Source organism: Gouania willdenowi, chromosome 7 (genome assembly GCF_900634775.1).
Source record: "Gouania willdenowi chromosome 7, fGouWil2.1, whole genome shotgun sequence".
Lineage (NCBI taxonomy): Eukaryota > Metazoa > Chordata > Actinopteri > Blenniiformes > Gobiesocidae > Gouania > Gouania willdenowi.
Genome location: NC_041050.1, coordinates 23,421,833 through 23,710,190, shown reverse-complemented (window position 1 = coordinate 23,710,190; position 288,358 = coordinate 23,421,833). Strand labels below are relative to the sequence as shown.

The 288,358-nt window shown below is 40.7% G+C and overlaps 6 protein-coding genes across 9 annotated transcripts; 3 read left to right on the top strand and 3 right to left on the bottom strand.

Annotated features, from left to right (window-relative positions):
• Positions 1 to 22,736: 22,736 nt before the first annotated feature.
• On the bottom strand, positions 22,737 to 37,772 carry LOC114466731 (pancreatic progenitor cell differentiation and proliferation factor B-like). Its single transcript, XM_028452417.1, has 5 exons — positions 37,539 to 37,772; positions 28,306 to 28,390; positions 25,720 to 25,797; positions 23,093 to 23,186; positions 22,737 to 23,032 (listed from the first exon to the last, which is right to left on the bottom strand). The coding sequence occupies exons 2-5, from the start codon at positions 28,358 to 28,360 to the stop codon at positions 22,855 to 22,857; spliced, it is 405 nt and encodes a 134-aa protein (XP_028308218.1). The 5' UTR covers positions 28,361 to 28,390; positions 37,539 to 37,772; the 3' UTR covers positions 22,737 to 22,854.
• Positions 37,773 to 45,290: 7,518 nt separating this feature from the next.
• LOC114466730 (zinc finger protein OZF-like) lies at positions 45,291 to 73,100 on the top strand. The gene is made up of 3 exons (XM_028452415.1): positions 45,291 to 45,513; positions 64,140 to 64,463; positions 71,420 to 73,100. Exons 1-3 carry the CDS (start codon positions 45,402 to 45,404, stop codon positions 72,628 to 72,630), a joined length of 1,647 nt encoding a protein of 548 aa, XP_028308216.1. The 5' UTR covers positions 45,291 to 45,401; the 3' UTR covers positions 72,631 to 73,100.
• A 16,452-nt stretch (positions 73,101 to 89,552) lies between these two features.
• Positions 89,553 to 97,266, bottom strand: rps21 (ribosomal protein S21). Its single transcript, XM_028454101.1, has 6 exons — positions 97,197 to 97,266; positions 96,699 to 96,767; positions 96,381 to 96,444; positions 92,283 to 92,354; positions 92,114 to 92,169; positions 89,553 to 89,619 (listed from the first exon to the last, which is right to left on the bottom strand). Exons 2-6 carry the CDS (start codon positions 96,746 to 96,748, stop codon positions 89,610 to 89,612), a joined length of 252 nt encoding a protein of 83 aa, XP_028309902.1. The 5' UTR covers positions 96,749 to 96,767; positions 97,197 to 97,266; the 3' UTR covers positions 89,553 to 89,609.
• A 7,117-nt stretch (positions 97,267 to 104,383) lies between these two features.
• Positions 104,384 to 208,494, bottom strand: LOC114466850 (cryptochrome-1-like). The gene is made up of 15 exons (XM_028452662.1): positions 208,358 to 208,494; positions 185,998 to 186,161; positions 146,914 to 147,022; positions 146,706 to 146,848; positions 146,142 to 146,326; positions 126,939 to 127,027; positions 126,723 to 126,863; positions 126,332 to 126,643; positions 125,636 to 125,787; positions 113,897 to 114,099; positions 113,299 to 113,409; positions 113,104 to 113,217; positions 111,221 to 111,301; positions 110,320 to 110,441; positions 104,384 to 106,344 (listed from the first exon to the last, which is right to left on the bottom strand). The coding sequence occupies exons 2-15, from the start codon at positions 186,153 to 186,155 to the stop codon at positions 106,336 to 106,338; spliced, it is 1,929 nt and encodes a 642-aa protein (XP_028308463.1). The 5' UTR covers positions 186,156 to 186,161; positions 208,358 to 208,494; the 3' UTR covers positions 104,384 to 106,335.
• Positions 208,495 to 239,084: 30,590 nt separating this feature from the next.
• On the top strand, positions 239,085 to 258,117 carry tmem81 (transmembrane protein 81). The gene is made up of 6 exons (XM_028452356.1): positions 239,085 to 239,165; positions 240,402 to 240,614; positions 240,693 to 240,838; positions 240,914 to 241,029; positions 257,765 to 257,937; positions 258,019 to 258,117. The coding sequence occupies exons 2-6, from the start codon at positions 240,405 to 240,407 to the stop codon at positions 258,115 to 258,117; spliced, it is 744 nt and encodes a 247-aa protein (XP_028308157.1). The 5' UTR covers positions 239,085 to 239,165; positions 240,402 to 240,404.
• A 14,277-nt stretch (positions 258,118 to 272,394) lies between these two features.
• On the top strand, positions 272,395 to 287,141 carry gata5 (GATA binding protein 5). 4 transcript variants are annotated; one of them, XR_003674475.1, is made up of 8 exons: positions 274,074 to 274,836; positions 275,189 to 275,723; positions 281,728 to 281,897; positions 283,416 to 283,544; positions 283,780 to 283,864; positions 286,083 to 286,213; positions 286,312 to 286,571; positions 286,604 to 287,141. XR_003674475.1 is itself a non-coding variant. In XM_028452673.1 (7 exons), the coding sequence occupies exons 2-7, from the start codon at positions 275,246 to 275,248 to the stop codon at positions 286,429 to 286,431; spliced, it is 1,113 nt and encodes a 370-aa protein (XP_028308474.1). In that variant the 5' UTR covers positions 272,395 to 272,535; positions 275,189 to 275,245; the 3' UTR covers positions 286,432 to 287,141. The 4 variants fall into 4 exon arrangements, 3 of the variants coding, with proteins under 3 accessions (XP_028308474.1, XP_028308473.1, XP_028308475.1); XM_028452673.1 differs by lacking the exon at positions 274,074 to 274,836 and adding an exon at positions 272,395 to 272,535 and having other exon boundaries at positions 286,312 to 287,141; XM_028452672.1 differs by having other exon boundaries at positions 286,312 to 287,141.
• Positions 287,142 to 288,358: the final 1,217 nt, after the last annotated feature.

Below are 288,358 nucleotides of genomic sequence, written 5' to 3'. Positions count from 1 at the left end.
AAAAAAATGAACATGTAGTGAAACACCTTTGGGACATTACGTAAAATAAGTATTAACTTGGGTTCAGGAGCAGAACCACACCTAAAACCACACTCTCAATCACCTGACTCACCTACTTATATGCAGTCATCCTCCACAACTCTGTTGGGTCAAACACTTCAAGGAAGACAACCGAACAACACGCTAAGCACACCAGCCACAAGAAGGCCAAAAAACGCTAAAGCAACTTACCATAGAAGCAGAGCTCAGTCTATGGGGCCATTTTTGTAACAAAACTTTGTGTGTGTTCCACAACTTTTCTTTTAACTCAATGGCACGAAACACAAAATTCAAGGCTGTCTCTTTAGGCTCTTCCATCCATCCATCCATCCGTCTTCTCCCGCTTAGCCATTTCCGGGTCGCGGGGGCAGCATCCTCAGTAGGGAGGCCCAGACTTCCCTTTCCCCGGCCACTTCCTCCAGCTCTTCTGGGGGGACCCCGAGACGTTCCCAGGCCAGCCGAGAGACATAGTCTCTCCAGCGTGTCCTGGGTCTTCCCCGGGGCCTCCTTCCGGAGGGACGTGCCCTGAACGCCTCACTAGGGAGGCGTTCAGGGGGCATCCTAATTAGGTGCCCGAGCCACCTCATCTGGCTCTTCTCGATGCGGAGGAGCAGCGACTCTACTTTGAGCCCCTCCCGAATGACTGAGCTTCTCACCCTATCTCAAAAGGAGAGCCCAGCCACCCTACGGAGGAAACTCATTTCGGCCGCTTGTACCCGTGATCTTGTTCTTTCGGTCATGACCCAAAGTTCATGACCATAGGTGAGGGTTGGAACGTAGACCGACCTGTAAATCGAGAGCTTCGCTTTTTTGCTCAGCTCCCTTTTTACAATGACGGACTGGTGCAGACTCCGCATCACTGCAGACGCCGCACCAATCCGCCTGTCGATCTCTCGCTCCATCCTTCCCTCACTCGTGAACAAGACCCCGAGGTACTTGAACTCCTCCACCTGGGGCAGAACCTCATCTCCAACCCGGAGAAGGCACTCCACCTTTTTCCGGTCGAGAACCATGGACTCGGATTTGGAAGTGCTGATTCTCATTCCGGCCGCTTCGCACTCGGCTGCGAACCGATCCAGTGAGAGTTGAAGGTCACGGTATGTTGGAGCCAACAGGACCACATCATCTGCAAAAAGCAGTGATGCAATACTGAGGCCCCCGAACCGGACCCCCTCAACGCCCTGACTGCGCCTAGAAATTCTGTCCATAAAAGTTATGAACAGAATCGGTGACAATGGGCAGCCCTGGCGGAGTCCAACCCTCACCGGAAACGATTTCGACTTACTGCCGGCAATGCGGACCAGACTCTGACTCCGGTCATACAGGGAACGAACAGCTCCTATCAGGAGGTTCGATACCCCATACTCCCGGAGGACCCCCCACAGGAATCCCCGAGGGACACGGTCAAATGCCTTTTCCAGGTCCACAAAACACATGTGGACTGGTTGGGCAAATTCCCATGACCCCTCAAGGATCCTGCTGAGGGTGTAGAGCTGGTCCACAGTTCCACGGCCAGGACGAAAACCACATTGCTCCTCCTGAATCCGAGGTTCAACTATCCGGCGGACCCTCCTCTCCAGTACCCCTGAATAGACCTTACCGGGGAGGCTGAGGAGTGTGATCCCTCTATAATTGGAACACACCCTCCGGTCCCCCTTCTTAAAAAGGGGGACCACCACCCCGGTCTGCCAATCCAGAGGCACTGCCCCCGATGTCCACGCGATGTTGCAGAGTCGTGTCAGCCATGACAGCCCCACAACATCCAAGGCCTTGAGGAACTCCGGGCGGATCTCATCCACCCCCGGAGCCCTGCCACCGAGGAGCTTTTTAACCACCTCGGCAACCTCAGCCCCAGAGATAGGAGAGCCCACTCTCGGGTCCCTGGGCCCTGCTTCCTGATTGGAAGGCTTGTCAGTGGGATTGAGGAGGTCTTCGAAGTATTCCCCCCACCAATCCACAACGTCTCGAGTCGAGGTCAGCAGCGCACCATCCGCACCATACATAGTGTTGACGGTGCACTGCTTCCCTCTCCTGAGACGCCGGATAGTGGTCCAGAATCTCTTCGAAGCCGTCCGGAAGTCATTCTCCATGGCCTCACCAAACTCCTCCCATGTCCGGGCTTTTGCCTCGGCAACCGCCGTGGCTGCACTCCGCTTGGCCTGTCGGTACCTGTCTGCTGCCTCCGGAGTCCCACAGGCCAAAAAGGCCCGGTAGGACTCCTTCTTCAGCTTGACGGCATCCCTCACCCCCGGTGTCCACCAAAGGGTTCGGGTATTGCCGCCACGACAGGCACCGACTACCTTGCGGCCACAGCAACGATCAGCCGCCTCAGCAACAGAGGCACGGAACATGGCCCACTCGGACTCAATGTCCCCCGCCTCCTCCGAGACATGGTTAAAGTTTTCCCGGAGGTGGGAGTTGAAGCTCCTTCTGACGGGAGACTCTGCGAGGCGTTCCCAGCAGACCCTCACTATACGTTTGGGTCTGCCAGGTCTAACCGGCATCCTCCCCCGCCATCGGAGCCAACTCACCACCAGGTGGTGATCAGTTGACAGCTCCGCCCCTCTCTTTACCCGAGTGTCCAAGACATGCGGCCGCAAGTCCGATGACACGACTACGAAGTCGATCATCGAACTGCGGCCTAGGGTGTCCTGGTGCCAAGTGCACATATGGACACCCTTATGCTTGAACATGGTGTTTGTTATGGACAATCTGTGATGAGCACAGAAGTCCAACAACAAAACACCGCTCGGGTTCCGATCAGGGGGGCCGTTCCTCCCAATCACGCCCCTCCAGGTCTCACTGTCGCTGCCAACGTGAGCGTTGAAGTCCCCCAGCAGAACGAGGGAATCCCCAGAAGGAGCACTCTCCAGTACTCCCTCTAAGGAATCCAAGAAGGGTGGATACTCCGAGCTGCTGTTTGGCCCATAGGCACAAACAACAGTCATAATCCGTCCCCCCATCCGAAGGCGGAGGGAGGCTACCCTCTCGTCTACCGGGGTAAACTCCAACGTACAGGCACTAAGTCGGGGGGCAAGAAGTATAGCCACCCCGGCCCAGCGCCTCTCACCATTGGCGACTCCAGAGTAGAAGAGTGTCCAACCCCTGTCGAGAAGGCTGGTTCCAGAGCCCTTGTTATGTGTCGAGGTGAGACCGACTATATCTAGTCCGAACTTCTCCAACTCGCACACAAGCTCAGGCTCCTTCCCTGCCAGAGAGGTGACATTCCACGTCCCTAACACTAGCTTCTGTAGCCGGGGATCAGATTGCCAAGGCCCCTGCCCTGGACGACTGCCCGATCCACATTGCACTGGCCTCATATGATCCCTCCTGCGGGTGGTGGGCCTACGGGAGGGCGGGCCCACATTGTCCTTTCGGGCTCTGCCCGGCCGGGGCCCGTGGGCAAAGCCCCGGCCACCAGGTGCTCGTACTCGAGACCCAACCCCGGGCCTGGCTCCAAGGTGGGGCCCCGGTAGCGCCAATCCGGGCAACGTGAACTGCCTTTGTTGTTTAATGTACATATATGGCTATTGAACCGCTCTTAGTTGGACCCGTCACCTGGGACCTGTTTGCCTTGGGAGACCCTACCAGGGACATTAAGCCCCCGACAACATAGCTCCCAGGATCATTCGGGTACTCAAACCCCTCCACCACGTGAAGGTGGCGGTTCATGGAGGAGTCTTTAGGCTCTTGCGTTAAGCTAATGAGTTGATGGTAAAGGTCTGTAGAGCTATCAACTTTACAGTGACCTCTCAGGATTGTCAGAAGCCCTGAGAGGGTCAACCCACGCTTTATCTCTAACATGTCTCTCAATGGCAGACCTGGGCTCACAGCCCTAATTACCACTTCTGTTATCTCAGTCTCTGTATGACCTTTATCTGCTCCGACCTCAATCTGTCTGACGAGGCTGAGGTATGACAACTTATCCTTTTGCCCAATTTCTCCTACTTGTCCGCAGATCCGAAACTCTCTCCTCAGTGTGACCTCGAGTGGTGTGTATGCTGTATCTTGGAGTTGAGGTTCTGGGCTCTTAAAGAGAGAGTGACGTGGCGAAGAGGACTTCTCCCCCAGTTTTCTTGTTGAAACAGCCTCAGGTTCTTTGTCTTGTTTCTATATTTCTCTCAAAACATCATCCAGAATTTCTTTACTTTTCGATCGCTATGATCAATCACAATCTCATCCAGTGCCTCTTCTGCTTTACTGATGAGCAGCCTCCGGGGCACACTGCTGGGCTCTCTACCTTCCAGGCCGTCACATTTCAGGGACCTGCAGACATCCGTGAGAGGTTCCTCTCTCAGCTGCCATAGAGCTGCGCTCACTCGGTCTCGCAGAAGCTGAATTTCCTACATTTTGTTGAAGATTGATGAAGGCTCGTCTCTTGGGTAAAGAAGGGTGGTTGATGGTCTTGTGGTCCACCTACGCCCTCTCCTGGCTGGCTCGCCAAAATATGTTACACTTATAGGAATGACGCTGTGGTTGATCCTTTGTGTCGCATATTAATTTTTATTCCTGTGAAAATTGTGACAAAACAGCAGTTTTCAGTTGCTCCATGTAACTAGCACTGTCTGACGTCTTACTCTATTGGTGACTGACGTATTTCAGAACACATATTACAAGGTGATCAAGTCAAAAACATTCAAATTACAATCATGTGACCATGTAATAGTAGATCCTGTAACCAACATTGTTCACCAACAGTACTTATACTCAATTAACTTCCTAACAGTATGTATACTCAATTAACTACTTTTTTAATCTATATTTATTCTCCCATGAACAATGTCACTTTTTTAACTTATAACTGTTTTTAACTCACCAGTCTTTATTATTGTCACTGTCTAGCTCTATGTTACTCCAAAATGACAATAAAATCTAATACTGAAATTGTGTCTTCCATATAAAACAATTTATCTATAACAAGGTCACACATATTTAATATATTGCTCCGCTCTTATTCTGAAAACCCAACCGGAAACGGTGTACTGTAGCGCTGCAATGCGTGCATGCTTTACTATTGTTAGCACAGTTAGCATCTGTGGCATTAGCCTCTGCTCATTCAACCACACAAACCAAGCTTTATCTCCTCTCAACTCACTAGTTAGCCAGAACTCTCATTCCTGTTAATGCTTCTATCTACGGTTGCTTGTTTCTCACTTTTAGAAAATAGTTTTAAAACTTACAACGTCTCTCTCGTCTCCATTCATCCAAATCCCTCAATTTCAGTCACAGTCTAAGGCTTATACATGTTATATCCCTTCTGGTTGTGGTAGGTTATGGTTTCTGAGCATCTTCCCTGTGAAAATAGTGACAAAACATTGCAGTTTTCAAGTCTGTGTTGTAACTAGCGCTGTCTGACATCTTACTCTATTGGTGACTGACATCCACTATTGACATCGAATGCCCACAGCTCTGCCTACTGGCCAGGTACTGCCACTATCCAAAATGTACCCAGACCTGATAGAAAATAATTAAATCACACATAGAATAATAGTAATAATAATAGAGTACTTTTAACATGTTTTAAAGTCCTTAGCTGTTTTTATAAATTCAGATGAATTAACTTTTAAATAAATGGGGGAAAAAATATTTCATTCAAGTCTCTGAAAACACTCAGTGCCACACTCTCCCCCACAATTCTTAATGTCTCCCGACATTATAATCAAAAGTCTACCAAGGTCGCCATAAGTGTCTCTGCTCATTATACTGAGTCTCTATCACTTCACAGTGTCCTGCGATCAATGATGGCTGCCCTGGTGTCTCATAGTACAGTCTGACAGGTGGATGTCTGAGTCTGGGTGGGTATGACCATCCCTTTTTTGATGATTCACCAGCCAACTCACCACTTTCAGAAACTACAGAAGCAGCTGGATCCTGTTCATGTCACTTAGTCAGGTGTGACACATCAGCAACCTTTTCGCTCAGTAGTGGCAAATCCTCTTCTGAATTTGGAGAACTCTGTTGTGGTTGGAAAGATTCTGCCTCAGGATTCAGCAATGCCTGACACTGCTGTCCCTCCCTGCCAGACCGGAGGTGCCAACGGTAGATGCCACCACCATTGTCATCCTCTGAGTTGCTGTCTGCTGCTGGCTGCCGCTGCTGATGAATTCGTGGTGTCCTCTTCTCCTCTGCAGGTCTCCCAACATTCCTCTGCTGCAGCGGAGTCTGCGCTGAAGGCAGCTCAAGGGGTAAGTGGTCGCATGGCAGTCGCGAGTTTCTATGGACCACTCTGTCCCTCCCATTACCGTTCTCTGGGCTGATCTGGTAAACTGGACTGCCGTCATCCTTCCGTTCTTTCATCTTCCCAGTAGGACTGGATCTTTTCTGTACCTCCTCTTGCAGACTGAGATTTCGGATAAGGACCCGATCACATGGTAGAAGGTCTCTGCCGAGCACTTTTTTGTCATAGTTGGCTTTCCCTCGAGTTGTTCCTTTATCTGCGTTTCTGGCAGCAATCTGGTAGTCTTCCTGCATTATCTTTTTCCAGTGACTCACATTGTCCTCATAGCTACCATGGGCATTGTCTCTTTCCATGTTGAACAGCAAGTCGATTGGCAGGCGTAGAGAGCGTCCAAAGATGAGGAAATACTGTGTGTAGTCTGTATTCTCATTCTTTGTGCAATTGGTCGCGTGAATGCCCTTGCTTAGCGAGTCCTTCCAATTCTTCTTTTCCTCATCCTCCAGGGTGCACAGCATGGAGAGCAGAGTTTGGTTGAACCTTTTCACCTGTCCGTTACCCTGAGGGTGGTACGATGTTGTGTGTGAGCCCTGGATGCCAGCGAGTTCTTTCAGCCTGGCCATCAGTCGATTCACGAATTCTCCTCCCATGTCATGGTGCAGTTTGCTGGGGAAACCAAACTTCAAAGCAAAATCATTAAAGAGTTTGTCAGCCACAGTCTTTGCCAATTTGTTCTTTGTAGCGTCGGCCTGTGCAAACCTTGTGAAGTGATCAATAACCTCTAAGATGTATTCGTATCCATGCTTGCACTTGTCCAGGTGGGGAATGTCGATTGAAACTAGCTCAAATGGATATGTGGTCTGGATTGGAGTCAAGGGTGCACGGGTCTGTCTACATGGTTCTGTCTACTTCTTCTTTACACACTCACAGGCTTTGGTCACAAAATGTTCTATGTCCTGGTGCATTTGCGGCCAGTAGAACCTTTCTCGGAACAGGTCAAGTGTCCTTTCAACCCCCAAGTGGCCCATGTCTTGGTGCAGTTCTTTGAAGATCAGTGGGTGGTAGGACTTGGGAGCCACTAGCTGTTGTCGTTGGAAAGTCCTGCAGCATAGGACATCGTTTTCATTCAAGCCGATCTTTAGCCACTTCTTTAGCAGTGTAGCAACTGCTGGCTGTTCTGCTTTGATCTCAGCTCTACTTGGTCTGTGTTTGCGGCTCTTGTACCAGACGGCTCGTGACAGTATGTTATCCTCTTTCTGAGCCTCACGGATCTGTGATGAGGTTAGGGGCTGACCAGTCGTGCTGCTACAGTGTCTGATAAGGCTCAAGGCACAGGTCTGAACCACTCCAACACCCTGGCATGGGTCTCTCCAGTCAACTTTTACAATCTCCACGAGTGCATTCACAGTCTCTCCACTGACCTCTCTCGTACAGCTGTTCATATAGTCCTTGATGCTGAACGGCATTTGAGACAGTCTATCGGCATCATTGTTGTTCTTTCCGGGGCAATCGCGTATTGTGAAGTGATAATCGGCCAGCCCCGCCACCCATCTGTGTCCTGCAGCATTGAGTTTCACTGTTGTGCGTACGTACGTCAATGGATTGTTGTCTGTATAAACCACAAATGACTGGGCATGGTACAAATAGTCCCTGAAGCGTTCACAAATGGCCCACTTCAGTGCTAGGAACTCAAGCTTTCCTGAGTGGTACCTTTTCTCTGACGGGCTGAGGCTGCAGGAGCCATACGCTACCACTTTCATCTTCCCCTGTTGTCGCTGGAATAGCACTGCACCCAACCCATCCTGAGAGGCATCGCAGTGAAGTGCAAAGGGCTGGTCGAAGTCAGGATACGCAAGGATGGGGGGTTTGGTGAGGGCCTCGATCAGCTGATTCAATACTTCCTGGTGCTCTATTGTCCACTGAATCAGTGTGTGACCTTTCTTTGTCTTCCTCAGTCTCTGTTTTCCCGACGGTGGTTCTAGGTCATTCTGTTCGGACTTGGGCAGGGCAAGGAGGTTGTACAATGGCTTGGCTTTGCTGGCAAAGTTGGGAATGAAGGAGCAGTAATAGGATAAGAAGCCTAGCATCTGGCGTAAATCCCCCACAGTTGCAGGCATTGTCTCCTTCAAAGCCATCACAGGTGCAATCTCTGCTGGGAGCAGCTCACATTTCTTTGGTGTCAGCTTTACACCGTGTTCTTGGTACCGCTGGAGAACGAGGCAGACATGTTCCAGATGTTCATCGAAATTGCCACTGTGTACCAAATGATCATCCAGGTATGGGAGACAAACAGTGTCCCTCAGGGCGGCTAAGCAGTGCTCCATGCTAAGTTGGAACTCGGCAGGCGCAGAGCTTAAGCCAAAAGAAATGCGGACCCATTCATAAAGCCCCCAGAGCGTGTTGAAAGCTGGACGGCTCGCTTCATCCAGGAAGCCCTGGTGGTACGCTTTGCCCTGTTCCAATACAGAAAACCACAAGCTCCCCCCAAGTGCGTCCAGCATGTCCTGTATTCTTGGGATTGGATGGCGGTCAGGCACTGATTTGCAGTTCAATTCTCTGTAATCACAACAGAGGCATAAGCTATCATCTTTATGAGCATAGGCAAGGCAAGGCAGGGCAAGGCAAATTTATTTGTATAGCACATTTCATACACAAGGCAACTCAATGTGCTTTACATGATAAAACATTCAACTGTTTAAAATCAATAAGAACTAGGGATGTAACGATTAATCGTAAGGCAGTTAAAAATTGATTCATAGGTATCACGGTTGATATCGATTTTCTGAAAATTGAATCACAGTAATTTTTTTTAACCAGCAGGGGGCGCTATCCACAAGTGTAGGCGGCGGGCGGAGTCTGCTAATACTTTCTTTCTGGCCGCCTTCTACTCTTAAATATGTTAATAAATGATTCCTTACCCCTTTAGCACTGAAAGATAACTGTAATATCACTTGAATATCTGTAAAAGTCACGTTTTTCTATTAACTGTCTGCTAGCATAGCTTCTCTTCTTCACTGCAAGATATCTGCATGCCAACCGACCACTGGGTTACCAGCGCCCTCTGCTGGTCCAAACAAATATGACGTATATCAGTGGAATGACGGGTTTTTTTTTTAAAGTCCAATTGTTAAGGCACAAAATACATTTTCAGTTGCACTTTTAAAAAGAAAAAGAACTATTATGCAGTTTTGCACTGTTTATTATCGAACCAAAATTCAAATTAATAGGCTTCTTCATTTGTATTATTCCTTTATTTATTTCATTCAAGATTTATTTTTGGTGAAATTGCATTGTTTTGAATAGTTTATCAAGGAATTCTTTTGACAATGAAAAAAAAAGGGAAATAGTACCGTATTTTCTAAAGGAATATTTTTCAGTCATCATTTGTCTACAGTCCCATTTTGTAAAATAAATCATGAGAGAATCGTATCGTGAACCCAGTATCGTGAATCGAATCGTATCGGGAGTTGAGTGAATCGTTACATCCCTAATAAGAACATTTGAAATCATCAGTAAAATCAATTAAAATCATCAGCAAACACATTACATCAACAACATGATCAAAACTCTCCCTTTCAATCATATGCAGTAGAGAAAAAAAAGTGCCTTTAACTTTGATTTAAAAATGTTCACATTGGATGCTGACTTCAGCTCTATGCTGGCAGTTTGTTCCACTTCTTTGCAGCATAACAACTAAATGCAGCAACACCGTGTTTAGTGTGAGCTCTGGGCTCCACTATCTGACCTGTGTCCATAGATCTGAGAGACCTGCTGGGTTCATAACTGACTAACATCTCACTGATGTATTCTGGACAAAACCCATTCACAGATTTATACACCCGCAGCAGAACTTTAAAGTATATTCTGAGGCTGACTGGGAGCCAGTGTAAAGATTTTAAAGCTGGACTAATGTGCTCTGACCTCTTTGTTCTGGTTAAGACCCGAGCTGCAGCGTTCTGAACCAGCTGTAGCTGTTTGATGCTCTTTTGGGGGATTCCTGTCAGAAGACCATTACAATAGTCCAGTCTGCTGGAGATAAAAGGATGGACCAGTTTCTCCTGATCTTTCTGAGTCATTAAACCTTTCACTCTGGAGATGTTCTTTCGGTGGTAGAAGCTGTTTTTGTGATAGATTTGATCTGACTGCTGAATGTGAGATCTGAGTCAATCAGAACACCATGGTTTTTGACTTGGTCTTTAGCTTTTAAAGATCGAGACTCAAGATACTTGCTGACAGCAGTCCTCTTTTCTTTGTTACCAAAGACAATCACCTCCATCTTGTCATGGTTTAGTTGAAGGAAGTTTTCACTCATCCAGCAGTTTACTTTTTCTAAGCAGTCACACAACACCTCAATGGGACCATAGTCATCTGGGTTCAGTGATAGATATACTGTAGTTGTCTGTCATCTGCGTAGCTCTGATAACCAACCTTACAGTTCTGTAAAATTTGTCCAAAAGGAAGCATATATAGGCTAAACAGAAGGGGTCCAAGAACAGAGCCATGAGGAACCCCACAGGACATTGGTAATCTGTCAGATTCAAAGTGTCCAATGCTTACAAAATAACATTGCTCCTCCAAGTATAATGTTGTTTCTTGTGGTGTGGATGGTGAAAGGTGGTGTAGAAAAAGTCTTCGGGACCAATGACTTGTAAATAACAGTTTATTGATACAATCAATGTCCTGAACAAGTAACAAAAAATAAAACCTGTGGAGAGCTGTGGGCTAAAGCGATGCAACTCTGAGCCCGAATGAGGAAACCAAACGATTATATCTTTTGGGGGTAGCTCATCACCATATAAGGAGTCAACTCAGTTCTGGGTTGTTGATGTAAAGAGAAGAACAGTCTATTATCAAGTGGAAACATAAAACAGGAAATTTGACCCCAACAGCACAGTAATACACAGATTTGTGGAAAACAAGTCATACATCTGGAATAGCTCTTAGGTTCCCATGCCTCTGAATAACAACTAACAACCTGGGTCAACATTCTCATTGCCCCAAAAGACGTACACCTCCCATTAATGTCAAAATAGGGTACCTCTAGCTCCTTACAATTTATTACTCAAGAGGAACATTGCATACACAGAGTCTGAATACCTGTTTTTAAATGTGAGTAATCTGCAACAATATGCAATATTTTGTCAGCCAGGTCTGATACTGTGTCATTAGGTAAGCAGATCACTTTCACGTTGCTGCTAAACATCTTCTGAGCATCTTTAACAGAAATGTCTCCCACTATCAGTGTGTGAGGTTGTTGCTTTGGCCTACCATGTCGCTTTTGCTTTCCTGAAGCACTTTCAGTCTTTGCAGTTCCAGAAGGTTGTGTGTTGACCTCATTAGAGCCAGATCCTAGGTCATTCAGCAGTGGGGCGAATCGATTATCCAGTTCTACATGAAACTGGGTTTGTGACTTGGCGATACTCCCGCCTTTAACAGATGTCCACTTTTGTGCCTAGGCAGACAAAGGAGTTGATGTTGAGGCTGCAGTCTGCGAAGCCAGTGCAGGCCAGTCCATCTCATTATTGATATCAGGGCGCTTTGCTCGGCCTGTGAGCCTTGGAAGTGGATATGACTTTTTCTTTGGCTTAGCTCCCAGAGTATTCCAGGGAGGACTCGCACCTGTTGGCTTATCAACGGGAACAGGATCCTCCTTAGGTCTGATTGCTTTGTTAGCACGGGCTGGTAGCGAGTTAGCTTTATCCACTCCGCTGTTTTGAAACAGCAGCACATTCGTATCATTATCATATCCACAGTGTCCATTAACCTCAATATTTTCTTATATTCCTCGCACTGTAGTCTCCAGTTCAGTAATCTTTTGGAGAAGACTGCTGTATTCTGTTGTGGAAACAGCCATTCTTCTGCTAGTTAGCTTGCTACTTGTAGCTAGCAAGGTGCTACTTAGCTTTCTAGTTGAGCCAGCAAATAAAAAAGCAGTAGATGATTACCTCAGAGCCAGAGTCAGATGGTAAATAATAGTTTGTTGTTGAAGTATCATATCCTTTCTCAGAAGAAAAAGTTCATGTTTAGTAAATGAATTCCTCTGTGAGCTTCGCTCTGCTCTTTTGCTGCTGTCAGCTGCTGTTACAGTTGAACCGAGTCTTGTCTTTTCTTACACATGTTCAGTTCCTGCTACAAACATGGAACATCCTCCACTGAGTTTGTGTAACTTTGATAGTTTTTAGTAAAATGTAGTGTGAGGGTGTAATTGGGTTTAGGTAGATCTGAGTGGTATGCGGTACTCTGAGTCTATGCATAAATTCTGAGTCAACATACCCCGTGATGGGAAACTATCTGATTATCTGATTCCATTACAGCTTGTATGAAGTGGGTCAATCAACTCTGAATATATAAACCTTGGGTTACTTAAGTGCACGAGCGCATTAAAAAGTCATCATCAATGGAGCAAAGATAACATGAGCGACCATGGCAACGAAAAAAGCAATTTATTTCACCCAAATGGGTGAAATAAATTGCTTGTGATGAGTCGCTTGAACATTGTCGCGCTTTTTGAATAGTATGAATAGTGTGTGTCTGAGGAGCTGGCAGCAGGGCTGGGAGGGCTGCTGCATAGAGAAGGCTGCACACTTCTTCACCGGCTGCACATTTACAGCATTTATCATAGACAGCTCCAGTTGTACTTACGGGTTAAATGATCAACTTACGTGGGAAACTAAAGGATGAGTTCACTCAAAATATACTTAGATTTTAAAAGGCGTATTCAAGGAGTATGACACTTTCATAAAACTGGTTAAAAGTACACATTTCTGAAATGTAAGAATTGTTCATGTGAAAAACATCTTATTGTGTGAATTTTGTTTTTGAGTAATGTCCCTTAATGTTGTTGTTTTTACTAAAAAAAATTGAAAATAATAATGCAGGAAAAACAGAAGACTGACCTTGCCCTTAAATATGACCTTGAGTGAAGGTCATATTTAATATGTTGAGTTATGAGTTATTGCGGTTTTCTATTATGCGTGCGCCATCTGAGAATGCAAAACATGATGGGTAATTTTTACAATTGTTCTTGTTTAGGGCTGGAGAGTCATCAAGTGTATCAAATTTGAGGCTGGTTGAATGTTGTATATGAGAGTTACAGCGTTTTTCTATTATGGCGTACTCAATGGCGCCAGTCGAGAACGCAAAGCATGATAGGTAATTTTGATATTGAGTCTTGTTTAGGAATGGACAGTCAACATGTGTATCAAATATGAAGCAGTTTGAACTTTGTGTATTAGAGTTATATGCATTTTTCTATTTTGGCGTGTGCCATGAACTTTGACCCCTACTCATCGTTTACTGGTAGGTCGTACAGCTTTGGTGCAATGAAATAAAATACTCTACTGGAGATGAGCTTTTCAGAAATGTAAGCATCAATCTTGTATGATGAATATTTGCAGAAATTTAGAAAATTTTGGATTTTGACACTTGACACGACCTTGACCTTTTGGCGCCAAAAATTGTCGACTGCACACCCTTGGCATAGCCCCTATAAGTTGACATGTGTGCCATTAGTGCTCCATTAATATCCTAGGAGGAGTTCCACGAGAAAGGAGTTGCAGAAGAAGAAGAAGATTACAATGTATTTGGCAATTTTCAATTACCAAATACAATAAAAACTCTTATGATTACAATGTATTTGGCAATTTTCAATTGCCAAATACAATAATAAGAACTCCTAAGAGAACAATGTATTAGGCAATTTTCAATTGCCAAATACAATTAAAGTGTTACTTGAGAAGCGGTGTTCAGGTGGACGGAGCCAGGTAGAAACCCAAGGTTTCTTAGACAAAACCTACCAGCGAGCAGGTTAAGTTTAAGGAAAATATTACCATGGTGACATGCTCAGAGTATAACTGTATACCTTGCTTTCAAGAATCGAAAACTCAAAAATTTCCCTCATTTGAGCCCGAACATATACTCAGAGTATGAACATAACCCACTTTCTGGAATACCCCTCTGATCTGAGAGTCACATCATCGACATTCATGTCAGCATTAGAATAATGACCAATCAGAAATTATCACAGGAACCACCAAAGGCTTTGTGTGTGTTTGGAAACATGTATATATTTTAAGTCCATTTTGTGTGATTTTTAGTGGTTTTGTTGTCATTTTGTGTCATTTTGTGTTTTTTGGCCACCGTTGCCATCTGTATTAGATAGAGGTGCTACTGTGTCACTTCATTGGCTTTTGTTAAATGCTGAGAAAGGTAAGGGTGGACAGTATCCTAGCCTTGTTGTTGCACGTCATGAAATCTTTAGTCTGTAAAAACTACTTTATACATTGATTTTAATGTGTTGAATGCGTGTGTGTGTGTGTAGTATGCTGATGACCTCTGACCTGTAAGGAGATGACCAGCGTTAACGCTCCAGCCTGTCTGCTTGCCAGGAACAACTTCTACAGAAGTACGTACTCGCTGGCCCGCGCACACACACACACACACACGTTGCTCTTGTCACCAAAATCACTTAGTGTGTTTCACAGGCTCGTCCTCACCCACGGTGCCCATCAAACCCACGTACGGCCGACTCAATGACACCGTCGAGCACAAACAGAGGCAGGTCACCCTGTGGGTCACCATGGAAACGCCTCCAGGTACACAAATCAGCATGCAAGGACACACATAATATTTATTCCATAAATTAATGGAGGAGCTGGCCAGACGTGGGCAACTGGTGGCCCAGGAGCCAAATGAGGCCCTCTGTCTAAATTTGTGTGGCCCCCAAAGTCAACGTACAAAATGACAGAAAAATATACAAAACAGCAAAAATGCAAAAAAGCACTGAGTGCAAACATTTTGCAATAAAAAAACATACAAAATTACAAAAAAGCAATAAAAATACATACATTCACTCCAAAAACACAAATGACAACCAAAAATACAGACAAAAAGACAAACACAAAAACACAAAATGTGTGCCTTGTCCATATGTAGCTGGGTGTTTTTATGAACGTACAGTATAGCCGCCATCCTCCGTTTGAAAGAAAAAAAAAATTACGTTCTCACATCCTCGTTTTAAAAAAACATTCCATCCACACAAAACCGTGCTATCCACAAGTGAATGAATGTCACTCTCTGTGGTTGGCAGCTTAATGCATTGGGGTCGCATTTCACCGTTATAGCTTTGCACACTTGCCTATCAATGTTTGAGACCCGGTCCATGTAGGAGACATGTCTGGTGTGATCGCTGCCCGTCCATACAGCGGGCCACCGGAGGGTAGGTGGCGGAAATGGCGCGTTAAAAATATGATATAAAATACTGTACATATGCCATGTCCTTTTTTAAATTGCATACAAAGTAAAAGTTTTTTTAAATTTAATTACATTTTTCCTTTTCAAAATATTGTATCGATCTTGTGAACCTCTCAGTGTGTTTCATATTGTATCGTGTAAACTCAGTGTACTGTATATAATCCCACTTCAAATATGTGTGTATACAATCAGTGCTTTAAGTGGCTCAAAATAGGTGCCGGTACTTTCTTTTGCATGAGTTAATCTTACAAAAAAAAGGTACATTTCTGCTCAACCCTAAACGAACTCGCCTCTTGATACAAAGATCGCTCGTTCAAAGCCCTGCCGCAAACTAATTTTTTCCCCGTTAGGTTGCAACAACATTGTTGGTTGAACTTTACCTCTCCAGCAGTTAGCAGACCACGTATACAACAAAATATCTTTATTATTTTGTATATGAGTTACAGGGCAGCTGGATAGTCAGACAGAGCCTGCACTGTTAAGGTTAATGAGCACAACCTCCACCCGATAGAGGCCCTTCCTCTCCCCGTGCAGCATGACCCCCAAGACCCAAAAGGAAAGGGACCAATTTGGCTCAAATCCTTACTTATGATCAAATTGAGCAGGTTTTTTATGTATATAGAATTTTCATAATTCAAATGAGAACACAGTTGCATTTCCTTTGCTTCTTATAAACAAACAGGTGAGTTAACAGTGAGTAAAAAATGTAAAACTGTCAATATATAAAACTGAGATTTTTTTTTTCTCCTGTTCTTTAAATAGTAAAAACAAAGTGCTGAACATAGCCAATGAATAATAATATAATAAAAAGTTTAAAACAAATGTGCACTAGTGACCCTCACTCTAACCCTACGCCAATTCCTTCACTCACAATCTTTAGGACAGAGCTGCTGGGATGGTATATATGAATGAAAACGACCATACAACGTTTATTCAATATTTTGATAGTACACATTGAAATATGTGACTGCTTTGTGGTGTTTTTAATTGTTAATCAAAAAAAATATATAGGATAAAAATAACGGATTATAACACAATACACAACATTGACTATCGAAAACCAAACAGAAAATAAGATAAACACAAAAATAAATCAGAATTCACTCAAAGCATAAACTTCTAATTATTTTTAAAAACTAGGGTTTCAACCTTTTAAATAGTACACAATCTGCCGTGAAATAGGCCGACCAGATGGAGGCACGTTTCGCGCATGGGCGCCAGACCCCGGACTAATTTGGATGCCCGGACACATTTGGTATGTAGGCTCTGATAAGCGGCGGAGCAGCAATTTGAAGGATTAAAATACATGCGCTGTGGTGAGCGTACCGGAATAGTGGAAATACGTTCTTGGCTCTTGGAGAAGTGCCAGGACGCTCAATTGACAATTTTAGAAGTTCCGGAACTCCGTACCTGTACATTCCGGCCCACTTAAGCCACTGTATACAACATATAAACTTGTTTTTTCACATTTTTACAAAAATACATATTTTTCAATTTAGCTTTAACTATTTATTCATTTATGATTATTATCTTTCGTGTTGTTTATAGTTTTAGAATTATCTTTTATGTTGTTACAGTTTTAGTGTTGTTGTCTTATGTTATTGGGTGATTCTCATGAAATCTTCGCTTCACTGAGTTACAACATGAAATTTTAAAAAGACAAGAATAAACACATTTCTAAATATTCTCAACAACATATCACTAACTAAAAACTATTTTTTTAAACTTCCTGCTACATTCTATTTACAACTTCTAATTCAACTGCGTTTTGTGTACTTTGCCCAGATCTCAGGCAACACACAGAAGTGAAAAGCTGAGGAGGTGCAGGTTGTGGCTCTGGGATGATAGGTTTAATGTCATCAAAGTAATACCAGACCTTTCCCCCTCAAATCTGATAGATTTGAGGGAGGAATTATTTAGCAATAATATAGCATTAACCTAGCAATAGCATCTCAGAGATCTCAGCATGTCACATCAATCTAAAACAAACATTGATAAAATACAGCATTAAAATACATTTTACATTTTTTTGCACTGTTGTGTTGGGAGTGTACTGTGAAGTGTAGATCGTACACCTGCCATGACCGCGCGCTCGATCTCTGCCGCCAGGAGAGAACCAGCCATACATATCACCCAGGCAGGCATCGGTGAAGAGGTGGGTGGGAACGGCTGTGTGTGTCGCTGCTTGTGTATTGGTTGAGATTGTAAGGGGCGGGGTCAATTAGCATATGTGCGAAACATTTAGGTTCAACATTTAGATTTAACATTTTGATTTAGATTTAAACATTTAGATTTAGATTTAATATTTAACATTTAGATATAAGATTAAGCATTTAGATATGACATATAACATTTAAACATTTAGATTTAACATATATTTACATTTAGATTTAAACATTTAGATTTAGATTTAACATTTAGATAAAAGATTTAGCATTTAAATATGATGTATAACATTTAGATTTAGATTAAATATTTAGACTTGGATTTAACATTTACAGTAGATATGATTTAACATTTAGATATATAACATTTAGATTTAATGCTTTTTTTTAACCATATATTTATATATATACATATATATAAATGTTGTGTTAAATGTAGGAAAATGTGCTAAACATGAGAAAAGTGAGATAAATAATAAAAATCTGTTAGCTACAACTTTTATACAAAATTTTGACACTTGGCACCCCGTAGTCTGCAACTTAAGCCAAGCCTGCTGTTCAAACCTGGACTTAACCCTGAGCTGGGTTTGATGAAATACTGCCCGGTGCAGAGGGCTGTACCCAGCCATATGCCATTGTTCTTATTTTAACCTGCAGTCTGTGTGTGGTGGATGGAGTTTGTAAGGGGTGGGTGTTTTTTAACTATATATATATATATATATATATATATATATATATATATATATATATATATATATATATATATATATATATATATGAATAGAAATAATTTTATTAATAATAATTAATATTTCTATTAATAACTGCTGCTTTACCTCACGTGGGTTGAAAACTGGAGGGTGGCCGGTTCAAGTTCCAATGCGGACCAAAATACAGAAGTTGTTCTGGTAGCTGGAGAGGTGCCAGGGCACTTCTCGAGCACTGTCGAGGTGCCCTTGAGCAAGGCACCAAACCCCAACACTGCTCTGGTGCACTCCCTTCATTGTGGTAGCAGCCCGACTCTGACATCTCTCCATTGATGCATGTCCACAGGTCCTGTTTGTGCATGTGTGAGAAGCATGTAAGTAATTTCCCTTCAGGGATTAATAAAGTAATTAAAATTAAATTAAATAATGCCACATTTATGGGTATTTCAGATGTTTTCTGTACTTCTCCTTTCAGGCCTGATGGGATACAGAGGATTCCAGGTCAACATCGTCCTGGGCTTTACCTCCACTCGCCACCCCTCAACTTCCAAACCACCCACACCCGCAGACCGGAGGTTAAAGTAGAAGACTGAAGCGCACCCCCTTGGTACATGAACTGAAGGAAACTCCTCCGTGTCTCTTTGCTAAAATCTCCCTTCGGACTGAGAGCTCAAAGAAACTAGAAACCCTGAAGAAGGACGAACATTTGAATCAACGGGAGGACCCTGTGGACATCTCACAGACATATGAAGAATAGAACTATTCCCATCCTTTGTTATAGACATAGAAAGAGTAGCTCTGTTCCTCTCCTTTGTTACAGACATTGAAGGAATAGATCTATTCCTGTCCTTTGTTACAGATGCAGAAATATTAGATCTGTTGCTGTCTTTTGTTACAGATGTATAAAGAATAGATCTGTTCCTGAACTCTGTCACAGACGTGCAAATAGATCTGTCTGTCCTTTGATACGGACAAAGATAGAAAAGATCTGTTCCTGCCCTTTGATACAGACATAGAAATTATAGATCTGACTGTTCTTTTACAGATGTAGATGAGTAGATCTGTTCCCATCTTTTGTTAGACGTAGAAAGAATAGATCTCTTCCTGTCCTCTGTCATAGATGTAAAAAGAGTAGATCTGTTACTTTCCTTTTGTTACAGACGTCAAGAATAGGTCTGTTACTAAATGTATAAACATGAACCAAATCCTCCATGATGACAATAACCTACAGCTGTTTAACTGAAAGATGAAAAACATCTCCACATCTTTCAGGGCTTTTTATGACAGTCTGTGTGGCGTCCATTTCACATTTCCTTCCAAACATGTTTTTTTAATCTTTCCAGAAGGAAACTTGAAGATGAATCCTTGTGTTCCACATGTTACAGGTAGTAAATGTGTTTCTTCCGCTGATAATGAAGGAACTCCATACAGAGACAGTTCACATGTTTGGTTAGCACATAGCAACACTGGCTGAACAGGGTCAAAGAAGGGGCGGGGCTACATTATCAGGTCCACTTAAAATAATCAATAAGAGGCAGTTTTTAATCATTTTAGCTGGTCGATACAGGTGCAATTAAACTTCTCATTAAATGTAAAATCTGTGCCAAACTTTGCAGCCTCTAAAAACACCAAAACAAAAAAACACCACATTGAGAGATGCACCTCATTAAACCTACGGATAAATAAAAGAAGGTAATTCTTTGAGAGTGTGTGTTTGTGTTGGGGCTTCAGTTTAACACAATGGCAGACATCTTTGATATTTTCTATAATAATCTTTTTCTTTTTTAAATAGTATTCTGATGTCAGAGGTTCAAATACCTTCAGGTTATTTACATAACCCCAGTTCTATAAGTAATATGAGTGAGATGTCTCACTATGGGATGCAACTCTGTCTGCATTCCTCAGAAGCATTTTTTTCAATCTGCCAATCCTGACTCATCGGTGAAGCACATCAGTCCGCTGGGGACCCTCCCTTCTCCTATAAAAGGAAGACACCGACAAATGCGCACCATTCAAAATGAGCACCCTCATTCGAGCAAGGAGGATTGTCTGGTGAGACATCTCACTCATAGAACCAGGGTTATGTAAATAACCTAAAGTTTTATTTCATAATATTTCGTGAGATGTCTCACTATGGGATATGGAAACTTCCATATTGCAGACATGCTTATCGAGTGGCACCAGCCCTCAGGGCAGAAGTCTGATCACATCAAAATCAACATCTAGCCCATCATCTAGATACGTAGCCAGGTGAATGCCCCGCCTCCTCAGCGGAGCAATTGCTGCATCCGTGCAGCGCACAAGCACCCTCGGGCTCAAAGAAAGGCTGAACAGGAGTACACGGTATTCGTAACATACCCCCTGGAAAGCAAACCATAGGTACTTTCTGTGAGGGGGATATATCGGAATCTGGAATGCGTGAGCATCCTGAAAGTGTATTTCCTGAGGCCCCTGTTCAGGGCCTGTAAGTCCAGGATAGAACAGATCCCGGACCCCTCTTGTATGGGCAGAAAGTACCTGGAGTAGAACCCCTCCCAAGGCCGAGCGGGAGGGGTTCTACCATCCAACCACCATCCCCTGATCTCCTTCTTTAAAACATGGACCGAATCTCGGTGGGCTTGCAAGTGTATTATGCCGGTGAATCGGGGAGGGACAGATGCAAATTGCAGCCTGTAACTCTTTGATATTGTCCGCAACACCCAAGATGGGGCTGCGAGCACTCTCCATCTTTCCACTTATAGGGAAAGAGAGGTAAGGTGCTCTGGTGCACTCACTATGAGAGGAGCCATTTGCAACCCGAGATAGTGGACCAGACGGGACATCCCGTTCCCTCAGTGAGAGGAGCCTTGGCTTCCATCACTGTGTGATGCAGTTGGGGAGAGTAGGTGGCTAAGCTTGTGCTACCACAGGTGCGAGCCAACATATGCTAGAATGTCCAAGATGTCGAGGACAGCGTTGGTTTTTGAGACGGCAGCTGGCTCGCTGGCGTCCGAAGCTCGGATACCTTGGTATGTAGAGCAGGAGCCAGGCTGCACACTTTTGTGAGAGCCCAGAGAAAGACCAACGTCCGCACGGGCCCATAAGTGCCAAGGGCAGTGAGACCGAGACGACAGCAAGGTGTACTGAGGTTAGTTTGCTCCGGCCATGCGGCACGGAGCATCTAGCGGGGCTGACAAGGGATTCAGAGAGCCACTGGGGCCAACATGGGCCGAAGCGACAGCTGAGGCTCGGAGGTTCACTACCGTGGGTAGTAAAGGACAGCACTCAACAAGCAGAACAAGGTAAGAGCTGTTTCTTTCCCACTTCTCAACCTGTTGTGAGCTAAAGCAGTCGCTAGTTCTGCCAGCGTCCGTCGACCTGAAAAAGAATCTGCTTTTGGACAGTTAAACTGGCAAAATAGAAAAACCTGAGATAGCTGAGAGGAGAAGAGGTATTTGAATGGTGCGCGTCTGTGCGTGTCCTTTTATAGGAGGTGGGAGGGTCTCTAGCGGACTGTTTCACCTGCCGATCAGGATTGGCAGATTGAAAAAATGCTTCTGAGGAAGGAGGACAGAGGTCGCATCCCATAGTGACATCTCACAAATTATTATGAAATAGAACTAGTATGAAGGATCATTAAAGCTAATACATCAAAGAATTGCAGTGAAATCTTTAGAAGTTTCCAAGTGAAAATGTTGCATGTTGCTGCCTCAGACATTAAAGAAAAAAGGCAAATTTTTACACTAGATACAGTATTTGTAAAACACTTTGGCCATGACCAGTCTGTGCATTTGCAGGTTCTCCCACTTGAGTGTTTAGTTATCTTTAAGATAACGGATATCTGAGCTCTACAGTGACCACCTTTAACGACTATATATGAAACCTTGAGGAACAAAATAGTCAGAGACCTTCACTCTACTCCAGAGGAAACATTTTCATAAAATTTGCTGACTTGCGGTCCATTTGTTTTTCTGTTATTTTACATGTCTGTGTAGTTTTAGATCTGTGTCCACATTAATCAGAAACTGTTCAGATAAATATAAATTAGTAAATATTTAAGACATTTTATCAGTTGTAAATTGTCTTTCATATTTTGGGAGGGCAAATATCCTACAATTGTTTAGGTTAGCCTAATACGTGGCTAAGGGTTGGGCTGAACAAGATGATGTGGGAAATACTAAAGTTACTTTGCAGTTTAATTTTTACCTTTCATTTTTCTGAATACATATTAAACATGTTTGTGTGTATATGAATGACTTTGATAAGTAAAAAAAGAAATCGTAAACCTTAGGCTGCAGCCAACTTTATTGTGATTTTACACAGTGGAAAAAAGTAATGCGCATGTGTGTGTCGTGTGTTCACGCACCACAGTGTAACACACAAACAGTACAAATGTTAGAAAACAGGAACATATTAGTGTCATCTTCACTTTTTTTTTTAATACATTTTTTGGTCATCATGTTGGAAACAGATGTTAAGGGGAAGCAAAGGAAACGGAATAATGGAATTAAAAAAAATGGAAACTGGGACGCTCCCGTCACCTAGCGTTGGTGGTTGGCGTGACTCTTCCCTCGGTGGTGGCGGTGAGTGGCAGTGATGAGGGCGTCGTTGGGCTCCCTGCCTCGCTGCTCTCGCTCGCCTGCCGCTGCATCACCATCTCCTGGGCGACACACGTGATTTGACCATTGGTGACCACAGTCCCCGTGGCCCCCGCCCTGAGCAACGAACACACAGTGAGGACAGCTAGTGTGCGTGTGTGTGTGCGCTCTGCTTACTTCTGCTGTGCCTCCTCTGTCAGCGGAGTCATTCCTGGCTGCTTCCCGAAGAAGAAGCTGGACCACCAGTGTCCAGAGTCCTGCTTGGGAAGTCCTGTGGGAACAGGACACCAAATCAAAGATTTCATGACTAAAATAAACTACATTAACATTTATTTTACATCCCATTATTATCTATCTACCATTGTGTTGTTATCAATTCATCACTACTAATATTTCTTTCATCTAGTTTTTCATGTTTTATTTATTAATCCCCAAATTAATAAATAGGCTCTATTCTCCCATGCCGTTTTTGGCTGCACGCTATTCTCCGCCTGTACTTAAGTCAGTCGCTGTGCGCCTACATCCCAGTTACGCACTCTGGGACCTTGAAATGCAACCTTCCCAACACTGGCCATTTGCACATTGGTTTTTATCTTCTGTTTTTACTTGCTCCCTCCACTTGGATACGGAGCACGTCTCATCAGTCCTGAGTTATTAAAGGTACGAGAGCTTTCACTTTTCCTACATTATCCGAAGCTCATTTTTGAATGTTCAGTTCACCGTGATGTTCAGTGGCTGTTCCACTTCAGTCATTCCGCTGCAGGGATGATTATCAGTAAAATTTTGCCTCTTGACACCCGCTTTCACTCGACACGTGTGAGAGACTCACTTAAAAATATCCACATAAAACGCACCGCTACATTGGCTGCACCCTCAACTTTAAAAATACAGTAGTTCATGATTAAGACATTTGTGAAACAAATGTTGCTACAATAAAACGTGTTGGTTTAATATATTTGTTGAAGTTATTTGTTCCAAGTACTAAGTATAGCTTCAAATGTGAAAGGTACCATCCCTAAAAGCTCTTAGCTTAAACTTTCATCAGTAGATTACTTTCTTTTCAAATATTCATTCTTTAATTGCATTAGATACAAACACTGTCTTTGTGCTGGACCATCAAACCATCCTATATCCACAACCTTTCACCGAGTTTCCAGTAAATGACTCACTGAATGTGCACGAGAGTGAACACAAAGCTGAGTCAACAGCATGACGCCAACGCTGAGGCAAGGCTCAACTCATCGCACCAAGATGTAGGGCTGGGCAATATATCTAGATTTTAATAAATATCGATATATTTCTTTAGGAGTTATAGCATACAACTATATTGTAATATCGATATAATTCAAGTGACAAACTCAACACACACATGCACTGATGAAACACCCCCCTCCTCCACTCACTCACCTCTGCAGCGACAACATTTAAACAGAGTTGCCAACAAAGAGTTGGTTAGTAAAAAAAGGAATTATGATAGTTAAGTAATTTGGAAATGGTTTGGCTTCAGAGTGTCACTGTGTGAGAGTGAGTAAGTGCGTGCGGGAGTGAGTGTGTGTGCGCTGTCAGAGAGCTGGAGGTTGAGGTCTCTGCGGGTTGATAACAAACAGGACTCAAAACAACTCATTACCGTCACACTGCACATTTATTGTATGCAGGGAAAGCTCAAACATCTTATATGTAATTTCAAACAGGACGGTAACAGAAAAATAACAAAGCTCTGTCCATGCGTTCAGTACAAATCAGGAAGAAAGCAGATCTGACTCAACTCTGACCTTACGTTACCATGGCTTTTAAAGGGACAGTCCTCAGAAGACGATCATTACAGCGTGTGTGTGTGTGTGCGCATGTGCTCGTAGTGGCAACTGTTATACTATAATACTTTGGATAATAGTATCTGATAAATTAACAATTGTCAGTAATAATAAATGAATAATTGATAGTTAATTGTATTAAAAAAAAACAAACTGTACAGCACTTTGGTCAGCTGAAGTTGTTTTTCAAATGTGCACAAATGCACAATTTGTTTGATAAATTTTGATATTGTTCTCTACACCTCTGTGACATTTGTAATTACTTACCTTATTTTTAGGGTTTGACTCTGAAAAAAATAAACTAACAAGTACACTATGCTATAATAGTTTGGGGAAACCCCAATTATGTCACAGAGAAAATATTAATATATATTGAGTAATGCCATTCTAGTCTGATTGTATGCATCAAAGCATCATCTCAAGGCAAGGGAAAAATATTGAGATATATAATGTATATAGCTTGAAAAATTTCGAGATATTTTAAAAAGGCCATATTGCCCAGCCCTACAAGACGTGGGAGTAAACAGCAACACAAATTTGCCTCTGCAACGACAGCGCTGAGTCAGCCTGAGCTGTGCACACACACGCCTCAATGAGAGCTTTGTGTGGAAGAGGACAGGTCTATTTATTTTGTCACTCCGTGATCTGCAAACCCAACAAGAGGCGCTCACAGCCTCTCATACACTGAGCTTTAACTAACAGCTGATGGTTCTACCAGATGGATTTGACTCAGTTTGGGTTCACTGCACTATTTGAACCTCATCATCTGCAGAGCTGCTTGTGTTTGATGCTTTGTAAGTCACATTGTACAGTGTGGAGTTGATCTGCTGGACCTTTCACAAGTTTACCATTGGATGAGAAACATTCCTTGATTATCACGACACAAAGATCTGACATTTCTCCATTAACCATTTTAAACCCAATGTTTCCCAAAGATGGAGAGATGATGAAGTGGCATGTATAGTGAAACAACATGGGATGTTTGTGGCTAACCTGGATGGTGAGGAATGACCTCTCCACTGTAATCTGAACTGCCACAGGAGCTGCTGCTTGAAGTAGAGCCGATGCGTCCTGAGGAGGAGAAAGAACAGGTTAATGTGAAGTATGGCTCATCCTTTTCCAGTGACAATTAATACATTGATCCCAACAACACAAAGTATTTATCAATTAAGTTCTGTTTAATAACATTATTTCCATTTTAAAGCCCTTTCTTCAATTAAAGAACTTCCCTCTATCTCTCTACAGAATGATGATCTGTTAAAACTCAACAAATCCAAACCATTGCTAAAATGTCATGAAAACAGAAACAAAAGTAAGAGAAATATTGTTACTGTGTCGAACTAAAGCTTAGTGGGCTAAACCCAGCCCTTAAGAGCATCCATGTGGCCCACAGGAGGAAGTCAAAATCCATGAATCACCATAACCAACACATTCAGCTGTAGGTATCCCAGTCCCTCCAAATACACAAAATCAAAGAAACTGCACAATGTTTGCAGGACTCACAGTTTTCTAAGTATTGAAAGAACTCTCAATCTTTCTAAAATCCTTAAATTTCCCACAAACTATTCAACATTTATTCAAATTAATTAAAATTGTTCATAAAACCAAATGTAAAGTTAGGATCCTGCACAGATTGACAGCTGTCACTTAATGCTTGGATATTGTCTGTTTCTTACAGAGTGTATATTTTATTTATACGTTGATGTCCAAACTAGGGCACAATAATGGTAAAACTCCTTGTTTTCCTGTCTATAAAATATTAATTTTTTTTTTTAGTTTAAATATAAACTATAAAATCTGCATTAACGGAATCACGAATGGAATCAAGGAATCGACCTATGAAAACGGTTAAACGCAAAAATGGACAGAATCGACATGAAATGTTGTCACCGTGAGGCAAGGAATGTTTTTTATGGGAAAATGTTCCGGGGAACACTCGTGAGGTGCACCGCCCTCCCCCCTACTGTCATGGCTGCATTAAACACAGCCTAAACCACCACAAATACTAAACTGTCTAAAAATTATGCAAATCATTAGGGATGTAACGATTCACTCAACTCCCGATACAATTCTCTCACAATTTATTTTACAAAATGGGACTCTAGACAAATGATGACTGAAAAATACTCCTTTATTTTTTTCAGGAAAAAACTAGAAAATACTGTAGTATTTTCATTTTATTTTTTTATTGTCAAAAGAATCGCTTGATAAACTATTCAAAACAATGCAATTGAACTAAAAATAAATCCTGAATGAAATAAATAAAGGAACAATACAAATGAAGAATAAGCCTATTAATTTAAATTATGGTTCTACAGTAAACAATGCAAAACTGCATTATAGTTCCCTTTCTTTTTAAAAGTGCAACTGAAAATGTATTTTGTGCCTCAACAATTGGACTTTGATGTAAATACAGTACAATTGCTGGTTTTTTTTAGATATTTGTTTGGACCAGCAGAGGGTGCTGGTAATTCTGTGGTCTGTTGGCCTGCAGCTATTCTAGCAGTGAAGAAGAGATGCTATGCTAGCAGACAGAGATAATAGAAAAACGTGACTTTTACAGATATTCACGTAATATTACAGATATTCTTTCGGTGCTAAAGGGGAGGAGGAATCATTTATGAACATGTTTAAGAGTCGTAGGCGATTCTGCCCGCCGCCTATGCTTCTGAGTGGATAAATTATCTTTGACATGACGAGTGCTGTTTGTATCAGGCTTTTTCTTCCACGCTACTTCCTTACAATGAGCTGACCAATCGTGGCAAAGTCAGGTCCAACGTCACTCTCTAGGTTGCCAATTTGTAATTACAAACAAATGCATGGCTTAATAGATTATTGGAAATGCCCCCTGCAGTTTTGATGCGCGCAATGCACAGCAGTACCAGTAACATGCATGTCACGTGTGAGTGATGTAGTTCAAAAAAGCGAAGGAAACATAGATAGCGACCTCTGGTGTTAAAAAAAGTACTGCAATTCAATTTTTAGAGTATCGATATGCACCGTGATACCTACGAATTGATTTGCCTTACGATTAATCGTTACATCACTACAAACCATCACTGACTCCTAAATACAGAGCCACCAGTGCCCTTTTAACTTTGCTGTGCCTGTAAAACTCAGTAAAAAATTGATCCTTGAGGGGAAATTGGGTGACAATGCTGTCCTCATACATCTTTAAATGACTGATTAATAATTACAAAGGAGCAGTCAGAACAATCCATGTCACTACAACTTATATCTACCTTTTAATTGTATCTCACTTTTTTTCTTTGCTTAATTATGTTTTTCATTTATTTATTAGTATTTATTTTGTTTCCTCACAGTAGTTAAATATGGATATTTTATGAAAAAAAAGGATTGATATTTCTAAAAAAAAAAAAACTAAATTTTAAAAAATTTAAGTGGAAAACAGAGTTTGGGAAAAAATAAAACAGATTTGATAGGGCCCTATGGAGGGTTGTACAAAGAATAATTTTGAGATTATTATCTAAATTGAACCAACATTTTTAGTAGTGGAGACACATAGTGAGGTTTGTTTTTAGTGTTTAAACTAATGTAGAACATGGGCAGTGAGCTCACTTCGGTAGTAACCAGTGGTTGCTACCAGGGATCCTCCTGCTGGAATAGATGCCATTCTTCCGCTGCTGGTTGCAGTGATGGAAACCTGAGGAGAATGAAAGTAGAGGAGAGAATAAAATAAAGTGTTGTGCAACATGTGCAAACAGAAATGACACAAGGCTTCTCATTTCACATTATCACAACCAAAATCAAGCTGAAATCGTAACCCGACACCAAGTAGATGCATGTTTTGTGACGAGATCTCGTATTTACACACAATTTTTCACGATCGAAAGGTTGAACTAGACCCTCACCCCACATGTTGAGAAGCTCTGGTCTGAATCCAGTTTAGGACCAAGACTGTATGGGAGTAAACTGATCAAGGTTCAGCTGGGTTTGATGCTACGACTCGTATCAGATTAAATCCAGCACATATTTGCTGATATTCCATATCGACATTTGTGATCTGGATTATTATAGTCTTTTTTTGTAAAAGCACTCAGATGTTTACTCAACTGAACTTTAAGCAACTACTTATTAATATTGATAATAATAAAATATTACCATCACAAGAAAAAAGTCAAAATACTACAATAAAAAAGTTGCAATTTAACAAGAAAAAATATGTAATATAAAATAAAAAAAACTGAGTCTGCACCGAATCATCATCATCATCATCACAACTTTGTCAAAAATATGCAGGAAAATATGTGTAGTTCAGAAGAGGTTCAGTAGAGTTGTCAATTATGGCCAAATGAGTATGTGTTTGAATGTTGGATGTACAAAGAGGTGTACATACCTCGAAGACCTGTGCCGTGGCTGCGCATGTCCGTGTAATGGCATAATTAGAGCAATATTTTGGGGCTACAAAGTAGAAATTGTGGCTGAAAGCCTGGCTCTCTGTAGCCCTGTGTAACGGGGGTCCCCGGTCCGGCGCATAGGCGCTTGCGGCTGTTATAAGAAGCAGTCTGAGGAACATGGACATAATACACGCCTCCTAGAATGGGAGCTCCTCCCTCTCCAACTATCTAACTGCTAAAACAAAAACTGCAGTTTAATATGAAATATATATTATACTTTATTGTAGTGGTGTAACAATACATCGATCCACATAGATACATCGATTAATTAATTAACAATCCAATTACAACAATGCAAAATTAAAACATCGTCATCTTAAAGATACGCCTTTATTTTGAAATTCACATAGCATGTCTGTACTTCCATGCCACTATTTCTTGCGCAGGGAAGGTGGAATAACGTAGCAAATGCCACGCAAAAACAAAGCCTTGCAACCCCTGCTGCCTCCCAGGGTCGACGACCAGTAATGCCCCGCTGGCGCTTCCTAAATGTGGAGCCAAATGCTATAATACACCAACGAAGAAGATGCAGAAGTATCCCGAGAACGGCACGCTCATCAGAATCAGCATCGAGGGGTCAGAACTGATGGACTAGGATGCCAGGCCAGATGTTCAGCTGTGGTTCTCTCAGAGCAGCGGTCTGCAACCTGCAGTTCTATGGCCTAATGTGGCCCTTTGACTCTTTTGCAATGGCTCTGAGTCCCTATGGCTTAAAAAACTATTGAAATAGTTATCTTTTTAACAGAGGCTATTACTGATTAATGACAAATAAAATCAAGATATAACAATTTGTTAATCTAAAAGTAAATCACGTTGTCCAATGACTCAGCACCTTCCTACTTCACCTCCTGCTACATCTACAGACCATCAACTTTTCCTGCACCTGTGACTATCCTTAAGTTTTAAATCCCTGGTAAGATAATTAAACCAACAAAAACACTATTCTGGAAGAAAATAGAGATTTTAATTGTGTGGGAACAGATTCATTTAAAAACCAATGTGCCAGTTAAATATGCATACTTTATGTGTGGCAAGAAATGAGCAAGTAGCATGTGATGACCACATGACCATGTGTTATCAAATTCAAGTTACTTTTTGTAGCCTTTCAAATACATTAACTAAAAAAAATACTTTTATATATATATATATATATATATATATATAACAGTGTGTTCATGGTAACTGTAAGAATTTGAAGATGCAAGATACTGTTTTATTTCTTGATGTCAATTTATGTTATTTTAAACTGTTTTTAAGTTTCCATATACATGATCATTATAAATCAAATCATATAAAATGAAACATTGTTCTATATAAATTTAACTGTATATAATTTAATTCACTGTATTGTCTTCATTGAGAACGTATTTTTTTCGGCTCCAGGAGGACTTTAATCCAGGTGAGATGAGGCAAAATGTTTCCTTGTAAAGGTTGCAGACCCCTGATCAGGGGAAGAGGGTTAGGAGACCCTACTATACGAGCTGGACCATCTGAATTTAATTCCATGGGGTGAAGCAATGCAGGTGCTCAGTTATGTTACGGTTAAGGTAATTCAAGTACAGCCTTTCTACAAAAAAACAAAAAAAAACAGAATACATGTAACCTGTTTACGTCTTCTTTTAAATTAAATTAATGTATATAAAAGAAAAAACCTGTGATTGCAGCCACTGCATGTTGCAGAAAAACTTAATATTGTCACTAAAATCTAAAAACATTTTGCAAATATCTCAAGTCATTGTCAATCTTTACTTCATACAAAACTACGGTACACCAGTTAAGTCAACTATTCATCAGCATTCAAAAAAAGGGTGCGAACAAATTCTGTGCTGGTGCGACCAAAGTTGGACACCAAACCAAAGTTGGTTGCACCAGTGTCACCACTGGAAAAGTTAGTGTAGAGCCCTGCTACTGTGATAACTTAACCTCAGAATGCTGGAAGTTTTTTCTTCAGTCTCCATCATTTTAATGATTTAGGAGTCAGGGATGATTTGCGTAGTTTATATCAGAGCAGACCAGTGCCCGCTTAACTTTAACTTGTCTGTAAGGCTTCATCCGTTTCTCATGTAGCACTGCTGTGCTCTGTGAGAACAGCAGCAGCTTTAATTGCCTTCACCTGCTCAGAGCGTTTAAACAACTCATCAGAGCTACAGATCTGTGGAAAAAGTTGTTCTGTTGTTGTGTACTAGACCACTAATACCAGGGATTGTAGAGTCAGGGTGCCTTCACACATATAGTCCTGTGGAATCGGTGCTTTGTTGCATTTTAATTTGGTCAGACATTCTATTTACCAAGCACACCAAACTTTCTCAACAACGTCACGCAGGCAAAACGGTCGGTCGCCAATTGGACAGACTTCAGCCTCCATAGACTTCTGTCAGAAAAGTGCATTTTTTGGAAATTCTTTGTGTGTGTATGTGTTGCAGGGACGATGTGCCGCTGCCCTGTCACTATTGACAGTTGCGACGTCACATCCTATATTTGGCCTCTCTTGGTACAGTATGTATTCCAGAGGAAATCCTAAAACAATCCCCACAGAAAAGTCATTAATAAGAATTCAAAATAAACCATTATCACACGATGCCACAACCTGAGCTAATGCTCTACATAAACACAGATGACTCTGCTTCGTCTCCATCTGTCAGCGCTCAGAGCTGTCAGATCACCGGTAACTTACCGGTAAGGATGTGTAATGTGTGAAGATATGAGAATACATACGCAGATAAAACAGCAGTCAAATGTGCAGCCATCGCTGATCATGTAAACAGTTTCAGGAAACAGAGATGAGTGAAATAAATGAATGATATGGGAGAAATACGGAAGAGAGTGAGGAAATATTTGTGTGCTGACAAAGCAGCTGTGAAAATGGATGGATGTATGGATGGATGGATGGACAGATGGATGGGTATTTGTGTGTGTGGCTGTGTGCTCGAGCACTGAGTTGTGAGTGTGTGCTTGTGCCTGTTGCCATGACGGCAGGCCTGCAGAGCAGCCACTGCTGCTATGTCACTGATGGAGTTGCTCCGTTACAATTGCGCTTCAATGTAAAGTCCTATATTTGGTCCTGGTTGCTTTCTCACATGATTAAAGACCGCACCATGTTTCGCTTGAGCCAAACCAAGACATTTTTCAGCGGACCAGAGTTCGTTTGTTTGCTCCGCACCAGAGTTCCAGTGACCTTTCACATATCGCAAAAAGACTGAGTATCCGAGTAAGCGAAGCATGGTGCGGAGCAAAGAGGCATGTGTGAAAGCACCCTTAAACATCAAAGATTAATGATAACTTCCGATACTTTAAAATATTATAGCCCCTTGTGGTGAAAAAACACTTCTTAAACATGACGCATCTTGCACATTTATTTTTGTTTAATCATTACGGTCTGGAATGATGTCATCAGGATTAATTAAATTAGGTTATGGTTAGGTTAAGTTGATCAAAACTGAATTAACAAACCTGCTCAGATTCAGTAAACCATTGATTCCTGGGGGGAAATTGAGTAACAATGCTGCTCTCTTAAATCTTGACATGAATAATTAAAAACATTACATTTTTATTTTTGTTTAATTATAGTTTCATTTTTATTAGTATTAATTTAGTTTCCTTACAGTAGAACTTCATTTTATCTTGCTTTATTTTTGACATACTTTTGTTTAATTATATTATTTTTGTTTATTAGTATTTCATTTCCTCACAGGAGTTAAAAACGAATATTTTCTGACAAAATTGATTAATATTTCTAAAAATTAAAAAAAAAATGGAATTTTAAAAAAATTATGTGGAAAACAGAATTTGGAGAAAAAACGCATACGCAATTTAATGAATAAAATATTTTTAAAAATTGTAAACTGAATCGAAATCGCAATGTCAGAAAAATTGCAATTAGGTTTTTTGTCAAAATCGTGCAGCTCTAGGATTTATATTGTTAATTTAATGCCTGATACGTGAAATAAATGGTCAAATCAGTTGTTTTTTGGGAGTTGATATACATGCAAATGATTAGGGATGTCCCGATACAGCTTTTTCACTTCCGATATGATACCGCCTTGCGTATCGGCCGATACCGATATTGATCCGATACAATATCAGCACGAATCATACATACTTTTATTACTTATTTTGTAGTGTGGAATGTTTGAAAAGGCTTGATCAAGTGATGTTACTCAAACAGAGAACAACAGTCAGCAACAGTAGGTTACTTTGTTGGATTGTGAAACACAGTCACCTATGAATAGAAGTGCTGGAGCGGAATTTATTTTTAATCAAAGAGCTTATATCAGTGATTTTACATGCAGGCCTATAAAACACAATATTTGTCTTCTGGCTGATATCGAATAGGGACACCTCTATAAATGATTGTGTGAGATGGGCATATGAATGACATATCAATCACAGGCTTGTGAATCGAAATCATATCGTGACAGACTTTGTGATATCGGCAAACATCGTATCGTCATCCAAACATATCGACATCGTATCATATCGTGATGAAGCTGGTGATTTACACCCCTACTTTATTGCCATATATGTAAATTGTGGAATTGGACTGCTCCCAACTTTGATGCGGTGATGGACGACGGAGTGCAATAAGCGGAAAGGAGAGAGTCTGGCTGTGTTTGTGTGTGGAAAGGAGGAGCTGCTGCTGCTCTGGTTCTGCAGCAACGCGCACACACTTCTCTAACTCAAAATCACAATAGCTGCTTCAATAGCCATGTGTTTTACTTTAATGTGTAGTTTTTTGGCTGAAAACAACAACAAGTGTGCGCATAGCAAAATACAATTGCTAGTGATCGCTGATGTGGGTGGTGTCAAAGTCCTACAGACATGCCTATTCATGAATATGCATAAGTAGGCTGCGAATCAGCCCGTTTTGAGAATTGCTCTGAAAGTGGCTTTTCAGATGGCTAAAACTCCAGAAAACAGGAGAGTTTGGAGGAAAAAAAAAAAAAAAATCAAAAACTATGCTGTTGGGGTTCTTAGAACAAACGGAGATGGGGGAAAAAAGCATCATACTAGACCTTTTTGAAGGAAACTTATCAGTTGAAACACGGACATTTTCGTGCACCCCGAGTACAGCGATACGCTTACCTGCCTGTTCTGATTGGCCGAGTTGTCTGAAGGGCACCCACATCGGCCCTTTTCAGGCAGCGGTATTTGTATAGATTTTTCTTATTTGTGTGTGTGTGTGTGTGTGTGTGTGTGTGTGTGTGTGTGTGTGTGTAACAATAAGCACCCCTGCACTAAGAAATGTTAAATGCTAACTAAACAGTTTTGTTTGTACGATATTTATGTGTCGCTGCAGCCAAAGTCTCACTCTGAACTGAGTTCAAAATTTGAGAGTCCTTTACTACTATTACTACTACTACTACTACTATAACCGACAGGGAAAGATTATAAATGCTGATATTTTCACCACATGTTTATAACCTGATGCACACCTTATGGTAAATAAGGAAAAGCAAAGCAAAAGCATGTATGGAAGTGCGTGAGGCTGTTAGATTACACGCTCCATTGGCGCCACAGGCACAATATGAGAACAATCTGCTGAGGGGCGCCTTTGGTGTAAAACCCACCTGTTTTATGTGTATCTTCTCTATGGTAGTATGCTGGATGTACATGACATATTTGTGTAAAATTAATTTTTCTTGCCAAAGCAGGGTCTAAAGGGGACAATTATTATCCATTTGCTTAAGTCCATCAAACAACAGTGCAAACTTTATTCATCAATTCATCATGCGCATGTCCCATACAGGGCCCAATAAAATCCATTTTTTTTCAAAATTCCGTTTTATTTTTTCCCAAATTCCGTTTTTTCCACTTTAATTTTTTTTAATTCTGTTTTTTTTTAGAAACATTTATCATAAAAAATAAAGCAAGATACAATTAAAAGGTAAATATAAGTTGTAGTGACATGGATTATTCTGACTAAAGATATATGATAACAGCATTTATGTCACCCAATTTCCTCTCAGGGATCAGTGGTTGACTGAATCTGATCAGGTTTATTCATTAAGTTTTGATCAACTTAGTTTAAATTAACTTAATTTCAATTATCCTATCTTCTGTAGCTCTGATGAGATGTTGTTAAAATGTAACATTCTAATAACATTGCTCCTACTGACTTATTTTGTAAACCGGAAGTTCCCACTGAAACAGTTGTACTTGAGGCATGCTGACTGTGAATGTGTACCTACGGCTACGCGGCACACTGTATTAGTAGAGATAATACAGGAGTAGGAAGCAGAGCAAGTCGATTGCTTTAAAAGGGCCATATGTAGAATTTGCAAGCAATTTCTGCTACCACCAGGAGGCAATATACCTTTAAAGCCTCTAGTCTGCCGGAAATTAAAAAGAAGAAGAATCCATCACTCTCAAGCTCACAAGGCATCAACGGGATGATGCACGTCTATAATTATCTCAGAACACGACATCTTCAAGTATTTCACCTCCAGGTAACCCTGCTCCCAGCAGAGGCTAAGAAAAATTTGTTCATGCCCGAGATGGCCTAGTTCAGTGATGGCTCTGCTGTAAATAGGCTTATACTCACCCAACTGGTGAAAAAAAATGTACTACAGGTTGGCAATATTTATTAATGTATATACAACTGTGTAATCTTAAAAAAAAGAAAATCGCATGGCAGCTAAGGTCATGTTTAACACTCAAATTTTGATTTTAGGTATTTCAGACATATTTAAAAGTTGAAAATTCACAATAATTCTACATATGGCACCTTAAATATTGCTTCTCTCATCGGTTTCACAAAAGCGCTCGGATATGTGCATCATTCCCGGGTAGGGTAATACATTTTGTACACTGGAGATCCAGGTAGTCTGTGTTTTCGTCAACCAGGGGAAACCGGTGTGGAGGCGATGGCACTGCCCTTGCTTCCATACTGCTGCTGAAATGCTCCCATCAGTTTTTAAAAGTGCTTGGATTGGCCGTAAGTGACATCTGCGGAAAACCGTGGACACCTCCTCGAGTCTGATTATGTGTAATATTAATTCACTCAGTGCCACTGACGTAATATTACGTCAATTGTGTTTTTTCACGGAAGTTGCTGAGATACACAGTTCTACTGTGATTATAAAGCTTCTCTGTTGATGTAGTGACCAACTGGTGCCCTAAAGGTGTCAACAGCACACCCTAGATTAGCCATGATGCTACCATTAGCTAAGAAGGGAAAAGCAGGGACAAGGGAGATTATGGCACTATGAAGTGATATTGTAAAGTATCCAGCAGCTCACAGCACCACATACTGACACAGAACATGTGTGGACCAGAGTGAATAATCGATAATGTTTCGATCGTGAGATAAAACCATCAACTAATCGGGCCAAACGGGTCATCTGTGCACGTTGGGCGGAAGAGAAGTTACGTGTGTGATTGACGGGGGAGCAGATACAAAATACAGTAAGCAAAACATTTAACTATGAGCCAGATAGCAAAATAATAATTTTGCCATCAAAAGCATCATCTCAGTGTTATGCTTTTTTTTTTTTTTTTTTAGAAGGAAACCAATGTACAGATGTTATATTTGCCAATACTGTAAAGAGAGAAAAAAATGCTTCAAAATCACTGACAGATTTTTTTCAGAAAAAGCCTGTTTTCTCAGCTTTTTGCTCTGAAGCCAGACGATTTGTGTGAAACTTGCTGTGTTCAACTGCTGAATACGGAAGAACGAAACAAGCAACAAACATTTTTTTGATGAAAGCAGAGACTTGAATCTGTCAGAATCTGGTGTTAGATTTCAGATTGTCATAGTACAAAATATTCTGGGGGTCTTTTGAAATCAGTCAAAATGCTCTGGCTGGCACTGAGGGGGGTAGAGATTCTGAAAATGGCTGGCACTGAATGAGATAATAATATGAACACTATTAAATATCTGGAATAACAATTCAAACGCTGTTAGGTTGGAAATATCAACACAGTGAATGAGCTTGTTTACGTTTTTATACCTATCGACCTATGAAGCAATTACTAAAAAAAAAGCAAACCTATCACAATATGACAAATACATAAAAGGAAGACAAGATTGTAAGAAAACGAATCAATCCTAAAATTACAGAAAGGTTTTTTCGTTTGTTTTCTGTCTCGTCGGAGCACCACAATGACGTCACCTTGTGTTTTCAGGGGTCTTGTTTACGTGAGACGTTCGCTGCTCCAACCGACATCTTGGCTCTCTGTTCTTTTACAGAAAACTGCTTTAAAACACCGACCAGAGCACATCCACAGCTTCAACAAACCTTTAATGAGTATATCGACCTCCAGCTGAGCGTTAAATGGTTCAAACCAGTCGTTTTTCACGGCCACCGTGTCGGTAATCATGTTGTTCCGTTATGTGAGGGTCGAACCGACACGTTACAGGGACACACACAAAGCACAACAGCCGGGAAAGCTCACCTCTTTCTGGCTCGATGTTCAGTAGCACCCGATTCAACTCAGTCGGCGAGGTTGAGGGAGTAAACGCTAGGCGACGGGGCCCATTTGAAAACAAGTTTCGGGTAAACGTAACCTTCCAAAGTCCTCGACTATTTGTAAAACCTCTTCCTTCTGCTGAGCGGACGGAGACGCGAAGCTTTTATAGTAGGGCTCTGACGTCACGACGCTGCCTGAGTTGGCGAGGCATACGCAGAGCCATATAGAGGTTTTGCTATAGACATATATATGTAGGCTAGATGTCGGCCAATGGAGTCGCCATCTTGTCCCGGTCAGTTTGCTCACCCATAATATTGTGGAACACACGCACGCACGCTGTTATTTATGTCAAATCAAGATGAGCTAATAAAACTCGCAGTACAGAATGGCAGGAGATATGTGTATATAAATATTACTAATATGATAAAATAATTGCAGGGAGGAAAGATTCAAGTTAGAAAAATGGAAGGGTGGGTAAGAGTTTATTATTGTAAAGTGAGCGTGAGATGAGAAGTTGTATGCGTGAGGCTTAGATATACCTAAAACAGGTATTTGGCATCAACGTGTCTAAAGTTAAGCCCACTACGAGTTTTATCCCACAGTCCAAGGCATGTAGTGCATCGTAGACCGATGTATGTGCAAAATCAAGCGCTGCCCCGAATCCGAAGATGCAGCCAGGCTAGCAGAAAGAGCGGGGGCCAGGGAGCCCAAGCAACCCCCCCAAGGCCGAGCAGCCCTCCAGACGTCCCCAAGACACAAAGACAAGAGGCAGCCACTGCCCCACACATACATACCCGAGAAAGCACCAAGGAGCCGAGGATCCAGCACACACCGCCACCGACCCCAACCCCCAAACCCAAGGGTGCCCCAGACCAATCCACCGGTCTGCAGATAACGGGACAGACCAACCAGTCAATTGACAACAGTGTCCCTCCAAAGACATGGACTGATCAAAAACAACCCCAAGGTTTCTGAGGCTGGTTTTAACAGATGAGCCCAGATCACCCATGGAGTTTTTAATCAGAGGGATCTTTTTTTCAGGAGCGATGATCAGAGTTTCTGTCTTGTTTGAATTTATCTGGAGATAATTTGATAACAACCAGTTTTTGATACGGGATATACAATCTAAAAACTCAGATAAAAAGTGAAACTCTGAGTCATTAAAGGAGCAGTACAACTTGATATCATCAGCATAAAAATGCTTAAGACACATTTTTAAAACCATGGATCAACTGACCAAGAGGCATCAGATACAATAAAAACAGTGGATTGATCTAAAACCAGATTGATATTTATCATTAAAATCATGCTGTTCCATGTAAGAGGTTAGCTGCTTAGCAACCACTTTCTCCATCATTTTAGACATGAAGGAAAGCTTAAGGCTGTTTTATGCTTGACGCATCCGCGAGGTACGCACAAATGACGTTTTTCCCCTATTGAACTCGAGTGATTTTTATGTTGTTCTTTACTTATATCAGAGGTAAGCAACTTTTATCACAGCAGGGCCACAAAAATGCGTTTGATCGGAGGGTCACATGATCAACATTAATGTCAGTATTTAGAATGATGAGTGATCTGAGCATTAATCCTGGAAAGAACAGAGTTTTTATACTTTTTATACTGTACTTTTGTTATCATCTTCTGTATTTTTGTATATTTACTCTGAGTAATTTTGTGTATTACTGTTGTTTCATTCATTTTTCTATTAGTTTTGTGTTTGGAGTATTTTCTGTGATTCTCTGATCTTTTACTGTATTTTCCTGTAATGTTGTAATTCTATTTTTATTATTATTATTATTATTTATTTATTCTTGCTCATGTGTTGTGTATTTTTCTGTCATTTTGTACATTTACTTTGGGGGCCATATTAAATTAAACCGAGGGCTGCAAGTGGCCTGACTTACAGTATATACTTGTATAACAACCCCCTTGTTTTCTGCATGTGTATATTATTTGGATAACATTATATATATATATATATATATATATATATATATATATATATATATATATATATATATATATATATATATATATAATACTGTGTTGTTGCTGACATGCTGTAATCATCCCAGCACACACAAAGTTGACGCAGTCAAACATACATTCTACCAAGTGTTGTATGAGAAAATAGAATAGAGGTCACAAAGAAGTGCAATTCTTTTTTAGCATATTTTATTTCTTTTGTTGTTCTTGTGTTGCAATAAAAACAGTTTTGTATTTTAAATTCACTACAGTCCTGTATTTTCTTCATTCCTGTTCAGCATACCTTTTCTGATTACATTGTCCTGCCAGGGAACAAGTTCCTGTGGTGTCAGGAACAATGACTTGAGATCATTTGGAGTTGAGAGTGCTTTTCTGAAAAGGCCAATGTCCAACAAGTTGTTGTGGCCGGCTACCACTGCCCTCCACTCTTCAGTCACATGATCACCCCTGTGTGTGTAGAGTCTGTGAACCTGGGAGGGATGGAACTGGTTGCTGGGGAGTTGGCAGCATCTGTGCTGCTTAAATAATTGTGCAGGGCTTCACATGCCTTCAGTTTTCCGTGGGTGGAAATCCATCGGTCGTCCCAGGATTAGCCATCGTGCTGCCAGTATGTTGAAGCTGAAACATTTGCGCCTAGAGTGCCTCCACATTTTTCTAACTACACCGAAGAGCCGCGTGGAAAATCATAGCTGCCTTCAGTCTCTTCAGATGTGTCCTCACCAGAGTCTCCTACTTTTAGTGGTGGCAAGTGTTTTTAACAATGTTCTTTACTTATATCAGAGGTAGACAACTTTTATCACAGCAGGGCCACAAAAACGCCTTTGTTTGATCGGAGGGTCACATGATCAACATTAATGTCAGCATTTAAAATAATGAGTGATCTGAGCATTATCACAGGAAAGAACAAAGAGTTTTATGGTAATTTTGTGTATTTCTCTCATTCTGTTTGGCTGTGTTGTTGCTGACATGCTGGAATTCTGGGAGGAGTGGAACTGGTTGCCGGGGAGTTGGCAGCATCTGTGCAGCTTAAATAATTGTGCAGGACTACACAGGCCTTCAGTTTTCCGTGTCCAATTCCATCGATTGTCCCAGGATTCGCCATCGTGCTGCCAGTATGCCGAAGCTGTTCTCTATCACCCTCCTGGCATGTACTTGGTGGTAGTTGTAGATTTGCTGGGCATCGCTGAGATTTTCCCTGTAAGTACAATGAGATGAGGATGAGATGATATGTCCTTTTTTTATCCCACCGTGGGAATTTGTAGAATTTCAGCAGCAGAAAAATAGAAATACATACATACATGGGCCTGTATGCAGTACAGACAGAAAAAGGGAAAATCATGTTGCAAGAAAGGAAATTGCACAATAAAGATAGACAGTACAGATGGAAAAATAGAAAACCATGTTGGGTAAAAAAGGAAAAAAAAATAAAAAGAATTATGTTGTGTTAACAGTTAACAGACATACAAAAATGTTTTTAACATGATCACCAATAGATATACAGTATACCTGGAAATTGCTGCATCAGGTTTTGTTGAAGAGGAAATGCAGCATCAGCCAGGAACACATGTGGTACAGGGACTATGGCTCCTGGTAGGTTGGCTCCTACGATTTAAAGGACAAGTCGACCACCTTTGCTTTCTTTTCTGTCTCAGTAGTAACAAACAACAACAAATTTCCTCTTCTTCGAGGAGAAATAGAAGTAGACACAGTCTAGCCGACGCCGCCATGTTGTAAACAACTACTTCTTCTACTGTACTTTTGTACCGTGGTTGGCATGTGTTCGTAATACACTGCCCCCTGCAGTTTGGTAGCGGAAGCCACACGAAGTATAAATGCAACATGCGCTGTTTCATGTGGATTCCGTGCGTCTCATTTACGCGCAGCACGTTGTTGCGTCAAGCATAAAAGCTGATTCAAATGAGTTACTCATCATCAAGCTCTGCAGAACCCTGATAACAATCCTGGTCATTTCAATCAGGTGTGTTGGAAGAGGGAAACATCTAAAACATGCTGGATAGTGGCTCTTGAGGACCAGGATTGGCCACCCCTGAACTAGCCAGTGACTACTCAGAAAGGGCCCGTGCGGGGGATTTCCGATGCGCTGTCGCTGCAGTGTCTCAAAGCAGTTTCATTATTTTGTCATTTAAATTGACTCTCAGCCATCACTCGGGGGCCCCCTTCAGCTTGGGGTCCTAGGCAATTGCCTGACTTGCCTACCCTGGTGCAACTCCTCTGGATTCATGCCAATATCGCATCGGATCGATGTCTGTATTGGCCAGTAATCAAGGTGGCAATATCGGTATCGTATCGGAAGGGACATCCCTATATAAAATCAAGAAAACAGGAGGGAATGGGAGTTTTGTCTGGGTTCCAGCTCATGTTTGAAGGAAATGAGAATGTGAATATTTTAGCTTAGCATGCTTAATTTACAAATAGTAGAATTTGGAGTTCAGTTGAGCAAAGCTGAGGGAAGAACACTAGTTAGGACACATGAACTAAAAAGGTGGCAAGAATATTGCTAGATTCGGGATACAAGTAGAGACCTTTTCGCAATACAGAAACAGCTTTGGGAGGGTAGAAGGCTAGGAGGGATCTGGAAGAAAGAGACTAAAATGGCACAATTTGGGATTAGACATACATGGAGAAAATGGGACACTAAATGAGATAGGAAAACATAAAGTTGGAAAATGTAAACAGTGTGGGATGTGTGAAACAGAACAGCATGTTATGATGGAATGTAAAAAGAATTAAAGCTACGAGCGGCGTCGTAGGGTCCAAAAGTGTGGCCGGGGTTGGTAACCTTTGTGTATCAAATATTAGACTGTTTGAACTTTGTATGTGAGAGTTATCACAGTTTTCTAATATGGCGTGCGCAATCTGAGAACGCAAAGCATTATGGGTAATGTTCACATTGATTCTTGTTTATGGCTCGAGAGTCATCATGTGTATCAAATATGAGGCTGTTTGAACATTGTATATGAGTTATAGCGGTTTTTCTATTGTGGCGTGCAAAATGGCGCCAGTCGAAAAAACCCAGTATGAAAGGGAAAACCAGTTAAAAATCACTCTCAGTGAATTTGATGCGAATCCATTGAAAAATAGCCAAGATACAGCATTTAGAATGTGATGGGGAAGGATTTTTCAGTTACATTATAGGCCCCTCCCACTGATCACAGAATATGTTTTCTTCATTAACGACCTGCTCCCATTTTATTATATTCATCCAACACTATTTTTAAGTCGTTCGCCCTGGGCGGGCTGCTCCTGGTGCTGCATCCATTCCGGGTCCTCCTGGCCTGGGGTCGGGTCCCTGCTGGCTCTGGGCTCACCGGCGGGTGCCCGCCGGCTGCCCGTTCGGCGTGGCTCTGGTTGTCTGCTGGGCGTGGGCTTTGGCTCCTCCGCTGGGGTCTCGGGTGGGGGGCTCTCTGGGCCCTCCCCTCGGGGGGCTGGGCGCGGGGGTGTGGGTGGTGGTGGGGGGGTGGGGGGCCTGGGGGTTGGGGGTTGGAGTCGGTGGCGTGGTGCGCTGGGTCCTTGGCTCCTTGGGGGCTTTTCGGGTGTGTATGGGGGGGGCAATGGCAGCCTCTCGGCTTGGGACCTTGGGGGCGTTCGGGGGGCTGCTTGGCCGTGGGGTGGTCGCCGGGGGCCCCTAGATCTCTCGCTCTTTCTGCTGGCCCGACTGCTTCTTCGGGCCCGGGGGCGGCTCATGGGTTTTGCAGTAGCGGCTCTTGGAATCACATTTGTCATGGACGCACTGGCCTCGGGCTGTGGGATAACACTCATACTGGGCTCAACCATAGACACGTTGTTCCCAAATACCTGTTTTATGTAACTTCCACTCACTTCCTCCTCTGCTCACAGCCACCACCATTATTCCTAAGCCGCACACTGGTCACCAGACTGGCTTGATAACACAACAATAAGCACAATATACACAACCACAATTTCACATCACATCACTTGAAACTTATTGACTATTCCCCATCCATTCGTTTTCCTATCTTGTATCCCTCCTCCCTGTTAACTCCCCCCCACCCCCCTCACCCTGGTGTAACACTGCCCTCTCTTTTTTACATCCTCCCTTTAATAAAGTATTTACCCTTCCCTAGGGAGGGCTGGTGATGGTCACAATTATGCAATGAAATAAATTCATTTATTTAATTGCAATAATAAAATATGCATTGCTGTTAAAAGATTGCACTTCTTGTAGTGTTAACCTTCAACAGCATGTGCAGACAAGGTGAAAAAAAAAAAAAAAAAAAAAAAAAATTTTTAAGTCAACATGACATATTGTGTTTCTGCTAGAACTGTTAGCGTCGGACGCCACTAAAAGCGGTGCCCTTTCCGAATGCAAGGCATGATGGGTAATTTCTACATTGAGTCTTGTTTAGTGATAGACAGTCAACATGTGTATCAAATATGAAGCAGTTTGAACTTTGCATTTGAGAGTTATATGCATTTTCCTATTATGGTGTGCTATAGTTGCTAACAGTGAACATAACCGTAAATGACACCAGTCGAAAACACAAGGCATGATGGGAAATGTTTCAGGGTAGTCATGAATGGGCTTGGGCAAATGTCATTTGTGTGAAATTTGAAGCTGATTGAAATTTGTGTCAGAGTTATGGGGATTTTTAAATTTTGGCGTGCCAACAAAAATTAGCATTGCAAATATGCAGTGGCGCCACGACCAAACTGTGAGAGATACGCAAATTTCTTCAATTATTTTTAATCTTCAGTGGGTCCTTAGTGTTCTGGCCAAGTTTAATGTGAATTGGATGAAGCCCCTCAGACTAGTTTGTGCAAATGCGTTTCCAGGGCAAAATGCCATTTTTGACCTTTGACTTAAGATGGCTAACTTCCTGCTTGGTTTTGGGCAAAGTCAGAACGTACCTTTTTGCTCAACTTGGGGTCAAGAATACATGTGGTGAATTTTGTACATATCGGTTGAACCTGCTGGCTGTGCGGTTCCATAGCATTTTTTGCATTTATAATACGCGCTGCACAAGCATTTTTTTTTCATTCCGCCAAATTATCAAATTTTTCAACAGGTCTGAGGTGCGTGCAAATTTTGGTGAGACTTCTGGCATTCTCAGGGGGTCAAATTAGCGATCAAAGGCAGGTTGTGTATAATAATAATAATATTAATAGTAAATTCAAGCAATTACTATAGGTTCCTATGTCCCATTCTGGGACTTCAGACCCTAATAATAATAATAAATTCAAGAACAATAGGTTCCTATGGCCATTCATGGCCTTCGGACCTTAATAAATACAAGAACAATAGGTTCCTACGGCCATTCATGCCTTCGGACCCTAATAATACCCAAGAAATACAAAAATAGTAGGTTCCATAGGGCAGTATGGCCTTCAAAACCTAATAATAATACCCAAGAAGTGCAAGAACAATAGGTTCCTATGGCCAGTATGGCCGTTGGACTCTAAATATGAGAGAAGAACATTGAAGGAAGCAGTTGAGAGAACAAGGGGTGTCTTTATTTTAATAAATATACTTGGAGCAGAAGACAATGAGGTAGTGATGAATTTATTTAGGTTTTTGCAGAGAACAAAATTAATAGAAATAATTAAGGATAGACTCTATACTGTAACCGCCTAATCTCGTTCCAATTCCAGCCGAGTATCTGGCGATAATGCCCATTGAAATAGGTAGCAACCTGCCAGGAAACACAAGAGAAGAAGAACTTTGTTGATTATACACAGCTGAGCAGCAGGTGGCGCTGTGAGTTTGCAGGGTTGGTGTAGCAGAAGAAGAACCCGCTCGTTAGCCTCACAGCTGAGGGTGTCCCTCACCGATCTCCACCCCCTCCTCGGCCGGTGGAGCGGCACTCCCTCTTCAAGGAGACGATGAGCTCCGTCCGAGCCCTGCGGGTCTTCATCGGCCGCAGCCTAACGGCCGCTGCTGCGGAAATCTACACCATGATCCACAGCGTGTGTGAGCCGCACGTCAGCACGGCAGGTACGTCACGCCACCACGTGATGTCGCAGACAGTGGGAGGAGCGCTCAGCGTGACTCCTGTTGGTGTATCAGTGCAGCTGGTGATCAGTTTAACTGGCGACAGGTCACAACACATGCGATGCTTTTACGCTCATTTCATTTGATTTCTTTATTTATTTCTATCATCTAAATATCAACTTAAAAACAGTTTAAAATAAAATAAATAAACAGCAAAAAATAACAAAACAGTATCTTGCATCTTCAAATTCATACGGATCCCAGTCTATATGAACGAAATGGTGTAGGAAGAAGTATAAACTTATCTCGTCCTATCCTTTTATTTTCTTTAGATGTCCTAATTTGAACTTTAACAAAATCTTATTTACTAACACTAACAAGTGACTACTTATGAACATACCTCTGAAGAATAATTTTAAATAATAGATTTGATTTCCCTGCTAAATTATAACCTCCCTCTCTTTCATGAAACATTTCCTGATTATTTTTTGGTAACAGATAATGCCTTGCTTTAGACTTGGTAAATGGACTTGATTTTATATAGCGCTTTATCACCACACTGAAGCAGTCTCAAAGCGCTTTACATATCAGCTCATTCACCCAATCGCTCTCACATTCACACACCAATGGGACAGGACTGCCATGCAAGGCGCTAGTCGACCACTGGGAGCAACTTAGGGTTCAGTGTCTTGCCCAAGGACACTTCGACACATAGTCAGGTACTGGGATCAAACCCTCAGCCTCCCGATCAGAAAACGACCCTCTACACCTGAGCCACGGTCGCTTTATATAACATGTTTATGGTTTATGCTCCACCAAGTAAAAAAAATCAAGAATTTTGGATTTAAAAAACAAGTCATTTGTCTGAACCCCAAAATTAACACTGAACAATTTTGATTGCTCTTTTCTGCAAAATGTTCTGTTATTGCAATATATTTATTTTATCGCATAATTGTGACCATCACTAGCCCTCCCCAAGGTAGGGTAAGAAACACTTTCTTTTTTTTTTTTTTTTTTACCTTGTCTGCACATGCTTTTGAAGGTTAACACTACAAGAAGTGCAATCTTTTGACAGCAATGCATATTTTATTATTGCAATTAAATAAATTTATTTATTTCATTGCATAATTGTGACCGTCACCAGCCCTCCCTAGGGAAGGGTAAGAAATACTTTATTAAAGGGAGGATGTAAAAAAGAGAGGGCAGTGTTACACCAAGGTGAGGGGTTGGAGGGGGGTGGGGAAGTTAGCAGGGAAGAGGGATACAAGATAGGATATGGAATGGGTGAGGAATAGTTTTAAGTGATGCGATGTGAAATTGTGGTTGTGTATATTGTGTTTATTGTTGTGTTGTCAAGCCAGTTTGGTGACCAGTGTGTGGTTTAGGAATAATGGTGGTGGCTGTGAACAGAGGAAGAGGTGAGTGGAAATTCCATAAAACAGGTATTTGGGAACAACGTGTCTAAGGTTGAGCCCAGTATGAGTGTTATCCCACAGCCCAAGGCCAGTGCATCCATGACAAATGTATTTCCAAGTACCGCCACTGCAAAACCCAAGAGCCGCCCCCGGGCCCGAAGAAGCAGTCAGGCCAGCAGCAAGAGCAGGCAGCCTAAGGGCCCCCGGCGACCACCCCACGGCCAAGCAGTCCCCCGAACGCCCCCAAGATCCCAAGCCGAGAGGCAGCCATCGCCCCCCCATACACACCCGAGAAAGCCCCAAGGAGCCAAGGACCCAGCGCACCACGCCACCGATCCCACCCCCAACCCCCAGACCCCCCACCCCATCGACCCCCCCACCCCCCCCACCCCACCCCCGCGCCTAACCCCCCGAGGGGAGGGCCCAGAGAACTCCCTGCCCGAGGCCCCAGCGGAGGAGCCGAAGCCCACACCCAGCAGACGACCAGAACCGCGCCGAACAGGCAGCCAGTGGGCACCCGCCGGCGAGCCCAGAGCCAGCAGGGGCCCGACCCCAGGCCAGAAGGACCCGGAACGGATGCAGCACCAGGAGCAGCCCGCCCAGGGAGGACGACCACACCCCAAGCCGCATAAGGCACCAGGGGGCCGCTGGGAGTCTCCCCGCCGGCCCCCAGGCACCCCAACCTAGCCCCCCACGGCGCCCCAGATCACCCTTCACTGATGCCGCCCGCGCCACGAGCTTCAGTTCTTTTTTTTTTTTTTTAAAGCCAGGGCCCCCTCCAAGGGCCAAGCCAGACCGCCCCGCCGGGATGTGGCCCCCTATTCCGGCCCCCGACACCCTACCTCACGGGGCACTGCCCAAGCAGGGGCCGCACCAGTAGGTACGCAAGGGCGCGGCACGCGCCACCCGCCCCGAAAGACCCCCGCCAGGACCGGCCCGGCCAGCAGGCCAAGCACCCCGGGCCCCAGGAGCACCCCCCGGGACCAGGACCCCCCAAGGGCAAGCCCCCGGGCCAAGCCCCCCGGGACGCATCCCCACCCCCGCCCGGGACCCGGCCACGGCCCCAGCAGGACCGCACAGCCCCGGACAGCCCACGGCCAGCAGCCCAGGGCCCGCCGCCCCCCGGACAGCGCCAGCCACGGAGCAGCGCCCCCCGCCGGCCCGCGAGCAACCGGCGATCCCCACCGCGGGGACGGAGGCACCCCAACGGCACACATCAAGTGCGGGACAGCAGCCCCCAGCCAAAGATGCCCCGGACCCACCCACCAGTCCGCAAACGGCAGGACAGACCCACCAGGCGGCCGACAGCAACCTCCACCACCGGAACAGCTAGCGCCGCCCCCCAGTAAACAGCATCTCCCCGAGGCGCCAAGCAACCCCGCCCCAACCCCGGCGAGGACACCAGCACCCCCCCAGCACACCCACCCCCCAAACCGGCGAGGCAGGCCGCCCCGGGCCCGCACACCGCGGGGCCCGCCCCCAAGGCCACCAGGAGACAAAGCAAGCACCAAGCCACACCCAAGGGGGAGAGGCACCCCCGCGCCCCACCCGGCCGACACAGCCCGGAAAGACCCCGCAAGGAGAGACCCCGGCAAAGCCCCCCCGAGACCCACCGCCACGCCCGACCGCACCATCTTGATGTGCTTTTGCTCTATGCAGTGGCCCAGCCACCAACAGAGGGGCCAGGCCCCCACCGGAGAGGCCCAAATATGTGTACCAACCCACCACCCTCTTATGGTGCCTCTCCATTCCCCAATGGAGAGGCACTTCCCGATCCCCTGTGTGAATGTGTGTGTTTGGTGAATGTATGGGGTGTAATTAAAAGAAGGGGGATGGAGGGGAGCGGTGCTCCCCCTCCAGCCTCTGTGGATTTATGTGTATGTGGTGTAATAGGCCGGAGGGTGTAAAAGATGATACACCCTCCGGGGGGTGACATGTTGAAATGCGATTAAAATTGGAGGGATTAGTAGGGCAACTAGAGGTGGGAGGGCCGCCCCCACGCCACTACATAGTAACACAGGTGGCGGCCCCCTCCACCCCCAGCCCCACCATCCAGCCCCCCAAGGGTTGGGTATTGGTGTGTGGTGCATTTTGTGAGTGAGCCAGACCAGCTGGGAGTGGGGTGAAGTGAACATGTAGGAGGCCTGTCCAGTGTGAGCCGGGCCCGTCCGCGTGGCGGGCCACGCGAGAGGGTAGATGGCGCAGACGGGCAAGTGGCACTGCGGGCCCCGGAACAGCACAGCCGGAGACCCCCCCCCACGGCACCCCCCAGACCGCGCCGGCCCCGCGGAGCACGGCGACACCCCCCACCCCCGGGCACAGCCAGGCACCAACAACATCCCCCGGCACCCCAGGGGGCGACCCCCGCCGCCCGCCGGCCCGGAGCAACGCCACCCCGCCACCAAGGGGAGCGGCCGAGCAGGGGGGAGGCCCATGCCCGCACCAGGGCCAGCACAGGCCCACCCGGCGCCACGATACAACACTCTCCACCGGGAGGCGGCCCCGGCCCCCCCGACGAGAGAGGACGCCATCCACCGCCAAGCAGGGCCATCCCGCCAGCCACGGACCGGCAAGCCAGAGTACCGAAGCACCCCCAGCCCGGAACCGCCCCCCCCACACCAACGGCGCCAATAGGGCCCCCCCCCCCCCCCACGGAGGCAATCCCCGACGACCCACGCACCGGCACGAGACACCCCCCCGACGCCAGCACACCCCAAACAACAGCGGGCCCAAGGCCACCAGCCCCGCCCCGCCCAAGGCTGCGCAGCACTTTCTTAAAGGGAGAATATAAAAAGAGAGGGCTTTGTTACACTACACCTAGGTGAGGGAAGAGAACAGGGAAGAGAGAGTCAGGGTAGGCAAATGGAATGGGTAAGGAAGAATCTACTATTTTATTTAAAAGTGAAATGTGATGTTATAGTTGTGCATATTGTGCTTATTATGTTGTGTAGTCAGTTAAGCCAGTCTGGTGACAAGTGTGGTGAAACTGAAGCGGGTGACATAGCATCCAGCTTAAGTATAATGGTGGTGGCCATTAACAGAGGGAACTTCTACTGTTTAAATATCAACTTAGTTACTAAAGGACGAGTTCACCCAGAATGTAGGCTTATTCGAGAAGTTAACAGCTTTAATTTAGCCCCGCTAAATGAGGAAGTGAAGGAAGATCCTCTGCTGCTGTCGACTCTCTGTAGCGGGGGAGGGGCTGCTGCCTCGAAAATACAGACAGTGATGGCCAGTTGTTGCTTTTTTTTAATTATTGTATTTTTTTTTATTGATACGTGCACTCCATGCAACTATTACAAAATATATAATTCACACATTTACCCGTTTATTTAAAACATAAATAATTTACAGCCATATATAATTTACATATGTACATACATAAAAAAAATACTTAGGGTACTTTTACTTTAATCAACAGATTTAAGGATTCAAAATTGTCTAAAGTTTCCACTGCCCTTTTGTCTTATACTCCATATAAAGATGTTTTATATTAGTCTATATTCTTTTTAAAGTGGTGCAATTTTTGTGGCTTTAGACTCCAATGACATTTATGTATTTAATATCTTCCCAACAATATAAACAAGTTTAAAATCTAACTATTTTTTATAGTTTGTTTCCACTCTATCCAGAATAATAATAATAATCTTTCTCAACTAGAACTGTTGATTGATTTGTTACATGGCTGCTCCAGGGTTTGAGTTTGTTTTATTTTGTTTCACATCTACTGCAACTCTTTGTTTTTTAGACAGCTGCCAACTTGTTTGTAGTGGTATTTCAGCAAGTTTCAGTTTTACAGTTACAGTTGGAAACCTTTGTAGTTGAATACCCTAGTTACAGTACAGCAACCAAATTAAAGTGTATCAACTCAGTTAATAAAAAATGGCCTTTGTAAAGGCTTTTTGAAATGAAAAAAATCTGTGAAACTTGTGACCTGTTGACCTGCACAACTTAAAGAATTGGAATCAGAATTGGTAAAATCCAAACAATGCCCAAGCATGCCCCTCCCAAAGGCCCACCGCTCCACCACGCCCAACCGCACCACCCCGATGTATTTGTGCTCCACGCGGTGGCCTGCCTAAATGTGTGAACCCACCCACCACCCTGTTAAGGCTCAAACATACTCGGCCGACGCCTTTAAAACACGTCCCAGTAGTACAAAGACTACAGAGAAGCGCTAAGAATCATGGGACATATAGGATTTTAATGGAAACTACTACGCTGCTGTGCACTTAAGTATGTAAGCTCTGAGGAAAGCGGATAGTCCACGCTGAGTCTGTTGTGCGCGGGGTCCGCCCGAGTATGTTTGAGCCTTTATGGTACTTCCCTAGCCCTGTGTGTATGTGTGTGTTTAGTGAATGTATGAGGTGCACTTAAAAGAAAGTGGTATCTTGTATTGAACTAGCTGGAAGTTTGTGTTTTTTGTCATCTTAAAAGTATTACAAGTTGCTGTCCAGAAATCAGTGTTGGTGGTGATTGAGAGTTCAGCCAGAGAGTTAGTATTTGAGAGAGCTCTGTAAATTTTTGAGTTGTTTTTATTTTGTTCAGATTTTTTTTTTTATATATATATATAACCAGTTCTGGAGGTAATTGGATGTACTGGAGTATTTTTCTTGATTGTCTCTGTCACTTGTAAGTGCTGTATAAAATTACTTTTATTTATATTAAATATACTAGTTCAGTGCCCATTGGAAGTATGCATTCATGTGGGATTCAGTAGAGTTAATTATGGCCAAATGAGTATGTGTTTGAAGGTTGGATGTACAAAGAGGTGTACATACTCTGTAGTGTTATGAAGGGGTTTATTATTAATTACAGCGATTGTGCGATTTCCCTGGTTTAATTCTATGGGACATTAACATGATAAATGTTTGTTGTTTTTTTTTTTTACTCATTTTTATATTTTTTGGTTTGGTGTATTTTTCTTTAATGTATGTTTTTTGAAGTCATGTGTATTTTTTGTATCTTTCTGTTGTGTTTTTGTATAATTATAGTTTTTTGTTGCCATTGTAGTGTGATTCTGGAGTCATTTTGTGTATTTTTGTGCATTTCTGTTGTCATTTTGTGTATTGTTTGTATAAATATTTAGTTTTGTGTATTTGGAGTCATTTTCATATTTTGTTGTATTTTTCTGTAATGTATGTTTTTTTGGAGCCATGTGTATTTTTTTTTATCTTTCAGTTGTCTTTTTGTGCATTTTTTTGTATAATTGTTTTTGGTTTCTAGTAAAGTGCCCATCGAAAGTATGTATTCATATAGTGGGAGCTTAAGTAGAGTTGTCAATTATGGCCAAATGAGTATGTGTTTGAAGGTTGGATGTACAAAGAGGTGTACATACTGTACTCTGTGTTATAGAGGTGTATATTTGTGGGTGCAAAGAAATCATAGCAGGACATATGCGCTCATTTTCTTAAAGAAATCTCAAAGTGCTACAAAAAAAAGCCTAAGACCTATAATGAACATAACCAATAAAACAGTTTAAAACCAATAACAACGAGGCATAAAAAAGTCTGGGGGATAAGAAGTTCCCTTAAGTAGGTTGGGGCATTTCCGTGTACACACTGGTGGGTGAGGAGGGAGATCTTATTTTCAACTCTTTGTTCCAGAGGGAGCCAGTGCAGTGATTTCAGGATGGGGGTGATATGATCATATTTGCGCACCCCCATCAGGATCCTAGCAGCGCTGTTCTGGATGTATTGAAGCTTGCGAATGCTCTTGCTTGGGATCTCGATGAGGAGAGAATTACAATAGTCTAGCCTAGAGGAGACAAAGGCATGTACCAGTTTTTCGGACAGAGAGAGTGTGGGGCAGAGTTTCGCGAGGTTCTTCAGGTGGTAGAAGGAGTTTTTGCACAGCTGCTTAATCTATAAGGTCAAGAATTATTCCTTTGGGAATTTTCTCAAGATTTTTCATCAGGAGGGATGTCAGAGCTATGGGCCTGAATTCCTTCAGCTCTTTGTGGCGTTTGGATTTAGGCAAGGGAATCATGTTGGAGGTTTTCCACAGTTTAGGGATAAATCCACTGTTTAGGCACAATTGAAACAGTTTTGTGAACAGCCCACTTAGCAGTTCAGCATACTTTTCTGAGTTATCACCAGGTTATTTTCCTTTTTATGTTCAAGAATATTTTTAAGATGTGAACAGTTTTCATATAGGTCCATCCTTTCAAACCTACAGAAGAATGAATTAAAAGCCTTCGGGTGATCTGTGTTTTTAATACTATTTATAACGATAAGCTGCTTGGGCTTACAGTCAGAATGTTTAAGCGATGCCATGGATTTCATGCCTTTCCATGGTGCTCTACGATCACTCTCAGCAAACTGGTTTTTAATTTTCTCTTTGTACATTGCTTTTGCTTTGTTTATTTCATTCTTAACTTCCCTTGAGACATCCTTTCTTTCTAAAAGGTCATCAGAGGAGAAAACGATTGTCTTTTTGTTAATGACAGATTTGAAGTCTTTTGTTATCCAAGGTTTATTATTTGGATACAAAATCACTTTTTTAGTTTGAACTTCTGAGCCTGTGCAGAAAGTGATATAAGAAGAGATGGTATCTCTCAGTTCATCCATGTTGTCACATGCATTAAAGAAGCAGTCCCACTCAGTACACTCCAAAGAGGCCTGGAGACTGACTATACTCTCCTCAGTCCACACTTTAACCGTCTTTTCCTGCCTCTCCATGCGACTCATACACAGGGACTAAATACACACTGCTATGATAAGATGCACCATAGGAGAGGATGCTCAATGACATCTACGCACCCGGAACATAGCAGAGAGCCAGTGTAGTGTTCCTGTGCATAGTTGGACATGTTAAATACTGCTCGTAGGCTCTGAGAGTTTTGTCCAGAGTAAAATCACCCATAATAAACTTCGGCGACTCTGGGCCAATTGTGTCTAATTTATGTGTGACATCAGTGATCAGCCGAGAAGCCGCTGTCACATTGGTACATGTGTGAATAAACACGAGTGTATAAAAAAAGTTGGTGAAATTCACAAGGAAGGTAGAAGGTGCAAAGAGAGATTGACAACACTTCAATGTCCGCAATACATATTCTTTCCCGAATCACCACAGTGTTGCAGTACCTTAAGTTATGTGAAAGCACACACCTCCTCCTCTGCTTTTTCTGGTTGCCTTGGGGTCCCGACCCAGACGTATAGGGCCATCAAATCCGGTCAAAGACAATACGGAGTCTTGATCCTCTTTCGACAGATATGTTTCAGTAAAAGCAAGCACACAAGTGTCCTTAAACTCCCTTTTAAACTTGGCGTGAGTCTCCAACTCATCAATCTTGTTCCTGATGGACTGGACACTTGACAGCAGCACGGAGGGGAGGGGGGGAAGCTTGCGACATTGTCCAAAAAGCCACCTTATCTTCCTCTTTTTCGATGTTTAGGTCTTTGTCCTGGTCTACAGAGTTCTATAGGAATCTTTGATGGTACGATTCCAGTTGCACATGCCCCTACAGATAGGAGGAAGGTTCGGCTATATAACAGCAGACATCCAGCTCACTGACATGACAGTAGATGTCAAAAAAGACCAAAAATATGCATAAAAGCCTGTAGATCTTCAGGTTGTTTGTCTGCATCTTGAACTCTGACAGTTCCAACACTTGCTCATAAAAAAAAATAAATAAAAAAAAACACATGATGTAAGGTATACTTGTTGCAAGCAACACACACACTTTTAGTTATTGAAGAAGGTCTTAATATCTTCAGGGTCAGGGTTTAAGTTTGATGAGTATAAATTTGGATGATAATCATGAAAAACCTTATTAATATGACACTCCAGGAATTTGCGATGTTGCAATCACAATTGTTAATGCATTTTCCACAATGTTTAACCAATCTGACAAAGCCCAGAGTGCATCAGGTGTTGCGACAAATTCCACGACCCAACAAAATGTGATTCCGATTGATTAGGTGGCACAACGTGGCTGAGATAAGTCCGACTTGTGGAAGCCACCATCAACGTCTGAAACTGGCAGCCACTATCAGCCACCGGGAGTTCCCCGGTGTGACCCGAATCACAACTTAGTCTGGTTACTGACTGTGTCACCACAGCCAAAGGGACTCTTTCGAGCAAAATAACGGCAAACGTCTCATGAATGCAAGTATTTATAATCTCCTGCTGCTCTTGATGGACTTTTAAAGGAAGTAACCTGATTAAAACTCTACTGATATAGATAGTCCTTGATAGAGCTTCATTACAGGTACCGTCTAAAACGGCAGCAGTTGCCAATATCATTGGTGCTTGCGCTCCCTGGTGGTATCTCAATGCACAAATTTACAAATTGCTGAATGGAAGGTTTGTTTTTTTAGATAAGGTGTTACCCAGATTAAGTTTTGTATTTTGGAGTGTATTCCAGAGTAGTTCATGTGTACTGCATATTCCTCCGAAAGTTTCTTAATTTTTTCTTCAATTGCTTTTTCTGCTATCTGTTCCTGTTTTATAAGAAGAGTATGATGTAATCTTCCCTCTGATGACAGCCTTGCCGGTTTCCCAGAGTAAAGACGGCAATAATTCTGGGGAGTCGTTTGTTTTCATGGCAAAGCAAGGCAAATTTATTTGTAAAGCACATTTCATACATAAGGCAACTCAATGTGCTTTATATGATCAAAAAGTGCAACAGAAAACATTCAACAGTAAAATCTGCAGCAAAAACATTTAAAATCAGCAGTAGAAACAGTTAAAATCAGCAATAAAAACCTTCAAAATCAGTAACAAACACATTACATCAACAACAACATGTAGGGGAACAAGGATGATTAATATTCAAAAATATTAATTATTAATTTTTAATATGTTCGTTGCCAGAGGTGCCATCTAGAATTGAGTTTTAAGTGTCCTAGATCACTTTATTTTAATTAATTGTTACAGTTCCCTGTTTTTGTGGTGGGTTCTTGACGTCAGAATAGAGGTTTAATAAAGGTTTAAATGTCAATAAAAACACAGCGTTTACAATATGTACATGTTTATTTTACAGGATTATTACCACGATGATAGATTAGGCAGTTTCACAATTATTCACAGTTATTTTGACTCATTGGTATCACACAAAATGTACATTTTAACACAGCTGTATGGTATCTACACATTCTGAGTGTTTTAGATGTTTACGTGAATTTGAGATGTATAGGGATTTCCTAACGCTCTGAGGAAGAGGAAGAAGGAAAATGGAAAGTTAAAGTAATGAAATTAATAAAACTTTACCAAAATGAAAAATATGGACTATGAATCTAGAATTTTCGATTGACAGAATTTGTTAAGTTATAAACCACCTTTTTGCCAGAATTGTGTGTCCGTGCAGTTTTACCCTCCTTCGAACAGGCGTGATGATGACAGCTCCTTCTGTGTAACCAGCAGTGTGTGGGGAAAAAGCTTTTCCTGCGTTTTTCCGAAGACGTTTTCCGCTCATTCACTGTACGGGCCCGCGGGATACTGTCGGCCTGGCTGGGGTTCTGGTTCTCCTACACGGCACACTCCTGGACGTCGATGGGTAGTTTAACTAACATGTTCTCAAATCAAAGATGCTAGAGTTCGTTAAAGCTTACTCATGGGAGGCTATAAAAATTGATTTGCTCCAAAAATTAAAAACTGCTTGGTTAATTTCAAAAATGGAGATAAAACTTAAAGTTAGTCATTGTGGGAATGGCTGGTAGCCACTCCCTGACTGGAGAGAAGTTCAATCAATATCTCAAAAATTCAGCATCACTAAACTGAATAACATCTAACTGTTAAGTCAGATGCAAAGAGGAGGACTAGACAGAGACGTAAGAGAGAAGTAAGAGAGAAGTAAGAGAGAAGTAAGAGGGTAGTAAGAGAGTGTGATGGGGGGAGCGAGGCCTTTTATAAACATGTCAAGAGGTTATCTGATTGGTCAAAACACATCTGCAGTGTGGGAATGAGTGAAACCTGATTGGCTGGCAGAAAGAAGCGGGAGGCTTAACTTTCCTGTAAAGAAGACAAGATGGTGGGGCTATTCCCCATGTGCTTCTTAAACAAAGAGTCATAAAACTAGATAGGGTGTTACCATGCTAGGTCTAAAATGGAGCATGGGTGTGTGCCAATTGCATGAACCCTTGAAAAATGACTTTCAATTGATTATCCCTTAAATGACTGATTTGAATTATTTCTAGCTTTAAGCATAACAAAGGAGGACAAATACACTTTTGATCAATGATCATGGAATATGAAGTTATAAACATTTCCCTTGAAATGTGATTGCATTAGTGCTTAAATATGTCAGATGGAGGCACACGATGAGTCTCTTTCCTGTAGACAAATGGTTAAAATCGAGGTCCCATGTCTGAAATTCGTTTAAATCACAGTTCTGCCTTTAAAGCATCAGATGGTGTATAGGTTTTATTTTTATTTCTTCCTTTTTAATCTTCATGTTGGAAAGGATGTCTCTGGTGTAGGGTGTCAGGTTACGTCCCTGTTATCTCTGTGGGGTGTCTGTTCTTTGGGGAGGATGGGTGTCAGCAAAGAGTCTGCAGGGAGAAGGGCTGGGATTTGAAGAAATGTTCCTTGGTCCATTTTTCCATTGTCTGTTTTTGAGTTATAAAAGTGTAATAAAATTCCAAACGTGCGACAGTGTTTTTACCGCCTTTTGACCATCGACCAGGGTTCCTACAAACATGACCAAAAATCTCCCTCTCAGTCATATGCAGTAGAGAAAAAGAGATCCTTTAATTCCTTTGGATGCTGACTTAAGCTGTACTGGCAGTTTGTTCCACTTTTTTGCAGCATAACAACTAAAAGCAGCATCACCATGTTTGCTGTGAACTCTGGGCTCAACTATCTGACCTTTGTCCATAGACCTGCTGGGTTCACTAACTAACATCTCACTGATGTTTTCTGAACCAAATCCATTCACAAATTTGAACACCAGCAGCAGAACATTAAAGTTTATTCTAAGGCTTACTGAGAGTCAGTGTAAAGACTAAAACTGGAGTAATGTGCTCTGACCTCTTTGTTCTCATTACGACCCAAGTTGCAGCATTCTGAACCAGCCGTAGCTGTTTGATGTTCTTTTGGGGATTCCTGTTTGAAGACCATTACAATAGTTCAGTCTGCTGGAGATAAAAGCATGGACCAGCTTCTCTGGATCTTTTTGAGTCATTAAACCTTTCACTCTAGAGATGTTCTTTAGGTAGTAGAAAGCTGTTTTTGTGTTATATTTGATCTGACTGCTGAATATCAGATCAAAGTCAATCCGAACACTAAGGTTTCAGACTCGGTCTTTAGGTTTTAAAGGTCAAGACTCAAGATACTCGCTGACAGCAGTCCTCTTTTCCTTGTTACCAAAGAAAACCACCTCCATCTTGTCATGATTTAGTTGAAGGAAGTTTTCCCTGATCCAACAGTTTACTTTTTCTAATAAGTCACTCAACACCTCAATGGGACCATAGTCATCTGGGTTCAGTGAAAGATATAGTTATCTGCGGAGCTCTGATAATCAACCTTACAGTTCTGTAAAATGTGTCATAAAGCATATAAAGGCTAAACAGAAGGGGTCCAAGAACAGAGCCACGAGGAGCCCCACAGGACATTAGTAATCTGTCAGATTTAAAGTTTCCAATGCTTACAAAATAACTTCGCTCCTCCAAGTAGGACTTTGTATTACTTTTCCATTTAGTCCAACCCACATTTGCAGTCTGTGCAACAAAATTGTATGGTCCACAGTGTCAAATGCAGCACTTGAATCCAATAGAGTGAGAACAGATACTTTTCCTCGATCAATGTTCAACCACAGCTGTTTCTGTGCTGTGATGAAGACGAAAAGCCTCACTGAAATTGATCAAATATTCGGTTAAACATTAAGAAATTACTCAGTTGGTTGAAGATCATCTTCTCAATGATCTTGGCATGAATGGAAGGTTTCTGATTGGTCTATGGTTAGCCAGTATAGAGGCATCCAGTGTTCTCTTTTTTAACAGAGGTTTTACAGCAGCTACTTTCAGGGATTTTGGTATAGTGCCTGACTGAAAAGAGCAGTTAGTTATTTGACATAAATCATTCACAATTGACTTTACAACAGTTTTAAAGAAGTTTGAGGGCATTGTGTCAAGGCAACTCTTTGATTGATTTAGCTGCTGAACAGTTTCCTCTATTGTTTTTGGGTTCATTGTAATAAACTCTGACACTGTAGTTTACTCATCCCTCAGTGGTTGAAGCTGTTCAAGCTTTTTGTTATTTTGCTGGTTTGTTCTGACGTTTGACCTTATTGATTGTATTTTTTCATTGTTAATGGGCCTGTCATGCTGAAAAAATACAAGGACTAGATCGACAGAAACATTAATCAGCCATAATGTATTTGTTATTTTTTTATTTTGTGATTATTATTCATGTCGTATGTTTCATTTGTGTTCCGGTGGTTTTGTTCAGGCATCTAAACGGGCAGCTTTTGTTTTTTACACCGACATGGACACAGAACAAACTATTCAGGAATTTTTTCAAAGGAAAATACTACGTGTTTAAGGGGGAAAACGCCAACCTTAAAGGAACCTCCAACGGACCCATCTAACTGAAAACCAAGTATTTCCTCAGTCCTTGCTGCAACAGTTCCGCAACAAAAACCAGAGGCGGTGGGGATTGCTTGACAGCAGATTGCGCTGAAGTCATGCAGCGGAGTAGTTTCGGTGCAGATACGCATTCAGTGGAAATCCAGGGTCACACCCCGCAAATGTTCGCCGCTCATAAGGAAAACTCCATCTCATCACATTGTTTATTCTTTACATCAGTGAACTAATGAACAGGTCATCACTGTTGTCATGTTGTGGCTGTGTGCTCTCTGACCGAAGAAACTCTGTGGATGAGGTGTCCCAGCAATCACACACTTTCACGGGAAAAGCGATCTACAGGGGAGGTTTCAAAGATCTATCAGTCGACCGTGATTGGTCTTTCAACATCTGCGGGAAAATGCTGAGGATGTTTTACGAGTCTGTAGTTGCGAATGCGATCTTCTACTCTGTTGTTTGCTTGGGGAGCAGACTGAGGGTAGCAGATGCCAACAGGCTCATCTGCAAGGCCAGTGATGTTGTGGGGATTAAACTGGACTCTCTGACAGTGGTAGGGCCCTATAAAATCTATGTTAATGGATTCGCGGAATTGACCAATGAAAACTGAATTTATTGTTGAATGCAGAAATGGACACAATCGGGATGAAACACTGTCCCTGTGAGGCAATGAATGTTTTTTAATGGGGAAATGTTTCCAGGGACCGCTTATTAAGTGCACCCCCCGCCCGTCCTGGCCGTTTCAAACACCATCTAAACCACCTGAAACAGTCTAAAATGCCAAAAAACTACCAACTCATCACTGACTACTAAACACGGAGCCATCTGTTCCTGCTTAAAGTTAATGTGTCTGTTAAACATGATCAGTTTTACATGCTCAGTATGTTTGAACAACATTTCATCAGTGCTACAGAAGATCTGTGGATAAAGTTGTTCTGTTGTTGTGGATGAGACCACCGATACCAGGGTTTGTAGAGTCTGAAACATTATAGGTCCATAACTATAACTTCTAACACTGTAAAATATTTTGGCCCCTAGTGGTGAAATAACTGATTCATCCTTGTCTCTGTAGGAGAATAAGGGTTATTAATAATGGTTATATGAATGAGAATATTAATTATGATTATTAATATTAGCTCAACGAAAGCCTGGGTGCCACTTCTTAAAAAGAGGAATATGTATATATAAGTTTTTCTTTAGACTAAACGAAGTACTGAATCAGGGAAGTGGATTCGTACTGCACATCTAAACCTAAAATACACAGCTTTAATAAATCAGAGGAATCAACGATTAAAGTTTAACCTTTTATTTGCATAATTCAGTAAGAAACCAGAACAATGTGGTGATTAAATCCTGATGGAATGCATTTCTAAGCTAATAAAAGTGAGGAATACATGTAGTAAAGTGAATCACTATTCTAAACTAATCTAGACTGACTATAGTAAAATCAAAGAATAAAATCGTAAAGCGAGCTCATAAAACAAAGAGGGAAAGCCAGACGGGAGAACGGACAAACGTGGATGTGGTGGATTGTGAGTGGAGTGCAGGTATGAGGATGTATTGAATGAGGATGTATTGTAGTTTAAGTGAGTCAGTTCTGCTGGTCCATTGTTCACTGGTCCACACTGGTCCGGGTTGACCTGGAGGCGTTCTGGGTTTGCAGGAACAACCTTCGTGTGGCTGGCGTGCCGCCGTTGAGTTCTGTTTTGTTAAACAGCAGGGTTTCTATTGGCCGATCCACAACCCCTTCTGGGTTGATCGCAGCCGGTTTCAGACTAAGAGGGACCATGGTTTGGTTCGCGATTCAGATGTTGGAAGGTTGGCTTTCAGGCACGCTCTTTTGCGTCTTACGCTTTTGCTACGAGCAAGGTTCTTAAAAAGTCTAACTGATGCAACTACAAATTAAAGAAAAATGAAATGAAAGACTGTAAACGTGTGAGCATAAACGCCCGCATCCAAAACTAAAGTTTGCGGGGGAGCGCATCTTTTTTTAAAAGAATTTGGAGACGTCTTTTGGAGGAGGTGTCTTGATTGATCATTCTGAGATCATATCGGTGATTGGTCAATGTCTCTGCTTTCAGCTTGTGGGTGTGTCTCAAGTGTGGGCGTGAAATGGAATGACATAGACAACAGAGGAAATCCTAAACATAGAAAATGCCTAATAATAATTCCACATATTTCAAAACATCTTTTCAACATCATATCTTGAAATATCATGTATTATGAGACAGTTTGATACTAGACACAGCTGAAAAATAGCGTAGTTCGTACTTCATAAACCGGAATATCAAAATTCATGTTAGGCTTTTTCTTTACCATATGGTTAACTGTAAATACCTTAAACTGAGCTTTGTGATGTTTTCTAGTATTTCAAGCACCTTTTAAATGATGAAACACTTTAAAATAGCATTCTGTTGGTTATTGAATTACCTGAAGAGTGGCATAGGACAGACAATATTTGCTATTTAAATTTCTGCAGGAACCATTCCAATAATGCTTTCTTTTGTGACTTTTCAAACAAGTACAGTTTCTTTGTTCTCATTTGAGCGGGAAACAGAAAGCTGGTATTATTCCAACGTCCTGCGGGACCTCTGGTTAGGGTTCTGGAGGTGACAATGTCAGCAGGGAGTCGGAGCCCAGAGTTTTAAAACTTAGCATGTAAACATTGGCCGATTGTTTCCTTTTGATCGTAATGTAAAAGAGAGGTTATAACAGGAGCAAAATCTTCTTGGATTTTCCTGTTCCTTTTTTTCGGACAGGAAGTGGGAGAAGGTCCCCCTGTGGGGCACGTTGGCATTTCACAGTGGGAGGCAGACCTTCTGTATCCATTGAATGGTGAAACTAGTATCCCTAGGTTAGAGTTCAACTTGGCGGATTTGATTCCCTACATCTCCATTTGTTTTTGTTTAATCATTACGGTCTGGAATGATGTCATCAGGATAATTTAAATTAGGTTAATTTTAATTAAGTTGAGAAAAAACTTAATCAATAAACCTGCTCAAACTCAGTAAACCATTGATCATGAGGGGAGAGTGTGTGACAATGCTGCTCTCATACATCTTTATAGAACATAAATAATTGAAATGTTAGAATAATCAGTACAACTTATATTTACCTTTTGATTGTATCTTACTCATCATTTTACACTACATTTTTATTTTTGACATTTTTGATTAGTTATGGTTTTATTAGTATTTATTTTGTTTCCTCACAGGAGTTAAAAACTAATTGTTTTATGAAAAAATTATTCATATTTCTTAAAAAAAAAACGGAATTAGAAAAAATTAATATGGAAAACAAAATTTGGAAAAAAAAAAAAAAAATGATTTTATAGGGCCCTACAGTGGTGACAGAGTGAAGGACTCTGTCAAAGGTGAAGGCTATTTTAGTCGATGAGTCCCACCCACTCCATGATGTGCTGGTCACTCACAGACACGTTTCGTTGCCTTACATGATGTGCTTGCGGCTTGGCGTCTGGCATCCATTGCGTACTGGACATAATATGGGTCGATGAACTCGTCAAGGTCTTCCACTGGCTGGTTCAATGGCGCATGGTCGCCTCTCGTTTGGTGGTGGGGATTTAACTGTAAAAAGAGTTAATATGAGCAAGTAAACAGTGTTGTTTGACTAATCTATCATAGTATCATATGACTCAGAACATCACGCGTGACTTGCCCCTCTCGCTTTCCTTACCTCTCACGCCTCTTCTTACCTCATTAATATATAAGATAAATAATGACCCAACACGGACTCCTGAGGGACACACGCACAATATCCAGTCATTTTGATGAACAATCTCCAATCTTCACATATTTCTGCCTGTTTCCTAAATAACTCTTCCCTTGGACTCAAAAATTGTATCTCAATAATTTCTGGTATTTATCACGTTAACGATAAAGATGCAACTGCAAGCAGTGATAATTGGCCCTCACACCTGCCGTGCCCGTCGAGGCACGAGGTGACTTCTTCCTACCGGCCGCATTCAAAGTTAATTATTCACATTGGGTTAATACCCCTACAGTCACATGCCAACCAAGGATCTCAGATTTGGTGGTGTTAGCATTTATTTTGACCGAGATATGCAACAGTTCGTGTTTTTTATAGCTAGCTTACATGTAGAAATGTAAGAAGTTAATAAAATAAGGCTTTCTACACAAACGTTAATCTGTTGTTAGTATGAGGGGAAAAAGAGAGATTTTAACTGTGGCTCAGACAGAAAAATTGGGCCGACCCTCACACTGCAATAATCTGATCAAATCAACCTGTTGCATTGTTTATCAGTAAAGGCGTTTCAAATTAAAAGTGTGATTTATTATTTTCATGGATGTCAAAGACATTTACAAGTGTTGGGAAAACTTCATGTTCTGTGATGTCTAGACAGCCAAAAAAAATGACATCATGGACCAGTCCACCGCCCTGGCTTCAGGTCACCATCATTGACAGACAATGCGCTTTGCGTAAAATTGCGCTGAAATCCAGACCGGAGAATATGAACCATAGTCATCGGTGATGTAGATGAAGGTTAAAAAAAAAGAATGTATGTAGCGCCCCCGTCACTACAAGTGTGTTGGTGTTTTTTGGAGGTTTTTGGTGAATTCCGCAGCCATGAAGTTTGTGAGCGTGAGTCCTTCAAATGCTTCCTCATTAACTGTGAGTATCAGTGTCTGATCAGATTTCTCCTTGTGGTTACCAGGTTCTCCTCAGCAGCATGTGGATGAGGAGCTGCAGTGGAGCCCACGGGTGGGACAGAAAGCGTCCTCTGAAGACGAATTGGAGCCTCAGCAGGTGAAGGAGAAGGACCAATTTGGCTTTAGTGTGTGTGGAGAGCTGCTGGTGAAACAGGAGCCTGAAGACTTAGACCGTCAGCATGGCTCCCACGCTTTTGTTAGAGACTTCATCAACGACCGGCTGTTGGCTGCAGCCGAGGAGATCTTCACCATGTTCCAACAAACCGTCGCCCATGAGGAGAACATTCAGCGTCCACATGGACTGCAGAGCATCAGCGTGAACAAAGCAGGTTGGTCACAAACTTCATGAAGGACAGAGTTCCTCTAACAAGCATTTTCTGGTTATGAAAACTTTGCAATCGCAACAGAATTCGAACAACATTGGTAAAAAATGTAACCTTTAATGACGAAGGTCAAATGTGTGATTGTCCTTCTTCAATATGACCACCCTTAAAGACCTTGGAGAGTGATCAGGAAACAAAGTTAACGTTCAGAAAACCCAAGTTATTACTTTTATTACTACGAGCCTAATCAAAATGTTGTACAAAAATATAATGTGAAATGGGAACGGGGCATCATTTTACCAAAAGAGCTTGAAAAATTAAAATCTTCAAATTATGACCAGAAAATTTCAGAGATAAAGTATTTGGACAAATGGAAGTTAATACCATACCTGAGTTAGTCATCAAGAAATGGGGTGATCAAAATGAAGATATTACCCAGGCTACTACACCTTTTCCAAAACATCCCAGTTGAGGTGACTAGAAAAGAATTTAAGGAATGGGATAAAATTATTTCTAGATACATACAGTATGGCAAGGCGCAAAGCCAAGAGTAACATATAGAACCCTACAATTACCAAAGGGAGAGGGTGGTTTCGCCCTTCCCTGTTTAAAGAGCTATTTCCAAGCCTCACCGTTAAGGGTACTGTTAAACCTGTGCGACCCAGGGTACTCCGCAAGGTGGAAAGATATTGAGGAGAGATTATTTAAGGGACTCCCAGTACAAATATTAAGTGACGAGAAACTGAGGTCTCAGTGGAAACGATATCTAAATCCATGGTTGGGGGTATCATGCAGATTGCGTTTATTTCGGATTTTGCTCCCAACAGATTAGATGGCAGGTTTAAATCATGGGATAATGGCCCAAAGATGCATTGGAAAGTTATCAAAAACTGGACAGTGTTTTCAGGACTTAAAGGACAAACATGGCCTCAAGAATCAGGACTTTCACAGGTATCTGCAGCTGCGGCACTACGTAGGACAAGAAATTAAAGTTAATCTGGGTACGTCATGGTCAGGCATAATACAGGTTATGATGGATGCATGTTGCTCTAAGGTAGTGAGGAAAGCGGTCTCCAGACTTTATTAGGCAATTGAGAATTTTAAGGCAGATAACAAAATATGTAAATGAAAAATGGGAGAGGGAGGAAAACATGGAGGTGTCAGGCGAGGAATGGGAGGAAATAAACAATTATCAGTGGAAAAAAACAACAAACTCATCATTCTGGAGGGATTATGGCTGGAAAAACACCATAAGATACTTTGCGACCCCTGCGCAGAGAAAATACGGAGACACCAAATGCTGGCGGTCCTGTGGGGAAGCTAAAGCAGACCATTTCCATATATTCAGGGGATGCACCTTGATTAATCAATATTGGACAGAGACAGTGAAAATAATGGAGGAGGTCATCGGAACTAAGATTCCATCTAGTTTTAAGATTTTGTAATTGGGGATATTAAAGATTTTGAACTTTAAAAGTAAACAGGATGGTAAACTACTGAGGATTGTGATGTTGGCCTGACGACTTTCAACAACTCAAAGCTGCCCTGAAAAAAGCAACACGACATAATTTAATCACATTTCAGCCTTAATGAAGAAAAAAGTCAAAAGTGACACAAGATGTTGTTATTGTGCTGCTAGTGATTAATATAAGAGTATTTGTGGCTCCACTGACTTTGACCCATTATTGTTTTTCTTGTAAAACTATTGATAAAAAAATAAATGGTTTATATCGCCTATTGCCATTTTGAGGATAAATATATTGGTCCATATCACCCAGGCCTGATGGAACCAAAGCAGTAATGTTTTATCTTGTAAAGAATATTGTCTAAACTGTGTGAAATGAGGCGTTCAATCACTGCTTAAAGTATGATTTTATTAATGAGTGTGTTACCTCAATAACAAGTAGAAATCATGAGACAGATATGCTGCCTTGTTATGTAGCAAGTGATGCTAATGCTGCACTACTTTAATTAAACAAAGTAAAAAGACTGTGTGACTATAAGAACATGTCATACTTTTTGTGTGATGTTAATTGTGCTTGGAATCAGTTTGATAAATTGCTTACATACAATTAAAAAATATATATATTTGAAAATTACCTTGTCTTAAATTATCTTTTATTCCTTTTTCCATTTAGGGTGATGATTTAAGTAAGTGAATTGTTTTGTTTTATGGTAAATAACTTTAAAATAGTCTAAATGAATTGAATGAAAAAAATCGCATTGTGATCGTGATTTTACAAAGAAAAAATGGTGATATATTTTTTTTCCCCCATATCGCTCACTCACTACCAGTGTTATGAACACTGCTAGTAGCTGAATTGCACTTGTGGGTTATATCCGCATAAATACACAGTAAATGAAACAAATGCCTTGTCTAATCTAATGTTCATTTGAACTGTTCTTATTTGATTATTTTTGTACGTAATAGTGTATTTCTATGGACATTGAGTCTGCTGCTAAGACATTCATTCAATCAAAAATCACTTCATGTTTTAATGTTTTTTACATTATTTGCCTTTTAATGACCTCCTTTCTGTTGCAGACAAGGAGAGCTGAGGTAAAGGTAGCACTGCCTTGGGCCACAGTGTTTTAAATGGGAGCCCCCTGCCTCTGTCATCAAGGCATCAAAATCTGTGACAAACGCCTACAATATGAGACATGTCCCCAGTTAAATGATGGAGAGTTGGTTGAAATGAATTATTGACAAATAAATGTAATTTGTCAAAATTCTTGTTATGTTTAGGATAGCGTAGGAGGTTCTGGCAGTCTTAAGGTATAAATCAACGTTAAAACAGGCCAAAGCCATGTTAAAAAAGGACACTTTTTTTTTCGCTGGAACGCATCAGGTCACTAAAAGTCTTACTCTTGTCATTTTCTGAAACTTTGCAGCCCTGCAACAGCTACCGTAGAGCACGTCAGAATGTCAGTTGTCTGAGATAAGATGGCCCCCATGAGCTACGCCGTAGACTGTAAAAATAATGGGGAAGTGAAGCTTTTTTTTTAGCTCCCCCTGCTGACTGGCTGCAATGTAGGTCATAAACCCCGCCTCCTCAATGTTAACGGATGGGATGTTGGTCAAACTGTAAAGTTAAAATACTTGCCACATAATTTTTTTCAAACCTAAACTCTGCTGTGATCAGATCATTAGTTATCACTCTTCATTGTGTTCAAGTGCTCAATTTTCTGTGAAGTCTGTATTAAATAAGTTATTTGAGGTGGAAATATGGGGTTTGACGCCATATATGACGATGATTGACAGCCTCGGATCTTGCGTAGTTCTTTGTGAATAGCATAAGCAGTTCAGTTCTGAAGCAAAGCCGAGACACCATTAAACTTGTGACGTGGGCCATTAATCGGTCTATTCTTTCCAAACATGTTGCAGGTCTTTGTGTTCTTCTTTCTCTGAGTTGGGAAAAAAAAAGCAGTTCCCAGTCCATGTATGGGTTAGCTTAGCATGTAGCAACCAGTGCATTTGTTCGATTAGCTTAGTATGTAGCAGCGGGGCTACGTTGTCAGGTCCAAGAAGTAACTCTCTTGTTGGGTCAGTAAAACAAGTAAGAATTAAGCCTTTATTTTTTTTTTGGATTTGTATACTTTATTATCTTACAATGGAGAAATTCACTAACCATTCCTTTGGGGAACAGTTGGCAGCCATTTTTGCGGTGCCTGGGGAGCTGTTCGGGGTTAAGGGACTTGCTCAACATCCCACAGTGATAGACCAGGTGAGGCTTGAACCGGGAACCTTCTGATTACAAGGCCAGCGTCTTTAACCAATTTTAAGTTCCTGCTTCCTGCCTACTAGGGTTGCACATCTCCCTGTAATTCGATATGCATCTAGATACATAGGTTACGATTCGATTAAAAAACAATATCCTTTTTTTTTTTACAGACCGATACGATTCAGTTCGATACAGGGTAGGAACTATACGATTTGTTTTTACGGTAAATATTTATTGGAGATATTTTATAAAATAAAGAAGCCAATTCTAAAGTAATTACTTTTCAAATTTGTAAAAGACCACATATCCCAAGCATTGTGGCTTTATGGCACTGGAAAAACAAAAACAGACCAACAAAATCACGTCAATGTATTTATTTTTAGACATGGACCAAAGAAAGAAGAATAACAACAAAACAAAGTACAACATTTCAGCCTGAGCAGTGTTTGAACAATAGAATAGGTAACTAAGTGCAAAATTCCAACCTGAGCATAGTGTTTTGAGCATGAGAGGAAGGTAACAAAGATGCAACATTTCAATGTCAACAAGTTGCACACCTATAAACAAACCATGTGACAATAACTTTAAAATGATGACCCCTGGTGGTCGTTGTCTTAACCTCTTATCTCAACAATGCCTAACACAAAGTGACAAAAAAAATTTAGAGAAAATAAATACATAACATACATATGTACAGTGGTATGAAAAAGTTTGGGCACCCTTGTAAATGTTCATGATTTTCCTTTATAAATCATTGGTTGTTTGGATAACAAATTCCAGTTAAATTTATCATATAGGAGACAAACACAGTGATATTTGAGAAGTGAAATAAAGTTTATTCGATTTACAGAAAGTGTGCTAGAATTATTTAAACAGAATTAGGCATGTGCATAAGTTTAGGCACCACAAAAGAAAAAAAATACTTAATATTTTGTAGATCCTCCTTTTTCTGAAATAACAGCCTCCAAACTCTTCCTATAGCTTCCAATTAGGGTCTGGATTCTGGTGGGAGGTATTTTGGACCATTCTTCTCTGCAGATCATCTCTAGTTCAGTCAGGTTTGATGGTTTCCGAGCATGGACCGCCCGTTTTAAAGCACACCATACATTTTCAATAATATTCAGGTCTGGGGACTGAGACGGCCATTCCAGGATGTTGTACTTGTTCCTCTGCATGAATGCCTTAGTAGATTTTGAGCAGTGTTTAGGATCATTGTCTTGTTGAAAGATCCATCCCCGGCGCAACTTCAACTTTGTCACTGATTCCTGGACATTGTTCTCCGGAATCTGCTGATATTGAGAGGAATCCATGCGCCCCTCAACTTTAACAAGATTCCCAGTGCCTGCACTGGACACACAGCCCCACAGCATGATGGAACCACCACCAAACTTTACTGTAGGTAGCAAGTGCTTTTCTTGGAATGCTGTGTTCTTTTTCCGCCATGCATAACGCCCCTGGTTATGCCCAAATAACTCTATTTTAGTTTCATCAGTCCACAGCACCTTGTTCCAAAATGAAGCTGGCTTGTCCAAATGTGCTTTAGCATACCTCAAGCGACCCCGTTTGTGGCGTGTGCAGAGAAAAGGCTTTTTCCGCATTACTCTTCCATACAGCATCTCCTTGTGTAAAGTGCGCTGAATAGTGGAACGATGCACAGTGACACCATCTGCAGCAAGCTGATGTTGTAGGTCTTTGGAGCTGGTCTGCGGGTTGACTGTGACTGTTCTCACCATCCTGCGCCGCTGCCTTTCGGATCCCTCCCCTAAACCATGATGTTGAATAATCTTTGTTTTCAGGTCATTTGAGAGGTGTTTTGAGGCTCCCATGTTGCCACTAATCAGAGAAGATGCAAAGAGGAAACACCTAGAATTTTCCTACTTAAATACCCTGACTCATGATTGGATTCACCTGTGTATGGAGATCAAGGATCACTGAGGTTACCAAAACAATTTTGAGTTCCAATAATTAGTGCTAAGAGTATTAAAATCAATAAGATGCAAGGGTGCCTACATTTATGCACATACCTAATTTTGTTTAAATAATTCTAGCACACTTTCTGTAAATCATATAAACTTTATTTCACTTCTCAAATATCACTGTGTTTGTTTCCTATATGATAAATTTAACTGGAATTTGTTATCCAAACAACCAATTATTTATTAAGGAAAATCATTAACATTTACAAGGGTGCCCAAACTTTTTCATACCACTGTATAAAGTAAATCAAACAGCTGCTTTTTGATCTGTGAAAAGTAATCTGGTCCAAAGTGCAAAGTAGACTGCCCTACATTTATATTCTGACATTGCAGTTAAGTCTGACTCACAAGTCAACAATCATAGCTTTTACCTCTCACACAGTAATGCAGTTCACTTACAGTATGCTTGTACATTTTGCATTTTTTATTCATCATCACTGTCCTCTGTCTTTTTGGAGGGCAGAATGCGTCCTCCTCTGATCCCTTTTTCTTGAACCACAGAGTGTCTGTTTTTTGTCAGTTATAATCTGATACTGTATGTCTTACATATAAGATATGGGTTTTAAATTAATTAAAATTGTTCAAGGCACCGTGAGTGCTCGGGTGTGCGTGTCCCTTTATATGTTGTCGCCGCAAGGAATTGTGAGTCAGCATTATCTTGTCTTTGCTATAGGAGGTAAAAAAAAAAAAATGAGCCTCTTTTATTGAGCTTAAACAACTCGGACGTTCTTTATCACGACAATCACTTATACAGTTGCGAAGGTGAAGGAACAGTGGATAGGAAAGAAGTCTAGTAGGGACTATTTGGACACCGGCAGCTTCAGCACTCGCATTGTTTTTAAGTAGAGCTGAGAGACGCTGGCATGTGTGTGATGCCGCCAACCGATTCCAAGTCTCGCTATTTCCGATCCATGCTTCTACAACCCATTAATCTAGGTCAGGGGGGACCAATCCTGGTCCTCAAGAGCCACTATCCAGCATGTTTTAGGTGTTGACTCAGGTGTGTTGGAAGAGGGAAACATCTAAAACATGCTGGATAGTGGCTCTCGAGGACCGTGATTGGCCACCCCTGATCTAGGTATTTATGGCTAATTCCTATCGATTGAGGAGGCTGCTAACGATGCAGCCGTATCTCTCACTTGTTGAACCGAATATACGGTCGCATTGGTTTATTGTTCACAATCTTACTGCATGCAGAGGCATATAAATCTGCTGTTCAGAGCCTTGCTCTCTATTATTTTCTTTCTATCTTCTGTCTTTTCAGAAGATGCAGACCAGGGGAGATTATTCAGCGATGATCCAGTGGAAAAGAAACCTTTGGAGATCACCAAAGAAGAACTGCAGTGTTCAGAGATCAAAGATGAACCAGAGGATGTGTGTGTCAGCGACACAGTGGAGCAGTTTGTGCTGAAGCAGGAGGAGATAGAGGTCTTCACAGAGGTTCTTGCTGATGATCGATGCGACGGCAGCAACTCGGAAACAGAAAAGTCAGATAGTCAAGAAAAGGACGAGCCTGTGGAAATCAACGCAGCTCAGACGAGTCATGAGTGTACTATCTGTGGAAAATCCTTCAAGCGTGTTCCCCAGCTGAGGACGCACTACAGAGTCCACACGGGTGAGAAGCCGCACTCCTGTCAAATATGCGGGAAAGGATTTATGCAGAAACAAAACCTAAAAACTCACATGAAGATCCACACAGGCGAGAAACCCTTCTCCTGTCAAACGTGCGGTAAGAGTTTCACTCAGAAAGGACATCTGAGCGGTCACATTAAGATCCACACCGGGGAAAAGCCATACTTCTGTGAATTATGTGGGAAAAGATTCCGACACAACGTTTCTTTTCTCATCCACACTAGAACTCACACAGGTGAAAAGCCTTTCCACTGCGACACTTGTGGAGCCAGCTTTAGCCACTCCTCCTCGCTAAAAAAACACATGGTCATCCACACAGGGGAGAGGCCATACTCCTGTAAAACATGCGGGAAATGTTTCACGGCACAGAGTAATTTGCTGGTTCATGTAAAAACTCACACGGGTATGAAACCACACTCCTGTGAAGTGTGTGGGCGGGGCTTCAGTCGTCAAGGGAATTTGCAAGTTCACATGAGGACCCATACAGGTGAGAAGCCACATTCTTGTGAGATGTGTGGGAAAACATTCAGCCGACACAATAATTTGAGGATCCACATGCGAACTCACACCGGTGTGAAGCCGCATTCCTGCGAAATGTGTGGGAAAAACTTCAGCCAGCAAAGTTCCCTGGCCGCACACATGAGGATTCACACAGGCGAGAAGCCGTACTCCTGTCAGATCTGTAAGAAAGGCTTCAACGAACACGGAAACCTAATGGTGCACATAAGAACCCACACTGGAGAGAAACCGTATTCCTGTGAATACTGCGGTAAAGGTTTTAGTCAGCAGGTGTCGTTATCTGCTCATTTAAAAAGCCACACAGGTGAACAATCTCAGCCCTGAACTGTGACTGCTACATGTCCTCTTTTCAGGAAATTGATGAGGAACATAAGGAAACTGAAGTAGTCTGAGAAGCTTACATTCAGATTACATTGCTCCAGCGTCTTGAGGAATTTTCTTCGTATTTGGCCAAAAAATTCTTAAATCTGCATTTGTTTTTTCCTCAAATTGCGCTGGAAATTCAATTTTGGGGAATAAATAGTAAATCTGCAGGATTCGGGGAAAAAAAATGCTATTTAGAGACGGTGAACAATGTGCTATAAAATTAATTCCTGAAGGGATCAACTTGTTTCGACCAAATATCAAGCTTTAGTTTGCATGTCATTTAGTCGCACGGTTTGATGTATTCACTTAAAAGAGATTCTTCATGTTTAACTGGTGAGCATTAGCTGGAGTCTGCGCTAAGTAAAAAAAAGAAAATGATTTTTTTCTTCTTATCTATGATGCAGTTTACTTATGCTTATCTATCAATGGACAGTGAATTACCAAAATATGGTTTTGTTTAGCTTGTTAAAAGCTTTTTAAGGAATTGTTTCATACTTTTGTTCTTCCTTTCATCACAAATGGTTCAGCAAGTCAAGTACATATTTAATGTAAAAAAGTGTGTACAATAAATGAGATGGATGTTTTATTATTTGAGGGATTTTACTGCATTTTCCTCCTGGAATCCTGGTTGGGATCAGGATATTTCTGTTTTATTTTCAAATCATCCTGAAATATTTTGAACGACAAACTGAAGCTTTGAATCCGTGTATCATTCGTTCATTCGTTTTTATTATGTAACAAAAACATGAAAAACGGAAAAAAACACTTATTTGATGTTTGTTTCTAAAACCAAAATGAAAAAACCGAAAATGCCTTGTTTTTCAAATACAAGCTCTTTTGCTTCGGTACAGAAAACAAAAACCAAAAAACGAACACCTTTATTAGTTTTCTCCATTACCGATTTGCCAAAGTACGTGACCCGGAAGTGAAGCGTGACACATTCCAAGATATCTTTAGCTCTGCAACACTTAGGAGTCTTTAAATCCTCCAAAATGTCCGTGAGGAGGTTCTGTGCCGAACACCAGCTAAAGCGAAAAGGACAAGTTTCGGATGCACAGTTGGAAGCAGCGATCTTGTCAGCGTAGGATGAGAGTACACTTCCGGGTAATTTTTTAAAATTTTAAAATGTTTAACTTGAATGACACGTCTTTGTGTATTTGATACTCTTAGTGTAGAATATCACACAGCTGTGTGACACTAAGTCATCTCAGCTACAATATTTATGAGACAAAACTCTGCTTTACTGAATATGTTCAATTAAACTAAACTGCCAGTTTGAGCTTTCGACACAATGATCCCAACCTGTGGTTAACTTTCCACTTTTTTCTGCGTGTTACTGTTTGCTCTTACATTCTTAAAGATTAAGAATGTAAGAGGATGTAAAGAGCTTTCGCCTTTGGCCATGTAATGTTATTACATTAATGGAATTTGTCCTCTGCTGTCCTCAGCCATTTTACGGGGTTAAGGGACTTGCTCAACATCCCACAGTGATGGCCCAGGTGAGGCTTGAACCAGCAACCCTCCGATTACAAGCCCAGCGTCCTTAACCACTGGGCCACCACTCCCAGTATCTAGTAATTTTTTTCCTGGGGAAAGTTGAAGACGAGCAAATACGCGGCAAACAGCAAAACGCTTTAAACACAGCAATGCTGCAAAACCAAAAACACACAAATGAATAAAACACAATCCAAAATAAAAACACTGCAGGAGAAAAATACAACGCAAGTGTGCCACTCTACTAGGGGAGCCTGCTCCAGACCTTCTTGAAAGACACGAAGAAGAAGGAAAAGACGAAGAACAAAGTTCACGTATTGGAAAGGAGAGTGAAAAGGTGTGTTTGTCTTTGTCTTCTATTATAAAAGTGCAGCATAGTTCCGTAGATCAGCGGTTCTCACCCTGGGACCCATATTTTGCCACGGTCATTAAATCACGACTTACTTTTTTTTTTAGAATTCAACAAACCAAATTTAGTTTTTCAAAAATAGCTGTTCAAAACACACAAACATATTCTCAATCTATATATTTTCCTGTCCAACATGCATTTCACAGCATGCCTGTCAATAGAAAAGTTTCTTTCAAGATAAAAGACAAGCCCAACATGAGAGACATTAAGTATTTATTTTTAACCAGCTGTCCGCGACCCACCCAGTACAGCAGCTTATGTAAGGTATAATGTCAGGTGTCCATCTCTCTAATGTTAGATGATAAAATTGTGTTCTTACAGTACAGCTCTCAGCACTATGTATATTAGTTATGTTTTAAATGCCCTACAGGAAAGATTAATGTGGAGGATAGTGAGTGTATTAAGGGTAAATAATGTCTAATTCCTATATTTTTTACTTTTCTGTCAGGAAGCTCAGGTATAGTCCCTAAAATAGAGGTTAATAAAAGAGGAGAGAAAGATATTTTCAAAGATGCAACAGGAAGGAACAGAAAAAGAAAATAGAGACAAATGCAGAAGCAGAAAAATTCCAACCAGGATGTGGAAGATTGAAACCATGTCTTGTTTTATCCTGATGCTAAGGAAGTTACAAACATCACAGGAACAGACAGTGCAGAAATACAAAGAGGCAATTGGAAAGTCAAACCATTTTACTTTTGCAATGCTGAAGTGCTTCTGACACATCTTGGATCTTGTTTTGCTCAACTTTGTGTGTTAGATTTGAATATCACGTTTTTCCCCCAACATCTGATAAATTACATCCAATTACACATATCTCTGTTTAAGAGCACAAACATTCAACTTTGGCCTGTTTTAGGACTCTTAGTCAGTGTTAGTAAGCGTTTTTTTTTTGTTTGTTTTTTTGTGTGCCTGCAGTTACGCACTTCTCTTCTATGTGCAGGGGTGGAAAGAGTACAGAAAAAATCTACTTAAGTGGAAGTACTGTTACTTTGGTGAAGGTTTACTTCCGTAGAAGTAAAGTTACTGGTGTAAAATTCTACTTGAGTAAAAGTAAAAGGTAGATCACTTAGAATTTACTCAGAGTAAAAGTAATTTTTTTGGAGGGGGGCATCTCTCCCATGCAATAACGTGCATGAGAACAAGACATGGTGTGGCTAACCTGGATAAATAAAATAAAATAAATGTCAAGGATGTCAATTCGATGAGATAAGTGCTTGTGTCAAAACATCCAATGTGTCAGAGCATCCAATAAAACATTTTCCAGTAAGAGAACAATTCCTATCTTTAGGAATCTCTGAAAGCAAGAAATGCGTACAGTATGTCACATAAAACATTCCAGGTGAAAAGTCAAAAACTTTGTATGCATCTATGCATTTAAAAAACTGTCTAATGAACAGATTACATTGATTATGCATAAACATCAAAGAAATCATTCAAAAAATGCTTAATGAAATTATAAGAGGTAATAATGCTTGTGTTAGTAACAGAACCATTCTTCAGGGGCCTCATTTATAAACAATGTTTGGGATTTGTAAAAAAAAAAAAAGAAAAAAACCTGGCAAGATAATGTGAGCACCTCCAACGCAGCTCTTATGTTAAGATGCTAGCAGCTATAGCAGTAACAGCTACAATGTAAACACCAGACGGAGGGTTAGACCGAAGAGGGGGGAGGGGCGCCTGAGCAGCCACACACTCTCACCAATATACTAGCAAAGCTCTCAAGTCTCACACATTGGACGTGAGACACTCAATTTCGATTTTATTCTGCAACAATTGCGATACAAAAACTTTGATTACAATAATAAATCAGGCAAATATTTAGCAAATCAGCTCAAACACAACAAAGAAAATTCCTTTATAGCAGCAATTTCTGACACTTCAGGTCAAATTTTAAACTTACCTCAGGACATTAATAAGATTTTTCATGATTATTATCAAAATCTATACTCATCAAACTTAAACCCTGACCCTGAAGATATTAAAACCTTCCTCAATAACTTAAACCTACCACAGCTCACCATAGATCAGAAAACCACCTTAGACTCACCATTAACCTCACAAGAACTACAAAATGCTTTGGATGGCATGTCAACAGGCAAAGCACCTGGTCCAGATGGTTTCCTTGCCCGAATTCCTAAAACATTTTTGGTCAATGCTGGCTCCGCTTTTTTTCAGAGTAGTAACAGAGATTAAAAATAAAAGTTACGTAGGAGGTCACATGAATACAGCTAACATTAAATTATTACTTAAACCAGACAAAAACCCCGTGTTACCCTCAAGCTACCGTCCCATCTCACTTATTAATACAGACATAAAAATTATTTCCAAAGCACTTACTTCCAGGTTAGAGAAAGTAGTACAGTCAATTATATACCAAGACCAGACAGGATTAATTAAAAATAGACACTCCACAGACAATGTGAGAAGCCTGTTTAATTTGATCAACATGGCACAGAACTCTAAAAAGAAAACAACAATCATGTCACTCGACGCAGAAAAAACATTCAATAGAGTCAACTGGTCATTCCTCCTTGCTGTCCTTGGCAAATTTGGCTTTGGAGAATCATTCATACAATGGATCTTCACCCTGTACTCTAAACCTAAGGCCTCAGTAACCACAAACAAAATAACATCCCAAAGCTTCACACTGCAGAGGGGAACCAGACAAGGTTGCCCACTCTCACTTTTGCTTTTTGCAATATTTGTTGAACCTCTTGCAGCAGCTGTTTGTCAGAATACTGTTATTAAAGGAATCCACTCATCCATCTCAGAACACAAAACAAATCTTCATGCGGATGATGTATTACTCTATTTGGAAGAACCCCAATCCTCATTAGAAGAAGCATTTAAACTAATAAACAGCTTCTCTAAATTATCAGACTACTCCATTAACTGGTCAAAATCATCAATCCTACCTTTAGCAAAAAATTCATGGCACCCAGTAAGCCAAAACCCACAATACCCCTCCCCCACAAATACAATTAAATATCGAGGCTTAAATATCACCAAACTTAAATAAATTAACTAAACTAAACCTGGATCCGCTGTTGGATAAAGTCACAGATGATCTGCGAAGATGGAACAATCTCCCCATCTCACTCCTTGGCAGAATAGCTTCAGTTAAAATGAAAATCTTACCTAAAATAAACTATTTGTTCTCTATAATCTCACTGAAACCACCAACACAATGGTTCCAAAGATTCCAAAGAAACCTAAAATAAGTCTTTCAACCCTCCAAAAAAATAAAAGCGAGGGTCGGTTGGAAGCCCCTAATTTCATGCATTATTACTTAGCAAACCAAATTCTATATTTAACAGAATGGCTAAAACCAAAAGAAAACTTCAACACCTGGCTAGAAAGAGAACAGCTCGACTGCAAACATATTAAACTCTCTGATCTCCCTTTTATCACTACGACCCTCAAATGTCACAACTGTTTTAAAAACCCACTGATTGCCTCCACCCTAACTGCGTGGTGGAAAGCTTTGGACATTATGAATATTCAATTCAAAACTAGCATGTTGTCTCCAATCTGGCACAACCCCAAATTTAGAATTAAAAAAACACTGCTCTATCTGAAGACATGGGAAGAAAGTGGAATCACTCATCTCCAAGAACTCTTTGAAAATAACAAGCTCATGACATATAACAATCTAACCCAAAAATTCAATATGAATAAAAGTAATTTTTTACAGTACTTACAAGTAACAGAAACAATCAAGAAAAACACTTCTGTAGATCCAATTACCTTACAACCTCCAGAACTGGAACAAAATCAAAAAACTCTTGAACACTAACTCTAATCACTTACCAATCACTAAATGGGAAGCTGAACTCTCAATCACCACGAACACCGATTTCTGGACAGAAATTTGTTGTAATACTTTTAAGATGACAAAAAACACAAACCTACAGCTAATTCAATACAAAGTCCTCCACAGATCCCACATTACCCAACAGAAAATGTATAAAATGGGCTTCTCCCCAACAGACATCTGCTCTCAGTGCACCCAGGGAACTATTGATTCTTATTTACATGCCGTATGGCTCTGTTCCCCATTTCAACAGTTTTGGTCTCGAATTACTAAAAAACTCGACTCCATTTTGGACTGCAGGATTCCTCTCTCTCCAGATCTATGTCTGATAAGAGACATGAGGAAGCTTGATCTTCCAGCAAACCAATCACAATCCATCCTCGCGACACTCACCATAGCAAAAAAAAACAATGTTAGTGAATTGGAAAGATAAATCCTTAAACATAAACCAATGGCAAAATCTTCTCATAGAATATATTTCCACGGGGTGTTGTGTAGCTCAGTGGGTTGAGCGCCCGCCCCATGTACGGAGGCCATAGTTCCTCACCTGTAGCGGGTCCAGGTTCGATTCCCGGCCTGGGACCCCTTCCTGCGTGTCATTCCCTGCTCTCTCTAACCCCCTTCCTGTCGAGCAACTGTCACATAAAGGCCACTAGAGCCCAAAAAATCCTTTAAAAAAAAAAAAAAAAAAAAAAGAATATATTTCCATGGAAAAGATGTCAGCTCTCAGAAAAAATAAAATAACCTGCTTTGAGGAGTGCTGGACTCCTTTCTTAACAGCATTTAATCTCGATTTTTTAGCCTAATGATCTAGCCTGCAAGCAAACTGCCAGCACCACTCTTTTCTAACACACTAATCAAACTGTAGACCTGTATCTCCCTGGGCTTGTGGGGTGGCTTGGGTGGGTTGCCTGGGAGTTTGGGTGCCTCTTCGCGGGCGTGCATTCCTACTGGATGTCCTCCGGACGCTGGGCTGTTTGTATTTGCTCTCCTTCCCCCTCCGTACACGCCTGGAAGGCCTGTGGGGCTGGGGGCCTGCGTGTTTTTCTGCCGCTCTTTCATCCTTGCTCTCTGTCTCCCTGTCCCGTTCTCCCCTCCTCCTTTTCCTTTGCCCTGGCGCCTGCTCTCCTGTTGGGTTGGGCGTTGGGGGGCTACTGTCGGCCCGGGGTACTGGTGGGGGGGGCTGTGGCTTTCGCCTGGGGGGCGGGCGGAGCTGCGGGTAGGTTAGCTTGGGGGTGGGCCTGTCGGGGGGCCTGGGGTGGTGGGGTTTGTGGCTCCTGGCCGGGGGGGTCTGGGGTGGGGTTGGCTCTGGGGGTGGCTCTGGTGGTGCCCTCCCCCGCCCCCGCTTCCCCCTTCCCCCTTTGGCTCACTTGGGGGACCGGGTGGGCCGGTGTGCGGTGTGTGACGGAGGTGGGGTGGGGTGGGGCCTCGCCCGTGTGGGGCCCCCCCTGGAGTTGTGCTGGGGCGCGGCCTGTGGTTCTTGCCCTGGTGGATCTGCGTCGGGGGTGGTTGGTCTGCTGGTTGGGTGTGCCGGGCCCCGTGGGCGCTGTACCGGGGCGGGGGTTCCCCGGGGGTGGGTCTTTGGTTGGGGCGTCTTGGGGCGTGTTCTCCTGCCGACCGCCCGGGAATTGGCTGCCGTTCGGTGTGCCGCGCTGCCTTTGGCTGGGTGAGGCAGGTGGCCTGGGGCCCGCTGTCCTCCGGGCTGTTGCTGACGTCGGGGGGGTGTCTCGTGTCGGCGCGTGTGTGGCCGGGGGTGGCCTCTGTGGGGAGGGGAGGCTCTGCTGGTGGCACTTGGTGTGGGTTGGCGGGACCGGGCTGGGGGTGCTTAGTTTTGCCCGCTTGTCGGTTGGTGGGTGGCGGGATGGCCCTGCTTGGGCGGCTGATGGCGTCCTCTCTTGTCGGGGGGGCCGGGGCCGCCTCCCTGTAGAGGGCGTTGTATTGTGGTGCCCTGCGGGCCCTGATGCGGACGCGGGCTTCTCTCCTGCCCGGCCTCTCCCTGTTTCGGCGGGGAGACCTCTTTGGGCTGGCGTGCCGCTAGGGTCGCCCCCTGTACTGCTGGGGGGTGTGGCTGGTGCCTGGCCGCGTCTGGGGGATGGGGGTGCCGCCGTGCCCCGTGGGGCCGGCGTGGTCTGGGGGTGCTGCGGGGTGGATCTCCGGCCGTGCTGCTCGGCGCGTCCCTGGGGTTCGCTGTGCCACATGCCCGTTGCGCCATCTACCCTCTCCGGTGGCCCGCCATGTGGATGGGCCGAGGTTCGCACCAGACAGGCCTCCTAAAATGAACACCTCACTTCACTCCCAGCTGGTCTGGCTCACTCACTTGGTGCACCACACACCCATACCCAACCCTTGGGGGGCTGGATGGTGAGGCTGAGGGTGGAGGGTGCCGCCGCCTGTGCTACTGAGTTGTGGCGCGGGGGCAGCATTCCCACCTCAAATTGTCCTACCAATCCCTCCAATTTTAATCGCACCTCAACACACCACCCCACGGAGGGTGCGACTACCACTTCCACCCTCCGGGTCTATTTGCACCACATACACTTATATACACAAAGGTTGCACTTCATACATTCACTAAAAACACACATTCACACAGGGGATAGGGAAGTGCCTCTCCATTGGGGAATGGAGAGCCACCATAACAGGAAGGTGGGTCGGACCACATATTTGGGCCTGTCGGGTGGGGGCCTGGTCCCTCTGTTGATGGCTGGGCCACCGTGTAGAATGCAAATACATCAGGAGCTTTCTTCACGGGGTCTCTCCGGGCAGTGTCGGCCCGGCGGGGAGTGGGGGTGCCTCTTCCCTATGGGTGTGGCTTGGTCCATATGGAGTGCCATATATATATATATATATTAACTTCATTCATTTATTTCATACATGTACATTTATTTAATTTAGTACATTTATTTCATACATATAAAAAATATCTTTTATTTATTTTTAATTTTGGCAGGTTTGGTGTAGGGTGGTGTATGATGTAATGACATAATTCCTTGTGGAAAATAAGAAAATTTGAAAGAGTCTTTAGGAGTTTTCATTTGTGTATGAAAAATGTTCCTAAGATGATTATTGTATTAATTACTAAATCATGCAAGTCATTTTCTATTAACACACCAAAGATAATACAATTTTCTCTCAATATGTTCAGTACCAGTGACGTGCCGTCAGAGTAGGCAAGTTAGGCACTGCCTACCCAAGGGTGAATTGATATTTTTGTTTATTTGTTTTAATTATAATATAAGTATAAATTAATTATTTTTCCATTTCCGAATGAGTGAGTGAGCGACCGTTATAGAAAAATTGTGTATTTTTGACTAACTGTGGAACTCCAAGCACTGCGCTAGTTACTTTGACCATAGTACTTTGGACCATCATCAAAAGCACCAGGATTCGTCACATGGACGCCCGCTTCACGTTGAACGAGGGCATAGTGGTGCAGGTGATGGGGGAGCAGTCCAATAACATGCAGCCCATGAGGCGGTTCATGCAGAACTTCTTTCTGGCTCCTGAGGGAACAGCCGCAAACAAATTCTACATTCACAACAATCACGTACCAGGACGAGGTGTTCGGGGACTCGGTGGTGGCCTAGTGAGCGTTTCTCTGCCCCCAAGCAATGAAACCACGCCCTCTCTCTAAGCCCCACCCACTGTGTATCTGGACGTTTGTTTCACGCTAAACTCGAATCAACCTACAGATTCAAATATTGGTTGAAAACTACTTAACTGTGGTCTGTGGTCAATGAAGTTTGAATAAAAACTAACAAAAACAAACACGACTCGTAACATGTGTGCTGCCTGGCAAGCCTTTTCAGAGGGCTTGAATCAAAGATCTGAACAATAATAATAATAATAATAATAATAGTAGTAGTAGGGCACATGTCATTGTTAAACACAGCTCTTTGTGCTGCTCAGGTCACATTTCTCCACTTGCGACTGACACTAAACGACATCCTTCATGACACCTTATTCATGCTAATGACATATATTAACAGCCCACTGTCAGCCTTATGTAGAAAACTTCAAGTAACTTGTTACAAACAATCCAACGTTGAAATCAAATACAGAAAAAAGTAGCTTTTTAAAAAAACATTTTTTTTTTTCAACTTTTGTCTTTACTACTGCTAATTTTCTACCATTACTTGCAAAATTTAAATATAGGGCTATTTCTTTATTATTACACAACTTAAAATACAGATTTTAACAGCTAATCAGTCAGTTTTGTTTTTCTTTTGTGTTTATGTTTTTTTACAGTAAATTGAAATATCAGGATGCACTTGTAGCTCACATAAGAAGCATCAAATAGAGCAGGTCATCTGGAGTGGGAGGTTTTGGACATCAACTGCTCTATGTAGCAAATTGTGTCGTACAAGTGCATTTACTGCACTTTAGTGCACGGTATATGAAATGAGATACATGCCTGTTTGAAAATATTCTTCCAGGAATTTGCTATGCACCTCAAAAATAACATAACAAAAACAGTATATAAATAACTTGATTTCCATTGAATGACTTTATATTGTGATTGCACATGGTGTACACATTTGAAGAATCAAAACAACCTCTATAATGATACAAAGGCTTTTCCTCTCTAGAAAACCATGTCAAACAAAAACGTACAGCTATACAGATACTTCCAAGTTTGAATAATCAGAGAAATTGATCGAAGGAGGCTTCGAATTTATGAAAATCTGCTCTGAAGTGTGTGTGTGTGTATACATACATAGCAACTGTATATTAACGTCATTCATTTATTTCATACATGTAAAAAATAATGTTTGTTTTTGTTTTACTTTTATCTTTCATTTATTTTTAATTTTGGCAGGTTTGGTGTAGGGTGGTGTATGATGTAATGACATAATTCCTTGTGGAAAATAAGAAAATTTGAAAGAGACTTTAGGAGTTTTCATTTGTGTATGAAAAATGTCCCTAAGATGATTATTGTATTAATTACTAAATCCTGCAAGTCATTTTCTATTAACACGCCAAAGATAATACAATTTTCCCTAAATTCATTAGGATGCTGGAATAGGAATTTCGTTGATATCCAGTCATGAAAGCGATCAAATAAACCATTAGAAAATAAATACACAGTCAAAAAACAAGTGTTGTTTAGTCTCAATATGTTCAGTACCAATGACGTGCTGTCAGAGTAGGCAAGGTAGGCACTACCTACCCAAGGGTGAATTGATATTTTTGTTTATTTGTTTTAATTATAAACTAATTATTTTTCCATTTTCGAATGAGTGAGTGAGTGAAAGCAATTTTGAAGTATTTGTTGCAACCTCTAAATTATAGAACTAAATAATTAGGCAAGATGTGGAAACAAATGGAGGGTTCATGACTGTGTGTGTGTGTGTGTGTGTGTGTGTGTGTGTGTGTGTGTGTGTGTGTGTGTGTGTGTGTGTGTGTGTGTGTGTGTGTGTGTGTGTGTGTGTGTGTGTGTGTGTGTGTGTGTGCATGGCCTTTAGTTCTACCAGAAAATAATTTTCCCTAAAAAACTGCAGCTCTTATTGGGCAGGTTTAAGCATTAATAATTATGGATTTGGGAGATTTCCTTACACTCCTTAATTTTTGGAAATTTTTATCAAGATTGAAATATTTGTAAAAGTTTTAACCAGGAAATAAGTAATGATACAAATATGGTACCTGGTACCAAAATCTTGTTTTCGGATGTCTTTTGTCCCAGTTTAGTAAACCTGTAAAAAAGAGGAAATAAGAAAGCTTTTTGTATCACTATATTGAATAAAATAAGCTAAAAAGAAAGAAAAAAAAAAAATAGTTATGTAGCTTTAAACGTTCCCTCTTCTGCCTTTTGTGTGCAAATTATTCAATAGATTTTCAACCTGTTTTTTGTTCAGAATTGTTTTCCCTTCTTTCTTTTTTTTTAAAAAAAAAGAAAAGTTCTATAATTCTCCACTCAATTGGTAGTACACGCTTTTTGCTTCCTTTTAAAGAAAACAGCAACGTGATGAAAGAACGAACCCAATTTAAATGCTTTGAATATCATAATCCCCAGCGCGCACACCTCAGAGATCGTAAAAACGGATTGAAACGTGCGCATATCCTGTGTGTGAGTGTGTGTGTGCGCGTGTGCGGCGAGCCGAGCCGAAAGGGCCAAAAATCGTGTTGATTTTGATGCGTCGACACGTAAAAAGTGCGCATTGCTTAAATTGATTTCAACCAACTATAGTAATAATTCCCACAAGCTCCACCTTCCAAAAGCAGATCATTGAGAATGATCAGTGATCACTGATCAATGAGAATGATCAGTGATCACTGAACAATGAGAATGATCAGTAATCACTGATCAATGAGAATGATCAGTGATCCACAGACCCTCAACACTGTGAAATGTAGGCTAAAGCTTTTGCCAAATAATCTGCTTGATTAGCCAATTACAAGACGTTTATCAAATGATCCATCCATTAAAAATATTATTTAACTGCAGTTATAATATATAATAGACTCCTCAGTAATAAATGTAGGCTATGTGAACCAGTCATGTTCACATAGTCATCTAAACTTACGTTTATACATTTACTTTAATTTAAGATATATCAAATCTCTTGTCGTTACATACAAAGTAGCAAATGTTTTCTTACTTTACCATGACTTTATAAACAGTCAGTGGCCATATTTTAAAAACATCTAATGTAACTAATAATAAAACTTTGTATTCTTGGGCATATGTCTTCTGACAATGTCTCATGAAAGTGTCGTGTTATGTACTGTACAATAAAACTGTATTGTCTACTGTGTTTGCATAGTTGGGAGTAACTAGTTATTTTTGTGATATATTACAGTAATATATTCCATTTTGAAGTAACTCAGTAGTGTAACTCAATACAAAAGTGAAAAGTGGTAATATATTACTAAAGTAACTCAAGTTACATGTATATTTGATTTAAGTGCATTATTTGCTTTGTTTTCTCACTGTTTGCCATTATTTGAGGAAAAAAAGATCATCATTATAGTTAAATATAACTTATGGGGAACAAAAAAGTCATACAGTTATAATTGTAGGTACAAGTAATTTATATATCTCATATCTGACATAAAATATGACCACTGACTGTTTAGAAAGTCATGGAAAAGTAAGAAAACATTTTTTACTGCTATTTTTTATTGGGGCGACCGTGGTCGTCCTCTGATCGAGAGGTTGGGGGTTCGATCCCCGTCCATGTCTTGAAGTGTCCTTGGGCAAGACATTGAACCCCAAGTTGCTCCCAGTGGTTGACGAGCACCTTGCATGGCAGCTCTGTCCAATTGGTGTGTGAGTGTGAATGAGCTGATATGTAAAGAACTTTGTGACCTCTGTCTGTGAAAAAGTGCTCTGGGGTCGCGGGGGCAGCATCCTCAGTAGGGAGGCCCAGACTTCCCTCTCCCCGGCCACTTCCTCCAGCTCTTCCGGGGGGACCCCGAGACGTTCCCAGGCCAGCGAGAGACATAGTCTCTCCAGCGTGTCCTGGGTCTTCCCCGGGGCCTCCTTCCGGAGGGACGTGCCCTGAACGCCTCACTAGGGAGGCGTTCAGGGGGCATCCTAATTAGGTGCCCGAGCCACCTCATCTGGCTCTTCTCGATGCGGAGGAGCAGCGACTCTACTTTGAGCCCCTCCCGAATGACTGAGCTTCTCACCCTATCTCTAAGGGAGAGCCCAGCCACCCTACGGAGGGTTGGAACGTAGACCGACCTGTAAATCGAGAGCTTTGCTTTTTGGCTCAGCTCCCTCTTTACAATGACGGACTGGTGCAGACTCTGCATCACTGCAGACGCCGCACCAATCCGCCTGTCGATCTCTCGCTCCATCCTTCCCTCACTCGTGAACAAGACCCCGAGGTACTTGAACTCCTCCACCTGGGGCAGAACCTCATCTCCAACCCGGAGAAGGCACTCCACCTTTTTCCGGTCGAGAACCATGGACTCGGATTTGGAGGTGCTGATTCTCATTCCGGCCGCTTCACACTCGGCTGCGAACCGATCCAGTGAGAGTTGAAGGTCACGGTATGTTGGAGCCAACAGGACCACATCATCTGCAAAAAGCAGTGATGCAATACTGAGGCCCCCGAACCGGACCCCCTCAACGCCCTGACTGCGCCTAGAAATTCTGTCCATAAAAGTTATGAACAGAATCGGTGACAAAGGGCAGCCCTGGCGGAGTCCAACCCTCACCGGAAACGATTTCGACTTACTGCCGGCAATGCGGACCATACTCTGACTCCGGTCATACAGGGAACGAACAGCTCCTATCAGGAGGTTCGATACCCCATACTCCCGGAGGACCCCCCACAGGAATGCCCGAGGGACACGGTCAAATGCCTTTTCCAGGTCCACAAAACACATGTGGACTGGTTGGGCAAATTCCCATGACCCCTCAAGGACCCTGCTGAGGGTGTAGAGCTGGTCCACAGTTCCACGGCCAGGACGAAAACCACATTGCTCCTCCTGAATCCGAGGTTCAACTATCCGGCGGACCCTCCTCTCCAGTACCCCTGAATAGACCTTACCGGGGAGGCTGAAGAGTGTGATCCCTCTATAATTGGAACACACCCTCCGGTCCCCCTTCTTAAAAAGGGGGACCACCACCCCGGTCTGCCAATCCAGAGGCACTGCCCCCGATGTCCACGCGATGTTGCAGAGTCGTGTCAGCCATGACAGCCCCACAACATCCAGGGCCTTGAGGAACTCTGGGCGGATCTCATCCACCCCCGGAGCCCTGCCACCGAGGAGCTTTTTAACCACCTCGGCAACTTCAGCCCCAGAGATAGGAGATCCCACTCTCGGGTCCCTGGGCCCTGCTTCCTGATTGGAAGGCGTGTCGGTGGGATTGAGGAGGTCTTCAAAGTATTCCCCCCACCGATCCACAACGTCTCGAGTCGAGGTCAGCAGCGCACCATCCGCACCATACATAGTGTTGACGGTGCACTGCTTCCCCCTCCTCAGACGCCGGATAGTGGTCCAGAATCTCTTCGAAGCCGTCCGGAAGTCATTCTCCATGGCCTCACCAAACTCCTCCCATGTCCGGGCTTTTGCCTCGGCGACCGCCGTGGCTGCACTCCGCTTGGCCCGTCGGTACCTGTCTGCTGCCTCCGGAGTCCCACAGGCCAAAAAGGCCCGGTAGGACTCCTTCTTCAGCTTGACGGCATCCCTCACCCCCGGTGTCCACCAACGGGTTCGGGTATTGCCGCCACGACAGGCACCGACTACCTTGCGGCCACAGCACCGATCAGCCGCCTCAGCAACAGAGGCACGGAACATGGCCCACTCGGACTCAATGTCCCCCGCCTCCTCCGAGACATGGTTGAAGTTTTCCCGGAGGTGGGAGTTGAAGCTCCTTCTGACGGGAGACTCTGCCAGGCGTTCCCAGCAGACCCTCACTATACGTTTGGGTCTGCCGGGTCTAACCGGCATCCTCCCCCGCCATCGGAGCCAACTCACCACCAGGTGGTGATCAGTTGACAGCTCCGCCCCTCTCTTTACCCGAGTGTCCAAGACATGCGGCCGCAAGTCCGATGACACGACTACGAAGTCGATCATCGAACTGCGGCCTAGGGTGTCCTGGTGCCAAGTGCACATATGGACACCCTTATGCTTGAACATGGTGTTTGTTGGCAGAACCCACCATACCCAACAGAAAATTCATAAAATGGGCTTCTCCCTAAAAGACATCTACTCTCTGTGCATTTACATGGCTTATGGTTTTGTTCCCCAGTAGAACAGTTTTGGTTTCTAATTACTGAAAAACTCTCCTCCATTTTGGACTGCAAGCTTCCTCTATTTTTAAATCTATGTCTGATAGGAGACCTGACAATGCTCAATCTTCCAGCAAACCAATCGCTATTCATCCTCACGGCACTTACACATAGCCAAAAAACAATATTAGTGAATTGGAAAGATAAAAAATCCTTAAACATAAACCAATGGCAAAATCTCCTCGTAGAATTAATTTTTCATGGAATAGATACCTGCTCTCAGAAAAAATAAAATAACCTGCTTTGAGGAGCGCTGAACTCCCTTTTTGTTTGCATTATTCTTGATTTTTAGCCTGATGATCCAGCCTGCAAACGACTGCCAGCACCACTCTAACACATGAATCCAACAACAAACCTGGCCCTCCCTGGGCTGGGTGGGTGGGCTTGGCCTGGGTGGCTTAGGAGGGGTTGCCAGGGTGTCTGGGTGCCTCTGCCCGTGCTATCCTTCTGGATGTTCTCACGGTCCCCAGACTGTTTGTTGGTGCTTTCCTGCCACCATCGTGCACATGTGGGTGGGCCCTGGGGCCTCTGTCCCCCTATCCCGCATTAACAGTTGGGGAAGAGAGATGAACTAAACGAATGTGTGAGAAATATGGAAGGCAATGAGGGAATGTTTGTGACCTGTGTGTGCTGCCTGCGGGACACACACACACTGAGTGTGTACGCCGCTTCCCGGATATTGTCAGTCAACCAGTCGCTATATAACATTTTTACCAGATGAAATGCAACACCAATTCGTACAAATGCTCAATGAGTCAGAAACAGGTCAAAGGATAACACGATCACAAACTGAACCTTAGCAAGTATTTAATGACTTCTACTCAATTGTGTACTCTATTTAAAGTTGATTTTCTGTCCTTTACTGCAGTGTTTCCTCTGCATGGGCAGTGTTCATGCATTTTAAATGTTTGCCTTTACTGTGAAGCTCGTACTACATGAGGTTGAATGTAGGGCTCAACAGAAAAAAAAATTGGAAAATATTAAACACTTGTTTAGGCCTTTCTTGTTGTGGTGTTCACAGTGAACTCCACATCATTCACATCTACAGCTTTTTTTGAGGTCACTGTAAAATGTTCAAACTGCACCATATTATTTGAGGAAGGAATTTAGAATAAGCTGATTCATGGATTTAACGTTAATGATTACTTGCAATATTTTGCGCTTTGTTTTTAAAGCCAACACATTTGTTGCTAGCATCCTTTAAAGTTGTGCTGCATTAATTTCAGGTAGCTGATTTAAGAGCTTTTGGTTTCAGTAGGAAAGTTGAATGACATTCATGTTGTCTCACTGCAGCTTTAACATGAGTTCAGTACATGGGTGTATAGTGATGCTTTAATAGTTTCAGAGTGATGTTGTGGGCCATCTGTGCATGAGCAGTGACAGAAGCAGTTTGCTGACTGAACAATCACAGACAAAGTAACTTTTTCTCTCCATTTATTTATTTTACAAAGTCTCCATAACTTCAGCGTCTCTCTCAGAAGTTCCTGCAACATAAAAACAGAGAAAAATCAGCTTTAAAGAAACAAGCAGACCAACCCTTTTCTCACATAACCTGCCCTAAACAGGATACTGTGAGGACGCAAGCAAGCACCGCGTTCAGTGCGCACTTGTCTGGATACGAGTCAAAGTGTGTTTCAGTAAATCTGAGCACTAAAATGCCTTCTAAACCAAGGTTGAGACGGAGCACAGCATGAAAACAAAAGGTTCACTCTAAAGCTCTCAAAGCGCAGAAATAATGCGAAGAACCGTAGGTCACGTTTCATCCCTGGGCAATAGATGCCCACATAGAAACACATCCAAAGTTTTGTTCCTCTGAAGAATCATTTAATTTGCTTGTCTGCTTGACCTCGGCAGGACGAACACAGATGAACCAATCAGAGTGAGCAGTAGGCTGTGTCCTGGTCTGTTTACCCCTCCCCTTTTTGATCCCCAACTACAGAGCCGCTAATGAAAGTTCAAGTGAGGAGTTTCTCCCTGAAAGAAACTTTAAAAAACAAGTCCGGGAAAGATGAAATGTTTCATCTTTTAAAGGATTTGATCGAAACCCAAGCTGTGGAAAATGAGGCGATATTCTGCCTTATTGTGTAGCAAGTGTGCACCTAACTTTAATTTTGTTTCAGTTTTTCATTTTGAGTCAAGCAAAAATAAAAATAAAAACTTTTAAGACCTTTTAATTTGCAAGTCAACATTTTTGTTTGACGTTAATTGTACTTTGAACAAGTTTACTAAATTGTTTACCTAAATTTCAATAAAATGTTTAAACAGTACTTTATCTTAAATTATGTTTTACTTTATCATTTTTTCCATGTTTAGGGCAATGTTTTTATGGTAAATTGCTGTTAAATAAAACTCACAAAATAGTCAGAATAATCTAAGTGAAAAAAAAATTGTCACAAAGTCTTGGTTTGGCAAAATCAAATAAAATTGTGATTTGATTTTTTTTCATATTGCCAACCCTGCTCTTCAGTGTGATTTGTCACGTCAATGCTGTAACTACGCATAGCCCTCTGTGTTGACGCCTCAGCCATGAATTAGGCTTCAGAGTCTGTCAGCTAATTGATTTATTTTTTGCAGTTAAGGGTGTGCGATATGACGATATTAGATTGTTAAGGATCTTAACATGACGACGATCTCCCAAATCACGGAGATCATAGAACCGTCTGTAGTTCACATTTTAACCCTTGCGGTGCCGTGTCTGCATCTTATGTCTGTGGTCCATACACAGAACATCCAAAGGTTTTTTTCTCTCTGCCAAATCACACCATTTGCTAGTCAGCATGTCAGCATTACAGATTATTAAGCGCTTAAATGGGGCAGAAGTACGCTCTGCTGCCCCTCCCCCCCAGTGCACGGACACAGTTATCTGTGCTGCTTCCACTGTGTTAGTGACTGTCAGAGGCTCAGTGCAAATGTCTGTCTGTCTAACTCCATCAGTTCTGAGTGTTGAAACACTGAAATATGTTTAAGAAAACACTGCATGTGTTTCTCTTCTACAAACTACTTTCCTCAACTCAAAGCTGCCCTGAAAAAAGCAACACTACATGATTTAATCACATTTCAGTCTTAATGAAGGAAAAAGTCAAAAGTGACAAAATGTTATTGTGCTGCTAGTGATTAATAAAAGGGTTTTTGTGGCATTTTTCTCCACTGACTTTGACCCATCATTGTTTTTCTTGTAAAACTATTGAAATAAATAATAAATGAAGTTTATATCACCTATTGCCATTCTGAGGAAAAATATAGAAATATAAATATTGGTTCATATCACCCAGGTCTAATGTAACCAAAGCAGTAACGTTTTATCTTGTAATGGATATTATTGTCCAAACTGTGTGAAATGAGGCGTTCAAAGACTGCTTAATGTAGGATTTTATTAATATGAGTGTGTTACCTCAATAACAAATAGAAATCACTAGACTGATATGCTGCCTTGTTATGTAGCAAGTGATGCTAATGCTACACTACTTTAGTTAAACAAAGTAAAAAGATAAAAAGACTGACTAAAAGAACTTGTCAGCCTTTTGGTTTGATGTTAATTGTACTAGGAACCAGTTTGATGAATTGCTTACATACAATTAAAAAATTCCTTTTTTCCCATTTAAGGCAATGATTTTAAGAAGGTGATTTGGTTTGTTTTATTGGTAAATAACTTTAAAATAGTCTAAATAATTTGAATGAAAAAAATCGTGATAAAACTGTGATTTCACAAAGAAAAAATCGTGATGTGATATTTTTCCCATATTGCCCACCCCTATGTGAAGTATTATTATTAAATGATGCATTTGCATTGCCTTGATTTTAGTGAGAGCAGCACACAGTCAGAGCCAGAAATGTAATACGGTTTTTTGGCTTCCAATCATTTTAAATATTGTGCATGTTTAGTCCAACGGTTTGGTAATAGAGTGAAGAGGTCAGAGTGTTACAACTCCTAAAATCACCCATAGGATCCTACATTGAGCATCAGGGAGGGCTTCTTACTTTGCAACAATGGTGTCGTTCTTGGCCAGCCTAAGGATGGAGTCGTCAGACTCGCCCTGAGAAGAGAACAGGAAATGTCTTCACGAAGAGTCATGACTCAGTCAGACTTGGACAATATGAGTCAGAAAGCTGTGAAAAGACCTGCTTCAAAATAAAGGGATGCACTCACCATCCTGCGGATGGCGCCACAGATTGCGTAAGTCTTGAACTGACCGTTGAAGCGCCCTGTGACTTTGTCAACCTGAGAAAGAAAGTTATTAAAGTTACCACATTACAATGACAACCTCACTCAAAGAACAAACTTAAACATTCACATTTTAGAATTTAAATATTAATCAGGGATCAGATTAAACATCTTAAAACATCAATATTCACTCTACTTAAAGCTGCAGTTTGTGGAATCCTCTCTCCGCTCCGTTTTGAAACCGAAATTTAGCCTCCCTTATCGGTATATTTTGTGAATGCTCTTAGCGACTTTTTCTCCATAGAAACTAGTGACAAATGTAGAGACTTCATTTTGTGTTGTTAGATATTTTTCTGGTGTCTTAGAGATTCTAACATGAATGCACTCTGCAGTTACTGCCGAGCAGCGGACAGGGATGCACCGATATGAAAATGTGTGGGCAAAGCCGTAAAAAAAATAAAAGTTTGGCCGAATACCGAATGCGGTGTTTAAGTTTTTCACTATTTTTGATTTATTTTAATAGGGCATAAACAGCCTAGAATACATTTTTAGACATATAAAGAAAGTAAATGTTTATTGAATATTGAAAAAGCACAACAAAGTTTTTCATTTATATTCGCCCGTCTTTTTTTTTTTTTTTAAATAATCTAATTTATTTTTAAAGAAAATATTAGTTTTTAGCTCCTGTGATAAAACAAAAATGTACGTCAAACATAAAGTAAGATACAATTAAAAAGCAGATATAAGTTGTAGTGACATGAATTATTCTGATGACTCCTTTTTAATTATTTATGTCATATAAAGATGTATGGGAGCAACATTAATGTCACTCAATTTCCTCTCAAGGGATCAATAATTTATTGAATCTGATCAGGTTTATTGATTAAGTTACGATCAACTTAGTTTAAATTCACCTAAATTAAATTATCTTGATGACATCATTCAAAATTGTAATGATTACACAAAACTAGACAAACACAAGGAAGCATCAGTTATTTCACCACTAGGGGTCAGAATATTTGACAGTATCAGAAGTTATCATTAAACTACGACGTTTAAGACTACAATCCCTGGCATTGATGGTCTCGTCCAAATCAACAGAACAACTTTTGCCATAGAACTTCTGTAGCTCTGGTGAGATGTTGTTCAAATGTAACATTCTAAAAACATCGCTCCAACTGACTTATTTTGCAAACCGGAAGTTCCCACAGAAACGGTTGTACTTGAGGTAGCTTGCTGACTGAATGTGTACCTATGAGGCACGGACAAAAGGATGGAATAAAAAGAACTTAAGGACAACATGGACAGTTATTCTTATTAGCCAGGCACAACAGCTCAAACATTGAGCAGGTGAAGATGATTACAGCTGATCACGGTTTCACGGAGCCCCGCTGCGCTACACGAAAAACAGATGGAGCTTTACAAGCACAGCCAAGTTAAACGGGCACTGGTGGCTCTGTATTTAGGAGTCAGTGATGATTTGTCTTGTTCAATGCAGCCGGGACAGGGCAATGCGCCTAATAAGCCGTCCCCGGAAACATTTTCCCCATAAATAAACGTTCTTCGCCCCACGGTGACGGCGTTCCATGCCTATTCTGTCCATTTCCGTGTTTAATCGTTTTCAGTGGTTGATTCTGTCCACGATTCCGTAAATGCGGATGTGCCTTTGTGTCAATCCTCAAATTAAATGCTTAAGAAATCTGTGCGTTGGACACCACCTCACTGCACATTGTTTGATTGCGTCATGCGCTACTATTCGGCCTTGCTTTTAACTCACTCCACCAAAGGCCGAATGTGGCTTTTTTTTTGCAATATTTGGCCAAGTATATTTTGTAGCTGAATATTTGGTGCATCCCTAGCAGCGGCAGCTGCTGTCAGCTCCTCCCCGCCACAAGCACACAGAGGCGGCTGTCGCTCAGGGCAGACCGACAACCATCACACGATTTATTCTGTTATCACTATGTGTCCAGCGTGTGGGGCAGACCCTCCACAGTTACAGGAACCCGTGAGTACGCAAAGCGGTTCATTCTTACAGAGTATGTTTGAACCTTTTAACTGTTGCTTCTCCACCTCCGTCTGTCTTTTTCCACTATATTTGCCATATAACTGGTGTGCCTAACGCCGCGATGGAGATTTCTGCTGGAACTTCCGCCATTACAATTGGTACGTGAACGCGCCTGACTTAATACGACCAGCCAATAGTATACCAAAACGGCCCATGGACCACATGTGTTCGCAGAAAGATCTCTGATTAGCTGAAGTCCAGCTTCATGCTCCTGGATATATAAACTTAATTTACAGGGCCAGGAAAAGTTTAAGAGATTCACTGTCCACCCAGAACACTGGACTACGATATGCTCAATGGATTTTTGATCAGATGACACCAAAAAAACCTCACAGCAGCTTTAACTAATGTTAAATCTGACTCTTCACAGAAACCGTTAAAAGTGAAGTCAGACACAGCAGCTACCTCGCTTAGCATCTGCTAATGGAGATACATCACTTTTTTCCATGGGACCAGAGCGCGAAAAAAAAAGAAACAAGGAGTTGACATATACTTAAATACGTAAAAAACACAATATAATAAGGTTGAATAAATAAATTAGGTAACTTAACTACCCAACGGGCAGCTGCAACTCAACATGCAATACAGGGTTCCCACACTTTTTTACAATGATTTTTCAAAACTTTTCCAAAATATTTTACCAAATTTTCATGACTTAGTTCTGAACCAGTAAGATCTAGTCTACCAAAAATGAGCACGGCTTTCCAGTGTACTAGTTTAACAGAGGTCTGAGAGTGCGCCATGGTTGGTAGCAAAAATGTGGCACAGGGACTGCAAGTTGTGTCCATTACATATCTATAGCATTGTATAATGGCAAAATTGCCTTTGATACCCATTTTGCAATATTCTTTAAATAACGATGCATCAGCTATGAAATGTAACATTTAACATCAACAAACTAGGTGCTACCATGTGTAATTATAAGATTACAATTTACAATTAGCTGACACTCTTATCCAAAGCAATGTACAACACAATGTGTTAAGGTTAAGGGACTTGCTTAACATCCCATAGTAATCGCAAAGGTTGGATTTTAAGCATTAAAATAAAAGGCTATATTTCAAAAACAGTTCAATAATTCCATTACTTTTCAAGACTGGAAAATCATTTTTTCAAATTCCATAACTTTTGCAGGAATTTAATGACCGTGGGGACCTTGGCATTAAGTGGTTACCCTGTTGGCTAACACTATACCCAGTTTGACTGAATGTTTATGCACATGTTGAATTTTTGCATGCGCACATATCAGTAGCTCTGCAATTGGCTTAAAAGTGGCAGGTCGCCACAAATAAATGTGTGAGAAACACTGTACAGCACTCAGACTAACAACGTTACAGCTAAATGAACACACTGTGGTTGGAAATACAGAACTCACAACACTTGTGAATGCTGTAATAGTACACAGGATGAGCTCCCAGCTGGTGCTGTTTAAATCGTGAATTCAAAAAAGTGACCCAACTGTTAGCCTAGCTAGTTTAAAAAACAGTCATTCTATTTGATGTTGTTTCGGCCTTTCAGTGTGAGAGCAGAGGCTCTTGCTCCAAATATAGTGAACTCTAATAATGTGAACTTAATTGTTAGACTGACCAAACACTGACGTTTAACCTAAACCAGAGCCTCAGTCTTTTTGTATCAAATGTTCCAAATTCAGTTTCAGAATAAAATAATTTCTGTTTTAGCAACTTTCCCTGACTTAATGGAATTACTGACATTTATTATGGATTAAATGTGTAAAATCTTCTAAATGTATTTTAAAAATGCTTCAGAGGTGGTAGTGTAAGGTTTGATTATACATATGAACAGTGGCTTTTTAAAACACATTATTGGCCTGTTTGAAAATACAGTGGCAGCCTGAGTGCTTCCTACATACTTGTAGATGCAACTATCCGTTATATTTCCCTTTCAGGAAATGTATTACTCAATTCCCACAATTACAATCGAAGGCCCTTCTAAACTTAATTGAACAGCGACTAATCTTGCTCGCCCTGCATATCCATCTAACGCAGGCCCAGCCATACCTCAGCGATGTTTATCTGAATGGAAGCGTGATCTTTGGCTCCAATGATCCTGTTGCTTGCAGAGCTGCAGGAGAAAAACAAAATCACACATTTTGACCTTTCATTACCATTAATTTGAAGTAATTTTGTTCATCATTGTCATTGTGTATTTTTCTGATATGCTGTGTTTTTCTTAATACTGTGTTGCGTATTCTTGCTTTGTTTTATCTTATTTAATTGCACTCACTCTAGGGGGTGCACACAAAATTAGGACGACGTAAGCTCTTCGGAGTACAACGACAAATCATATTTTAAAGGAATAAATACTGCGTAATATACCATTTTCGTGGGACGTAGAGGTCCACGAATTCTCCAGCGTCGTTCTGCATGATAATGGTTCAAGAAAATCTGAAGAAAAACAGAAAAAGCAGACATTTATTGCCCAGTCAGCTCCGTTAACAGGATAACTTCCAGGATAAGCTTTAAATATTCATTACCGCCGAATTCAACGAATTGCAGTGTCACCACATACAGAACAGATCCAACATGTGTGAATTAAGTGGTCTAAATCACTACCAAAGTGCGATACACGTATTTCTGCAGTTCTCAAAGACAAGCAACGTTAGCAGCTAGCTGCTAAGTTAGCATGCAGCAGCTCCAACCGCGTGTATCCAACATTCAATCCAATATACAATCAAACCGCACCTCAAAGCGAACCACAGCATTACATACAACTACATAACTTCGTATATAAAGAGGAGAGTATAAAAAAAATGACTAAAAAGCCAATATAAGACGTTAAAGGGTTTTAAAGAACAGAGCACGATTGAAACCTACCACACGCGACAAATGGCCGACCGGAAAGGAAGAATGAGTGACCCGGAAGTGTCGATCGTTTCAAACAACGGAAACTCAATGCTCGATTTTACACGATGTAAAATCAGTCATAAAAACAACCTCTGCGATGATCATGTAATTTATAAATCAGCGACCCAAGTAGTCTGATATAATTATTGGATAAATCGAATTTGAAATACATTTTTAAACTTATTGAAGTAATGGAAAGTGAATGCTATTTTGCTTGCTCTTTATTTTTAAATTATTTGAGTAGACAATTTGGATAAAGACTATTATAAAGCACTGGTTCTCAAACTGAGATCCGAGGCTATAAAATCGTGCAAAAAAGTACTTATTTTTCAAAAATGTGCACATTTTTTGTTTATTGGTAATACATTAAACACATTTGTGTTTTATACAAGACTATAGTACAGATACTCTTAAAGTTAAGTACTACTCCAAAGATCTTAAATGTTCAAATAATAGATCATTCCTGTGGTATTTAGAGACACAAATGGCAGTAAATTGTGTTTAGTTGGTGTGAAATCTTATGAGTGGGTGATTGACAAATGTTTCTAACCTAAAGAGTCTCTGGTTCATAACAACCCTGCCTTTATGATGTGTCTAATTTAGAGTTGCAGGCTGTAGCTATTGAATATTTTGGTAATCAAGTATTCTATTGATTATTCCATTGATTAATTGAATTGTCTGGATAAATTACAGTTTATTATAAATTAAAGCTTCATTTTAAATATACAACAGAAAATAAGACCAATAACTTAATAAAACAGATTTACTTTTCATGTATTTATTTTTATCTTCTTTGGCATAACTTTAAAATATAGAAAACAAAATTATATATTTAAAATACAGGGTTCAATCTATTGTTATTTATTTATTGCTACTATTGCATTTTATAGCAATATTGCTGTTGCCTATACTTCATGGCTGTTATGTTTTTGTCCTGCGCTGTGACTGATTAAATGAAATGTAGACATGTGTGTAATGTTTTTTTCAGCCGACATGCGGAAGTGATGGTGTCAGAATAAAAGCATACGGGGAGAGCGAATATAAAGCAGACACATGATCTATCACAGAGAGTGATACATCATTAAAAGCCTTAAAAAAGCTACATAAAGATCAAGTTTTGGTGTTTTTTTTAATTTCGACATGAAATTGCTGAGCAGGCCTGTCGTGTTTGAAAAACATAATCCTAAATGACCAGCAGAGGTCCCCACGTCCTAACAAACAATATGAGACACCAAATCCCTCCTGAAATATGATCAGACTAAGATGAACTTTTTATGGCTCGCAGTGTTTACTTACATTACATGTTTATTCAAACACGCACTTTTATGAACTCATATCAGAATGAGAGTGGTGATGTGGAGACACGCTAGAGATGTCCCTAAAAGGTAAAAAAGAGCTGTGTCCACATTGCAGCAATTCTGTACTGCATTTGTATCCCGAATCAGATGATCAGTCATTCCTCAAACTCTTTACACGTTGTGAAGGTCTGATGTTCTCTCTACTGAAGGCATCGGCTGTCATTTCTTTCAGCAAGGCTGGATCTTTACACTTCCTGAGACGTAAATCACAATCATGTATTTGCTCCCCTCATACACTTCAGAGGCTACAATTAATCAGCTGGTTTTCGTGACATATATATTTCATGGTAGTATTAGTAAAAGTGGTCAAAGATTAGATCCAATATTTTATATTACAAAGTATTCATATTTTTTGACATTTCTATGAACAAAAAAAGTGCCACAATAACAATTAGAAAAAATATCAGGCACATTTAAAATATTGTATATACAGTAACTGACATTATGTATAATAGTACATTAGCAAGTTTTAAAATCATAATTACAAAGTAAAATGTTAAAATCAACATATATGCTTGTTTTTTTTAGACAACAGTCACAACTATAGCATAGAGGAACATAGACATCACCTGAGCAAGTTACTGTGTGTATTCACATCATGCAAAGGTCCCTAACTGTAAATGCTACTTGTCTCTCATTCAAGGCATAAGCCACAATAAAAGCAAATTTCAATGTTACTGTCACCAATAGAGACAAATAGTCAAGCAGATGAAGTGGGATTTCAATAGATGTCATGGTTCGCCCTTTCTAAAATGTATAAATATTCGTCTAATTTCATCCTTGTTAGTGTTTAAATCAAGTGTTAGTCAGTATATTTAAAATGTACAATATGTCAGAATTGAGAATTGCTCCTACCACTACGGTGTTCTTGTTGTCCACTCACACAATATGCACATGATGACATGGAGCATTACTTCCAGGTTCCTTGGGAAAACAATGTCAGAATAATCCTGTCTATAATTCAAAGCCACACTGTTGCAGTGTCCTTTTAGCCTCTTCTGTGTTGTGTTAATGCAGACTTGACTCATACAGTCAATTTCCCATCTGTGAACTTTGACCTAGGTCTTTCACCCAGTTGTTACAGTAATTTAATTTCCCATTTAAAGTCAGTGATACATTGATTATTGGTTTAAAGCATATGAATGTGCGTGTCCAAAAATTCATTTTAAAATCCTATTTCAAATCCTATTTGCCTCACGCCGACCTGGAGCGTGTCATTCATGCTTTTATTACGTGTCGCTTAGATTATTGTAACTCTCTGTACTGCGGGCTCGATCAAACTTCCATCCGGCGTCTGCAGTTGGTTCAAAACGCAGCGGCGCGTTTGCTCACGGGAACGAGGAAACGTGAGTACATAGCTCCTGTGTTGGCCTCTCTGCATTGGCTTCCAGTCAGTTTTAGGATTCAGTTCAAGATACTGTTGATGGTTTTTAAATGTCTGAATGGGTTGGCTCCATCCTACCTTTCGGAGCTTTTGTTGATACGTGATCCAGGTCGAACACTGAGATCCTCCAATCAAATGACTCTGGCGGTGCCAATAGCTAAGCGCAAAACCAGAGGAGACGGAGCTTTTACCGTAGCGGCTCAGAGTCTCTGGAACAGCCTTCCGCTGAATGTCAAAATGGCCCAGTCCATTCATGTTTTTAAGTCATTGTTGAAAACCCATCTTTTTGCTTTGGCTTTCAACACAAGTTGAGCAGATCCCATGTATTTTATTATGATTGTTTTATGCTGTATATTTTGTGACTGTTTTTACATTGTATTTTATAATGTTTGCTGTACAGCACTTTGGGCAGTTGTAGCTGTTTTGAAATGTGCTTCATAAATAAACCTGACATTGACATTGACAAAAGACTGTTCATTTCTTTTAGTAGTTTGTTGAACAAACACTCTTCACAACATATAGAACTATTTCCTCTTAACTCATTTACTCCAAATTCTGCTGACTCGTAATGCTTTTGGTTGGAAAAACACTGAAAAATAAACAACCTGCACTCGGCCACGAACATTTTCTTTATCCTTTGTTTGTATTAAATTAAACTAGACAGAAAGTTGGTTTGGAAATACATGACTCTGATTTGGAAGGGAGTACGTTTCAGAAAGAGAGTTGTCCCCTCATGTATTGAAGAACTTAACTTTAACTCCCACATTGACTGTTGTATTGGTTACTATGGTTACTGTTTGTGTTCCTCCCTGTGTTAAATGTTTATATAATGTGAGTACATGTAACAACTGCACAAGCAGGGGACAAGTATTGTATGTATACTCAACATTTCCTTGACTTCATGAATGGAATAGAAATTACTTAACTTAATATCAGAGTACACACACACAGAAAAAGTATCTTGGCTGTCCTGATCTGGTAACTCAATACCAACAAAATTCATACACCACAACACATTTGTTGTCACATTACAAAATGTCACAAACTGTCTTCAAGTACAATTACAGTCACAAACCATTTCTCTTCCTGGGAGATCTTGGGTGACCTTAGTTCCTGTGGGTTGTTGCTACAGTTGACCTGCTTTTGTTTAGCATCATTGTAGGAGGCGTGGTTAGGAGAATTAAGTGTAAGACACAATTTGTACCAGCAAACGACATGTCGTCTTGCCGCTAGAGCTGCTGGCGTAGGACGGCCCAAGAAGCGGCGCCCTCTGAGAGCGCAAGGCATTGTGGGTGTTTTTGGTTATCGTTTGTTGTTTGGGGCTGTACGGTCATCATGTGTATCAAATATGAAGCACTTTGAACTTTGCATTCTGGAGTTGTAAGCGTTTTCGTATATCGGCGTAGTTATGGCGAAGGATTTTCCTGTGTGATTATAGGCCCCTCCCACTGGCCATGATGGGTAATTTGGTCATAGAGCGTTGTTTATGGATGGACAATCATCGTGTGTATCAAATATGAAGCAGTTTGAACTTTGCATTGGAGCGGTATAAGCATTTTCCTATTACAGCGTGTTGATGGCGAAGAATTTTCCAGTGACATTTTAGGCCCCTCCCACTGACCACAGTCTGTTGTTTCTTCAATAGGAATTTGCTCCCCTCTGTGTAGGTTCATCCTACAGTGTTTTGAAGTCAACACGACATATCGTCTGTCCGCTACAGCTGCTCGTGTAGGACGACCACAGAAGCGGCGCCCTCTGAGAACGCAAGGCATTGTGGGTAAATTGGTTATCGTTTGTTGTTTAGCTCTGGACAGTGATCGTGTGTATCAAATATGAAGCAGTTTGAACTTTGCATTCTGGAGTTGTAAGCGTTTTCGTATAACGGCGTAGTTGTGGCGAGGGATTTTCGTGTGTCATTATAGGCCCCTCCCACTGGCCATGATGGGTAATTTGGTCATCGAGCGTTGTTTATGGATGGACAATCATCGTGTGTATCAAATATGAAGCAGTTTGAACTTTGCATTGGAGCAGTATAAGCATTTTCCTATTATAGCGTGCTGATGGCGAAGGATTCTCCCGTGTCATTATAGGCCCCTCCCACTGATCACAGCCTGTTTTTTCTTCCATAGCAATTTGCTACCCTCTGTGTAGGTTCATCCTACAGTGTTTTGAAGTCAACACAACATATCGTCTGTCCGCTACAGCTGCTCGTGTTGGACGACCACAGAAGCGGCGCCCTCTGAGAACGCAAGGCATTATGGGTAAATTGGTTCTCGAGTTTTGTTTATGGCTGTACGGTCATCATGTGTATCAAATATGAAGCAGTTTGAACTTTGCATTCTAGAGTTATAAGCTATTTCCTAGAACGGCGTCCTGTTGATGCTAACCGTGTACATGACCTTAAATGCCACCGGTCGAAAACACAAGGCATGATGGGAAATGTTTCAAAGCAGTCATGACCAAGCTTGGGCACATGTCCTTTGTGTGAAATTTGAAGCTGATCGTAGTTTGTGTGCCAGAGTTATGGAGATTTGGACATTTCTGCGTGCTAACAAAAATTAGCATTGCATTTTTGTGGCGGCGCCACGACCAAACCGTGACAGATACGCAAATTCTTTCGATAACTTTTCATCTTCAATGGGTCCTATGTGGTGTTGCCAAGTTTTAAGCGAATCGGATGAATCCCCTCAGACTAGATAGCGCAGATGCGTTTCGAGGGCGAAATGCCATTTTTGACCTTTGACCCAAGATGGCTGACTTCCTGTTTGGTTTTGGGCGGGGTCACAATGTAACTTTTTGCTCATTCTGGGCCGAAGACTACATGTGGCGATTTTCGTACATATCGGTCAAACCTGGCGGTCGTGCGGTTCCATCATCTTTTTTCACGCCACCAAATTATCGAATTTTTCGCCAGGCGCGAGGTGCGTGCAATTTTCGGTGAGTTTTCGGGCGTTTTTAGGGGGTCGAATTAGCGTTCAAAGTGGGGAGGTACATAATAATAATAAATAAAAGCGAAAACAATAGGTTCCTCTGTCCCATTCTGGGACATCGGACCCTAATTACTTCAAAGCCACACTGGCTACTGGGAATTATTTTTGAAGACTTGAGACAGTAAAAAACAATGCAAAAGTTATCAATTGCTGTCCTACAAACAGATAACTATCCACTGCATCAATTTATGAATAATTAAATAACAACTCAGGTTTTTTTTAACAGTTTGCAAAATAAAAAACTAAAAATGTGGATTTACTAATATGCTAAAAAGAAAAACATGAACAACTACATATACAATATAAAACTAGACTCAAAGCAACTTATTTTTAAACGCCTCAAGCCATTCGTTTGTTGAAATTGTCTCTGTACCAGTTGTATACAAGTAGTGACAGCAGATGATGTGGTAAATAGGACCCGAGGCAATGGATGCTATCATATTTCAGGAGGGGTTTGGTGTCTCATATTGTTTGTTGTGACGTGGGGACCTCTGCTGGTCATTTAGGATTATGTTTTTCAAACACGGTTATTTAATTTTGGTTTACAGATGAATTTGGGATTATCCAATGATACCCAGACCCTTAGACTGTGCAGTGAGAAGCTGGGAGGAAAGCCGAGTCAGCTGCTATGTATCAGAAACTGGTATTGGTAGTACTGTAATCCACGGTAGTACCGTCGTGTAGAATTTCTAGTATAGTAGGAACCATTACAATTTGGCACTGCGGGGTACCGTGCAACGATACTGTGTTTTGAGATTGTCCAAACTTCTACTTTGTAGTTTTTGTGGAAGTCGTGCATAGGAGTGTGAACATTCAGTAATCAGCGTCTGACTCCATGATTCTCTCCACCTGTTGTTACTCGGTAGTCAATTCGAGTTTCGAGGAATTGCCAATAATGTGACCTTTGGCGGAAAAGGCTGTCAAATATATCCTCCGGTGTGATTGACAGGTTACCTCTTTGTCATAGTCTTTAATATGGTATTATTTCATTATACATTTGTTTGATATATACCTTTCTTATTTAAAAGAAAAGGCATTCGTTTTTGAATGATGTTTGGTATTTGCAAACTACACTGACTTTGTGAACCGTTTGGGAGAGAGTAATGTTTAGTGTGTTTGGAATGATTTTACTTCTATAACAAACTTACTAAAAAATGTGGCTCCAACGGCCCTTGTTCCTCTTGTTGAAGTCACTGTCGGTTAAACTCACTAACTTTTAATAGCATTTCCACACTGTTTGCTCACAGACCAACAATCAGGTCAAAGCTCAGAAATAAACAAATAGCAAAGCTTGAAATATCTTTAATTTCCTATCATGAACTTGATTGAGCACAATTAAAGACTTATCCACAACATTAGGAGGGACATCGTGTTACAGAGACAAATGATGGCATCTGCATTCACCTTCACGAACAAAGAGCCTCAATTAAAACCTGGTGAGAAAAATCTACAAAGTATACAATAAAAACAATTATCAAATCATCCCAGTGACATACGGAATCATGAGACGGATACACAAGAATACTCCTACGCTCGTCACAGATGAACAAACATCGAGTACTGTACAGCAAACAACTAGTGGAGAGCAGCTTCAACCGTTCAAATGTTTCTCTGACTGAAACCAGAACCACCAGCAGCTCCCAGTGATCCTTTAACACTGACGTTTGATTATTCTTCAACTTTACAACCAACAGCATTGTTTCTTTAACGAACTGTTGCATACATTTATTTTACATCAATTTTAAAATCACATTGTTACATTTTCACAACCATGATGCTCCTTACAATGCATCTAAGATGATACCCTGCTCAGGAAGCTGTTTATAAACCGATACATTATATTTGTCATATTTCTCCTGTGAGACGATATTTCCTGTGGCTGCATCAACTATAAAGCTTTTTAACCAAACGTTTTGTTGCTTCGCTTTTGTGTATTCTGAGGTTGAGAGCAGTGTGTATGTAGACATTGTGTAACATCTTTGAAAATCCCCGTCTACACGGTTTAATCCTCACATTGCATTTTGTTGTTCTTACTAATAGCTGACTAGCTGTAATAATGCCTCTCTAGGTTACAAACTATAGTAAACTCCTGCAGAGGACTACTGCAGCACACACAAACCTGCAGCAATGAAAGGTAAACGGACTCTGAGGAAATCAATCGACTGTGCCGCTGATTTGAAGCAGTGGGGCCGATAAAGCTAACTCGCTAACTAATTCAGAAAAAACTATCAGAGCTAAGGTGGAATTGGAACTAAAGCATAGTGTGTCTGGGTTTGTATGTTTTGTTGTCATTAAAGATGGTGAAACGTCATTCAGTTTTAACAAGTTTAAAATCAAACAACTGATCGGCTGCAATAGTTCGAGATCACTGGGTTTGGCTCTGGTTCAGAGCGGACTTTGTGTGCTCTCCTGTCTAACCATTACAAGGCTGTGTGTGTACGTGTGGATATATAAATAAATCTATACACGGGGGTTTATCATACAAAGGGATTTCAACATTCTCTGCTTTGTTTCATCCTTCGAGATGCTGGAGGATAGATGAACCCAAATAAAATAGAGGCTGCCATGCTCCCGACGCCGCTCCACCCACAGGGGGTGGCGAACCTTTGAAGTAGCAGCGAGTAGCAGAAATCCTTAGTAGAGGAGGAATGTTACTCTTTCTTACGCTAATTCAGACAGAGATTCATATTTTTTAAAGACATCAATGGTTTTCTTCTCATCTTCCGACAGCTTTTGGTGTTTATAAGAAATGTTAAAAAAAAAGTGAAACTGAGCTCGGAAAGAAGATTGCAGCCCTGTGCCCACGTCGTGTTGGTGGACTTAACACAGAGGTGAAAATGTAACTTTGAAGCTTATCAAATCTGCAAGGGGTGCAAAACTCAACATTTCCTAAAAGTGAAGGCAGTCAAAAGCTAGAAATAAACCTCTTCTAATCCCATGATGCCCTTCCACCAGAAGAAACAGTAAATCTATGTGTAAAGTTTGGGTCTTTAAAGAAAACATCAGATGAGTATTTTTAGCTGCCGAAGCTGATCAGACGAGGTGAGCGAGCTCCTCGCCCCAACAGCTTTTAGTTTTCTTTCATCTGTGGGATTGAAAAAGCCAAAGGACGATCAAAGTTGAGTCAACATCATTTTTAAAAACTCCTATTCCAATAACCCAGAACCAGAATGAGAACACGCAACATAGTTTTGAATGTAAAATGAGACGGAGCAAAAAAAAAAGCTCAGAATCGTATGGGAATGTAAAGCCAGTCACATGTTCACCTCTGTGTTTACACTGCGCCATGTTAACTGTGTGTGTGTGTGTGTGAAATGGGCGACAGCGGTAAGGCTTCCTCTCCTGTGGCTGATGACAGTCGGAGCTTCTCAGCAGGTTTAATTGCTCTGTGAAAGAAGAAGACATTGATCAACAAGCAGCACACATCTGCAAACATGCAAAGATTAAAATTTCACTTCTCAAGTAAAATGCTGCCCTCTTGTGGTGGCTAAGAAGAAGACGATGATGGCAATGAATGTATAGGTTTTATACATCAGATTACTTTTAAATTATCCAATAATGAAATGTAAGAGATCTGCTTTTGTTCTCCTTTTGTAAAAGATAGATGACTCAGTATTTAACTAATAGGCCGATTTCTAATTTTGCCGTATCAGCTACCAGAGCTGTACGATACATGAATTTCCCTTTAACTTCAAGTCATTACAGTACAGCAGTGGGCTGATGGGAAAAATAAACATGTGGATGCTCGCGACCGTGGCTCTTCTGATCGAGAGGTTGGGGGTTCAATCCCTGTACCTGACTATGTGTCGAAGTGTTCTTGGGCAAGACACTGAACCCTAAGTTGCTCCCAGTGGTCGACTCGCGCCTTGCATGGCAGTCCTGTCCCACTGGTGTGTGAATGTGAGAGTGAATGGGTGAATAAGCTGATATGTAAAGCGCTTTGAGACTGCTTCAGTGTGGTGATAAAGCGCTATATAAATCAAGTCCATTTACCATTTACCATTTAAAGGAAGAGAGGATTTACTTTAGAGATGGGCAACTTTAATCACTGTAGAGCCACAAACTTGCGATCATATCTGATATGAGAAACACATGATCAACATTCTTCTCAGAATCTCTCTAATAAATCAAGGAAGTTCTGCGTGTGTGTGTGTGCGTGTTTGTGGAGCAAATTTGTGTGCATACAATATTTTGGAATTATTTGGTTTATTTTAATTAAATTTAGCCCGGATGGCACATTCATGTTTACCCAGAAATGAAACCTGTTCAGCTTTTGACCTCAGTGTCAAAACCTCATTCCCATGCCCACTCCAGTTTCTGAACATCAGGATTTTGCTGTGGACCATGATGTACGCACGTTTTTGGGCGTACGTACCTTTTGTACATTAGGCCCCTGGCGTTCCAGGCTGTGGCCCCCAGACTCTGGAATAACCTACACCAGTCTCTCCGGGAGCTAAACTATGTGGACACTTTTAAGAAACATTTGAAGACTTCACTCTTCAGAAAAGCTATTAGATAAATCAATTTAAATTTTTATTATCCTTTTATGATGCTACTCCTGTTGATGTAAATGCACCTTTGTGTTATTATTCTCTGATGATGTTGCTCCTGTTATTTTAATTTCTCCTCTGTTATGTACAGCACTTTGTGATTTTATTTGAACAAAGCACTTTATAAATAAATTACTTACTTACTAATTGAAGCCACATGCACTCATATTGCAGCAGAGACTTCCAGAAAAAATCTATCCAAAGCGACACAAGCATGCCAAAGGATTGACCATCAGTGTTACTAATATGTTCACACTTACCAGTTCGTGACAGGACATGTTTGAGCGCATGTCCGCAGAGTGTGATGTTACAAATGTGTGGTCCGAGAAGATTGTAAAGCTAAATTAGTGTTCCTTGAGAAGAGGCAGCGTTCCCGAATATAATCTTGAGGAAAAGAAAGAATATCCAGTCTTGGATGAAAACATCTTTTGTGGCGTAGAGCATTTCTAATCATTTGAGCCTCAACATTGATCGGATTTGGAATGAACGGACAATCCATGACTGACTGGTGTTCAGATGGGCGGAGCCAGGTAGAAACTAGGGCTGCCAACTTTGGTCGTTTAGTTGACTAATTGATCGATGCCGTCGTGGTCAACCAAGGTTTTTCATTGGTCCCCAGCAATGGTATCAGTTTTAATACCGTTAAAAAAAAATGCTATGCACTTATATAAGTGATAAGGATTAAATATTAATATAATGTATTTAATGCCTAAAAATGATTCTATGTCCAGCAACAGCTGTGCAAGTGCGTGCTGCGCTGCAAAAAACCAAAAAAAGTGTTGCGCTTCAGCTGTTCTTTTTCTACACAAGAACATGGATTATCCTCATATTTGATATGTGGATTATGTTAATAAATCCACTGCTGTCTCTGGCGCAGAGGCGCGCACGGCGCACCTGTGTTTGACGTTTGTTTGTTTCCCCGTGCGCTGGTCTGATGTTGACATCAACAATTTATTAATAAAAGCAGGCTTACCACTAAAACAAACGTAAATATGCTATTTGTATGAGAAAAAAATAGGTTTTAATTGTCTATTTCAGGTCTGGCACAGATATAAATACCTAATGTCTGTCAGACCTGTAGGTTTCACTTTTGCTTTGTTGGGTTCTGGTCAAAGGTTCCTATCTTAAAAGGTTTGTGTTTAAAAGCAAATCAGCACCACAAAAGGCCAAAACAAAATATTTGTCTCTTTTTCTTTCTCCTTGTCCACCTCTGCACCTGCTCATTCATTCTCCGTTTTTTTCTTTTTTCATACTCCGCTTTTTTTTTTTTTTGGCGATTAATCGCTACGTGTGCCATAGTCTTGGTCAACCAACCATTTCATTGGTTAACTATAGCCCTAGTAGAAACCCAGGGTTTTTTATACAAAATCTGCCAAAAAGCAGGTTCAGTTCATTAAGAATGTTACCGTGATGACATACTTGGAGTATAACTTACCTCGCTTTCTAGAACCGGAAACTCATAAGTTTCCCATATACTGTATAAGCCCAAACATACTCAGAGTTTGAACATAACCCACTTTCTGAAATACCCCCTGAGGGGTATTCCATAAAGGAGGGTTAACAAACTCTGAGTCTATCCATAAACTCTGGGTCAACATACCCCGCGATGGGAAACTCTGGGTATCGGATTCCATTAAAGCTGGTATGAAGTGGGTCAATCAACCCTGAGTATATAAACCTTGGGTTACTGACGTGCACGTGCGCGATAAAAAGCCATCATCAATGGATCGAAGATGAGTCGAGCTGCCATGGCAACCACCCGGAAAATAGTGATTTGTTCACCGTAATGGGTGAAATAAGCCGGTGTTTGAGGAATATGAGACTGTTCCAAAGGTGCGTTCAGTCTTCAGTGGCTATAGTGGCTTAAATCACCCGTAATTAGTCACACTTTTTGGTCACTTCATCACTTTATTGCTTCAGTGATGTGACGAGCGGTGAATAATATGAATAAAATGTGTCTGAGGAGACGTGGCAGCTGCATAGGATGGCTACATAGAGAGCCCTCCTGTTACACTGGATATAAAGACAGTAAATGCCGCTTGATATTGCATCATTTATATTGGTTTTTTATGTAATATTGTCACCAGAGTCATCTCAATGTCCTAAAGAATGTCATAAAAAAACACTGAAGGGGGACGCGAACCCGCAACTCGTCACTTTCAAGCGCAGCGTCACAGTTCACTGCGCCATCATAACATCAAAGACACATCATCTACAGATTTAACTGTATAACAATATAAAACAACAATTGAGCCTTAAAAGTGGATTTATTTAAATTATCATCTCCTCCTTTATATTATCCACAGGTTTACATTCAGTGAACTTTATTACAGACGTCAGTAGATGTTTTAATGCAGATCAACCTCTCAGTGTGTTTTACTTAATGATCTGTATCCACAATGTAAGAAAGAAAACTACCGTTTGCAGAAAAAAAAAACAAAAAACAAAACGTAAAGCAACACAACATTAGTAATGATGTGAACACGTCTGTGGTGTGTGATGTTACTAATGTGTTTCAGAGAAAAGTATTAAGGTTTATTAAAGTGTTCAGAAACGGTGTTCAGGTGGGCGGAGCCAGGTAGAAACCCAGGGTTTCTTTGATAAAACCTGCCAGCGACCAGGTTTAGTTCACGGACAATGTTGCCATGGTAACATACTCAGAGAAGAACATACCTCGCTTTTTGGAATGGGATACTCAGAGTTTCCCTCATTTGAGCCTGAACATACTCAGAGTTTGAACATAACCTGCTTTATGGAATACCCCTCTGGTGTTATAGTAGCAGATAAAGATGGATGTGGATTGATGCTGACCTCAGTGCTCTGTCGCTGCATCTTGTGCAAAGAGCAGGACGACGGCTCTTCTCCCAAACCTTCACGTTCCGACTCGCGCTCTCGCTTTCCTGTGATTTCGCTTCTGCTGTGCAGGAGCAGTCCTGCAGTAAACAAACAACAGATGCTAAACAAACAAATGGTAAACAAATACATTTTAAAAACTTTTAGCCAGCCTCCTTTTTAAAACTAAATATTATAATTAAAAGTTATCTTTGAATAAATTATGAAATATTACTGCATTCCTTACTTTAAAAAATGTAATTAAAGGAGCATAGGGCAGGATTTGAGAAAAAATAAACATTAATTTTAAGTTTTTTTAATGCTCATGGGTCATGAAGCGCTCTAAACCAAAGAGAATGAGTCCACACATTGGACTACCTATTGCCTTCAAAAGATTGGGTGATACATTTTGTACTGCTGTCACGGGTACGAACAGCAGTACAGTTCCACTGATGGTGAAGTCAAATGACACTGGTGGAAAAGAATGAGAAGAAGACGACTTGGAAACTGAAAGAAGACAAGCACAGTGGACTAAACCTTAAACTACTGTTTTGTTCTACAGATGCATGCAGAGGCATGTGCACAGGTCTTGCAGTAAACAGTCGCATGAATGGCGAGTACTGTATTTAAATAACCGTGTCACAGTTAAAATGTGAATCGGGCAGCATTTTCTCGTCCGAGTCTGATCCGACAGTGAAAACCTATTTTTTTTCTCTCAAAGAAATGACATATGTACGTTTGTTTTAGTGGTAAGCATCGATTTTATTAACAAACAACTGTTAATGTCAACATCAGATCAATGCACAAGTAATCACATTAATTTGTCTAAAAAAAAAATTAAATATTTAAATACAGAATGTTTGTCTGATTTTCTTTCTACCTGGGTGTTGAGGCACAGCAAACTCGTGGTGCAGTCGGCTGCTGGTGACGGTCTGACTAGTATCTGGCACTGAGTGGTATCCTGCAAACACATCAACACAAAATCTTTGAGAGTGAAGCCCCACCCCCTCAGTCACTGAGTGCGCTCCTACCATTAAGGAGGGACTAGTTTGCTAAAAGCTCCACCCAATGGGTGAGAGAGTACCACATTGGCTCTCTGTCAAGGCCGAGTAGAGCTGCTGATGTTTTGAATCATCTGGTACCCCATGTTAACTGATGACTTTGGCTGATGAGTGTTTGCTGCTGGTGCACAGAAGTCAGTCATTGTTATAAAGGATGCCAGTTTTACCAAAACACCCGAGAAGCTACAACCTGCTCATGTTTCACAGAAAAAAAATGCTGCTGGTTTATACTGGTTATCCTCTGAACTTACAGTAATTTCCCCTGAAATAATGAATTATGAAAGTATTCTGAATAAATGACATTAACCCTTATACTGGTTTATACCTGTTTATACTGGTATTCCTCAGTGAATATGATAATAACTCTTATACTGGTTCATATAATTTAGTGCGCATGCACCACCATGTATGCTGCCTGTTACAGTCCGTAAGTAATTTCCCCCTGGGATAATAAATTATTTCTGATATCAGTTTATACCTGTTCATATTGCGTTTAAAATGGTATTCCTCAGTAAATTTAACATTAACCCTTATACTGGTGTAAAGTATATCCATTTATACAGGTTTATACTGGTACAGTATATTCCTGTTTATACTGGGTTATACTGGTTTACACCCATTTATACTGGTTTATACTGGTTTATGCTGGTATTATTTAGTAAATATGACATTAACCTCATATTTACTCATACTGGTTATTAGGAATTAATGATTCTCTCAACTCCTGATACGATTCGCGATACTGGGTTCATGATATGATTCTCTCACGATTTATTTTACAAAATGGGACGGTAGACAAATGATGATTGAAAAATATTCCTAGATTTTTTTTTGGGAAAAAAAACTAGAAAATACTGTACTATTTTCCTTTTATTTTTCATTGTCAAAAGAATCCCTTGATAAACTATTCAAAACAATGCAATTTAACTAAAAATAAATCTTGAATGAAATAAATAAAGGAATAATACAAATGAAGAAGAAGCCTATTAATTTAAATTATGGTTCTATAATAAACAATGCAGAACTGCATAACAGTTCTTTTTCTTTTTAAAAGTGCAACTGAAAATGTATTTTGTGCCTTAACAATTGAACTTTAAAAAAAAAAAAAAACAGTCTACCCTGTACTGTATTTACGTCAGATATTTGTTTGAACCAGCAGAGGGCGCTGGTAACCCAGTGGTCGGTTGCCATGCAGATATTCTGTGCAGTGAAGAAGAGAAGCTATGCTAACAGACAGAGCTAATCGAAAAACGTGACTTTTACAGATATTCACGTAATATTACAGATATTCTTTCAGTGCTAAAGGGGTAAGGAATCATTTATGAACATATTTAAGAGTAGAAGGGGGCCAGAAAGAAAGTAGTAGCAGATTCCGCCTGCCGCCTCAGCATTTGGACAAGAGAAGGATAATATATAACACCCTCTGCTGTTTAAAAAAAGTACTGCGATCACATTTTCAGAAAATCAATATCAACCGTGATACCTATGAATCGATTTTTAACTGCCTTACGATTAATCGTTACATCCCTACTGGTTATACTGGTTTATACCCATTTAAACTGGTTTATATCTGTTTATACTGGTTTAAACTGGTATTCCTCAGTAAATCTGACAGTAATGAAGGAATGTGGTATTATTAATGATGTTAATGTATTCGTAGTGTTTGCTCTGGGGTATATTTAATGTTTAATGATGGACTCACTATGCTGCTGCTGCCCGTGTCGGCTCTGCCCTGTTTGCTCCTCGCTGTCGAAGTTGAGCAGGATGCTCCCGCTGCCATTGCTCGTGGCCACAGAATTCCCCGATGCTGCGGACACTGAAAGGCAAAACGAGGCAGTGAGTGGCTCAGTGTGCGTCCGTATCAGAGCTGAGGTGCACACGTTCAAAGCAGACTCACAGTGAGTACCGCCACCGCCGCTGTTGGTCCCTGGCTGCTGCTCTCCAGGAGAGTAAGCCATCATCCCTGCATTCCCGTTCCCGTTGGTGGACGGAACGGATGCCAGGAGGCCTGCATCACACAGAGAGGCTATTTAGAGAAGATCACATGGTTCAGCGTAGCTTGTGTAGAGCTTTGTATGCATTTAAATAAAAACACAAACAGGTGTTATTAATAATACTGTATATGGTAGTTAGATGTAATACTTGAAAATGGTAACTAGCATGAAGTATTCGAAGCACCACAATAACATACAGAGAGGAGACATGTATTATGCCTTCAGCCCTTATTTTTCTCAGCATCTCACAACACAGTGGTCTTCATCTGTCTTTATCTGACTTCGTGACATGAATTTGATTTATAACAGGCTTTAATTACCACTGCAGTAATCACAACACTCTTAGAATATCAGCATGTTCACACATTTATGTAGCATTTGGCATATGTGTTAACTCTGCGATCTTACTTCTGTTTCCAGTATTTTAAAAGCATCGTAAGTGCCACCAACAAAGTAAAGACTATACGACTGTAAGCACGCACATTTCACTTCCCGTCTTACCCAGCCCGCGGTAGCGGCTCAGCTGCTGGTAGATCTGCTTCATCCTCTCGATGTTGAGCCGACTGGCCTTGGCATGGTGCACCATGGGCTTCGGATAGTGCACGCCAATGATGCACTTGGCAGCCACCTGCACCGACACAGGAGCGTTCCACGGGTCGTAGATGAACTTAGCAGGGAGACCTCGGAGGATAGGTAAGTAACGTCTGGAAGCATAAGAGACATTAAATATGCTTGTGCTTAAAACCAGGTGGAAGGCTGACACTCAAACAAGGGAGGGAATGACTCGGGAACGCCAAAGGTCATCAGGGAACAAAGGGTGCATTTAACCTTACTGAGAGAATGACACAGTAAAACGGAAACAAGCACATAGGTTTACAGGCGATCGTTGTTCAAGCACTGAGGTGAGTTACCCTCACAGTGCAGGGAGATCAGTGAGCACCGCAAGGCTGCGGTTCGGAAGTGAGCCAGAGCAGGTGGTGGGCGGTTAGAGGGATAGAGGGAGAGGGAGGGAGAGAGAGAGAAAGAGATAGAGAGAGAGAGAGAGAAAAAGACAGATCACCGTGTGACAGAATTGTGGTTTCGCAGCTGCTGAAGCTCTGTTTGCAATCCCGCTTTGTTGTGGATTTGCTCCATATGACAGAGAAAGGGCACCTGGTCCCGCCTTACCGAGAACTGAGGAGGGGGCGAGTGGAGCTGTGTGGAACTGTGGAAAGCTACGGAAAAGACCGCCGGAGACGCCGCCGCTCGCCAAGGCTAGGAGACGTCTACTGTAACATGTGGTGAGAGAGAAGACTGTAATAACCCCAACCCCCAAACCACTTCGCCCTCCCCTCCCGAGCAGACGCATGATAGAGAAGTTCTGACATCAAAGAACAACTTTCAGCGCGCTTCGTTCATCACCTTCCCTTAAAGTGGCTCTGCTCAGAGCAAGACACAGACCAATAACAGAAGTCCTCCATCATGACACTCAGCTCGCTCCCCTATGATCAGACTATGACTATGAGTGTTTGCTAGTGTTAAATACAAAAACTGGACTGTGGAAGTCTCAACTTTACAGATATCATTTTAAAAAAAGAAATCTAAGAAATTACACAAGATAGAAATAGTAAAAACCACCGTAATCAATTATTTTAATTGAATGAAAAAAAAAAAAAAATACTAATGATAAAATAGCATATGATTATTTGAGATATAAAATAAAAAAATAAAAGAATAATAAAATATGAATTTTTTTTTACAAAATATTTACAAAAAACACAAATTATGTTCAAAATTCAAAAGTTGACATCTATAAAATGTACAATATAGTCCTAAACATTTTAGTAGCATCACCATAACTGTAGCAGTATTATTATATTTAACAGTTCATTATATTATTATTATTATTTATAGAATTATGAAGTTATGCTGCACTTTTTGTTGAATTGTTTTTGCATTTGTATTAAAAAAAAAAAAAAAAATAAAAAAAACTGAGTAGAGCTCCACTGAGGCTCAGTCCTCTCACTTATGTTTAACATCTATATTCATGACCTGCCAAACACAACATCTACCAAGTATGGCTATGCGGACGACTTAACCATTATGCTCCACCACCCAAAATGGAAGGCGATGGAAGATGTCCTCAACCGAGACATGAGCATCCTGACTGACTACCTCCACCTGGCACCTGCAACTCAGCATGTTATATATATTATGTGTGCAAATGTTATATGTTTTTGTTTGTTGTTTTTCTTTTCTTGTTTTTGTGTTTTGGATGCATTAAAAAAACAAACAAAAAAAACTGGAAGACTGTAATGCATGACTGTATGTTGCCAATTGATATATTTTCCAATAAATATATTTTGAAAAAAAAAAAAAGTACTTTAAATACAATACTTTAAGTCAGTTCTGACTTTGATGGGACACCCAGATGGACTGATCAATGGTTCACGGGCACGGCTCAACTAGTTTGGGACACCCGGATGGACTGATCAATGGTTCGTGGTTCAACTAGTCTGGAACACTCTGATAGACTCATCAATGATTTGCGGCTTAACTAGTCTGGGACACTCGGATGGACTGATCAATGGTTTGCGGCTCAACTTGTCTGGGACACTCGGATGGACTATCTTTCTATCCTTTTCTGTTTGCCCTTCTGTTCACTAACCCCAACCAGTTGAAGCGGATGGCTGCCACCTCTGAACCTGGTTCCGCTGGAGATTTCTTCCTAAAAAAGAGGGAGTTTTTTTCTTTCCACTGTTGCTAAATGCTTGTTCTTGTGGATCTTGTTGGGTTCTTTCTTTCTTAATTTAGACTTTTTATTTTTTGTTAAAGCTAGGGTAGGCGATTTTCTCCAGATACATGTTATGGCAATTATTATATTCATCATCATATCATCAAATGTGTGTTCATGTGTACAATTTGTCATGGGTTAATACATGATGACTGCATTACTCTTTGCACTTTTGAACAGCTGAGTGATGTTAGATTAAACAGTACAGATCGTATTGTATCCACTGCAACTCACAGTGTCTGCTGAAGGCCAAACTCAAACTCACATGCAGATATACACGCACACACACTATTAAGTACAGATAACATTGGCGCCCAACCTTCCTCATATTATACACGTCTTCATCATCCTCAAACGTTTCCACTGTTGGGCATCTGACCCCCTCCTTCTCCTCACCTCATGGTGGAACTTTTTCTGTTATCTGTATAAAAGCTTAAGCTGTGAAACTGTTAGTTAGTGGGTCTTGCTTTTTGCTCTGCCAGGAGCCTTTTGACCATCCTTGTTGGGGGGGCTGCTTTTCATTCATACAGGATGGAAGCTTCTTTTGTACTCCTTTTTTATTTAGTTTTATAATAAATTTTTTTTATAAAATCATCATGCTTCGACTGGACTCCATCATTCAACCAGAGCATAAATCATGCCTCAAATGAGGTCAACCGCAAATTTGCCGTGACATACACTTTTTAAGTTTAAGTTTTGGTTGAAATGAAGATCTTTTTTTTTTTTTCCACTTAATTTTTTATTGAAATTTTATGAACACAAAAACAACATCAAAAACCTTGTTTGGGTAACAACACTGCATTCACCATCATTAATCAATTGTTCTGTCAATCCGTATTTTGTATTCAGTCCATTTGTACCATTTCTTGTCCATTTGAGCTTCTGTGTGTTAGTTTTTATATTGTGTAGATTCCTTCAACAATTGTCAGCCATTGGTCCTTTGTTGGTGGTTCTATCTTTCCCCAGTTCCTGGTGACAGCTTTTTTAGAAGCAACTACAAGAATCTTAACCAGGTATATATTGTTTCCTACTAGACTTTCAACAGAGAAATTACACAGATAGAGTACATTGCTGCACATTGGAATCGCATAACCCATCACTTGTTGTAGCTCTGCACACACAATCTCCCAAAATACAGTGATTTTATGACATTTCCAAAAGACATGTGAGTGGTCTACATCAAACCTTCCACAGTTCCTCCAACATTTCTGTTGTCTATTTAACTGTTTACTTTTCAGCTTTGGTGTCATAAAGAAACATACCAGATTTTTCCAGGAGAACTGAAGAACTGGTGGATGTTTGGCATGTCTTACACATATTTAGCCAATCTTCGTCTGTAATTTCCATGTTAAACTCCTTCTCCCACTTTCTTTTTATATAATTGGTTTTTATCAAGTGAGCGCAATCCACGATAAATTGCTGAAATGATGCTTGTGTCACACTGTTCCCTACTCCGGAGGGGTCAGCCTGTATTTCTATTCGATAATAGTCACGTAACTGGAAGTACAGTGGGGCAAAAAAGTATTCAGTCAGCCACCAATTGTGCAAGTACTCCCACTTAAAAAGATGAGAGAGCTCTGTAATTTTCATCATAAGTATACCTCAACTATGAGAGACTAAATGAGAAAAAAAAAATCCAGAAAATCACATCGTAGGATTTTTAATGAATTAATTGATAAATCCCTCGGTAAAATAAGTATTTGGTCACCTACAAATAAGCAAGATTTCTGGCTCTCACAGACCTGCAACTTCTTTAAGAGGCTCCACTCATTACCTGTATTAATGGCACCTGTTTGAACTCGTTATCAGTATAAAAGACACCTGTCCACAACCTCACAACAGTCACACTCCAAACTCCACTATGGCCAAGACCAAAGAGCTGTCAAAGGACACCAGAAACAAAATTGTAGACCTGCACCAGGCTGGGAAGACTGAATCTGCAATAGGTAAGCAGCTTGGTGTGAAGAAATCAACTGTGGGAGCAATTATTAGAAAATGAAAGACATACAAAATCTGATAATCTCCCTCGATCTGGGGCTCCATGCAAGATCTCACACCGTGAGATCAAAATGATCACAAGAACGGTGAGCAAAAATCCCAGAACCACACGGGGGGACCTAGTGAATGACCTGCAGAGAACTGGGACCAAAGTAACACACTATACCGCCAGGGACTCAAATCCTGCAGTGCCAGACGTGTCATTTGAATGATCCAGAAGAGGATTCGGTGACTGTCATATGGTCAGATGAAACCAAAATAGAACTTTTTGGTAAAAACTCAACTTGTCGTGTTTGGAAGAGAAAGAACACCATACCTACTGTAAAGCATTGGGGTGGTAACATCATGCTTTGGGGCTGTTTCTCTGCAAAGGAACCAGGACGACTTATCTGTGTAAAGGAAAGAATGAATGGGGCCATGAATTGTGAGATTTTGAGTAAAAACCTTCTTCCATTAGCAAGGGCACTGAAGATGAAACATGGCTGGGTCTTTCCGCACGACAATAATCCCAAACACACCGCCTGGGTAACGAAGGAATGGCTTCGTAAGAAGCATTTCAAGATCCTGAAGTGGCCTAGCAAGTCTCCAGATCTCAACCCCATAGAAAATCTTTGGAGGGAGTTAAAAGTCTGCTCTCGAGGGGATTGGCATGGAGGAATGGGCCAAAATACCCGCAACAGTGTGTGAAAACCTTGTGAAGAAAATGTTTGACCTCTGTCATTGCCAAAAAAAAAGGTACATTACAAAGTATTGAGATTAACTTTTGTTATTGACTAAATACTTATTTTCCATCATAAATTGCATATAAATTCCTTAAAAATCCTACAATGTGATTTTCTGGATTTTTTTTCTCATTTTGTCTCATAGTTGAGGTATACCTATGATGAAAATTACAGGCCTTCTCATCTTTTTAAGTGGGAGAACTTGCACAATTGGGGGCTGACTAAATAATTTTTTTCCCCACTATATCTACAAAAGTCAGGTGTCCCCAGACAATGTTTTTCTTTCAAATTCTGGAAACTCTCCAGCTGCCCTTCTCTTTCTAAGACACATCAAGCTGTTACTCCTTTGGCTGTCCACTGTTTAAATCCTTGATCGTATTGGGCCGGCTTGAAATTGCTATCAAAAGCTAACCATTTTAAACTTTTGGAATCATTGTAACATTTATAGATTTTTAATATTTTAAACCATATTTCTAGAGTATGACCTGTTATTGGATCTATGTTTTTTCTAAATTTCTTGTAAAGCTCCTTGTCTCCTATAATACTTTGAATTCGCTGTTGGTTTACTTGCTTTTCTATTGCTTTCCATCTAGCATCATAGTTAGGTTTGCACCAACAGTAGACGGGTCTTAGTTGGGCTGAATAGGGCTGAATAGAAATACTAGAATAGAATAGAAGCCATTCCACCTTTATCTTTGGGCAGTCGGAGAGTTTCATACCTAATTATTGGTCTTTTGCCCCCCAAATGAATCGAGATATAATTTTATCCCAACTAATGAATTGACTCTGAGGGACCTCTACTGGTATTGATCGGAATAGGTATAGAAGTCTGGGCAACAAATTCATCCGGATTATCTCAATTCTTTAAATAAAATCTAGTGGTAGGGTAGACCTTCTTTCTATATTGTTTTGTATATTTTGGTTTAGTTTTTCATAATTTTCTTTACTAGTACAGTGCCCGTCGGAAGTATGCATTCATATAGTGGGCTAAGCGCCCACTATATGGTGTGCAGGAGAGTTGTCAATTACGGGCATAATAACAACATACTCTGTAGCATTATTAAGGGGTATATTTGCAGGTGCAAAGTAAAATAACGTGTGCAATTTCCCTGGTTTAATTCTATGAGACATGCGTATGATGACTGTGTTGGGTTTTTTTTTACTCATTTTTTGTTTTAATTATTGTTTGTTGTTGCCATTGTAGTGTTATTTTGGAGTCATTTTGGGTTTTTTTTTAATGTAGTTTTGTGCATTTCTATTGTCATTTTAAGTGTATTTTTTGTATAAATATTTAGTTTTGTGTATATTGAGTCATTTTCATATTTTTGTTGTTGTTTGGTGTATTTTTCTGTAATATATGTTTTTTAGAGTCATTTCGTGTGTTTTTGGAGCCTTTTGTATGTTTTTGTGCATTTCTGTTGTTACTTTGTGTACTTCCTGTATAAATATTGTTTAGTTTTTTTGTTTTACGTCATTTGTGCATTTTTTTGTATAATTATTGTTTTTTGATGCATTTGTAGTGTGATTCTGGAGTCATTTTGTACCTTTTTTAGTGTAGTTTTTTGCATTTCTGTTGTCTTTTGTGTATTTTTTGTTTAAATATTTTGTTTTGTGTATTTTGAGTCATTTTCATATTTTTGTTGTTTGGTGTGTGTTTTGGGGGCGGAGGGAGGGAACCATTCTAAATTCATGCTCACCAGTCCATCCACGTGTACCTGCCTAACTTTCAATAAACTTCTCTATTGTCAGTAGTTAGATGTAGTGGCAGGTGTGTCGTGAGAGAAGCTGCAGTAATCAGGTGACCTTCACTGTGTAACATGTAAACACGTAGATCTGACTCAGAGCGTAACACTACAGTCAATACCACCCTATGGACGGGTGTAGTGACACAGACTGTAACCGGACTAAATGGTGGTCCCTTATTCGCTCAACACTCACACACCTGCACGCATGTCACGTAGACGGTGATCGATAGTGAAGCCCAACTGATCGGCGTGTGTGTGTGTGTGTGTGTGTGAGAGAGAGAGACTCTCTACCTGAGACTCTAATCTCCTCCGTTGGTTGGTCATATCAGGGCCCATCCCTAGACATTGATGTATAACCATCTTGAGGCTCTCTCCCCTGTCTAGAAGTGTTCAACAATTTTTAAACTTGTCCTCCTCTCTGTCGGTTGGTAATGAATTACAACAGTTATAGTTAAAGCCCCGGTGTGCTGATAATCTCCCACTATGATGTATTGTAATTTTAACCCATTTAATAGTGTGTTGATATGTATTCTTTCGCTGCAACTACCAAGTCAAATTCCTAGTATTGTTCTAAAATGTACCTTGCAAATAAAGCATTCTGATTCTGATTATTGCTCTCTGCCTTATCCCAGTCATATTTTAATCCTTTCACATTTATTGTAATCTTACCCTAACCAGGTTTTTACGATAAGAGTGTTTTTCTCACTTTCTCCTGATGAGTTTTGATTACTTCCTCTGGTAATCCTGTAGTTTCTCCATCGCTCGCTGTGCCGTGTCAAGGTTCGATCCGTTGTCTATCACTCGCTGCAATCCTTGTGCTCCGAGGAATCTCCCTTCCTCTCGTCCATCGGTATCGTTCAGCATGTTCAGTGAGAATCCTCTTGTTCTCATATCCCATGTGGCCTCTCCAGCGTTATAACTTTTTACTCCGTCGTTACAGTGGATTTGTAGTTTTGTAAATGGGGTCTGGAAGCGGATGTTTTTCTCCCTTAGTGCCTTCTTTATGCCCAGGTATGATCAACGTTTCTGAACAATCTCGGGTGGGTAATCGTTGTCAAACCCGATTATCTTTCCTCCCACTTTCGCTTCTTCTGCCACACCTTTTTCAGAATCATTTCTTTGGTTTCAAACTGTAGGAGGTTAATTACTACTGATCTCGGACGGGCACCTGCGCTCCGTTTTAGTGACAGGGTTCTCTGGGCACACTGTATTTGCAGTTGTATTTCCTCAGGAAGCTCCAATTCTTTTCTCAATAGTCGATCTATGCAGTTCATCAATGAGCCTCCTTCGTATTCTTCTGGTAGACCGAATATGCGGATGTTGTTTCTCCTGCTCCGTTAATTTGTCTTGCATATGTCGGGTCTGGTTTAGTAGTTTCAGCAGAGCTCCGTTTGCATCGGTAATCCACTCCTCCATCTCAGTTATACAGCCCTCAGCTTTGGTTAGCTTTGCCTTTTGGTCTCGTAACTCTTTGTTATTTTCTTGAAGTTTGTGGTCAATGACTTCTCGAAGCGAAATCAGTTCTTGTTTCATTTCACTCTTTATGTCGTTCTTAAATATTTGCAGCTCCTCTCTCAAGTTTTGGTGGAGGTTTTTTATGTCTCTGCTGATATTTGCTAGCCCTGCTCTGAGGGCCTCTGTGTGGTCTAAATCGGCTATCACCACCGTGTCATCTCCAGGGTTGGCCTCACTTCGATCAGGGAGCGCCGCCATCACGGCCTGTTCCTGTGTTGATTTCTTGATTCTGCGGCTTTTACGTTGAGTATCTCCACTCATTACAAGATGTAAAGCATTTGTATATCGAGTTAACTAGTTTTAGTGGGGCTTTTTTAGCCGACTTCGAGGAGGTCCAAACAACGCAGCTGCTCACTTCGCCATCTTTCCGGAAGTCCCAGAAATTAAGATTTTGTGCTTTGAAAAAGGAACAAAGAAAATCCATCATTTGTAGCAGTTGTAAACCTGTAATAACTTCGACCAATGGAAAAAAATTAACTTTTTTTTTTTTTTTTAACCAATCACGTCTCCCTCTATCCCTCGCACGCACCAGCTCACACTGAAAGCGCATCACCACTGACAGAGTTCAAACAGTTTTTGGTCACATTTTTTAACATATATAATGGTATAATTTATTGTTTACTTACCGCTGAATGAGACATGGGACAACGACGTTTCTACACAATACAAGCGATGGTTATACAAGTTTACAGTCTTGTCACGACACCCGTCTATAGAGTGGTAGTGACTGTAGTGTTATGCTCTGAGTCAGATCATTGCTGTGATTGAACAGAATACAACACTCAAACACTCACACACACTTACTGACATGCACACGTGCACACGCCTGCAGGCGTAAGTGCCTAACAATTTTTTTAAAGTATTTACATGTCATGCAGTCGGAGATCAATAGTGAAGCGCACCTGATCGCTGGAGCTTCACTCATGCCACACCTGCCACTACACCTAAATTAGGTAAGTTTAGTACAAGTTAGGCAGGCAGGTACACATGGGATGGACTGGTGTGCATTAATTTAGAATGGATTCCCCCCCCCGCACGCATGTACGCACACATGCTGCTCATGAAATGGATTATACACACAAGTACTATAAAGTCACACGCTGCTGTAGATTACAGGTATTAAACCACTGTCTACCATGCAGTTGTCATCACTGTAAGCTGTTGAGCATCCTAAATAACTGGCTTCCACCGCGGCTGCGCTGCCGAATGCTATGCAGCGTGCACATGACCAAACAACCACAACCCGCAGGATATAAACATTTCCAGCCATCGGTATTAAGTTACAATTTACACAAACTCTGCGTGTTAAACATTGCTATCAGGCTGTTTTAGCAGTTTCTACTTACCCACGGGCTATGTGCTCTTGACTACGGTCCAAAGTTACTTTTAAGTATGCACGCACACACATAACACAACCAATGTTATTCGAAAACAACATTCAAAAATCACTTCTTTCAATTTTAATTCAGAATAATATAATTATTTAGACCCCTTCATTTATTAAGTGACCTAAAACCACACACACACACACACACACACACACACACACACACACACACACACACACCCTTCTCATTTTCGAACTCCATCAAGGCATTGATACCCTGAAGCCTCACACCATATTTGGTTATCTTATCTTAAACAGTTTCTGAGAAAAGCTGTCCCTTTTAACTCGGACGGACGGACGGATGGACAGAGCTCAAACCTATATCCCGCTTCCACACTTGGTGGTGGGGGATAAAAAATACCACTATATAAAAAGTCAGCTAGCTTCATGCTAATATCTATGAGAAAACTCATGTATATGCTCATGCTAACAGAGCCCAAACCTATATCCCCCTTCCACTTTGTGGCGAGGGACAATAATGACAGAAATAATGGCTCTTTGAATAAGATGGAAACAAAATCTACTTTCATGAATTCCTTTAAAGTCCTCTGACACAAATGATATTTGATTACACTTTTATTTACTTATTTATGTATAAACGTATTCTTTAAACCAAATTAACACCAATTAATGGGCTCTATCGACAGAGAGGGATCACTTCCCTACAGCATTTCTGACCTAAACTTTATAGATCACAAGATATTCCTGCTTGCTTCCCATTATGGCGACACAGGATGTGAGGTAACTGCAGAACAGCAAAGCTTCAAATCAACATGAAAGGTTAAAAACTCTAAGCTCTGCTTTTTGTCGGTGACATTGCTCAGCAGCACAAAGATGTACGTTATTCCCAGAGATTGATGACACACATTTCTGTACTATCTACAGAAAAATAAAATGCAACTTGGATGACAGAGAGTGGCTGCATTAAGCTGCATTGCCAGGTTGGGTTTGATGTGTCTAAAAGAGGAGACGGTTATGGATCCTCATTACTCCATATCAGGCCCAGCTGGAAATGTCCTTGAAGCACAGGGCTGGATGGTATATAGGTTCATACCGAACACCGGTATATATTTTCGTTATTATATTATTTTTTAATATACCACCATACCGGTGTATTTGACAGCTTTTGGAACACTACGCTGCACCGCGTTTCAGACCGGATCCTTTTCAACGTTGCACTTCTAAATAGGAAGGTAAACAGTAACGCTCTGGTGTTAGTTGCGGTGTAAACCATATGTGTAAATGGATAAGAAAGACACAATTAAAAGCTCTGAAGGTGCATGTGAGCATGTCTGCATGCACATGCCTCTGCAACAGAACAACACTCACAGACACGGAGGCACGGTTAGCTTAGCATGTCGGCAGTAATACACCAAAAAAGAGAGCAAAGGATTGCAATTTGTAATTCCTATAACGCGGAAATAAGTCCTGGTGGAGCTGCAAACAAAACGCTACCTTATTCACCATAAGAAACCACCACACCACGGAGTATGCAGCCTTTAAAGCTAGAAATCAAGCTTATGCTAAAGCTAAGCTAACATGGCAAAGAGCCATTGGGCTGCTGTTGCAAACTTGTATTATTACTAGTGTGGAATTATACCACAATGTTCACTCATCATGACAGTAAAATAGACCATCCTAAGTCAATCTACTGCAGTAGTTCCTCTCTCAACCAGTAGAAGATGCTGTGAACACCTGATTATGCATGAAAAAAAAAAATACTGTCATATACTGTGAAACTGTTAGAATTTTGAAAAAAATATAAATTTTTGGTCATACCGCCCAGCCCTAATTAGAGGTTTATTTTGTTAGCATAGTTAGCATGCAGTAACTTTGCATGCATTGTCTGTTAACTTAAGTTTCTGTGTGCAAGCATTACTTCCAGGTTTATCTGCTATAAAGGTCTACACACACAGCAGAGGCCAAAGTGAATAAACTAAAGTGCCGAAGAAGAAAAGAAGACGGTGTTTGTCTGTCATCCATGGTCAGTCCTACCATAAAGGCCTCTGTGTGTGTTTGAGCTGACATGTCTACAGAGAAAGAGGGAAGGAGGAGCTTACAGGTAAGGGCAGGGTCAGCACTGCCAGCAGAGGTACCCACCTTATGAAGTCCCCATTGGGGTCGGTGCGCCGGCCGAAGCCCACGGGACAGTAGCAGTGGAAAAACTGCTGGAAGAATGAACTGCAAGACAGCCACATCCAGCTGCCTGCATTCACACTCCAATCAGCATCCAGGAGCAGCTCCTCGAAGACCTGCAGCAGGGCGAAAACATGCAACCCGCTGTCAATCAGGATTCCATGTGCCTGCAAACCACACCCCTCAGCTCAAAGATGCCATATACAGCAGCCGTTTGAAATGGCCACTGCACAGACAATGACTGTACAAAAAAAGGACACAAAACAAAAATACATAAAAATGACTACAACAAAAATACACAAAACAAAACTACAAAAATATGAAAAAAGATAAGAATGCACAAAACAACTACAAGAAAAATACACAAAAAAACACAAAATGACTACAAGAAAAATACAAAAAAGAACAAAATACACAAAATGACTACAAGAAAAATACGCAAAACTAGAAAAAAATACACAAAAAATAAAAATACACAAAACAACCACAAGAAAAATGGATAAAATAACTAGAAAACACTTGTTGTACAATAAAAGAGACAACACATAAAAAATAGACCAAATAAAAGACACAAAACAACTGCAATACTACACAAAATGACAAGAACATGGAAAACGATAAAATAACACACCATATAAACAGATAAAATGCTACACAAACCTTCATGCCTTCCTCCCAGCTAATCCAAAGGTCACCTCGGGTTAGGAAGCAGGCCACGGCGTGCCGGGCCAGGTGATGGATCCAGCCTTCCTGCCTCAACTGCGTCATAATGGCGTCAATCCAGGGAAAGCCCGTCTTGGCCTCGGCCCACTTGGCAAAGGCCTCTGGGTTTTTGTCCCAGGGGATGCGCACGCAGATTGGATTGCCCTCCATCTTGTCGAAGCGTGGGTTGTTGGTGGCCGCTGTGTAGAAGAACTCCCGCCACAGCAGCTGACCATACAGAGAGAGTGGCGGCGAGCTGTTCTTCTTCACCTGCAACAAGGTTCAGGAGGGAAATGATGTACGGTTACTGACACAAACAGAGAGGGCTGTGAGAAAAAAGCTGGCTCACCTTCCGGTACAGGTCAGTGAGTTTGAAGTAAAAGAGGCGACAGGAGAGGCATCCAAAGCGCAGGTACGGGCTGAGGCCTGTTGGGCTGGCCAGCAGCGAGTTGGCGTTCATCCGAGGACGCTCGAAGTTGGCCACCCATGCCTGCAGCAAAGACGAGAGGCTTTAAAAATACGTGCACACACACTGGCTTTACACGAAGTAGAGTGCAGTACTGACCTTCCTCTCTAGATGGCGCTCTATCCGTGTGAGTGCCTCAGTCTCTCCTCCAGGCCACACCGCTGATGGCAAACCCTCTGTGTCAAAACCTGCAGAGTCACCACAAAATTAACGTCAGTAGGACAAACCAGCAACACACACACTAATAATAATAATAACAATAATAATAATATTAATACAGAAACTCTGGAAGCAAAGGAAAACAGTTCGAACGGCCTTCTGGCATTTCCCCTGAAATTGTATGACAAAAATATAAGTCTTCAGAAAAATTACTTCCTCGTGTACTTTCATACAGATATCAGTCGCCACTAAATTAGGCTCATCTCCTGATGCTAGCTAATCAAGCAGAACCATCTTAAAGTGAGGGAGAGACTTGCCGTGCTGGCCTTTTAGCGACTTTGTGGCTATATTTAGCGTGTTTTCAGACTCCTCCAGCAACTCTTTATCACACACAGAGAATAGTGAACGATGTAGCATTGATTGCTGCTATTATTGGAGACTTCTACAGATGAAAACATGAATGGTTCCTCCTTTCTGTTTCAAGCCCTGCCTCTGTCTCACAGCATTTACAGGCCGCATAAAGAGTAACCAAACCCCTGCTTTCTGCTGACCTGCCACTAGGAAGAAAATTCAAAAAATTCCTTGATTATGTGCGTTACTGCTGTAACAGTAAGACACGCCCACTCAGGGAGTGCTGTGCAGAGAAACAGATGGTAATACACACAATGATGTGTTTGAACACACACACACACTTAGCGAGTTCATAGGCTGAGATGTGTCAATACAACCACAGGCACACACAATCACAATGTGAAGCTCACACACAGCGTTACAGACACCACTCAGGGACAAACAGCTCTGCTGTCAGACCACCTCACACACACAAGACGGACACACACATCTGCGCTCATGCAGAGACAGATGGGAATACACACACTGTATCTGAAAATACACACATAGCTTGATGAACCCTCTGATAGCACAGAATCTTCTCTTTATAGAAGCACAGAGTCAAAAACATCACTGCAGGAACGCACGCAGCATTAGACTCCCTCATAAAAACTGTCAATCAATGCTCACTGAGGGCTGTGATTAGAGGAAAACCTTCCTCCCCCCTCTCAGCTTTTATTTGAGGGGCGGGGCCAACAGGGAAAGTGACGACACAGGGGAATCTAAAGACTCTGTTTCAGCCATTAGCAAAATTAAATTGTAGTAGCAGCTTTCAACCCTTAGAGGCCAATAACATTTTACAATTAAATACGCAACATTTAAATACTTGTACTAAAATGGGAAGAGTGGGACTAGGATCAATAAACAGCACTTCTTAATACCCAAATACATACTGTATGTATTCAGCAGAAAAAAATGGGTTTACTCTTTAAAGACTCAAGGAAAGTCATTCTAAGCAAATTGACTACAGTGAAAAATCATCTAAAAATCATCAGTCGTGCTAGGGAGAAAAATAAGTATATATATATATATATATATATATATTGCCATATACTGGGAAACATCACAATAATAATAATAAAAAAACCCTGATAGACGGTCATTGTTTGTTGTAGCATGTTTTGTTTGCCTCTATATGTATCGTATTTTCCGGCGTATAGGACCCTTTTCATTTCATTAAAAGTTGAGGGTGCGGCTAATATGGCAGACGGCTCTATGTGTGGATTTTTCAGTCAGTCGCACATGGATCCAGTGAAAGAGGCCGTCAGGGGGCAGAATATTACTGGCAGTCACCCCTACAGCAGAATGACTAAACTGGAACTGCCACTAAACATCATGGTGAACTGAACGTTCATAAACAAGCTTCGGAGAATGTAGAAAAAGTGAAAGCACGCACAATTTTAATAACAGGACAAATGCGTTGCGCTCCGTATGAAGGACGTTGTCCTCAATGGAAGTTTCTGGCATTTATGGTAGGAAGAGCATAAAAAAAGACACAATAAGGTTTAAAATGTAAGATATCTCAGCAAACTTTTAATAGTAGAAGCGAGCGCAGCTGTGGACTCTGAGGCTAATGAATAAAATCACTTAGGGAGAACTGACAGACAGAGACAGAGCATCAGAACAGCCTGGATTCAGTAAAAAACAATAAACAGCATAAAAGTGCCCAATCACCACATTGGGTTTGTTGAGAAGCGATTGTGTCCGGATTCTGACTCAGAGTCCAGACTCTAAATGATCGCGCCACGGTAGTGCACGATGAGAAGAACGGAAAGGTGTATCAGTCTGGATCCAGTAAAAAGTGACCATAATAAGCTGTAAATGGACTGATATGCAGATGTGGGGCAGTGAGAAAGTGACTTCATGTGGAGAAACTCATCAGAATACAAGGACATACATTGAAATCTCCCTTAAACCGAACGGGAGTATAGCAGCCCGCTTACCGGCCAGTTTTGATTGGCTGAGTCGTTTGAAGGGCACTCTCATCAGCCAATGTTCTTGTAATGCCCAAAAGCAGCCTTATCTATTGTTTCACTTCTTCCCTGTTAACTGTGAAGCTAGACGAAAATGGGGTCAGGCTATTCGGCGAGATGAAGGACCAACTTTTACTATTAAAAAGGGAGTACTTATGTCTGTTGCAGACACTTCACGCCTTGGCAATCACTGTTCGCCACTTGAAACCCGAGTCCGTCCCTAGCCATTTACCTTTGAACAATTACACCTCTAATACATTAAAAAAAAAAAAAAAAAAGTGAGTTTAAAGTGATTCCAAGAATAGACAGCAGTGATCAGAGGAGGAGAACATTGTTTCCTGGTACTGTAGGTGTCCGAACAGATTCAAGGGAACTTCAGCCACTAAAGAGCTCATCCTGTACTTTGGTCTCACCTGTCCACAGGACGTTCTCCCAGAAGGATTTTGGCTTCCTCTGGCTTTTTGGAAAAGCCCATCATTGTGCTGTTTACAAAAACTAAATGAGGCCTTCAAAGAAAAGAACACGGTCCCTACGGTCAAACATGGCAGATGTTCACTGATTTTTTGGGATTGCTTTGTTGCTTCTGGAACCGGATGCCTTGACTGTGTGCATGGCATCATGAAATCTGAAGACTACCAAAAACTTTTAGGGCACAATGTAGGGCCCAGTGTCAGAAAGCTGGGTCTCTGTCAGAGGTCATGGGTCCTCCAACAGGACAATGACCCAGAGCACACTTGAAAAAGCACCCAGAAATGGCTTAAGACAAAGCGCTGGAGAGTCCTTGAGTGGCCAGCAATGAGTCCAGATCTAAATCCCATAGAACACCTGTGGAGAGATCTCAAAACAGCAGTTGGGAGAAAGCACCCTTCAAATCTAAGGGACCTGGAGCAGTTGGCAAAAGAAGAGTGGTCCAAAATTCCAGTTGAGAGGTGTAAGAAACTCACTGATGGTTACAGAAAGTGATTGATTTCAATTATTTCTTTCAAAGGGTGTGCAACCAAATATTAGGTTGAGGGTGCCAATAATTTTGTCCAGTCCATTTTTAGAGTTCTGTGTAGAATGATATCAGTTTTGGCTTTTGTTCTCTACTTTTTTGTGTTGTTCCAATGCAAACACAATAAATAAACATGAGAATACCAATGCATTTGTAATTTTTCTCAGAGAAGTGGTGCATTATCTGACAGAGGTGCAGGGGTGCCAATATTTTTGGCCATGACTGTATAATGAGTTGGTTTGTAGATCTATTTTTACTTTGTGTAAATAAAGTTATTTATTCTGTATTCTCCTCTACTTTGTTCATTGTTTAATGCCTGCTTGTAAGCACATACATTTATTTTTTTTCCAGATAATTTAATTGCTCTTTACGTCCACACATTCTGAGTTTCAAACATCAGCATTTCTTTTTTCGCCCCAAGAAACATAACCTGCCCTGTTGAAGCACATACTATTGGGTTTGCAATTTTTATTTTTGATATATTTATGGGAATGTAATGATCATGCAATACTCAACTAAGGAGTGGGACATTTAAATAGAATAATAATTACTCAAATCAAACAATTTATTGAAACAAAACAAACAGCAGTAGTGGTAAAACAAATGTGGGTCAATAAGGTGTCGTGTCGTTGATCATTAATAACGGCGCTAACAAATTAAACAGCATGATGAAGACAAACAAACTTTTTAAATGCAACGGCATCCCTTAAGTCCCACACACAGTAGGTCCTCGGTCCAAACAGATGAATGGAATGACATGAGGATGCACAGACAGACAGCCTTAGAGCATGTACAGTATAATGATAAACAAACATATCAAAATCAATATATTGCCTTTATCTGCTGTAGTTATGCAATCGTAGTTGAAGCTAAGTAGCTTAGCAAAGGCAAACAGTAACACGGTCATTATGAAGCAATCAAACGCCGTTGATAATTACCTGTGTTCCCAAACGTTGTCGCAGATTCCTGTGACTCCGATGAAGACGGGTGAAGTTTACGCAGGACAGGCAAAGGACAGGAAGTTGTGTAGACTCTCTGATCCATTTTAAATTGCCCATCTTTCTGCTGTGTTGACATTTTACCGGAATTTCCCTTTGATTGCATATTTCCGGTTATTGTTTAAAAAAATCTATAGAGCAGTATGCTCTATAGCCCGGAAAATAAATAATTTAGGCAATTGTCGACAGGTGGAAAATTGTCATTGTCTTGACAATTGTCTTGTGGACTAAAATGACCAACTATGTTAGAAATAAAGTCACAAATGTTTAAGTACTTATTGGGGTTCATGAACCAATGTTTCAGAACGACTGCTTGAATCTGCTCAGTCACCAACTTTGTGACAAAAGGATGCGTGAGGATGAGTATCAGAGAAAATTAGACTTATTTTAACCTGAAGAAGCTAAAGCTCCCGTCCCAAAACATCCACATGATGTATTTCTGCATCATATTGTGGCCTGATTTTAAATAATAATTACATGGTTAGATTGCTGTTTCTTGTTGAAAATCGAAGTCCCTGATTGAGTTAAAACAGTCTAGTGGGGAATGCATGAGAAACTAGTGATGAAGAGTTTGGAGCTAAAACAGCAGCTCAGGGAGGAGGACATCACAGCACGGGAGGATAAGAGGCTCAGCGTTAAGTCGCCTTAAGTCATGGGCCAGTCGACAGCTTGTGTGCACGGAGAGAGCCCAACTGAGGAGCAGCTGCCTCATGTCAATGAGCTACTTTCGCATTGCGGTGATGGCAGGTGAATGAACGGAGATTTGTGAATGAAACCATATGGAAGGCAAAGCATCGCAGTGAGGACTCCAACTGGTTAGTCAGGGAAATGAACCCAATCAGGGCTTTTAGACTGCTGTGTTGCATCAAGTACACCTGTATTTATGAGGTGTAACAAGCAGGCTAAAAAAGAGTTTGAAGGGGTTTTCCAGGGTCATGAACAAAATGGCTGCTTAATTTTGGTGCTCCCCGACAGAATAGGAAAAGAGCCCTAAAACATATAAAATACCCATAACAATGAACTAAAGCAGATATGACACGAAGTAAGACTAATAAGAAGACAGACGGAGGTACTCAAAACGCAGTCAGAAACTGAAGAGGAATGGCACCCACTAACGCAAGATAGCCCGGGTAGCTCGCCAGCACTCGGGCCTAGTGCAGACGGTGGGCCCAAAAACACCACACTGCAGAGTATTCTGAAAAAAATAAAGGATTTCAGGGGAGATAATAACCAACAACTCGCAGAGATCAAACAGGAACTACAGAAAACAAACAACAAACTAGAGAAGGCCGAAGATAGGATTGGAAAAGCGAGGACTGCGCTGCAAGCTTTGGCTCGACTAACCAGGAGGCTGATTTACCATCAGGTCAGGATACATTTTCAGTTGCACTTTTAATAGAAAAAGAACTATTATGCAGTTTTGCATTGTTTATTATAGAACCAAAATTTAAATTAATAGGCTTCATTTTCATTTGTATTATTCCTTTATTTATTTCATTCAAGATTTATTTTTAGTTAAATTGCATTGTTTTGAATAGTTTATCAAGGAATTCTTTTGACAATGAAAAATAAAAAGAAAATAATGCAGTATTTTCTAGTTTTTTTCCCAAAAAAAAAAATTTGTCTACAGTCCCATTTTGTAAAATAAATCGTGAGAGAATGTCATGCCCTCTACCTCTGGCATCTCCTGAATTGGTCCATTGGCACCATCTGGTGGTCTCCATGCCTCACTGTTCGGACTACTCACCTCTAATCTTCAGGATTGCCTCCAGCTGCGGCGGGGAGTGGCCTCCCCACCTGCAAGTATTCACACCACTACTTAAGACACCGGTAGACCACAAACCGATGCCAAACCGTAAACACTGCTTACTCTGACCCTCTCCGCCGCTGTGATTCTTCCTGCCTCCTTCCCACCTGGAACCACCATCACCTCTGGAATCCCTCAGCTTACTCCACCCTTCAGCCGGTTCTTCCCCACTCCTGTGCCAGGCTCCTTCGTTCATCAGTAGTTTCCTGAACGTTTTTTTTAAATTTAATCTTAGTATTAGGTCTCCCTCAGTTTGCTCAGCACTTCCTTAGTTTCTCCACCACCCCACTTAGGGCGCTGGTAGGTTTTCTGTTGAATTCTGTTTTGTGGAATAAATCAGTTAATTGTATTTGTGCCTCCTGTTGTGCTGTCTGCGCTTGAGCCTCAGTTCCGTCTTGTGACAATACGGTTTGGCCCGAATGAGCTCAGCAGACCGCACAACAGATTAGGGCTCAGCCGCTCATCAGGCTGTAGATAGCAATGACGCAATTCTAGGCCGGCATGAGGAGCTACTCAAGACTCTTGTGTCTAGCGTTAATGCTCTAATCAGCCAAATGTCTCACCTTACTGGTCAGCAGTCCGTGTTAGCATCTTCCCTAGCTGCGTCAGGTTGCCAGCCTACCCCCACTAATGCCCCCGAGACGACGATTGTAGGCTCTCCCTCGGCTCTGGCCACAGTAGCCCGTGAACCCACGGTTCCGTTTCCTGAGCGCTATGCTGGGTATCTCGGCTCTTGCCAGGCTTTTCTGACTCAGGTGTCACTCGTCTTTGAGTTACAACCGACATCCTACGCGTCCGATAGGGCTAAAATCGCATATCTAATTGGCCTTCTACGGGGGCCTGCACGGGACTGGGGAACAGCTGTGTGGGAGAAACAGGGAGGGGTCTACACCTCCTACTCCCGCTTCTCTGCGGAGATGAGGCGCGTCTTCGATCACCCAGTTCGGGGGCGAGACGCTGGAGATCGCCTCATGGCCCTGAGGCAGGGGGCCCGCAGTGTTGCAGAGTACTCCGTGGAATTCCAGGCCCTTGCAGCTACCTGTGGGTTCAATGATCCGGCCCTCCAGAGGGCATTCTATAGGGGACTGTCCGAGGCTCTGAAAGATGAACTCGCCACCAAGGAGGAGGTGGGCAGCCTGGAGGCCCTAACCTCCCTCGCCATCCGGCTTGACAATCGCTTGAGGGAGAGGCGCAGAGAGCGCTCACACTGGAGGGACTCAGCATCCTCCCGCCGACTGAGTCCCACTCTCCAGTCTGCTACGCCCGCATCGTTCCCTGAGGCTGCCCCCGAGGCCATGGAGGTTGGTAGGATCAGTGGGGCATCGCTTACTCAGCAAGAGAGGGAGCAGAGGTGGGCTACTAACACCTGTTTCTACTGTGGGGGTTCCGGCCACTTCATTGCTTCCTGCCCCAAGAGACCAGCAAAAGAGAGGGCTCACTCGTGACGGGGAGTCTACGAGTGAGCCGGACTGCTTCCACCTCCCCTCATCTGCTACAGCTACCCGCTACACTCGGCTACCAGAACCACTCACTTTCTGTGACCGTGCTGGTGGATTCTGGGGCCGAGGAGAACTTCCTTGACCACGCCATGACCTAGTTCCAGTCTTCAGTAAGGAGAATGCCCTATCCTTGCCTCCTCACCGGCCCTACGACTGTGCCATCGAGCTCCTGCCCGGAGCCACCTTGCCCTCTGGCCGTCTGTACAACCTCTCTAAACCCGAGCAGGCCGCCATGGAGACTTACATTAGGGACGCCCTGGCAGCAGGTATCATTCGGCCCTCCACTTCTCCGGTAGGTGCGGGATTCTTTTTTGTAAATAAGAAGGACGGGTCCCTGCGACCCTGTATTGACTTTCGGGGCCTAAATAATATAACCGTGAAGAACAAGTACCCTCTACCTCTGATAAACTCTGCCTTCACCCTCCTCCATGGGGCCAAAGTGTTCTCCAAACTAGACCTGAGAAATGCTTATCATTTAGTGAGAATAAGAGAGGGAGATGAGTGGAAAACGGGTTTTAATACCCCCCTGGGACACTTTGAGTACTTAGTAATGCCCTTTGGCCTCACGAATGCCCCCGCCGTCTTCCAGAGCTTAGTTAACGATGTGCTCCGGGATATGATCAACCGCTTTGTGTTTGTCTACCTAGACGATATCCTGATTTATTCCAGGGACCAGGTGGAACACGTCCGCCATGTCCGCTTGGCTTTGGAGCGCCTGTGGAAGAACCGCCTTTTTGCTAAAGCGGAGAAGTGTGAGTTTCTCATTACTACTGTATCATTCTTAGGTTTTGTCATCTCCCCAGGACGTGTTATGATGAACCCGGCCAAGTTATCGGCTGTCTCCGAGTGGCCCTAGCCAGAGACCCGGAAACAGTTACAGCGTTTTTTGGGCTTCGCTAACTTTTACCGCCGCTTCATCCGTGATTACAGTAGGGTGGCAGCCCCTCTCACAGCCCTGACCTCCACCTCAATTCCCTTCCAGTGGACCCCCAAGGCCGAGCAAGCATTCCAGTCCCTCAAGGTACGCTTTACCTCAGGTCCTATCCTTGTTCAGCCAGATCCCCACCTTCAGTTTGTGGTCGAGGCGGATGCCTCTGACTCCGGGGTTGGGGCCGTACTCTCCCAGAGGACCCCATCGGACCAAAAGCTGAATCCCTGTGCCTTCTTCTCTCGCCGTTTGACCCCAGCAGAACGGAACTACGATGTGGGGAACCGGGAACTGCTGGCGGTCAAGCTTGCTCTAGAGGAGTGGCGTCACTGGCTGGAGGGGGCAGAGCAACCATTCATTGTCTGGACCGACCTTAAGAACTTGGAGTACATTCGTTCAGCCAGGAGATTGAACTCTCGGCAGGCCTGTTTTTTGGTCGCTTCCAGTTTTCCCTCACGTATCGCCCGGGGTCCCGTAACATCAAGCCGGATGCCCTGTCTCGTCAGTTCTCCTGCGATGAACCCTCTGGTGACCCTGAATCTATCCTTCCCCCTGCTCGTCTTGTCGCCTCTCTAACCTGGCAAGTAAAGGATTAAGTCCGTCAAGCGCAGTCCCAACAGCCAATCCCAGGTAACTGCCCGCCTAATGTTCTCTATGTTCCTGAGTCTGTGCGTACCCAGGTGCTCAAGTGGGCTCATACCTCTCGCTTCGCCTGCCACCCTGGGGGCTTCCGGACCACAGCCATCCTTCGGCAGAGGTTTTGGTGGCCCTCTCTCGAGAGGGACACTCGGGACTTTGTCGCCGCTTGCCCCACCTGCTCCTGGGGCAAGACCCCTAACAGACCCAGCTCGGGTCTCCTTCAACCACTCCCGGTGCCCACTCGGCCTTGGTCACACATCGCAGTGGATTTCGTCACGGGGCTACCCCCCTCTGGAGGTAACACGGCCATCCTCACCATTGTTGATTGTTTTTCCAAAGCAGCACACTTCGTCGCCCTTCCCAAACTCCCCTCAGCCAGGGAGACGGCATCCCCCTTAGTTGACCACGTCTTCCGGTTGCACGGGATACCAGCAGACATTGTCTCGAACCGGGGTCCACAGTTCATCTCCGGAGTCTGGAAGGCCTTCTGCACTGCCCTAGGGGCAACCCTCAGTCTCACCTCTGGCTTTTACCCTCAGTCTAATGGCCAAGCGGAGCGGGCCAATCAGTCCCTGGAGACATACCTCCGGTGTCTGGTCTCCTCCAACCCCACTGCCTGGAGTGAGCATCTGGCCTGGGTGGAGTATGCACACAATTCACAGATAAACTCTTCTCTGGGGATATCTCCTTTTCAGTGCTCCCTCGGCTATCAACCTCCGTTGTTCCCCTCCCTGGAACAAGAACTCTCCGTTCCCTCTGTACAAACCTTCATCAGCCAGATCAAAAGGGTCTGGGACAGGGCCAGGGCCAGACTGATACAATCAACTGAGAGGATGGAGCGGCAGGCCAACCGCCGTCGCTGCCCGGCACCAACCTACTCTGTGGGCCAACGGGTCTGGCTGAGGGCCAAGGACCTCCCTCTGAAGGTTGAATCCAGAAAGCTAGCACCCCGGTTCATCGGTCCCTTCCCCGTGAAGAGGATCATCCGTCCGACAGCGGTACGTCTCACCCTTCCCCGAACTTTGAAGATTCACCCCACTTTCCATGTCTCACAGGTCAGGCCTGCCAGGGACTCCCCCCTGGCTCCTCCTGTCCCCCCCCCCCTCCCAGGATGGTGGATGACTCACCCACCTACTCGGTTCGGCGCTTACTGGATGTCCGCCGCAGGGGTCACGGCCTCCAGTTTCTCGTGGACTGGGAGGGTTACGGGCCTGAGGAGAGGAGCTGGGTCCCCCGCAGTCGGATCCTTTGCCCTGACCTGATCAGGGACCTCAAGCGGCGGCGTCCTGAACGTTGTGGTCGTGCGCATGGAGACACACGTAGGAGGGGGGGTATTGTCATGCCCTCTACCTCTGGCATCTCCTGAATTGGTCCATTGGCACCATCTGGTGGTCTCCATGCCTCACTGTCCGGACTACTCACCTCTAATCTTCAGGATTGCCTCCAGCTGCGGCGGGGAGTGGCCTCCCCACCTGCAAGTATTCACACCACTACTTAAGACACCGGCAGACCACAAACCGATGCCAAACCGTAAACACTGCTTACTCTGACCCTCTCCGCCGCTGTGATTCTTCCTGCCTCCTTCCCACCTGGAACCACCATCACCTCTGGAATCCCTCAGCTTACTCCACCCTTCAGCTGGTTCTTCCCCACTACTGTGCCAGGCTCCTTCGTTCGTCAGTAGTTTCCTGAAAGTTTTTTTTATTTAATCTTAGTACTATGTCTCCCTCAGTTTGCTCAGCACTTCCTTAGTTTCTCCACCACCCCACTTAGGGCGCTGGTAGGTTTTCTGTTGAATTCTGTTTTGTGGAATAAATCAGTTAATTGTATTTGTGCCTCCTGTTGTGCTGTCTGCGCTTGAGCCTCAGTTCCGTCTTGTGACAGAGAATCGTATCGTGAACCCAGTATCGTGAATTGAATCGTATCGGGAGTTGAGTGAATCGTTACATCCCTACTAAACACAGAATGCATGAATTTGGTAACAAGCCAAGTAAATATTTAGCAAACTTAGTCAAACCAGGGGTAAATTATCAGGCAATTCCCATAATAAAGGATGGGACAGGTAAAAGAATACATTAAGGGAAAGAAATTAACAGTTGCTTTCAAACCATTCTTACATTCTTTACACCTAACTCTGAAACACTGATGCATATGTTTCTGTCAGCTGTCAATCTTCCTCAAGCTTCCCAGGCCCATTTTACGTGGGGAAGTTTTGTGTGCTATTAATGATATGCAAAACAAGGCACCAGGGCCGGATGGCCTAACCACAGAATTTTTTTAAACTTTCCAGAGCCTGTTGGTTCTACTTAAAGTGTTGTCTTATTCATTTGAATCTGGCCATCTCCCAGACTTGATGATGAATACCAACATCTCGTTAGTTCTGAAAAAGGGCCGACCGCCGGAGGATTGCTCTTCATATAGGCCAATTGCCCTACTCGATGTGGACAGAAAGCTTATTGCGAAAGTTATGGCTACTCGATTAGAAGAAATTCTTCCAGACCTCATCTAAGTAGATCAGACTGGCTTCATTCAAGGCGGAAATTATTGAAATAATGTTAGAAGGTTGCTGAACCTCATCCAGTTTGGCAGCGGTTTGAAGGCTAAAGCTATTGTGGTCTCGCTTGATGCAGGAAAGGCTTTTGATAGGGTTGAGTGGCCTTAACTATTAAGTGTACTGTCCAAATTCAAAAATTCAACCTAGGGGACAACTTTATTAATGGATTTCTTTTTTATATGACTCTCCTCGAGCATCAGTTCTTACAAATGGCTGAAAGTCACCTACATTTCTGGTTGGGCGTGGCACCCGTCAGGGGTGTACAATCTTTGCTTTTGTTAGCCCTTGCAATAGAGCCTTTGGCGGAGGCGATACGGAGCAATCCTTTGGTGACAGGTATCAATATAGGTCCTTTTAAGCATATAATTTCTCTCTACGCTGATGACAATTTGTTATTCTTAAGCAACCCTGAAGTTTCCATCTCAAATGTTAGAAATCATTGAAACTCTCAGGCTATAAAATTAATTACACCAAATCAGAGGCTATGCCCCTAACTCATAATACTCGTTGGACATCAGTTAGCTCTGCCCCTTTCCAATGGTCCACTTCTGGGTTTGTCCATCTAGGTATACATATTACTCCATCCCTCTCTGGTCTTTATAAAGCAAACTTTCTGCCTTTAATCCACAGAATTAAAGACGATCTGTCAAGCTGGACTTCCCTCCCATTGTTCTTTATAGGCAGAATTAATATTTTTAAAATGAACATATTCCCTTGGCTGCTTTATGTTTTTCAAATGATCCCAGTTCTTTTGACTAGAAAATTGATTTCTATTCTAAACAGTTAATTGTCTTCCTTTTTGTGGATGAATAAACGAGCTAGATTGAAACTACAGAAGCTACAGCTCCGAGTTGAAGATGATGGTCTGGCTTTGCCCAATATTAAACATAAAAATATTTAAATACTACCAACTGGCTTGCCTGGACAGGTATCTTTGGGAATGGGTTAGAAATGACTCCAAATCTACATGGCTAAATTTAGAAACTGCCCCTCTGGACCAAATCCCTCTACGCAATATTTTATATGTTTCTAAAAAATGGGTTTCAGAAAGAGTGAAGGGCAATTTCCTCCTCCTGGACACTGGAGATAGAGGCTCAGGAAGACTGTCTTTCTACTCTTACCCCCATTTATCTAAATCCAGACTTTCCTCCTGGCATTATAGATTCTGCATTCTCTCTCTGGTCAGACAAAGGTATCTGCATTATAGCAGACTTAATGGCTAATGGTATTATTAAAACTTTTGACCAGCTCAAAGTTCAGTTTGACCTTCCCACCACACACTTTTTTCGGTATCTATAGGTTCGGAGCTTTGTCTCCTCAAAAATAAGGCTACATTCAGGGGGGCTCTCTCAATCTTCTGTAGAAGTACTGCAGGACCCCACCCCTCGAAAATTAGTAACCAGGTTTTATAATACTCTTTGTCCACGAGCAGAGGGTGTGAGCCCTCTGAAATCGCTTTGGGAGGCTGACCTTGGTACAATAATCTCGGATGATGAGTGGAGGCATGTCTGGCTGGACTCCTCTGGTTGTCTGTCCACTAACAAGGTTAAGGAAATGCAGTTAAAAATTATTTACAGGCTTAAAATTACACCATTACGGAATAGATTCAACCCTTATTTTTCAAAGTATTCTAATAAATGTAAGGTCATTGAGGGGCCATACTTCCGCTAAATCTTTGACTGTCCTTTCATTAAAAAGTTTTGGGGAAAATGTATGTAAAGAAATTTCTGTAATATTTGGTAAACATTTATATCTTAGGCCTGTATCTTGTATTCTTGGTTTGCATTCTGCTCTTAACCTTAATCCCAACATGTTGAAGCTCCTTGATGTCCTTTTGTTTGGTGCTAGAAGATGCATTTTAATTAAATGAATCTCTGACAAACCGCTTCAGCTCTCAATGTGGGTACAAAGTATAATAGAACTCTTACCCCTGGAGGCAATGACCTACTGGCTCAGGGACAAACCCACTTCATTCGATAAAACATGGGACCCCTTTCTAACTTATGTCGGACTACAGAAAGCACAGACTTTGCGAAGAGGCCTTTATGGTCTTACTTGGACAGATATTCCTAAAGAGGCTCGTTCTCAACCTATTTTCAACCCTTGATCAAGCGGAAAAGCTGCTCTTTACTGCCTGAAGTCTTGGCTATGTAGCCATTTTATTTGTAATTATTTTTATAACCTCTTGTTATTGTAATAACATTTACTCATATTCATGTGTTTTTTTATTTTCTTTTTCTTTCTTGTTTCCTTTCTCCTCCCACATCACCCTTTTGTGATACACGCTTGCTTAATTTTGAATTATGTGGGTTGGTTATAGTTTTTGCTTTTTCTTGCCTGTACTGTTTAAAAGATGGTAATTGTTATAACTGTTTCTTGCTTTTTGTCTTTAAATTGAAAAATAATATTATAATAATAACAAAAAATATTAAACTTAATACACGTTAAACAACTCATGTTCTGTATCTCTAAATAAATCAAATAAACAGACACCATGAACACCTAAAAGATTAATAATAATGAAACAATCAATAAATCTTAAACATAATTTGCATTGCTTTAAATCTCAAGTAAATGCTATCTTTATTTAGGGATGTAATGATTCACTCAATTCCCGATACGATTCGATTCACGATACTGGGTTCACGATACGATTCTCTCACGATTCATTTTACAAAATGGGACTGTACCTAAATGACTGAAAAATATTCCTTTATTTTTTGGGGGGGAAAAAAACTAGAAAATACTGTACTATTTTCCTTTTATTTTTCATTGTCAAAAGAATCCCTTGATGAACTATTCAAACAATGCAATTAAACTAAAAATAAATCTTGAATGAAATAAATAAAGGAATAATACAAATGAAGAAGCCTATTCATTTAAATTCTGGTTCCATAGTAAACAATACAAAACTGCATAATAGTTATTTTTCTTTTTAAAAGTGCAATTGAAAATGTATTTTGTGACTTAACAATTGGACCTTAAAAAAAAAAAAAAACAGTCTGCACTCTATTTGCGTCAGATATTTGTTTGAACCAGCAGAGGGCGATGGTAACCCAGTGGTCGGTTGGCATGCAGCTAAGTGCTATGCTAGCAGACAGGGTTAACAGAAAAACTTGACTTTTACAGATTTTCACTTAATATTACAGATATTCTTTTGGCGCTAAAGGGGTAAGGAATCATTCATGAATATGTTTAAGAGTAGAAAGCAGCCAGAAAGAAAGTATTATAGCAGATTTTGCCCGCCGCCATGACTTCTGGAGCGCCCTGAACTGAACTTGAGAGCTAGCTCGAAAACTGTAACAGCCTCAGTCTGTCAGGATTGGGAAAAGGACCTCAGCCAGCATCCGCAATAATGTTGGCATCCCACAGGGCTGTGTCCTCAGCCCCGTCCTCTACACCCTGTTCACCCACGACTGTGTCGCCTCCCACAAGGACAACACCATCCTGAAGTTTGCAGACGAAACCGTAGTGATAGGATGTATCACTGGCAGAGACGAAGCTGCCTACAGGAGGGAAGTGGCCAGTCTGATGACAGGGTGTGAGGAGAACAACCTCACCCTCAACACGGACAAGACCAAGGAGATGATAGTCGACATGATGAAGCAGAGGTGCCCTCATCAGCTACTGTCTATCCGGGAACAGGAAGTGGAGAGGGTGAGCAGTATAAAATACCTGGGGGTCCACATCAGTGAGGACTTCACCTGCTCCCTCAACACCACACAGCTGGTGAAGAAGGCTCAACAGCAGTTGTATTTCCTGAAGAGGCTAAGGAAATTTGACATGCCACCAAAAGTCCTCAACAACTTCTACAGCTGCATCATTGAGTCCATCCTCACCAGCTACATCACTGTGTGGTACGGCAACACCACTGCTATGGACCGCAAACGCCTGCAGAGAGTGGTGAAGACAGCATCAAAGATCACCATGACTCCACTCCCCTCTCTGCAGAGCATCTATAAGTGCAGAGTTCACAGTTCTACCCTCAGGACGGAGGGACAGTAGTGTGAAATGCAGGACCACCAGACTGAAGAACTCCTTCTTTCCCTCTGCTATCACACTCCTCAACAGCCAATGGAGCTGGATATATTTCACTATGCACACTTATATTTGACTTTTCTACCTTGTACATATGTATATTTATCTTTATTACTTTAAATTATTATAATTATTGTTACTATACTTTTCTCTTTATCTGTTTTTTTGTTTGTTTTTGTGGCATCCAGTGTGGTGAGCAAAATAGATATTTCATTGTACAGGGAAACATGTTTCTTTACTGTGCACATGACAATAAACACTTTGAATCTTTGAATATGTGGCGGGAGTTTGCATGAAAAAGTTTGAGATTTTTTATCACACCCAAGTTAAAATCACATCATACAGGGAATATTTTGAAATGCTGGCATTGTTCAGGGGATCAAGAAGCAAACCATTGCCACATATTGTGTTCAGGGTTGAAAAATTTTTGGGGTGATTTACTTAATAATTCATTGGATTTTATATAGCGCTTTATCATAGACACTCAAAGTGCTTTGCAGAATTAAGGCATTATTCTTTCACTCCACACTTAGTGGTGGTAAGCTATTATTGTAGCCACAGCTGCCCCGGGGCAGACTGACGGGGGCGAGTCACTCACACACTACATTCATACTAGGCAATGCGGGTGAAGTGTCTCACCCAAGGACACAATGACAGATACCACTGGAGTGACTGTGCCCCAGTGTTTCACCTGGAATTCTCAGTGGTCTCCCATTCAACTACTAACCAGGCCCAGACCTGCTTAGCTTCCGAGATCTAACAAGATTGGGCAATAACAAGCTGGTATGGCCACATAATTGAAATACTTAACTCCAGGCGACCTCACATGGGGTCATGACTCCAAGGTTGAAAAACATTGCGTTTCATTACTATATTTTTTAGTGTGCAGAAGTAGAAATAATAATAATAATAATGGCTTGGATTTATATAGCACTTTTTTCAAGGAGACTCAAAGCGCGTACAGAAATCATTATTCATTCACACCAGTCACTAACACAGTCATGCCGGTGGTGGTAAGCTACAATGTAGCCACAGCTCCCCTGGGGCAGGCTGACAGAGGCGTGTCTACCATTTTCAGAATGGCTACCTCCCTCACTGCCAGCTATTTTAGAGCATTTTGACTGAATTTTAAAGACCCACTGAGTATTTAGTACCATGATCATCTGAAATCTGAAACCAGATTTTGAAAGATTAGAGTCTCTACTTATTGGGCTTTTGTTGGCAAATATATTATTTTGTTATCTGAGTCAGAATTGAATGGATTTCTTACTGCTCTTTGGCCTTGCTCCAAGTCCCCCCCCCCCGTTCCCGCACTTGCTATTTCCTCCTACGCTCAGACATGAAGAGTCAACCCGCTTGCCCCGGTTTGTTGATCGTTTTGTCTCCTGATCGCAACACTCTTAATAGTCCAGTTAGGTCCACACATGCTCTGAGCTGCTATGAGCTGCTGGGCGCTTCAACGTCTTCCCTCGTAGCGCCATTTTCTGCTTCTTCCCTGTGTGTGCCTCCCCATGGTGTTAATCACGGCTAATCTCTGATCCAAAGGTGCACTGCTGCCACCTACATGCCTCCAGTTGGTCACTACATCATAATACAAGCCTGATATTCACAGGAGAACTCAGTCACACTGTTTCCTAGCAAACCCAGCCAAAAAACACAATCGATGCACATATGTGTCAATGGCAGTGAGCGTTTGGATTTGAAATGATGCATATATGCGTCAATAGCAGTGAGTGAGTTGAATGTCTGCAGGGGTACGAGACTGTGAAAAGTTTGGGAACCACTGCTCTAGGAGAAGCTAGAGGCACACAATGTGAACTAGAGCGAGTACTGCAACCTCTGAGCCAATCAGACTTTTTCCTTCATCATGGTCATCTAATTGAAATACATGAGAAGGCATTCATTTAAAGCAAACAGTTAGTAATAGCAGGTTTTACAATGTGGGAAATAGCGCTAACGTGATAGGCAGTGCTAGTTAGTTATCAGCTGTAGTATCCACAGCAGAGGGCGTGCTAAGTACTATTGAGTTGAGATTCACTCCGGAGCAGATCCAAAACGCGTGCTGCCAAGTATGCAAATGTTTCTGCATGCTGGCAGTATTTCCTCCTTTTGATGAACTATCCACTTTGCTAGTGTTGCAGGTTGCCCTGTTGTCATCCTTTCTCGTAAAAGTAAACAACTTTCAGGCGCTTGTGCCACTTGGGAGCCATGTTTACTGCAGGCTGCACTGGTGAAAGACATTGACACGCACCTTGCGTGACGTCATTCCCATGCACTGAAATTGATTAGGGGAATTGTTTGGAATGTTGGCAAACTATTTCAAAAAATTGAAACAGTGGGAACTGGTTCTAAACAAAAACCAGTTTTCAATTCCCATCCCTATTCCTTTATGGATAATATGAACGAACAACGATGGAGAGGAGGAGGAATAAAAAAAGGAAAAAAAAAAAAAAAACTTGTAATTGTGCTTAGAAGAACCAAAGACTGTTTGACCAGAGAGACAAGCTTTGATGTAAATTTTCTGTGTTTTAAACAGGGGACGGGACCTAGATAAGCAAACTGCTTCTCTCGTCTCCTTTTTCGACATGTACAAAACAAAAAAAAAGAAATAACTAAACTTCTGTGAATGCAACCATGTCGGAAATAAACTGAATAAATAAATAAATAAAAATAAATCCTTGTGCATTAGCCAATACTGGTATTGATCCAATATGATATCGGCATGAATCATCCATAATTTTATTGCTTATTTTGTAGTGTGGAATGTTAGAAAAAATTTGATGAAGTGATTTTACTGAAACAGAATAGTCAGCAACAGTGGGTATGAAATAAACGGACCTCTTTATTATTAACCAATGGATTGCAGATATTTGAACCTGAAGCAGAAGGATATTCTACAATTGATTGAAATTATTAAAGACCCTGAAAAACAACCTCAAAACAAATAAAACAATCTTTTAAAGTGAAAAATAACAAATCAAATGCAGGAACGGAGCCTCGAATGGACTGCTTGTATCAGAGATTTTAGATGCAGGCCGATATAATCAGATTTTTTTTTGCTGCTGATATCAGATCAGGACACCATTAGTGTATGATGCAGTGAACGTTTAATAGGCAAGGCAAATTATTTGTATAGCGCATTTCATTAACAAGGCAATTTAATGGATGCTGGCTTCAGCTCTGCTGCAGTTTGTTCCACTTCTCTGCAGAAACTAAAAGCAGTGTCACCGTGTTTGCTGTGAACTATGGGCTCCACTATCTGACTTGTGTCCATAGACCTGAAAGACCTTCTTGGTTCATATCCGACTATTTTGTTTACTCACCTAGCTCCTCCAAGGACGGGACCCCATACTTGTCCTCGTGGTCCTCAGAGACAGGCGTGATGCAGCGACCTATCTGCGAGTCGGTCAACGTCTCCACGGGCAGCTCAGGAGGATCCAGTCGACTGATCAGAGTCTGGAAACGCTTGTAGGTAAGTGGAGGCTGCCCGCCATTCAGCTCGATGATCCTGCTCAGACAGCCACGCTGCATCAGCATAGAAGTTCATAGAAGCCTTCATGCATGTACCACATTATTCAGCGTATAATTCGATTTATAGATCTTTCCTTGTGATAATTTCACTGGTTTCAACGCGTTCTCCAGTGAGGTAATTGTAGCATCCAGAGAGAAATTCACTTCTTTAATATATTTGTAAAATAACTACCTGATTAACACTTTGAGGAGCATCTCAAAGTTTGGATGCTTGCACATATAAAACAAGGGGAGACTTATTTGCAAACTTTTTCAACAAAAAGTTTACATTTGGTTCATGGTGACCTATACTCCGGAGCAACATATACGCTGAAAATTCAGTGTACGTGGTAAAAACAAGTCTTTGTGTTTCTTACTTGTCCAAGTCGTAGAGAGTGTGCGATATCTTTACGATGACCTCAACGCCAGCTTCCATCGCAAGCTTCTTGATGGCGGCATCTCGTTCTTTACCGAATGGCTCCGAGTCATACTCGAAGGTGAGTCGAGAGATCTTCCACTCCTGAGAGAAAGTGAGAAAATGTTAACACTGTGTGTGTGTGTGTGTGTGTGTGTGTGTACACTGACCTTGAAGAGCCGCGGGAATACGTTGGCTGGTTGGCCCCTGATGACGAAAAGGCGGGAGTTGAGTTTGCGAAGACTAGCGTCCAAATCCTCCAGACACTGCAGGAGAAACCTGAGGGAGCAAAGGAAAGACGACAAGAGGAAAGAGGGACAAACGCTGCATTTAGACCACTTTGTTCCCCAGAAAAAAACATGAACACACTTATAGCATTTCTGGTTTTGTTCTACTTGAGCTACAATTTTATTACATTTGTCTTGACCCACGTCCTAAACTGTTCTCCCTTAGAGTCACAGTTACTGAGGAATACCATTATAAACCAGTATAATTAATGTCATATTTACTGAGGAATACCGGCATGAACTAGAACTGTGCCAATACATCGATTATTAGATTAATCACAATTCGACACGTGATGATTTGATAAGGATTCACAAATGTTCAAAATTGATTGTTTTTCATAATAACTAAATGACAGGAACACAACTGCTGCTCACATAACAAAAGTGAAAGTTGAGGAGGCCATCCAGACACCTGAAGGAACGGACCAGGTGAAGGTGATGGCAGCAGCTAACTCTTTGGCTAAAAGTTAGCGTTTGAAAGAATCCAGTGCTGTATCCTATAATTTCAAAGTTGGCCAAGAGGTATCTGTGCATTCCTGGCACTAGTGTCTCTTTGTCCCGGGCTGCATTTCCTCCGCAGCGGTACGCTGCAATCAGGGCCAGATTAACACTTCGCTGTACCCTGGGCAACAATATTCATGGGCCCCATCATCACGACCACAGGTTTACTATAATATGGCAAAAGAATAAATAAATTCCAGTCATATACATAAATATACTAAATACACTCAACTGAATTTTTTTTTTTGATGTACAGATGTGCAAAGGCTCATAGAAATACAAATGCACCACTATGTCCTCTTATCAAAGCCACTCACTCACATATGATGCTATGAAAATAAAACACATCAGCATCAGTATAATCTGGCAAAATTGACCCACTACATTATAAAGGAAGGTAAGAGTCCTCCATTTTCAGAAAAAATAAATGAGCAACCAATTTCAAATCATCCAGTAATTATTTAACAAAACTTCTTGCCAACACAAATGTAATGAATTGATAGAGCCAAAGACAAGACACAAAATAAAAATCCATAATCTGATAGGATCAAGTACTATTTTGTTTCTCGGCTCATTTTAAACAAAAATTACCCCGTCACCTCAGAAACATGACAATCAAGTGGTGCAATGTAAACATCTTGAAATCTGCCAGCTTTCTCTCAAAAACGATAAACTATTTACAGCATTTTCATTGAGTCACCACAAGGAAAGAAAATTAAAATAAAATGCATTATCATCTGCTCAAATAAACATTTTGGTCCTAAGATCATTTGAACTTGTTTTAAAACAGAAAACAACCTCTAACGTTACAATACAACCTGACAGGCAAGGGTTAAACATTTCAGTGCAACATCAACATCTGGAAACCTGTCAATTTCTCTCAAAGAAATGCTGATCTGGCAAAATACACTGGCGTTAAGAAATTACCTATATTCGGTATATGCTTTAAACCAGGGGTCTCAAACTCAAATTACCTGGGGGCCACAGTAGGCAGAGTCTGGGTGAGGCTGGGCCGCATCAGATGTTCCACAAAATTTTGTAGTGTGGAATGTTAGAAAAAATTTGATGAAGTGATTTTACTGAAACAGAATAGTCAGCAACAGTAGGTATGAAATAAACGGACCTCTTCATTATTAACCAATGGATTGCAGATATTTGAACCTGAAGTAGAAGGATATTCTACAATTGATTGAAATTATTAAAGACCCTGAAAAACTCCCCTCTGTGCTCCGTCTCACTCACATGCATGCGCAGAGCTGCTGCAGAAGAGGAGCTCAGCTCATCGCCCGTATTGTGTAGAAACTTTGTTGTCTCATGTCTCATTCAGCAGTAAGTAAACACTAAAATTTACCATTATATATGTTAAAAAACGTAACCAAAAACTGTTTTAACTCTGTCAGCGCGGTGATGCGCTTTCAGTGTGAACTTGTGCATGCGAGGGATCGAGAGAGAACGAGCATGGAGACGTGATTAGTTAAAAAAAACAGTTCGTTTTTTCCATTGGTGGAAGTTATAACAGGTTCACAGCTGCTACAGATTTTTTTAGAGTACATAAGATCTTAATTTCTGTCAGGACATCAAGACAATTTCAACCAAAAACTTAAAAAGTGTATCTGGAGAAAATCACCAACCCTAACTTTAATTTCAGGTATTCCACAAAAAACTTTGGTAAAAAATTAAATCTTCATAAACGTCATTACTAACAATTCTTTAATTTCAATGGGTTCTTCTGAACATGAACTGCCCTGAACATGAATGCAACATTGAACATTTCTTCTTCACATGGCTTCTCTTGCCTACTTCCTGCTGCCAGAGACCTGGCAGCGCTTCCTCTCATATAGCTGAGCTACATTTGGCTTGAGGGAAGAAATTGTCTGTGCTCATCACCAACCTTTTTCTTCATTGCAGGCTTTGAACATGACATGATGTCGACTAATTGTTGTCGCTCTCCTAATAAATTTTTTTTTTTTTTTTTTTTCAAGCAATAAAGTTAAAGTCCATCAGACAGTGGGACATTAGCCGATTATAGCCAATATAACTCACAGGACGCAGCCACAGCGGCGTTATTTACCGGCTTTTGTTTTCTATAATAACCCCATGGAATCAGCTGTGCATTCCAGCCAACACCAATGTTTCATGACTATAACAGAGGCGGGTAGGTCCCCTATGAGCCCCCAGCCTCGGAAGTGGGATGGCGGGTACGAGCTGGCTGGGTGGGTGGCTCCATTGGAGGTGTGCTTCCTTTGGTGACATCATCAACGCACAATGCTGTAAAGTGCCATTCATATTGTAACAGACTGGGTCCTATGTTACTGAGTTATGTTTCACGTGTAGTTTATTCAATGTTTAACAGGTGTTGTGGTTTCCCATGGCTTTTGAAGCATTGTTGTTACATGCAGCTTTCTCTGCCAATGTTCGTCTTTGTTTACATGTGTTCTGCGTGTTGATTGGCTAGGAGGCTGGGGAAGGGCGGGCGCAAGTGGAGAATGAGGGGTACACAATGTTTTAATGACTTCCATTAAAGGCTGATAAACCTTTGATAACGGCTTGAATCACGTCATTACGATGCAGTATAAAACACATGGGCCGCACTAATATTACATTTTCACATTGTTCTGCAAGCCACAAGTTATCATCCGCCCACGGCCCGCGAGAATGAGACCTCTGCTTTAAACAGAGTCGGTGCCAAGCAGTATTAAATGGCTAGTGAATGAACGCAGTCAGTTGCTATAGCCAATCAGATATCTTTGATTAATAAAAAGCTCCCCCTGTAGTGGGAGAAAATAAAAAAACATAAAGATGGGAAAAGTGAACAGTGTGGGATGTTTGAGACAGTACAACATGTTATGATGGAATGCAAACAATATGAGGTGGAGAGAAGAACATTGAAGGAGACAGTTGAGAGAACAAGGGGTGTCTTTAATAATTATACTTAGAGCAGAAGATAAAGATATAGTGAGGAAAAAAAAGTGTTATATGAAGTTGGCCTCCGATTGTACTGTCTGTCACTTAGTACCAGCAAACACTGCTGTTTTCAAGCTGTATTGCACAAGATACAAGTGTTAAAAAGTTACAAATGGTATTCGCCAAATGTGTTCCAAAAGTCACATGCACAGAGACAAGCATACAGATATTAATACAGAGGGACAGAATGGATTACACACAGACAACTTTGTTTACAAATCGTAATTCTACACACGGGTTGAAACACACACACACACAGATCAGGGTACAGACACACAGATTGGATTACGCACACACAAATAGTTTGGTTACAATAATAGCTCCATACGCGAGCCCCTGGGCAATTACCCAGTTGTCCATATGGTTAATCCGGCCTTTGCTGCAACCGGCGGGGCCTGGAACGGCCCGACGGCGAAGGTCGCTCTCTAGCCGCAAGCTTTACAGTGCCGCCCAGCTCCCAACTCGATGTTTCACTGTATTGTAGATTAGGTTACCGCGCTGCGCCCTACCCGCTTTATGGCATGAAAGGGCCCCCCAGTGCTACTGTCAAATGGAGCGGACTGTCCTCAGTGCACATAGTCCTCAGCACCTACCTGCCGTGGCATGATTTAATAAATCATTGTGTTATTTTATCCATCCACCGTTTATTTAAAAACCAAAATGTAGTTATTTTCATACTGTTAAATTTATTTATTTTTTAATATGATTACTGTTGGATTTGGTGATTTGCCATAAAGAAAGATAATGGGGATAGAGCTGTTAGGTTACTTTGATGAATGAATATCAAGAAATACACCTGGTTTAAATAGCCTCAAAGTGATTTTTCTCCTTAATGGAAAAAAAAAAAGATATATCAAAAATCGTGATAATCGTTGATTAATCAAATTGTAGCACCCTGAATTGTTATTGGGTCGTATTGTGAAGTTATACTTAGATGGCACACCCCTTATATGAACGAATATATTTAATGTTGTAATTACTGAGGAATACCAGGATGAACCAGTATTATTAATGTTGTAATTACTGAGGAATAGCAGTATGAACCAGTATAATTAATGTTGCAATTACCGAGGAATACCAGTATGAACCAGTATTATTAATGTTGTAATAATTACTGAGGAATGCTAGTATAAACCAGTTTAATTAATGTTGTAATAACTGAGGAATACCAGTATGAACCAGTATAATTAATGTTGTAATAACTTAGGAATACCAGTATGAACCAGTATAATTAATGTTGTAATTACTGAGGAATAGCGGTATGAACCAGTATAATTAATGTTGTAATTACTGAGGAATAGCAGTATGAACCAGTATTATTAATGTTGCAATTACTGAGAAAACTTGTGTCCATTTTAACTAAAGAACAAAATCTGTGCAAAACCAGCTAATACTCATATTCAGTCAGCAGTTAACACGAGGCACCAGATGATTTAAAACAACAGTGGAGTCACTCATCAGCAGTTTTTCTCACTGTCAACAAACTACTCACTACTTAACAGCAACATGAGAACAATATCTAGAAATCCATTTATTTCACGTTTGTGTGTGTGACACTAAAGCCATCACTTCTCTCGCTTTTCTCATGAATACATAATCACGCCAACACAAGCCTGACACTGAGACAGGCTCAGTGAACATGAACATTATTCAGCACTGAGTGTGTGTTAGGATCACTCACAGGGACATAAAACACAACAAATTAAATGTTATAGAGGCGAGGATGAAGGTCGGGAGTGACGCAGGCTGCGATCTGCTCCTGAAACGCACCAGTGGGAGCTTGCTTACCATCGGAGGGGACAGACTCAGAGCTCCGTGACCCAGCTGAAGATAAGTGAGAGTAGTTGATGGATGATGCACATTTGTTTGTAATTTGAGCCTTTCAAGGTGATTTGTATTTACACAAGGACTTAGACTCAGAGCAAATGTTCACATTTTCTTTTGAATATTGTCTCATAGGAGCTTTTTTACACCAAAAAAGACAGTTTGAACCAACAAGTCTGATAATATAGGTCCACCCATTTACCTTTGACCAAGCTCAACCAGCGCGACCACACGCTAAGGATAACCTAAACTAGTGCTACGCTAACGCAAACATGCAAGACTGGTAGCTACGTGCAAAGCACATACACAAATACATGATATGTGCTAAGCTAACCCAAACATGTGGGACTGGTTGCTACGTGCTAAAATAATCAAACTAATGGGACTGGTTGCTATGTGCTAAGCTAACTCAAACATGTGGGAATGGTCGCGACGTGCTAAAATAATCAAACTAATGGGACTGGTCGATACGTGATAAACTAACTCAAACATGCGAGACTGGTTGCGACGTGCAAAGCACATACACAATTACATTATATGTGTATTGCTATGTGCGAAGCTATCCCAAACATGTGGGACTGGTTGCTATGTGCTAAGCTAACTCAAACATATGGGACTGGTCACTACTTGCTAAGCTAACACAAACATGTGGGACTGGCTGTTACTTGCCAAGCTAACACAAACACGTGGGACTGGCTAAGCTAACCTAAACATGTGGGACTAGTTGCTATGTCCTAAATTAACGCAAAGATTTGGTTGGCACTGGTTGTTAAGTTCTAGAGCCAACTCAAACATATCAGACTGGTCTTTGTATGGGGTTCCTTTCCAGTCTCAGAGGAAGAAGCACGTGGAACACAAAAATTGATGTTTAAGTTTACTTTTCCCTCACCTGGAAAAATACACATTTTGAAGGAATATGGAACGGCTACTAGAGATTTGGACCATAATGACAGAAAGCACTAATTTGAGTAAATAACCTATCTAAAAATAAATAAATAGTAATAGATTACATATACAAAGTTGCCAAGATTCAATAAAACCTTGGAGTAAGATTCAGAGGGACAGACCACAATTTTGTCATTTAGGCCTACATATAGGCCTAGGCAATATATTGAGAATCAAGTTTTCTATTTTGGCGATATAGAAAAATACAATATTGTCTATCTCGATAGATCTTTCTTTGATTATTATTATTGTTATTATTATTATCATTATTATTATTATTATTATTATCAAACAACTTTCTGCAAAGCTGCTTCAGGATTTCAGAAGTGTTGGAGCAGGGACACTGAAAACCTGGTGAACCAGGCACAGCCTGCTTAGGTTTCTGAGATCTGATGAGATCAGGCAATGACAGACAGGTATGAAAACATTTTATAGCTTATTTTGTCTTAAATTACTCTCTTTTTAAACAGTAACTAAACCCCAAAACCACTTTTTTCTGATGAATACATACGTATGAATTTTGGTATTAAGTAGTTCTGTTGAATGATCGTTGTCCAAGTTTTAGCATTTTAGTATTTTAACTTTGCATATTTAGTTGTAAAATGTCAGAGTGATTGCCCTCTAAGGGTTGAATGCCAGCTATTACAATTGAATTTTGCTATTGGCTGAGAGCGATTATTTGGCCCATAGTGTGTCACCAACTTTGACAATGCAGAACTCCAGAGAGGGGTCCAGCTGCAGCTCCTCTACGCTCAGCTCCTCCACAATCAACTCCTCCATGCTTAGCTCCGGAAGCTAACCCTCCATATATGGGCTCCTGCACAGCAGCTCTTCTCCTAAAGGTGGCAGTAATGCTACATTTTGGGTGCCAAATGCCATTAACAACCAAAGAAGAAGAAGCTACCGCATTTTTCAGACTATAAGGTGCACTTAAAATTCTTTAATTTTCTCAAAAATCGACAGTGCGCCTTATAATCAGTTGCGCGTTTTGTATGAAATTAATATGTCAAAATGTTTTAGTACAACTTTGGTAAACTATGAAGCTGCATCGCTTGATGGATTTTTGGCGCTTCAGGGCTACCGTAGTCAGGTGCCTCGTGGAGTGATATGTACCAGTACTGTGCTTCAACATACTGAACTGAAAAAGTGAGTGTAATGTTCTATATTTAATGGGTTAAACCTGAAAAATGCTGAGAGTTATTGTTAATGAGTTGAATAAAGTTTGACTTATCTGACTATTTTGTTTCGCTTAATGAGCCTTAATAATAATAATAATAATAATAATAATGATAACAAACCAGTGCACCTTATAGTCCGGTACGCCTTATGTATGAAAATAGACCCGATCAGACCCATTCATTGATAGTGCGCCTTATAATCCGGTGCGTCTTATAGTCCGAAAAATACGCTGTACTCTTCTTCTATTGTCAGATCCGCTGCATTTCTGAGAACATGGTAGGTTTAGAGTTTTTCACGTAAATAGATCGATAAAATTATTCATCCTTGACACTTGCAGTGTTCAGACTATTACTCAGTCCTTCACTGTGGGTGTAGTGGCCTGAGGTCATTGATCCCCACCGCTGTACGACTGTACAATAAAACAGTCTGGGGCATTGTACTAAATATGTAAATATATCTCCTTTCCCTCGCCTGTAAATATGTATATAATCTGTATCCTTAAAACCTTGTATATTATTTTTTATATTTATATTTTTCTATTTTTTTATTTTATATTTAGCTTCTGTTATTTTATTGCTTATTTATCTTCATTGCAATAGTTTTCGGGTGTTTTTTTGGGTTTTATGTGTGTTGCCTTTTACTGTACTTTATCTGATGTGAGCTGCCATGACGGTGGATCAATAAGACTATTTATCTTAACTATCTATTTATTTATCTATCTACTACTAGTTTCTTCAGATGATCTGACGATGTAAAATACAATAATTACACTAGCACAAATAATTTTTTTATTTTTATAAGGCCAAGCTAACGTGGCTTAGTTTTTTTCTACTAGATGAAATGGAAAAGCTTTCTATTATTTGTCATGACATTGAATTTAGTCACAAGGGTTTATTTTGATACCATTAGATTGTAATAACAGTCGTAATAGAGTGCGTATTTATAATAATGGTTTCACAGTTTACCAGGAAATATAAAAATCTGTAGTTTGATTTATTGTTGTATTTGTGTGTCCATTAAAAAAGGATGGCATGGTTGGTCTTATTTAGCAGAGGTTTGTCATAATGTAAATTAAAACTTCATGCGTTGTCAGCAACTTCAAACCTGAGGTGAGCTGCTACACATCGTGCTCTGAGCATTATCACTGCTCCATTTGTCCTAAACTGAAGTCATTTAAGCTTTAGACGTTGGAGACACACTCTGATGCACATGTAAAAAATACAACAGCATTTAAAGGCAAGATTCACGTGCACACAGACAGCCAATTGTGTAAATGCACATCTGATATCAATGCTGATTTAAAAAAAATGCTCCGATTAGTTATACAAGTAATTTTTGTCCTTGTTCTATTCTTTGTCTGTAGTAATCATTTTATTTTGCTTCTATTTGTTTTAGATATGTGATTTGCTGTTGCACTTTACAGTGCAGAGATGTGGGTGACATATGGAAGTACACCTCAATATGTGCAGCCATGCCCAATGCCTACCTACCTCTACTGAACCTATCCTAGTCACTCCTTCTCCTTCCCAACCTGCTTCAACAGCTTCACCTGCACCAGTTCCCCCCACTCTATCACCTAAAGTATGATCTAAAATGGTCAAATATCGTCACTGTAGCCTATTATTATTTCAAAAAAATGTCCCTACACATATCCAAAAGAAACACACAACAGTATGCCTATTCACAACTGTAACAACATGTACATTTTTGTATATTTTACTGATGTCGTTAATATTAGATTTATGATATATTTATAGCACTACTTTCATTATATCTGAGCTATATGTTGTGTTTTTACTTAAATACAATATACAGTGATTATCAAGCCAGGTGATTCTGCATATGGTTAATTACTTCATAAATTACGAGCACATGCCACCATCCCAGTAAAATCTTTAAAAAAATAACGGAATATGTAAAACATTAACACAAATTGTCTGTCGAACATAAAACCACATCTTGAACATTTTGATATTGTTTCATAAAGCAATTAGCTCTGGACGGTAAGAATTGCTTTAATCACAAAAAAATTCTATACATATATATATATGTATATCATTCACGGAAATACTGATCAATTTATTTGTTGTTAATGAGGTGCCTTATACTTTGTTTTTTCAATGTAACACTGCTGAGGAATCCGGTTCAGGCAGGCATACACTGTGCAATTTTGGCCCATTTTTTTTTTTTTTTAGAACTCAATTTTTATTAAGATTTATAACATTGTACAATACAATCACATTTATCACACTATATACTGTAAGTGCATGCCAATACTATACAGAAACTATTGTACAAATAATCAGACAAAATACATATATACCAGAACATAACAACAAAGACAAAACAAAAACAAACATCCACACTATGCTCATCTTTTTAAGATAGCAAATCCATCATGGGACTCCATCTTTTAATGAACAACTCTTTCTGAAGCCTCAGAGAATAAGTAATTTCTTCTATCCGATAAATTTCTCTCACTTTCTCAATCCAATTAGAATAAGTAGGTGGGTCCGACTGCAGCCACTTGATGGTGATACATTTGAGTGCAGCTGTCAGCAGAATTCTTAGCAGATATTTTCTGCTATTTCCTACAAACCCATCAGGAATTGTACCTAAAATAGCCACTTGTGGCTCTTTAGAAAATGGTTGACCGAATACTGTGTTGAGGGCAGTGAAGACATTATTCCAAAAAGGACTAATCTTTGGACAAGCCCAAAAAATATGAGTATGACTCCTAAGCTCCGTACTACAATTTCGCCAACAAGTATCAGGATTTACTGGATTCATTTTTGAAGTTATTTCTGGTGTCCTGAAGTATCTTGTTAATATTTTCCATTTAAACTCTCTCCACGAACTGGAGTTGGTCACCAGGTGCGCTTCGGAGCAGATTTCATCCCACCTCTCCTCAGTAATTTCAGTGCCAATCTCAGCCTCCCACTTTATCCTTATATTAGACATATTGTTTGTATTCAAATTTAGAAATGCCTTGTAAAAATGATTGATAGTCTTTAGAGGTTGATTACCTTGTTGTATTTTTAAAGGAATAGCCTCAACAGGTGATGATTCTAGCACTTTTATCCATTCTTTATGTTTTGTCAAAAAGCTTCTTAATTGTAGATATCGAAAGAAATGTGAGGAGGGAAGCCGAAACTGACCCCTTAATTGTTCAAATGACTTCAAACAACCATTATGCACAAGATGATGGAGTTTGCTAAGCCCAGAAGTTGACCAAGTTTTAAAGCCCCTATCGATGGTAGACGGGGCAAAGCCTTGGAGGGAAGAAACATCAGAAAGGGCTGAAATTTCTTTTGGCAAGCCAAATGACTGCTTTATTTTACGCCAGATCTTTAGTGTAATCATGGTCCATTCACCCATACGAATATCTTTAAATGGAATGTCAGAGAAAGGGAGAGCCTCTAACGGTCTGCTACACAAACTTTTTTCAATATCGAGCCAACGGGTATCAGACAAGTCCTGCATCCACACAATCAGAGGTCTCATTTGAGCTGCCCAAAAATAGTGTTTAAGATTAGGGACAGCAAGTCCCCCTCGAGATTTTGATACTTTTAGAGTTCGCCATTTGATCCTAGGTCGTTTGCATTGCCATATAAATTTGGAAAACATCTTGTCTACCTCATCAAAAGCAGAATTTGGAATATTTATCGGCAGCATTTGAAAGAGGTATAAGAGTCGTGGTAGCACATTCATACGAATACTTTCTATTCGACCTAAGAGAGATAGAGGCAGGGCTGTCCATCGTTCCAGGTCTTTTTTAATTTTCCCTATTATCACCTTGTAGTTTGTATTATACAGATCAATTAGTGATGGAGGAATTTGAATGCCCAAGTATTTAATACCGTCTTTAGGCCATTTAAAGCCACTCTGGTCTTTAACGGTTTTTGATATATTTCCTACAATATCCATTGCCAGTGTTTTATCAATATTGACTTTATAGCCAGAAAGATAACCATAATTACTGATTAGGTCCTTAAGATGGGGAATTGTTGCTGCTGGATTGGAGATATATAATAGTATGTCATCAGCATAAATCGATAACTTATGTTGTTGACCATTCATTGAAAATCCCTGGATATCATTGTCGTCTCTAATTAACTGTGCTAAAGGTTCAATACTTATATTGAACAGCAGGGGCGACAGTGAGCAACCCTGACGACAGCCACGTTCCAGTGTGAATCTGTTAGACATTGTTCGATTCACTTTTACTGCAGCCAATGGGTTAGAATATAAAATCTGTATCCATTTAATGAAATTTGGGCCAAATTGAAATCTTTCTAGTGTGTGTCTTAAGTACTGCCAGGACACACGGTCGAATGCCTTTTGGGCATCTAGAGACAATATCATAGCTTCTTCTTGTTTCGTTTTTGAATAGGACATCAAATTCAAAAGCCTACGAACATTGTCCCCATAGTGTCTTCCTGTCATGAATCCTGTTTGGTCTGGATGTATCACCTCTGTAATAATTTTACTGAGACGTTTGGCTAATATCGCTGTAAGAATACGTAAATCGGTGTTCAGTAATGATATTGGTCTGTAGGATTGACAAATTGTCGGATCTTTTCCCTCCTTATGTATTACAACAATTGAAGCATTGTTCCAGGAAGGCGCCATGGTTTCGGTTTGCAATGCATGTTGGTAAGCCTTTAACAATAGGGGAGTCACTTTTTCCTTATATAGTTTATAGAATTCATTAATGAAGCCGTCTGGGCCTGGACTTTTATTACTTTTTAAATTTGATATCACCTGTTTAACTTCCTGTTCTTGGATTGGTTCATCTAATTGTGTTGCTAATGGTCCAGGGAGAGCCAATAGTCTACTTGCCCTATTGCTATTTTCATAGTACTTTTGTTTAGTAAATCTTAAATTACCCTCTATTTTTTCAGTGACCAGGCTGTCAAGGTCTCTGCGTAATGATTTAAGCTCACTGAGCACATCCGCAGCTCGTGTCCTTTTATGTTGTTGTTCTAACAGACGTATACGGCTCTCCAATTCACGCTGTCTAGCCTCTTTTTTCTTTTTCTTGGCACTCGCAAATGATATTATTTGACCTCTGATACAAGCCTTAGCACAATCCCACAAAATGAGGGGTAACATTCCAGGTGTAGTATTTATCTCCAAATAGGTCTCCAGTTCAGTGTTTATAAAATTACAGAATTCCTTATCATTTAAAAGTGAGGCATTCAATCTCCAGCGTTTAATTTTTGGTAACTGTCCCAAGTTCCATGTTACTACTAAAGGTGCATGATCAGATAGGGTAATTGGAAAGATTTCAGTGTTTTCTATTCTATGTAATTCAGTTTTAGAGGTGAAAAAAAGGTCTATTGATGAGTGCCTGTGTGAATAAAACGTAAAATCTCTCGTCCGAGGGAACTTATTTCTCCAGACATCTATTGGACCGAGTTCTGTTGAAAGTTGTTTTAAAGCTTTGCTCATTTGAGAGACAGGGCTTTTGGAGCTAGTCTGTCTATCAATGTGTGGCGACATGAAACAATTAAAGTCCCCTCCTAACAGTAATATACCTGAGCTCTTTTGGAGCACAACATTGAAAATATTATATATAAAGTTCGGCTCGTCCTCATTAGGAGCATAAATGTTGAAAAGGGAGACCAGTACACCATCAATGACTCCATTAACTAAAATATACCTCCCTTCTGGATCTTTATGAATGATCAATGGAGTGAAATTCACCTGCCTATGCACTAAAATAGCAACACCTCTTTTCCTGCCAGACCGATGAGAAAAATAAAATACCTGGTCCGCCCAGGACCTCTTTAACTTGTCATGCTCAACATCAGACAGGTGTGTTTCCTGCAAGTATGCAATATGACAATTATACTTTTTTAACTGACCAAGAATTTTCTTTCGTTTTACAGGACTATGGAGTCCTTTAATATTATAGCTTATTACTCTGAGAGCATCCATTTTTGAAAATTAAATAAAATCAGAGAGAGTTCCTTCAGTATGATTATTCCTATACCAGCACAATGTTGTTTGCATAGTGTAACATAACAAAAAAAGCAAAAAACAAACTAGAAACATGAACAAAAAAAGTATTTGCATTTTTTCCCCTTTAAACGATCCCTGGGGAACAGTGGGATCTGAACAGGGACAACAACAAACAGTCTCACAAACCCCCTGAGCATGTATCCAAACAGCTTCCATTATTGTGTACAATAAAAGCGGATACGTTATGATTCAGGGTAAACGGCTGAGCGAGTGGTCCTGGCACCTCTAAACACGTGCGCGCACGCAATAGGTTGAACTACCTATAAATAACAATGTGTATAGTCTAGGCTCCTGCACAGTTTGTTGAAAAATAGACACATCTGAACATAGTAATCATACAGAGCTTTGCGCTACCTCGTGACAGTCAGTCACATGTCTTCATCTGCTGATTGAAGGATGTTTCCTTTAACATAGTCCATGGCTTCAGCAGCATCCACAAACTCCCTTTCCACGTTGTTGTGAGTAACGCGGAATCTTGCCGGAAAGAGGATCCCGTAGCGAACTCCAGGTCTGTTGCGGAGCATCTTTCTGACATCGGTGAAGGCGGCCCGGGCTTTTACGACGCTGGAGGTGTAGTCCGGGAATATAGCGATGGGGTTAGCTTTGTAGACAAGTTTGCCTCCGCTGCTGCGTGCTCTCGTCAGGATGTCCGCGGCGTCTCTCTCACTGCTCAGTCTAGCGATGATGGCGCGCGGTTTTTCACCCGGCTTCCATTGAACCAGACTACGGTGGGAGCGCTCCACACACACCTCCTTGTCGAGCCGAAGCACTTCTTTTAGGAGTGAGGAGACAGCCTCCGGTGTGCTGGATCCCTTGAGCTCAGCCACACCAATAATCCGGATATTACATCTTCTCATTCGCCCCTCTAAATCCTCACACTTGTCTTTAACCACTTTCATTTCTTTTTGGAGAGTAGACACAGTTCCTCGCATTGCCACCATCTCATCAGACCAGGTGGACATGCCATCCTCAACACTTTTGACATTAGCTTTCACCTGCTCCAGCTCCACCCGAATGGCTGCGGTGTTGCTGTTAATCTCGGTCTTTACGTCCTGTATTTCCCTTTTCAGTGATTCGAAATGGTCAGCCATGGCGTCTTTAATTTCTTGTTTGATAATGGTGGAAATATCCTGCCGTATGGAGACCAGGATGTCCGTTTTGATTGCCGTTGCGTCCATGCTATGCTTCGGAGGAGTAGCAGGCTTTGGCATCTCCTTCTCGGCGGTGCTGTTTGAACTTTTTCCCCCGGCTGCACTAGACCTTGTGTTCAACGAGGCCTCGTATTTAAACTTTCGCAGATTAGCGCCCATAAAAGCACCTATGACCAATTCTTTGATGTGTTTTCGATGGTAGTACCATTTAAGGAGGTTTTAGAAAATAAATTGGTAACTTAAGTGTCCTTTAAATATGAAATTTAAGCAGAAATGTGCAAGAGCTCTGAGCAGTGCGTCTTTACTCCATCGAGCTCGCTAGCGCCCCCATTTTGGCCCATTTTGAGCCGATTTTCGACTTGTGCGAGTCTCTGCTAGATCGTGTGTCGTGCATCGTGTAGTATACATGGGGTCACGAGAAGATATTAACACCTCACGACCAGCTTCCGATCAGCAATCGTAGGGTCGTAAGGATTTCAAACATGTTTGAAATCCAGTCGCTCCTCGTGAGTTCCTCGTGAGGGAATCGCACAGTTGAAGCAGTGCCATGGACCGGCTTACCGTAAACACTCACACTTCGCATGCGCAAACACCGTAGGACCACTGTAAAATTGAAGGACTGTACTGCCCACGTCTGTCCAGCCAGCTCCTGGTCCATCACAACACCGTCTTTTCTTTTTTAAAGCTCTTTTTGCTGAGATTTGGAGGTTCTGCAGCCGGACCCTCTTGGAACTCCATGCTCCGTGCGAAAGAGCTGATTCTGCTCTAATCAGAGGGTTCATCAAGCTATGGGTGTATGTACAGACATATTATGTGTGTATTCCTGTTTCTGCGTATGCGCAAACGTGCGTGTACTTCTCGTTGCTGTGTGTGCCTCATGCACATGTCACATACAATTAAACCAGGGAAATCGCATTCACTTTGCACCCGCAAATATACCCCTTTATAACACTACAGAGTATGTACACCTCTTTGTACATCCAGCCTTCAAACACATACTCATTTGACCATAATTGACAACTCTACTTAAGCCCCCACATGAATGCATACTTCTGACGGGCACCCGGGCACCCAAAAATATAAAAATGAGTAAAAAAACAACACATTTATCATGCGCATGTCCCATAGAATTAAACCAGGGAAATTGCACATGATATTTTACTTTGCACCTGCAAATATACCCCTTTATAATGCTACAGAGTATGCTGTTATTATTATGCCCATAATTGACAACTCTACTTAAGCTCCCACTATATGAATACATACTTCCAATGGGCACTGTACTAGTTTAATGAATGTTTTCATCACTAACCTAAGACTTTTTCAAGTAAGGTGTTTCTTAAATCTTTTTTGTATTGTGCTTAAAGCTAGAAATAATTCAAATCAGTAATTTAAGAGATAATCGAAAGTCATTTTTCAAGGGTTCATACAATCTGAATTTCATGAGGTTTACAGAAGTTTTATTTAAAAGTCTTAAGAAAACTCATCCTGTAACTTGCACACACCCATCCTCCATTTTGGCCATAACATGCTAGACACACCCTATCTAGTTTATGACTCTTTGTTTAAAAGCACACATGTGGATAGCCCCACCATCTTATCGTTACAGGAAAGTTAAGACTCCCGCTTCCTTCTGCCAACCAATCAGGTCTCACTCACTCCTGCACTGCAGATGTGTTTTACATTCACAAAGTGTGTTTATATGTACTAGTACAGTACCCGTCGGACGTATGCATTCATGTGGGAGCATAAGGGGTATAATTGCATATTTTTCTATCTTTCTGTTGTGTTTTTGTGCATTTTTTGCATAATTATTGTTTTTGTTGCCATTGTAGTGTGATTCAGGAGTCACTTTGTGTATGTTTTGTGTAAATATTTAGTTTTGAGTATTTTTTGTATAAATATTTAGTTTTGTGTATTTTGAGCCATTTTCATATTTTTGTTGTATTTTTCTGTAATGTATGTTTTTTGAAGTCATCATTGGGGGTATAATTGCATATTTTTCTATCTTTCAGTTGTCTTTTTGTGCATTTTTTGAATAATTATTGTTTTTTGTTGCCACTGTAGTGTGATTCTGGAATCATTTTGTGTATTTTTGTTTCTTTTTTAGTGTAGTTTTGTGCATTTCTATTGTTATTTTGTGTATTTTTGTATAAATATTCAGTGTTGTGTATTTTGAGTCATTTTCATATGTTTGTTGTTGTTTGATGTATTTTTCTGTAATGTGTTTTTTGGAGTAATTTTGTGTGTTTTTGGAGCTTTTTTGTATATTTTTATGCATTTCTGTTTTCATTTTGTGTACTTTTAGTATAAATATTGTTTAGTGTTTTGTTTTATTTTACTCATTTAGTATATTTTTATTACAAATACTGTGTGTGTGTGTGCGCGCTTGTGTGTGTGTGCACTTGTGTGTGTGTGTGTCTACATCCATCTCCTCCGTGCACGTGCATCAGCCGTGTGTGTGTGTCTACATCCATCTCCTCCGTGCACGCGCATCAGCCGTGTGTGTGTCTACATCCATCTACTCCGTGCACGCGCATCAGCCGTGCGTGTGTGTTTAAATTGTAGCTGCTAGCGTCTTTCTTAGCACATAGAACAATATAAAAAGAAACACTCACCGTTGCGCAGAACAAACAATAATCATAGTGGAGACGTGTTGTGGACCCATGCGCTCGCAAAAACATTACATTCCTCTGTCTGAATAACCAGAGAGTTTGTGATAAGGTCGGCCAACGACCGTCAGCACAGCCGCCGCCCACAGTCATGGAGACGAAGGAGGAAGTGAAGTCCGTGACCCGAGATTTAAAGTAAGTTTGGAATCACGGGAATAATATTAAATGACCATGAAATATTAACTTAAATGACTTTTAGCGGGACCAAAACGTTTTTAATATTGATATATATATATATGTGTAAAGTTTGCATTTAGTTTAGATAGCAATGTTAATTATTTTATATGTTAATGATTTAATTTAAGTGTTTCTTTACTGATCTGTCATCCTGGACTTCATTCGTCATCATTCTGGGGCCGGGAGGCCCCATAGTCCTTCTTGCCTAGGGCCCCCAGGGGATCTAGAAACACCCCTGGTGATACCAATGAGTCAAAATAACTGTGAATAATTGTGAAAATGCCTAATTTATCATCATCCGTGTAATCATGTTAATAGCCTGTAAAATAAACACGTACATACTGTACACACTATGTTTTTATTGACATTTAACCTTTTATTAAATCTCTATTCTGACGTCAAGAACCCACTACAAAAACAGGGAACTGTAACAATTATTTAAAATAAAGTGATATAGGACACTTTAAAAACTCAATTCTAGATGGCACCTCTGGCAACAAACATATTAAAATTTATATTTTTGAATATTAATTACCCTTTGTTCCCCTACAAAGTCAACAACAAACATACACAGAATGACAAAAAAAAACACACAAAATTGCTATTAAAACTTTTTGTTTTTTCCTGTATTAATGCTCAGATTGCTCATCTACCTACGCGGCGTCTGTCCAACCTGAAACTTTGTCAACGGCTTCCAAATACCCCAAGTGTGTACATGCGTCATTTTAGAGTAATTTGGTGTTGCAAAATGTTCAAAACATTAATCTTAATTTTAAGATGACGGCTCCCTCTCGGTATTGAGCGTGGTACTTCCGGTTCCGGATCATACAGTTCATGATGTTTGTTTGGGTTTAAAAAAGGTCAATATTAAAAAAGTTTTTGTACTGCTAAAAGTTATTCAAGTTAATATTTCATGGTTATTCATGTGCTGACGGCCAATAGCTGACCATATCACAAAGTATCTGGTTCTTCAGACAGAGGAATATAACTTTTTTTGTGAGCAGATGGGTCCACAACATAGTTCCACGATGATTATCGTGAGTGTTTCTTTCACACACACACACACACACACACACACACACACACACACACACACACACACACACACACACACACACACACACACACACACAGACGTGCACACGCACACACAGTATTATATTAAATATATACTAAATGAGTAAAATAAAACAAAAAGTTAACCAACATTTATACAAAAACACAACAATAGAAATACACAAAAATTTACAAAAAGACTACAAAAACACACAAAATGACAAAAAAAAAATACATTACAGAAAGATACACCAAACAACAAAAATATAAAAATGACTCAAAATACACAAAACTATATTTATACCAAAAATACACAAAATGATAACAGAAATGCATAAAACTACACTCAAAAATATACAAAAATACACAAAGTGACTCCAGCAGAATCAGACTCCAATGGTAACAATAAAATAATTATACAAAAAATGCACAAAAAGACAACTGAAAAATACAAAAATACACCATACTCCAAAAAACATACATTACAGAAAAATACACCAAAAGAAAAAATATGAAAATGAGCAAAAAAAAAAAAAACCATTTATCATGCGCATGTCCCATAAAATTAAACCAGGGAAATCGCACACGCTATTTTACTTTGCACCCGCAGATAAACCACTTTATAACACTACAGAGTACAGAGCATGTACAACTTTTTGTACATCCAACCTTCAAACACAATAAATTGGCCATAATTGACAACCCAACTTAAGCTCCCACTATATGAATACATACTTCCAATGGGCACTGTACTAGTCTAATAATAAAAGCAAGAAAGGTCTGTGTGTATGTTTATGGAGCAAATATCTCCCTGACGCGGTATCTGTTCGACCTGTCAACGGCTTCCAAATACCCCAAGTGTGTGCATCCATACTTTAGAGTAATGTGGTCATTTCAAAATGTTTATTTTTATGTTTGTTTGACTGTTCTGTTGTTTGAATCAGACGGACAGGACCCGGAAGTTATTGGCGGCAATGGCCACATCTGTGTTGAAAGTGAACAGCGAAAGGCATTGGACTAGTTATTCTAAATGCTGACATGAATGTTGGTCATGCGGCACTCTGATCAAACAAACATATTTTTATGGCCTTGCTGTGATAAAAGTTGCCTACTTCTGGTCTAAAGCATCAAAATCATGAAGTAATTAGATAATAAACAGTAAGGTCCTTTACCTGCTTTCTGTGACGTGTCATGCGATAACACATGTTATGAATTGGTGCTATACAAATAAAGATTGATTAGTTAGTTAAGTTATTTTGAGATGTAATGGCTTTCAATGGCAAAATAAAAAAAAAACTAACTTTTCGTCTCTCCCATGAGGTTATTCTTCTCCTGCAGCATCCATTAAATTAATCAAATTAGGCAATGACATCATTTCCCCTGTGCAGAAGGCCTCAAAACCTGCCACTAACACCTACATTAAAACAACAGCAACCAGAAACACACACACACGCACGCACACACAATAAGCGCCTCTGCACTAAGAAATGTTAAATGCTAAATAAATAGTTTTATTTGTACAAATGTATGTGTGCGCGTGCCACTTTTTGCTCGCTTTGGGTGAACTGTGTATATGCGTGTTTAATTTAGAATTCAATTTGTATTAGGAATCAAGTGTTTATAAGGTCAGTTTAAAAAGGATTTAACTTTTTTTAAATTCTGAATTAAAGAGGAATTAAAGCTCCCATGTAACCATAAGTGTCTCAAAGTGTTTCTCCAGGCATAACTTCATACTGGTGCGTTGCTTTTCCCAAATTATTAATCTAAACATATGAAAACACAATAGTTGTCACTCTACACATTTCACAACAAACTTAAATGTCCCTGACATCCCACCTTCAAACACAACCTCATTGGGCCCTCCACGAAAAAGCTACTTAACCTCCCACTTTTCTATAGCAATACATATTTCCTACTGGCACTAAACTAGTGTTCTCAAAAAACAAACAAAATTCAAGAAAAGTTAGCACATGTTCCTGGCTTGAAATTTACATATTTCTCTTAAGGCGTGTGTGTGTGTGTGTGTGTCTGTGTGTTTTTGCATGTGCGCACAAAACACACATCGGGTCTCCTCACAATACAAACGACCAAAGCAAGCAAAACCCGAATGCTCACTAACAACAGAAGGCGCATCACTGACAGAGAGAGAAATAGAGCAGGTCCGGGACTGTTGTTCTGTCTGCATGGAACATTTTTGACCGACTTTTCTTTTTGTTTGAAGTGAGAAATGTGTGTGTGGTGTGAGACTGTGTGAAATTAACAGGCGAATGTGTGAGGATTGGCAGCTATGCATATATTATAAAAGTACTTTTTTAGCAGTCTGCACTTTCAGCCAATCAGCGCTGAATGGACACCCACTCACTGCTGATGGGAGACGGCCCGGCCAGCATGATCCGGTCCTGCCTGACCCCTTTGGCCCATCATCAGTTCTCAAGTTTGCTCCCAATCACTCACTCACTCACTGAAGGACAGACAGACATCATACGTGTTAGCGCTGCCCTTCTTCTGTCTCAGTGGACTAAAGGCAGTGTGTGTGTGTGTTTGTGTACGCCAATGTGAGCATGCACACGAGCAGGTGACATGTTCGTCTGCCCACATGAGCTCATGCAGGAACATGTGTGCATGCACCTTACATATTTTCCTAGCTACCTTCATGTGTGCACACACCCCGTTTGCTCTGTCATTTAATTGTCCTTATTCAACTGTACTGCCCTACATCTGTCAGAACATACACACACAATTCCTTAGCCCAGTAACCTCTTTCCTGGCAACGCACACGCACGCACACACGCTATGGGGAGTGGATCCATTCTAAATCCATGTGCACCAGTCCAACGAACACGTAAACAAATGCGTACCCTGTGCCTGCACTTCTGCTCTACATTTTCCATTGACATAGAATGGGTACAGGGGCACAATTCACAAATCACATCCGCATGTGTGCTTGCAGACATGGTAACACGTTTGTTGGCGCTTTACTGTGCATACATTAAAGTGTATGCACACATACGCCATATCTGGATGTGCACCTAACAAACATAAATATATCAGTCACACGTAGGCACAGGAATGGTGTGAGTGAAGCTCCAGCAATCAGGTGCCCTTCACTATCGATCACCTTCTACGTGACATGTAAACACAGTATTGGGCGCTTAGGCGTATACACACATGCAGGTATGTAAGTTTGTGTATGAGTGTTGAGTGTATAACGGACCACCATTTAGTCCAGTTACCGTCTGTGTCACGACGCCCATCCATAAAGTGTTATGTAGTGTTACGCACTGAGTCGGTTCATTGCTGGGGTTGGACAGGACATAACACTCAACACTCACACACGTGCACACGTATACACGCCTGCACGCGTAAGCGCCAAACAATTTTTTCAAAGTGTTTACATGTCAGGTAGATGGTGCTACATAGTGAAGCGTGCCTGATTACTGTAGCTTCAGTCGTGCCACACCTGCCACTACACGTATACTTAAATTAGGTTTAGTGAAAGTTAGGCAGGCAGGTCCACATGCAATGGACTGGTGCACATTAATTTAGAATAGAATCACCCCCCAAACACACGTGTGCATGCACACACAGAATAATGACTGAAATAACGGCGCTCTGAATAAGATGGAAAATCTGCTTTCATAAATTCCTTAAAAGTCCTCTGACACAAAGGATATTTGATTACACTTTCATTTACTTATTGATGTTTAAACTTATTCTTTTAACCAGATTAACACCGATTAATGGGCTTTTTATCGATAGAGAGGGATCACTTCCCTGCAACATTTCTGACCTGGACATTATAGATCACAAGATATTCTGCTTTTATCCCAATAGGGCAACACAGGATGTGAGTGTTATGGTCATTTTTATATTCATCATCATATCCTCAAATGTATGTTCATGTGTACAATTTGTCATGTTTTAATACATGACGACTCCATTACTCTTACACTTTTGAACAGCTGAATCATGATTAAACAGTACAGGTCGTATTATTCTCAGTGCAGCACAGTCTCTGCTCACATGCAGATATACACTGACGCACACACTTATCAAGGACAGATAAAAGACTGGCACCAAACCTTCTCATAACATCTTCATCATCCTCCAACATTTCCACTATGGGCATCTGACTCCCTCCCTTTTGTCTCTCACTGCTGGGACCTTTTCTTATCTGTATAAAACCTTAAGCTGAAACTGTTAGAGGGCGCGGCACTTCCTTCGGACGTCCGCCTGGACGGACGCTAATTTTGTTTCATTTTGTTCCATCTTGTACCTTTTTTCTTAGTTTAGAATAAACATTTTTTATATAAAATCATCAATGCTTCTCCTGGATTCCATCATTCAACCAGAGCAATAAATCATGTCTCCAAATAAGGTCAACCGTAAATTCAGCCGTAACAATTGGCGATCACGAACAGGACCATCTTCTGTCCACCCCTCGGACAGAGACTGGATCACGAACCATCGGTTGAACCTCAACACCAATTCGGACTAAGGTAAAGCTGCCTTTATAAATATATATATATATATATATGTAAATTTTCATTTACATATATATATATTCGCTCTGTGTTGATTTTTTTTGGAACCAGTCAAGCATTGTATTGATTTTCAGCTTTGAGCTTTGATTTTGATCCTCAGCTGTTCTGTGTTTTGACGCAGTGAACTGCCATGAGAAAGGCTCAAATGGTTGAGGTTCTATGCTTTTTAATGCTGTAGGTTCCCTCTGTTTTTCTTCGGGCTCGGATATTTTGTTTCGGCATAAAATACGGCTGGTCATTATTTACTTTGGTTTTGTTCGGACACCCACAGACAGCCTGTGAGGTCCTGACCATAGATAGACAGGCAACCAAAGTTTCCAAAACATCCCAGCGGTGCCATGATCTGAGTTCACCTCTGTACCGAAAGCAAAATAGATTAAAACCCCGAATCTAACCTAAATTGTGTTTCTGTGAATCAAACAGATGAACAACCCAATAAACAAATAATATATGCATACGCATATACAATCTTGGTATGATGTGAACTCAGATCATGCTTTCAGGCGAGTTTTACTTTTTTTTTATCTTTGTTTTTATTTTGTTTAAACGTGGAATCAGATTTCTCCCTTTGGCTTGGCTTTAATGCTTTCATTTGGACGAGTGTCAGCTTTTGAGAAAGGGAGAGAAAGACAGAGAGCCAAACACACACACACGTCGCTGCTGTGTTTTTCTTTTTTTTTGGACGTGTGAACACACACACACACACACACACGTACAGAGAGAGAGAGGGAAGCGCGCGCACGCACACGCACAGGCACGCGCACGCACAGCCAAACACGCACGCACGCACCCACGCACAGAGAGAGAGAGGGAAAAGACACACACACACACACAAGAGAGAGAGGTGGTGCCCCTCACTGGCCAGTTTAGTGCACTACACACTTGTGACACAACATTGTGATTTCTCACTTCTCCCCTGCCGATAGAATAGTGCCATTACACACAGACACTATTTTTATTTTTATTTCAAATTTTATTTTGAATACAGTATTTCATTTTATTTTATTTTAATATTACTGTTACCATCATTATCATTTTTTATTATTTAAATTGTTAGTTTCTGTTGGCTTTGTGGTTGCCCCCCTGAAGAAACGACATCTTCAATGAAAGAATGAAATCACCTTCAACTCTTACGCTAATGAAATGTCAACATCATTCAAAGGACCAAGCATCAGAAGGAAATGGACAATCAAAGGTGTGTGACCTTTCAGGACTCAAGGACTCAACTCCCATTCAGCAAAGCAATGCTGAAATAACTCGCTCAGTCCCAAGTCAACTCTTCATCGTCTATGAATGGGCCGCATGCCAATGCTGGATTAACACATCCTGCCCCATCATCAAAGACTGAGAACCTGTGGGCGTTGGAGTGATTGGACACTCCCCCACCAATGAGTTGCGAGTTAAACGCCACGACTACTGCCTGAATGATGGGCAGCAACTGCAGACTGGTCACACGTCTGCTGGATATCTTCACCAAAAAAAGACACTGTTTCAAAAGCCACAAGGATACCAAGCCACAAGAAGTCCACCACAGCCTTTGGTGGTAGTGCTAAATCACTTTAGCCTTGAACTTTGGCATGGAGGGGGACAACTAGCAAATAGCCAACAAGCTTCTCCTTCGCACAATACTAACCCCTCTATCTTCTGACTGTGCACTAGATTATTTTGTTTTCATTTATTCTCTCACACGCAGACAGACCAGACATACAGTCACACACCCACATTCATAACTATGAGAAACACAGTTTGCCACATGAGATCAAGTGTGCCCATCATTTATCTTTGCTTTTATTCATTATGTTGCTCATTTATTTACACTGCTGTTGCCTTTATGAGAAAAGAACAAACAAAGGGGAAGAAAATAGTGTTACTGATAAGGTTGTTTTTGTTTGCTTTTCTTTCATTTATTTTCTTGATTGAGGGGAGGCCCCCCACAATGCAAGATATGGTTACATCCGCTGAAGAAAGAGCCCTCTGTTGCCTCAGCTTTTGGAGCTGAAGTTTTAATTTTTTATTATTTTATTGGCCATGATTTTTTTTTGAGCTCACACGTTTTTCTCCTTTGTTATTTCTGAACGATTCTTCTTTTTCTCTTTTGTTTTTACTCAATTTCAGGAAAATTGAGACAGAGATTGAGGACTGCAGCCTCAACCAAGTTTAAATTTTGACATTTTTTGACCGATACCCTCGTAAACAATCTGTACCTTACCCTTTTTGAAGCTGCTTGCGACAGACAGCCTAGTTCAACATTCATTGTTTTCATTTTGCGCGCCTCCCCCTTACCGCGTCGTACTGTCTTGCCGGCCCAAAGCCACTCGACAGCAGGGGGGGGTACCAAATTTTTTCCTGAGAAAAAATGTCCCATTAGTTGCTATGAGTACATAGGCAATTACTTTTCAAACAAGAAGTCCTGGTTTAATGTGCAGAAAAAGGATAAACCTTGCTAGGGAAAGCGCTCTTTGGGGGATAGCGGTCCACCTGATTTGATACATGCTTGGTAACCGAATACCGTTCTGAACAAATTTCTACGTTCCCTTAGAGTGAGGGTTATTAGAGGTTGCGTGCTCCGTTCAATCTTAGAGGTGCCCAATAAAGTCCTGACAGTTGAGTTTCCCCCAGGTTTGGTACCGGGGTTGAGTTTGTTTCCCTCAGGTTGCAGACCGAGGTTGAGTTATTCCCAAGCTCTTATTTTTCAAGAGTGTAGGTTGAGTTTCCTGCTGATTCAGAGGTTTTTTCTTAGACTTCTGGAGTTTATGGTGGTTGAGTTATTCCCAAACTCTTATTTTCAAGAGCGGTGGTTGAGCCCTGCTGATTCAGAGATTCTTTTTTATAATCTTTGGAGACGGACGGCGGGTAAGTTTTCCTTCAGGTTTGGTACCGGAGGTTGTGTTTTCCTTCAGTTTGGTACTGTTGTGAATTATCTCCCAAACTCTTATTTTCAAGAGCGGTGGTTGAGCCCTGCTGATTCAGAGATTCTTTCTTACATTTCTGGAGACGGACGGCGGGTGAATTTCCCGCGGTTTGGTACCGCGGTTGAGTTTGTTGAGTTAGACACGGCTGTGCTATTCCTGCCTGATCAGCAGATGAGCAGACTGTCAGTACCACGGGCGATAATCTAAGTGTAGACTCCGCAAAGGCGGAAGTAAAAAGGAGCGTACCTCTTAGTAATCAGACGATACCAGTAAAAAGCAATTAATTAACACTAAAAGGTTGCCAAGCATGGGGGGGCAATAAGAGCTCATTGACCCCGAGAGATGAGGTGGACTGGCTATCGCCACTGCTGGGTTAGATGAGACCTATATTCCACTTAGACACTATGCAGCAAAACCTTGTGAATGCATGGACGTGAAAATTGAGGCATGAACGTGTGCGGTGCATGAGTGACTGAATGATGACACGTTACGTATGCCTGAGAGAACCGCGTTGTGAGTGTGAATGTGCCGTGGACGTGTCATTGAGTGATTGACCGATGAATGGCTGTTTGACTACACATGTTCCTCTGTTTCACCTTCTTTTCCTCCTGGGTTTTGATGCACTTGATCTTCTCCCTGTTTTTGCCAATTATGTAGTGGGGTGTTCAGAAAACATTGCTGCTTGTTAAAAGAACTATGGTTTTAGGCCTTGGGCCTTCTAAAAAGATTACCAGGTTTTAAAGGGTTTTTTCTGGGTGTTTAAAAACACCAAACGACATTTTTTATATATGATACCACTTTCAGTGGAATGACTGGCTTTGACCTTGACTGACCTTACATGTTCAGTGTCCATGTTTTTTGTTGTTATATGTGTATACTCGTTGTGGTGTGCACTTGTCTACGTCTTCGTCTTAGTTGTTGTTATTATGTAGCTTTTTCCAAAATACAGGTCGCTGTAAGGAGACGAATCAGATCCAACTAAAGAAAAGAGATATTTTAAATTATTCATTTAAGTCTTAATGTTTTCCTCTCTTTCTGTTTCTGAGTGTTTCCTAACAGAAAATGCCACCGCCTTCTCGACTCCGATCCTGCCTCCCCCAGCCGCCATGCCTGGTCACTGCTCTTTGATGAAGGATGAGAATTAAAGGGAAGTATTGTCCATAACTGTAACTGGGAAGCAAAGGGGAAATAGAAATAGACACGTGACAATATGACATATTGTGGATGTTCTAACATAATATCTATTCCAGAGACTACAGAGACTTCCAATCCAACTGCAAAAGTGGGGACAGATCTTCAAATTTCCAAAGGGAGCGTACAGTTGACCCAGGCTTTGACCTTTTAAGGCTGAGGAGGAGGAGGTCGAGGAGGCTGGAGGGCACAAAGGCAGGTAGACACAAGAGAGAGGAAAACGGAGACACATCCAAAATGATCAGATAAGTGATTTTCCAATGATATTTATCATATGGTTTTAAGAATCCAAATGTATTCTTATGTAAAAAAAGGGAAGGGAGGGACCAACGTCCCTCTGATTTTTGATTTATATTTTATCATAGGAAAATATACCTCAAACCCTCCAACCATTTTCTTCTTGTTCCAACAGCACTTAGCGTGCAAGACCATAAAACACCTTCACTGGGTTTAGACACTTTTAAGGGAAAAATTAAGTGTTCTCAACATTGGGTTGGTGGCCCAATCTGGGTCGCCTGAGATTTAAAAAGGGTCCTCCTGAAATTCTTGATAATTGATTGAAATAAGAGATAGTTTAAAATTAAGTAACTTCCAAGCATTTAAGGAAGCTCTCCAAACCGTGCTGGGGCTCGTCACCCCTACGAATGGGATAAACACAGAGAGCAAAAGACAATATGATTGTTCGACTCAACTTAACTTTAATTCTGTCTAACCTTGAGGGGCCAATAATCTTGCTAAACTCTGGTTCAGACACAGAATAGGAGACACTTTTGCCACCAATTGACCTTCAAAATTAAGTAAATTACATCTCAAATAATAATTATGAGGGAAAATAATGAAATAAATGAACTGACAAATTCAGCTCTATAAAAGAATTAGGCTATGTAATTAGGTGTGGAGTGTTAACATTATTCAGAATAAATAAAGGATAGAATAAGATTTCTCCTTCACAAATAAGAGATAGCAAAGAAAATAAACAAACAATTTAAATAAATAAATAACATTATTTATTTATTTGGTTAAACTCAGTTAGCTTTCTCACATCTCCATGTCTCCCAATTGTATGTATTCATCTTGAGAAGACATGTAATCACACTCCACACTTCTCCGTCTGACTTGCATGTACTTCTCCGTCTGACTTGCATGTCCTTCTCCGTCCGACTTGCATGTCCTTGTAAACAGTGGTTCTCAAATTGTTGCTTCTCACCAGGTAAGTAGACGTACCACAGATAATCACTGCAACTCCAGCTATGCTTCTTCTTACTCCAGGAAAAGAAAATCGAATTAATACTTCCTGCTTTTCTTTCAGCCTCATATTTTCCCACTCGCGTGCGAATGGGCTACAGAGCTAGCATGGCTCACTAACCCACACCTAACCATTGTGTGATTGTGCAGCAGCACCTTTTAGGATCTGAAAAGCTCTCAGATCCTGACCTCTGACCTGTCTCTGCCTTCCTGGCCATACTAACTATTCATTTAGTTAGTTAACTAAACCTAACACCCCTAAACTTCTATTCTATTCTATTCTATTCTATTCTATTTTATTCTATTTTATTTTATTTTATTTTATTTTATTTTATTTCATTTCGGTTTATTTTATTTTGTTTTGTTTTGTTCTGTTTTGTTTTCCCCCCCCCCCCCCCCCTTTTTTCTGTCCAGGTACCAGCTAAAGCCTACCAGGTACCAGGTACCAGCTAAAGCCTCAGTAGTGGGATCGCGCCTGTGTTCAGGTACCAGCCAATCCCAAGAGTTCTGTTTCGGTGTTTTTCCCCCTCTTCTGTTCAGGTACCTTCCGATCCCAAGAGAGGTTGCCAGGTGTGTGGAGACTACCCTTCCTCAGACAACAACCAATCATCTACAACGCCGACCGGAAACGAACGACCCACACGGCAGTGAAGGTCGCGGAGATCCAAGATGATTGCCGACACCAGCTGATGCTGAGACGGAGGCTGACCGAACAATGAAGGGGGAACCGACAAGGCCACTGAGACACACACAAGAAAACGCTCTAGAACAAGGGCCTAGCTTTGTTTATAAGCCACACCAAATGCTCATAGCTCGGTTGAGGGAGGACAACCTCACACCTAGCTGCAGGAATACAGTCATAAACCCTTCTGCTACGATTGAGGAAAATACTCAAGGTTCTTCACTCATGATGCTATTGGTTACCCCAGTTACCACTGAACTCAGCCGATGAAGACGAGTGATGTCCTTGATGCAAATGATGATTTTTGCTTATCTAGATGTAACAAAGGATGATTTTTGATGATTCATGCCATTGATAATAATGATGAAGTTTTTTTAAGGTTTATTCCCACATTTTTCTTGATATATCTGTGCCTCACAAAAGAAGAATATATCCAATGTATGACAATAACGATGCTAATGGTTAACCCTGACAGACAGCAAAGGTGGAATATAATAATTTTGTTTCTTGATTTGGTCGTTGAGGCGACCAAAAGTGGGGAATGTTATGGTCATTTTTATATTCATCATCATATCCTCAAATGTATGTTCATGTGTACAATTTGTCATGTTTTAATACATGACGACTCCATTACTCTTACACTTTTGAACAGCTGAATCATGATTAAACAGTACAGGTCGTATTATTCTCAGTGCAGCACAGTCTCTGCTCACATGCAGATATACACTGACGCACACACTTATCAAGGACAGATAAAAGACTGGCACCAAACCTTCTCATAACATCTTCATCATCCTCCAACATTTCCACTATGGGCATCTGACTCCCTCCCTTTTGTCTCTCACTGCTGGGACCTTTTCTTATCTGTATAAAACCTTAAGCTGAAACTGTTAGAGGGCGCGGCACTTCCTTCGGACGTCCGCCTGGACGGACGCTAATTTTGTTTCATTTTGTTCCATCTTGTACCTTTTTTCTTAGTTTAGAATAAACATTTTTTATATAAAATCATCAATGCTTCTCCTGGATTCCATCATTCAACCAGAGCAATAAATCATGTCTCCAAATAAGGTCAACCGTAAATTCAGCCGTAACATGAGGTAAGTGCAGAACAGCAAAGCTTCAAATCAACATGAAAGGTTAAAAACTCTTGAGCTGTGCTTCTTGTCGGTGACCTCGCCCAGCAGCACAAAGACGTGCATTATTCCCAAAGATGGATGACACACATTTCTGTACTTTCTACAGAGAAATAAGTGGCTGCATTAAGCTGTGTTGCCAGGTTGGGTTGATGTGTCTAAAAGAGGAGAAGGTTATGGATCCTCATTATTGCTGGAAATGTCCTAAAACACTTTAGACGTGTATTTTGTTAGCATAGTTAGCATGCAGTAATTTAGCATGCATAGTCTGTTAACTTAAGTTTCTGTGAGCAAGCATGACTTTAAGGTTTATCTGCTATAAATGTCTACATTTAAGGTCCACATTTAAATTTGATTAAAGTAAATATATTTTCGAATAGAAAATCCATTAAAATTGAAAGCAAGATGTCATCATTTCATCAACAAATGTGACTTTTTTCAGCACAGTCAAAGTCAAATATTGTGTGAGACGTGGATAATGGAGGCCGCGACACACTGACCTACATCCCTCAGTGTGTGTGTGTGGCTGCTCACATTTAATGAACATGATGCGAAACCATTGATTACTCAGACTCAGGCTGGTTGTTGCTACGGTGATGCTTTCGGGATAATGCACTGGATCCATCTAATGCCCGTCTGCTGAGACGTCAATGGACGTCGATTCATTCGCTGTCCTGAGTTAGTTTTTAATTATTAGTGCGCTAACAACAACAACTACACTAGGACCCTATAAAATACATGTTAACGAAATCGCGGACGGAATCACAAAATCGACCATTGAAAACTGAATCTACTGTTGAAAGTGGAAATGGACAGAATTGGGTTGAAACGCCATCACTGTGAGGAAAAGGAGGGTTTTTTATGGGGAAATGTTTCGGGGATCACTTATTCGGTGCACTGTCCACCCTCCTCCCGTCCTGGCCGCTTGTTTTTGTTTAATCATTACGGTCTGGGATGATGTCTTCAGGATCATTTAAATTAGGTCAATTTAAATAAAGTTGATCAAAACTTAATCAATAAACCTGCTCAGATTCAGTAAACCATTGATACTTGAGGGGAAATTGGTTGACATTAATGGTCACTGAAGCAAGAGGGAGAAGCTGCTGCCTCTGGAGAGTGCGGAGTGCTTACGACAGTGGCAAAACCAAAAGGGACCTTTAGGGGGAGCGCTAAGTAAAAGTTATGTAGGAAGGAGAGATGAGTTATTATTAATGGGTTAAATAACTAAGAAAATTAATTATGATTATTAATATTACTTCAAATTTGCGGGGTGCCACTCCTTTTAACAGGAGAAATATGTCTAAGTTTTAGACTAAACTCATCAATGTGAAACCAGGGAAAAGTGAATTCTACCAGCCATCTACACCATCATCACAGCTTTAATGAATCAGAGGAATCAAATATTATGTTTAACCTTTTATTCAAAAGTCAACAATTAACACAGTCAAAATATCAATTGAAATGGGATAATTAAATCATGATAAAATGCATTTCTAGGCTAATAAAAGTGAGGATTATATGTAATAAAGTCAAATCACTAATCTAGGAAAATGCTAGTCTACTAAATATTGAATAAAAATGCAGGATACATATTCGAATAATAAGATCATAAAATCAAAGAATAAAATAAAGAGAACTCATGACAAAGAGAGGGAGACGAACAGGGGAGACGAACAAACATGAATGAGATGAACTGTGTGCGGGTCATGTTGTGAATGTGTGTGTGTTTGTAGTTATGGCAGTATGTGTATGATCTATTATGGATGAAGTTACTAATGAAAGTTCAGTCTTGTACCTTGAAGATGTCAGGGTTGGACCTGGAGGTGCTGTTTGAGCAATACAGCAGGACGTGCCACCGTTGGTTCTGTTTCGGTTCAACAGAGTGTAGCCCCTTCAGCTGATCCAGGCGGTTTCTTGCCTTCGCAGCTGGCTTAGATAATGGCTCGTGGCTCACCCCAATGGGTCGCAGGCCGGGCTTCCTTTCGGCTGTTACGCACGTCACTAGAGGCTGTATTTGTCAGAATCAAGCAGCTGTTGATTACAAAATCTAACTGTTTCAATTACAAATAAAATAAAATAAAATAAAATGAAAGACTGGAAACAGGAGGGAACACGTGTGAGCATGAACGCCCGCGTCCAAAACTGAAGTTAGGAACGGCGTTCTTCTTTTTAAAAGCTTATCTTTGGGGTTTGCCTCCTGAAGAGGGAACTTCGTTGATTGGTTTAAAGTTGCCAGCGTCTCAGCTGGGTGCCTTTGGGTGTGTCTTGGGTGTGTGTGTGTAAGACAGATGACAGACGACAAAAGGGATGATTCTAAACATAAAAGAATGCCTAATAATTAATTCCACATATTTCAAAACATCTTTTCAACATCATATCCTGAAATATCATGTATTACGAAAGAGTTTGATACCAAACACGACTAGGAAATAGCCTCGAATCACTTTAGGAACTAATTAATGCATTTTGCTTGTAATTATTCATAAACATAAATGTCAAAAATCATGTTATGCCTCCTCTTAACTATATGATCGCAGTAAATACCTCAAACTAACTTTTGTGATGTTTTCTGGTATTTTTAAGCACTTTTAAATGATAAACACTTTAAAATAGCATTCTGTTGTTATTAAATTACATGAACGAGTGCAGACACATTTGCAATTTCAATTTCAGTAGAAATCATTCCAAAAATGTTTTCATTTGTAACTTTCAAACATAATACAATTTCTTTGTTCTCCTTTGAGCGGGAGAACTGGAGTTATTCCATCGTCCTGTGTAACCATTGGTTTGGGTTCGGGAGGTGACAACATCTGCAGGGGGTCAAAGGGGTCATTGGGACCGTTCTTTGATGTTACAGCATCCAGAGGTATCTGTTTGATAAGGGGGAAGGAGAGGGATGTTCTTCTTTTGATCGTAATGTAGCAGCGCGGTGATAACAGGAGACAAACTGTTCTCGGATTCTCCCGTTCCTTTGTTCGGGCAGGAAGGGGAGAAGGCCCCTTGGGGTAACGTGTGCACTTCACAGTAGGAGACCGACTCCTCGGCTCCACTGGCTGGTGAAGCCAGTGTTCTAAGTCAAAGGTCACTTGGAGGATTTGATTCCCTACAGTTACTTAGTTCTGCTTTAAAGGGAGGGTATCATTCTATGGCATATTCAAACAACTATGCTACCTAAAATTGGAAAATGCATCAAATATCAAAAATACCTTAAAAGAAATTTCCCTCTGTAGCAACACTCTTCAAGACGCTTCGATTTCGCCTCTGTCTCTTTAAGACACTCTTTGCCTGTCTGACACACCCATGAACACTCCCCCTTCAGTACATCATCGCAACACGCATGGATGCTTTTTAATTCTGTTTTTCTGTGCGCTGAAGGCATTTTTAAAAAGTAAAGGCAGATAGCTACTACGATGAGCAGAGTAGACCAATCAACACGCAGTTCTCTCTCTCAGGTGTTTGCTAATTGCAACTGCAGCTGTTTTGACGGAGGTGCATCCTGGAAGGACGGGGAGGGGAGGAAATTTTTTTTATTTTTTAATGAGTATATAAATGAGTACAGACAACATAAGTCAGTGGTTACTTACAAAAGTATTGAAAATAAGTAAATTAAAAGTTAAATCTACAGAGGTGGGTGTGTGGGCTGAACTGAGGAAGAGAACATAGGAGGGGCCTCGTCCCCCGGCGGAGCCTCGTCCCCTCGTGCGAAACAGCAGGAAAATGGCTGCTGGTAGGATATTTGAAAGACGACTCAAAAATATGTGAATCACTCTGAGCAACACTGGAGGTATGTTTTTCAGGAGGGAATGACACACTAACATGATATAAAGCTTGAAAAAAATATTTTTACATAATACCCCCCATTTGAGGGTTCTCAGGTTTAAGGCACATCATATTTCCAAGGTTTCTGATTCTGCCTGATGGCAAAAAACAGACGGAAGTTGCAGAATTCACTTCCTGAAACTGACAATGGCAAAAGTATTATTAATGTAATCTAAACAAAATTAATCAATAATTGCAATATGACAGCTGGGACAATGCAAAATCAATGATTAGCAAGTTATCTATTTTTGCGGGTATTTTTTTCATTTTTGTTATCTTTTTGTGTATTTTTGCAGCTTTATTGTGTTTTTTATTATCATGTATTTTTCTGTCATTTTGTGTATTTTTCTAGTAATTTTGTGAGCTTTTTAGTATAATTTTGGCAATTTGCATGTTTTTCCTAATATTTTGAGTGTTTTAGGAGTCATTGGTTATTTTTCCATAATTTTTTATAATTTATACTACAAAGCTGGGTTTCCTCTTATCGTGCTAACTTCTGGGATTTAATAGCGAGTCCTATAATACAACATTGGCTAACGTCTTTCTGGGCTAAATCACTGCGGTATCTTAGGCTGAACACCGAACCCAGTCGGACCAGGTTATGAAGTGGATAAGATCTGAGCGAGTAATAAAGTCCCGCCTCCCGACAAATCAGATGAGCTCCCATCCCAGTGTGTGAGATAAAATGTAGAGGATTATGTCTGAAACACATCTGTGATGTAAAAAAGTGAAACTGGCTGATTAGAGCATACAGTTTTTTCCTTAACCAGCAGCTGTTTCCAGACAGCGGCCTCTTTAAAGTAACATCTTAATTAGGGATGGGCGACATTGACAAAAAAATGTATCCCAATAATTTCTGGTATTTATCACGAGAGCGATAAAAATCACGATAAATAAAAACTATAAACTGAAAAAAAATCACAACTTAGTGTAAAACACAAATTAATCTTAATACATCACACTAGACACTTTTAAAAAGGCCACATTAGCTTTTGACTCAAAGAGCTCATGAGCTGATGTTTCATGGAATATATTTGTGCATGTGGATCACTATTAGTGTTATTGTATGTAATTGATTTATTTCCTCACTTGAAATAAATTTGTTTTAAAAACAAAACAAAAAAAAGCACATGGAAAGCATAAACAACTCCAATAGTGTTTTTATTGCTGATGAATCTTGTTTATTATTTCATATTTGATAATGAGTTACATAAAGTTATGATTGATAAATATCTCTCTGGTGTAATAATCTCAATAGTTGCATTAGTCTAATGGGACCAGCTTTGTCTTGTGAACATGTGAAACATGATTAAAAAATGTTGCGTTGGAACGAATGAAAAGTGACATTGCTATATATGCTTTATTTATTCATTTCACACAACGTGTGACATATTAGCTTTTATCCTTCCACACAAGTGTTAAATTTGACCATAAACAAATTGATGGCTCTCTGTGGCTTTAAGACAGTAAGACGTGTTCTTTTAATCTTTTTACTTGGTCTATTCCTTATATGGAGTGGTTAGCGTTAGCTCTTAGCCTAGTCTGTGTGTCGGTGTGTTAGCTTAGCATAGTTAGCTTTGGTTGAGTTTACAGTTCATAATCGTTGTTCATCTCTGTACCCGTGTTTGTGGAACTTTGGGTGGATCTGACGGAGGAACTTGAATCGGTTACCTTTGCTAGATGGTTGTCTGGTCTTTATATATATATATATATATATATATATATATATATATATATATATACTATTTAGAGTGTTCCACATTGCTTAATTTGGGGTAAAATAAAAAAAAACTATTTGAGGGAGGATCCCCCCAGATTCCCGTTACAATGGGTTTTGTTGTCAACTTTTTCATGCCGTTGGTGTTTGCATGTCTGCAATTAAAACTAGCATTAGGAGGCCACAGTGCAGGAAGAGCCGCTCGCATGGAGGTGAGAACATCAGTCTTAAAGGATAAATAAACTTTAAAACAGGCCAAAGTCATGTTAAAAAGAGGCCAATGTGCCATGAAACGGAAATAAAAAAAATCATCACAAAAATAATAATTTACTCAGAAACAGTTGGGTGTAGAAATGTGATAAATTGCTTATTTTAAAATGTACTTAAGTACAAGTAAAATTACTGATTTAGAAATATACTAAAAAAAGAACAAGTACTAAGGATGTGGAGATTACAAACGTGCATGATGCGAGTGTATCGTTCATTCAGTGTTCATCGATACAATTGGTGGGTGAAATTGTGATGCATTGTTAAATGCGTGCATCATTGGTAAAATGCATAGTTGCATCGATTTTTTAATCCATCCATCCATCCATCTTCTGACCCGCTTGCTTCCATTTTCAGAGTTGTGGGGCGATTTTTTCATGTTGTATTTCATTCTAACCTGTGTTTCCAAGGCACATTTAATGCACCATCACTGCTTTGTGCGATGTTTTGAAAACGGACTGAAGCCGGGAAATACATTCCTACCGCAACAAAGTTACAAAAACACAGAGGTCCCTAAGAGCAGCAGCAGTAGCTATAAATGAGATTTACAATGCACCTAAAAACTTCAAATTAGGTGTAAAAAAAAGGTAAACTTGACAAAATGCAGGTGGTTTGTACATAATGCCGTGCTGCTAAACCTTACAGAAACTGAAGGGCCCACTTGTATCGCTACGGCCACCGCTGCTCCCCCTAACTCAGATTCATCTGAGGCAGATTGGAATCAGAGCTCCAGCCAAACTGGTGAGAAAAGTATCAGAAATGACTTTGTCTAGGGCGGTACTCTTGCAGCACCCTGTACCCGTGATAAAGACATAACTGACACCAGACCTGTTTTCAAAAGTGTATTTTATTTAATTCTTTAGTTTGTCTTATGGACATTGAATATGACTCAGTTAGAGTCTGTTTACAGCAGCTGTGACTAGTGAAAATAATAGTTTGCATCTTTCTTTGCACAAGCAGTTGTGAAAGACAATTGTGAAATATTAATATTTGGATTATTCATATTACAAATGTTAACGCTTTCTCAGGGCTCGATACTGCAACCAAATTGGTCACAGTTTGCATTACCTGCAGCCAAGCTGCAAGATATAACAATTTGTTAACCTAAAATAAATCACGTTGTGAAATGACTCGGCCACCTTCCTACTTCACCTCCTGCAAGATCTACAGACCATCAACTTTCCCTGCGCCTGAGGCTAACCTTAAGTTTTAAATCCCTGGTAAGATAACTAAACTAACAAGAACACTATTCTAGAAGAAAACAGAGATTTTAATTGTGTGGGAACAGATTAATTTAACCACCAATGTGCCAGTTAAATATGCATGCTTTATGTGTGGCAAGAAATTAGTAATTAGCATGTGTTTACCGATATGATCATGCATTATCAAATTCAAGTTACTTTTTGTAGCCTTTCAAATACATTAACTAAAAAAATTCTTCTTCATATAACATTGTGTTCATGTAAACTGAGATGTGTAAGAATTTGAAGATGAAAGATACTGTTTTATTTTTTGATGTCAATATATTTGATTTTATACTATTTTTAAGTTGCCATTTACATGATGAATAAAAATCAAATCAAATTAAATCAAACATTATTCTATATAATTTTAACAGTATAGACACTATTGTCTTCATTCAGAAGGTATTTTTTGTCTCCGGGAGGACATTAATCCAGGTGAGTTGAGGCAAAATGGCTCCTTTGAGAGTAAAGGTTGCAGACCCCTGACCAGGGGAAGAGGGTTAGGAGACCCCACTATAAGAGCTGGCCCCTCTGAATTGAATTCCACGGGGTGAGGCAATGAGGATGCTAAGTTGGTTATGCTACTGTTAAGTTAATTCAAGTACAGCTTTTCTGCAAAAATAAAAAAAAAACAGAATACATGTAACCTGTTGTTGTGTTTTGCTGTTATTTATTTATTTTTTTAATTGTTACATCTTCTTTTAAAATTGTTTAAAAAAAAATGAAAAACTTAACGCTTGATGCTGTGCTGCCTTGCCTGCAGGGGTACAAGGACCATCGTTTGCTGTGTTGTACCGCCATCTTGGGCAAAAGTCAGGTACTGCGACTAGTCAATGTCACGTGTCGCGAGACAACCCTAAAGTCGACTAGTCTGTTCAACCCCTACTATATACTGAAAGTAAAAAATAACTGAAGTGAACTTGAATTGTTCACTATTGTTCTCTGTTTGAGTAACATCACTTGATCAAGCCTTTTCTAACATTCCACACTACAAAATAAGTAATAAAAATATGTATGATCGGTTTGATATCGGTATCGGCCATTACTCAAGGCTGCAATATTGGTATTGTATCGGAAGTGAAAAAGTTGGGACATCCCTAGTTTACAATTTAAGTTGTGACAGTGTGATAAAACAGTTTCCAAATGTGAGGAACCGATTCCTATTCCATATGTTGAATCTGGTTTAAAATCCCAACCCTACTTGTGAAAAGGCCTGTTTTTTTGTTGTGCTTTTTAAGAGGCCAAAAGGAAGTAGCAAAAAGTGATTCATAACGTATACAATTAATCATTTTCCTCGAGTACCATCCTGAATTGCAGCTACTTATTTACTATTTACATTGTTGGTATAATTTCTTGGCATCATGTTGAATTGCAGCGTATCGCACAAAATCGCATTGTATCGCATTGTGGAGAGTTGAATCGCCATCAAATCAATACCAAATCGAGAACAGGGATGAATCGTATCCCATCGTATCGCCAGGGGATTCTATGTATCGCTAATGTATTTTATCGCTGGCAGTGTATCGAGGTGCGTATCGAATCGTTGTCAGTGAAGGAGATTCACATGCTTAACAAGTACCCATAAAAGCAACTCAATTATAGTAAAGCGAGTAGTTGTAGTCCATTACTTTCACATCTGGTATTTATGACTGTTGTGGTTAAAGAATGGTTTTAATGTAAAACACAGACTTAAGTCTTAAATGGGCGTCGCCTTTACCTCCACCTGTTGACCCCAACGTTGGAGGAACCTGCAAACCACGGGTCCAAGAAATAAACACAGCGGACGGTTCCCGCCCCGAGGACAGCTTCCTCTAGTGCCGGGTTGTCGTGGAGACGAAGGCCTTTCCTAAACCAGTGGATGGAGTTGGGTGCCATCGTAAACTGGAAGACAGAGAGAAAGAGAGAGCCTATTGGCAAGTGCTCTGAGAAAACCTTGTATCGAGCGTCCTTTTATTTGTTTTTATTTTGTCCTAGCACAACCAGAACAACACTGTGCGTCACCCAGCAGGGAGGGCTTCCCAGTCCGCCCACAATGTGGAGACAATGGGATCAGACCTGGGGGTGGAGCCAATGAAAGATGCCACAAATTGGTTTTATTTATAGTTTGATCATCGCAGGAGGCTGACACCAACTCCCACGTCTTTTCTCAGACTGAGAGGAATGGGAAGGACAACAGGAATGTGCTGCAAAATCACATTCAAGGATCCTCTGTGAAAATCTTGGCCTACTTTATACTGCCCCTCCCACTGCTTCTGTTTGCACCTGAAGTCTAGAATCCAGACAAGGGCCACAGAAGGCCCCAGGGGGCCAAACCCAAACAGGACAGAGAAAAAAAGTCACTAGAAAAACATATAAAATTCAGAAAAATACGCAAAAGGATTACACAAATACACAAGAGAACAACAAATACACAAAACGTCAAAAATACAAAAAATGACTCCAAAAAATAAATAAATCAACAATAAATATGCAGACAACAAATACGCATAATCTAAAAAAATAGACAAAATGACTCCAAATAAAAAACAATGACAGAAAAATAGACAAAACTAGTGTACTCTTATATATGTACCCTGTAAATTTCACAGCCCTCAACATAATACTTCAGCTGATATAAAGGTTTGTTTATTTATATGTTATGTTGTAATAAGCCACACCCACTTTGACCAATCGCAATTAACTTCGAGATACTGCCCCAGGAGCGACCCAAGGTCATACCCACCAAATTTGGTAAAAATCGGTCATGCCATTTATGAAATATACATTTCCCATATTTACAGCACCGCCTAGCGGCGTAAATTATTAAAATTTTGCTCATACCCTTATAGTAACATGCCAACCAAGGACCTCAGATTTGGTGTTAGTAGCATTTATTTTGACCGAGATATGCAACAGTTATGCATTATTATAGCTAGCTAGAAAAATGTACTCAGTGATTATTAGGGATGTAACGATTCACTCAACTCTCGATACGATTCGATTCACAATACTGGGTTCACGATACGATTCTCTCACGATTTATTTTACAAAATGGGACCGTAAACAAATAATGATTGAAAAATATTCCATTATTTTTTGGGGGGGGGGAAAAAACGAGAAAATACTGTACTATTTTCCTTTTATTTTTCATTGTCAAAAGAATCCCTTGATAAACTATTCAGAACAATGCAATTTAACTAAAAATAAATCTTGAATGAAATAAATAAATAAAGAATAATACAAATGAAGAAGAAGCCTATTAATTTTAATTCTATTTCTATAGTATACAATGCAAAACTGTATAATAGTTATTTTTCTTTTTAAAAGTGCAACTGAAAATGTATTTTGTGCCTTAACAAAAAAAAAAAACCCGTCTGCATTGTATTTAGGTCAAATATTTGTTTGGACCAGCAGAGGGCGATGGTAACCCAGTGGTCGGTTGGGATGCAGCTACTCTGTGCAGTGAAAAAGAGATGCTATGCTAGCACACAGAGCTAATAGAAACACGTGACTTTTACATATATTCACGTAATATTACAGATATTCTTTCGGTGCTAAAGGGGTTAGGAATCATGTATGAATATGTTTAAGAGTATAAGGCGGTCAGAAAGAAAGTAGTAGCAGATTCCGGCCGCCGCCAACATTCTGCTGTTTAAAAAAAGTACTGCGATTCAATTTTCAGAAAATCGATATCAAATGTGATACCTATGAATCGATTTTTAACTGCCTTACGATTAATCGTTACATCCCTAGTAATTATTCATGTATATTTTGAGCCAACAAAATTCTTTTATCAACTTTAGATGAAGTCCAACTGAAGACTATGCGCCAAGTTTCATGCTGCTTAGACAAAACCCCAAGGAGTAATTCTAAAAAGTGGGTTTTTGATGTGTAGCGACTTAGACAGAGCAATGTGCTGTGGGAGTGGGCGTGGCCTATGTCAGACGATGTTTTACAGTTTTTAAGATTTTGCTCCAACACAAATTTAGGCAGAAATCGGCGTGGCCTAGCCCAGGTGATTCAATATTATGCAAGTGATCTGTGAATATGAAGTTTTTGAATGTGCAAGAAACGGTGTGGGAGTTATGGGCCAAAACGTGTTGACCTTTGATAAAGCGCCACCTGCTGGCGGATATATGTGAATTTTGCATCCAAGGTCCCCTGAGGGTCTCCCTCCCTCCCTTGCACGGTTTAGCCTGCAGCAACACTTTTACCAACGGAACTATAAAAGGTAACAATAATAATCATAACGATTACAATAGGGTTCATAGCACCTCTGGTCCTAGGAACTGCGTACGCTTACATATGCGGTTCCCTGGCCCCCTAACCAGAAGTGCAAGCAGTTATGAAAGGGGGCCAAGCCTTCCCATGCAACTCGGCCCCCAGGTTTCGCGAAGCCCGTGGAGTATGTCACGAAGGATGACGGACTTGGGGTGAGCGTCAGGACACAGGCCAATGTGCCATTTGCTGTGAACAGTTGGATATGAAGTTTTGGAAGATGTGATTTAAAATATGAAAGTTACAGACCAAAATGCGTTTGCACCCATTCTAATGCCAACTAGCGGCACACATTTTGGTATGGGTGATCTGTGTGCTCTTCTATAGTTACCCTGTAAATTTCACAGCTCTCAACATATTACTTCAGAGGGGTATTTCATAAAGCGGGTTATGTTCAAACTCTGAGTATGTTCAGGCTCAAATGAGGGAAACTCTGAGTATCTCATTCCTAAACGCGAGGTATGTTCTTCTCTGAGTATGTTACCATGGCAACATTGTCCGTGATCTAAACCTGGTTGCTGGCAGGTTTTATCAAAGAAACCCTGGGTTTCTACCTGGCTCTGCCCACCTGAACACCGCTTCTGAATGAACCTTAATACTCTTCTCCGAAACACATTAGTAACATCACACACCACAGACGTGCTCACATCATTAATGTTGTGTTGCTTTACGTTTTTTTTGTTTGTTTTGTGCAAACGGTAGTTTTCTTTATAACATTGTGGATACAGATCTATAAGTGAAAGACACTGAGGTTGATCTGCATTAAAACATCTACTGACGTCTGTAGTAAAGTTCTCTGAATACAAACCTGTGGATAATATAAAGGAGGAGATGACAATGTAAATTAATACATTTTTAAGGCTCGATTGTTTTTTTATATTGTTATACAGTTAAATCTGTAACTCATGCCGCTTTGAGGGCGACCGTGGCTCAGGTGGTAGAGGGTCGTCTTCTGATCGAGAGGTTCGGGATTCGATCCCAGTACCTGACTATGTGTCAAAGTGTCCTTGGGCAAGACACTGAACCCTAAGTTGCTCCCAGTGGTCAACTAGCGCCTTGCATGGCAGTTCTGTCCCATTGGTGTGTGAATGTGAGAGTGATTGGGTGAAGGAGCTGATATGTAAAGCGCTTTGGGACTGCTTCAGTGTGGTGATAAAGCGCTATATAAATCAAGTCCATTTACCATTTTGAAGGTATGATGGCGCAGTGACTTGCGACGCTGCTCTTGAAAGTGATGGGTCGCGGGTTCGCGTCCCGCATCAGTGTTCTTTTATGACATTTTTTAGGACATCGAGATGACTTTGGCAACAATATTACATTAAAATCAATATAAATGATGCAATATCAAGCAGCATTTACTGTCTCAATATCCAGTGTAACAGGAGGACTCTCTATGCAGCCATCCTATGCTGCTGCCACTTCTCCTCAGACACATTTTATTCATATTGTTCACCGCTAGTCACGTCACTGAAGCGATAAAGTGATGAAGCGACCAAAAAGTGTGACTAATTACGGGTGATGTAAGCCACTATAATCACTGAAGACTGAATGCACCTTTAGAACAGGCTCATATTCCTCAAACACCGGCTTATTTCACCCATTACGGTGAATAAATCACTATTTTCCGGGTGGTTGTCATGGCAGCTCAAGTCATCTTCAATCCATTGATGATGGCTTTTTATCGTGCACGTAAGTAACCCAAGGTTTACATACTCAAGGTTGATTAACCCACTTCATACCAGCTGTAATGGAATCCGATACCCAGAGTTTCCCATCGCGGGGTATGTTCACCCAGAGTTTATGGATAGACTCAGAATTTGTTAACCCTCCTTTATGGAATGCCCCTCAGCTCTAATAAAGGTTTGTTTATTTATATGTTATGAAGTAAAAAGCCACGCTCACTTTGACCAATCGCAATTAACTTCGAGACTTACAAAGAGCAATGTGCTGTGGGAGTGGGTGTGGCCTATGTCAGAAGATGTGACTCTATGTAGGGATTACGGGGATATGAAGTTCATGAAAATGTGAATTAAAATTTTAAAGTTAAAGGCCAAAATGTGTTTGCAAATATAGCGCCACCTAGTGGCGCAATTTTTGGTAGGGTTGGTCTTTGTGGTCTTCTATATCTACCCTGTAAATTTCACAGCCCTCAATACAATAATTCAGCTGAAATAAATGATTGTTTATTTATGTGCTATGATGTAATAAGCCACGCCCACTTAACCAATCACAAAAAAACTTTGAGATATGACCTCAGGAGCGACCCAAGGTCATACCCACCAAATTTGGTAAAAATCGGTTTAGCCATTTAAGAGATACTAGTACAGTGCCCGTCGGAAGTACATTATGCATTCATGTGGGAGCATACGGGGTATACTGTAATTGCGTATTTTTGTATCTTTCTGTTGTCTTTTCGTGCATTTTTTGTACAATGATAGTTTTTTTTTGCCATTGCAGTGTGACTCTGGAATCTTTTTGTGTATATTTGCATCTTTTTTAGTGTAGTTTTGTGCATTTCTGTTGTTATTTTGTGTATTGTTGTATAAATATTTAGTTTTGTGTATTTTGAGTCATTTTCATATGTTTGTTGTTGTTTGGTGTATTTTTCTGTAATGGATGTTTTATGGAGTAATTTTGTGTGTTTTTGGAGCCTTTTTGTATATTTTAATTATTTTCTGTTGTCATTTTTCGTACTTTTTATATAAATATTTTTCATATTTTTGTTGTTGTTTGGTGTATTTTTCTGTAATGTATGTATTTTGGAGTAATTTTGTGTGTTTTTGGAGCCTTTTTGTATATTTTAATGCATTTCTGTTCATTTCAATTAGTATATTTTTATTATAAATACTGTGTGTGTGGCCAGCCATCTCCTCCGTGCGTTATCTATCACACATGCACGCGCGCGCTTCTTGCACATAAACCATCGCAGGTTGTTAAGAGAGACACGGTAACTACGGTACGCCAGTTAAGTCAACTATTCATCAGCATGTATGTCTATGCTGTACACCCCCTCGACTAACAGAGAAAGTTTGTCACACCAGTGCCTCCACTAGATAAGTTTGTGTCGAGCCCTGATAATAATATTTTTTTATTTTTTATTTTTTTGCTTGTCTGCACATGCTGTCAAACGTCAACACTACTAGAAGTGCAATCATCATGAGACAGCAATGCATGTTTTGTTATTGCAATAAAATAAATTGATTTATCTTATTGCTTAATTGTGACCATCACCAGCCCTCCCTAAAGAAGGGTAAGAAATCTTTTATTATAGGGAGGATATAAAAAGGGAGAGCAGTGTTACACCTAAGTGGAGGGGGAGGGAAAGGAAGCAGGGAGGAGAGACTCAAGGTAGGAAAAAGAAAGGGTGGGGAAGAATAGATTGTTTTCCAGTGAGGGTGAGATGTGAAGTTGTAGAATATATTGTGCTTATTATGTTGTGTAATCAAGCCAGTATAGTGACAAGTGTGAAGCTTAGCTATAATGGTGGTGGCTGTGGACAGGGGGAATGAGTGAGTGGTAGTATCTAAAGCAAGTATTTGGGATTAACGTGTCTAAAGTTAAGCCCAGTATGAGTTTTAGCCCACATCCCAAGGCGTGCCAGTGCATCGTATACCAGCATATGTGCAAAAAACCGCTACCGTAAACCCAGGAACTGCCCCAGGCCCGCAGATGCAGCCAGGCCAGCAGAAAGAGTGGGGGCCAGGGAGCCCCAGGTCACCCCCCCACGGCCGAGCAACCCCCCAGACGCCCCCAAGATCCCGGGCTGAGAAGCAGCCACCGTCCCCCACACACACATCCGAGGAAGCCCCAAGCAGCCGAGCACCCAACGCATTACGCCACCGACCCCAACCCCCAACCCCAAGGCCCCCCGCCAGCATCCCACACCCCCACCCACCCACACCCAAGCACCCAACCCCCGAGGGGAGGGCCCAGAGATATTGATGTTTGGCGCCAGTGAATCGATAACGTATCACTAGACATAACATTGCGATATATCGTCGTATCGAGATATTGTGACACTCCTACTGGGCGCACCGCCGTGTAGTAGTTTACATTAAAATCCTACATGTCTCATGACTCTTAGCACTTCTCTGTAGACCTTGTACTCCTGGGACATGTTTTAAAGATGTCGCCACTGTCGTAGCTGCCAGTCTCTCCTCTAAGCTCATGTTCATCTCTCCTGCTCCATTTCACCAGGCGGGTGAAATGCAGGCATTACATGTGGGTCGATACAGGGGGGGGGGCGATAAAATCAACCATAGAACACTGGACTTAATGCTAATCACACCATGCACCCTCTGTCACACACGCACTTTATCACACACACACACACATCTACAAGTTGGACTCTAAGTATGTACAAACTGACCATTACGCAACTGTATCTTGCACACTGTCAACTGCACTTGAACTGGACTGGCAGACACTATACTGTATTTCGTTTTTATACCATTATATTTTTACCTTAGTACTTTTTTTGCACTGTTTTAAATTTTTACATTGTACTTTCCCTGCATGCCCCTGTGTTTCCATACCTGTAAGCTGCTGGAACTGTGAATTTCTCTTGGAGATGAATAAAGTATCTATCTATCTATCTATCTATCTATCTATCTATCTATCTATCTATCTATCTACAATGCCGAGCAGTGTTTTGTGTGACACCAACTATGCAGAGAAGTCCATGCAGTAGTAAAATATGTGCTTTGCATTTAATTGGCATGGCAGACTCCTCACGGACTCTATTTTTGCGGGTGTCCCCCCGAGTATGTATGAGCATTTAGGGTGTACTCACACTGCCGGCTGGGACCGTTCGAAACCAGTTCTGTGCATGTGTGAAACCATATGGGAAGATTGTCTGGCCTGCGTAGGTGTTAAGCTTAACAGCTTGCTTGGGCTCAATGGTCCTGCTGGAAGAGGTGAGCCAATCAGCGTGCCAGACAGGCATGTGCATGCACACATGCAAAAACGTGATGACGTGAGTACTACACGATGCTTTATGGCAAGTAAACAACAATGGCGGTGTCAAAGGTGCTCGTTGGTCAGATGAAAAGGTCGGCAATGGCTGAAGAGAAGGCGTTCCCTGAGGGATATACATTTGGTGTGAAGAAATAACTGTGGGAGCAATTTTTAGAAAATGGAAGACATAAGAGACCACTGATAATCTCCCTCGATCTGGGGCTCCACGCAAGATCTCACCCACGTGGGGTCAAAATAATAACAAGAACGGTGAGCAAAAATCCCAGAACCACACGGGGGACCTAGTGAATGACCTGCAGAGAGCTGGGACCAAAGTAAAAAGGCTACCATCAGTAACACACTACGCCGCCAGGGACTCTATCACAGGTATACAGAAGAACTCAAATGCAACGCAGGAAGGAGTAGACAGATACTGAAATATCTAAATAAGATTGAATAAACGGACCCCGCACAAAACCAGGAAGACAACTGAAATATTCCCCACTCTGATTTGTTATTTAATAAAGAACTCAGATTCCACACTTAATAATCAAAAACAGGAACTCTCAATTCCCCACTTTAATAATCAAACTCAGGAACTCTCAATACCCCACTTTAATAATCACACTCAGGAACTCTAAATACTTTCTAGGAGTTTGAAGTCTCTCTTAACGGGTTGACCATCTAGCAAGAGAGTGACAGAACAGAGGGAGAATAAGTAACCTCCTCCAACTTGACGAGGGAATGAGGAGCAGCTGTGGAGAGCAGGAAAACTGGGCAGGCAGGAAAACATGGACAGGAACACGCAAAATCAAGGAACAGGGAGTGAATAAGGAGGTAAACCATAACTAACTAAGCAGACTCATGACAGACTCAAATCCTGCAGTGCCAGACGTGTCTCCCTGCTTAAGCCAGTACATGTCCAGGCCTGTCTAAGTTAGCTAGAGAGCATTTGGATAATCCAGAAGAGGATTGGGCAAATGTCATATGGTCAGATGAAACCAAAATAGAACTTTTTGGTAAAAATCAACTCATCGTGTTTGGAGGAGAAAGAATGCTGAGTTGCATCCAAAAAACACCATGCCTACTGTAAAGCATGGGGGTGGTAACATCAAGCTTTGGGGTTTTTTCTCTGAAAAGGGACCAGGACGACTGATCCATGTGTAAAGGAAAGAATGAATGGGGCCATGTATCGTGAGATTTTGAGTGAAAACCTCCTTCCATCACCAAGGGCATTGAAGATGGGGTCTTTCACCACAACAATGATCCCAAACACACCGCCCGAGCAAAGAAGGAGTGGCTTCGTAAGAAGCATTTTAAGGTCCTGGAGTGGCCTAACCAGTCTCCAGATCTCAAACCCATAGAAAATCTTTGGGGGGAGTTGAAAGTCTATGTTTCCCAGTGACAGCCCCAAAACATCACTGCTTTAGAGGAGCTCTGCATGGAGGAATGGGCCAAAATACCAACAACAGTGTGTGAAAACCTTGTGAAGACTTACAGAAATTGCCAACAAAGGGTACATTACAAAGTACTGAGATTAACTTTTGTTATTGACCAAATACTTATTTTCCACCATAATTTGCAAATAAATATGGTCAGAAACAAAGGAAGACGAGCCAATGACCTAAATATATTAGTCTTCCAGTTTTAACTTGTTATTCAAAGCAAAATCAAGACTTTATATAATAATTATTAGGGTTTACAGTACACCAATCTAATCAGCTACAGTATATCGGATTGGCCGATATTTTGCATTTTATGCAATTAATGTGATCGGCTGTAATGTCTTAATTTGGCGATCCGATCAATAATGTCACTGTCGTGATGAAACTTTCTGTAGATGCTCCCATTACATTGTTTTATCATCTTATTTACACCGAAGAGTTGTTTGCTGTGAGGGAGTGGAAGAGTTGAAGAATTTCCATGCAGGACCTGAACATAACATTTGTTGTCTGTGCGCGTGTGTGTGTGTGTGTGGGTGCATGGCCTTTTAACTGCAAATTAATGCAATGGTCGCTCAACCAGTGTGCGGAGTGAGAAAGCGTGTGACCGGAGCAAATCGATTATAAGCTGTATGCTATTTTTGAGTGATTTGCAAAATAAACGTTGCAACTGTTGAATTAAACCGGACTCCCATGTCATACTCAATGAATGATGTGAGGCAAGGGGTTTAACCCCAAAGCTGAGGATAGCTTCAGCTCGCGGAGCGAAGACGAGACACACTCGAACTACGTGAAGCCTCCATTATTAGTGCATTAGTGGAACAAAGACATATTTCCTGACTGTGGCATCGCTGTTGCTTATAGTCCATATTCACAGGACAGGGCTCGAGACTGCGACCAAATTGGTCTCATATACGAGTATTGTGTGCGAGTTATTTTGACCTTATTTTGAAAATCCAAAAGGAGGAAACGAGGAATACGGGTACCCGTAGCAACAGAGCGCACGGGGGGGCGCACCTAGCGGATGTGGGGCAGAAGCGGTGGTGGGGAAGAATGCGACGAGCGGAGTGATAGAGCGTACACACGCAGCGCTTACACGATTCCACCCAATATCAGCTGCAGTCTGCGTGAAAGGCTTCTCAACACAAAATCAGATAAAGTCAGATATGAGGGTCTGATACTGTAAAGGGCCTCATCAGAATCAGCATTGAGGGGCCAGAACTGATGATGCCAGGCATTCAGCTGTAGTTCTCCCAGGGGAAGAGGGTTAGGAGACCCCACTATACAGGGCTTGAGACTGCGACCAAAATGATCGCATATGCGAGTATATTTTCAGTGTGCGCGTGTGAAAATTTTATTTAGTTGCATCCGTGCGAGTGCGAATGGATGACCTTATTTTGGACAGAGCGGCTGAACACTCCGTCACGTCCCTGTGTATTCAGTGGTTAACTGATGCTGAGATTTCCCATGGCCAAGAAGGCATCATGGTTACGTGCAGCTTTTGCTGCCAATGTGTGTTTTTGTTTACATGTGTTCTGAGTGTTGATTGGCTGGGAGGCTGGGGAAAGGGCAGGCGTAAGAGTGAACAATTCTGTTCCCACGGTAGTGAGTGTATGACGGTGAAAGACGGTTCTTTGTGTGTTTGATTGTTTATTTTTGGCGTGGAACTACGACATCCATTAAAGCCGGTAAAACTGTGAACAGGACCGAGTCACGTCATTACAATACCTTTTGGGCTGCGGTGTGTGTGTGCGTGCCCCCCTCTCTCCCCCCTCGCTGCACGAGGCACCGCGCTAATAATCTACTGGCTGCAATACGTTCAATAAAATAATAATTTACGTCGGGTTTGCTTCTGGCTCGGACCTACAATTTAAGTTAATGGGTCAGGCTCGGGTCGGGTCGGGCTTTATGCCCGAGGGCCCAGGTGAGGAGACGGTGCGCGCTCACAACTTGGCTGCAGGTAATTGAACGGTGAATGCACGGAGTATAAACACCAATGTGCTCCTTTAGTGTGCGCGCGGTCCGCAAACAGAGCCAGGCATAACGTGCCCTTCACTGAGTGCGCGCTCACATTGAGGGCAGCGGTAAAAAGGAAGAATGCACCGAGCACAGCGATAGAGCGTACACGCTCGTCAGAATCAGCATGGAGGGACCAGAACTGATGGACTATGATGTCAGGCCAGATGTTCAGCTGTGGTTCTCCCAGGGCAGGGGTCTGCAACCTGCGGCTCTGGGGCTTAATGTGGCCCTTTGACTTATTTGCAATAGCTCCCTATAGCTTTAAAAAAAACTATTGAAATGAGGAGTTATTTTTTACAGAGGCTATTAATGATAAAATCAAGATATAACAATTTGTTAACCTAAAATAAATCACGTTGTGCAATGACTGAGCACCTTCTACTTCACCTCCTGCAACATCTACAGACCATCAATCTTAAGTTTTAAATCCCTGGTAAGATAATTAAACCAACAAAAACACTATTCCTGAAGAAAATAGAGATTTTAATTGTGGGAACAGATTCAATTAACCACCAATGTGCATGCTAAATATACATGCTTTATGTGTGGCAAGAAATGAGTAATTAGCATGCGTTGACCACATGATCATGTGTTATCAAATTCAAGTTACTTTTTTGTAGCCTTTCAAATACATTAACTAAAAAAATGAAGATGAAAGACACTGTTTTATTTCTTGATGTCGAAAACAGTTTAAAATGAAATTAAAAAAAATTAAGTTTCCATTTACATGATCAATATATATCAAATTAAATCAAACATTATTCTATATAATTTTAACTGTATAGAAATTAATACACTGTATTGTCTTCATTGAGAAAGTATTTTTTCAGCTCCAGGAGGACTTTAATCCAGGTGAGATGAGGTTAAATGGTTCCTTGTAGAGTAAAAGTTGCAGACCCCTGACCAGGGGAAGAGGGTTAGGAGACCCCACTATAAGAGCTAGACCCTCTGAATTGAATTCCATGGGGTGAAGCAATGCAGATGTTAAGTTAGTTATGTTACTGTTGTTAAATTAAGTACAGGATTTCTGCAAAATAAAAAAAACAGAATACATGTAACCTGTTATGCTTTGCTGTTATTTAAAACATTTTTGTTATGTCTTCTTTTAAAATTATATAAAAGAAATGACCTGTTAATTCAGCCACTGCTTCAGTTTTATATTTTTATTTATTTTTTTATTTACAGAATAAAACAACAAAACAGGCTTCCAAGAAATCCATCCCACCCCAACCTCTCCACCATACATTCATACCACAATCACAACCATCCACACATTCATAGTGTTGTGACAGGAAAGCGAAATAGAAATTAAAAAAAGAACACAAAGCAAACAAAAATGTACAATAAACGAAACAACACAACACAATTACCAAAACACTTAAAAAATAACAAACGACACACCTTTAAGAAAGTACACCTAATAACTATATCTCTAACTTTAGTAAGCAAACATTACATTTCTTTTCATGTTCAGTTATTTGTTGATATAAGTGTTTCCAGCATATACTGATGATAAACTCTATTCTTAAAGTGTTTTATACATGATTTTGATATGGTTTTAGCTTTAAAAATAAACATTTTACTCAGCAGCCCATCTATCCATCCATCTTCTCCCTCACTAGGGAGGCGTTCAGGGGGCATCCTAATTAGGTGCCCGAGCCACCTCATCTGGCTCTTCTCGATGCGGAGGAGCAGCGACTCTACTTTGAGCCCCTCCCGAATGACTGAGCTTCTCACCCTATCTCTAAGGGAGAGCCCAGCCACCCTACGGAGGAAACTCATTTCGGCTGCTTGTACCCGTGATCTTGTTCTTTCGGTCATGACCCAAAGTTCATGACCATAGGTGAGGGTTGGAACGTAGACCGACCTGTAAATCGAGAGCTTTGCTTTTTGGCTCAGCTCCCCTTTTACAATGACGGACCGGTGCAGACTCCGCATCACTGCAGACGCCGCACCAATCCGCCTGTCAATCTCTCGCTCCATCCTTCTCACACTCACTCATCTCCAACCCGGAGAAGGCACTCCACCTTTTTCCGGTCGAGAACCATGGACTCGGATTTGGAGGTGTTGATTCTCATTCCGGCCGCTTCACACTCGGCTGCAACCCAGCAGGATAATCATATTCAAAAAGTGCATACATTTACCTTCAAAAACATATAAAATATTCTATGGTGTGAGTTGCAAAACAATATCCATAGACCTTAATCATGACTGTACACTGATGAAAACTTAGCCACGTGGACAAAAATAAAAGAAATGCATCAGCCACTGCTTGTTGCAGAAAACATTAAACACTTTGCAAATTTCCAAATTTACTTCATACAAAACTACAATACGCTAGTTAAGTCAACTATTCATCAGCATGCATGGTTATGCTGATGAATGAAAAAGTCAGGAGAAGCATAGTGGGTCAGCTGCAGGAACACCCAAACGGTGGAAATACCCTGTGGGCATGTCCTTCGTCGACCCCTTTGTTTTACCGCGAGAGACAAGCAGCAACATGGGGCAGGGGGTTGAGGAAGACAGGACCGCAAAGTATGGTCAACCATCAGAGACTGGAGGTTTGTTTATCAGTGCAGACATATAGAAATATATACCAGGTTAATATTCAGGCCTTTATGCATCACAGGGCTTCTTCTAGTGGGGGATCTACATCTAGTATAATCAGTTTGCTGTCACTCAGAGGTAAACAATCAGATGAGTGATGGAGAAGGAGGGGGAACAGATAGCGCTCAGGGAGCAGGAGAAGATGGTGATAATAGTGATGATGATGATGATGATGATGATGATGATGATGATGGTGGTGGTGCAGCAGCAGCATCTCCTGCAGAAACAAGTGCAGCCAAACCATCTGATATGAACATGACAGAAGTTGTTTTGCATACTGTTATAAATAAAATGTATCTATAAATGCTTGGTATATCAGTAATGACAATGTTGATCATTACCTAATTTAATGTTTAATTAAAATATATCTATGATCTTATTTAAGTAACAGTGACTTGATAAGCTATTTTATATATATATATATATATATATATATATATATATATATATATATATATATATATATAATGTGTTTGTTTATTTATAAGGAAAAAGAGCAAAGAGGAGGCCCAGCCAAGGCCCTCCAAGAGAGGTGGAGCAGCTTATCCTACAGACCTTCAGGAGACCACCTCCACACCACCAGCTCTGACTGAGGATGAGATGTTTTTGAGAGGCCTGCTTCCTATCCTGCAAAAAGTGTCACCAGAATTTAGGGAACGTTAAATTTCAAAGTTATAAACTTCTTGATTATCATCCAGTAACACTAAATTTGGAAAATTTTAATTAGGTTTTTGATTGGGCTGGGTGGGCGGCACTCTTTGCATGGCAGGAACCACATTGTGAATAGTTGTTTATACTAGTTTGTTTATTATGTAAGTATTATAATATTGAAGTAAATAGTTTGTTTAAAATTTAGGTATTATAATTTTTATGTAAATGGTGTTCTTTCAGAATTGTTGATTAAAACACATTTTGAACTGTACTTTTGCTTTCTTTGTCATTTCTATCAATGCATCTTAACAGCTATGTGTACACCACATCAAGGTTATATATTTTGTTCATACAAGAATATAAAGTTTCCTCATGTTGATTCTCTGTGAGACCTTTAATGCCTTAAATTAATTTCAGAGGTGAGGTTTCTTGGATTATTTCTTTCTGGTTAAAAATGAAGCTGACAGATGTTTCTCTCCCCATTCTTCCATATTTATTATACACATGTTAATACAGTAGGAAGTTTGCTCTATAGAAGTATGTGGTTGGCTCATAAAATAGTCGTTTTGGGTGTGCTGGTGCAATATGTCTAGCAATGGAACAGCTGCTGCAGAGAAGTACGATGTGAAGACCTCTCGTCCATAGCTGTTAGCTGTGGTCCTGAAGGAGTCACCTGTGGCCAGATACCTGCACAGTGAACAACATAGAAAAGCTCAGATCATTGATAATCAGATATATATAATGTGGGTGTGTGTACGTGTGCATAAAAGGTGGAGAGATTAGAGAGAGAACAGGCCTTATATCCCAGAATGTGTTGCCAGATGACAATAATTAACAGTAGTAAATAACTAATGATTTATGAATTATTAATGTGAGTTAAAAACAATAAATATTATTAATGAAACAAGCCTTATCTTCCAGAATAAGTCTCCAGAGGACAAAAAATAGCAATAGTAAATAATTTATTATAATAAATTAACTTATTTTAATTGTAATATACTTATGCTAAAGACAATAATAAAGCAGGCCTTATCTCCCAGAATAGGTATCTCCAGAAAACAATAGTTTTAATAATTCTGCTTTTAAATTCCCTTGGGATTAATATAGTATCTATCTATCTTTATTGTGTATTTGAGAGATGTGTCTGATGAATCATGGCATCTTCGGTTGCTTATGAAACTTACCGGAGACAGACAGACAGTCGTTCGGCTGCAGAGATGGAGCTCCGGTAGTTGTATCCTGCTGGGACATCCGTGGGCCAATCCGACCCAGCAGGTCGTGGAATCGGGCGCAGGTCATCCACAGGTACCGCTGGAAGCAATCATCATCCAGGCGTAGCTCCTGAAGCAGGCAGTGAAGCTCACCGAGTTGGATGTGGCGCTGGTTAACCTGGTGAAGCCAGGAACGCTGATGTTTCTTCCACTTCCGAGGGTAAGGATCAGTGAATTGACGGGGGTCCTCCATAGTTGATGGTGGAAACGAACAGAGCCTGGTTGTCGCCTTTTTGGGAGTCTGGTGGGCGGAGCTTCGCTTCAGACATGAATATGAAGCAAATAGGGAAATATTTTTTGATCCTGCAAATCCTGCGGAAGGTTTCGCGCGACAGCCGTGAACGGTCCCGCAGAAACGCGTTTGGTGTGAACGCAGCATTACAGCACCACAGAGGCCTGGTACGTTTACGACAGCGTTTTCTGCCTTTTTGAGTGGACGCTAGGGATGTAACGATTAATTGTAAGGCAGTTAAAAATCGATTCATAGGTATCACGGTTCATATCGATACTCTTTTTTCAAACAGCAGAGGGCGCTATCTATTTATCCATCTCTTGTCCAGAAGTGTAGGCGGTGGGCGTAATCGCCTACTACTCTTAAACATGTTCATAAATGATTCCTTACCCCTTGAGGACCGAAAGAATATCTGTAATATTACGTGAATATCTGTAAAGGCCATATTTTTCGATGAGCTCTGTCTGCTAATAATGCATTCAGAGTGAGAGGCAGTGACGTCCCGTGACCACTAGGGTTGGGTAGGCACGTGGCAAATTGAGACCACCAATGACAATTTCATATTTTTTTTGCTGGCAAGTGTTAATTCAATTCAAATCAATTTTTTTTGTATAAAGCAATTTCCAACAAAGTCATCTCAATGTGCTTATAAAAAATATAAAATTCATAATAAGAAAGAAAAAACCCAACAAGATTCACATGAACAAGCATTTAGTCATCTAACAAAATCAACATCATAACCACCATTAAAGAAACATAAACATATATTTAATATAGCCTCCATACTCTCCCAACAATATATATCTAATGACACAGCAGCACATCCGTTGTTTATGTTGGAAACACAGAGAAAATGACAACAACAACTCAGAACAGCCTCAGTGAGGTGCATCCACAAAGCCAATCCTTCCTTTTGTACCATTCACTGTAGAAAGTACCAACAATGTTCTGACCTTACCTTTGCTGAAGCTCTGGTAACTCAGGTGTTGGTCTCCCATCTTTTAAAAGCTGTCGTCGTTTCAAAAAAAAAGTTTCTCTATCATCTCTGGCGCTGTCATCCTGTCTGTAGTGTTATCCCGCCCACTAGCTAGAGAACGTAGCAGCAGCGGTCACGTGGCATCTATTCACTAATGTACTGTGAACTTAGGTATAGCATTTAGCATAGCGCGGTTACGTAAATGGTTGTCATCTTGGGGACCTGACTGTGCATGCGCAAACATGTAAAAACACGCAATGGGAACGGAGGCAGAAGAGCAACGGGCCTTTGGTAGGGGGCGTGGCCTCCCTCTGCCTAACAGCGGAGTGGAAAAAAAAAAGACTGTGTAGCTGTTCCAGGAAATAGCCCTGTTTAGTAATTTGGGCTATGAAACGCACAAAATGCGACACTTTCAAACTTATAGGTACTGTAGGCTATTGGAAATAGAAAAATAAATAATTTATAATTATATTATAATTAAAACAAATAATCAAAATATCAATTCACCCTTGGGTAGGCATTGCCTACCTTGCCTACTCTGACGGCACGTCACTGGTCAGAGGTAGCATGAAAATAAGCCTTCCTTTTATCTTAAGAATTGTGTGTGTGTGTGTGTTTTCCTTTAAGAAGTTTAAGGGGAAAATAAAAGGTCAGACTGCAAAGGAAAAACTCCCAACAGATGCCTATGTGTACAGCAAACATACATTGTCTTTAATTTACAAATCAGGGCAGACTACTGGGGTATCAGTGGTATGTAAATGTGTTCTTTCATTGCGTGTGTGCGTGAGCGCATGTGGCGGCTGCTGCTGCCACGGCGGGTGTTTCCTCCTTGTCCCATTGACGCGCTGCCATCCGGTCACACAAGGGATAAAGGACGAGGGTTATGGGAACTACTACCTTTGACAAACGAGTGCGTGCCTTCACTGCCCTGCACTTTTGAAACTCGGAGGAGCCACTCGCGTTAAGTTATTTTCCAGCAGCGCCATCTTTGTTTTGGTCAGACGACAAATCGGCGCACACATTTTGCGTCGATGTATTTTTTGCATCGACGTCATCGATTACATTGACGCGTTAACATTAAAAAGCTGGAGCTAACCTGCAGGCTGTGGAGTATGAGGTTCGAACCAATCACAGAGGAAAGCATCATCTCAAGGTAAAGGCAAAATATCAAGATACATATCGTATATAGTGATATAGCTTGAAAATATCGAGATATGGGCAATATATCAAGATTCAAGATATAGGGCCTTGTAAAAGCCGCGTTAACGAAATCGCGGACTGAATCACGGAATCGACCAACAAAAACGCTTAAACGCGGAAATGGACAAAATCGGCATGAAACGCCATCACCGTGGGGCAAAGAACATTTTTTATAGGGAAATGTTTCCGGGGACCGCTTATTAGGCACGCCGCGCTCTCTCCTCCTGTCCTGGCTGCATTAAACTCATCTTAAATCACTACAAACACCCTGTAAAACAACGGAAATCATCACTGACTGTGTGCACGTTAACTTTGCTGTGTCTGTAAAGCTCTGTCCGTGTTTCGTGGAGCACAGCAGTACTCCGTGAGAACATGATCAGCTTTAATTATCTTCACCTGCTCAGTGTTAGAACTGTTGTGCCTGGCTAACTAAGAATAACTCAGTCCGCGTTGTCCTTTAGTTCTTTTTATTCCAGCTTTTTGTTCGTGCCTCATAAGTACACATTCACAGTCAGCAGGCTACCTCAAGTACAACCGTTTCAGTGGGAACTTCAAGTTTACAAAATGAAAGTCAGTTGGAGCAACGTTATTAGAATGATACATTCTAACATATCATCAGAGCTACAGTAAAATGCATGTTGAAATAATGAATTAATACAAAAATTAATTAATTAAATACAATATTGAAAACAATCGAAGTTTATACTTAATTGATTTTTTTTTTTTTTTTTTTAATTAAGCAATGAAAAAAAATGTTTTTTCTATTTAGAGAGTGCATGGCTTATTAGCCAGAACATTGTTTTGTTTTCTTGTTTTCCTTAAAAAGATGTTTTGTTTTCTTTTGTTTTTTAACTTCAGTGTATTGCATGGTGTTACTTTTGTCCTGACTATGGGGGACAAAAGTAACAAAGTGCAACATCTAGTCAACGTCAAATTCCACATTACACAGAAGACAGGATAATTTAATTTAGGTTAATTTAAACAAAGTTGATCATAACTTAATTAATAAACCTCATCAGATTCAGTAAACCATTGATCCCTGATAATATAATTAAAAAGGAGCAGTCAGAATAATCACTACAACTTATATCTACATTTTAATTGTGTGTACTTTATGTTTGACATGCATTTTTGTTTAATTGAGTTTTTTTTTATTATTATTATTTATTTTGTTTCCTCACAGGAGTTAAAAATGAAAATGTTCTTTAAAAAATGATAAATATTTTTAAAAAACAGAATTTGGAAAAAAAATTAAACGGAATTTGGAAAAAAATAAAACGGATTTTATAGGCCCTAAAGATGTATAGTAGAGCTGGGTATCGCCAGTAGTGATAAATCGATAGATCCGCCTGCCAGCGTTTTTTACGTGTATCGATGCAATATTTCGTTTTGTGTATTTTGAGTCATTTTTATATTTTTGTTGTTGTATTTTTCTGTTTTTAGAGTCATTTTGTGTGTTTTTGGAGCCTTTTGTATATTTTTGTAAAATATTAACGTAATTTTTTTTTTTTTTTTTAATTAAGCAATAAAATACATAAATTTATTTTATTGCAATAACAAAACATGAACTGCTGTCTCATAATGATTGCACTTCTTGTAGTGTTGACCTTTGACAGAATGTGCAGACAAGAGAAAAAAAAACAAAAAAAAAAAACGTAAAAAACTTTGAGCAGTACAGAAACTTCTTTAATATTGACCTTTTTCAAACCCAAACAAACTGCGACGTCACGTCATGAACCCGGACCCGGAAGTAGCGCGCTCAATACCGAGAGTGCTGTAATCTTAAAATGAAAATTTTTAATGTTTTGCAACACCAAATTACTCCAAAATAATGGATGCACACACTGGGCTATGTGGAAGCCATTGACAAAGTTTCAAATCGAACAAACACCACATTGGGGAGAAATTCGCTACACAAACACACACGCACGCAGACCTTCGTTGCTTTAGAGACTAGTACAGTGCCCGTCGGAAGTATGCATTCATGTGGGAGCTTCAGTAGAGTTGTCAATTATGGTCAAATGAGTATGTTTGAAGGTTGAATGTACAAAGAGGTGTACATACTCTGTAGTGTTATAAAGGGGTAAATTTGCGGGCGCAAAATAAAAAAAACCGTGCGTGATTTCCCTGGTTTAATTGTATGGGACATGTGCATGATAAATGTAACTGTTGTTTTTTTTTACATTTTATTTTGTTTGGTGTATTTTTCTGTAATGTATGTTTTTTTTTTGCAGTCATGTGTATTTGTGTTTTTGTGCATTTTTTGTATAATCATTGTTTTTGTTGCCATTATAGTGTAATTCTGGAGTCATATTGTGTATTTCTGTATCTTTTTTGGTGTAGTTTTGTGCATTTCTGTTGTTTTTATGTGCATTTTTTATATAATTGTTCTTTGTTGCCATCGTAGTGTGATTCTGGAGTCATTTTGTGTATTTGTGTATCTTTTTTGGTGTTCATTTTCATATTTTTTTTCTGTTGTCATTTTGGGTACTTTTTGTATAAATATTAAGCTTTTTGTTTTATTTTACTCATTTAGTATATTTTTGTTATAAATACCTCATGTGTGGTGTGTGTGTGTGTGTTCCTGTGAAATGTTTGGGATGCTGATAACCAAACTCCATAGCCATTGTAGCGCCAATCAGAAAAACAACAAAACTGCACAAAACAAAACGTAAAGCTCTAAACTACATGAGTGAGTAAGTAAATTAAAGTATTATCTACAACTTGACTGTCTTTTTTTTCTTCTAACAAAAACCATCATTTACCTTCGAAACGAGTGGTCAAGAGTTTAGCTTTCATGCGCGGCACCACAGGCAATCTGCAGTTTTCCAGATGGAGTATTGAACGGGTTGAGTTCAATATCGACTCGAGTAAAACAGCACGTTAATGAACAATTACATGGACAGTTATATGGTTTAAACAATGAGAAACTTGTCTGCAAAAGACTCACCAGTGGCTGACAGGTTCAAATAATATATTCATAGCGCTCCCGTGTTTGAGACGCTGACAATAGCATGGCACAGAAGGAAGTGGAGTCCGTGACCCGCGATTTAAAGGAAGTTTGGATCACGGGAATAATTTTAAATAACAATAAAATATGAACTTAAATAACTTGTAACAGTAACAGTTTAATATTGACCTTCTTTTTTAAACCTAAACAAACTGCGACAGAGTGATGTCATGAACCCGGAACCGGAAGAAGCGCGCTCAATATTGCGCTCATTATCGAGACTTCCGTAATCTTATAATGAACGTTATGAACGTTTTGCAACACCAAATTACTCCAAAAAAGAGATGCACACACTCGTGACACACACACACACAGGGGCACACATGCACGCACGCACGCACACACACACACACACCTTTGCTGCTTTATAGATAGATATTTAGAGTTTGCCTGTTGTTGTTATGTTTACAGTTTGCCTGTTCTTATTTATTATGTTTAGAGTTTGACTACCATTCTTATATATTATTAAATTGTTTATACTCAGTACTCAACTACTAATTAACAAGTTTATATTTAATTTAGCAGTGTTATGCATCTTTGTCTTGTATTATATTTAAGTATTATAATAATATGTGTATATCAATGTTCTTCTTTCATATATCGGCAGATTTATCGGTTATCACGCCATTTATTGGTATCGGCCAATTTATTGGCTTGAAAAGTCCCCAAATATTGATATCTGTCCCAAAAATCCTGAATCTCTAACAGTTTTTTTCATGCCATAATTTTAATATAATTCTACAAAATTCAACTATTAGGGAATAAAAATTGCAAACATATATTTTAAATCAACAATGATAGTTATTTCATTTTATTTAAATATCTTGTCCATTTTTTATTTGAATGCATCTTTCTAGTGTCCTTCCCTTTAAACATCCTACTTATACTTAAATTTTTTGATTTTTTTAGATAATTGCTTGAAAAATTCCAAAATTCTAAATTTCATTTTAAATCATGACATTAAAATGATTTACTGAGTTATCAAATTTGTAATATATATATATATATATATATATATATATACAGTGTGTATATACATATTATTAACATGTTATTTTTACATTCATTTCCACAGCACTTCCCTCTTATGCTGATTGTGCTTAGGTACCTGCAGATAAACTGGGATGATGAATGTGTTCAGGAGCTTAGTGGCTGAAACACGCTGACTTCTTCAAAGTAGAAATTAGGTCACAGTCCGTTTTAACTCGAAGTCTGACTGATTTCAACATTTAACAAAATGTACTAAAACAAAACATTTGGAACAGAACCGCTGTACAGACTTTAAATGCACCGCATATTCACGTTTTATGAGTTTTTAGGTCCTGAGTTGACAAACCGCAGCAGTGAAACGGGGTCACCGGAGCGCCGCTTATGTAAGGGTGGTGTTGTTTGAGTAAAACACAGCCCGTTAAAGGCTCTCCAAAACCCGCAGGGGAGAAGGAAAGAGCCGCCCTACCTTGAGCCAGCTCCTCAAGGATGACGTCTAACTCCGGCCCGCACGCAGAGGCATTTCCCGGGGTGACACGGAGAGAAAGGTCCGCTGCCCCGCTTCAAGATGCTCAACTCCGATGCAGCAGCTACTATGCCGCTAGCTTCATTCTGCTGCTACTGCGCATGCTCAGGATTGTTAGCCAGTTGCCTTGATGCGTTGACGGATCTGCTGTAAAAGTAATTATTAAAACAATAAAATAAAAAACGCACAGATATATAACTGTAAGTGTGAATTTCATGAATTTTTATGTTTCAATAATATTATCACTAATATTATTTTTTAATTTGTGTGAATATGTAAATCTTCACGTAAATAAGTAAATATTCAAGTTCCATTTGTTGTCAGATGGAACTTGAATATTTACATAGCCCCTGTAGGAACCGGGTTTCCAAGTGTGGAAGGTAGCTATTGTCTTACTGATTCTTTATTGAGTGTAGATGTTCAAGGAGGCGAATTGTTATGTTTTTTTATACAGCTGGCCGCTGCTGTTCAAATAAGCTTTCTAATCATGTTTAAATAAGCTCTCAAATCATTCAAATAAGCTCTCTAATCATGTTTAAATAAGCTCTCAAATCATTAAAATAAGCTCTCTAATCATGTTTAAATAAGCTCTCAAATCATTCAAATAAGCTCTCTAATCATGTTTACTAAACGTAGCACCATGCACTTTAACTAAATGAAGTGAGGTTTAGCTGATTAGATTGATTTTGTAAATCTTTGTCTAATGTTTGGGTTGTTTTTGGTTGAGTTACTAACCTTAAGTTTGTTAATATTTTCTAAACTTCACCTTGTTTGGTAAAGTTTTGTTGGTGTTGAAAGTTTATTATATTTTGGTATGTCAAGCTTTTAAACCATATCATGAAATAAAATAAGTATTTTTATTACGATTGTTTAAGATAAATAAAATAACATTATTTGCTACCACTTTGGCCTCTGTTCATATTCTTGCCAGACTAATGTGGTGATATGTACTTCACAAAAAGGGAACCCCTGCCTTCCCATTGGTTACATGTGCTGTATTAAAATATTTCATGCAAAACCTGTTAACATGTGAAATATTAAGTATTCATCTTTCCTGTTAAATATTACTTGGACTCATCCTAATATATCTTGCACTTCACTTATACGTTTATTGTACATTGTTATAATGTTAGGTATAATAGATATTTTGCTTTTACTCTTTTCCTTTCGATTAATAAAGTATAATCTGATCTAAATCAATACCAAGTTCTATCTCAACCTCAGTTTTACCTGTTTGTGTTGGACGTTGTTTCTTTGTTGTTATTGGTCATTGGTTACAGGTGAAAATGTCTCTAAACTGTTTTCTATGTTAATTTTATTCAAAGTTCATTACACAAGGGTAACTTAAAGCGTTTCCAACAGTCCTTAAATGAAACGTGAGTGACGACGTGCTTGCAAACGAGCGCTCCCATTGGCTGTTGCTGTCACGTTGACCTTGTGTGTCACGTTTAATTTTATGATGTCTATGGTAAAACCATTTACTACTTTCGCCTTTCTAGGGCTTCTATACGTAGACGCCGCATCGACTGCTGCCACCCACTCGAGTGGTGCGTCAACAGGGCGGCCATCTTGGACCGGTGACAATCGCTCCTACAGTGCATTACATCTACAGAGGAGTGATGTGCTTACACAATTAAAGTTGTCATAAATCGCTCAATTCTCAAGCAATTTTCGCGGGGTTTGTTTGTAACAAACGTCAGACATGATAGATAGATGGAACAAAAGGAACCCAGAAAACGTTCAGATGTGCTCAGGTTTTTATTGACAACATTGTTTAAGGTCATACATTGCATTTCATTATTATTATAATTGTATAATTGTACTACTGTATTATTATTGCTATTCTTATACATATCACTATATTCTCATGTTATTTTATTATTGTATTATTAATATTTTATATTAGTTACTGGTATTCTCATTGTGTTGTTATTGCTATTATTATTTTTTGCTATATTATTATTCTATATTCTTATATTGTTTTTTATTATTGTTGCTGGATTCCTATTATTTTGTATTGCTATTATTATAATTATAACCATTAATATTAATACTATTATTATATCATCATTAATTATTGTAGCCAAAGAAATGAAATATTCAAGGTGGAGATTAAGTGTTGAGTGGTAAAACCAGCATTTTAAATATATCCAAGCACCTTGAATCATAGCTACATGTGACGTTTTAAAAAAAATTCAACAAATAATTTTATTTAGAGATTGAGAAATACCTCCTTCTGTCGTAATGTCCATGCACAGCTGCCTTCACCGCCACCGGTCCAAGATGGCGGCGCTGTTAACGTGTCCCTCAACAGTCGATGCGGCGTCTACTATATATTGTCCATGGTTTGACAAAGCAGCAGCATGTTGTGTTGGGGTGGCGTGTCAACAGCAGCTAAATTGTATCGTGAGTGCATGCATCATGGGCTTTAGTTCAGACGGTATTGGTCAGAAGTAATGGAGCAGCTAGTAGTGCTGAAGATGATGTTGGAAGACATACAAAGAAAAAGATAAGAGCAAAACCACACAGTAAAGACGTTCCAGAGGAAGATTGGAATGCTATCATTACTCTGAGCAATGATACGGGACACTTTCACCCAGTTCAAACAACAAAGTCAATTGAAAAAGAAATAGGGAAAATCAAATATGCCAAGATGCTGAATAATAGGATATTGGTTTCAGCCATAAACTAAAAACAGCAAGGTAAAATCCTGAAAATGACCAATCTAGATGGAGAAATCGTTAACGCTCATATACCAGGAATGGCCGCAGCATCAAGAGGAGTTATTTATAATGTGCCTCTAGAAATGTCGATGGAAGAGGTGAAGAATGTGATTAAAGGTGGGAAAGTCATTGAAGCCAAGAGACTTCAAATGTATAGAGAAGGAGTGAAACATGGCAGTCTGTGTGTACTGATTGTTTTTGATGGAAACATACACTCTGACCTGAGAATAGGATACATCAATTACAAAGTAAAGGAATACAGAATATACCAAAACCATTAAGGTGCTTCAGATGTCAAAGAATGGGTCATACAATACAGCAATGCAAGTGGAGGCAAAGATGTGCTAAACGTGGAGGAGAACATGATTATGGTAAATGTGTGAAAGATACTAAGCTGCAACTGTGGAGGTGAGCATAGTGCTGCATATGCCGATTGTGTAGTACAAAGACATGCCAAAGAGGTAGAAAGATATAAGACAGAGAACAATGTATCTTATGCAGAGGCAGTCAAAAATATAGGTGTATGTGAAATGAAACAAAATAAACCAACAGAAACTGAAGAATGAGTGATAATGTTAGTAGCATAGTAAGGCTACCCCAGAGAGTGGATCTCACTAGAGCTAAACTGGAATGTTCCAAACCACAACTAGCATGCAATCACAAATGCATAGTTGAAAGAATAACACTCTTAAGAATAAAAACTTTCTGGCATTTACAGACCCTTTCCAAAAAAATAGAATATCATGGAAAAGTTGTTTGATTTCCATAAATCCATTCAAAATGTTAAACTTTCATAGATTATAGATTCAGGGCTCACAACTTAAACAATTTAAAGTATTTAGTTGTTTATTTTTACATAATTTGGGCTTCCAGCTCATAAAACCCACAAAACAGGATTTAAAAAAATTAGCACACTGTGAAAAAAATCACCATTTACTTCTCAGTTTTTGCAGAAAAAGTGAAGGTCTAAACTGTTGGCCAGTGGTTCAAGGTGCTCTTTTCCGCTGAAAGTAAACTGTCTTTCATTTGGGAATCAAGGTCCAAGGATTTGGAGGAAGGCGGTTGAGGAACAGAACATTGCACCCCAAATCATGACTGACTGTGGATATTTCACACTGGACCTCAAGCAGCTTGGGTTCTGTTCCTCACTCGTCTTCCTCCAAACCCTTGGATCGTGCAGGGACAGCCGCTGGGGCTCTCCCTGCACTGTGGCCTCCTAATGCTAGTTTTAATCAACCAGAAATTAGAAATGAAAACCAACAAGAATTTTGACTAAATACATTTATTTGTCAGTATTTCATTTCAACCAACTCTCTATCATTTAGCTGGGGACATGTCTCATGTTGTAGGTGTTTGTCACAGATTTTGATGCCTTGGTGACAGAGGCAGGGGGATCCCACTTAAAACACTGTGGCCCAAGGCAGTGCTACCTTTACCTCCGCTCTCCTTGTCTGCAACAGAAAGGAAAATCATGTGAAAAAAAACATTGAAACATCAAGTGATTTTTGATTGAATGAATGTCTTAGCAGCAGACTCAATGTTCATAGAAATACACTTTACATACAAAAATAAATTATATTACATTATAAAGTTTGCAGATGACACCACCGCGGTCAGGCTCATCTCAGGGGGGGAGAGTCTGCCTACAGAGATGAGGTCTGCAAACTGACTACGTGGTGTTCCGTTAACAACCTCCAACTGAACACCACAAAAACTAAAGAACTGATTATGGACTTCAGGAAGAGCCGAGCGGACCCAGCCCCTCTCTATATCCACGGAGACCGAGTGGAGAGGGTCCACACCATGAGGTTCCTGGGCGTGCAGATCTCCGATGATCTCTCCTGGACTGCAAATACCACGGCGGTGGTGAGGAAGGCTCAACAGCGTCTCCATTTCCTGAGAGTGCTCAGGAAGAACAACCTGGAGGAGAGGCTGCTGGTGACCTTCTACAGAGCCATCACAGAGAGCATCCTGACGTACTGCATTACAGCGTGGTATGCAGGGTGCACAGCAGCAGACAGGAGAGTGCTGCAGTGGGTCATCTGCACAGCCCAGAAGATCACTGGCTGCTCCCTGCCCAGCCTGGACGACATTGCTAACTCTCGCTACCTCAGCAGAGCAGGCAACATCATCAAGGACTCCTCCCACCCCAGTAATCACTTGTTTGACCTGTTACCATCGGGTCGACGGTACAGGTCACACAAAACCAGGACAAACAGACTCAGGGATAGCTTCTTTCCCAGAGCTATCACTGTAACAAACAAATCCGCTCACATCGCTCACACATACTGATCATATTGATCTCGTGCAATAAGACATACTGCTGCTATTGTAGATCTGTACATTCAAGCTGCTATCTGTGCATTTATCTGGGTATTTGTCGGTACATATTATTGTGTCATATTTAAATTTTTTATTGTTTTTGCTGTGTTTTATATATATATATTTTTTTCTCTCACTGGCACCTTGGAGTTGCACTCAAATTTCGTTGTACCCTGTACAAGGACAATAAAAGGATATTCTATTCAATTCTAAAATAGTCAAATAAAAACAGTTAAAATGAACATTAGATTAAACAAGACATTTGTTTCATTTACTATGTATCTGTGCAGATATAACCTTCAAGTGCAATTCAGCTACTCTGCTAGTAGCTGAATAAGAGTTTTAATTAATTTAAGTTAATGTCTAGGACAGACACACACACGTAGGAGTGGGCAATAAGGGTGAAAAAATCGTATCACGATTTATTCTTGGTAAAATCATAATTCGATTTTTTTCATTCAAATCATTTAGACAATTTTAAAGTTATTTACCAATAAAACAAACCTATTCACTTATTTAAAATCATCGCCCTAAATAGAAAAAAGGAATAAAAGATAATTGGCGGTTGGGGTTGGGGTCGGTGGCAGGGTGCGCTCGGTCCTCGGCTCCTTGGGGCTTTCTCTGATGTTTATGTGGGGGGCGGTGGCTGCCTCTTGGCTTGGGATCTCGGGGGCGTCTGGGAGGCTACTTGGCCGTGAGAAGGTGGCCTGGGGCTCCTTGGCCTTCGCTCTTTCTGCTGGCCTGGCTGCATCTTCGGGACCGGGGTGGCGCCTGGGTTTACAGTTGCGGTTTTTGCACATACATTGATCTACGATGCACTGGCACGCCTTGGACTGTGGGATAAAACTCGTACTGGGCTTAACTTTAGACACGTTGATCCCAAATACCTGTTTTTGGTATTACCACTCCTTTCCTCTGTCCACAGCCACCACCATTATACCTAAAGCTCACACTTGTCACAAGACTGGTTTGATTACACAACACAATAAGCACAAAATGCCCTACTACGACTTCACATCTCACTCTCGCTTTAAAATAATCAACTCTTCCCCACCCTTTCCTGCCTTGAGTCTCTCCTACATGTTTCCTTCCAAATTCTTATGTAATAAGTTTCATATTTGAAACTTTGATGCACTTTTATTTTGAAACTACACATCAGAATGTCTTGAAACTTATTGGGTCACACTATGGGGTTTTGTACTACATCCCTGAGGTGGAATTCGACTGTAATAACAGGGCGTTTTCTTTAAAAATGAATCCAAATTCTTATGTAATAACTTTCATTTTTGAAACTTTGCTTTTATTTTGAAACTACACATCAGAATGTCTCAAAACTTATTGGGTCACACTATGGAGTTGTGTACTACATCCCTGAAGTGGAATTAGACTAATAACAGGGCATTTTCTTTTTTTATTCATTTGTTTATTAGGAGATATAACAATATACCAACATTTCAATCGCCAGTTTTCCATTGTACACCGTATTTTGTTGGGGTTGTCAGGCAGGAAGAAATTGCAAGAATTTGCAGTAGTCCAAAAAGGGGCCCCACGTTATATCAAATTGTTCTTTACTGCCTTTAGCTGAGAAAATTATTTTCTCCAGTTTGATAAATGACAAAACATCTCGTAGCCACAGGGATATTGAAACAAAAACAGCCAAGAAATGGTTCATGACAACTTGAGTTTTAAGAACATTGGTAAGAATCCTGGAGTATTGGCTCCAAAAATGGAGATGATTTTTTCATGATTGGCATTGTTATTGATGCTGAGTCAATTTATGAACGTGAGATGACCAATATAATACAGGATATTAGGCAAAGCAAGCCCACCACTAAACGTCATCTTTTGTAATAGAGATTTCCTCACTCTGGGGTTCTTGCCTTCTCACAAAAAAGATATCATAAGATGGTCGAGAGTCTTAAAAAACTTTTGGGCAAAAACACGGGAATACATTGAAATAGAAATAGAAACTGGGGTAAAATGTTCATTTTAACTGTGTTTATTTGACCCAAAAGAGATAAGGGCAGGGAGCCCCACCTCTGAAAGTCTGCTTTAATTTGGTTAATCAATGGGGTGAAATTAGCTGTCTATAAGGAAGTTAAAGTGCGGGTGACGTTGATTCCTAGATATATAAATACAGAGGGGCTAAGTTTGAATGGAATATCTTCAATCCAAGAGCTAATGAATTTACTGGATAGCATTCACTTTTAAGTAGAATAACTTTGTATCCTGAGAGTAAACAGAATTTTTCCAACAATGATATAATCGAGGGAACACTAAGAGTAGGATCAGAAACGTATAAAAGCAAATCATCTGCATAAAGAGACAATTTAAGATTCATACCGAAACAAGAGATTCCTCGAAAATGAGGAAGCGACTGTAAGGATATGGATAAAGGCTCGATAACCAGAGCAAAAAGGAGGGGTGATAATGGACACCCCTGTCTAGTGCCTCGCAACAGAGCAAAATAACAAGAGGTAACATTGTGTGGACACTAGCCAGAGGTGAATCATACAATAACAGAATCCATGAGATAAATCGACTGTCAAAACCAAATTTACCTAAAACGGCAAAAAGATAGTTCCATTCCACTCGATCAAACGCTTTCTCAGCATCGAGCGAAATCATTTCTGGACTGATGGAGTGGTGAGAGAGAATCACATTCAGAAGGGTGTTCAGAAGGACATTATAAAACAACTGACGACCTTTAATGAAACCAGTTTGTTCCTCAGTAATGATTAAAGGCAAAATGTTCTCAAGACGACAAGCTAATACCTTAGCCAGGATTTTTACATCAACATTTAAAAGAGATATTGGTCTGTGGGATGCACAAGATGTAGGGTCTTTATCTTTCTTTAGAATAACTGTGATTACTGCTTCAGATAGTTTCACGGGCAGTGAACCACATTCCAAAGATTCATTATACACTGAGGCCAACAACGGAGCTAGTTTGTTTGCAAATCTCTTGAAAATTTCAACACAGAACCTGTCTGGGCCTGATGCCTTACCATTGTGCATCATTTTGATACAATGTAATATTTCTTCTAATTGAAGGGGTGCATCCAATTGTTTAGCCATGACAGGATCAACAGTCGGTGTTTAAGAATCTTTAAGAAAGGAGTTCAATTCCAACGGATCAATTGTAGATTCAGATTCATATAAAGATGAGTAATTACTTATTTAAAAACATCATTTATAGCTATCGGATCAGGAACCAATTCGCCTGTTGTGTCTTTAATTTGAGTTATCAGTCTCGATGCTGCTTGACGTTTTAGCTGGTGGGCCAGAAGTCTACTGGGCTCATCACCATGCTCACAGTAAGTTGCACGTGAACGGAATAAGAGTTTCTCAGCTTCAGTTGTTGAAAGCAAAACAAACTCTGTTTGTAAATCAAGTTGTTTTTTATGCAGATTTGTGGAAGAATCAGTTACAATTTGTCTATCGATGTCATTAATTTTGTCAATTCTTTAAGCTTTGCTCTACAATCTTTATTTAAATGGGCTGAAAAAGAAATGATTTGTCCACGTAAATAGGCTTTCAGAGACTCCCACAGCAATGCATATGAAATAGTGTCGGTCTTTTTTATTAGTATATATTCATCAATTTTTGATTCAATGGAATCTTTAAATGTCCCATCTGATATCAATAAAGGGTTAAACCTCCATGGTAAAGAAAAAGAGGGCTGGCTTTGCATTTTAATATCAGCACTAAGTGGTGCATGATCTGAAATAACAATCAGATGATAATTAAATGTCTCTACTTTAGAAATAAGGGAGCCATCCAAAAACAAGGAATCAATCCTTGAAAAAGACTGGTGTACCCATGAGTAAAATGAATATGCTTTTGTGTTAGGATTATAAAACCTCCAAGGATCCACAAATCCATTCTGTAACATGAAATTTGAAATGGATTTAGCCATAGAAGACTGGGTCATAGTCTTAGGGTTCGAGCAATATAACACAGGATCAATAACACAGTTCAAATCACTGGCAAAAATTAGAAGATGGAAATCGAGGGAGGGGAGACTGCCCAATAATGTGTCAATGTATATGCTCCCAATTTTGATAATCCAAGTTTCACTAACTAATAACACAGGTTTATTACACATGGTACCAATAACAATTAAATATCTCCCCTGTTTGTCAGCTATTACCTTTGATGATGTGAACTGCACTCTTATTAATTAGAATCGCTACCCCTCTGGCTTTGGAATTTAATGTGAAGTGAAACACAGGTCCCACCCATGGACACCTGAGCCTAACATGATCGCTGTCCCGTAGATGAGTCTCCTGGAGAAAAATTACATCACTCTTAAGGCGTTTGAAATGTTGCAGTATTTTAGAATGTTTAACAGGGCTATTTAATCTTTTTACATTCCAAGCCAAGAATCGAATGCCACCAATATTGGTCAGGTTCTGACTTTAACTTGCAGTACTAGTTATTGGCATTACACTTTAAAAGAATAAGAAAAAAGACATGGTAGCCTGACATCTGTCGCCCAAAAAGGAACACATACCTTCACACACACAAACAAATAAAAGCAAAACGACGGACCAAAAATTACCACAAAACTTTAGGACACACACCCTCCCCCCCACCCTCCCACACAGCAGGCGTCTCCATCCCCAAACGACAAACAGCAGGGCAAACTCCTAAACGGAGCAATCCAAAACAAAACGACTGTAACACGAACTATAACTGAACAAAACAAAGAAGCTCCCGCAGAGCATGTTCACTGAAAATGTTTGGCACTAGTATTGAATAAGAACAATCAAAACAAAACAAAAATAGTCTCTCCACCAACCATAAATCAAAACATTTAATAAAATAAAAAAAATGAGAGACAGAGAACGAGAGTCAGTAAACAAATTGAAACTTTACGTTTTTTTTTTTTTTTGTCTTCCTCTCTCCCCCCCTCCAGTAATCCTGCTTAAAGGAGACATATCATGCATTTAAATCCTTCCTTTTTTACGTATGAATCATACAGTTGTGGTCTATATAAAGCAGAACTGCAATGCTTGGGTCTGAATTCCTCATTATTATAGCTCCACAGGCCCCTTTTCTACCCCTTTTCTGATGTGCTTCTGAGAGCAACTTGTTTTGGTGCTGTCTCTTTAAATGCAAATGAGACACTTCATACCCAGCCCCCTCTCCAAGTTGCAGAGGTGACACTCGGTTCAACTCCACCCTGTTCGGCCATTTTTATAGTTTGATAGAAGAGATACGATTATTTAGCAGCGCAGAAAATGTTTATTCACACGTTATTTACAAAATGTCAACAACAGAAGACTTGTCCATCCAGCCTTACATGTTTGAGCCAGAGTCGGACCCGGCGGAGCGAGATGAAAATGATGATGAACCTGCAGAACCCTAACAAATGAGCTAACACATGCGCCGAGCTAACGCTATCGCCAAGCTAACATCACGAAATGCATTTTAATACAGTCGTTTCTGAGACAAAAACGGCAAAATGAAATGACTAATGAAAACTTTAGACTTAAATTAAATCACGTAGGCCATATCATTAAGGATCTAAAATGAGCACACAGCGCTAACATATGAAGACGGTGCAACTGCTAATGCTAACAAAACAATGACAGGGACGTCTTATCATCACACTTTTTAGCGTTATTTACAGCTTAACGAAGTGCCCTGTTCGTCGTCTCCAAAGATAGAAGGAATTGAACCCTCAATCAGACAAAGTCTTTCGGCAAATCCTTCTTTATACTGGCGGAGGTTGCTGAAGCAGTCATTCTTGAAGTACTTCGCGCACACAAAAATGACCTTACCCACAGATGTGGGTACATTTCCGTGAAAAATAAAACTCAACCAGGCACTTTGAAAAGGTTCTGATGCTGGGAGACGGTGTAATGAAGCGTGTGGGTTACTACATCCAACAACCGAATGTTTTGATTTCTCCTCTCGTAACTTCGGCATCCTTGAGCTTGGACTACAAAATAAAAGCGAAAAATAAAAATGGCGGATTGCTCGAACAGTTGGGTCTGGAGTCGATGTCCTAATTTGGCAGTTCCGCTGCAAATACTGTGACGTAATAGTTCAAAAAACGTAATAGAGAATCGAAAAATCGAAACAGATTGAAAAATATGACCAAAACAGAATATAAAGATATCTACGGAGCACCTGAAGAGACTAATTTGAACTTTTCTGTACTTCTAAACACTCTAAATATACAACAAAATGCATTTAAGGGCTAAAAAAGTGGATTTAGCATGATATGTCCCCTTTAACGTTTCACAGTTCACGTGAACCAGAATTATTTATTAATATCCTTAATGTAAACCTTAGCTTCCCCTGGTGAGTTTGAATACAACAATAAATACAAAGCAAAAATGGTCTCTAGTCTCCACCAACCATAAATCAAAAGTATCAATATACTGAGGCCAGAGTACTACTAATTATAACAATAACAAAAAGGCAATAATAATAATTAAAATAACAATAATAATAAAAGTATTAATAAATGTTTCAAAACTCACCAGAGAAGTTCTTTTTCAGTAATCCTGCATGATATTTCACAGTTCTTCTTGTGAACCAGATTTATTTAGTAATAGTCTTAATGTAAACCTCAGCTTCCCCGGTGAGTTGAAGTCATGCTGCACATCCTAGTATGTGATGCGGAGTTTGGCTGGGTGGAGGATGCCGGAACGGACTCCTGGAATGGCCCTCAGCTGGCGACGAACCTCGTTAAAAGCATCTCGGGCCCGTGTGGTCTGGGAAGATGGAGATCGTCATGTTTATTCGCTGTGACTCTCTGGCTCTCTGAAGAATGTTGATACAATCCGAGTAATAGTGCAATCTTGTCACTACAGTACGAGGACGTCCGCCAGGATTAGGTTTGGGAGCCAAAGACCGATGTGCACGGTCCACCACGGGCTCTTTCTCCAGTCCAACGACCTCCTTCAGAAGCCTTGACACATAGTCAGCGGATACATTTTCCTCCTCTGGTACACCGACAATATGGAGATTATTGCGCCTGGATCTGGACTCAAAGTCCTCGCATTTATCCTCCAGTTTGGCCATATCTTTTGACATGGCTTCCATCCTGGCACGAAGCGAGACAATGTCATCTGTGCCGGTAGAGAGAGACTGTTCCATGTCTGAAACGGTGCCTTTGAGTCCCGCGACATCTCTTTGAATAGCAGTTATACTGGAGGTGAGTTCAGTCTTTAGCTGAGAAAGCTCAGATTTAATCCAAACTAAGTTAGTTAGGTAAAGTTAGAAAGATATTCACAGATTCAGCTTTCCCGGACCAATAACTCATCAACGGAACATTGCTTTTACAAAACCGATATCTCGTTGCAATCACAGCAAGGTGGACTGCAAGCTACAACCGGACTTTCCTCAATTTTCCTCAAAACGAGCCGTCCTCCACGCTTGGGAATTTGTATTTGCCTCTACGTGGAGCCGACTGTGGCTGGAATGCGCAGGGACCGTCTGCAAATTCCAACACCGGAAAAAAAAAATACAAAAAATAAAAAGTGGCAGTGTCATCAAACTCACAGCGCACAGATTAACTCTTCATCATTATACTACAACACTTAGTTTTAATAAATGTGCTTTTATAAAAAATTTTGTGATTTTTTTTTCCATTAAATAAGTACTAAAATATGCAATAACTGTACTATAACATGTTGTAGTGTCATCAAACTCACAACACACATAGATTAACTATTCATCATTATACTACAACACTTAGTTTTAATAAATGTGCTTCAATAAAATTTTTGTGATTTTTTTTTCACACTGAGAATGTGTAAGATATTTGTGTTACATTGTAAAAAAGTTTGTCCCAGTTAGTCCCAGGCACTTTGTCCCAAACTCCCAGTCATCCACCCAGCACCAGAAAAGTTAACTGCACATTTAAATCTGTATAAAGTGAATTCAGCCATTTACTTCTAAACACATTCATAAAGTGTGTTTATATGTATATATTAATAATTCAAATTTAACAGTGTGCTTAACAACAAGCTTCTGTGTTATGACAAACTTAGAGCAAACTTACTTTATACCAATTTTAACAGTTTTATGTTAAGAAATAGTACAGCTTTGCTTACACATCATAATCAATCAATCAATCAATCAATCAATCTTTATTTGTATAGCGCCAAATCATAACCAATGGTATCTCAAGGCACTTTACAGTAGAGCAGTCTTAAGGACGGACTCTTCATTTTATGGATACACACATATGCATATATACGTATATACACATACATATGTATCCCACACCCAACATGAATTCATCATGGCGGCAAGGAAAACCTTCTGTTAAGCAGCAGGAACCTTGTGTGGATCCCATTCCTATGATGAACAGCCATCCACGTTATGCTGTGTTGGGTGTGTGCAGAGAAAAGGGTGGAGACAGAGCCGCTGAGACTCTGTAACTCCACACTGAGGATCCCACGGACCTGCAAGACAAAAGCCAGAAGGAGTACAGGAGCAAACACACAAGGGAAGAAGCAGACATAGAGGGAGTGTTTGAAAGAGGAATGGGACCCTCTCCGGTCCCTCTCTAACCTAAATGACCTCTCTCTTAACGCCCTCTCCAACCTCTCTCCAACCGAGCATGCCAGACCCCCCCCCGGCAGCATGAGCTGGTTCCTAACTAAAAGCTTTATCAAAGAGGAATGTTTTGAGCCTAACCTTAAAGGTAGAGAGGGTGTCTGCCCCCCGAACCGTGGTTGGTAGATGGTTCCAGAGAAGTGGGGCCTGATAACTGAAAGCTCTTCCTCCTATACTACTTTTAGAGATGAATGGAACAACGAGTAGTCCAGCATTTTGAGAGCGTAGTGTTCTGGGGGGATTGTATGGCACTACAAGCTCCTTGAGATAGACTGGTGCCTGTCCATTTAGGGCTTTATAAGTGAGAAGAAGAATCTTGAATTCTATTCTATATTTTATGGGAAGCCAATGCAGAGAGGCTAATACAGGAGTAATGTGATCTCTTCTCCTAGTTTTAGTCAGTACACGTGCTGCAGCATTTTGAACCAGCTGAAGTGTCTTAAGCGACTTGCTCGGGCAGCCTGCTAAAAGAGAATTACAATAATCCAGTCTAGAGGTAACAAAAGCATGGACTAGTTTTTCGGCGTCGCCCTGAGACAGGATAGATCTGATTTTAGCAATGTTACAGAGATGAAAGAAGGCAGTTCTTGAAGTTTGTTTTATGTGAGAGTTGAAGGATAAGTCCTGATCAAATAGAACCCCAAGGTTTCTAACAGTTGTGCTTTGTGCCAGAGTAATGCCATCTAGGGCAGTTAGGCTAGCATAGGTTTCTCTAAGGTGTCGCGGGCCCAGTACAATGACCTCAGTCTTGTCTGAGTTGAGAAGAAGAAAATTTTGGTCCATCCAGGCCCTAATGTCCTTTAGACAGGCCTCAAGTTTAGATAGCTGATTTGTCTCACCTGGCTTCATTGATACATACAGTTGGGTATCATCAGCATAGCAGTGGAAGTTAACAGAATATTTTCTCATAACATTACCAAGGGGGATCATATAGATACAGAAGAGGATTGGACCTAGCACAGAGCCCTGAGGAACCCCGTAGCTTACTTTAGTGTACACAGAAGACTTATTATTCACGTGTACAAACTGGTACCTATCAGATAGGTAGGACTTAAACCAGTTTAGGGCAGTCCCTGTGATTCCAAGTAATTTCTCTAATCTCTCTAGTAGAATATAGTGATCTATAGTGTCAAAAGCTGCACTAAGATCTAATAAAACCAGCACTGACAGTCGTCCTTCATCTGAAGCCCAGAGTAGATCATTAGTTACTTTAACTAAAGCAGTCTCTGTGCTGTGTTGAGCTCTAAAGCCTGACTGGAAGTCCTCGAACAGGCTGTTGTTTTGAAGAAATTCACAGAGCTGAGCTGCCACAACTTTCTCAAGAATCTTTGAAATAAAAGGAAGATTAGATATAGGCCTGTAGTTTGCTAAAGTGCTGGAATCAAGAGTAGGTTTTTTGAGAAGGGGTTTGATTACAGCTACTTTAAAGGACTGTGGCACGTAGCCTATTGATAGGGATATATTTATTGTCTCCAACAAAGATGGGCAGACTAGGGGAATAACTTCTTTAAACAGCTTAGTTGGGATCGGATCTGAAAGGCAGGTCGATGGTTTGGAGGATGAAATAATAGAGTTAAGTTCCTGAAGTCCTATATGTGTGAAACAGTTTAGGTTAGGCCTATTTACATTTAATGGTACAGCAGGCCCAGGTGAAGGCAGGGAGTGGCTAATTTTATCTCTAATCTTGTGAATTTTATCGTTAAAAAATGTCATAAAGTCCTCACAGCTGAGGGCTAGAGGAATCATGGGCTCAATAGAGCTCTGACTTTGTGTTAGCCTGGCTACAGTGCTGAAAAGGTACCTCGGATTATTTTTATTTTCTTCAATTAGTGAGGAGTAGTATGTAGATCGACTATGTCGTAAGGCTGTCATGTATTTACTATGGCTTTCTTGCCAAAGTATTCGTGACTCCTCTGTTTTATTGGAGCGCCACATTCTCTCTAATTTACGGGTTGTTTGTTTGAGTGTGTGAGTTTCAGAGCTAAACCACAGAGCTTTCCTCTGACGTTTAATAGTTTTTTCCCTCAATGGGGCAATTGAGTCCAAGGTGGATTTTAGTAGACTAGCAGAGCTATCGACAAGCAGATCCAGTTGAGAGGGGTTATAATTAATATCATAGTTATTTATTGGATGGTGCACTGAGTTTAAGGCAGCAGGAATGGCCTCTTTAAATTTAGCCACAGCACTGTTGGATAGATTTCTACTTGTAACTATTTTATTGCACAGTGCGAGATCCTCTAGGATAATGTTAAAAGATATTAAAAAGTGATCTGATAGCAGAGGATTTTCAGGGTAGACTTTTAGTTCATTAATATCAAGGCCATATGTTAGAACAAGATCAAGAGTATGATTTAAACGATGAGTAGCTTCATTAATAGTTTGAGAAAAGCCAACTGAGTCTATTAGGGACATAAAGGCTGAGCTCAGGCTATCACTATCTTTGTCCACATGGATATTAAAATCTCCTACTATCAGTATTTTATCAGAACTGAGGACTAAGTTTAATATAAACTCAGAGAATTCTGATAGAAATTCAGAATAAGGGCCTGGAGGACGGTAAATTATCGCAAATAAGACTGGCTGGCAGGTTTTTGATTCGATATGAGATAAATTTAGAACCAGGCTTTCAAAGGAAGTGTAATTGGCCTTTGGTTTAGGATAGATTAGGAGAGAGGAATGATAAATAGCTGCTACACCACCTCCACGGCCTATGTCTCGTGGCATATGAGTATTTAAATGACTGGGAGGAGTGGCTTCATTTAAACTAACATATTCATCTTGATACAGCCATGTTTCAGTTAAACAGAATAAATCAAAGTTATTTTCTGAGATAAGGTCATTTACTAGTAGAGATTTGGATCTCAGTGATCTAATATTTAATAGAGCACATCTAATGGTTTTATGTTTTGGTGTTTCTAGATTTGAGATTTTAATTTTTTTTCAGATTTTTATAATTGATAGCTCTTTTATTTGATTTTATGTTAAAATCATTGTGAAATATGGGTCGGGGGACTGACACCGTCTCCATAAAATAATATTCATCACCATCACAACAGTTGTCATGGCGATGAACACAGCTATCCTGATAGCAATGGGAGGGAAACTGTCCTAAGGCAAGCGCAGAGGGGCGTGGAGGACTCCACCTCTGTAACATGGTCTCATTCATGAGATGTCATAAATGTGCCATGTTTTCTGATAGTAGAGATGCTCCCTCCAAAGTAGGATGGATTCCATCTCTTCCTATCAGGTTCGGTTTTCCCCAGAAGGATCTCCAATTATCAATGAAGCCCACCTCGTTTTCTGGACACCACCTCGATAGCCAGCGGTTAAATGATGACATGCGGCTATACATGTCATCACTGGTCAGATTTGGTAAAGGACCAGAGAAAATTACGGAGTCCGACATTGTTTTAGCATAAGCACAAACTGATTCAATGTTCACTTTGGTTGCTTCCGACTGGCGACGTCGGGAGTCATTAGTGCCGACATGGAGGACTATCCTATCAAACTTACGATTACTCTTTGCCAGCAACTTTAGATTTGATTCTATGTCGCCCGCTCTGGCCCCTGGGATGCACCTCACAATGCCCGCTGACTTCACTAGCTTCACGTTTCTCACTATGGAGTCGCCAATTATCAGAGTTTGTTCCCCGGTGAGTGTGTTGTCCTCACAGAGGGGGGAGAACCTGTTTGAGACGTGAACATGGTGGTGTCCCGAGCGGCTTTTTGACCTTCGACTATGCTTACCACGGACTGTAACCCACTCATTGCTGGCCGGGGGGGAGGCTAAGCTAGAGCTAGCACGGTCCGCACCGGCTAGGTCCTGCTTGCTAGCTTCGGTTTTGGTATCAGGGGTGCGGAACCGCTTCTCCAGATTGTTGATCCTCGCCTCCATATCTAACAGTACGCTACACTTTATGCAACTACCATTGTCCCTAAAGGAGGACGAGGAGTAACTAAACATCTGACACACCGGGCAGGAGAGCGGAGGGGAGGAGAGAGAAGCCATAGGTTCTAAATTTAAGCTAAGCTAAGCTAAGGACAAAAGGAAGTTTAAAGGAGATTGTACTGCCTATAAGAGGCGAGATTGCTTTTTACTTAACCTTCGTACGTTTAACTGTACGGTAAAAATTAAAACAAGTGTTTTCAAGGCTAAAATATCAATGACAACAAGTTTGATTAGAGTTAGCAGAACACAGTAGTAGAGCGCTGCAAGCAGCGGTAGAGCGTAAACAGGAAATGATCGATACGTCACCACGATACGTCAGCGCGTCAGCACGTCTTGTTGCCAATGGCTGTGTACATACTGTACATTCATAGCCACACAATAAGTTAGTCCTTTGCTGCCAGTGATATTTTCTCCCATAATAAAGTGTTTGTCATCAAATGGTAAAACTGATGCATCCATAAATGTTCTGCTATAGCCTAAATGTTTCATTAAATAAAATGTTAATATGAAGCATTAAAGTTGTTACTGCAAATACATGTTCATTAATTATTCCATACATATCTCAAATGTTTAGTGTTTGTGTAGCATTTCTTTACTTTACTTTATATACATATATATATATATATATATATATATATATATATATCCATCCATCCATTCATCTTCTTCCGCTTTATCCGGGGCCAGGTCGCGGAGGCAGCAGTCTCAGCAGAGATGCCCAGAACTCCCGATCCACGCACACCTCCTCCAGCCATTCTGGGGGGACCCCGAGGCGACACCAGGCCAGCTCAGAGACATTGTCCCTCCAGCGTGTCCTGGGCCTTCCACGAGGCCTCTTCCCAATAGGACATGCCTGAAACACCTCCCGAGGGAGGCGACCAGGAGGCATCCGAAACAGATGCCCGAGCCACCTCAGCTGGCTCCTTTCGACGTGAAGGAGCAGCGACTCTACTCCAAGCTCCTCCCGGGTGACTGAGCTTCTCACCCTATCTCGAAGGGTGCGCCCAGCCACCCTGCGAAGGAAACTCATTTCGGCCGCCTGTATCCGAGATCTTGTCCTTTCGGTCATTACCCAAATCTCATGACCATAGGTGAGGGTAGGAACGTAGATCATCGGTAAATTGAGAGCTTTGCCCCCTGACTCAGCTCCTTCTTCACCACAACAGTCCGATACAGCGACCACATGCACTGGGAACAGGTCTGACTTACTCGGGTTCAGATCGGTGAGGCCGTTCTTCCCAATCATCCCTGTCCAGGTCTCACTGTCGCAGCCCACGTGGGCGTTGAAGTCCCCCAGTAGAACAATGGAGTCCCCAGTCGGGACACCGTCTAGTACCCTTCCCAGGGACTCCAAGAAGGCCGGGTACTCTGCGCCGATGTTGGGCCCGTAGGCCAAAACAACGGTGAGAGACCTGTCCCCAACCCGAAGGCGTAGGGCGTAGGGTCTCGACCCTCTCGTTCACTGGGGTAAAGTCCAACTTGTGGCGGCTGAGCTTGGGGGCAATAAGCAAGCCCACCCCAGCCCGCCGCCTCTCCCCGCGGGCAACGCCAGAGAAGTGGAGCGTCCAGCCTCTCTCCAGGAGTTGGGATCCAGAGCCCAAGCTGTGCGTGGAGGTGAGCCCGACTATATCTAGCCGGTACCTCTCAACCTCCCGCACAAGCTCAAGCTCCTTCCCACCCAGCGAGGTGACGTCCCATGTCCCAACAGCCAGAAGCTGTGGACGCGGACCGGGCCGCCGAGGCAACCCCTCTCAACCACCACCCAGTCCTTTCTGCACCCGACCCCTACGGATCTCTCTGCGGATGGTGGGTCCCCAGGAGGGCGGGCCCACGTCGTCCTTTCGGGCTAGGCCCAGCCGGGCCCCGTGGGCAAAGGCCCGACCACCAGGTGCTCGCATTCGAGCCCCAACCCCGGGCCTGGCTCCAGGGTGGGGCCCCGGCTGCGCCATAACGGGCGACGTCACGGTCCTTGCTCTTATTAAATCCATAGAAGGTTTTCTGAACTGCGCTTAGTCTGACCCGTCACCAAGGACCTGTTTGACATGGGAGACCCTACCAGGGGCATAATGCCCCAGACAACATAGCTCCTTGGATCATTCGGGCACTCAAACAACCCCACCACGTTAAGGTGGCAGTTCAGGGGGTTGTATATACATAATAAGCGTATATATATATATATATAAGCTTATTATGTATCAAAATACTAGTTTTAGGAGTCGCTGCTTTTACTTCTCAGAACAGCATGTAAAGCTCAGTTTGATGGAGTGCACACATTGTGCAGCTGTTAATAAAGGTTGACCTACCAGATTCTAATCACATAATTGTATTTAGTAAGTGATTGACAAGTGGGTATTTAGAGTTATTATACACCTATTTCAAAATATAAGGGATACTGGACCTTAGTTGGGCGGGTGGGATGACTCGTTGTGGGTGCCAGAAAATTTCCCTTATTTTCAAATCCAAAACTTGAAAGGTATGGTCAAATTGTGTGACTGTCACACATAAAGCGTGAGGCTTGGCAGCTCTGGTTAACAAATATAATCCTCTTTTCAGAATTATATCTGGAAACAATGAAAAAAGTACTAGGGAAGCAGGGAAATAGAGAGATATGGTGTGGGGACTTTAAGGCACATAACTGCCTATGGGGAAACGAGCAAACAAATAGTAATGGAGAAACAATAGAAGACTTTATGGATAGCAAACAGTTATTATGTTTAAATGATGGAAATGGCACAAGGATGGACAAACGTTCAGGTAAATGGTCATGTATGGATATAACATTGTTATCGAATAATTTAGCAAGTGATTGTGAGTGGAAAGTGAATCATAAAACAAGTATTGGAAGTGATAATTTCCCAATTAAATGTTGAAATAAGTGTTCAAGGAAGACCAAGACAAAAGAAATGGTGCTTTGCAAAAGCGGATAAAGTTTAAGCAGCAATATCGGGAATCAGCTGGTAAAATTATTATGGAGGTAACTAGTGATGAATTTGCACTAAATACAACAAATCAGATAATAAATGCAGCAGAGAATAGCATTCCAGATCATTTGGCGGGGGAGGAAAATAGTTCCATGGTGGAATAATAAATGCACAGAAGCTATTAAAGAACGTAATAGAGCTTTAAAAAGGCTTAAGTGAAGAAAAATGTAATGAAGTAAAAGAAAACTGCTCTTCTCCAACGGATTATTAAGAATAGTAAATGGAAAGCATGGAGGAATTACTGTTCAACTATCGGATGGGACGTCAAAATAGATGACGTGTGGGCAGTGTTAAAGAAGATAAATTGTAAAAAAAATATTTTCTAAAGTTGCAATTACTGAAAAAGAAAAAGCTAAAATGTTGGGAGAAAGTTTTGCAAGAGCGCACAGCGGCAATCATCTACATAACAAACAGGCAAATGAGAGAGAGAGAGTTCTTAATGTTCTTAAAGATGTAATGATTAAAAAAAGTAAATGAGGAAATGGATGTTAATATTAACATGAATGAATTATTCATAGTATTAAATGGAATAAAAAATACGGCCACAGGAGAAGACCAGATGAGTTGTCATTTTTCAAAAATTACCAGGAAACATGTTAAAGAAGATTTTTTTAATTAGATTTGGGATGAGGGAAAAATGCCAAAATACTGGAAAAGAGCGATAGTTTTGCTGTTCAATAAACCTGGTAAGGATCCCAAATATGCTGAGAATTATAGACCTATTGCTTTAACATCTCATCTTTGTAAGTGGAAGGAGAAGGTTTTAGTCAAGAGACTACATTTTTTCCTTGAAAGTGGTGGATTATTAGCAGCAGTGTGGTTTTAAGAAAGGATGATCAATAATGGATGCTGTAATGAGAATAAGTAATGAAATCGAAAAGGCTCTAAAAATGAAGGAAATAATGATTGCTGTATTTTTAGATATTGAAAAGGCTTATGATTCTGTGTGGCAAGAAGGCTTAATAATTCAGCTAAATAAGGTGGAAATTAGAGGTAGGTTTTATAATTGGGTTCTTGATTTTCTATCTGATAGGAAATTTAAAGTTAAAATCGGATTAGAGATATCAGATTAATATGTGGTAGATAACGGTGTTCCACAAGGACGTGTTATTAGTCCAGTCCTGTTTAATGTGATGATTAATTACATTTTGTGAGTATGGACAGAAGGGTTGCGTCTGCGTTATATGCAGATGATGGAACCATATGGGTTAGGGGACGAGATCCAGTAAATGTGACAACTAGAATTAAGGAAACAATAAGAAAAGGAAGAAAATAACATAATCAGAACTTCAAATTATATGAAGAAAATATAGAAAAAGATGACCATTTCAAATACCTTGGTATGTGGTTGGACCAAAAAGGAACTTGGAAGATTCCTGTTGAAAAAGTTACTAAATGTAAAAAGGTTTTAAACTTAATGAGAGCTATCAGTGGAAAATATTGGCGAGCGGATAGACAATCACTAATATACAGTATATATTTAAAGCCATAATGAGATCATTATCGACTATGGAAGTCTTATTCTTTGGGCTTCAGCTAAAACACATTTAGAGAAATTAGACAGAAATCCAAATAAAGCATTTAGGCTCATTACAGGAGCAATGAAAACAATACCAGTCAAAGCATTGTAGGTTGAGGTGGGAGAAGTACCATGGGACCTCCGAAGAGAAAAATGAATGCTCACATACTGGAGCCGAATCAAGGGATGTGGCCATGAAAACAAAGCTAAAAGGGTAACCCAGAAAAGCTGGGAATATATTGCATATAAAAGCAATAGTTTTGGATAGAATTGAGGAATATCACCTTAATAATATCCATGTTAATTTGCCTACCCCTATTAGTAATGTTCCCATTTGGCTGTTCCAAGAAACTGTCATGTATGTTTTTTGGAGTCATGTGTATTTGTGTATCTTTCTGTTGTGTTTTTGTGCATTTTTTGTATAATTATTGTTTTTTGTTGCCATTGTAGTGTGATTCAGAAGTCATTTTGTGTATTTTTTGTGTGAATATTTAGTTTTGGGTATTTTTTGTATAAATATTTAGTTTTGTGTATTTTGAGCCATTTTCATATTTTTGTTGTTTTTTTTAAGTCTTCATTATGTGTATTTTTTATCTTTCAGTTGTCTTTTTGTGCATTTTTGTATAATTATTGTTTATTGTTGCTATTGTAGTGTGATTCTGGAATCATTTTGTGTATTTTTTTCTGTTGTATAAGTGTTTAGTTTAGTATATTTTGAGTCATTTTCATGTTTTTGTTGTCGTTTGGTGTATTTTTCTGTAAAATATGTTTTTTGGAGTCATTTTGTGTGTTTTTGGAGCCTTTTTGTATATTTTGCATTTCTGTTGTCGTTTTGTGTACTTCCTGTATAAATATTGTTTAGTTTTTTGTTTTACATCATTTGTGCATTTTTTGTATATATATTTGTTGTTGTTTTAGGTAGTGTGATTCTGGAGTCATTTTGTATCGTTTAGTGTAGTTTTTTGCATTTCTGTTGTCTTTTGTGTAATTTTTGTATAAATATTTATTTTTGTGTATTTTGAGTCATTTTCATATTTTTTTATTGTCATTTAGTGTGTGTGTGCCTGCCTAACTTTCACTAAACCTATCTATTTCCAGTAGTTAGATGTAGTGGCAGGTGTGTCGTGAGTGAAGCTGCAGTAATCATCAGGCGGCTTCACTATGTAGCACCGTCTACGTAACATGTAAACACTTAGATCTGACAACACTACAGTCACTACCACGCTATGGACGGGTGTCGTGACTGTAACCGGACTAAGTGGTCCGTTACATACACATTCACACGTAGACGGTGATCGATAGTGAAGCGCACCTGATCGGTGTGTGTATGTGTGTGTGACTCTCTACCTTTGCAAAATCTCCTCCGTTGGTTCTCTCTCACACACGCTGCTGAGAAATGTGCAGCTTTCAACACAGCAGCCATTGCCGTCAATAACTTCCGGGTGAGGTCTGTCCGGTCTAAATAGCGTACGGTCAAACTAACATGAAAATAAACGTTTCGAAATGTCATCACCAAATAAAGAACAGTAAAAAAAGTATTTTTCCTCAAAAGAGAAAAGAGAAGTCCACGGGAGCTCATGCACGCACCGGAAGTGAGCTGAGTAGGTTTCATTTCAGGGCCGTCCAGAAGTGAAATAAAATTAAAATAAACAATGACAATGAAATGACCAAATTACTCCAAAATAACAGATACACACACTCAGGGTATTTGGAACCCATTGACTGAGTTTTAGGTCGAACTCGCACCGCGTATGGGAGATATTTGCTCCACACACAGACACACACACAGACACACACACACGCATGGACACATCCACACAGACGTTCCTTGCTTTTATAGGTAGACTAGTACAGTGCCCGTCAGAAGTATGCATTCATGTGGGAGCATAAGGGGTATATTTGCAGGTCCAATTTTCCTGGTTTAATTCTATGGGACATGTGCATGACTTCATCACTTTTATATTTTTTTGTTTGGTGTATTTTTCTGTAACGTATGTTTTTTAGAGTCATGTGTATTTGTGTATCTTTCTGTTGTCTTTTTGTGCATAAAAGTTTGCTGTTTTTTTTTATTTTAAATTTTTTTGTGATGTATGTTTTTTGGAGTCATGTGTATTTTTGTATCTTTCTGTTGTGTTTTGTACATTTTTTGTATAATTATTGTTTTGTTGCCATTGTAGTGTGATTCAGGGGTCATTTTGTGTATTTTTTTTGTGTAAATATTTAGTTTTATGTATTTTTAGTATAAATATTTAGTTTTGTGTATTTTGAGACATTTTCATATTTTTGTTGTATTTTTCTGTAATGTATGTTTTTTTTAAGTCATCATTACGTGTATTTTTTTAATCTTTCTGGTGTCTTTTTGTGAATTTTTTGTATAATTATTGTTTTTTGATGCCATTGTAGTGTGATTCTGGAGTAATTTTGTGTATTTTATTTTTTATTTTTTGGTGTAGTTTTGTGCATTGGAGTCGGCAGTGGCTCACACACAAGAACATCAGTGACTAACATCAGACCCAATAGGTGAGACTTTGCTAGTATATCAGTGCAAGCACGGCTGCACTGCCATCCAGAAGTGAAATAAAATTAAAATAAACATTTTGAATTGACCAAATCACTCCAAAATAACAGATACACACACTTGGGGTATCTGGAACCCGTTGACCAAGTTTCAGGTCGAACTCGCACCGCGTCTGGGAGATATTTTCTCCACACACACACACATCCACACAGACGTCCCTTGCTTTTTATTTAGATTAGATTTAAAAAATGACTCCTCCTTGGGGTTTTGTTCAACCTGACACTTGCCACAAGCCCGTCATCCTTCGTGACGTACTTCCACGGGCTCTGCGAAACTGTTATCCAGGGACAGGTCAGCCAAACTATTGCACGGTATGTTGTTGTAAATAAGAAGCCTGTCGCCACTGCTGAGTCACTGCTAACAGCAGCTCATTAGCCTGATTTGTTTAGCATTGTGTAGCTGAGAAAAATGCTGTGAATTCGTTTTTCCACATTTATTTTATAAGCATTCTCAACAGCAGAATGTGCCCCTGGAATACGCACAACTTACTTTACATTACTGAGCTAAGGCTGAAAAATTACTGTTATAATTTTGGAGCAGCTGTTTTGTGCTTTATATGCACATCATTTATAGTTGTTTTATAGCAGTTGATCAATAGTGGATTCTTGTATTATTACAGCACTAATATGAAGCTGTATGGACACAAATGACCCAAAATAAATAATACATTCTTTAATTCTAAGTAACTCAAAAGTTACTTTTTCCAGTAACGCATTACTTTTTGGTGTAAGTAATCAAAATAGTAACTGAGTTGCTTTGTGAATGAAGTAACTAGTAACAGTAACTAGTTACTTTTTTTCAATAACCAGCACAACACTGATTATAACTGCAGTTAAATCATATATTTAATGGACGGATAATTTGGTAAACGTCTTGTAATTGGCTAATCAAGCAGTATGTTTGGCAAAAGCTTTAGTCTTACATTTTGTAGTGTTGAGGGTCTGTGGCTTAGTGATCATTCTGATCAGTGATCATTCTTAGTGGTCTGCTTTTGGAAGGTGGAGCTTTTGGGATTTATTACTATAGTTGGTTGACGCGTTGAAATGAAATTACGCAAAGCGCGCTTTTTATGTTTGAACGCATCGAAATCAAATTAACGAGAGTATTACACGCGCGTAATTTGTGACATGGCGCACGTCTTTTACGTGTCGACGTGTTGAATTGCGGGTTTAAACGCGCGCTTTTTACATGTCAATGCATCAAAATCAATGCAATTTTTGGCCCTTTTGGCTTGCCATACTTCCTCTGTGGTACCTCATCTACTCTCTATCAGTGCGTGACATGCGCCATCTACTGGACGGCATAGGGATTACACTTAACTCAAAAGGGATTGCATAAAAACCAAATGAGTTATTACATGAAAATAAAATAGTTAAAGAAGGAAAATAAAAATTGTAGGGGTGTCTATTTTTACTTAACATATGCTTACTATTTCCAGGCCTCTACACTTGCAGTTCTAGTTTTAATTGAATGTATTCTACCAATGAGGGACAGAAATAAAATGGACCATTTGGACAAAATCTGCTTAGCTTGGTCAAATATACTTAGGAAATTATATTTAAACAGATCTCTCAATTGTCTCGTGACACAGATTTCAAGATAGTAGAAATGATCTGTCACCACCTTAAATAGAAGCAGGGCTGGACTGGGACAAAAAATCAGCCCGGGCATTTTGAGCCGAGACCGGCCCACCGGGTATTCATAGCTGTCAAGTTTTGGATTTCAAAATAAGGCAAATTTTCTGGCGCCCACTACGAGCAGTCCCACCCGCCGAACCAAGCTCCAGTATCCTACATATTTTAGGTGTAAGAAATCTAAAATAGCCACTTGTCAACCACTTACTAAATACAATTATGTGATTAGAATCTGGTAGGTCGACCTTTATTAACATTGAAATGCTGTGAACATTCCTACTCGGCCTTGGCAATATGGACCAAAACTCGTATCTCAATATATTTTCTCAAAATGGTGATATAAATCTTGATAATATTTTTCTGGTTTTTCTGACCAGAAAAACAATTCTGGGTTCAATTTTCTGATGCAAAATGCCACACAGGGACATTTATTAACAAACAGATGATCAATATGTGTACTCAGAAATCCATCTAACTGAGCTTTACATGTTGTTCTGAGAAGTAAAAGCAGTGACTCCTAAAACTAGTATTTTGTTTCATATGATATATGAAATATAGTTTTCTATATCGCCAAAATTAAGAAAACTCGATACATCTTGAATCTCCATATATTGCCCAGCCCTAATTCCTAAATTATAAAACAGCCTAAATAAAAACATGAATGTGTATATGAAGCACATGTGTTTATTTAATATACTTACAGTTTATATACAAGTCAACACGCTGCATATTTACTGTTAATTTCACATTATTTGTCTTTAAGTCAGACATTAACATTTTTTTTTCATTACATATTTTCTGATAGTTTGTCGTGCTCACTCATGTGGTTCTCTGATATTCACTAATGACTTATTAGACACATTTATTACAGACTTTCCATTCTTAAACACTTTTTGAAAGCAGTGTATATTTGTGGCGCTTGTAATTGGCTGATTTTTCATGATGACTTGCGTGGTTCCTTCCGCTGTGGTAGACGTTAAAATCTCAGTTACTAATCTTACAGAATGAGTAACTGTGTCACATCCTGCTGCTCTTTAGGAAGATAAACTCTCTGTTACATTTTACAACGTATTTACATGAGTTCTTTGTTTTTTTTCACCAGAACGTCTTCATTCATCTCTTTTCTGAGTTGTTTCCGAGTTTGTTGCCGCTGTCGCCACGAATCTCGCGAGAACTGCCACTTAGGCCATTTCAGGTGGCAGTTCTCGCGAGGCTAGTGACGGCGTTCAGTTTAGTAAGGCATCTTTTAACTATTATTAGATTAAAATATTTACAGGAAAATACTAATACGGGAAGATGGCGGGGAAGAGGGATAAAATACGGGAGTTTCCTGGCCAAAACGGGATTCTTGACAGGTATGGGTATTGAAGGAAAGACAATGGAGCCTATGAATGAAAACAAACTTTCTTGTGACAATGCTTATACACTGTCTTGTTGGTGTATATATACTTGTCTAATAATCTTAAACCTACACCATCCTCCCAGTCCTGTTATTCTATACAGTTCTTAGTGGAAACCTAAAAGCTGCTTGGTCTAGTTAACCTCCTGTACAATGTACAACTTATAATGGGATCCTGAAATTATTACAGAGAAGAATAGAGGTGAGACATGATCATTGATGAATATTATCATTAATAAATGACAGATTTTGTGATATTTTCATAGGCTATTTATTCACCACATCAGCACAACAAAACAGAATATTTCCTCAAACATGGCAACCTTTAAAAAGTTAAAGGAGACAGAAAGAAAGGTGAGAAAGAACAACACTTGATGGACAACAGTGACGTGCCGTTCGGGTAGGCAAGGAAGGCAGTGGCTACCCAAGGGCGAATTGATATTTTGATTATTTGTTTTAATTATAATATAATTATAAATTATTTATTTTTCCATTTCCAATAGCCTACAGTACCTATAAGTTTGAAAGTGTCCACACTTTGTGCATTTCATAGCCCAAATTACTAAACAGTCTCACTCCGCTGTGAGGCAGGAGGAGGCCAAGCCCCTCCAAAAAACACGCGGCGACTCTGAATTGTTCCCATAGCGTGTTTTTACATGTTTGCGCATGCGCAGTCAGTTCCCCAAGATGAAAACCATTTACGTCCAAAGGCAGCTCTCTACGCTGCCTTTGGACGTTACTGCGCTATGCTAAATGCTATATGTAAGTTAACGGCACATTAGTGAATTGATTCCATGTGACCGCTGCTGCTACGTTCTCTAGCTAGTGGGCAGCGCTAGAGACGATAGAGAAACTTTTTTTAGGAAAAACAACAGCTTTTAAAAGATGGGAGACCAACACCTGAGCTACCAGACCTTCAAAATGTTTCATATTTTTCACAGTGAATGAAACAAAAGGAAGGATTGGCTTTGTGGATGCGCCTCATTGAGGCTGTTCTGAGTTGTTGTTGTTGTCATTTCAAGATATATCTTGTTGGGAGAGTATGGAGACTATATTAAATAATTGTTTATGTTTCTTTAATGGTGTTTTACGATGTTGATTTTGTTAGATGGCTAGATGCTTCTTCATGTGGATCTTGTTGGGTTTTTTCTTTTTTATTATGAATTTTATATTTTGATAAGTGCATTGAGATAACTTTGTTGTAAATTGCTTTATACAAATAAAGTTGATTTGAAATGAATTAACACTTGCCAGCAGAAATATATGAAATTGCCATTGGTGGTCTTGATTTGCAATGTGCCTACCCAACTCTAGTGGTCACGGCACATCTTTGATGGACTTACTTATATGATCACAGTACTGGTATCTAGAAAAATGTGGGAAAATAGTTGTGTTATCAACTCTATACAGTACTTACTCAGAGGAACCTCCTGAACAAACAATGAAGAACGTATGATGGGATCCTGAAAAATAGGACACAGAAGAACATAGATGAGATGAATAATAAAATGTATAAATGACAGATTGTGATTAAGTGATATCTTCACAGACTATGTACTCACCACATCAATAAATAGTCACCTTAGACCTCCACAGCAGCAACACACCAGAACATTTCCTCAAACATGGCAACCTTTAAAAAGTGAAAGGAGGGAAACAGAGAAAGGTAAGAAAGAATGACACCTGATGGACTTGATCAGATGACCACAGTACTGGTATCTTCACTCAAGAAAAATAGTTGAATCATGTATTTTATATAGTACTTACTTTGAGGAACCCAAAAGGCTGCATGGTCGAGTGAACCTCCTGAACAAACTATGAATAACGTATGATGGGATCCTGAAAACAGGACAGAGAGGAACAAAAATGAGATTAAGAATAAAATGTATACATAACAGATTGTGATTAACTGATGTCTTCACAGACTATGTGCTCACCACATCAATAAACAGTCACTTTAGACCTCCACAGCAGCAACACAGAACATTTCCTAAAACATGGCAACCTTTAAGAAGTGAAAGGACACAAATAGGAAAAATGACACCTGATGGACTTGATCAGATGATCAAGGTACTAGTATCTTCACTCTATAAAAATTGTTGAATCATGTATTGTATACAGTACTTATTATGTGTTCATAATGTGCAGGTTTCACTGGAAGAAGACGATAAATCAGCATTTTTTGGTGTCATGTTAAATGCTCTCTTTGGTGCTCAACAGACTCTTGTCACTGTATTTCTGTTATTTTTCTGTGTTTTGGCCTGACTTAGTGTGTGATAAAATAATGAAATAACTAAAAGTAACAATAATAGGTGAAAAAGAAACAAAAAAGTACATATTAAGTAATAAAGTAAATAAAATATCTGTTAAAACTGATATTAATAACATACATAATTAAAAATATTAATATTATGTCAACAATAATAATTTTTCATAATTATTATTTAATAATGAAATCTATATTATATAATATAGAAATAGTAACAAATTATTCAAAGTAACAATAAAATAACACATGAAAAATGGTTACGTTTTTAAAGCTCTTAAACATTAAATAAACAGTAAAAATGTGTTTAACCTGAGTGATGTGTAAACTGCTTGAATCTGTTTTTGTTACAAAAAAAATATATCGCAAAAACAAATAAAATAACAGTAAACTAAAAATCTTTGTAGAATGTTTCATCCTCATAAGTTCGTTTTATAGTCAGCAAAAGCTGCATTTTAAGCTAAATAAATAATGTTATTGTAACAATAATAATAATACCTTCATATCCTCACGACAATAAAAATGTATATATGTTTCTGGGTTCGCCTGACATCTAGCGGTCGCTCTTGTAATTGCCATCAGTTTAAAAACAGGATAATGCAGTTATCGAAATAAAATTTTGATAATAATACATAAGTATGATTCGCACTACATTTGAACGATAAACACAAAATTTTTACATCATAAAATAGTTCTATCCTGGTAAGTTGTTGTTGCCATGGCGACAGCAGACGTTTACTTGTGGATAAACGCGCAGCATCATTCATCTCCCAGAGTCTCAGGGCTTCAGGAAGGAGGTGAGCAGCTTTTATAAGAAACGTTACTTAAAGAAAGAGTATGAAAGTAGATATGTTGCAAAATGTGAGAGCTTGTACAACGTGATGTGAGCTTGTGTATAAAAAATCCATACACGTGAAATAAATTTAATGTCACAAATTATGAGAAATAATGTATAGACTGATATTTACACATAAAATTACAGCTACAAACTTGTAATCCCACATTTATTCACATGTTTTTTAATTACTTGCGTAAATGATCGTTTACAACCACAACTCACCGGTTACAACTTCTCGAATCTACCGCTACAGATGCACAAACTACTTTTCTCTCGTGTGAATCTGCGCTTCTTGAGTTTTGCAACACATTTTACGAGACGTCTGTAGCAAAACTGATTCATGATTGTAGAAATGGCCCCTCCCCTCCCTGCTCCCCCATGTGTGAGATTGACCAATCAGTAGCGATGATTTGGAGACAGTGGGCACTGTAAAGGCAGGATGCTGACATTTGCCTCCACAGATTGTTTGAAAAAGGTTGTTAGAGTAATTTATGAACAAAAATGGTTATGGTCAGTTATTCTCCTTGTTTAAATTTAGGTAAACGCTATGTGGAGATGAGGCTTGAGCGCTGACAGCTGTTGTAGTGGCCAAGCGTTTAACATATATATATATATTTTTTATCATATTTTACAAGCTCTCACATTTTGCAACATATCTACTTTCATAAAAGAGTTCAGTTTCAGTTTTATTTGTGCATACATTTACAGATATCATAATTTATAATGTATTTATTTATTAAATATAATGTTTATTACACTGTGCTGTCAATTTCTGTAAGAGTTAATTACTTTTAGTTGCCAAACAAGGCAAAAAAAAAAAAAAAAAATTTTTTAGTGGTGTATATATATATATATATATATATATATATTTGTTACTTTCTGTAAACTTTTTGGTTGCCTTTATGATGAATTAAAAATAAAAGATTTATATAAAAAAAAGTTATATCAGTAAAATAATGTGATTTATATATAAAGCTACAAATTATGTATTATACAGATTTTTATGAAGCAAAATTTTGACTTTTTTAAAATAAATAAATGTTTAGATATTTTTGATGAAATTGCATCTTTTATATGAAACTGAAATAAAAATACACAGAATAAGTCACACAATCTACTGAGTTCCTTCACATTAAAAGTCATGTGATGAAGTTGCAGAGTTGGATTTTCAAATTAAAAGTTGTCTTGTCTGCAGACGATGCTGCGTGTTTCCACAGAGTTCCTCTTTGTCCTCGTTGTCCTCCTTCCTCCTCTGACTTTCGGCGACCTTGAGGAGGCGGATGTGTCAATGGAGCTCATCACCGATAGCTCTCCCTGCAGCGCCACCTGTGGACTGGGCCTCAAAACACAAACCCTGTGCAGGATGAAGGCGGTGGAGGAAGACGTGAGAACTGAAGAAGCTGCAATAGTGAGAAACATGATGTGGGAGATGTGATGAAATATCATGAAATGTCGTCACATTTCATCACGTGTGACCATCTCTCAGGTTTCCGAGGCGTGTCGTGTCCGTTCCGTACAGTGTCTGCAGTCGTGGCAGTGCGGCCTGCAAACGCTGACGGCGACCGCAGGTCAGAGGGTGGAGATCGACTGTTTGGGAGAAGTTATGAAGACCAAAGGAAGATTCTCCTGGAGGTGACTCAAAGAACAAAGAAAATGTTCCCCCACCAACTTATATTATCTCATCTAACTCCTCGTTTCTTCTCTCAGGGTTACATGGCGACACACCAGAGGAATCATCACCTCGGACGATTCTCTGTTTGCTCACTGGAAAACTCTGTACCTGGACCGAGTGATTCTGGACCCAGTCCGAGAAGAAGATGCAGGTTGAGGAAGCACAGAATAGATCATTGACCGACAGTGTTTGTTTCTGTAAAGATGAGACATCTCAGAACTTGAAAAACACATTAGTCTGTGCAGTGGCCGTTTCTTATTCCTTTCAAATGTTGTTTTTTTGAGTATGATTAGTTTTGAAACGTTTGAGTTCAATAGAAACACTCTTAACTGGTGGGTGAGGAAACAGAGGGTTGGGTACATTTGGGAGAACAAAAGTGACTGGTTTTTAGCAATGATTCAATTCAACCTGCTGCTTTTTGTTTTAACATGATGGTGAGCTTGAAGCTTTTGCAGAGCTAACGCTAAGAAGCTAACGCTACCATTCACCATTCTGGTAAATGCTGCCAGAAGGGCCTGGTGGTCGACGATCAGCACAGCGAGCGACTCCTTTAGAATATCTCTGTCTATGTTAAAGACAAAGTGTTTCCACTGTAGGGGGACAAGTGGTTTTCAAAATTATATGTATATTTTTTTGTTTTTGTTTAAAAATATTATTTTTTGCCACATACAACACAAAGACAGAGACATTTACAGAAAAAATGCCTTAGTCCATAGGCAAGGCAAATGTATTTGTATAGCGCATTTCTTACACAAGGCAACTTAATGTGCTTTACATGATAAAACATTCAACAGCTTAAAATCAATAACAACATTTAAAATTGTCAGTAAAATCAATTCAAATTATCAACAAACAACAACAAAATTACCAAAAATCTTCTTCTCAATCATACCAGTAGAGAAAAAAGTGCCTTTAAAGGGGACATATCATGGTTTTAAATCCTTCCTTTTTACATATAAATCATACAGTTATGGTCTATATAAAGCGGAACTGCAATGCTTGGGTCTGAATTCCTCATTATTATAGCTCCACAGGCCCCCTTTCTACCCCTTTTCTGATGTGCTTCTGAGAGCATCTCGTTTTGGTGCGGTCTCTTTAAATGCAAATGAGACACTCCATACCCCGCCCCCTCTCGGTTCAACTCCATGCTGATCGGCCATTTTTGCAGTTTGATTGAAGAGATACGGCTATGTAGCGGCGCATAAACTTTTTATTCAGAGGTTATTTGCAAAATGTCAACAACGGAAGACTTGTTCATCCAGCCTTACATGTTCGAGCCAGAGTCAGACCCGGCGGAGCGAGATGAAAATGAAAATGAAGATGATGAACCTATTGTCCATGAATATTAAAGTCACCTGTTAATATCAAAAAGTTGTATCCAGTGCATTCAACTGACAGCAGTTCAGCCAACTCATTCATGAATTCTCCAGAATATTTTGGGGGTCTATAAACGATTAAAAACAGAACTCTTGAATCACCCTCCAGTAAGAACGACATATATTCAAATGAGATAAAATCACTAAATGTTATTTCTTTGCACTGAAACATTGATTTAATAGATGGCAGCACCTCCACCACCTTTCCTGCAAGTACGACACTTATTGAAATAAATAAAGTCTTGTGGTGCACTTTCATTGAGAATAGTATTACTGATACCATCATTCAACCACGTTTCATTAAGAAATAAAAAGTCCAAGGGATGTGTCAAAATAATATCATTCATTAGCAGTGATTTGTTAACAAGAGATCTAACATTAAGAAGAGATCATTGTAAAGACTTTACTGGAGACACTGGTGGACTTTTTGGATGAAAAGTTATCATTGTCAAATTTTTATCTCTATTAAGCTTTTTGTTTTTCTTTAATTTCACAATTTTACCTGTGTTACCTGTCACCACAGGAATTAAAGAAGCTGCATTAATTCCATAAGGCCCTGACTTTTTCTGGTTGTTCCTAAAAATAGAGCTATTGCAGTCTGGACCCAGCACACATCAGACCTGTGTCGCTCTAATTTGAACACAGCTGGCCTGAGGAGAAGAGTGATCCTGGGCCTGGTATCGTCGAGGAGGAATGGGTGATGCAGATTGGTTCTTTAGAGGAGATAAGATGGGACCATGGTGGGGTAAAGGGTGGGGTGTCAGTCTTGTGCCAGCGAGAACCAGCTCGTTCATCTGGGCAGTTAAAAGTAAATCCAAGAAGGCAGGGGTAGGAGAGAAGCTGGATGAGGTGGAAGTAGGTGAATTTTTGGGTTGAGCTCTTCATTTTGGCAATTTTGATTTCTTGCTGGAAGCTCATCGGCTCCATGTTTTTTCCTTGTTGCTTTGTTCTCCGATGGTACATGTTGTCCTTTGTCTTTATCAGGACTGATAGCAGTGTGACTGGTGAAGTAAAATAAGTTGGATGTGAAAAGTTTCACTCCTGCCTTGTTTAGACAGTTGACAATTTCCTATAAAATTCAGTGAAAGGGCAGCAAAAGCCGAAGACAAAAAATTATTCAGAGAGTAAATCCTTGAGAATTTCAGATCTCCTTTGCGGACTGGAGGTATCGGGCCACTGATGAACACTTTAGGCTCCAAACAGCTCACAGTTTTTAGTAGATGGGTGAAATCCTGCTTTAACACCTCAGACTCCTCCTTGGCTAAATCATTTAATCCAAAATTAATCACAACATTTTCAAATGTGAGTAATCTGCAACAATATGAAATTTTGTCAGCCAGGTCTGATACTGTGTCATTAGGTAAGCAGATCACTTTCACGTTGCTGCTAAACATCTTCTGAGCATCTTTAACAGAAATGTCTCCCATTATCAGTGTGTGAGGTTGTTGCTTTGGCCTAGCATGTCGCTTTTGTTTTCCAGAAGCACTTTCAGTCTTTGCAGTTCCAGAAGGTTGTGTGTTGACCTCAAGATCCTAGGTCATTCAGCTGTGGGGGGAATCCATTACCCAGTTCTACATGAGACTGGGTCATAGTCCTGCCTTTAGCAGATGTCCACTTTTGTGCCTAGGCAGACAAGGGAGTTGATGTTGAGGCTGCAGCCTGCGAAGGCAGTGCAGGCCAGTCCATCTCGTTACTGATATCAGGGAGCTTTGCTCGGCCCGTTAGCCTTGGAAGTGCATGACTTTTTATTCGGCTTAGCTCCCAGGGTTTTCAAGGGAAGACTCGCACCTGTTGGCTTATCAACGGGAACAAGATCCTCCTTAGGTCTGATAGTTTTGTTAGCAAGGGCTGGTAGCAAGTTAGCTTTATCCACTCTGCTGTTTTGAAACAGCGGCACATTCGTATCATTATCATATCTACAGTGTCCATTAACCTCAATGTTTGCTTGTATTCCTCGCACTGTAGTCTCCAGTTCATTAATCTTTTGGAAAAGACTACTGTATTCTGTTGTGGAAACAGCCATTCTTCTGCTAGTTAGCTTGCTACTTATAGCTAGCTAGCTTGCTACTTAGCTTTCCAGTTGAGCCAGCAAATAAAAAAGGAGTAGATGATTACCTCAGAACCAGAGTCAGAAGGTAAATGATAGTTTGTTTTTGAAGTATCGTATCCTTTCTCAGAAGAAAAAGTTCGGCTTTGCCGTGCTGCATTTGCCGCGCCGCCTTCGATGCGCTGCCTCAAGTTCATACAGACATAATATAACAATTAATTTTATATTATAAATGCATTATTGCTGATTTGTTCAGAAAGAAATGCACTATTGAGATATAAACTTAGACATATTTATGATTTTTCCAAGAACAGTGCTGGAATTGTGATGGGAGTCATTAAGAATATAGCTATCATATTTTGTTCAAGAAGAAGATGACATTTGCCTTTAGAATATCATCCAATCATTTTTTTTTTCAATTGTGTTACAATATGGCCCAAACTGAATAAACTGAAGCCCTTTATAAACAGCATACATGGAGCGGTCACGGATATGATCCGGCTATCCCAGCCGCATCTTACACTGAGTTTTCTGTAGAAACATGCACCCGAATTCAGAAGCAAGTGGAATTTGTAATTGATCCACAATAATAATATAATTCAAAGCAGAAATCAGACTCCAGAAAATTATCACGCCGCTTCCTTATTGGTCTTTTTTTGTCTAAATGATAATGAATTTTCTGTGTAAAGCCTGCGTCCTGTGCAGGCTTCACAGCAAGAAGGATGCGGTTTCTAATCCCGCTCCAGCCCGGGCCTTTCTGTGAGGAGTTTGCATGTTTCTTCACGTGTCTGGGTGGGTTTCCCCCACCACACAAAAACATGCACCATAGGTAAAATTCTTCAACTCTGGTGGTCCTGACCAAGTCTAGCATCAACATCAGGAGATGGGTCCTGACACTGCTCCTGACAGAGGCCCTAGTGGCATTGAAGGATGGGTCAATTGCAGAGGACAAATTTCTCTACGGGGACAATTAAGTACACTTTACACCTGCTGTATTTCATACAAAGCCCTGAGGAAGACTCCTAGAAGAAGAAACGCGTAATAAAAAGGCTTAACTTTCAAACAGAGTGCCTCAGAACTTTGATCTCATTTTCAACTCAATGCTATGCCCTAAAATGACCTTGAAGAGCACCTGTTCTAAAACATACTATCTGTGATCCAGGTGAGCGCTCCTAATTTCATATTTTGTACACCTTACACTTGTGTTTTAAAACACAAATGGAGTACAGAGTGGCCAGGGAGCCTGCTTTTACCATCTATCAGGTCAATCACCTTTTGCCCATTTTGTACTAAAGCCAAAGGAGTGAGGACTTTAAATTCCACACATGTATTTAAGTCTGCATGTGGTGTCAGAATGTAATCAACCACAGCCTTTCCTCTGACAGATACAGAAGTAAAACTGTCATTTCCTGGGATTACCCTTTCATAACGCAACATTTGCAGTCGTAGTAGAGGTAATAGTGGTGGTAGTAGTAGAGTAGTAGTAGTAGTAGTAGCAGTAGTAGTAGTAATAGTAGCTACAGGAGGAGTGTGTTAAAGTTTGAGCTGAAGATTTTCAAGATTTGGCCAATTTCCTATTAACACAAAATGGAGAGTGGCGTGGCGTTCGCATAGGCTCCGCCCCTTCCCTCATAGTGTGACCACTATGAGAGCAAGATACTTAATAATAAATAAATAAATTAAATAAAACTCTAAGGAAGGGGGATCAATGATAGTTTCAACCTGGAGTGTGGCACCCAGGCAAACTGAGGGGGCCAGGCCGGAACCCAGCAGACAATATAATATTAATTATTTGAATATTAACAATTGAGATTAGCCGGAGTGCCATCCAGGAATGAGTTAAAGTGTCCTAGACCACTTTATGAGTTATTCATACCTTGCCCTTAGGGTGTGAAATCTTGTCAAACTATCTACTTTTCTATTGCAAAACAACATTAATACATGAATCACAGAAAAAATTGTTAAGTTTAAACATCTATTAATCAAACAATTACTGTTATGCCTCCTTGGGCGCATGCGCAAAATGCAACCAGCAGATGGGAGATTTCTGCGTTCTGTTTGTTACTGATTTTGGGGTCAAATCTGTCTGCGATTGTCATGGTTATGTTCTAACCACTGGACATCTCCTGCAGCCATGGAACTTTTTATCAATGGATTGTGTGTCACTCAGCTGATTCCTGCAGCAGAGAAGTGATTCCTGGTCCGAGGATAACGTACACACGAGACTTCTTACTGCAGTTGAGCGCTCAGAATTATATTTTTGAGCCAACAGGGGACTTCCAAACGCCTGATATTCTGGAGCAGCTATGACGGGATTTTAATTTTAACCTGACAAACGACAACATAAAAAGGACTAAAAAAACGAAACGGGGAAAAAGAGGAGGAGTCAGTCTGTGACTGAGGAAGCTCTCCCGCCTCCCCCTGCTCTCTCTGATCTTTGAAAGTGTTCACTCCCTGCAGAACAAAGTGGACGAACAGCAGGGGAACGCCCCCTTCCTCCATGACTTTAAGAACAGCTGTGAGACATGGTTTACTGAGTCTGACTTAGACAGCGATCTGACAATAGATGGCTTTGGACCTCCAGTACTTCAGGACCGTAATGCTGCAGCAATGGGTTAATCACGAGGAGGGGGCATGCGCCTCAATGTCATCAAGTGCTACTGCACATCTGTGACTCTCAGGGACAGCCTCTGCCTGCCTGACATTGAACTGCTGTCGGTGTCTCTGCACCCTTTCTATTTGCCCTGTGAATTCCCACAACTCTTGTTGTGTACATTCCCCCTCAAGCAAACCCTGCTAGTACAACAAGCACCATATTTGACACGGTACAAAATTACAGTCCATGTCACGAGAAGCACCAAATTTATAATGGTAGATTTTATTCACGTGTCCTGAAAACACTCTCTTAAAAACTTCTCTCAATATGTCACTCAATCTTACTAAAGAAAAAAAACTATTTTAGCCAAGGAAACCCCTCAGAAATTGAGCTCAGTAAAAGAGAGGTGAGAGATTGAATGTCCAGGGCCAAACAACAATATAAAGCTCCATTAGAAAACAAGCTGGCAGAAAAGAATATCTCTTCATCTTGGGCTAGCTTGAAGGCCATTGCGTGCATTCAGCAACATACTAATTCCAGCTTAAACATGGATGGATTTAGGTCTGACAAGAAGCTGTCTAATGGCCTGAATAAGTTTTAGGTTTGATCAGTTTGATCTGAAAAAAACAACTGAAAAATGAACAGCATGTTACCATAGAACAAAGTGAAGTGGAAAAGTCCTTCCTCTCTCTTAAAACAAATTAGAGTCCAGGTCCTGACAAAATAAGTGCCACCTTACATAAGTCCTGTGTGAGACAGCCGAGCTGTATTTTTTAGTACATTTTCAACCTGGCTCTACAGGAACAACCGGTACCTACTGTGGAAGCAGGCTGTGATTATAAGTAGACGAAAAGGCCCCTCAGATCTTTTTTTTTTTTTTTTTTTAACACTTTATTTAAAGATTTTTCAGTTTTATACAAACAAACATTTCAAGAATCAGGGCTTTTTCAAACTTATTTTACAGAGATTTACACCACAATGCCAACCAGCGGCACATGAGCCCTCATCTTGTGAAAAGATATCCATAAAAATAGATTAAACACACACAAAAACAAAAGGAAAAAAAAAACATACAATTCGATACAATACGCTGCACAACCCAACTCCTCAATGATTGAATTTTGCTTTACACATCCCACTCAAGTAAAAGGCAAACCTTCAACATAAGCAATGAAGGGCGACCATGTCCTATGATATTTATTTATTGACCCACGTACGCTGTACCATAGATATTCCATTTGCAAACACATCATCAACTCTCGTACCCACTGAATAAAGGAAGGAGGTTGTACATCCTTCCAGTTTGTTAAAATGAGTCTGCGGGCCAAAAGTGATGAAAGGGCAATGGCACTGGTCTGGTACGTAGTCAATCCATGTCCATTTGGGACAACACCAAACACTGCAGTAATCGGATTGGGATCAATCTTTCTGCCACACACATGTGAGAAAGCATCAAATATAGAACCCCAAAACCCACCCAATGCCACACAGAACCAAAACATATGGCTCATGGTGGCGGGCAACTGTTTGCATCTTGGGCACGCATCATCAGAGATACCATATATCCTAGCAAGCCTGGCCTTAGTGAAATAAGAACGGTGAAGAACCTTAAACTGTATCAAACATTGTCGTATGCAGATGGACGTTGAATGTATGAGCGCGATACTTAAATCCCAGGTATCATCAGATATTTTCATGTTTAGGTCCTGTTCCCAAGAAGTCTTCACCTCAGCCAAAGAAGTAGGGTATATGTGATGCAACGCATTGTATATTTTGGAAATCTGTCCTCTGGAAATAGATTGTAGCTGCAAACAGTCTTCAAGGGGGCAAGCATGTGATTTGTTTGGATACGTGGAGAAATGCTTTGATGCAAAGCTATGGGCCTGTAAATATCTGAAAAAGTGAGATCTGGGAATATCAAATTTTTTTGCTAAATCTTCAAATGACATAAATGAGCCATTAACAAACAGATCCCTGAAAAACACAATCCCTTTTGTTTGCCAAATTTTGAAACCCGACTCATTTAAGGCTGGTAAAAAGAAGGGTTAGAAGTAATAGGAGCATAAGAACTGTTTGAAGGAAAAGTGGCGACGACATTGAAACCAGATACTGAGAGAGCTTTTAACCAATGGATTCGTGAATTTTATTTTCCCATCTAATGGCAATGAGGAACACATTAGAGCTATGGGTGTGGTTGGAGGACTAGAACCCAGTTCCATAACAGACCAAAGTGGGCCGCCGCCCTCTTTAAATGTGCGGAGCCAGGTGGAAAGTTTTACAATATTAGCTGACCAGTAGTAATACATGAAATTTGGTAGGGCAAGGCCACCTTCAGCTCTAGAGCACTGTAATCTAGATTTCCGAATCCTTGGGCATTTCTGGTTAGCTAGGTCTTTAGCTAGCTGGTTTATGGGAAAGAGTATACTTTTTCCCAGATTCAATTTGTACCCTGACAAGCGGCCTTACGAGGCAAGCAGTTCCAACATTCTCGGGATTGACTCCGCCTGGTCCGTTATGTACAAAAGCAAGTCGTCCACATAAAGAGATCATTTGTGAATAGCTCCTCCTCGACTAATCCTCTAACACCTTCATCCGAACGCAGTGCCACAGCCAAAGGCTCGATTGCAATATCGCAAAGCAAGGTGCTCAAGGGGCAGCCCTGGCGGGTACCTCTATATAGTGGGAAATAGTCTGAAACAATATTGTTAGTCCGAACTGAGGAGAGTGGCACTGAATATAAAATCTTAATCCATGATATGAATTTTGGCCCGAAACCAAACTTGCTCATGACCGATAACAAATATGGCCACTTCACACAGTCAAAAGCCTTTTCGGCATCGAGAAAGACTATCACTTCAGGCTGATCTGTGGAGTGGTCAGAATACAAAACATTGAATAAGCGTCAAGTGTTAAAATAGGACTGTCGATTTGCAACAAAGCCAGTTTGATCTTCGTGGATGATTGTGGGAGCGATACCTTCAAGGCGGAGTGCAAAATTTTTTGTAAGAATTTCATAATCCACGTTTAGTAGACTGATTGGCCGATGAGATTCACATTTTTGAGGGTCTTTATCTTTTTTTAGTAACACAGAGATTGTGGCTTGGGACAAGGTTTGTGGCAACTTATTATTTGTATGTATTTCTAAAAACATCACCAAGTAGGGGTGCCAACTTATTTGCAAATGCCTTGAAAAAATCACACAAAAACCCATCTGAACCTGACGCTTTGCCGCTCTGCAGAGACCCAATCGCCTTTAAAATTTCAGCTATGGATATAGGTCCCTCAAGTGACTCCTGTTGATCTGTCGCAATTGTAGGAATATCTAATCTACCTAGAAATAAATCTATATCATTTGTTGTACATGCAGTCTGACTGGTGTAGAGATTTTGGTGAAATGTCTTAAAAACTGTATTAATCTCTTTAGGGTCAGTTGTTGTTCGACTCGAGTCTACTCTGATTTCAGGTATTGAGTTGCTTGAAACCGACTGACGTAGCTGATGCGAGAGAAGTCTATTGGCTCTTTCTCCATGTTCATATAACTTTTGTCTTGTTCTGAGCAAAAGTTTCTCTGTCTGTTTAATTCAAAGAGTTTCAAATTCAGATTGCAGCAATAGTTTTTGTTTGTACAGATCCGGAGATGGATTACTAGCATATTGTGAGCCCAGGTTTGCTATAAGCTCAGTCAGTTCCCTAAGTCGCTTAAAACGTTTTTTTATTTTTCTGGGCTGCAAAGGAGATAATTTGGCCGCGCAGGTATGCCTTAAGAGATTTCCATAGTATGGATTTTGAGATGTCTGGGGTATCATTAAGCTCCAGAAAAAAAATCAATTTGATACGTTAGGTTTTTACAAAATTATATAAAGTATAGCGACCCCTCTGGCCTTGGAATCAAAGCCCGAATGGTACACTTGTGAAAACCAGTTACACGACAGTTTATTACACTCTGTGAGGCGCAGGTGTGTCTCCTGTAAAAAGACAATGTCCGGTTTAAAGGTCTGAACATGAGCAAAAATCCTTTTACGTTTGACCAGGTTATTAAGTCCCTTCACATTCCATGTAATAAATGTTGTAGAACAGGGCCCACTTGTTTGAATTGGATTAGAGGAGGTTGCCATGTTCACACTGAGTATGGGCAATCAAGGCCCCTCAGATCATTGACTTATCATTCTTAAATCAATCGAAATTAAAGCTTTTGAAAAAATTGTCAAATCAGAGCTGACAAAGACTCATGCTAGGTTGTTTTTTATTGACTTCTCCTCAGCGTTGAACTCCATCCAACCCCATATTTTAGTCACTTGGCTGACTGAGCACTTCCAGCTGAGCCACAACCGGGTAGGATGAATTCTTGACTTTTTAACAAGCATAACACAAAGCGTGACAGTCAATGGTTTTTATCAAAATCTTGTGTTCCTCAACAGGCTTATCCCAAGGATGGGTTCTTTACCCACTGCTTTTTATTCTCTACACAAATCTATGTCAAAGTCAGCATGAGAGCTGCCATATTTTAAAATTTGCTGACGTCACAGTCATTGTGAGCCTGCTCGGCTCTTTTTTAGAGCTCAATGCATCTAAAACAAAGGAGATGCTCATTGACTTCAGGAAGAATGCTCCAACACAGGACCTCACATTCATCAAGGGACAACCAGTGCAGCGTGTGAGATGTTACCTGGGGACAGTCAGACTCCCAGCTGGTCTAGCATACACATCACATGTAGCACACTTTTATTCAACCCTTCGGGGGCTGGATGGCGGGGCTGAGGGTCGGGGAGCTGTTGCTTGTGCTGCCAATCTCTCCCATTTTAAACATACCTCCTACATCACCCTCCAGAGGAGAGGACCACTGCCCTCTACTCTCTGGCACTAATGCAGCACATACATACACAGTATATGGGTTGGGTGGGGAGTACCCTTTTAATTGCACCTCATACATTCACTAACCACACACATTCACACAGGGGTTAGGGAAGTGCACCATAACAGGTTGGTGGGTGGGATCACACATTCAAGCCTGCTGGTGTGGGGAGGGGGCGCACTGGGGAGATACTGGCATCTGCTCCGGGGCTGGGTTGCATGGCTCTTCGGGATGGTGCTGTTTGCTGGGAGTTGGTGCTCGCTGTACTGACGGTTGGGAGCGTTGTCAATTGCCTGGTGGGGCTGTCTTGCTGATGGGTAGGTGCAGGCGCCATACTGCAGTACATCAGGTGTGTCTCCTTCTCACAGGGGGCAGCTGTGGGTCTGTTGCAAGCCGGTGATGTGCGTTGCGCCCTGGGTCTTGCTGTCCGGCAGGCGGTGGGGTCTGGGCTGCTGTCCTTGTGATGTCTGGGGCTGTGCGGCCCTGCTGGATGACCAGAGGCTCGCTTTCAGGAGTTCCCGGTGCCGGTGGCGTGCCCCTGGGGCTGATTCCAAATATCAGTTTTAGGTATAGCAGTGCTTAATTTGAAAATCATGAGGTCCCGCAACAAACACCGAGTGTTGTTGCGGCAGTAAGAGAGAGGCAAAAATGTCACAGAATAAATTTTTTTAAAGTGCCTTTTGCTAAATAAATAGGCCAATAATATCACATGAACACATGAGCGCATCCTTCTCTTGCTTTGAGTGACAGCTGTCAAATTTGCCATAGTTCAGCACCAAGGACAGTGTAAAATCAGTGATATTTTAGCCACAAAGGTCACTAAACTTTCAGAACACAAAAAGAAAACAATAAGCTTGTCATTCGACACAGAAAAAGCATTTGATAGAGTCAACTGGTCATTCCTCCTTGCTGTCCTTGGCAAATTCGGCTTTGGAGAATCATTAATACAATGGATCTCCACCCTGTACGCTAAACCTTCACTTCAATTCCAGCTGGTCTGGCTCACTCACTTGGTGCACCACACACCCATACCCAATCCTAGGGGGGCTGGATGGTGGGGCTAGGGGTGGAGGGGCCGCCGCTTGTGCTACTAAGCAGTGGCACGGGGGCGGCACTCCCAACTCAATTTGCCCTACCAATCCCTCCAATTTTAATCACACAACACACCACCCCCCGGGAGTGTACGGCCACCACCTCCACCTTCTGGAGCTATTGCACCACATACACATATATACACAAAGGTTGGGTGGCTGGGCCGCTGTGTAGAGCACAAATACATCAGGATGATGTAGTCAAGCGTGGCGGGGTGGTGAGTCTCTGGGGGGTGTGGAGGGTTGTTGCTGGGTGCTCTCTTAGTGTGGTCTCACCGGGCGGTGTAGACCTAGTGGGGCATAGGGGTGCCTCTTCCCTTCGGGTGTGGCTTGGTGCTTGCCTTGTCTCCTGGTTTCCTTGGGGGCAGTCCAGCTCCGGTGTGGGGGGTGGATGCGCTTAGGGAGTGCTGGTGTCAGTGCCGGGGTTGAGGCGGGGTTGCGTGGCGCTTCGGAATGATGCTGTTCTAGTAGTTGAGGTTGCTGTCCCCCGCCTGGTGGGTCTGTCCTGCTATCTGTGGGCTGGTGGGTGGGTCCAGTGTGCCCTTGGTTGGGGGGGCTGCTGTACCGCACCGGATGTTTGCTGTTGGTGTGCCTCCTTCCCGTGGTGGCGGCCAATGGGTTGGTGGGTGAATGTTGGCAGGGGGCCTTGGGTTTGGCGGTTGGGGTTAGTGGCGGGGTGCACTAGGTCCTTGGCTCCTTTGGGGCTTTCTCGGGTGTGTATGTGGGGGGCAGTGGCTGCCTTTCGACTTGGGATCTTGCACTTCTACAAGGAGTGCAATCTTTTAAAGACAGCAATTCATGTTTTAAAATTGCAATTAAATTAAATTAATTTATTTAATTGCAGAATTGTTTCCATCACCAGTCCTCCCTAAGGACAGGGGAAGAAACACTTTATTAAAGGGACACGCCACACACCGGCCAACAAGGTCCCCCCAGGTGAGCCCCAGAGGGCTCTCGACCCTGCCCGGCCCACCGCACCAGCGACATCCCCGGTGAAGGAGCGTCCTAGGGAACAAAGCAAAAGCGCCCAGACGAGTCGGCGGAGCAACCCTCATCTACCCCCCACTACTCAGCAAGCCAGAACGCAAGCGCAGCCCCCGAGCAGTAGCCACCCCCAGATCCACCCCGCCCCCTGGGCGACCGTGGCTCAGGTGGTAGAGGGTCGTCTTCTGATCGAGAGGTTGGGGGTTCGATCCCAGTACCTGACTATGTGTCGAAGTGTCCTTGGGCAAGACACTGAACCCTAAGTTGCTCCCAGTGGTCGACTAGCACCTTGCATGGCAGTCCTGTCCCACTGGTGTGTGAATGTGAGAGTGATTGGGTGAATGAGCTGATATGTAAAGCGCTTAGAGACTGCTTCAGTGTGGTGATAAGGCGCTAAATAAATGAAGTCCATTTACCATTTTTTTACCCTTCCTGGACCCCCTGGCCCAGAGCTATGAACCCCACCACGTGAGGCCGCCCGACCGGCCCACCCCCAAGCACACCCACCAGGCGCGGCACTGCCCACCCCTGCAGATGAGAACCACAGCCCCACCACCAGCACCCCAGATCAACAGGAGCCCCCCACCACCCAACTCACTAGGAGAGCAGGCGCAAGAACAAAGGTGGAGCAAGGGGAGGAAGGGACAGGGAATCAGACAAGAGGAAAGAGCAGCAGAGGAATTTGCAGGCCCCCAGCCCCAGGGACCACCCATATGTGCACGGAGGGTTCAGGAAAGCAACACCAAACAGCCCGGGGACCAAGAGAATATCCAGCGGGACAGCACGCCCACACAGAGGCACCCAGACACTTATGCATCCCACCCAAGTGCCCCAGGCCAAAGTCCATCCACAAGCCCAAGGAGGGTCAGGTCTACTGTTGGATTTGTGTGTTAGTAAAGAGTGGTGCTGGCAGTCGCTTGCAGGCTAGGTCATCTGGCTAAAAATGAAGATTTAATGCATTTTAAAAAAACGTTCCTCAAAACAGGTTATTTTATTTTTTCTAAGAACAGACATCTTTTCCATGGAAATTAATTCTATGAGGAGATTTTGCCATTGGTTGATGTTTAAGAGTTTTTCATCTTTCCAATTCACTAATGTTTTTTTGGCTATGGTGAGTGCTGCAAGGATGGATTGCGATTGGTTTGCTGGAAGATCAAGCATCATCAGGTCCCTTATCAGACATTGATTTGGAGATAGAGGAATCCTACAGTCCAAAATGGACAGTTTTTGGGAACAAAACCACAAGACATGTAAATAAGAATCAGCTGTTCCCTGGGTGCACTGAAAGCAGTCTGTTGGGGAGAAATCCATTTTATGCATTTTTTGTTGGGTAATGTGTGTTCTGTGGAGAATTTTGTATTGAATTAGCTGAAGGTTTGTGTTTTTGTCATCTTAAAAGTATTACAACAAATTTCTGTTCAGAAATTGGTGTTCGTGGTGATTGAGAGTTCAGCTTCCTGATTAGCAACTGGTAAGTAGATAGAGTTAGTGTTCGAATAAGCACTATACATTTTTGGGAGTTTTTTTGATTTTGTTGAGATTTTTTTCATATATATAACAAGTTCTGGAGGTTGTAATGTAACTGGATTGACTAGAATAGTTTTCTTAATTGTCTCTGTTACTTGTAGGTACTGTAGAAAATTACAGATCAAGGTTTAGTTTAATTAGTTAATTTAAGTTTGGTGATATACCTAAGTCTAGATATTTAATTGTATTTGTGGGGTAAGGGTATTGTGGGGTTAGGCTTTCAGGATTCCATTAATTTTTTTGTTAAGGGGTGGATTGATGATTTTGACCAGTTAATGGAATAGTCTGATAGTTCAGAGTAGCTGTTTATTAGATTAAATACTTCTTCTAATGAGGATCTGGGTTCTTCCAAATAAAGTAAAATATCATTCGCATAAAGATTAATTTTGTATTCTGAGATGGATGAGTGGATATCTTTAATAACAGTATTCTGACGTACAGCTGCAGCGAGAGGTTCAACGAATATTGCAAAAAGCAGAGGTGAAAGTGGGCAGCCTTGTCCGGTTCCCCTCTGCAGTGTGAAGCTTTGGGATGTTATTTTGTTTGTGGTTACACTTATGTGTTAATAAGTGAGATGGGACAATAGCTAGAGGGTAAAATGGGGTTCTTGTCTGGTTTAAGTCATAATTTAATATTGGCTGTATTCATGTGGCCTCCTACATAACTTTTATTTTTGATCTCTGTTACTACTCTGAAAAAGAGTGGAGCCAGCAATGACCAGAAGTGCTTCAGGAATCCATAGGGAACCCATCTGGACCGGGTGCTTTGCCTGTTGACATGCTATCCAAAGCATTTTGTAGTTCTTGTAAGGTTAATGGTGAGTCTAAGGTGGTTTTCTGATCTATGGTGAGCTGTGGTAGGTTTAAGTTATTGAGGAAGGTTTTAATATCTTCAGGGTCGTGGGTTTAAGTTTAATGAGTATAGGTTTGGATAATAATCATGAAAAACCTTATTAATGTCCTGAGGTAAGTTTAAAATTTGACCTGAGTTATTAGAAATTGCAGCTATAAAGGAATTTTCTTTGTTGTGTTTAAGCTGATTTGCTAAGTATTTGCTTGATTTATTATTGTAGTCGATGTTTTTGTACCATAATTGCTGCAAAATAAAATCAGTTTTTTTTAGATAAGATGATATTCAGATTAAGTTTTGTATTTTGTAGTTTTTTCCATAGAAGTTCAGATAGGTTTATTGTGTATTCTTCCGTAAGTTTAACTGATTACACAACAGTAACACATCATCTTGTTCTCTCACGTTGAAATTGTCCCCCACCCATTCCATTGTCCTGCCCTGCCTCACTCTTTCTTATTCCCTTCCCCCCACTAAGGTGTAACACTGCCCTCTCTTTTTATATTCTCTCTTTAACAAAGTTTTCCTTACCCTTCCTTAGGGAGGGATGTTGATGGTCACAATATGCAATAAAATAAATTAATTTATTTAATTGCAATAATAAAACATGCATTGTTGTTTTGCGAAAAGATTGCACTGGTATGTGCAGACAAGGTAAAAAAGAGAAGAAAAAAAAATCAGAAGATTTTTGGATTGTGCGCTCCCTTTTACCATGGTGATATCATGATTAATGCGAGTTTAAGCGTTTTCCATTGGTAATGCATTTTATGGTAGCCAATCAGATAATTTTGGGTGGGTGTGCTCTGGTCATTGGTTTGTGTGGGTGTGTTTTGTGGGTGTGTGTAAAACTTTCTTGGTGAATTCAGAAATTAAGATATAACACAGACCATTTATAACAGTCAAATCAAGATAGGTGCAGAGATCATATTTTCCTGGTCAGTTTGACACTAAACACAATATGACGCTTGAAACATTACTGATAGCAATCATTGAGATCACTTAAACTGTAACCTTCTTGCTGTTGTAACTCAGATTTTCTAATTACGGTAGATGCCTATAATGTCACAGACAGCCTGCAGAGTTGGCTGTAACTTTCTTTAACATTAAAAGCGCTTTTTAAACATCCATATAAAGACTGCCGTGATTAAATCCATTGCGTTATTTCCTTGTATCAATACAATCGATTGATTATCTTTTAAATTGATTACGATCATTTCATGTCATGCGGAAGGCAGATCGATGTGGTTGGACCGTAGGAATATGAATCGATTCATCGATCTAATGGATGAAATGTTACACCCTTAGTTAGAATGGATCTAAAGCTGTTATTTTGAAAGGGGCTCATTTAGCTAGGAGAGGGACATCTGATCCTCCGGCTAAGTGCGTAGCAGGAAGTTGACACTTGTTTAAAATTGCAGTGAACAGCAATAGATAATGTCTCCTTTACATCAGTCTGTGCAGCAGCCATTTCATATTCACTCCAAATGCCATCACGTTGGTTGTGTCTTTTCAGGATTAGAATAACCAAACTTGTCTCACCCTTCTGACTGCTTCCTATGTTCTTCAGGCACATATCGCTGTGAGGTCCAGGATGCATCCTACCGTAGGGTGAAGCGGGCCTACTGGGGGATCCGGGTCCTTCCGGTTGGGGTTGTTAACCTGGACTATGAGAGTTCTCTCTCCCAGTGGGATCAGCCTGGAAAACAGCACAAACAGACTAGCCTACGAGTTCATCACATGGTGCGTAGAGGACAAACGATCCCTCAATAATGTTAAAGTCGATTGCTCAGTTGCAGCTTCTGTGTGCGTGTGTGTGCACAGGTGGTGCTGAGCGTGGGCATCGCCGTCGTGGTTGTCCTTGCACTGCTGGGGCTTTGCTTGTGCTACAGAGGAGGAGGAAGTAGGAAAGGCAGCGGTTGAAGCTTTTTAACCTTTGGTTTTTTTTTAAAAAGATTTAATAAATAAATGTCAAGGTCACCTTTAATTTTCATTGAACTCTTTCCTGCCTCCTGTCTGTTTGAATTGAGCTGTGTTCACAGCGGTGAATCCTACAACGGTTCAGATGTTCTAGGGTTGGTTTTCTCGTTTGTCCAGCAAATCAGGATTGTTTCAGTTGAACTTGGACAAAACACAGGAAGTGTCTAAAATGACACAGGCCGCAAGGCATTGTGGGTTGGCAGGAGAAATGACTATACAGCGTGAAACTAAACATTAAAACCACCAAAAGCAGAGCAATTAGTTGCTGCTCAAATGTTGAATGTAGTAAAAGAACAGGAGGTTGAGAGCCTCTTCTTCTCTTTAGGTGTGTCTGCCCAGAGAATTTTCTACTTTAGTAACACCATCTCCAAATGACAAGCTCATGTAACGGCACCACAGGCTGTTTCGAGAGGATCAAAAAGTGAAGACAAAGTGAGTCACACCAAAATGAGAGCAGTCTTATTGTGTGTGTGTGTGTGTGTGTGTGTGTGTGTGTGTGTGTGTGTGTGTGTGTGTGTGTGTGTGTGGAGTGCGGAGTGTGTGTTTGTGTGTGCAAATAAACATTGAATATTTTTTTACTCACTTGTCTAGGATGAACATGTCTATATATTTGCCTGTATATAAATCAACTTAAGGCAGACGACAGACGAGCAGCGCTAAAGATCCTCCGTGAGTTATATGCTAGAAAAGGCAAGCCCCGAGTGATCAACTTATACACAGAACTGACCTCATTACAAAAGTCACCCATGGAGAACGTCAATGAATACATTATCAGAGCTGAGACCACCGCGTTGAGAAGTGCGGCAATGATTTTGAAAGGGCTCCCTGACTCATTTAAGCCATTTGCTATTCATCTGTTTCCGAGTGAGGACAAAATGACTTTTTCTGAGTTCAAGACTAAACTTATAAAGTTATGAGGACATTGAGAATATGCGTGCCAATGTGATGAAGGCTAGTGCACAGTTTGGCACGAGACGCGCACAGGAGATCGCAAAGGACAATCCAGACATCGTGTGCTACAAATGCGGAGCAAAAGGCCACATATCCAGAGGCTGTCAGCGTATACAGTGGTGTTATCACTGTAAAAGTACCACACACAGCAGTGCAGTGTGTAGAAGGAAGAAGCAGCAGCGGGATAACGCACGGGGAGTGTCTGACGCGGCGGAGAAGGAGTATGCTTTCCGCATAAGCGACGCGGAGATGCCGGTACCAGACGTGAAGAGCGGAGGTCTGATGGTGGATGCGGGAGCAAAGTCACACATAATCACAGACATCACAAAGTTCAGGAAGTTCGACGAAAGTTTCCAAGCCGGGACTCACTGCGTTGAGCAGGCTGATGGTACCTGGAGTGGGGTCGCAAAGCGCAGAGGGGATGCAGAAGTGTGGCTGGTCGACAGCAGGGGGTGTGGTTTCAACACAATGCTGAGGAGCGCCCTGTACATTCCGACATATTCCCAGGATATCTTCTCTGTTAAGGCTGCCACGTCCTGTAGAGCTACGGTCATCTTCAGTGAGAAGAAGAATGTTGTGCTACATAAAGACGGTACCAAATTACCAATACATGTACACAATAAACTTTACTATCTGCACACTGTAGACAATGCTAGCAATGACCAGTGTAACAAATGCCATGATTTACAGAGTTGGCATGAAATCCTAGGACATTGCAATTATGAAGATATCATGAAACTGAAGAATGTAGTTGATGGTATGGAATTAAAAGATAAGGGAAACAAAACTATTCCACAATGTGAAGTCTGCACACAAGGGAAGTTTATACAAACCAGGAATAGAAGTCCAGATGCCAGAGCTAAAGCACCTCTGGAAAGGGTGCACACAGATTTAGCTGGTCCGTTTGACCCAATGTCCGGAGAAGGTGGTGCAATGTTTGTGTATTTCCTGAAAAGCTACTGAGAAGTTTCTGGCAGACATAGCTCCTTATGGGCATGTTAAATGCATGAGGTCTGATAATGGAACAGAATACACAGGAAAAGAGTTCAAAAGTTGAATGTGCAGGAGTGGTATTAGGCATGAGACATCTGCCCCATACTCTCCACACCAGAATGGTACTGCTGAATGCAACTGGAGAACACTGTTTGACATGGCTAGGTGAATGCTTTTATAAAGTGGACTACCAAAGATGCTGTGGACCTATGCTGTCCAAACAGCTACAGTAGTGAGAAATTGATGCTTTAGCAACCGTACTAAGCAGACTCCCTTCTACATGCTAACTGGCAGAAAGCCCAATGTTTCCAGAATGCAAAAAAATGGACAGTTATGTTATGCATACAAACAGCAGAAGGGAAAGTTGGACTCAAGGTGTGAGAGGGGGGTCTTTGTTGGATACGATTAGAATAGCCCCGCCTATTTAGTGTACTATCCCAGCAAAAGAAAAGTACAAAAACATAGACTTGTTGAGTTTATATCCAAATCAAGTGCAGAAGTGCTGGCTACAGATGAGGATGAGTTTGTGGTTAACAGACAGGCTGTGAAAAATCTACCTGTGAACACACAAGTATCTGAAGAACAAGGAATCACAGTGCAGAGTGATAATCAGATACAAATGATGAATAAAGAGCCAGAAAAATCACCAAAAGAGGACGAGGACATATCTGATCAGAGACGCTATCCGACTAGAGAGAGGAGGAGACCTGGTTATTTCGATGATTATGTATGTAGTTTTGAGGATGAGACCAATATTGGTTATTGTTACAGACTTTTATGTAACTTATCTCAAACATACAAAGAGGCTATAACCTCATCAGATGTAAAACAGTGGGTTAGTGCTATGGATGAAGAGATCCAATCTTTAAAGGACAATGAGACCTTTACCCTGACCACACTACCACTGGGTAAAGATGTAGTGGGGGGGTAAATGGGTCTATGCACTCAAAAAGAACCCAGATGGATCAGACAAATTAAAGGCTTGATACATGGCTAAGGGATACAGTCAGAAGAAAGGTGTGAACTATGATGAGACTTTCTCTCCTACTGCGAACATGACCAGTGTCAGACTGCTGGCACAAAAGGCAGCTCAGGAGAATCTCATAGTACATCAGATGGATGTGAAAACCGCCTATTTACATGTACCAATCGAGTGTGAGATTTACATTGAACAACCTCAAGGCTATGAAGTGAAATCTAAGGACACACTAGTGTGTAAACTGCAAAAATCACTATATGGACTAAAACAGTCGGGTCGTAACTGGAACCATATGTTGCATGATTTTTGTGTGAGAACAATTTTGTACAGAACCCAGCTGATCACTGCGTTTATAGCAGAATGAAAGACAATGAAAACATTCACATCATAACATGGGTTGATGATTTGTTTATTGCCACCAGTAATGAGAATGTACTTAAATGTGTGAAAGAAATGATCCAGTCCAAATTTAGTTTTAGGACAGCTAAAACATTTCCTAGGGATTGATTTTGAATGAATATATCACAATGTCCCAATCCAGACATATTCATAAAATATTGGAAAGGTTTGACATGGTAAACTGTAAAGCTAGAGCTACGCCTTGTGAGCAGAAACTAGATTACAGTAATGATGATGAAATAATGAATGATGTAAGAAAATACAGAGAGGCAGTCGGCAGCTTAATCTATCTAGTCACCTGTACAAGACCAGATTTGAATTTTGTGGTCAGTCCTTCATCTGAACAGTGGACTACAGTAAAGCGTACTTTGCGATACTTGAAGGGTACAGTAAGCCAATTGGGCTGCAGATGTGTGTGACCGGAAAAGCACCACAGGTTACTGCATTAGCCTAAACAAAGATGGACCACTAGTGTCATGGAAAAGTGAGAGACAGCCGACTGTAGCACTGTCCACCTGCGAGGCAGAGTATATGGCTTTAGCCGCGACCATACAAGAGTGTGTGTATCTACAGCAGCTCTTGGAGTGTGTAACGCTGTAAACAGGTTGATATCAAATATCACTTTGTGAGATCCAAAGTCAATACAGGCAGGATTCACCTGATCGATTGTCCCACTAATGAAATGGTTGCTGATGTATTGACAAAGCCAGCAACTAATTTCAATTGTCAAAGTTTGATATGATTTTGTTTGGTGTGTAACTTATACCTGTATCAGGGACAGATATATGTAAACACAATGCCTATATTATTAGGGTGTACACTGTACAGGCCTACTTATTTGGTTCAAAGGAAATCAGAAGGAGTGAACAAGTGGGGGTGTTGAGATGTGTTCCCATTTTCTGTTATTGTTAAATATATATTTGTTTTCAATGAAGTGCCATCATGTGACGTATGTCAATCATGTGACTGACGGTGATTGATAAATGGCCTGCACCTGTGTGAGTAATAAAAGAAGTGTGTGCCACGATACTGGTGGTGATCACTAGAGGCAAAATACGTGTCTTGCTGTGTTTTAATGGTCACAATCTCGCTGCGACAGAGAACTTGATTACACTACTTTTATGGTTTTTATTTTATTTTATGTTTGGTTTTTGATTGTCAATGTTGTGTATTGTGTTTTGATCTGTTTTTGTATATTATGTTCTGCGGAGTTTTTTTTTTTCTTTTTGTCTTTTTTTAAAGTAACAATTAAAAACACCACAAAAACAGTTACATGTTTACATGTATACTATTAAAATATGAAAACGTCGTATGGCTTGTTTACATTCAAATATCACGTCCCAGGAGCTTTGTCGTAAAGATTGCGAGTGAAGGAAGTGACGTAGTCTACGCTTATACGTTGAAAGGTTCTAAAAGGATCAGGCACATGAAAGGATTGGACACTGACAGATGTCAAGGCGAGGGAAAGCTAGATATAGATGGAACTGTTAAATTAAAACATGAACGTAGGAATACTGATACAAAGTAGAATTCCACATATTGACTCGGAGGTTCAACTATATGAACTAAAATAATTGTAAATAAAATAAACTTAAGATGACAGATTTTGTGTAATTATAACAACTAATGTACAAAATATGTTACATGGACACATAACTGACCCTGTTACATTATTATTGACAGATTATATTCATTAGTGGAATATATCCAGTGGGCATCACATTAAGTATGCTTTACATGTTATTTCCATCATGTAACCTAAAATTAGGTTAAAAGGAGGAGTTCTGTGTGCATATAAAATAGAATAGAATAGAATAGAATAAATATCAATACAATGTAAAACTGCAAAATATAAAATTGTATGACAGACATTAAAAAAAATTGTAATCTGTTACGGCCCTGGCCTGTAATGTTGGGAGTCTGCTTGTTCTGGCAGCTGCTCCTCCTTGTTTCTCCTCATTGCAGGTTCTGATTGGCTGTGTTTTGGCCCCGCCTGTTGGTCTTCACTATTTCTGTCCGCACCACTGGCTTTTGACAGTTTTCAAGGAACCCGTCCATGGGTGTGGCTGATGGCTCTCTCCTCAGCGACATCCTCACTTATTATGCACCTTTCAGTATATTTTGATCATTTGTTAGCCTTGGTTGTCATTCTTTATGTTCAAGCCTGGTTTTGTTGGCATTAAATCTTGCTTTGTACACCTTTAAGACATTGTCGCCTCCCACCTTTGTGTCACAGCGTGAACGGCTGTAACATAATCAAAATCAGTTTGTTATTGGACACTATTGGCACATCAGATATTGATTTAAACCTAATATCCAACATTTCTAAAAATAAAAAAATAAAAAAAGAAATGAAAATAAATCGATAGATACTTTATTGCATACCTGTCAAGTATCCGTTTTGGCCGGGAAACTCCCGTATTTTACCCCTCTTTCCCGCTATCTTCCCATATTAGTATTTTCCCATAAATATCCCGTATTTTAATGTAATAATAATTCAAAGATGCTTTACTAAACTGAACGTTGTCACTAGCCTCGCGAGAACTACCACCTGAAAATGGCCTGGGTGGCAGTTCTCGCGATATTAGTGCTGACAGCGGCAACAAACTCGGAAACAACTCAGAAAAGAGATGATGAATGAAGAGGTTCCGGCAAAAAAAACAAAGAACTGGTGTAAATATGTTGTGAAATGTGACAGAGAGTTTATCTTCCTAAAGAGCAGCAGGATGGACACAGTTACATGTTCTGTAAAATTAGTTCCACAGCGGATGGAACCACGTAAGTCACCATGAAAAATCGGCCAATCACAAGCTCCATAAATATACACTGCTTTAAAAAATGTGTTAAAGGATGTAAAGTCTGCAACAAATCTATTTATTAAGTCATTAGTGAATACCAGAGAACCACATGAGTGAGCATGAGAAATTATAAGAAAATATATAATGAAAATAAAATGTTAATGTCTAACTTAAAGACAAGCAATGTGAAATTAACAGTAAATATGCAATGTGTTGATTTGTATATAAACTCTAAGTATATTAAATACACACATGTGCTTCATATACACATTTATATTTTTATTTAGGCTGTTTTATAATTTAGGAATTAGAGCTGGGCGATATAGTGAGATTCAAGATGTATCGAGTTTTCTATTTTGGCGATATAGAAAACTATATTATTTTATATATCAATATATGTACATACAGTATATATTGTAGCTTATTATGTATCAAAATACTAGTTTTAGGAGTCGCTGCTTTTACTTCTCAAAACAACATGTAAAGCTCAGTTAGATGGATTTCTGAGTGCACATATTGATCATCTGTTTGTTAATAAATGTCCCTGTGTAGCATTTTGCATCAGAAAATTTAACCCAGAATTGTTTTTCTGGTCAGACTTTATTTGACAAAATTATCAAGATTTATATCATATATCACCATTTTGAGAAAATATATTGAGATATGAGTTTTGGTCCATATCGCCCAGCCCTAGTAGGAATGTTCACAGCATTTCAATGTTAATAAAGGTCGTACCTACCAGATTTTAATCACATAATTGTATTTAGTAAGTGGTTGACGAGTGGGAATTTAGATTTCTTGCACACCTATATTAAAATATGAGGGATACTGGAGCTTGGTTGGGCGGGTGAGATGGCTTGTAGTGGGCCCCAGATAATTTACCTTATTTTCAAATCCAAAACCTGACAGGCATGCTTTATTGATCCCGAGGGAAATTCAAGGCACCCAGTAGCAGTATCAAGGACATGCAGGACACAAGAAATTAGTTACAATAAACATTAAACAATTAACAACTGCTGTCCCCCATCTCTTTTGTATAATAAACCCAAAACAAGATATGTGCTATTTAAAGGGACCTCTAAACAGTTAAGGAACCTCAGAACAGTTGTAAAGAACCCTGTGCATTACAATTGAAGAGTGCTGACAGTCTGAGAGTATGTGTTGTTTATGCATGTACAGTGGTGTTCCAAACAATAAGGTGATCAAAATGTGCATTAGAGTGTCCGTCTAGAGGCTGACTCTAAGAACAGCAGTGCAGATGAGAAGTGAGAACAAAGAAAAATGAAAGATAAGTCTAGGAGTCACTGTGTGCCTTTCCCCTGCCGTGACAGTAAGATGTTGTACAGTCTTATGGACGATCTTGCGTTTACTTTGGAAGCATTGGACTGAGGGCTGGCCGCATGTGGCCCCTTGCCACCAGTTGCCCATGTCTGCTCATCTATAGCTACTTTGTCCACTGTTGGAAAAAATGACTGAAAGTAACACATGGAGCTCATTATCTTTTCTCTGTATTATTATTTTTTTTTTTTTGTTGATGTTTTTGTGTCTCACATGTCAGTGAACTTCACGTTTGAATTGAAATGTTTTTGAGTTGTGGTGATAAGAGAAGCCAACGGTCAGCATAATTATTGTGGTAACGCTGATGCAGCTAATAGCTCTTGCATAAGTTTGGATAATGATTAGCGGCATCGTCACAATCACAAACGGGACCAATTTCTCTCACAAACACACAACGTGCCCACACATATTGAGAAACCTCCAACAATCTGAATGTCCCATGTCCTCCCTCTGCCTCCAACTGCTTTGGTGTCTCCTTTTTTCCCCTCTTCTTCAAAAACTAAAGTGATCCCACTGAGGCAGTCCTACAGCTAAACGTCTCAAACAATGTAGTGTAGTGTGTGCTGAAAGTATAAACCATGTTCAAACACTTTGAAGGATTTCATAAAATGTATAGGGTTCCAAGTGTTAATCACTCCTAAGAAGGTCTACACTTCCAAAATAATATGTAACAAATTAGGAATTTTGAATAAATGATTTAGAAACTTTTGAATTATTAACAAAAACAATAAACTCATTTTAGATCAAATACAGATCAGTTTGATCTCAAAAGGGCCACAGATTTTAGGCAGGAAAAATAGGGATTTCCACAATAATGAGCCCTAATATGCCCTTCCACATATAAATGATACATACACATTTATGGACAAAATCCAACAATTATTGACAGATTTTAGTCCCTGTAGGATCTTCAAATTAAATTTCCTTGATTTTGTAGCCATTTTTTTTATTTGAAATGTGAACAATTTATGGAATAATTTCTGTTCTCTTTACAATCTGAAATTAAAACTGACTGATCATTTGATGAAAGCTGAGATATCGACACTCATGAGTTGGTCATTTACACAATGAAAAAAAAAAAAAAGTTTTATTTCAATTATTTAAAGTCTGGGCGCTGTGAGGAGTTCAAACACCAACATGGACATGTTTGTAGCAGAACAATAGATCCACAGTCTTACACTGGGTCCATTCAGAGAACAAGTTTGGCTGCTGAAAAAGAAAATAGATGGAGGAAAGGTGTGGTCAGTTAGTAGATGTTAGTGTTTTTGCTGTGAAACTAACAGAGGCAGGGTTGGAGTATGCAGATAGGAGCTGACAGACTGAAATAAAACATGCTGATAGGGACATGACACACAGGCAGACAGGAGCCAGTCTTGCATGGATGCTGGAGATTAGGCTGACTCCTACTTTACATTCTCCTGTGAGCACACAGGCCAGTCCAGGCGATACAGAAAATACAAACTTCACAGGGAGGCAGAGTTAGCAGGTTTTACATCATCTGTCTCAATATGGTGAGGCTACATAAGAACAATCACACATTTCTTCTTGTTACTTTTTTCTTTTCTTTGTCTCCCTCTTGACTGAAGATTGAATATTTAATACATCTGTGTGTATATATAATGTACTCATTTATTCACCCCACCAATGTGACTGTGGAGTAAATTAATAATAATAAGGTATTATTTTTAGAAAGTGTCTATTTGTACGGCTGCCGCTTGTACGTAGCTTCTTAGGGTTAGGGTTAAGGGTTAGGTTTAGAGTTAGGTTATAATCCAACATTGCAACAATTTTTAGGGTTGGGGTTAGGGTTAGGTTTACGATAAAGTTTAGTCTTAGTCACGTGACCTAAACTGGCCAATGACTGACCTATCACATCACCTAAACTGGCCAAATAGGGGAGCTGCGTACAAATAGAATGTCGGTATATTGATACGGCAACCGTACAGATAGCCACTGCCTTATTCTTATGTTTATATATACAATATATATGTGAAAATTATAACATTATTTATTGCCAAACAAATTGCCAATACATTGTGACCTACTGTACTGTATTGTAATTAATTGAAATATAAGATTCTTCCAATCATTTAAAGTGTGAATGATCATGTTACCATGATCAGGATCACTGATCTAGGTAACTAATTATATCTGGAAAAGAGGATATTTAGAGCTTGGAGGAGGTAAATGGTAAATGAACTTGATTTTATATAGTGCTTTATCACCACACTGAAGCAGTCTCAAAGCGCTTTACATATCAGCGCATTCACCCATTCACTCTCACATTCACACACCAGTGGAACAGGACTGCCATGCAAGGCACTAGTCGACCACTGGGAGCAACTTAGGGTTCAGTGTCTTGCCCAAGGACACTTCGACACATAGTCAGGTACTGGGATCGAATCCCCAACCTCTCGATCAGAAGACAACCCACTACCACCCGAGCCACGGTCGCCACGGTTTGACTCTCTGTTTGTTCTTGTTTTATATCATATGGGTATTCCATAAAGGAGAGTAAACAAACTCTGAGTCTATCCATAAACTCTGGGTCAACATACCCCGCGATGGGAAACTCTGGGTATCTGATTCCATTACAGCTGGTATGAAGTGGGTCAATCAACCCTGAGTAAGTAAACCATGGGTTACTGATGTGCACGCGCGCGATAAAGAGCCATCATCAATGGATCAGAGATTACTCAAACTGCCATGACAACCAAACGGAAGAGAGTGATTTATCCACCCTGATGGTGAAATAAGCCGGTGTTTGATGAATATGAGCCTGTTCTAAATGTGCGTTCAGTCTTCAGTGACTATAGTGGCTTAAATCACCCGTTATTAGTCACACTTTTTGGTCACTTCATCACTTTATTGCTTCAGTGACGTGACCAGCGGGGAATAATATGAACATAATGTGTCTGAGGAGACGTGGCAGCAGCATAGAATGGCTGCATAGAGAGCCCTCCTGTTAGACTGGATATTAAGCCGCTTGATATCAAATCAATTATATTGATTTTTAATGTAACATTGTCGCCAGAGTCATCTCAACGTCCTAAAAAATGTCATAAACAAACACTGAAGCGAGACGCAAACCCGTGACCTATCGCTTCCAAGCGCAGCGTCACAATTCACTGCATCATCATACCTTCAAAGAAGCATGATCTAAAAGTGGATTCATTTAAATTATCATCTCCTCCTTTATATTCTCCACAGGTTTGTATTCAGTGAACTTTACTGGGAGACGTCAGTAGATGTTTTAATGCAGATCAACCTCTCAGTGACTTTCACTTAATGATCTGTATCCACAATGTTATAAAGAAAACTACTGTTAGCACAACAAAAAAAATAAAATAAAATAAAGCAACACAACATTAGTAATGATGTAAGCACGTCTATGGTGTGTGATGTTACTAATGTGTTACAGGGAAGAGTATTAAGGTTCATTAAAGTGCACGTATAACAAGATGCACAGGCCTAGATGCTCAAACACACATGTTTATACCAGCTCTCTCTCTGACAAATACCTCAGAGAATTCCTTGCTTATCTGCCATTCATGTGTATGTAACGGGAAGATAGAAGAAGAAATTCCATTCCTTGTCAGAGAATGCCATCATAAAGCATGACGGTGTCACATTAGAGGCTGATCAAAGTCAAAAGGCATTTCCACCGTGCACGTGGACAGGCCTATCAGTCAGCACACAGAAACATGTCCGAAGAGATGGAGCTGAGAATGTGCTGCTTTTTTACTGACATAACCAGAGAGTGACCGAGTGAGCAGAGAGATGCAGCGCTCACAGATCCCCTCAATCATATGGCCACCGTCGGACACAGTGTTGTACACCTGCCCGTGAACGTAGAAATTAAACCTTCTTTTAACTAGTGTTGGTTTATATTCTTTACATGTGCTTTGGTCCGGTCCCTAGAGGATCTACACAGCCGACCAGAGCTGATAACCCGCCCGGTTCTTTATTGCTGGAGAAAGACACACATTTATAAACATACACATACAGTAATGAAGATGAAGTCAAGGAATGAATTTAACACCATTTATTCCAGATACAATTTATGAGTGAGTGAGAGACTATTCAGCACTGGTCCCCAGGGTTCCTTCACACGTGTGTTCCGGAAGCTGAAAAGAGACCATCGTCCTGGCATCCCCTGGCTTTATCCTCTTCACTCCTCCTCTTCCACCAGGCCCCCCACCCACGTAGCCTGTATCAGTTATCAATGTGTTTGGGGACGGGTGTGTCGCAGAGTTAGTTACATGACTTCCTTTATGTGAAGCTAAGTGTAGTGTGTAAACAATGTCCCTAAATATCCCACACTAGTAAATAACCTACTTACAAACACATTAAACACATTGTCAGGCAACGCTCGGCACCATTTCCAACCCAGAGTCGTTTAGAAAGAGAGTTGTGACAGCCAGGGGTGTCGGACTGGGGGGGAAGGGGGTAATGGGTATTTTTAAAAACATTTATATTATTTATATTGGGATGAAACAGGCCCTATGTGAAAATAAGCAGGTTGTTAAGTAGAGTTTTGCACTAAAACAATTATTCATTGCATCAGGTCTTAGCACCACCCCCTTTAAAACAGTGCAAATGGTTTGACCCACATGTGCTGCTGCTGCGCTGTGGATGTAACAAGGAGTGGGAGATACATAGCGGCATGTTTTTCCTCAAAAAAGAAAAGTCAGGCTAAAAATGCAAAAAAAAAAGAAAGAAAGGAGAGGGAAAGAAGTTGAAATCAGGGAAATCTGCTGCTTACTCAATTTTAAAGAAGTGAGCTTTAAAACACATCTTTTTTTTAGGCAATATATTATTTTGTCCTATATTATAATATTATATTTGTCACATAAAACGACCAACAAACAGACTTTTATTCTGCTACATTTGTATCATGTTTTCCACCTCACACCGATAGCAGAGGCGTAATTTGTGTGTTGATGACGATTCGTTAAAAAGATTCTATAACGTGCAAAATCAGAGCTGCCAAGCATCACGCTTTGAGTGATTATTTGACCCATTCTCACACCACACGCCACACTTGACATTTCCCACGCTTATATTTCCTCTTTTTTTTTTCTTCACGATAATAAACTTTGGTCCTCGCGGCTTTGCTGTAGTTCAAGTAACTCTGATTGACCAACCGAGATAACCAATCCCAGTTGTCCTCATGATGGCGACTGTCCTCCTGGCTTCTCACTGCACAGTCCACGCTAACTGCATGCTACTTACTTGAAAACAAATCGAGACCACCAATGACAATTTCATGTTTCTGCTGGCAAGTGTTAATTCAATTCAAATCAATTTTATTTGTATAAAGCAATTTCCAACAAAGTCATCTCAATGCGCTTATCAAAATATAAAATTCATAATAAGAAAGAAAAAACCCAACAAGATCCACATGAACAAGTATTCAGCCATCTAACAAAATCAACATCGTAAAACACCATTAAGGAAACATAAACAATTAATTAATATAGCCTCCATACTCTCCCAACAAGATATATCTCATCACACAGCAGCACATCCGTTGTTTGTGTTGGAAACACAGAAACACGAAGAAAATGACAACAACAACAACTCAGAACAGCCTCAGTGAGGAGCATCCACAAAGCCATTCCTTCCTATTGTTCCATTCACTGTAGAAAGTATGAAACATTTTTTGACCTTAGCTTTGCTGAAGATCTGGTAACTCAGGTGTTGGTCTCCCTTCTTTTAAAAGCTGTCGTTTTTCCTCAAAAAAAAGATTCTCTATCATCTCTGGCGCTGTCATCCTGCCCACTAGATAGAAAACATAGCAGCAGTGGTCACATGGCATCTATTCACTAATGTACTGTGAACTTACGTATAGCATTTAGCATAGTGTAACAGGTTTAATTGACAGTTTGCTATGATGTGTAATATATGGCAATGGACTAGATCAGAAGATTTAAGTTCAGCTCTGGGAGAGAAGTGGAAGTGTTTAAAGAGGCACAGACACAGGCTTGATATGCTAAAGTGAATTATATTATGTGATAAATATTTACAAGTATTTACAATTTATACAATGTGGTTGAAAATGTCCAATAGTTCCAACATGTTCAAAGTCTTTATATCCAAAGGATGATTTATTCCAGGTATCCAACACTTCACCCACACAAGGGGCAGCGCTTACTGAGACCCAGAAGCAGTTGACTCACAAAGAGCAGTCCAGTGAGTGTGTGTGTGTGTGTGTGTGTGTGTGCAGAGGAGCAACGTGCCTTTGGGAGGGGGCGTGGCCTCCCTCTGCCTTACAGCGGAGTGAGACTGTGCAGCCGTTCCAGGAATTAGCGCTGTTTAGTAATTTGGGCTATGAAATGCACAAAATGCGGACACTTTCAAACTTATAGGTACTGTAGGCTATTGGAAATGGAAAAATAAATAATTTATAATTATATTATAATTAAAACAAATAATCAAAATATCAATTCACCCTTGGGTAGGCACTGCCTACCTTGCCTACCCTGATGTCACGTCACTGTCAAAAGCTAACACACCTTGTTCAAAACAGTTTAAAACACAATCAAAACAGAATGACGGGCAGAAAAAAACATAGTGAATGTCTGCTGCAGCCATATTGATATCTAAAAAAATATATTGCCGATAAAAATAAAACGATGCAATTTCAAACACAGCTGAGTGTAGTTGTCAGCTGAAAACTGATTCAGGTGATCTGTGTTTGGCCTCAATACAAACAAAGGAGTGGCTTCTGATTCGTTTCCCTTTGAGTAAGTATGGATCAAAGAGCAGCGGGTGAGGTTAGAGAGAGAAGAGTGGCCAGGAGAGGGAGAGGAGGAAGAAGAGGAAGACCAAGAGTTGTGCTCTGATGAAATCAGGGCCACAATGATTGACATGCTAAATCGTGGACTTTCTCTTATAGAGGTACTTTAAGGATTTGTATTCTGCCCTGGAATTCTGAGCTTCTGCTTTTTTTCCCGTTTAGAGTAATGTTTATAGTTTTTGTAAGGTACTGAAGTACTTGTGCAAAAGCACAAATGTTCTTACTGTAAATTGATTCAATTGTCTTATTGCAATATATCACAATATATACAATAATTTAGAACCATCAAAGTACAAAGATCTTATTTTATAACAAAATACTGATTTACCTGACAAGAATCATTGAAGATTGAAACATAAGATGTATTTCATGAAATGCTCTTTAATTGTTGTTAGTATTTTGTAGTTCAGTGTGCTCAGAGTGACAATATGTGTGGTTGAATGAGCTTCTTGTGAGACGTGTATGAAGAGTTTTATTGGTGAGAAACACTTCTCGAATTGAGAGCAACTGTTGAGCTGAGATGCATGATAGACATGCAGACTGTGTTAAGAGTTTTTAACATGTGACTTCAGTTTTGACCAATGCTGGTTAAAAATAAAATCAATAAAAACTGTAAGAAAAAAATAAAAATAAAATAATAATAATAATAATAATAATAATAATAATAATAATAATAATAATAGTTGTTGTTGTTGTTGTTGTCCTGGATTGTGTTCCTATTTTTTTCCCTTTACTGTTATTTCTTGTTTTCTTGCCTCAATAAAGGCATTCATTTGTTTTGGTTATATTTACAATAAATGTGTTTATAAATGTAATATATAAACAAACAAATGCAATTCCGATCGAATATAAAAACGTTTATATTTAATAATACATCTTTTAAAATAGTTTTCTTCTATTTATTTTTCAAATAAATAGCTCATGTATTTATTTATTAATAAGGCACCCATGGAATAAAATCGGATGTTACTGCGTTTTAAAGTTTAGTTTTGTAAGAAAATTCCAAATGTTATAATTTATTTGTGAACGATTTTATTTCTGACCTGGATCATAACAGATAAATGATCCTGGTGTCGACGTGAGTTGTGAGTTAAATGTGAGAATATTTCAGTATTGTCTGTCAGCTCTAAAGACGGAGATAAGCAAAGGGTAACGCGATAAGAACTGAGAATAAATCTTAGTGTAAGTCTGACACAGCAACAGGCTGTTAGCTGCTGCTTTATTTGGGATGATTTACGGAAGGTGCTGCTCATGGGCTGAGCTGAGGTTCCCTTTAAATCCAGGATTTAGCTCTGAGCGAACTGAGCCTGACATAAGGGCCCTCAGAGAGTCAGAGGACCATAAAACTTTCAACACACCTTCCTTGTTTGCTCGGAATACAAAAGTGAAAACATCATCAATTATTCAACCTGAAACAAATATATCTCCGTTTTATAAACCAAGGCTTATAAGAATAAGAATAATAATCTTTTGCCAGACAAACGGTCTATTTTCCAAGATGGAAAAACCGACATACAGAATTTTAAAGGTTCTTTGTTTATTATTACTATTGATAATGCAACGTGTTATTTTTATACATGCACTTATGTTTTATTGACAATTCTTATTAATCAGATATGCATTAATTGTTTATTGAACAGTAATATATTCTTTAATTCTTATTATAAATTATGATTTTATATTTTGGTTTAAAATTATAAGCTTTATTCAAATCTCTTCAGCGTTTATATAAAATGTGTTTGTTTTATATTTATTTAGATCCCGTTTTCAGGGGTTCGACACACCCACGAAGTGAATCCTGTTAGGATTTTATTTATTGCTCGTATCTTATCGGACTAAAAAACTAATTCCCGTTTCCCCATAAAAAACTCCAAAACTTTGACTTTCCTTTTACATCAGTCTGTAAATTTAATATCAGACGCGGGGCTTTCAGAGTTAATCTATAAAGTTTATTTACATTGATTCAACGTTGATTATGATATAAGTTTGATTTTAGGGAAAAACGAAGAGTTCACCGATTATTTATAGACTCTTCAACAAACGGATCCACGGCCTCGACCACCGCCAACCTCCGCCTTCTCCTCCCAGCATCACGTGCTCCTTCGTCACATCGCAAAAGAGAGAGCCCCCCCCACACACACACACACACACGCACACACACGCACGCACACACACACGCGCACACACACGCACACACGCGCACGCACGCACGCACGCACGCACGCACACACACACACACACACACACACACACACACACACACACACACACACACACACACACACACACACACACATACCTGGGAGGGAGCCTTTCTCCTTTTCTGCGTCTCTTCAGGTTCGGACCGACTGGAGGAGCGGACTGACCTGTTTTATCAGCAGTCCGTCCTTATTCCTTATCAGGTGAGATAACGACACACACTCCAAGTCCTTGTACTGAAGCTCCGTCCGGGACACACTACACGGACTATTGAACGCTTTATGTGATTTGACTTATTGAGTATTATTTGATTATTGATAAAAATGTGAGCAAATATAAATAAAGCTTTGATTCTGTCCATGGCTGCGATTGAATGTGAGAGCGCGCTGATGGTTTATCATATGTGAGCGATCAACGAGATGATGTTCATTCCTTTTAGTCAGCCTGGGAGATATGGTTGGTTTGATTGTTGTTGACCATCTTTGTTAGAAATAAATCTATCCATGTGATGAAACGTTATTCGTTTTTTTTTTTAAACTCTGAATGTGTTTGAAGGTCAAACTTGGAATAAGCATCAGGACCCGCTGAAGATTCCAGTGTAAAACCGTGAGCATGTACCAGAGCCTGACCCTGTCCTCCAGCCAGTCCCCGTACTCCCACGATGCCGGGAATTTCATACACCCGTCAGCCTGCAGCTCCCCGGTCTACGTGCCGAGCACGCGCGTCCCTGCCATGCTGCCGTACCTTCCTCCATGTGACAGCCCGCATCAATCCCACCTCGGCTGGCCTCAGACGGACGGCTCCTCGTTTAGCAACAGCCCGCACCATCACGGATTCTCCTTCCCGCACAGCCCGCCCGGCAGCACCGGCGGGCGGGACGCCCCCTACGAGAGCCCGCTGGTGTTCGGGAACGGCGGCGGCAGGCCCGAGCAGTACGCAGTGCGCCCGGTCGGAGGAGCTTACTCTGGCCCATACGCCTATATGAGCCCGGAGATGGGAACCTCCTCTTGGACCCCCGGGCCCTTCGAGAGAGGCATTGTCAGCCTGCCTGGCCGCCAGGGAGCTCTGACCGCGAGGAGGTCCAGCCTGGGTAAGAACAGAGAACATGCAGTCAGACCACTCACCGAGAAGGGCTCCATGGATTCACTTCTGGGTGCAAATCCACGAAATTGGGCCTGTTTTTGTTTTTTTTTAATAAGTTTATATTGCACCAAAACAACAACACGGCCACTTGTTTTAAATATACAGTTATATTTTGTAAACAATTTGTTTCCACAATAAACTCACGTGTCGTCAGCGTTTAATATTTGTCAAAACATTGCAGAGGAAAATTTAAATTTCATGAGTGAATTGATAAACAAATGAACACATGTTAAGTGACTTTACCTAAACATGCACGTAATCCATTCTACTATTCATGTTTCACATCTGATCAATTAACCTGTGATGCCCACACTGATGCCTATACTCTCCTTTTATTAAAATATATATTTCATCCGATATTTTATCCTGCATGGACTCCTATTTATTCACACGTTTGTTTTTAAGGTTAAAACGGCTGCAGTTGTTCCCAGGAAATTATTGTCGGACTTGTCTTTCTTTTTATTTATTTGAAAACTATTTACAAAATACAGGCTGCTAACGGACAGAAATAAACGTAAATGCGTTTTGTTCTTTACTAATAATGTAACTTATTTTATCCACGAAGGCCAAGAAATTGTTGCCCAATTTCAAAACAAATCTAGATTTTATTCTGTAAAGTAAATCTGGATCCTCCTGAAAACTGATTATTTTAGTATGTGGATCAAAACTCATTTATATACATGTATATGATAGAAAACCACAATACACAAAGCCTAAAGCAGTGTAACTGTACAATGTAACTCCTAAAAATGTTAATTTAATCAGGGGAGAGTTCAATGCACGCACGCACACACACACACACACACACACACACACACACACACACACACACACACACACACACACACACACACACGCACACACGCACACACACGCACACACACACACACACACACACAAACACACACACACACACACGCACCATGAAGAGCCGCAGCAGGTAGACCTCGTCCATCGTTGATTAGATTAAAAATACATTTTGTTTATGGTCGGTGGAAAAAACTGATGATATGTAGTTGTTCTGTTTTTTTGCTCCTTTCTTGTTTGTGGCTTTTTTGTAGTTTTTTTTTTTATTTTTTTTTTTTACGTTTCTCTAACACGTTGTTTTTCAAAGTAAGAGGTCTTGCTGCTTCACTGTATTTCACTGTATCTTGTCTTTGAATGAGCTGGTGACAGATCTGAGAAATGTCGTTGAGCTTTCCATTAAGTTAATCACTATCAACACACTAACGCCTCAGAAGTCTATTTTATATATATATAGGAAATATGTATTTTAAACATTTTTATATTATTTATATTGGGATGAAACAGGCCCTGTGTGAAAATAAGCAGGTTGTTAAGCACAGTTTTTCACTAAAACAATTATTCATGCTCCATCAGGCCTTAGCACCACCCCCTTTAAAACAGTGCAAATGTGCTGCTGCTGCTGCGCTGTGGATGTAACAAGGAGTGGGAGATACACAGTATGGAAGCCCAAAAGAGTCAATCATTTCAACAATGGTCTTTTTTATTTCATAATGTCCTTTTCCACAATGGCCTTTTATTTCATATTGTCGTTTTTCAGCAGACTGACTTCGGTCTGTCAATCAAAGCTAGTGGGTTGGACCTCGGCTTGATCCTTTAAGATCGATTAGTTTTCCTGGGCATCGGTCATGGCCGTTCTTTGACCGACACAGTGGTAGCAATGAGAGGGAATATAAATAAAAGTATGATTAATAATTTAAAAAAAAATAAAGCAAGAAAAGTGCAGTGAGATGTGTCTAGCTTGAATGTATTCATTGTGAGTGAGGGAGTGGGTGCATGTGCGTGGCCGATGAGCAGATGTGTGTGTGTTAAGACCTGGGTTCAGTCCAACACGGTGACCGTGACAGGTAGCGAGGTTTATGTTTACAGTGCAGGTAGTTAATAAAGTACAGCTGTCCAACACTAACACAGCCTGTTGTTTCTGTGTGGTTCCACTTTAATCTGAGGATTTAACACCAGAGGAGGAGCTACATTCAGCTCTGGAGAGTAAGGATCTCCCGTGTCCCCCAACCACGGTTAGGAGATGAAAACAGTAAAGGTTTTAACAAGAGAATTATAACATTACTCGGTCCGTGAATGGATATTTATCTGCTTTTGACTTGCAGTTTTTTGGCGTCAAAGGTTGTCATAGCAACCATGGAAGAATGTACATTGTAACGACAAAACTACAGATCGTTTACATAAACCGAATGGATACTATGAAATTTAAGGGTACATTTCTCACTAGAAATGTCATCAAAACATTTCTAAAGCCACAATCTATGTTGAAATATGGAAATTTGCTATTAAAATATACATGTCCGCCATGTTTTTCATTGCCTGTGGGTGGAACACGGACCCTCAGTGTCGAAAATAAACACAGAAGGGGTACCCCGACACTAAGGGGTCCTGACCGATGATCAATATGTGACGAGTTGAGAATGAGACTGTGTTACTCTAACGTGTGATGCATTCATGGCGCTCAGGCTTCTCAGCATTAGTGATAAGTCTCCACGAATCGATACAGCAAGTGCTGCTGCTCATGTCTGTGTAAAGGATCAGCCAATCACTTCACTGGCTCCGCCTTATGTTATTTGATTGAGAGATCGAAGTCATTGTGCTGAAAAACAACATTATGAAATAAAACGGCCATTATGGAAAAGGACATTATGAAATAAAAAAGACCATTGTGGAAAAAGATATTTAAGAATAATAAAACGTATTTCATAATAATATTACCTTATTGAACAATTTAATGGCCATATTGTATATTTGTCTGTTATTTATCAAAATGGTATTTATTTGAAAATGTTGTTTTTATTTATTTACTTATGACTCTTTTGGGCTTTCATAACACAGCAGCATGTTTTTCCTCAAGAAAGAAAAGACAGGCCAAAACCCGCCCAAAAAAAAAAAAAAAAAAAAAAAAAAAAAATATATATATATATATATATTTTTTTTTAAAGACTAAATTTTGCTGCCACCAAGTCTTAAGTAGGTGGCCAGAGTGTCCCCATGATTCTAATCATTCTGTCTTTACCTTTTACTAACCTTTGTACACATTTGCTTTGTGTGTGTTAGTTATAACCCCATCCCCCTAAAAAAAAATAATAAAAAATTACCAGCTGCCTCTAATTTGTATCAAAAATATGTCACAAACACAATATTCAATAAACCACTAAAATACAGTAGAACAGATTTATCAAATGCAAGCAATGGATATTGGAGTCATTAGGTTATTGCAGTTTTTTTCAACCTTAGGGTCAGGACCCCATGTGGAGTTGCCTGAAATTTAAAATGGGTCGCCTATAATTTCTAAAAAAAAAAAAAAAAGGTAAAAAAGAATTAAATTTTTTTAATTTCATTTTTCAAATACACATCACACTTCATTCAAATTTGTAAATTTAATTAAAATAATAGCTTAATAAAAAATAATCATGGACCTGGTTAGTGAATGGTGTACCTCGTAATTGTACCTTTTCAAAGTGAGAACTCATACTGTCTTTTCCACACTCGGAAATCTCGCTTGTCCCATCAATAATACATTTTATTTAGTTTAGTTTATTTCGAACATGTAAAAAAAAAAATAAAAAAAGAGAAAAAAGCAAATGCAAAAAAGTAGTATGGACAAACAATGCAAAAGAAGCTCTCAAATACCCTACATACAAATTATATACACGTTCGAAAAGGAGTGGGAATTCATACATTTTCCATTAAAGTCAGTTACCAAAAAATGCATGTTTTTATATGAAACTTAAATGTTTATAATACCGCTGTACCTTATTCCTACATACGTACAGTATATATAAGAAACAATTAATATTATGCACATGTGCACGTGCAAACACCCACATACCCTTAAACAACTATATTCAAACATTTACATGTGAACACATTGTTATTTACTAGAGAAGAAAAAAGAGAAGAAGAAGGAAAAGACAAAAAGAAAATAATAAACACTTTTAAATAAATAAATATGTAAGCAATAATCAATGTACTCACCTGGTGATTTTCAAAGTCCTTCTTCATCCATGTACCTTGTGAAAATTATAACCCTTTTTGAACCGTTTTATGCCTGGACATTGCTTAAGTTTCATGCTCAGACTGTTCCACAGCTTCACTCCACTTGACACACAAAAGTTTTTCGTGGTTGTCCGTACTAAGTGTTTTGAGGTTAAGTTTAACTCTTAAATTGTATAATTGTATACCCCTTCTCGGTCATAGAACAATGTCTGAATGGTTCAAGGCAGAATGTTGTTTTTTGCTTTGTACATTATTTGTGCTGATTTGAATTCTATGAAATCTATAACTTTAACAGTTTTGGTTGTATGAAGAATAATGAGTGTGTGTCCCCATATCCGACATTGTGAATTATCCTTATAGCTCTTTCTTGAAGTGTGAAAAGTGGATGTAGTGGACTCTTGTATGTGAGGCCCCAAACCTGTGCACAATAATTTGAATATGGGAGGATGAACAGTACAGAATGTGGAGTGAGTGATGATCCAGAACCTGTTTTGCTTTGAATAGTACTGAAATAATTTGAGACAGTTTGGCTTGTATATGTTGTGTGATTTCCAATAAATTCTTTCATCCATTAAAACACCAAGAAATGTATTATCATGAACTCTTTCAACGTTAACCCCATCTATTTGTATTTAAAAGTGATTTTCAAAAACTCAAAGACAGTTTACAGTTGTTAAAACAATTACACAAATAAAAAAAAGAAATTAACAATAATAAAGTTAAATACCGAAAAAAAATACGTAACAATTACAAATTAAAAGCTTGGGAGAAGGAATGTGGAAACAGAGGAGGTATGTCGCTTTGGTACTGCTTCTCTCATTGGTTTTACAAAAGTGCTCGGATATGTGCATCATTCACAGGTAGAGTCCGAATTCTGCCCGCTGGAGACACAGGTAGTCGGTGTTTTCGTGCACCAGGTGTAATCGGTGTTGAAACGAGGGGACACTGCCTTGCTTCGATACTGCTGCAGCTTCTCCCATTGCTTTTTAAAAGTGCCGAAAGTGGCTTCAGTGGAAAGCCCTTGTCCCTCCTCGAGTCCGAATATGTGTACAGTATATTGATAATATAAACACTATTAAAACACTAAAGATCTCTGGAATAAAACTACAAACGTTGTTAGGTTGGAAATATCAACAGAGTGACCGAGCTTGTTTACGTTTATATCCCTCTCGACCTATGACCCCCCTCCTGGTCACACATGCGCAGTTCCAGAGTGTGAAAAGGCTTATTGCGTTTTGAGCAGTGAGGTTTAAATGTTCATTTGAATTCAAGTGAAATTCATCAGGTTATTGATTTTTCAATCTCAAGTGTTATTGCGTCCCGTGAAAACAATGGGCTCCTCCAAGTCTCTTTAATTTTCAATAAAAAAAAAAAAAATAAATAAAAACCTTTTCAATCAAAGAAAAAAAAGTGTTCCAATGCAATTATTTGGGTCGCCAATATTTTTTTGCATAAGTATATATCTTTTTTTTTTTTTTTTTTTTTTTTGAAAAGGTTTTTATAATCGAAGCGATTTTTTTCTTCATTGAATAATAAAGACACAAATCCACCTCCTTACTACTGCTGACACGCGCGCGCACACAGCGATTTTAATATGCCCGGAGTCCGTCACGCGTCAGAGCCGTGATGGATTGATGGAGCAGGACCCCTGGATCCGTCGGCCTGATAACCCCTGGACAGCCACCCCCAACCACCCGCACCCGTCCGTCCGTTCGTATCTCCCGGTCTGTCTGTCTCCTCCACATTCACGCTTTGATCTTAGCACAGGAGGTGTGTGTTTGAGGGATTCCTCTGCACACCGGCGCGTCTCGATAAATCACACATAAATAATAATAAATGAATAAAGAAACAGCATTAAAACACATTACGTATTGAACCTTTTTGTTTGAAGTGTTGTGTGTCTCACGCCGCTCTCCCTCCTTCAGACCTAATGGACGACATGTACGCGGAGGGCAGGGAGTGCGTGAACTGCGGCTCCGTGTCCACGCCACTGTGGCGCAGAGACGGAACCGGACACTACCTGTGCAACGCATGCGGCCTCTACCACAAGATGAACGGCATCAACAGGCCGCTCATCAAGCCCCAGAAACGCCTGGTAGGACGCGTCCACATTTACCCACACCAGCATTCAACCAATATCAAACAAACCAAAGCAGCATCCACCTCACCAGATGGCAGAAACACAAACAAACAGCAAAAACCTTTAAAGGCAGACATGTTTATGAAAAGCTGATGTAGTATACACTATGACAAGATAAATACTTTTTTACACCATATAATAATGTTTATTACTATAATTTCATGGAGGGCGGAAGGAGGCTGTGAAAAAGTAAAGTTGATACAGTATATATATATATATATATATATATAGTGATAAGTCAGAGAGTGGCTGAAACACAGACAGGGGAAATAAAATGATTATAAACCCAATATTGAATAGAAAATCAACAAGCGCAAAAGCTTCTTGATGTTCAAAGAAACAAACTAACCCCATATTGTTCCTGGCAGTGGTTCTCAAACTGGGGTCCTCCAGCTGTCACTAAAGTTTTAGAACTGAATACATACAATACAATACTGAAATTTATTCAGTTTATTGTGTCATTGCACTTTAAAATCAAAGCTTAGAACAAATAAGCAGTTTGAGTTGAAAAATAAATCATGGAATCCATGAACAATACTGTTCACTTGATGCTCATGAGGGTCTGGTACCATAGTGTGTTCCAACACTGCTTTTATGCAGACATAGGGGGTTGTAAGTAACCAAGAAAAGATGGAACACCTGTAGGAATTAGTAGCACCAGCATTCAAGGCTGATTCAACCTTCATTGCTGCAGAACAGCTTTACATTTTTAACCCACTGTGTGTGTTCCTTGTATATTTCTGAAATGTACATTATTTTTCATATACTGTATATATAGTATATGAAAAAAAAGTGAAAAAAAAAAAAAAATATATATATATATATATATATATATATAATGGCAATACCTCAATACTGTGGCTTTGAGTGGAACAAACGTTATTTGATGATGTGAGGATCCAAGAAGTTTGAGAACCCCTGCTTTAAGGATCATAAGGTATTGATTATCTCAACTGACTGATATATAATGACAGGCTTTAGCAATCAACTCCTACATATTACATCATTGTTTGAATAAGAAACATGGCTGTCCAAAAGCAGCAGATTGTCTTCTTTAAATGTGTTGTTCAGAAAGTGTTGATCCTGAGCGTCTGTGGCTTGGTGCAGTGAGGGGACACACACAGTCTACCAGCAGGATTATTATTTGTCCTGCTCTGACCTTGTCCTCAGGGAAATATGTTTTTAGACACAGCCGTAAAGGCTCCCCACACCAAATCAAAGTCCCACTCACAGCAGAAAGAAGAATTTTAGCAGCTGATGAATGATCACATTATTATTGATGACGTGAGGCCGTTCATTGTACACGACACATGCTCACATCCGGTGATTCATTGTGAGAAGTGAGAGAGGGAGAGGCTATTGCTGTGAGTTTCTCCAAAGGACTTGTTCCAAGGATATTAAGGCATGATCTGAGTTTATTTGTGTCATCTGGATGTCAGCCAACTATCCAGCTGTCCTTGTCTCCCACTGCAGCAGTCCACGTCCCGCCGGGCCGGCCTGTGCTGCACCAACTGCCACACCAGCACCACCACACTATGGAGACGCAACGCTGAGGGAGAGCCCGTGTGCAATGCCTGTGGCCTCTACATGAAGCTGCATGGGGTAAGGAAACACACTTCACATGCACACATTCACAGAGCAAAGGCCAAAGCTCCTCAAGGACACCTGAACATGGATAAGCTGGGATTGTCAGGTTGTTTTGCCCTGCAGCACTTGGCCTCTCCAAGGGCACCATACTGCTGTTATCAGCGTGAGAGGTTGTGTCGACACAGTGGGCCTCTGTTGTGTTAAAGCCTGGGAGAACGGCTCAACTCCTGTGTTTTTCTATCCCCCCAAGGTGCCCAGACCTCTGGCCATGAAGAAAGAGAGCATTCAAACAAGAAAGAGAAAACCCAAGATACCCAAGAATAAATCATCTACAGGTGGGCAAACATACACGGAGGAACAGATTTTAATGGAAGTGTAACGACAACCAGTTCGACAAAAAGATGCATCATTATTGTCAGCCATATCACTTATTGGCTGTGAACGGCAAATTTAGTGAAACTAACAACAAAGCCCCACCACTTTACCCTTTGACCCTGCTCATGTACTATAAGCTATAATAACTCCTGTGATGTACTCAATAAAATAAAAAGACATAATAATAATAATAATAATAATAATAATAATAATAATAATAATAATAATAATAATGCTGAATATAGGACTACACTTTTTATTTATGTTAAACCTTTAGGAGTTCTTTGATGTAGATTTAAAGATTTATTATTTTATAATTTTTGTTGCCTGTAAATTGTTCAAGTCATTGACAAATGTTTTTTCTATTTGATTTATGAGAATTAAGTTATTTAAATCCTCTTTTCTCCTAAATGCAAAAATTTCAATTTCTAATGTTTACATTTTTATCTATTACATATCAGCCTCTATGGCTCACTACTACCCCACCCCACTAAGGTTTACTCAGTGGTCAGTCTTGGAACTCAAAGCAAATGTTGTATTGGCCACGTTATGGCGCGTTCACAAAAAAGCGGCGATAGCGGCAGGTTTACATTCAGAATACATGGTGGACGCGCTTCTTGGGAGCGTCGGAGGTCCCGCGCCTCCTGTGCAGTGCGTTTTGAAGCTTTTCTCATGGCGGACGCTTTTGACATGCGTCTGGCGCCTCCAACACGGCCGACGCTGGAGTTGGGATTGTTGAACTTTTGGGGTATATTGCGGTGCGTTGACCAATCAGGAGCGTTCCCCAACCATGACATATTCAGAACAACCGATGCCGGTCAGCAGGTCGTCAAACTGGGCATGGTAGAGACTTAAGTAGCGCTGAAAGCGACTCTCGTCCGAGCGCAGCTCTGGTGAATCCAGAAAAGAGGCCGAGGCACAAATAAAACCAAGCCACTCTCTGGACCCAATGAACGGGGGGTCGGAGGCGGCGTGTTCAGCAACAAACTCCAAACTTTTCTCCATTTACCCACACTTCTCTATAGCCCTCTGACATCACAGTTCACACACTGAGTCACACCAAAATACATCTGACCGGAAACACCGCCTTCTCAACACTTCCCCACCACTTCACAGTCACTAGGTGAACACGTTTGGTGTGAACTTACCATTACTGTTGACATATCATTTCAAAACGTTTATTAAAGAAAAACAAGAGCTACAAAAATATGCTGGTATGCAGTAACATTTAAGTAATAATGATAATAATATTTAATTCATTAAACAGCATCAAATGAAAAAAAAAATTAACATGTTCTATTATGTATTTGTGTTTAGAGAAAACATTCTTCATGAATTTTTCAGAAATTTTATTTAATCAGATTTTTAACAAAAATATTTTCATACTATGTTATATTGAATTGTTTGGAATGTTTTTTTTTGTTGTTTTTTTTAAGTAAACAAATTTGAGCTTTGCCTAATAAGAATATAAGCAGGAAAAAAATATTCAAGACTTAATGAATCATGCATCAGTGCAGACATGGGCAACTGGTGGCCCGGAGGCCGCATGTCCTTCCTCTACTTTCATGCAGCATCAAAAGTAAATGCGCAAAATCACTAAAAAGACAATGCAGACAAAAAAGAACAGAAAAATGCACCAAACAACAACAAAAATACACAAACACATTTATTGTTTCCTGTGTTAATGCTCAGCTTGGTCATTTTTTTAAACGTTGATCATATGACCCTCAGATCAGATATAATCACATTTTTGTAGCCCATCTCTGCATCCAAGTTAAAAATGAAGAGGTTTTCCTCTTTCTTCAACTTTTTTATGGTGATCCAACTTTTGTCCATGTCTGCGTACCTTTGTGCAGCGTTCAGTGAAACATTTTAGAATTGTGAAGTTCTGAAACAGAATTAGAATAAGTGTAAAAAATAAACAGTGCATTGTTTTAGTTTGTCTAAAAGGTTTTAATAGTTTAAAGTTTTTGTAGCCAATGTTAGAGAACAACCTTCGGCTTTAGTTTGTCATTTATATTTATTTTCCCACTTGGAACATTATTTTTTTTTGTGTTTTTTGGAAGGTATGTTGTTGGTTAATAAATTAACTGATGATGACTCCCAGTGAAATTGCTGTGAATAAGTTGTACGTTGTTGATCATGATCTAATCTACAGTCATTGTGTAAACTGTTTAGGAGCGGCGGTCACCTCCGAGTCCTCATCCCAGTCCTCACTCTCTGTCTCCGAACATGTTTCTATAATAAAAAGTGAACCCAACATGATTCCATCGCCCTACGCTGGTCCACCAGTCAGCTCTGCCACACAGGTAAACATTGACCGTTCAGATGTGTAGTCCAGGGCATGTGTGCAATGCATGGATTGCGTTGATGTTTCAAATGTGTGTTTCCTGTTTCCTCTCTGCAGACACTTTCTCAGCCGGACCGAGCCAGGCCAGGACACTTGGACATTAAATATGAAGACTATGCCTTTACATCGACCTCCATGACGCCACAGAGCTCATGGTGCGCACTGTCTCAAGCGTGAGGCGAAGGACAGACAGACTGGTTCACAATCATCACCATCATCATCAGGAAGAGGAGGAGGTTCCCTCTGTCCTCACGACTGGACGATGGGACTGTGTAACACTTTAACAGCCTGTGATCATCTTGTTTAGACGACTTTGGGTATCTTACGGCACCGTGAGTCATATGGCGAGGACACTTCACCTGGTTACTCCCTCACTTCCTCTGGGACAATATTTGCTTGTCAGAGCCAACAACCTGGACTCACCTCAGTGTGTGTGTGAGAGGCTGCAGACACGCCAACGTTTAAAAAGCAGGAGGAGACTCCTCGGAGGTCCCTGTTTTATGGCTGTTGGCCATGTCTCATCAGCCCGCGTTGATCATTAACTTTTACAGGCACATTATTTATGTTGAGATAAGGACAGTTAAAAAGGCCTCAGCCTGCACTCTGCTTCTCCTCCGGCTCTGCTCTGCGCGTCCAGCTCACGATGCTCATGGTTCTGTAGCAGGAATCACAAAATCAAGATCAGCTGTTTTAATTGAGATGCCACGCCTACACGGATATACCGTTTGATAGAAATAAAAGTGCAATGATTCGGTTGGTCTTTCCAGGAAGTCGAAGGATTTCAATCATATGTTATGTGATTATCATTTTAGGTTTGTTTTGTGGAATGTCCAAAGAGTCTCCTGCCTTTTTTGGGGTTAATAAAAATATTCACATTTACAGTTTAAGTTCAGCTTTCTGTTTTATTTGTTCTTTTTACATCTTTTTTTTAACCAATGTTCTTCTATTTATTGATCTGTGTGGCCAACACTGTCCTTATCTCATGATCTGATCAAAATGATCGTCTCCACAGCTTTAAGCATGTTTTTTTTATCTGTTTCTTATGCGCCATTGACAGGAAATCTTAGTTTGTCTTGAGTGGTTTATTCTCTACTTACAATGTTTGTGTGTTTGCACAGACATATTGATACACGCTGGCTAACTGTTGAGATCACACGTGCATGTGTGAGTTCATATGTTTTTGTGTGTGTGCAGGGCGTGTTCTCCTCAGGCCCAGTTATTTAAGCCATAATGTGGTTCAAAGGTTGTGTTCCAACTCTGCTTTATGGCAGTCTAGAGACAAAAAAAAGACTCACTTGTCAGCAATAAGACGAGTGCTTTACTGCCTACGAGGCGACATCCATGCAGAGCCAAGTTTTATGACTGTTGGCTGAGACCTTACTGTCCTATCTTTAACCAGCACAGCTTCCATTCACTAAAATAAATATTTAATAAGTCTTTTTTAGGCTAATGACAAAATGTCTTGTTTTTGCTGCTTCATGTTGTAGTCTATTGACACTATTAAAGTGTTGTCTGTTGATATTACACAGTAATGTCCTCACAGACACCTGGGCTCACCTTTAGCTTCAGTCACAACTTTACTGCACCTGTTAAGACTCAAGTGATCACACAGAGAGAAAGACAGATAATTTACTTAAGCATTATATTTATGAGTGTCTTTACTGGGATACTTATTACTTTCTCCAGCTTGAACTGACACATCGTGGTGGAGGGGCTATGTTGTCAGGGGCAACTCGGTAAAGCAGTTGCCCCGGGTAAGGTTTCCCATGGCAAATTGGTCCTAGGGGAAGGGTCAGACAAAGAGCAGTTCAGAAACCTCATGAAGAACATCATTGTCAAGTGTACCCGGTCCCAACCCTTTGCCCGGTACTCAGGCTCATAGGCGAGCGCCTGGTGACCAGGCTTTTATTCATGGAGCCTGGTCGGGCCAAGCCCGAAGCAGAGACATGAGGCCATTCACCAGTGGGTTCACAACCTGTAGGAGGGAGGCATGGGGTTGGGTGCAGTGTGGCTTGGCATGATCCCCGGCTACAGAAGCTGGCTGTAGGGATGTGGAATGTCACCTTTCCGGCGGGTAAGGAGCTCGAGCTGGTGAGCAAGGTAG

What these genes read in the sequence shown, in the direction of transcription:
- rps21 (XM_028454101.1), bottom strand. Translation starts at nt 96,748, where the DNA reads ATGCAGAACGACGCTGGAGAATTCGTGGACCTCTACGTCCCACGAAAA. An exon ending in CTCTACGTCCCACGAAAATG is followed by an intron (nt 96,445 to 96,698) that starts GTATATTACGCA and finishes TTTCTCCTGCAG; the next exon opens with CTCTGCAAGCAACAGGATCA. An exon ending in GTGGCGCCATCCGCAGGATG is followed by an intron (nt 92,170 to 92,282) that starts GTGAGTGCATCC and finishes TTCTCTTCTCAG; the next exon opens with GGCGAGTCTGACGACTCCAT.
- tmem81 (XM_028452356.1), top strand. Translation starts at nt 240,405, where the DNA reads ATGCTGCGTGTTTCCACAGAGTTCCTCTTTGTCCTCGTTGTCCTCCTT. An exon ending in AGTCCGAGAAGAAGATGCAG is followed by an intron (nt 241,030 to 257,764) that starts GTTGAGGAAGCA and finishes TATGTTCTTCAG; the next exon opens with GCACATATCGCTGTGAGGTC. An exon ending in GCCTACGAGTTCATCACATG is followed by an intron (nt 257,938 to 258,018) that starts GTGCGTAGAGGA and finishes GTGTGTGCACAG; the next exon opens with GTGGTGCTGAGCGTGGGCAT.
- gata5 (XM_028452673.1), top strand. Translation starts at nt 275,246, where the DNA reads ATGTACCAGAGCCTGACCCTGTCCTCCAGCCAGTCCCCGTACTCCCAC. An exon ending in TCAAGCCCCAGAAACGCCTG is followed by an intron (nt 281,898 to 283,415) that starts GTAGGACGCGTC and finishes CTCCCACTGCAG; the next exon opens with CAGTCCACGTCCCGCCGGGC. An exon ending in TCTACATGAAGCTGCATGGG is followed by an intron (nt 283,545 to 283,779) that starts GTAAGGAAACAC and finishes TATCCCCCCAAG; the next exon opens with GTGCCCAGACCTCTGGCCAT.
- LOC114466731 (XM_028452417.1), bottom strand. Translation starts at nt 28,360, where the DNA reads ATGGCATCTATTCCAGCAGGAGGATCCCTGGTAGCAACCACTGGTTAC. An exon ending in AACCACTGGTTACTACCGAA is followed by an intron (nt 25,798 to 28,305) that starts GTGAGCTCACTG and finishes TCTCCTCCTCAG; the next exon opens with GACGCATCGGCTCTACTTCA. An exon ending in GGTCATTCCTCACCATCCAG is followed by an intron (nt 23,187 to 25,719) that starts GTTAGCCACAAA and finishes CTGTTCCCACAG; the next exon opens with GACTTCCCAAGCAGGACTCT.
- LOC114466850 (XM_028452662.1), bottom strand. Translation starts at nt 186,155, where the DNA reads ATGGCACCCAACTCCATCCACTGGTTTAGGAAAGGCCTTCGTCTCCAC. An exon ending in CCCGTCCTTGGAGGAGCTAG is followed by an intron (nt 127,028 to 146,141) that starts GTGAGTAAACAA and finishes GTGACTCTGCAG; the next exon opens with GTTTTGACACAGAGGGTTTG. An exon ending in AGCGCCATCTAGAGAGGAAG is followed by an intron (nt 126,864 to 126,938) that starts GTCAGTACTGCA and finishes TCTTTGCTGCAG; the next exon opens with GCATGGGTGGCCAACTTCGA.
- LOC114466730 (XM_028452415.1), top strand. Translation starts at nt 45,402, where the DNA reads ATGAGCTCCGTCCGAGCCCTGCGGGTCTTCATCGGCCGCAGCCTAACG. An exon ending in GCCGCACGTCAGCACGGCAG is followed by an intron (nt 45,514 to 64,139) that starts GTACGTCACGCC and finishes TGTGGTTACCAG; the next exon opens with GTTCTCCTCAGCAGCATGTG. An exon ending in CATCAGCGTGAACAAAGCAG is followed by an intron (nt 64,464 to 71,419) that starts GTTGGTCACAAA and finishes CTGTCTTTTCAG; the next exon opens with AAGATGCAGACCAGGGGAGA.